This window comes from Caloenas nicobarica, chromosome 1, assembly GCF_036013445.1.
Source record: "Caloenas nicobarica isolate bCalNic1 chromosome 1, bCalNic1.hap1, whole genome shotgun sequence".
NCBI lineage: Eukaryota > Metazoa > Chordata > Aves > Columbiformes > Columbidae > Caloenas > Caloenas nicobarica.
In genome coordinates this window covers 83,185,303-83,391,827 of record NC_088245.1, presented here as the reverse complement: position 1 = coordinate 83,391,827, position 206,525 = coordinate 83,185,303, and the positions used below count along the sequence as shown (strand labels likewise).

The 206,525-nt window shown below is 40.2% G+C and overlaps 1 protein-coding gene across 1 annotated transcript; it reads left to right on the top strand.

Moving 5' to 3' along the window:
* The first annotated feature begins 45,268 nt into the window (after positions 1 to 45,268).
* PTPRO (protein tyrosine phosphatase receptor type O) lies at positions 45,269 to 201,190 on the top strand. The gene is made up of 26 exons (XM_065654728.1): positions 45,269 to 45,484; positions 133,081 to 133,354; positions 144,467 to 144,625; positions 146,610 to 146,762; positions 148,381 to 148,827; positions 149,817 to 149,978; positions 154,168 to 154,367; positions 156,676 to 156,796; positions 159,237 to 159,430; positions 161,813 to 161,924; positions 167,463 to 167,614; positions 170,398 to 170,518; positions 173,905 to 174,044; positions 176,722 to 176,854; positions 178,355 to 178,475; positions 180,399 to 180,467; positions 183,973 to 184,056; positions 187,346 to 187,381; positions 188,939 to 189,020; positions 190,038 to 190,128; positions 190,634 to 190,710; positions 193,069 to 193,203; positions 194,157 to 194,279; positions 195,969 to 196,123; positions 198,647 to 198,782; positions 201,086 to 201,190. The coding sequence occupies exons 1-26, from the start codon at positions 45,269 to 45,271 to the stop codon at positions 201,188 to 201,190; spliced, it is 3,798 nt and encodes a 1,265-aa protein (XP_065510800.1).
* The last annotated feature ends 5,335 nt before the right edge of the window (positions 201,191 to 206,525 follow it).

Below are 206,525 nucleotides of genomic sequence, written 5' to 3'. Positions count from 1 at the left end.
AAATTAGAAGGCAGATGTGAAAGCAGTAGTGTGGTTTATGCTTTACTTGTTAAAAATAAATGCCGAGGCTTTAAACCTTCACTCTCTGTTTGGTTTACATAGTTTAGAGGGATTAGCTTTTTCCATCCTCCTAAGAGAGAAACTGGTGAGTGTCTATTTTGCATCTGGGAAAATGTGTGTTAGTCTTGAGGCCTGACATTTGTTCTGTGTCTGTGGAATTCACCCTGCATGGGGCTGTCAAATTAAAGACGATAACTGGCTTTTCCAAAGCAGCAGATAATTTATTGGTCATTAAAAATCCTAGTCGCTGTGTAGTCTGCTTGCATTGAAGTCTCTTGCGCCAGGGCGCAAGAATTTTGTAAACACTAATCACGGACACAGGCAATGTTTTCAGATGGTTGACACCAACAGGGCTGGTCCAGGACCACTTCAGTTGCTGTTTGTTTTCTCTGTACTCACTGTGCTTCTCATACATAATGTCGATAGGTCTATTTTGGTTTTCTTTTGTTGTTGTTTGGTTTGGTTTGTTGTTGTTGTTCTTTTTGGCTTTTGTTTTGTTGTTTGGGGTTTTTTTCCTACCCAAAATGGGGTTTGAAAGCCTTAGGTTTTAGTCCTATAGACCAAGGACCACCTTGCTTTGTCATAAGCAATGGTTTGTTGGTAGTTGTGACTGACACAGTGTATTTTCTTGGTGGCTTTGCCACTTGTGCTCATTCTGAAGTGTGCTCATGGTTATTATCCTGGCATGGGTAATGAGATCAAGGTTTTCCCCTGTGAAGACCATCACCTGACTGACTACCTGAGTGACGGGGCAGGTTCCTTTTCTACCCTTGCGACTTATCCAAATTTGGGAGAAGGGAAGCAAAGCTGAAAGTACACAGGGTTTGATCCCAGATGGTCTGTATGCTATCAGTCCAAATTCAGCCTGATTCAGCTGAAGTCAGGAGCACTCCATTTCCTACCCCACAGAGCCATGTGTCTTAGATTTCTCCTCCTTTGTCCTTTGCATCTTTAGTCAGTCATAGAGTTTCACGGCCTTAATTCATTTTTTGTAAATAGCACTTTGGTATATTTAAAAATATTATTCTTGTTTTACCAGGAAAATGAGCAGCCCCAGCACAAGAGGATAGATGGCTTTATGGGAATTATTGGCTGGAGTAGAGCTGAAGGAAACTTGCTCCTTCTTGTAGGCTCCTTTTCTACAGTGTCATAGTGCTGAAGTTTATCTGCCTACAGTCATCGGTGGGTTCATCTGTGGCTTTATGACTCCTAGGGGCAACAATGAGCCTTGTCATAGGGCAGAGCAGGTGACCTTCTCTCCCTTGCTGAGCCCAGGCACTACGGACGTGTTGCTGCTGAAGAGCTGTGAACACGGAAACTATGGCTGTGAGACCATGGCGCTGTAGTTATGCCAGGGTCTGTAACTTGGGCTTGCACCTCGTGGTGCAAAGCATATAGCTGGCTTAGCTCCCTTGTTATCCACTCCTGATTGCATCCCTTTTTGCTTATCCAGAGCAAGAAGTTTGTTTTATTTTTGGTCTGGTAAGTGCCTGCAGTTAGAGCATCAGACTACCCCTATGCACCAGTAACCCTAACAGCTGAGGGGCAGATAATGAAATAGGAATGCAAACAACTTCAAATGCAGGTGAAGCCACAGACTCTTAAGACAAAGCAAAATGGTGTTTCAGGACTGATTAACAGAGTTGCAACCAAGCAGTTACAGTTGACAGAAGTATTTTAGAAAGGTTCATGATTTTAAGTCCACTACATAATACTTTACTGGCTTACTAAGTGTTGCCAAAGTCCAGAGTGACCTTTCTGTCTGTGTGGAGGTACTACCTGTTTATTGTCAAATACACCAATTGGCTGATCATATTCATTGTGGACGCTTATGGTTTCTTGAGGTGTTTCTGTTGTGAAAGCCAATGGCATTTGCTTCCTGAAAGGTGGGAAAGAGGACTGGTGTGACACTGCAGGCCTGACAGCTAACGCATGAAGAGGATGCATGAAGAGCAAAGGACTGCCGAAGGTGTGGTTGCTGGGTTTTTTTGTTTTTTTGTTTTTTGGGTTTTTTTCTAAAGCTGGAAGTCTCATTATCTATGACAATTTTACAGGTTTCAGCAACTTCTAAAACAAGATTTGGGCATGGGGTTTGATGATACTCAGGAGAGATGAAAAGATGACAGAGATCTGGTTTCAGAAGGTTGTATAGGCATCTCTGAATCCTATGGAAATGAATAGTATTTTACCTTCTGAGCACCTTTGTGCAACTGAGTCCAAGTGTCTACAAACTTTAGAGCAGAACATGCCATTGGTGACAGGGACAAGGAAACAGACTCCTCTGGTCTGATTCCTGCAGTAAGGAGGTGGTTATTTGCCTCCTGACTACTGTCTTTGCTGCTGCTGTAGAAGAGCAGCCCAGACCTGCAGTGAGGATTGCTCTAGAGCAGAGCACACCTGGTCAGAGCTGGACCCTTGTCTCAAACAGTAACCCATCAGTGACTTGGTTTACTTTTTTGCCTTTGCTTCCAGCACTCTCTTGAGAGCTGAGATGATACTTGCTAACTAGTAGAAAAACTACCAAATAAATAGCCTGGTAACACAAATATTTGTAGTTATTACTAAAGGTTCACAGGGAAACATTCGGATTGTTTTCTTCATTTTCACATAATATCTTCCAAATGTTTTTGTGTTGGCTCTCCACAATGTACATAAATCTGTTCAGTTACACTAATCTAGTGCTGTGAAAAAACCTGCAAATTTCTCATTAAATTATGGATGAATTTTGCTGTTAGATTGGTTTGTCGTCAGTACAAAGTATTGCTGTTTAAAATTAATTTTGCATTTTCTCATATTTTCCCTCGTGGCTTATGAAACACTGAGTTCATATTGATAGGTTTTCTTGAGTGTACACTAAAGACTTATAACATCTCTTTCTCCCAACTTTTTCCTCACTATGTAGAAGAAAATTCAAATACATATTTTTAAGATACAGGCTTTATTACTTCATGAGTGTTTATTTCTAATGTAGTAGATAAGACCACAATCCTGTGAACATTTGTTTGTATTTAACCTTACATGGACAGGTTTAATGGAGCGGCCAAGGAAGCTACAGCTTCCCCATTAGTATCACTTGAAGGTGGGCTGTGGAGTTGGCTGGAGAATCCAGGCTTCAACATTTGGTTCCGTTTGGCTTCACAAGTTGCAAAAAACAGGGCACTGGAGATGGACATGGGGTGCTCTTCACAGCATCTTGTGGGTCTCACACCTGCGAATGCCTCCATGCTATGTCCAAATGCAGGCCTTCTGTCTCAGTAGGCATTTAGTGCATTTGCATGGAGACATCTAAATACAGAGCTTGGGATTCTTGCAGTAGCAAGATTTTTAGCAGGTGTATTTAATACTGATATAAGTGCAAAGCTGAGAGACGCAGCTCGGTGGGAACTACTGCTGAGTAGTAAAGCATAAACTCATGTTTTATAACACATGGCTAGCGGATACTTATCATATTGCCCCAGTATAAATGCATAAATTGTTCTAATCTATGTTTCTTCTCACCTGTGCCATTGACTAGGTTGTATCCAGACAGTCTGCTCTTAAAAATGGGCAGGCTGTGACTCCACACTCACGGGAATGCAACAGTGACTGCACTAACTCCATCAGTTTGATACCTTATTATTGGTTTTGCTCTTTCTCTAGGGTTTTCTTGTCTCATTATTTCTCCTTCCATACTTACTCAGATTACAGAAAGATCCTTTGTTTTTTCGTTAATGTAAAATTAATTGCTGTAAGGTCCTAAAGAAAGGAGCGTAACTGTAACTCTCTCATACATGTTTATAATTATTAAATACCTACTGGCTTTAAACCAGGGAAGTCCAGTTTCTATACATCTACATAATTTTCTGCAAACTAGCTAGTACTCTTCTGCTAGACAGATTTGTGTTATGGTTTTTATAAAGTACAGTTATAGAATTAAAAATCACTGGTAACAGTTGCAACAAATTTTGCAACAAATGTGCAATACCAGACTTTATTAATGAATGAGTTACACTGATGTGTCATCTTAATTTCTTACAGATGTAGTCATGTTCTTTGAAAGGACCAGTGCAAATTGTCATAAATTCATTTGCTATTCACATTAATGAATGCTAGCCCTTATTCTTCCTCAATGGTATTATGATTGCAATCTGGATTGCCATAGGGACCTCACTGTAATTCATCATTGCTTCAGTGTTAAAATTCTCTGGTGGAACCAGATATTGGTGTCGACAACATCTGGAGTTTTACATCTCTCGTCTTTTTTCTACCTCCTTCCCTCTGATTAATTGAGAGAACAGGAAGGGGAAATTTCTGCCATTGTTAAAATCTTCAAGAAACTAAATGACTGCTACAACTTTGGAGGGTGTTTAGACATAGGATTTTGGAGATATAGGCCTTTTCACTGAGTTGAAGCTGAGAACATTTGCTGTAACACCAGTCATCGTGACATGCCTGGAGAAGCAGGAGGCCATGCTTCCATCTCCCGTTCTGAAGCCAAGCAGTGGATTTGACAGGGCTTGCCCATTCATGGGAGAGTGTCTTGGCGACGACACTACATACATATGTGTGTGAATACATATGCCATTTCTTTCTCTGGGGGGTCTGTTTCATGTTGTATATAACAGTTCTGTACTTGTATCAAAGAGAGAGATGGGCTTTCCTGGATTTCTAAGTAGGAGTCTTTATCCATGCCTGATCAAATCCAAACTTGGTTCCTACCCAAGCCCTTCAGGTGCTAGACCATTCTCAGGAGCAGGGTTTAATTGAGCTCAGGGATACACTGCAACGGAAATCTTGAGTGTGGGCTATTCCTTAGCATAGACTATGTCTGCCTGTCCTTGCAGTGTACGACAATATGATGCTTTGTGGGAATGTGACCATGGCCAACATCAAATGGACATGTCAGCCTGTGTCCTTCCTAAAATGGCCTGATACCATGTATAGCAAGGTGCTGTGGGAGTATTGCGCACAGCCAGATAGCAGGATGGGTTTACAGGATGCTGTCAGGGAGCATCTTTAGACAGAGCTGAAAGGTCTAAACCTGCAGCCATGCAGCTAGGATGAAGATAGTTGTAGCAGTCCTGCCATAAAGAATATTTAGTTATATTTAGGTAAACATCAGTATGATAAAATAATAGCATCCTGCCTCAAAACAATATGGTCTTCATGGATAGGGTACAATCTGGCGAGTTTGGAGAGGGTTGGATTCAGAGCTCTTCAGGAAAAGGGGAAATTCGACTTCACGTTCTATATGTAGTACTGGTTAAAGATAGGGTAAAGATCAAAGGGGGGAAAGTGAAGAAATTGTCACCATGATAGTAATTTTCTTAACTTTTCTATCTAAGCTAGCCAGAACTTAAATGCTTCTTTTTAGGTTAGCCAGACAACTGCATAAACAAAAAAATGAGGTTTTTTTCTGTTCCTGTGTGTAGAGAGACAGCAATTTTGTTTATAAAATCCATTAATGTTTATAAATTCTCCAGAAATATGCTTTTGTGCTTTCCTCTATCCTGTCTGCTGTGCTTGGGAGGACCTCATATAAAGTTAATTCATTATCTTCCTTCAACTCTGCTGCTTAAAATTCCTCCTTGCCATAATCCCTAGAATCAACTTGACAAACATTTGTCTACAAATATGTTGTGATCACTGCCTATCATGCTAAGTAATATTTTTGCAGTCTCTCTCCTTCTCTATCCACATCCATCAGTTGTCCTCCAGGACTATGAGCATGTTGTGGTAGGGAACCCACTTTCGTCCATACAAATGCCCCTCAACTGGAATGGCCTCTGCACAATTCATGTCAATGGGATGGTGACACATCTTGTAGACATCTTGAAGGAAAAGTATTAAGTACATTTTTCAGTCAAGGACTAGTTGATCTGCTGTTTGTGAGTCTTGCGAACTCAAACCTGATTCACTTATCCAGGGTTGGAGGCTGAACAATTTCTTCCGCCCTCCAGTGTGTGCTTGAACTATGTAATTTTTCCTTGAAGTTCACCTGTGTATTTCTTCTCTGTGGTGCTGTTTTGGAGAACAATACTCTGGGATTTATATTGCCACTTTTCTCCACAATATTTGGGGACAAGATCTGGAGAAAGAAAAAACACCAGCTATCTAGATACTTGACTCCTACGATGTGTTAATATAATCTAAATACTTTTTTGGATCTGTCCCTGAATTCTTTATCTATAAAACTATGAAGAAATTCAAGCAGCCTCTGACTCTTTTCTCTGCTCAGGGCACAGATGGTGAAGGAAATGAGCTCCTTCAGCTTTATAGGACCTATTTGAAGCTGATAACAGATGCTGAGCATTTATCTGCTGCACTATGACTGTAGGACATGAGGTGATGGTGCTAGTGGATTATTCATCCTTGTTTGGAAACTGTTATCGCATTACTTACCAAAGTTTCTGTGAACTAGTTGTGTTCATGCTAGACTGTGAACTAGACTGTGTTCATGCTCTGAAAGTTTCAGTCAGCAACAAAAACCATTAGTCACCATTTGTAATTCATAAAGCGACGTAAAAGTTTTTTAGGACAGAATGAGACAAGCAGTCAGAGATACCTTCCAACCAAGCAGAAGGCAATGTTAACAAACAGGTGTTACAAAAACAAATTTCTCAGCATATTGTCCTCTAAAGTAGAGAAACTCTAAAAGGACTTATTTTTAAAGGAAACTAGTAATGCCATAATTTCAGAAATCTTTTAAGCATACATTAAATTCCCATAGACTCCCTGTTCAATTGAAGGCAGAGCTTGAAGGATTCAATAAGACATTAGCAATTAAAACAGAAGAAAGAAATACCTCAGATTAAGTCCCTAGTTCTTTACCCAGGCTTCTCATCTTCATATAAACACAAATCCCATGGAAAACAGTGTAAGATTATTATGAATATTAACAAACGAAGCAGAGGTTAGTTTATTTAAGCTGCTCATTATTTCAGTATCCACTGATAGTGGGATAGCTGGAAAACAAGAGTACTCCTTAAGGAACACTATTCACTAGTGCCTGTACTATACCTTTAATTAGTATGGCATCACCCATAGTAATAATAATATCTTTAAAAAAATCTATTAAATGTTTTGGGCTCCTTTCAGACAAAAGATTAAAAAATAAATGCTGCATTTTGAAATACTTAAAATTAGTTTAATTTATTTTTGTTTGGTTTTATCTAGAAGAAAAACCTACAGAAAATTCATAATTTAAAGCAATAAACATAGCTACAATATCCTTGCAAAATTAAAGAACATCCTGCACAATGGTACATTGTGTTTTCTTTATTTGTTACTGGAGTTTTCTGCCTCAGAAATGAAATAGTGCATTTTCTCTAAGGTCACACAAGATTGTAGTTCAGTCATTTCATGCATGCAGGTGCACAGCAAATGAGCACTGAGAAAGAATATGTCAAGTGAAATAGCTTAGTTATAAGACTTTTATAATATTTTGGCTGATGTTGGTTAAATTTATTCTAAACTGTGGCTCCTTAAACACAAAGAACAGTATGTTTTCCACAGTCAAGATGACTTCTGTTGACGTCTGTTTAGGGATAGAGGTAATCTGAAGTCCTTGTAGCAAAGGAAGAAAAACAAATACTTTTCTGTAGTGTTCCATATCCAGACTGAAATACTGAAACAACAGTTCATTGCTGTCCTTGCAATAAAACAGGAAGAAGCCAACATATTTTTAAGTGTCATGTAAAAAGTGGAGAATGGTAGTGCATCTCTTTTCAGTAAAGTAACTCTGATGAAAACAGCATAAACAGTTGTCAATTTTAATACTGATGTAAGAGTTTATCCTTGGCTTCCCTCAAACTTTTGGTAAAAAAATGTTAGAAGATAGTTGTGTTTCAAATTTTTTGACATCTGTTTCAGAAGTCTTTAAGAGGTCATGATATTCATGAAGAATTTATAAGTACATTTTCTGAAAATGAGGCACCTAGATCTGTCTGTTGTGTTTGAAAACACCAACTCTTGTCTAAAATTGCTGTTAATTGAATCAGTATTTATCTTTTGAGTTATTCTATAACTGGATGCTTACGTATAACTGGATCTGATGTATCTTATACCAATCTGATGTTCAGAAGACAGTGATACAGTATTTTATAAACTGTATTAATATTAACTTAATAAACTGTATTAATACAGTATTTTATAAACTAGTTCCATATTAGATGTTTCCAAATGAGCGGCTACATTGAAGTAGCCCATACCATCCATGATATGACACCTTTCATTTCCTGTTACTCATATAAGTATATCGGAACAAGATTTCTGTTGTTCCGTCTCATGATTTAGTCAGACAACAGACTGAGAGTCCAGTCTGAATACAACATGATCATATGTGGCAAATCAATTCCTGGAACATGGGGAAAAGTATCCCCAGCTGTGGACAGTGTCTGTAGCTAATGTCTCCATTCTAGACATTACTACTAGTGGTATCCTCTTAAAAATAGCTAGGGATGGGTAGTTTATTTCATCTATCTTTAGCCATTTAATATGTGTTTAGTCTAAACTACTGATCTAACTTTCTGCAGTCCACGGAGTTAATAATACCTCTAATAGGCAGTTCATTTTACCTCTCTCTGAAGGTATCTTGGAGGTTTCAGTGTTTCAATACAACCTAACAACTTACTGCTGATATAATCTACTTCTAGCAACCCTTTTCACCTAGCTGGAGACTGATGATAGGCATCCTACCTCCTTTTTAACTATTTTGATTGAGTAGCTCAGATGGAGACATTTACTTTTGGTCAAATAGGTTGTATTTCCAGCTGAAGCCTTGAAGGTTTAATTCTCAAGCTCCATCCCTATAAAGTATATTTCCCAAGAAGTGACTGCCTTGCAGCTGGAGGTGCACAACTTTTCTCCAGGAGTTCAAAATTTGGCATTCATATTCTACTTATGTGCCTTACCAGGCAGGTTTGTGCTTTTCATACTTGTTTTTACAGAAGATGAGAAACCTATAAAAATGACATATATTTCTGTTACAATCTTGTACACAGCTTTGGTCTATGGACAATGGTTTGTTTTCCAAACCACAACAGAAGTATTCTGGAAAGCTTCATATATGTCATTTCTGAGAGCTTTTCACACATGCAGCTTCGTCTTTTTCTCTCTTAACTCCTAACCACTGTAACTGGGGACTACAATCTGCCTGGTGTTATTGTGAAATCTGAGGCAGTTGCCATCATCACCAGCAGCTACATAAAGGGCTTGATTGCTCCTTCTCTTGAACCTGAATAGGGGAGACAGTTTGGCTTTAAGGAGGTCCCCAATTGTCCTCAGTGCTGAAGCCCAGTATTACTGCCCTGGCAACCACAAGTCTTTCAATATAACAACCATTTCCAGATGCACACAGCTATTTAACGTGGGTTTCAGGGTGGCACCTCTTAAAAGGCACAAGCTAGCTGTTTGCATTCAGAAACTGGAATTCGTAGGCTGAATTTCAAATGAAACAAAGATATTCTCCCTTTTAGGTTTTCTGAGGGTGCCATGGTGAGAGGAATGCATTTTTATGTCTTTTTTAAGGCAGGCAGTGTGTGCATTCCATGGCTCTGTGCCATCTACATCATTAAACAACCTTCTTCTCTGATTTGTATTAATCTCATAAGTACCGCGACTGTGCTAACTATCCAGCCAAACTAAAAATAACCTGTGAAAATAATCCAATGTAAAAATGATTGCCTTCCATGAGAGAAAGTAGTCTATTTTTTACAGCCCTTCTGCCATGTTACTGGTTACTGACGGTACCAAGAAATTTAAAGAAACTAATTGTTTGCAAGTTGCTTCTGAATCATAATTGGAGAAACCTGCTGTAGGGGCAGCTTTGAACTATCGAAATGCTATTAGACTAACACAATGTAAGAAATATACTGAGCTTTTAAGATAACAGTGGTTATGCATGCAAATTTCCCTAATGGATGCAAATTTATCCCCCCTTTCTTTGATTTGTGCCAAGCGTTGAATACTCATCCTATATTTTCATGAGGGTTTCCGATTTTGTTCATTTTTCACGTGACTAATTGGAAGGTTGTATTAAGAAATCAAAAATTTGCAGAAGAAAACTAACACTAACAACAGGGCTGTTCATTAAATCTTACTTTCTGTGTATAATTCAGCTCGAAATAAAAACCAACCCTGATATTTTAACATAATTTATACCTCAAAAGAAGAAGAAAGAAGCATTGTAATAGTTCTACCCTGTAAACCTAAACCAAAACTAGGGATGTCGGTTCATGATTTTGGAGAGGATTCATTTTAGGAGAAAATGAAGGAGTTCTCCAGCTAATTCAGGACACCTGCAGAGCTTGACTTCTGGTTCATATAATTTGTAATATCAGCATCTCCCGATCAGTGCTTACAAGGGGAGCAAAAATGTTTAGTCTTCCTATGTAAAATTGATTTATTGGAATTTATCCCTTTGCCTGTTAAGACATATAACCCCCCCATGTCTGCCAGATAAGATGATGGCATGTAAGGATGCAGACTTCTAGAAATATTTATTAATGGCTACATCGACCACAAATGGTTGTTACACATGAGCTCCAAATTGACTGGAATAGGATCACTGTATGCTCTATGCTGCATAAGGCTTTGAAATGTGATAGCCAGCCAGCTTCTGGCACAAGAAAGAAATTTCTAGATACGTGCCTTACCAAAGCTCTCTCTGAATATTTTAATTTAATATATAGGAAAGGCACACCAAAAAAAAAAAAAAAAAAAAAGACCATTAATTGCTTCTTTGTAATCTGTTGGTGGTATTTTTCCATCTGCCAAGACTGTAACAGAAGAGCGTTGGAGCACTGTAGCCAAATCGTAGCCAAATCATAACAAGAAATACTTCCCCTCTGTTATTTAGGACAAGAATAGTGGCTGAGTGAGCATTTCCAAAAAGAAATGGAGTGGAGAACCTTCAGATCCTGTGTCTGTCTGGTTTAACACTTGAATTCTGAAAGCTTTGTCAATCAAATGCAACGAATTGGGAAGATCTGAAGAAAGTGTTGGGAAAGCTTGTTTACAATAGGGGTTCAGTGACTGAGTTTGAATTACATTTACTAACAGCCTTTGTGTTTGGTGTACTCAGTCTCAGACAATGACGTTTACATTTAAGCCATTTTACCTTTAAAACCAAGGTCCTACATTTCTCTCTAAGGTTTTTCTGCAATGACTGTAACAATCACTGAAATGCAGAAAGGATGTTTTTATTTCTAGACTACCTAGTCTACTGTATGGTAGGATTAACCTATACACTCAATGTTTTAGAATGTAATTGTAATTTTTATGCCCTGCATTATGAGTTATCCTACATCATGGTGAGTGGTCACATGCCCTTGAACGCAATGGAGCTTGTCTGGCCTCGAAGCTCAGCAGGGTTACACCCCAAAAGTTAGTACTTGAATGGGAGACCTTTGGGTGCTATAGGTTTTCAGCTTGATGTAAAAGGGGAAAAAAAATCACCCTGAGGACAATCAGACCTTGGAAATGGCTACCCAGAGAGGTTGTGGACCTTGTCCTTGCAAACTTTCAAAACCTAACTGAAGAAAGCCCCGGGCAACCAAGTCTGCATTCAGTGCTGAGCCTGCTTTTAGTAGGAAGCTGAGCTGGATGACCTGCTGAGGTGGCATCCAACCTGAGTTATTCTGTTGTCTGAGGCTGAATTTTTTTGTATTTCAATGTATTTATATATTTTTTTGTTGATAAAGCTGCATGCTTACATGAGTTGACTGTAATGGTAATATTCAATAATCATTATAATTGTATCATGAAAAAGGTCACACTTTCTGGCATGAGTAGAAAAAATATTTTTCATAGATTTCTAAAACCAGCACTAATTGCCATAAGACTTACTTTGTCTTACCAATTGCTAATGATAGACTGTAAGATACTCAACAGCCTACAAATGAAGTAAATAATACAAATAACTGCAGCATAGCTTCTTAGGATAAAAATCTTTCTTTTCTTTTTTTCTTTAAGAGATATAAATAACCAAAATGAGGAATATGTTTGTGATAGAAGCAGAGTGGGCTGCAGTATTCTGCATTCACAGAACATACGCAATCCAGGTATCAAATAAAAGCTTTGCTTTGCAAAACCTATGCACAGCTAAAAAGTTTAGTCTACTCATGTTTGACTTCTTGTTTTTCTAACAATATACCAGTTCTTCTTTCAGCTGGAAAAACAACTACCAGGTATTTTGAAAGGACATGCTTTTCTTTTTGGTACCTGTTCCTTCAAAATAGGTAAATATCCAAATGTGTCCAAAGTTGTCCATTTCTCCACTGTTGAAAACTGACTAATTCATTGTCCTCTTGGCTGTTCTGAAGACCTGGATGGCAGTGTTGAAATGTTGGTAAATGTGAAAAGTCTGATGTTTTCCAAATATTAGAATAATATATTTTTTTACATAAAGTCTGTTGCAATTTTGAAATTCTTCATGAACAAAACATGTTGAAGTTTGAAACAATGCATTTTTTGAGAGCAAAATTACAGAAAAATTGCCAATAAATTCTTGACTGTAATCTTTCCCTAAAAGTATTTCATGGCAAAGTGGACAAAAATGGCAAATAATTTTATTCAGTGACATAAATTAGCTCTGCAATACTTCTTGTTATAACTTTATTAAGTAAAATCAACCTCAGTCAAAAAAAAAAAATCAACTCCATTTATTTCTCTATGAAAAATCTTGAATTTTTAAGGACATTTTTAAAGTTTCTGATAGGTTAAGGCTTGACCAAGGGCTGTATATGGATTATTATCTGATGAGTTCTGTGTTCCAAAGGGCCAACAGTGTCTGTACAAACACTCCAGCAGTCTTGTAGTAGTACATAGGCAATGTCTCATCTTCACTCTTTTAAAATGTGTCTTGTGCTCATTTCTACCTTACATAAACAGTATAAAACTGTTTTCCTTGTATAGCAAGGTTCAGACAGATTGCAGAAATGTGCTGAAAATTGTTTCTCTGAAGAGAAATGTCAAAAGGTGTTTTCAGTGGCATTTGTAGTTCTATGTCTTCATAACTCATTGGATTTCTACCTTTACTTCATGGTGCCATGTGCTTACTTATGGGATTTTTCTCACTATGGGATTTTTGCATGGGCCTAAAAGTTCTCTGAGCAACCTGATCTAGTTGAAGATGTCCCTACTCATGGCAGGGGGATTTGGACTAGATGACCTTTGAAGGTCCCTTCCAACCCAAACTATTCAATGATTCCTGCTGCATGGAGGTTTTTCCCTACACAAGCTAGAAGTCTCATACAAACAAATGTACTGAGGAAAGTGATTGTCACCAGCTCCCACTGTCTCTTTTGCAGCTCATAAAAGGGGCAGAAAGGAGAGGGTCTCACTGTACTGTCTCAGCCCAGCTGGGAAAGGGAGAGTGTGTGCGAGTGCAGGTGGGCCAGCTTTGAAGACAGAAAGGCCGAATTTTGGCCTTGATTTAGCTATTTTGCAGCTGCACTGCTCCTTAGTGGTGCCTGGCAGTTAGAGCTCACTTTAGCAGAAACTAGGAAATCTAGTTCTGAAACAGTGATCTTTGCCAGTAGGCATGTTTTGCTGGTTACTTCTAGCATTAATTAGATTTAATGGCTTTGGGAACATGTGTTTGGGAGGAGTGTGCTAGTTAGGTGGATTATCTTCAATAATGGCAAAGTCCTTCAGGGTGAGGCTTGGTGGAAAAGGCTGGTTTCCAAGGGGAAAATAATGCTTTGCATCATATAATTAAGAAATGTATCACTGAGTATACACCCAGTGAACGTGAATGAGGTAGGCTTTTGGATAGATTAATTCTGGTATTTTGTATTGTGTGAGTCCTTTTTGCATTTTTAAAAATATAATATATTTAAACAGCACACAAAATACATATTTGATCCAAATCTGTACAGAAAAGACTGTAACAATACAATAACTTCTAAACAGAGAGACAATTTAAATCAATTTGGGAACTGCAGATGCTATGAAAGGCAGCAGCTTTCTTTGTGGGAGTCGCATGTGGTAGAAGGTGCCACAGCAATGTTCTGTAACATTTACCTTTAGGAAGGAACATGAAGACAGATATTTAATTATAGTTCTTCAAAAAACATGAATATAAGTTCAGACCTTTTCGGATTCATTCCTGACTTTGTGCTTAAATTAGGATACACCCCGACTCCAGAACCTGGGAATGGTTTTTAGGCTTCCAGGCTGAGTGCACATCCAGATGTATTTTGACACAAGTCAAGGCGAGACTCCAGCACTCACCAGCAATCACAGGCTGCCTCACTTCAACCAAAAGGCAGCTGGGAGCCATCTGGCAGCAACATGAAATCTGTCTTCTAACATCTCAGCAAATGAGTATAAATGTGGCTAATAGTCAACTTTTCTGCTTTCAGGCTGTAGTCTCTTTGGTCCACAAGTCAGGGACTCATGCTGACAGTGGAACCAATTGAATTACTCAGGATACCACTGATCTGCAATGAGGTGCTCTCAATCTATTTCACTGATTCTTGGAGATACACCTATTCTGTGGCCAGCTCAGCTTGCTTTTCTTGCTGAAGGTTGTGCCACTGCACTCATTTTTGTTAAAGCACACCCTGAAGGAACAATACTCACAAGATTATACTAATACTGACAATAGAGAATTAACATGCATCCTATCATTAACTTCTACCAAAGGAGATTTTGTTTGTGGGGTCATATGTGAAAGTCCTTAATTATACTGAATTTAGCCAGAAGCATTATCTCCTCATAGAAATATGCACTTGCACAATAACTACCTGTTTTTTTTAGGATAGCCAAGTAATACTCCTTTGAAAAAGAGCAACTAAATGCTCAACATATTGAAGCAAAGTAGGATTAAAGAATTATTTACTACATTAGGAGCAATTTGTATATATAGTAAAAATACCAAATATTTAAAATTCTAGCACTGCTATTGAGATGAAAGTGGGAACAATCTGCTTAGAACCATTTGTCGTAAAATTAACTTAAGGTGGTTGCGTTGTTTACTAGATTAGGCAAGATGTATTTCAGCTGATAAATGAAGAATGGAGATTTTGCCAGATTATGCTCTTTCCCTAAATCATGATTGACTCTGAAAGGATTTGCTTTGTCTCTTATGTAGTTTTTCTATTACACAGCTTGTCTGAGACAAGCTTTGAGCAGCTTTAAAATGAGATGTGACTACTTTCTACTGCTCTATTTAACTGCAAAAATTGCTGTGAACTGCAAATCTACTCACAAGATAAAGTTCAGACTGAGCTGGTGTCAGAGCTATGGAGGGAAAATCTATGGAAGTAAAGAGATTGCTTCTCCTGTTCTGCATCCTTTAGAGAAGACAGTGAAAGAGCAGATTTTGCCCATCTGCATGGAATGAGATTGTGCCAAGTACAGTAGTGTGTGGAAATTATAAGATATTACACAGAAAACTTTGTCAAAGCATTTTAAACTGAGAAAATATGGTGAAATTGCATGGGAGTTGAAATCTAGAGCAATGTAAAGGGCTGTCTTTGATATGTTTTGGATTCAACTAGAGTGAAAGAAAACAAAGAATTTTTCAACACCTCACACTTGAATGAGAATTTATTCCTAGCATACCACAGTTTTGTACCCCAGTGATTTTTGCCAGAAATATTGTGAATTTATAATTTTGAAAGACTTGTTACATCTAAAAGTTTATCATCTCACATAATCATGCAGGCCTCTAAATCTTATTGGAATATATTAATGGGGTTTAATTCCTTTGATCTCTTTTTTTGTTTAAGCCCTCTTGGTTGATGGTTGTTATCAGGAAGAGCCTGTGCTTATCTTGTTGCCAAAGAACCTGTGCTCTTTTTCTCTCTCATCACAAAGAGGAGAAAAAACATATTTACACAGAATCATAGAATAGTTTGGGTTGGAAGGGACCTTAAAGATCATTTAGTTCCAACCCCCCTGCCATGAGCAGGGACACCTTCCACTAGACCAGGTTGCTCAACATGAACACTTCCAGGAGTCAGGATTCCACAACTTCACTGTGCCAGTGCCTCACCACCCTCATGGCGAAGAATTTCTTCCTTATATCTAATTTAAATCTTCCCTCTTTCAGTTTAAAGCCACTACTCCTTGTCCTATCACTACATGCCCTTGTAAAAACTCCCTGTCCAGCTTTCTTGTATGTCCCCTTTAGGTACTGGAAGGCTGCTCTAAGGTCTCCCCAGACCCTTCTCTTCTCTAGGTTGAACAACCCCAACTCTCTCAGCCTATCTTCGTAGGAGAGGTGGTCCAGCCCCCTGGTCATTGTTGTGGCCTCCTCTGGACTTGTTACAACAGGTCCATGTCCTTCTTATGTTGGGGGCCCCAGCACTCAACACAGGTTGGGTCTCATGAGAGTGGAGCAGAGGGGCAGAATCACCTCCCTTGACCTGCTGGTCACACTTTATTTTGATGCAGCCCAAGATACGGTTATCCCTCTGGGCTGCAAGAGCACATTGCTGGCGCATGTTGATCTTCTCATCAACCAACACCCCCAAGTCCTTCTCCTCAGGGCTGTTCTCAATCCATTCTCCACCCAGCCTGTCTTTGTGCTTGGGATTGCAAAACTTTAATATAATTCTGTGCAACTGTACAGCAGGATCTATGATGGGAAAGACCTTTTTTCCTAGTGACCAGCTGTCTGAAAGCATCAGTGCATAAACACATCCATTCACCCAGATAATAATTTTCCCAGATTTGATTTAAGACACTTCATTGAAGTTATTATGCTCATGCAAAAGAGCAACAATATGTGAGTGAATCAAGCCTTAGGCCTTGATTTGCATCCAAAAGATAAAAGCAAATGAAGGAATGCAGAGAACAAAACAATGGGTAAGGAACAGGAACTGAATCACTTCTGGAGGAAGATTTAGGACTTAATCTTGCAAAGAAAAACCTGATTTGGCCCTGATCCAAACCAGTACTCAAGTCTTAACTCTATTTCCATTAGCAGTTTCACTAAGGCAAATGTCTGCCCCAGTGCTTTGTAGACTAAGGCCAGAATATCAGCAATTTGCAGGACTGAACCCTCAAAGAAATGATCCTGGTGAATTGATAAGGGCAGGTGATGAGCTGAACTTGCAAGAGAGATAGAAGGTGCTGGCTGTGGGCATATCAGTGGGTTGCTGAGGTCAAGTGAGGGTTAGCAGGGAAGTGGTAGCAAAACCTACTGAAGGAAAATAGCTTTACTATTATTTAAATATTTTCAACATTTTCTTTTCAATTAAAATATTTTCTAAATAGGTTTTGAAGCAGCACAATGTTTTCGAGAACGGAAAATGTTTGTTGTATTTCTTTTTTGCCACCAAACTTTTCATTGAAAATTGTCAGGTCGCAAGTTAGATCCAGAATTGAAGCATGTGAGAATGTCTCCACATTTTATCTCTGGATATAGAGGTTTTTGCTTGGCTTTCTTCTCAACTAAATACCTCTGTTGTTTGTCTAGTCACCTGCGTGGTATATACCACTCCTCTGTTTGCATGGTTTTGAAGATGTACCATCAGTTTTATATGTATATAAATGGTATATGTAAAATATTATTAATTACTTTCCATCAGCATACTGATGCAATCTACATCATATCCAATTCCTTGCAGATTGCTGTTTCTTGAGCTGAAATCTTTACTGAACCTTTTAAAATGATGATTGTTCCATGGTTAGTTACCTTTTCAGGTAGACAAGAGAGGTATTTTGGCTTATGCAGAAAAAGACAGCATCTGAATGGTGACTTTCTTTTCATAATGTAAGTATGCCTGTGGAAACATCAGTGGAGATGGAAACAGATTGTGGATAACTGCTTGGCACCGCACGTAGGTTAGGTAAGACCATTCAGCGTTAAGTGAGGTGGGAGAACGGCCTAGAGCACTCGGAGCCAGCCTGAAGCTGGCCAACCTGCCTCAGGGGGTGACACCAAGGATGCTGACTTGGGGGCAGCTGGATTTGCAGATGGCTGGCTGGCTTTCTCTGGGGTCGCCCCCCTCTAAGACCAGGCTGTGTTTTAGCAAAGGGACCAGACCTGCTGGCTCTCTCAGCCCCAGGGTAGGCAGGGGCTGGCTCCTGGGGTGGGAGAGTGACCATGCTGCCCCCGCCATAATGGAGCTTTGGGTGGTTTCCTGTCCTGCAGGGCTGGTTGTGCCTGGTGCTTGCTCTGGGACTGCTGCATTCTGGGTTCTACATGCTTCTTTCCAAACCAAATATGATAAAAAATTACTTTATAAGGAGTGATTTGTGCAAATAACCCAGGAATCCAGAGCTCTTATGTGGGTCAGATTTCAACTTCAAGTTGGAGCTCGCACTTGCTGGCTCACAATGAGTTGGTTTAGAACTTCTCAAGCTTCCTAGGATTTGCATTAGGATCCAGTATTTTTTTTCTTGAATGTTTGGATCTGGGGCTGTGGTTTATACCATTTGAGACAGGATATTCAGATCCAGACGTAGAGTTTAAATCTAGATTTAATCTGAGTTGTCTCTAGTTATGAGCACATGTAGAGGAAGAGAAACGGGGCATAAAGAAGGTGACTAAATTCCTCAGTGCTCTGAAAGTGTTCCTGTTCAGTTTCATTTGTATTTGGACAGAGATATAAAATAATTTTCAAATTATTTAAACAGACTGCCTTATTATGTCTTAATCTAAACTGGACATCTTTCTAAAAAGATGTTTTTAAAAGCGCTGCTATAAACTAAATATAAATCACTGATGTGATACAGGAATTGCTAATTCAGAATCCATGACTTATGGTGTTCTAACATTTCCACTGGATGACATACTGGCTAATCATTAAGATGATTAAGGGGAAGACATGAACAAAAGTAACTGCAGATGGTCCTCAAGCTGCTGGAGTGCTACATCCAGATTTCAGATAGACCTCCAGCTGTTTAGGCTCTTATTATGCAAAGTAAAGGTCGCCCCAGAATTAACTTTTACTGCAAGGCCCCACAAAACTTTGACCACCCAAATACCTATTAAGAAAATGTCTGCAGCGTACCACTTCATTATATGTGGTAAATAAGTGTAGATAGCAAACAACCAACAAGAATCCTTCTGTCTACTACCCCACATGGGAATCATCTAACCTTAATAGAGATGTGCTTTTGGAGTCCAACCAAGCTGGTAGTAGTCCTTCTACATTTGCTTTTCTTTAAGAAAATGCAGTTCATGCCCTTTCCCACTAAATAAATTGTTTTAATTATCTGAAACTTTTCACATTTTTTCCAGTGTTTAATCACTGGCTTCCAAAAAGCCTGGACTTGGAACAGTCTTGAAACTCTGCATGACCACAGCCATTGCTCTTATCTGACTTAATCTTGCCCACCTCAGGGATAATTTACAGCTATTTGATCTGTTATGTAAAATACATCCAAGGTTATTGACCTATAGCCTCCCACAGTCCCATTTGCTCACGCAGGATATTCTAGGATTACTGTAGCTCAACTGAGCAATAATATTTTCTAAAAGTAGCCCCAGTGAGACTTGTAGGGCTGGCTACTTGTTTAGGAAAGTAATGTTCGCTATGTAAAAGTACCAGAGTCCAACCTGGAAGAATGCTGCTTTCTTGATGAAAACACCTGTCAAGGAAATTCTGCAGCTGTTAAAAAAATTAGAGCCCATAGAATTAGCAGCATTTTTGAAGAAGGGAAACTGCACTTATCTGAAAGTCTGGTGTTTTTTATAGTGCTGGAGGAGACTGAAGGATCCATATAGACCATCCTATGACTTTCACCTGTTACTTGCTCAGAGTGGGAAAGTATTTTCAAGCAAGCACTTGGATCCAGATGCTCCAGAAGTGGCTGCGTCCCTGTACTCTGATGGCTTCAGGCAAACTAGGGTTAATCATATGCTTGGCAGTAAATGGAAAACTGGTTGCCTCTTGGGTGTTTAGTTTTGAGATTACTATTCATTCTGCATAAGACACTAAGAAAAAGAAGGTGTTATCCCAGGGAGCCATCCTGTTTTGTTTCTTTCTGCTGTTAGCTGAATAACTAGGCTTTTTCAGAAATTTAACACAGATGGGCTTATGAAGATGAAAGTGTAATTAGTGGTATAATCCATCTCCACATCTGAGGAACTGTGTAAAACCAGTGAGAAGGATCTGTACAACAACAGTCACATGCACCCCTTAAGCCTGATGCTGATAGTGACTCCTTGGCTGGTACCGTGTGACCTTTTAAAGACTTGTAATGGAAAGAGGAAGAAATGTCTCCCAGCTCTAAAAATCTAGTTTAACATTTCAGTCTATGATAAATTAACTGCTTTGTTACAGTGACCATTTAGCCTGTTTGAATCTCAACAGAGGCGAACAATATAAGCACGTCTGCCTGGCATAAAGTGTGAAAGTAAGCAACATGCCTCCATTCACCTCTGGCTTACTGTGCTGGTGCTAAATTCAAGAAACATCAAATTTGAAATATATGTAAGAATGTATTGGATGCAATATCAAAGCATTGTCTTGATCGCCATCATCCATTCACAGTCTTGCAGAATGTGGTAATGCATATTTTCTTGCTTATTCTTAGATTTGTAGTTTGACCCATGAGAATTATTTTTATCTCTGGCTGAGATCGGGGAAATAGACAGGCTACACTAGAGCTTTGATATATTAGCTGATTAGAGCTTCTGGCAGCCTTCAGGATGGAGTTTCTCAGCAATAAGTTCTCCAGAGGATTTCTGAGGGTGAGATTACTGTTAAGTTTTTTCCTGATCACAGTCCTGCTGCTAATAGAGTCTGTGAAACATAAGTTCAAATGTTGGCATGTTCTCCTATGGGATAGCAATATTCACAGTATATAACTTCCTTATCTGAAATAAGCTACATGGTGACATTTTTTTTCTGATCTGTGATGCATCCAGAAGAAGCACAGTCTGTGGTTACTAGTTTAGTTATTAGTGCTTCTGTACTGCTTTACCCAAGCTCATGCAAATAAATGTGAAAAAAAAAAAATCATAGAAGCTATGTGATTGCTTTCCTATGAAAACAGCTTATGAAGAATTGAGGAAGCAGGAATTCCTGCTACCTCAGATGTCTGAGTTAGAAGTATAGTCATTGTTCAGCTCTGATACAGTCCTTGTAGAAAGTTTAACATCTGAATTTCCTCCAAAAATTCAATTTCTCTCCATTGACAATAGAAGGATCCTACTGTAACTAGGTTCTTAAATTCGATAGTTACATTTGAAAGTTATCAGTTATTCCCCTCCCAACTGCTAGAACCTTCTGCGGCTTACTTCTGTTCCCCAAAAGATTTGAAATCTTTTATGGAAATATAACTGTGATTTTTTTTCCTCTGGAATTGGTTATGGAGCTTACAGGGCTACTCTAATAAGCCACTGGGAGACCATCGAGAAATAGTATCTTTCAGACAGTTCAAAATAGATTCAAAGTGACCAAAATGTAGAAGATGCACTGTATCCTCTTACCAGTACCACAACATATGCATGTTACCTGAGCAGTATTTGTAAGCTGATGCTCTTTGTTGTGCATGTAATATTAGGTTTAAGAGAATTTTAAAAGGGTTTAAGATATTTTAAAATAATCTTTTGCTCCTTGTGGTAGTTAATCACAAGCTGTGAGTGCTCGTTTCTCTCCAGTGCTTCCACTGAAAAAAGTGGAAATTTCCTTCTCTCATCTAGCTGAGTAAGAGACCTGGGGTCCTGAGATAATGTATGATCTTTGCAGCGTCCAGTGGAGGCGTTACAGCTGAGAAGAAGCTTCTTCCCAGTTCTATGCTCCTCGTTACAATATGTTGTCAAAACTTCTGCAGGAGTTCACAATGTTGTCATCTTCCTTTGCTGCTGTCCTCAGAGTCCCTTGTAGAGACTTTTAGAGGCAGAAGCGCTGACTTTCCACGTTCTTGCGTGCCCCTTAGCGATCAGGTCTCAGCCACGGACACAGGCGTGGTGCCTATACCTGCCTTCTCAGCCCTTTGAGCCACATACACCATCCCATGCAGCTGCCACTGCACCACTGCCCATCCCTGCCACACCAGAGCATCGAGCCACAGAAGGGCAGCTGTACTTACCTTTTTCTCTTTTAACCATATTTTTGGTGTGATTTGGAGGGAGAAGCAGGAGGAATACCCTAGCTATCCTGACCTCGGTGCTTCCTGTACCCCAGCCTGTGGGGATGAGAAGGTCTGGGCTCCCTGGGTGGGAATCGGTGGCTATGGTGTGATAAAGTGTGCACACAGACACCACAGCCACATTGCTGCATTTGTCATTTAATTTCTGTATCTTTGATTGGCGTGATTGTATAGAAAGCTAAAACCATCTGCTGTTCAATAGAGATCAGTGCCACATTATGGGTTGATAATGGGGTCTAGGGGGTCTTAGTATCCACCAGGTGTGCATCTGTGGAGAAAAAAAAAGGAAGACAAATAAGGAATACTATCTCTTCCTTGTAGCAGTACTTGAAGTATCAAGGCTTCTGGAATAAATCCTTGGCCTACAGGAGTCTTAAACATATTGAACCTGGAGTGGTAATTTACACCTCCTTTGAGCCTGCCAAGGTCAGCTGAGCATAGGCCATACAAAGCATCATGCAGAGAATATAATGAAATCTAATTCTTCCATACTCCAAAAACTTGATCACTCCAGAAAACATGTTCAGGAAAGCCCATAAACGAGGGAAAATGCGATAGAAAAGGCACAACTATTAGCTAATCAGAAATGAATTCAACACTGGAAAGCGTCTTATGGTGGGTGCCCAGTATAACATAAAAATAAACAAGAAGTGATCTAAGAAATAGAAAAGACAAGCAATGAGAAGACAATTATATTACATTTTCAGCCCATGATTTATAACAAAATCCTTAAAAACCGATCCAACACTGCCACCTGCGGGTGGCTTTGGTGAGGAGCTGGAGGGGCCGCCACAGCACTGCCCGCCGAGAGGGACGGGGCACAAGCCTGAGGGGTGTGGGAGCTTGTCGTGCATGGCCTGGGGGGATGGCCAACCCTTCGAGACGGCACTCCTCGTCACGAAAGCGTAATTCTGTTCATCAAACAGAAAATGTAATGCTGTTTTCAGACACTGGTAATTAAAACACTTTTCCTGTTGCAAAATACCAGTTTCAGTGATTTAAGAGAGGAGAAGCATTAGTCTTCTGTTCCTTCCCGAGGTGGAATAACAGCATCTCTGTGGTTTTAACTGAGTATTTGGAGCCACAAGCCACTCTCTTTTGCCATGTCAGATTCTCAGTAGTTCTGTTAACTTCCCTGGGTTATACCTGCAGGGAATTTTGGTTTTTTACATGAGAGGAGAATTTGCCAGTTGTTGACAGGTCTCTGGTTGAGTGACATCACTGACCCTAGTTTAAAATTATATTCAAGGAGAACCACATTTCAGCAAAGGGTGAATTTAGCTGATGTATCTGTTTATTCATTGGTATAGTATTTATACATATACTTTTAAAAAATAATTCTGTTTCTTTATAGTTTCATTAATCTCATCATACATTCTGATTGTGTGCATACATATTACTACACCTTCATTCTTATGAATGAAATACAAGAATGAACAGTGAAATAAAATTATCATAAAAGAAAAGAAAATGCTTCACTGGTATACAAACATAATATATATGTATTAGTATATTAGACCTGTATGCATGTGTTCATGGCTACAAGAATGCCAAAGTAAGAGGATGATCATACATTTAAACATTCCAAATTCAAGAAACAGGCAACATTGAATTAGCCTGTGCTCCATTTACGCAGGTGCACCACAGTTGGCTGAGGCACTTGAGAGGGTCACTATAGAAGATGCAATGTATAGTATCCTGCTGTTTTTCAGGAGACTACAGTCCCTGCATGAGGTGTGCAGAGAAATTAATAAATATGTGTAATGTGTTGATTCCACTGGATCTGTGCTGACTTATTTCAGCTGAAGCTCTGGAATCTGCTATAAAAATCCATATTGCTTGGCAAGTGTTTTACTGACCAGGTTTTTCTTCTGGAAAGAGCAAAGGAAGCAGATGGAAAGCTTGCGGAGTGTGTTGCCTGGTTGCAGAATGACGAGTGGTCAGCTGCAGCAGGAGAGCTACTGGTGTGAGGAAAGGTAGCTCTGCCAGTGAGCACTATGGAAACAACCCTAAAAAGATCTTGCAATGTTACAAATCATTCTTCTGGGAAAACCTGAAGTAGAAATTTGTCATGTTCTGCCCTACTGGTGATACCATACCTGCTGTATAGCCCAAGGAAAAATGGAAGAGGGGTTGTTCTCATGATTCCGGCTACTCCTTGTATCCATCCTCAGCTGACTTGTTTAACTTCTCACTCCCTTTCTGGGCCCGTTGTGCCCGTGACCTGCTGACTTAGAGGGAACCAGAATGCAAAGGATGGAAGCTGCACTGGTTACATCAGTATTAGCTCACCCTACTTTGGGGAACACCAGGTTTGCTTTTCACAGAGAAAAACATACTTTATAGCCGGAATGCCACATCATTCTTCCTTTCCTTTCCTTTATCTGCCCTCTCATCTCAATTTAAAGTGACTTTCATTTCTTCTTGAGCTCATCATGATTTAACAAAGATTAGAAGACAATATAATTTTATCCACATCCAGATACCATTATTCCCTGCTTAGCAGATGACCACGAAGTATTCTATAATTTATGGATGAAACCGCAAAATGTATGTGTAAATTATTATTATTATTATTGTTATTGTTAGGCCGTATTATCTCTGAGAGTGCTGTATTGTGAATCATAAAGTATTGCAAAGCTGCTATGTAAAATAATTTTCTTCTTAATAAGATAATGTGCATAGGGAGGTACTGAGGATTATGTAGGTATGACCATAGGATAGGGAAGCTGTTCCTGCCAGGTACTGCAATTGGTTTCTGGCATGCAAAACTTACATGCAGCTCATGATGTGAGAACCAACCCCCAAAAACTTATTTTTACAATCTGAAAGTTGAGCAGGAGGAATTCTTCTCCTGTAAGCCTTTTAAGATATTATTTGCTGTGCCTCTTCCAGCTGTGAAAAAGTATTTTTGAAGGAAATGGATGAATTTGGGGGGTTATGCGCTATGGATTTGGGAAATATTAATTAGGAGTGGACATTTTTTTTTGTTTTCTATTCTTTCAGATGCAGATGGGGATCAGAAAGGAGGGTCTACTGTGCAAGAAGAGATGAACTAGACTGCCAACACTATGTTTTAATCCAAATGTAATACTGGTTTTCTCCACCTTCAGAAAGTTGAAGGTTTTTTTGAACATATCATTGCTATAAAACATAGAGGTTGTAGTTTTTACTATATGAAATTACTGCTGCTTAAGCTATCCACTGCTATGTGTTGTGAAAAACACGTTTCATGTATTCATTCTGGAATGTAAGCATGTGGGGCAAAATAAAAAAATTAAAAATCTCCTAATATATATGAGGGCCTCAGAATTACTTGATCTTCCTCTTTCGATGCCCTCTAATTTGTTTCACAGTCATGACATTTGTATCTCGAGATTCTTTGTGAGACTTGAAATATTTCTTGCTTAATTCAAGAGCAAAGACATCAGATTGATGTTGGCTGTATCATTTGCAGGTATATGTTGGTATGTTCCCATTAGACTGTAGGGTTTTTTAGAATTGTGCTGCTGAAATTTCTTAACTCTGTTCATTTCTCTCTCTTCTTCTTTGGAAGGCCATGGTTGTGCTCACACTCACTAAAAAGATGCAAATCCTAGTTACACCACCATAGGCCAAGGAGAAGCAAATGGATCCGTGCTGTTGCTTCAGCCCCTGCTTTAGAGGTTTACTTCTGCTGCATCCTGTGAATTGTGATATGTAAACCTCAATTGGCCATAAATCCCCAGCCTAGTCAGAATGAATGCAGATCATAAAAGGGAAAGGAAGGGTAGGATGCATTTTAATGTTTTTAAGCTTAGCTGAGGACATCTGGCCTGCAGTGATTTGCTTAAAAGAGGATTAATTGTAATGCAAACTCAGGAAGAATGGGGATTCTTTAGTGACAAGTGTCAAGTATACAGGAAATGTATTGTTTATAGGAGCCAGTGGAATCAAAACAGAATTATAAAGCTTTTCTAGGATGTCCCTGATGTTTCAAAATGCTTCAGAGAAATTCATTATATTTGTAGAATTTACCCAGCAGGAATTCCTCATGTAATAGAGTTTTGTCCTCAATGTCTTCCAGTTTAATACAGGACTTCTTTGAAATCCGAAGTTACATCAAAGGAATTGAGGCTAAATTGAGTTTGCCTTACACTCAGAAGTGCTTTGCGCAAATGCAGTTTTGTCAGCAAATAGACTGTTATGCGTTAAATGGGAGTGTTTGTGCCATGTAATTAAAGTTCCATGTTCCAGCTTGTTTGTTGCAGATAGACATCAGTATGGACCCACAACCTTATTCCTGTGGATGAACACCTGCAGCCCCACAGCCTTACCATTATACCTGAGAGAGGACTCACTAATCCCCGCTTATCTACCCAGTGAGCTGGAGGTTTGTATAGAGATATCCCAGCTTGCAGAGATCCCAGCCAGCATGGATTTCCAATGTGGTTCTGAATGCAGCCCAGCCTTATATTTTGTGAGGCATTGTTCTCAAACTAATAAACCTGCCCTGGAAGAGTCTTTGTCTGTGGTCCTGCAGATACACATGGGGACAGATCCATAAAGTGAACCAGATCTGTGATACATTTTCTGAAGAGTGACACTACACCAATTGGATTTTCTGATAACAGCAGCACTCACTATTTTTGAAAATGAAATGTTGAGAACAGAAAAGTGCTGATTTGAGAATAATGTGGAGGTTGGCTATTACAGTCTTTGTCTAAAATAAATATTGGATACCAATAAGTTACATTGCAATTTTAAATATTAGATGAATTTGGATTTTTGCTCAGAGAATGTGCTTTTTTAGATTATCAGATAGGAAGGCTGTGGTCTATGTTTTAAAAGAAGGTTTTATTTTTCCTCATCCTCTTTAGAATTTTTTTGAGAATATGAGGTTGAATATCAAGGCTTTCAGGAGAGCAGTGTGTGGTCAGGCGTGCCAGGCAGCAGAAGCTATATTTTCTAAAAGTCTATGTATGAAGGAGGTTCAGTACAGCTGAGTTCCCTTTTTTTCCTTTTTCCTTTCTTTTTTTTCCCCCTATTTCTGTAACTAGCTGCTTGTGAGACCTAGAGCAATGAGCAAATAAAATTGTCCGTTCCATAAGAAAAATCCCCAAAAGTCAGGAGAGGGATCAAAATGTTTCTACTTGATAGTAATATTTGTTGGATTGCTTGTTGTTTTAGGTTTAGACTTGCTTCCAAACAAAACATAAATTTCAGATGACCAAAAAAAATAGAAATAGTAAAAAACTTTCAGTCCAATGAGAGTCTTTTTTTGGAAAATAACTGCATGAATTTGCTACAAATTTATGAATCACATTAGCTGACAAAAATGTGTACTTTCGGCAAAATATTTCAGCTGAATTTACGATGAGATTTCTAAGTCACTTCACTTTTTGGTGTCATCTTTTTGTGTGTACGAGGAAGCAGCATAACCATACATTCCATCTAAAAAGAGGGACAATGTGGTGGGTTGACCCTGGCTGGAGCTTGTGTGTGGTAAGGTATTTCAGCTTTGCCTCGCGTTTCTGACAACCTTATACTTGTTGCCATCAGAGGTGAAGTGCCTGCCTCGCTGGGGCTGGGTCTGCCTCCCCCGGCACAGAACCGGACCCTGCCCGGGCACCGTGGGGACAGGCCCCGGACCCTGTCCAGCACTCCCTGCACGAGCTCCAGCGCAGGTTGTTGGGCTCCAAAATACGGACCTCTCTTGTCCCATGTGAGCTGAAGAAATATTCCATAACAGCAGAGACTATAACATCCGTATTTATATTTAAGAAATTTGTTGGTTTTCATGTGCGGAAAATGGCCTATGAAGGTATTCCACCATAACTTCATTACTGGACCTTTAAGATTCCAAATGGGAAGCAGACAGCATGGATAGTGAATAAACAGCAGCGGTCTTTTGGCTTGGACAGTGGAGGTCACCTGCCCGCTTCTTTATGGCTTTGTGACAAGCATCAGAAACTTCCACAGAATCAGAGGAGCCCCTCTCCTGCCTCCTTTCTATGCAAGCCCTTCTTTCACCTCTCCACTTTTCAGAGACTTTGTCTCTGAGGTGCATGTGGCATTACCAAAAAAGAGGAATCTCTGATTTACTCTCCTCATGTCTGTTTCTTGTCAACCTGTTTGTCTAGGGGCTGGAAAGCCACATTACTCCCAAGAAGCAGTGCTGGATGCTGAACAGAAATAATAATCACCTCACTCAAAACAAGTGTATCCCCCTCCTCATTTTGACTGTGCATAAGACTGGGTTCAGTGAAAATATTCAAATCTCTCCTTTTAAGGCACATTTTGCATCATGCCTCTTTAAAGCCTCCCTTCCACTTCTTCAATCAGCTAATTACAGTTATAAGTAATGGAGAGGGTCACTCTCAGTGGTGGCTAATGGCAACTAATCCATTACAGGAGGAGAAGTAAAGAAGTATATCAACCAACCGATGCAGTAGAGAGCTTTTGACAAGTCAAATCACAGTTATCCAGGCTAGAATGTCTAGAATTTGCCTGTGATCGTGCATTTAGCATCCCTAATCTTATAAGAAGAGCTATGGGATCCTTTGTAATCATGTAAGAGGTTAGGAATTTGGTTTTATGTCTCATCAAAAAGAAGCCATTAAAAAAAAAAAGGAAGCAAGATGTGGATACCTGACAGTGCATGACTAAATTTGTTATGTTCACTGCACATTTACTCACTTTATTGGGGGCGCCTGCTCAGGATCCTTTTATTGTCACAAGTTTTCTGCTGACCAGGCTGCAGAATTATTATCAGCACACTTGCAGATGGTTTACTTGAAGGTGGGTGATAAATCCTGAGCAGAGATTTAATTTGACACTTGGATAACACAGCCCATCTGCACATCACTTGTATATATTATCTTGGTTGCAACTGCAACTGCAGTTCCCAACAGGACTCTTTTCTTGCTGGGTATGGTGGGGATTTCTAGGTGCTTGTCCTCCATGGAGGATGGCCTGAGTGGGTGTTAAGACACATTGTACTTTGTGGTGTTTGGGAGCAAGGAACAGCTGTTGGACCTGTGTCCTTGGTCCTTCGGTCCTTGAAGGCTGATCCTGGGAGCAGATTCATGTAGGCAGCTGGCTGGGTTGAGCCTGTGATCCTCACTGTGTTGAAGGCTCCTATGTGCCCCAAGAAAGCCCCATCCCTGAAACGCATGGCACAAAGCCCACACCCAAAGCATCTAAAGTTCCGGTGAAGTGGATGGGGCTACAGATGGTCCAAAAGAGGTGGCAGGGGAAGCAAAAAGAGACAATAAGTGCCTCTGATGTTAGGGGCAGCTGCTGACCTCAGTAGTGGTGGCAGCCCCTAGGTCAACCATGATGTACCATAAGCTTCCACTGTTGGATTTGCAAAAGCAGGCTGCCTCAGGCTTCCCACATTTACTGGTGTTTACAAGCACCAAATTGTTTCATTTCTATGCATTTCCCCTAAACTGCTTAATGTTCAACTGCACCTATTTTCTAAAGTGTGGAAAAGGATTGCTGTTTGCTGGGAAGAGCCAAGAGAGGGTCACATCATCCTCACTGCTTGAAGTCTCCTAAGGTCATGTTCTGTAGCCATGTTTTTTTCGTCTATCCCATAGAAATCATCACATTACAATAATACTGAGTGCTGATTCAGGCTGAAATCAGGAATCACTGAGGTTACGGTTGTGAACGATGATTTAATGCTGTTTCTCTGTGTTGGCCACACAGTCCAATAGGACAGCATTTCTATTTTTCACCTGCCCCCCAGGTAAGCAATCAGCTCCCTACCACCTGTAACAATTGCAGTTAATTTTGAGATCCTCAGAAGTGGTGGGGGGGAGGTTTCCTCTCTGCTGTATGAGACGGTGCAGCTGAGCTGGGGATGCGTCAGCAGAAGTTGGTGGTTTACCTGCTGCACCCTCTGTATAGCTCCATGGCATTTTAGCTAAAATACCATTCAGACACCTGGTCTTCTCCTTTGCTTTCCTGAGACTGGGCCAACAACAGGAAGCAATGCCTCTTTGAGTGGCTCAGTTATGTTGATAGGTTATTGCAGGGAACAGAGACAAGGCCCCTCCTGCCACCTCCCTCTGCTCTGAGAGGGTGTAGAACAAGGTGGCAAGCATCCATCCATAAGTACCACTGCTCTTCTAGGGTTCTACAGAGTTTGTCCATGCTGTCTGGACTTCTGTAAAGCCTTTGACATGGTCCCCCACAACATCCTTCTCTCTAAATTGGACAGGGATGAGTTTGATGAGTGAACTCTTTGGTGGATGAAGAACTGACTGGATGGTCACCATTCAGAGGGTAGTGGTCAATAGCTCAATGTCTGGATGGATACTTGTGACCAGTGGTGTCTCCCAGGGGTCCATATTGGGACTAGTACTATTTAATATCTTCATCAATGACACAGACAGTGGGATTGAGTGCACCCTCAGCAAGTTTGCAGATGACACCCAACTGAGTGGTGCAGTTGACACGCCCGAGGAATGGGATGCCATCCAGAGGGAACTGGGCAAGCTCAAGAAGTGACCCCATGTGAACCTCATGAGGTTCAACAAGGCCAAGTGCAAGATCCTGCATCTGGGTTGGGGCGACCTCCAGTATCAAGACAGGCTGGGGAATGAAGGGATTGAGAGCAGCCCTGTGGAGAAGGATTTGGGGTACTGGCAGATGAAAAGACGGACATGAGCCAGCGATGTGTGCTTGCGGCCCAGAAGGCAAATGATATCTTGGCCTGCATCGAAAGGAGCATGACGAGCAAGGCAAGGGAGGTGATTCTGCCCCTCTGCTCTGCTCTGGTGAGACTCCACCTGGAGCCCTGCGTCCAGCTCTGGAGCCTCCATTACAAGAAAGACATGGACCTGTTGGAGAGGGTTCAGAAGAGGGCCACTAAAATGATCAGAGGGCTGGAACACCTCTCATATGAGGACAGGCTGAGAGAGTTGGGGTTTTTCAGCCTGGAGAAGAGAAGGCTCTGGGGGCACCTTATTGTAGCCTTTCAGTACTTAAAAGGGGCCTATAAGAAAGATGGGAACAGACTTTTTAGCAGGGCCTGTTGTGATAGGACAAGGGGTAACAGTTTTAAATGAACAAGGGGTAATAGTTTTAAATGAAAAGAGGGGAGATTCAGGCTGGACATGTGGAAGAAACTGTTTACAATGGGAGTGTAAAATAGCAGAACAAGTTGCCCAAAGAGGCTTGTAGATGCTCCATCCCTGGATATGTTCAAGGCTAGGCTGGGTGTGGCTCTGAGCAACCTGATCTAGTTGAAGATGTCCCTGCTCATTGCAGGGGGTTGGACTGGGTAGCTTTTGAAGGTCTCTTCCAACCCAAACTAGTGTATGATTCTGTGATTCTATGGCCTCACTCCATCACCTTCTTTCCTCTGATTTTTTAAAGAATTTGCTGATTTTATTGTGTTTCCAGTTCCAAAGCTCATAGGTGCTTTGGAAACTGGGGTCTTCACAGCCTACCAACAGTTTACTTGTGTGTTTTGTTTTGTTTGGTGTTCTTTTACCCATAATAATGGCACTGGTGGGAGGAGCTGCTTAAGTCTTTCTCTGAGATTTCAAATGTTTGCTAAAATCTTCATCAGTGTTTCAATAAAATTTTTAAAGAAAGTTCTCTCTCTTTGGAGCATCTCCTGCTGAGAATAGGCATATGCATAAACTTTCCCTGACAGTGGGGCTTATCCTTGGGAGTTAGTACAGGAAGAGTCACAGCCTCAGGGGTGAAGGGTCTGGAAGGGCTCTGTGCTGTTTGTAGGGTGCTGCCTCATGGGAGATCCTGGTCCAGCTGAAGCCCTCCATGACAACTCATTAAAAACTGGTGAGCCTATGATAAATAACTAAAAATACAAAAACCAAAACAAAACCAAAAAACCCCAAAAGATGTCTGATGTCCTGCAGTGAGACACGTGGTAATGCTCTGCTGTCCACAACAAGGTGTTGATAAACTCTGCTTGCCTGCCTTACCTTTGAGTCCCCTATGGGAAAAGTCACATGAATATTAATATTTTGAAATCTGCCTCGCTTGCCCTCAGTCAACAGTACAAAATGGTCATTTCATGTTCGGGACTTATTCTTACCGAGTTGCTTAAAAATGACAATTCATAAGTTCTGATAATGCCATATATGTGTAATATTACACACATTTGTGAAATGCTCTGTTTTAAAATTCCACAGTAACTGGTCTAAGTGATGCTAGTGCAGTGTAAGATCACTGTGCTTTTGGTGTGATGTTTTTTCTTTTATTTGTGTGTTTGCTTTTAAACTGTATCTTAATTGGAACTGTTGCCTTGCCAGGAATATTTCTCTTTTTAACATCATGTGCCATAAAAGCTAAAAGTAGATCTTGCAGCTATAGGAAACTACACGTGTTATACTTTTAATTGCCACAGGGTGACAGTGTTTCAGAAAATTTTATGTAAGTCTGCTGACAATAATGTTGAACTCCAGCAGTGAGCTGATGGTGGAGGATTACCCTAGAACTCTCTCTACTCTGCATAATTCAGTGTGGCAGGGACAAGCACCCGTGTCAAGAGGCAGGAAGAAGCCCCTGAGATGCTGGGGCAGAGAATTGCAGTGGTCGAGCGTGGGAATAGGGTAGAGGCATTTAATTATGTTTTTTAAAAATTATCATAATTATCTTTTTAATTGGGATGGGAAAGACCAGTATTGCTGCTTTCTGAGCTTTTCATATTCTTTTCCTGATTTTAAGTTTTAGGGGATCCCATTTTCTTTCTTGTGTCCTACTCAATACATCTGTACACTCGTGTATTTTTTTTCCATCTTTATCAAGTAGTCTAGTGTACTTCCTTGCCCCATTCCTCTAATTTCAGAGGCACATCTCTGAATGTCCTTCCCAACCCATGGACTAATCTGAGCAATAGGAATTAATAGATGTGTCGCACCAATTCAGTGATACTCTTTTTAAGTCTTACCAAGTTTGCACAGACATACTTTAGCAGTTATTAGTTTCCAATGACATTCCTGTTCCCGAGGGGATCTTAAATTCATTGAAGGATTTTCCTTATTCACTGTAGAATATTAAGCAATAGAGTTATCTTTGATACCAATTTAATTAATTCAGCTGGAAGACATTAATTTATTCAGAAGGCTACCACTGCTATTACACACGCACTATATTGCTTATAGCTAGCCTAATTTAATGTGCTGCAGTTGTATTGATTTTTACTTTAGCAAAATACAGTCAGACAATAATGCATGGATCTGGAAAAGCTTTATAGTTCATAAACATTGTCACATTCATATTTGACTTTGTCAACAAAGGAAAATTAGATCAAACAAGGTGCAATGATGCATTTGTTGCTTTGGGAGCCTCTGGTTCAGAACTTGACATTGATAAACTGTTATAATTAATTCCTTCCATTTTATGAGATGGTATACGCTGTCAGCAAATGTGAGCTTTGATGTAAACATATTATATAGACCATCTTCCTGAATAAATTATAACATACCTTGATGGAGTCTTTCCTTATATGTGACCAAAAGGGAAATGTAGTGAATTTTGCTTATGTGCCTACCCAACAACACCCATTGAGACAGTTCATGCATGCTTACCCACAGCAACACTTACTGAGAGTCAGAAAATGTTTTTCAGTGATAAAGCAGAAGAAATTGGAAAAGTGAACTTCTTGGCTCTATTCCTAGATTTGTCATTGAGTCAAGCAAGTCATTAAATGAAGTTTGACTCCAGCTTACCTATCTGTTTAATGGAGATAGTAATATTTTTCTGTTATGGAGAGAGATTTTTAAGGCTTAATTAATTAAAATTGTGGAGCTCTTAGCCATACTCAAATGAAAGTCAAAATATTGCTTGGCATAGGTTAAAGTGTATGAAAACAAAATATAATCTGATAGTGCTTTAATTTTATGCATTTTCACTGACAATTAAAATAATTTGATTGCACTGATGCTAGCATTCAAATACTTCAGGGATATTGGAGAGCTCGTACTAAAAATAAGTGCTATGATAGTTTATGATAGCTGGTTACCAATGCTGTTCTCATTTGATGATTTTATGTTGCTTTACAAGTGCAGAGAAAATGCCAGAAAAATAAAAAATTGCAGGATGTTTTGACATTAACAGACACTAATAAGTGGTACTCGGTGGAGTTGCAGAATAAAGTGATTAAGTAGGTCAGCTTACTTAAAGAAAAGAGAATAAAAATAAGGCTAGAACAGGGGTGCCAATGGATAGAAAGCATGAAATCCATGAAAGACAGGAATTGTACAGCTGTGCCCAGGTAATGCACTGGTAACCACAAAAGAGAAGTAATGCTAATGAAAAGCTGACAATCTGGCAAAAGAGGGTATCTAAGATATGTGTGTTGGATTCTTACGCTGCTGTGCGTGGGGAGGAATGGCCAACGCAAGTGCTTCGTCAGCTGATGGTGACTGATCTCAAGACCTCACACTGCTGTGCTTCTGCTCTATGCCTGCTGCCACATCAAGCTATTGCACTGCCTGTGTCTCATCTGAAATCTGGAGGATTTGAATGTGTTGCTACCAGTCAAGGTTTTGCCAGCTCCTCAGACTATCCACCGGACTCTTGCTTGATTACATTTTTTGGATGAGGACTTTCTAATAGTAAGCGCCAACTTAAATGTCCACCTGTGTGTATACTGCATGGATAATGATCTCAGCAGTAAGTTTTGGATTCACTTCCATACTGTTTGATCTCCTTTCTTAAAAATATTTTCCAACATTATGAATTCCATTCTGGTGGAAAGAACACAGCTATCTTGGGTTTATTCAATATCTGCTCTACTCGTGAGACTCCTGAAAGAAAACAGACATTTTCAGGCTCAGTTGAGCCTTTGTGGTTACGCAGTCCAACTGGTTTTTTCCCTGTCATTGCAACAATGAACTTGTTGCCAGCACAGTAACCAGATTCTCCTTTCTCATTCCTGTTGTGCTGAACTACTTGAATCAATATTGCATCTTAAACTGATAAAATGCCTTGATTCATGTTGGATGAATCAGTGCCATGAGGATGATTGACAGAAATCTTGCAGATAAGTCTCCGAGTCTTAGAATGCACTGAAAATTATCCTGCAAATCTGTGTTTTCATCTGGGTATTGTCTGTGTTTTAAGTTTCATCCTCTTTTGCACAAGGATTTGAGTTGACCTCAATATGTTTTGTTTCGGTTTGGGTTTTTTTCTTTTTTTTTTTCTGGCACAGTTGGATTTTTGTCATAAAGACTGTTGCCATATACAACAGGATCCCATTTCTCATCTCTGTCAAATGTAATTACTTTGATAGCAACACATTCAAATCCACCTTGATATTAGAACATTACTTATTTTGCTGGGTGATGGGACAGAAACTGAAGAGTTGGGGTGTTTTTGTTTGTTTGGGGTTTGGTTGGTTGGTTTTGGTTTTTTTTAATATGCATCCTTTCACAGGGGCTTTCATGATCAAACATTTGTACCAAGGCTTACTTAAATTTGTGTCTTGCTATTCTGAACCCCAGCTTTCTGCTAACCATTTGTGTGCTACTGAAATAATTCAGTCCTCTTAATTTCAAGCTGTCCAAGGTCAACAAGCTCCCAAAGTTAGAAGCATGTCTGAATGAAGTTCCTGGGAGCAAATATCTAATGAGATTTGGAGAGGGGACGTGTTGGTCTGCCTGAAACAGGATGGGTTGAAAATGGGTGTGAACCCCAAAGCTGAAGTATCCTTGGCACATATGTGAATTATTTTCAGCCTGATGTCATGAATTCCATGGACTAAGTTCTTAAGCCCTTTACATGGGATAAGTGGTATTTTCTTCTATAAACTGCTCCACTGACTTGAGCAGATATTTGTTACAGGAATGAGATGCTCTAATGGAGTAAGCCATTGTCAGAAAGCAGTCATGGCACTTCTCACATTTCAAATGCGGAATTCCACATTTTCACTTCCTTTGCTGAATAGAAGATGTAAGGTGTATCAGATCGCATGAGCATCGCCTTTTATTAGCTGCTTCTGGTTACACTCATGTTCTGAGAATTGCTGTACTAAGGTGAGTTTGTTTCCAGTGTTTTTTAGCCCCATGCATGTATCTGGGTCATGTCAGCTAGCAGTCTACTTCAGAAGGGCTATTTCCATGAACAGTCTGAGTAAAGCTCCTCATTTAATTATTGCAGCTGAAGCTATTATGCTTGTTAACACATTACCTCTGTCAGAGTCCCCATAATGTCATTTTGATGTTTTCTACACTATTGATCTACCTCTCGCTTTGTGCAGATTTCCTAAGCTGACAGAAAATGTCAGAGCTGTCTTGTCCAGAAGCATTGGACCACTCCAGCCATTTCACAGCTGCCTCCAGTTTTACAAGGTGTTCGGTGTGTACTTGAACAGCTCTGTAGATGCCTGTTTGATGTGTAATGTGCAGCCTCCCAGGGCTCCAGAGTTTTACCCTGAGCTGATGCCAAGGTTCTAGTCTATGATATGGAAATGCCAAGGTAATTTCATGCTTTGTAAAGCTCTATGAATATTTGTAATTATGACAAAAATGCCATGGAAATTAAGATTGTTCTGGGTTTTATTGTTGCACATAGTTTTGTACGACTCTAATTTCATAGCAATTTAGTTCATTTGGCACTTTGAGATTTGTGGGTTGTCTGGAAGCATAAGAAAGTGAACTCCATATTTGTCATGGATTTGATAACCTTGACTAAGCTAACGCAGGGACTCTTCTGCAGAGTGCTAGCAGTGCTGGATTTTTTTTCCTGACAGCCCCATTGGAGACTGACAGTCTCTAGGCTCTGAAATGCCTCTGAAGCACAACCTTTCCCCACACTACTTCTGTAGACTTCAGCGCTACCTTATAGGGACCATGTGGCTCAGAGCAGGAGACAATATAGTAGGTAGCATTTGTGTCAGCTCAGACTTTAGTTTCTTTTCAGAAGCTCTGGGAGTTTTTCCTTATAAAATCCTTTCTACCTTGTAGTAGACTCAGAATATCAGTTGATTTCCTTTAGGACATAGAAACTCCATAACTGAACAAAAAACCCTAGGTTTACCAGGTTGATACCTGCACTTGATGTGGGCAATGTGTCTTCATATGTATTACCCTACTGGAGCACTGGGTGGGCATAGCTTTTAGTGTGCTTATCGGTGAGACTGGGTAAGGACACCAGCAGGAGTGTGCTTCGTGGGCAGAGGACAGGCACTTGGTATCTCCCTCAGCTGTCTCCATCTAACCCAGCTCAATGTCACTGCAATGAGCTCTCATCATCTGCCCTCCTCCAGCATTAGGCAAATCAGTTTATTGAAAACACATATTGTTTTTAGCCATGGTGAAGCAACTAACAGCCCAGTCAGAGCTGTCACCTGTGGAGTTATCGTCTTGGTGTTGCACAACGGCTGGTGGTGTATGTGAAGCTGCTTGGCATCCTCCTGGTGGGGCTTGGTGGAGACTGAACACCTGTACAGGCAGGTATTGCTGACCCAAGGGGCAAGAAGGCTGCAGATGTGCTCAGGGGACTTGTGCTCATCCCATCTGAGACTTCAGCTGCTCTGTTGGAGAAAGAGGCATTGGTACTGATTTCAGCTGAAGGCAGCAGCTAAGGGCTCTGCTTCTCTTAATTCACTCAGACAGCACAGCTACCTGACTGACTTGCTCAGGTCTGCTGGTTTTCTTCTGATTTAAGAGGTTGTTGAAAATGTCAGGGTAGGGACAGCAAACCACAATCTTAGCTCTTTCTCTATGAACTGTGAAGGAGTATTCCCAGAGGTGAAAGTCATGTTAGAAAAGAAAGTTTGCTGACTCATTATATCAGCCTCTGTCAAATTGCTTTCCAAAATATAAGGCATCCTGTGCATCCTATGTCTGATGAAGTCAATAATGCAAGTACCATTAGTCTGAGTGTGTGTTAAGTTCCTAACTGATGTATTTGACATATTAATGTGCTAATTTATGTAAGGTGGATAGACCATCCACCACCCACCATCCACCATGCAAAGTGTTTCTTGAGAGATGATCAAGAAAAAGGAAACCAGGCTATTTTTAATGAAGACCCTGCAAGTAGGTGTCTAGGGGTCTGAAAAAGGGAGGGGAAATTCTGTAGAGATGTTCTAACATGTGTTTGAAAAAGCTTCTGTTTCCCTTCCTACTGTTGGACAATTTATCCAAATACTCTGGAACAAACTCACATATGATGTACAGAAAGACAAAAATGAAAGAAAAAAACCCCTACATCATCCTGTCCTCTATGTTTAATGCTCTTTCTGACCTCTGAGATCTTGAAATGATAAAACTGAATTTAAAAAGAAAACATTGTTGCCTTACCTGATAAATCTACCGATTTTCTTCCTATTTCCATGTAATACATAAAATTACCTTAAATCCTGCTAACTGCTTTCCTCAGTGATTTCTGCAGCTGAAATTAGAACACCTGATGGTGGTAATAATATATTTGCTGAACCTTGTCTTTTCTCTCTTCTCTGAATGAAATTCACCCTCTAGGAAGTAAATTGTTTGTGAATGAAAAGGAATTTTTATGAATATATTTATGATTTCAAGCAATTTGACCCATTCTTACATAGCTGCAGGCCCATTTTCCACACTGGGTTGCTTTTGAAATGGTTTACTCTGAGTACCCAATAATTTGTGTGATTAATCAAACGGTATGGCCGATTGCTTTAGTTGCGTGTTGTTGCCTGTTTGATTGGCTGGGGTTTTCATGAAGCAGAGGGAAGATGCTGAGTCCTTTCTTTAAGCAGAACATCTCACTGCAAAGGGGTAAGGAAGAAGGTGGTGGGAAGGCGGCCAGGGCTGGCAGCAGTATCCCCCCCAGGGTTGGTTGGAGCTCCTTACCCTCACCAGCAGGTACCTCAGGCAGACGGGTGAAGCACAGATGCTGCTGCTGCAGGAATACAGGCAGGGAGTGGGCAAAATAACAGGGCACTGCAACCCAATGCATGAAACTGTTCTTTTGTCTTTATTTGGATTTCACGCTGCTGTCCATCCATGGGTAACTTCTGCTGAGGAGAGATAACAAATTTGACTGCAGACTTCACAAGGGGCTTCTTTTTCTTCAGTTTTGAGGTGAAACTTTGACTCTGAGGTGCTTCTGTTCATTGCCTTCTGACACTATAAAGCATATGAGCTGTATACTTCCCTCACCTGCAGAGCCAGGGGGATAGCTATTCTTAAGAAAAATGCTTCGATACTCGTGGTTAGGAAGTAGTAAGCAGAAGCTATATTATCTTTGCATAGGAAAGAAATATCCCTAATACAGAAAGGCTGCTTATTGACACTGTTGGGGAAATGGGAGTGAAAAGGCACTGATTTAAGGCATGTGCATTTATATTGGGATATGGTAACCCCATACCACGAAGACAAAGGAAAAATTTTAGCATAAATGCCAGGGAAGAAAAGAAGGATGTTATCTGTGCAAAACTGCAGCTCCTGTTGTAAATTTCTGGGGCGATAAATGTTTCCTGTAAGTATGACTCAGATTTCTGTGAATCAATAGAGCCTCTGAGGGTCAGAGGAAGTCAGTATATTTTAGAGGTGAAAAGTTCTAAAGCCTGTGACTGATTGGGGTGAGCGAGAACCGAGTCTTTCTTCTGGATGTTTTTCCTTCTAGTTTTTTGAGAGGATAAAGAGCCTGTATGGTTCTGCAATGTAAAGTGCAGTTGAATTACTGAAGATTACCCCCAGAAAGATGTACTCCTCTTAAGCAGAAAACATCACTTGATTTCTGTTTTTCTTCATCTTATATGGCCAGGGAAGGTGCTAAAGACAGTCAGAAATTGCCAGTGTGAGCATGCTTTGTCCCTCTCAGATCACAGACAAAAATGGAGCAGCCAGCTGCATCTGGAAGGAAACATACAGGCTACAATAAAAAAAATTGCTGCAATTTCTAACTGTGCTTATTTTGTAATCAACTGTATCTGATGAGACTTGAGGGAGAATATAAGAGTAAAAGAGATGGTTCCTGATATCAGGCAGAGCTGATCAAATATTTAATAGCTCGGAAGAAAGGTAAACATATATGAATACTTTTCTTGACATAAAACTCCATTCACAGAACTTACTCTGTTTCTCAGGCATCCTGTAGCATTCAGATACCCTAGGACAGATAAATAAAAGCTGTATACATGGTTAAATGTTAGCCAGTCTCATTGGCCTTTATGGCTGTGTTTACTGCTTGCATTAGGAAAAAACAAACAAACAAACCAACAGTTTCTCTCCATACATTACTTTATTGAACACTGCATAGTGTTAAAGGAAAGGAATATCAGACAAAATATTTCACAGACTTATTTATGAGGAAGAGATTCAATGCCAAAGACAGATTTTTGACTTTTGTTTTGAAGGGAAGTGACCTTTTGTGGTATAGTTCACTGCTTGTCTTGTGTTGAAAGGCTAATAAGCATCTGGAAGCTGGTCTGGTTGTACATCTGAAGTGTGTCAATCATTCTTGTTATGAAAAGACATATCTTAAAAAAAACCCTGTCAACTTGTTTGTTAGAGAGGCTGTGGGACATACTTTTAAAAGTCACAGGGCCTCTAGTTATCAAAAAGAAAGCTAAGATAAATTTGCACTTGAACGTATAAGTGGCAACCCATGCACATTATTCTAGACACCCTTTGCACTTGTTTTTATTTTTTTTTTATCCATTGCTGTCATTTAAATGAAAGGACTTTAGGTGAGAATATATTTAAGAAGGATCCACACTTTTTTCATAGTCACTGAAAAATAGCTTTGCTTCAAAAACTTCATGGACTAGAACTTCTTCTGCTTACAGGGTTTGGGTTTTTTTCTGTAAACCTAATTTCATGCCATATTTATCCAGACTTCTGAGGCCTGTAAAGCTTCATATAAATCTGGGCTTATACTGCAGCTAAGAATGAATGGCAATCCACAGCTTTTGCCCCCTAGGCAAGCCAGACTGAGTGGTGCTTTGGAGTTTTCAGGGACAAGGAGAGAATTTACTGTAAACCTGAAACTAAGTCCATGTAAGCTACAAGCAGGGACACTCTTGCAAATGTTTGAAACCAGGAAACATCTTATTTTTTTAAATTTTCCCCTAATTATCTAAGGTAATAAAGAGTAATAAATACTGGTTCAGTTGGGATGTTGTATTCATTAAATCACTGATTACAAGCAACCATGATTGTTTTAATTCATTCGGTCATTAAATTAAAGGCAAAGTTCTAGCATTGTCACTAGCACAACCTTCGAAGAAGTTGATGTGCTACCTGAGAAGCTCTTGCCAAAGTGTGTTTGATGTGGAGCCCTACTTGTAGGTGGTACTCTTAAAATGCAAGAGGATATTCTTTTAATGATTTTTGTTTTCTAGTGATCTGTATCCTATAATAACTTGAAATATCTTTATCATGTTCCTGCATACTCCACATCACAAAATAATTCATCTCCAGATTTTACAGTAAATCTAATCAATGGAGATGGGACTCTGGGAATTAAATCTCTATCATAGTACCCTGTTAAGGACCTCACTCTCAGGGCCCTCTGATCCAAATTCTCTGCTTCACCATAATTCTGCCAGGTGGATTTAGAGAGAACCAAAGCCCCTTAAACCTGCTCTGATAGTGCTGCAGCCCAGCATACATCATAGCCCAAGAAAAAGCCTTCCAAGTATATGCTTACAACAGATTCCTAGGGAAGAATGAGAAATGCTCATAATGCAACATGCTCTGACCATATATTCATGCGATAATGCCATATGTGATCTTCGATAAATTCTGGGAGAAGATAGCAGGGATTCACAAGCATCAGTCTTATGTGAGTCAAGGGAACTTGCTGGTGGAGTGAAGGACTCCCTGGTCAGTCAGCTGCTTTGTATTGCAGGAGCTACACAAATGCAAAGGTCAGGACTTTGACTTAGCCCTTGCCTCCTGGCTGATGTAGTGGGATATAGAGCCCTTAGGAAGCCGTTTGACTGTTGGTGTACCTTTGACAGGTGAGTAAGGGCTTGAAGGACTTCCAGAGCTTCTGGAATACCTTTGTATCAGTATCTTTCACTAACTGACTGACCACTTGCAAACACTTACAAATTGCCGTGTTTCTTTTTCCATGAGAAAACGAAAGATATCTCGTTGTCTCATTATATTTAAAGCTTTGCTGGTTTACAGATAGACTCACTGTTTTTATTGTTTAGATACTAGAAACAAATAAGGTTGCCCTTGTTTTCATAGTTCCTTTTTTTCCTCCCTGTAGTTTGTATTTACATTTCACACCTCCTATTCAGAAAAGAAGAAATTTCTTTTGCTCCTCCTTCACATCCTACCTTCTTGCATTCTTAAGAAATGCTTTGTATGACTTTCCAGGTTTTATCCATTGAAAAAGCCTGGAGCCAACCTCTCCAGCATGCCAATCTTTGCTTGTTAGCTTTGCTCACATTATACCTTCTTTCTCTGCTTGGGTGTAGGCTTTCATTGGCAGAAATCGTTCTACTGCTTGTGTCTGACATAATCATGAATAGTTGCTAGAAAACACCTTTTTTTTTTTTTAATTAAAACAAACCAAACCAAGCAACCAACCAAAAAACACAACCAAAACCCAACCCAACCAACCAAAAAAACCCCAAAACGAACAAAAACCCCACAAAACCACAAACAAGCAAACAAACAAACAAAACCCCCACAAACAAAGAACAACAACAACAACAAAAAAAAACCAACAAAAACCCACCAAACCAACCCCCAACTTTATTATAATTTACTGAAGGATTCGGCTCTATTGGCAGATCGGACTCTTCCAATGCACTGGCACTTTTTGAAAAGGTTGAGTATCACTAGACTCCCATAATTTTAAAAATGATGCAATTCTTGCATTCTCTTGGCTGCATTTTTCTTTGCCGCAACAGCCAGACCAGAGTATTTTAATATCTTAGTCTTTTTCTGAAGGTTTCATTTCAGAAACACTTCTCACTTCTTTCAACTATTGTTCACTTTAACTCTTTTCTTCAGATAGTGTTGTTCTGAGGCTAAAATGTTACTACAATTTTATATTTAATATTTTTTCTTTTTATGTATCCTTAGTCTTCTTTATGCCATCTTTAATTTAACATATAAGTGTTGTAAATGAGTGGAATACTGGAGAAGAAAGACTGCATAAAGTACAGTCTTATTGTCAAAAATCATTGACTATTACAATTTAATTTACTTAGTAAAAAAATTCCTAGCCTAAAATCTGATCCACAGCTCTCAAGTACTGATGATAATCTTAACTTCTAAAGAAATTCGCTGCTCTGTCTTTCAAATAACCTCTCTCTTCATCCTAAACCTGTGTACTGAAGGAAATTTAGCTACAATTAACCCCTTGCATGCCAATTTCAGATAATGCTCCAAACACGCACAGAGTGATAGGTACCCAAGAGAGGCCTGTGTCCTTCACTGGCAGCATTGAGTAGGTGTTCTCTGTCCCCAGCTTCTTATAAATGAAGATATGAATAGCATTTGCCTTCTAGAGCTCTAAATTAGGGCTTTGTGCCAGTATCTACACACAGGACTTGAATTTCTCCTTCGTTTTCTGGATTAATCCCCATCAAGCATGGCAAATCACTGCTCAAGGGCTCATTTCAGCACAAAATAAACACATCCCTCTTTGGCTTTGATCACTTTTAAAGCAAGCTTTTGCTGACCAAAGGCCCAAATTATATGAAAATCAGGAATATGCCACATATAAGCCAGGCAGGGCTCTGAAATGCAGATTCATTATTGTCTAATTTAGTCATGCTGTTAGAAAACAACTTTCTAATTGATCAGTTTAAAGAACATTCCCACAAAAATGTAATAGAGTTCATCTTGCCTAAATGACATAGAAAATTTGAAAATAATCCTGAATCTACTTTCAGACACTATTTTATTATTTTAAGGAAAAGTGAAGTGGTGGCTCATTACTATAAACTATGGAACCACACCTAGATCGAAAGCTGCTCTGAAGTTTAATGCCCCAAACACAGCCTTATTACACTTACGACCCAGTTTTGTTCAGATCAATATTGATTATAGCTCTGATAGCTGCACTGAGGATGCACCCTGATTTATCTGAGCGTGAGTGAGAATGTGGTTGGAGACAAACCAGATTCTGATGTAGTATTCTCATTTTGGAAAGACTATTTTTGTCATTGTGGTCGAATGGCGGGACGTATAGCTCTTTTGGGTTTGGGTTTTCTTGTTCCTCCCCCCCTTTTATTTTTATTTTTTTTTTTACTGGGTACATCAACTTAAGCAAGACTCCTGAAAAGACTAATAGCTTGCCTATCCTTAAGTTTGGAGATGACCCTGATCGACTTGCGGGGTTGCAGGGTGGGATGTGTGTGGGGGAGGACACAAGAGGAGATGTGACTTCAGGTTCGTTCATGTGCCCCTCTAATCACTTGGCCTGAGTATCTCGTGGGACAGGATGAGTTCTTCTCCACCCCTTGCAGGCTTAGACCTACATCTCGAACCTCCGAGGAGCTGCCCACACGCTTTATTCTACTTTCAGAGACCAGCTGTAAGGAAGTCTGCGTTTCCAAACACTGTGCTGCTGGTACCCGAGGACCGGCTACTGCTCCTGGGGCTGTAGCTCCGGCAGAGCCGCCGCTGAGCAGCTGCCTCCCGCAGGAGCCTAAAGCCCCGTGCGGGGCCGGGTTTGCTCAGGGCAGGGTCTGGCCCCGTCCGTTCTCTGCCCCGCCAGTCGGGCCTCCCCGGGTGCTCGCGGCATTTGTGTTCCCTGATCCGGTCTGGGGAGGCAGGCAGGAAAAATTACATTGGGGTGGGACTGTTGTGCGTGTTGGGGAGTGGTGGTGAAGACTCGTTTTTGCTTGCCGCCTTGCTTTTCCTGCCCCTGGAGAGGAGATGCTGTTGGGAGATGGAGAGAGCCGGGGGCGGGGGGTGGAACCGGCGGGGTAGGGCGGTGCGGGGCGAGCGAGGGCGGTGGCTGCCGGCTCCCAGACCTCGCCTTCCGCTGGGGGCTGGGGCCGCTCCCGCCGGGGAGACGGAACCCCCGCAGCCGGCGAGCGGCTCTGCCACCCCTTCCAGTGCAGCGAGCGGCGCGATCACCCAAACTCCTGGGAGGGGGGACACTCCCCGCCGCCGCCTCTTCTTCTTTCTCCTCCTCCTTCTCCTCCTCCTCCTCCTCCTCCCCGCCGCAAACCCCAAATAAAAGGGGCGGGGGGCGGCAGGATGCGCCGCTCGGCGGGGAGGTCGGCGCCGCCGCCGGCCGCCTGATGCTGCCGCAATTCGCCATTGCCGGGAACGGCTTGGAGCCGAGAGGAGGGAAGAGAGGGGCAGAGGCGGGGGGCCAGGGGGCAGAGGAGCAGCAGCCCCCCCTGCCCGGCCGCCCCTGCGGGCCGCGGCCGCCGTCCCCCCCAATGCCCGGCCGCCGCCGGCGGGGGGCCCCAGGGGCCCGCTCCTGCCTCCTCTGGCTCTTTGTGTTGCTGAAGGTAAGTGCTGAGGGAGGGGTGTGGGTCCCCCATTCCCGTGGGCACCGACCCCCCTCCGCTTCGCCTTTGTGCGCCTTCGCGGCGAGTCGGTGGGACCGCGGCTCCCGGGCAGGGGCAGGTGGCTCTGCCCGCTCCGCCTCTCCCGCGGGCTGGCGGAGGCAGGGGCTCAGCCCCGGCTGTCGCCGCTTTGTGCTCCCTCGAGTAGCCGCGCAGGATCTGCATGTGGGTTTGGTGGGGAGGGGGGAAGGCCTGCCGCCCCGCGGTGCGCGATCCGACGGGCGGGCAGCCCCCTCCGCCGTGCCCCGCGCCCCGGAGCGAGAGGCGCCCCCGCTCCCCTATCCCCGCCGAAAGTGCCATCATCCCGGGGGAGCTGCGCGGTGCTACTTGCCATCCTCTGCCTCCTCCAAAGTTACCCGGTTCCCAGCAGGGGTGCCGAGAGAGGGGCGATGTGGCGTTTTGGGGATGTGTTGCCCCGCGGGGCCCGGCCGGGCCGTGGCGGGGGCGCCGCGCTGTCCTTCAGCACCGCCCGCCCCGGCCGCCGCCCGGCTGCGGCGCTGGCTCCGGGAAACGCACCCCGGCGCGACGTGTTCCCCCGTTAAATGTCTCTTATCTTTCACGCATCCCCCCGCCAAGAGACCCTCTATGAAAATGCAGCTAACAAAGAGGCGGGTGGTGTATCGTGACGGTTTTATCGTGGCAGAATTTAACGTTGCTTCCTGATCAGTGCCGTGCTATGTTCAGGCTCAGCCTATCTTCTTGGCAGATTAATTTTTTAAAGTTCTGCTTAATGTTGCAAGCTTGGTTTCAAATGACATTTTTTATCTTTATGCTTTTACTTCTTTAATGGTTTCTCAAGCATATTTAATATGCCTCATGTAACTTCTAAAAGAAAACGTATGTACCATCTAGGGAAATACCACTGACTATAAAATGTCATTGCCCTGAAGTACAGTGTTCAGCACTACTAAAAACTTTGTTGTATATTTGTCAGTCACAGTTAAGGAGAACTCCGCAACTAAGGACCTGACCTCTCAGAGTCTTATAAATGTAAATGTTCTATGGAAAGCAGTAAGACTCCCTGTGTGAATAAGAGTTTGCAGGATCATGTCCTAGAACAGCAGTGGTGTCACTTCTAAAACTGACATTGCATTGACAGAACTATTTAAAGGGAAGCTTTCACAGCATCTGTTCACATATAGTAGTCAACTGTCAGCTGTCTTATTTTCATGACTGGTGAAACGTACATTTATGCAAGATAACACTAATATATGGACAAAATTTTATTCCTTGGAATTTAATTATTTTTAATTATTATTTTAAGAGAGAAAGACTGTGGACATTATGGCTCAACAGAAAACTGAAGGACTGCAGTTAATTTCTGTTGCAGTTTGTTCTCTAATATAGAACTGCATACAGTTTTAAGTAGCTGTGTAACCCCACAGTCTGAGTCCTGGCTTTTTCAAAAATCAGGTTGTTTTTGAGGAACAGGTTTTGCATGTGTGGTGGGGTTGGTTTGTTTGTTTGTTTTTACTAGCAGTACTATGATAAAAATCACTGTGACAAAGCAAGACAGGAAATAGGTAGTTTAAATTTGTAAAATACTATACTCGTAAAATATATCTCAAGAAATTTGGTAAAGGTTTGAAGGTAGCCAAGGCCTTAGTTTTTCATTTTGTTGGAAAGTAACCATCACTTCTTCGGCCATACCCTCTTGTCAGTTGCTCAAGGAAACCCAAGACTGGGATGACAAAGAAAGCTGATGAGTATTAGCAGAATTTTGTAGTGTAAGAAAAGGCAAAGCTGTAGCTCAATACAGAGGTGCATCAGTCATGCAGTGTGTGATTGGATTACGACTTCAGTTGGATAGCAAGTCTACCGTAATTAGTTATCTTCTACATTATTATTAGACACTACAACAAGTGGAGAACTGAGATTTCAGAGGATGATCAAAGTAAATGTGGTTACAGGAAAGAAGTTGGGGAAGCAAGAGCAGTACTTGTTTCAGATCACTGAAAGGACCATTTTCCTAAACCTTAAATTTACTGAGTTTTCTTTATTTGTCACTGCAAAAAATAAAAAGTGTAGACATTAATTGAAAAAAAAAATCAAACCAAAGTTTTTCCCTAAGTCTGTGCTGTTTAGTTCTGCAGCTTGTTGAAGTAATACTGAAATTATCCGGCCTCAAGTTATTAAATTGACATTTCACCTGGAAGTTAATCTCAGTGAGAAAGCAGGGACATTGAACTGATGAATCTGAAGATGGGCAAAACTGATGTCTGCATACTTGCTGTTTCAGCTTTAGCAGCCCAAAGGTCACTTGCTAAGCTGTATCTGCTTGATGTGGCCTTGATGCCCATCTGGCAATTTGTAGAATCATCATCAGACTGCACAGTGATAAAACACTTCTCTTCTCTTCTCTTCTCTTCTCTCTTCTCTTCTCTTCTCTTCTCTTCTCTTCTCTTCTCTTCTCTTCTCTTCTCTTCTCTTCTCTTCTCTTCTCTTCTCATCTTCTCCTCTTCTCTTCTCTTCTCTTCTCTTCTCTTCTCTTCTCTTCTCTTCTCTTCTCTTCTCTTCTCTTCTCTTCTCTTCTCTTCTCTTCTCTTCTCTTCTCTTCTCTTCTCTTCTCTTCTCTTCTCTTCTCTCCTCTTCTCTTCTCTCCTCTTCTCTTCTCTCCTCTTCTCTCCTCTTCTTCTTCTCTCCTCTCCTCTTCTCTCCTCTTCTTCTTCTCTCCTCTCCTCTCCTCTCCTCTCCTCTCCTCTCCTCTCCTCTCCTCTCCTCTCCTCTCCTCTCCTCTCCTCTCCTCTCCTCTCCTCTCCCCCAGCTGTCATATTTCATAGTGTAAAGCAATAGTGCCAACTTGTTCCAACTCCCAATGTTGTCTGAGGTTGTTGGTACAAACAGTTACAAAAGGAGATCAAAGGGGGATATTGCCCACTGCATGTCATATGCCTGATTTTGTTGCCCGTTGGCTAGTAATATTTAGTTCCTTCTTTAACAGGGTGACGTTAATGCTTTCTGTGCTCCAGGGCAATGCCATAATCTTTCTTGGAAATACAGCAATGTGATCTTGAACCTTTATAATTCTCTTTCTTCAGTGATTTTCTTTTGTGATGGTTAGTTTAGAAACTGGGAGAAGAAAGGCATTGTGTGCAAGCTCAAATATTAATATGGATTTACAGGACTTGGGATAGGAACAGGGTTGCGTCTTGCTTTGGTGAAAAGCCTCCAACTATTCTGCTGTAGGAATCTCTTATTTAATATATTGCCATTTTGCAATGGGCCTGTGTTCACCGATGTTTCAGTCTCTGAATGGCTGGAAAGCATAGTCCTTAGCAGCTTGCTTTGTGATTGTCTCGTTTTGGTGTGGCAAAGGCATGGCTGATCACACCTGAAAGGAAAAACTGTACTTCAGCTAAATATAGTAAAAAGTGGACATATTCCCTGATTCCAGTTACTGATGTTATCTTCCCTGTCTTTTCTAACTGCAATCCAGCAACCTTCCCTTAGTCATGAGCTTCGACCAGCTGAAGTTCTGCCCTGGATTATGTGACTGATATGTCAGATATCACATGCTGTTACTAGATTGCACGTGGGTGATTTTATGTTTCCTTGCTGTATTATTTGTGTGGGACAAGGCAGGGCTTAAGTAGGGGACAAAAGCATCTTAAACATGCCAAACCTGATGCTGGGACATCATTTGCAATCTGTTACACCTCCAAGAGGATCTGATCAACGCTCTCAGTAGGAAAACAATGAGAAAATCGGTTGTCACAGCAGTTCCATGTATGGACTAAATAAGTGGGATGATAATCAGGAAAATTGTCTACAAATAAAAAAATGCCATCTCTTATTTCCATGAGATCGAAGTCTTTGTGTATTAGTCTTACATATGAAATTCAGGCTCTGCATATAAAACAGCAACACCATCTTCTTTTCTCCCAGCGAGGACAGCTTTTTATGTTGGTGGAGTTTGGTGTCTTAGTGAAGCTGAAATTCAGGTTTACATGGATCAAGGCTTCCAAAGAGATCTAGGCACTATAAGACTTTACTCAGCACAACCTTACCCAGCAAAAGATATGTGCTTCTATTGGTGTAATTTTCAATAATATCTGCATCTGAAGTTAATAGTCTGAAGCAAAAACCATAGTGTCAGGACGCTGCCCCTTTCTGTGTGAGAAACCTTTGTAAGAGAGAGGCCGATTCACAGCTCGGAGCCCCAGTAATTCTCCAGTGTTTCCTCCTGGTTGGAAAAGAAATGGACGCCTCATTTGAATTTTGGTACAGAGTCATTTTAGCATCTGTTCTCTCTCTGAAAGATGCTGGATCAAGCTCTTGTTGAGAAAATGAGCTTGTTTTGTTTTGGTTTTTCCTCATGAACACATCCTTCTAGTATCAAAATAAATTAAAAAACCCACCTCCAACAACAACCTATCTTACCAGTTCTTTATTGTTTTCAAAACTAATGTAAGATTTCCTTATGATGGGACAGATTCAGAAGAGCTACTGAAGTACAACAGTCTGAACTTTTCTGCCTACTGCTGGCCTGAGACTATCTAGGTTGTATGGGAGAGAAAAGCATCCTCCCCAAATAAATACACTTTTCTTTTTTAAAAAACTTTGTTAGGAATGACCATCCTTAACCCAAAACTTCTACAAGTCACATTCTCTTTCATGTCATTATTTTCATGTATTATTTCTAGACCAGAGTGAGTTTAGAGGGCAAAGCTAGTGGAGAGGACACTCGAATGCCAGCTCATGTTTACAGAATTGTAACAGGCACTTGCAAAAGCCTCTCTGCCAGTGGAATAAGACTCAGCTATTATTCTTTGGCAAATTCCTGATTTTATTGTGGTGAAATAACAGTGGTCCACCAGGATAAGGTCTTTCATCCTTGAAGGAGTTGTGAGCCCCAGACTCGAATTGCACAAGGTCAGCAAGGCAATTTCTAGGTTTTATCACCTTAGTCAGAAGCTGCATTCAGGGGTGATGCTTTATTCAGGCTAAGACCAGGACTACGCTGCATAAAGGCTTACCTGTGGCAATCCCATGGCAATTCGCTAAAGGGCTAACAGACACTGTGGTAACTGATCTTTAGGAGCCCACTCATCTCTGCATTTCTGATGTCACCACACAGAGCAATCCAGGCAGATCATGAAATGACCTTACAGAGCTTCAGAATAAATGTTAAATTGAACAGAGTCTCATCTAAATCCATCCTGAGACTTATTTTACTAGACAGACTCATCTCTGGAGCAGAGATCTTTTTTCTTTTACTTCGGCATATGGGTCAGGATGATGAATGCTAAAAAAAAAAGGGTGCTTTGGAAACAGGTCTTTTTGTTGAACAACGTAAAAGGCTTATAGTTAACTTTTGTTTTAGGTGTTCCTTAAAATTATTTGCCTCTTCCACTGGAGGAGTATGTATCATCCAGAGCACTCGTATCTTTTAGTAAATGAGTGATTACATTTTCGTTACTCAAGACTGCAAATGTTTTATTCTTGCACCAAAATGTAATTGCTTGTAATGTAAAGAAAAAAATCAAACTTTGATAAACATTAAAAATGTATTAAAAATGAAAATCTTTACACAGAGTTTAGTACATAGTAATGTGCTAAGAAAATGAAGAAAATGGCTTATTAAATATGTTCTGCACACAACAGCTATTATAACTTCTTTTTTTTTTTAATTAAGCTTCCATTAATGTATAGTTGAAAAGAGAAAAATCTTTATGAAAAAAATGTGGTAACACATACTAGCTGCCACATGCACAATGTGTAATAGATGAATAGAGAATGGGAGATACTTGAAACAGAAAGGTTACCTTGCTTTTCACAGAACTGTGTAATCTTGAATGAATACAGCCAGTGAGGTGAGCAAGTCCTAAGGAAGAAGTCTGCTGTCTTTACAGTAAGCCAAACGTGATGCATTTCATTTCTGGAACTCCCTCGTTCTTATTCTAGGAAATTACAGTGGCTTTTAAATGAAGAAATTCCAGAAATACTATGATATGCATCATGTCTGGCTCACCATAAAGACAGCACATTGTACCAGAGCAGAAGTAGTACGTGCTGTGCTCAAATTGCTGTGATTATCTTTGCATTTTCTGTTATATGTGTGTATTTAGAGAAGAAATGCTTTACAGTAAGCATCGGCGATGAGAAAGTCGGTGACACAGCTGATAGTAACAGGGAAGAGAGCTAGCAGGAGATATGTTTTGAAAGGAATTAGTACACTCAGTATGCTGGTCTTGAAGTGGCAGCATGGACATGAGAAGAGAATATGTGGGATAGGCTCTGTGAATGCATAGTAGACATAATGTTGGGGATGGAAAAATTCGAGTGTGACATTCAAGCACAGGGACTGAGCACTTCAGAGGAGCTGAATGGAAGCAACAGAAGTCAACAGCTCTGTGCTATTCTATGTCAGTCAGAGATTTAACATGAGATAGCTGTTTGGCAAATTTGAACCTCTTGGGGGGATAAAAATGCTAAATTCCTTTTTAAGTACTTTGGGAATTTGCTTGTCAATCTAAGAGTTGTGATTTTGAAATGACTGGGTCTCAGCACACTTCAGGTGGTTAAGACATGGGTCTGTAGCTTTGTCGTGTGCTATAAACCTGCAGTTCCCCAGTTTAGTTGTGTCAGCTTTTGCCTAAACAATGCCAAGGCCAAATCCTTGGGATAAGAGAGGCAGCACCCAGTCTCTAAGTTGTCAAGTAGATCAGAAAGTCCTTCATTTTTAAGAGCGTTCAATTATCTCCTTCTGGCCTAGACACATCCCTAGAATCAATCAAGAAGGGGCTGCTCTTCTGGGCTCAGAGGATTCCCCAGAGCAGACCACAGTCTCAGTTGTCTTGTTACCTTGGTGTAATCAGCTGTTTGGCACATGCCTGTTACCTGCACTCCAGCTTATCAGGATCATTTCCTCGTTCATGTGGAAGTCATTTTAACATGGAGAATCTTCACTCCTCGTTGACCTACGAAATGAGAAGGAAGGATCTGGTTCCCATTCCACTTACAAACAGCAGAGAAATCTTAAACTAGAGTAGAAAACAAACAAACAAAACAAAGCAAAAAAAAGCCCAGCACCACATTAAAATGTGGTGAAGAACAGTAGAGAAAATTGGTGGAAAAAAAATTAACAGAAAGAATGCTAATTAGTGTTTTCCCAAAGTACTGGAGGGTGGATTTAAGGAAAATAATGAACTTCTTCTAACAGCAATGAAATTAATTTATTTATTATTTGCTTAGCACTGCTGTGCCTAGCTTTGTTCTGTATGCAAAATATCTGCAGACCCTGCCTGAAGTCTGAAAGATAGACACATCAAAATAAGGATGCTCTAGATATCTGAGAAATGATTATCATATATGCCAGTTGCTGGTATTCTCTAAGCGGCGGTATACCTTCCAAGCAGAAATAAGTCACAATTGCTTCCCCCAGGAGCTGAGCAGGGCTTTTTGTTGTTGTTGTTGCTTGCTTCTTCTGTTTTTATTCAGTATTGATTTCCTCAGGATGTTGCTCATCAGAGCTTCTGGACATTTACATCAGTTTAAAACATCAAAAAATAATTAATAATCAATGTGACTTTAATCCCTTCAAAGAGAACCCATTAACCTACAAAAAATGTTCTTGCTCACAATAGTTTCATGAAAGTAACTGTAAGCAGGGCAAGAGATAAAAGAGAGAAACATCACTCAGATATTTTTTTGTTTAAAGAGAAGCTGTATTCAAAATGGACAACATAGCTAATATTTCATTGCAGTCTGCTTAGTGTAAATTAAGAGGTTTGGGTTTTTTTAATAATTTTGTTTCCCTAACTTGGCTGCCCTTACCTAATTAAGATTATGATGTCACAAAATCAATATCAGAGAGTCCTATACTGTAATCCCTTTTCAGGCAAGTCCATTAAATCAATGCCTCTCCTTATGTGAGTAATGACTGCAGAATTGAGCCCTCTAATTTCACTATATGAAGGAATAAGCAGATGGGATGGGATTTTACATACTTAACTAGCACTTATTAAATACAGCAAGGAAAATTTTGATATTTTCTGAAAGATAAATGAATGCATAGTGAATACTTAAGTGTATTTCGGAATGATCTCTGGTATAAAATTACTTCTCAGTGGGTTACAAAATAACGCGTTAACCCAAAAATTCTTTTTTATTTTTAATTCTTCTTCGGAAACTAACTCAAGACTCCACAAGCTCTGAAGCCCAGTCAGGTTTCCTCAGCATCATTGTGGGAAAGCATGAAAACTACTGACTGGTGACACCATATGATGTCACCAGCATTTAACTGAAATGGAGACACTCCATGAATACGGGTCATAATTTTGTGATCTTACCTATTGTTTATGTGCAACATCAACCTCTGTTAGCTGGAACCAGAACTGCCAGGTTGCCTCTAATTCTTAGGATGCTAGGAGCTATCAGAGAGTCTACTGTGCTTCTGGGAACCAGTCCAAAGTCCAAATGAAGTCAATGGAAGTCTATGTTGCTTTAAACGGGCTTTGGATCAAGCTGTAGTGGGAAGACCTGTGATCTCAGGTGGGTGATGCTGTGAAGTTTGACTTGCAGCACAGAACTAGCCGTGACGTATCGCTGATCTTGGGCTCGCTGCAGTGTCAGTAGCACAAACTGGATGCCACAGGATGTTTCTGATTTTTGGAATCTGAGGGTCTAGTAGCTTAAAGAGACTTTGAATCAGGTAAATCTTGAGCAGTTTTCCTGTTTTGGCAGTAGCTGTATTGGCAAGGGTTGGTGTGTTTTAATCTAGTGCTGAAGCCAGTGTAGCAGAAGCACACTTGAATGCTTCTGCTCTTACAAGAGGAGCTTCTTTGTAGGAAAATTCAGTTATGTGACTAGCACTAGGCAAAAAATAGGGTGGTTTTCTCCAGTCAGAGCCATCAGTCTACTCTTTCTCTTCCTCCGCATATTTCAGAGACTGTTCAAATGAGAGTTCAGATTTATGCACATTTCAACCTATAGCTATTTTTACTGGCATTGCAGCATTGACACAGGTACCTGGCTGGGTGGAAACCAAATTCCGCATCAATACCAGATACACATTCATATATGGATCCGAACAGTACAGCTGGTCCCTGTCTCTTTAATAGGCTAGCTGAGTCAAAAGCGATACCAAAACCCAATGACGATCTGAGGCCTTTGAATTTCAGAACGTAAACTCTTATCCTGCTCTGCCCAGGTGCGATGTGAACACAGCCATTATTTCCTAGACTCTTTCACTTACATGCTTCCAGTTAACTACAGAACTTTCATATCTGATCACACAAATGGAAATACCAGTCCAAAATGCAGTCACATGCTTATCTGAATTGCAAAAAGGAACCAGAATTTGAAAAGTAATTTAAGATAGGTGTCTGGAAAATAATTTTTCTCTAAAGGGCAAATGCATGGCCAAATTAAGAGCTGGCAATGAGTCCAAGTTATGTATTGAGCAGCAGAGCTCCTTCTTAGAGGAACTCAGGGTGGGGTCAAATAATCTGCATTCTTACTATGAAGAAGAGAAAACTGGAGGTGTTCTTAGATGCACACACAAGGCCAGTGTGGATATTAACTGAGCTCTGTTTGTTTGTCTTTGGACATAGTTGATTTAAAACTTGAGAATTAAAGGGGGGTGAATGGTCAACAGAAGTTAACAATAGCAGCAAGTAAAAAAAAAAAAAAAAGATGAGTTTTGGTCCTTTGACTACAGTGCTTTACAATGTATCCATATCTGCTGCATATTTTAAATATTCTTAAATATTCTGACATTAATGATCTGAACTTTGCAGGAACCTTTTGCAAAGTAACATGCCAGAGAGCAGTTGGCTATGGCAGACATCATACTCGATGCTGGGACAAAAGGGGTTTTATGCAGTGATATAACAGCCCAGCTATCAGATACCAATTTTTCCTGGTAGGCATTACTACACCAGGTGATGGATAGTAGCAAGTCAAGATATCAATAAGTGTCCAGGTGGAGGAAAGAAATTCTGTCTGTTATATGGTGCTTGAATATTCAGCTTGGAATAGATCCAGAATGCCTGCCTATGGCCTCACCAGAAGGACTAGCATGACCGAAATGGTTGCAGGTGACATTATTTCATACACAATTAGAATATGTTTGTGAACATTATGAGGTTAGGAGATGTTGAGGTTTGATTGCGGGGTGACAATAAAACCGTGGCAGATATATTGTTAACCCTCTCTCTCCCCCCTCTCCCCTGTTCGCCTCTTCCTCTCCCCCCTTCCCACTAAGAACAGGCAATTGGGAGGGAAAGAAGGACAGAGAGAAGAGAGCTGGAAAAATTAAAAATGGTTTACTAATGCTACCAATAAAAATAGAGAAAATAATACAAAATATACAAAACCAATCTTGAAAGCCCTGGCAACCGCTCCGGCAGATGTGGGGCTGGCACCCGAAGTCCTGGACTGGACTCTGCAGCCAACCGGAGCTGGATTCAGGCTGTCACTAGGCCTCAGTTCACAGGGTCAACTTGCAAGGTCCTCTCCCAATGTCGGCCATAAGGAAAAAGGGACGAGATCCTGGTGATCTCCCACTTTTATATGAAGTATCATGTGAATGGGATGGAATACTTTAGTTGGTCAATTTTCAGTTCACCTCCTGCTTGCACATCTTGCCATATGCATCATTATCAATGACCTTGCATTCCATTGCTGTGTCTACCAAAACATGTATCTAACTTTCAGGAAAACTGCATTTAGTAAGAAGACTTTAGCTGACAGGGAAATTCACTAAAAGAGAAACTTGTTTCTAACAAAACCAGGACGGGACATAAAATGGAAAAGAAACAGAAGCATTTTGGAACATGTCAGAGGACAGGCTTCATCTGTTCCAGTTATGTACACAGTTATTTCTGCATCCATTTTCTTTCTGTAGCTAATCTTTAATGAAGATATGGCCTGTTTGGGGATTGGCTTTTAGTAATGGTATCTTGTAATGGTTCTATAGGATCAGCTGTTCACTGTCAATATCTACTGTGGGGTATTTTTATTTTTATCAGAAAGATTTTACTACTTTTATTTTTTTCCAGAGGTAGGGATTTGTTGTCCTTATGTGTGTTGGTTCTATGATTAAAGTATGTGAGACATAGTGGATATCTGAATTAACATTAGTTTTAACTGAAAGAATCAATCTTGCCATTGAAATGCTTAGAGTAATATGATATGTTTTTCTGAGCTGGTAGTTTACCATCTCTGCATTTGTCTGCTGTCCTGTAAGGTGTATGGGTCTCATATGATGCTTAGAAAGAAAGGTTCAAGTTTTCCTCATGCTTATTCACAGTGCAATAACTTTTTGAGTTGAGGTTCAACAACACAGCACAACTGCGTCTGCAGCAAGCTATCCTCTCTAGAGCAAGAAAAGCCAAAGGGCAGCCACATTGGACTGCCTGTACATGCAGTGGTAAGGCTGCAAGTTGAAAGCTAAGAGTGATTCTCTTCAAAAATAGTGAGGCAAAAGTCACAAACGCCTTATAAGCTGGATGTGGTCTGGTTGGATATCACTAGACAGCTTTATGTTTTGCTGCCCGCTTTTTGGACTATTGTAGGTGTCTTCTCATTTATCTTTCTAGCTGGCCTTAGGCTGACAGTAATGCTGATATTCCTTCCTTCACTGCATAGCTGGGAGGGTGTGCAGGACACGCTGCCCAATTGGGATATGTGGGGAAAGGGAGGAGAAAGAGACTGCAATGGGCCAGTTGAGAAAGCAGGCAATTCAGAATTGTCCCCTGGTTGTCAACAAAATGGCAAATGCCGTAGTATAGATTGGGGACTCTGCACAGCTCTGAGGATATAGGGATATGTGTAACTGTTTAAGAGTCATAAAGTAATTTAGGCTTGAAGGGATGCTTGGAGAACATCAGGTCTGAGCCTCAGATCAAAGCAGGACCAAGTAAGTTGGGGGCTCAGGGCCATGTCTGGATGAGTTTTGAGTATCTATGAGAATGGAGATTACACTGCCTATCTGGACAACCTCTTAGGCTCCTGCAGGAAAGAAATGACAGTCAATTAAACCTTTTTAATAATCATGAATTGGGACTCAAAAGAGCATGAAACTGTCTTATTACCCTGACTGGTTTTTTTTCTTAAATTAATTAAAAAAATAATTTTAGGCTATTTTTCTTTGTAGAATTTAAAACTCTGTGTTACAGTCACAAGCTTTTTGCTGAAGTCTGCTGGTTTTCTTTGATTCACCAGCTCCTTGGAGCTTGAGCTTTAAATATAACATCAAGGGTAAAATTCTTTGAGCTGCCATTGTTACAACGTGTCTTAATTATCGCTTAATCTTTCTGCAAAGTCAGGCAGGTATCTGCCATCACTGCACATTCGTTTCCCAGGTTCACATTTCTCAAGAAGGCTTTTTGATTGAGATTTTTTTTCCTCCTTTTTCCTCTTCTGACTTCTGGGCGGAGAAGCACGTCTTCATATATTTTACAAGCTTAGGTCTTAGGCATGCAGGAAACCATTAAATCTTCACCACGGGGGTACTTGTGAGCAATGTGAATTAAAATCTGTTGGGGCAGGGCTGGCCTCTGTCCTTGGCTGGCTTAGTGCTGGAGCAGAGGAATCAGTTGTCACTGCATTGAGTTAGAGAAACTTGTAAAAATCAAGGTGGAAAAATACATATCTCAAGGGAATATGTGGAATCCTTTCTGGAAATTTCCCTTACGCTTTTTGTATTGATAATTGAACCACTGCTCCTAAAATCAATAGAAGATTACAGTGACTTGATACACTTAATGAGCTCCATAGGAACAGTTACTTTGGGCTGTGATTACAGTTTCTGCTGCCTGACTCTGCATGGTAGTAGCATTTTATTACTGGTGATTTATAATGTCAGAGGGGAGGATAAGCTCAGTGACTCGTTAGTTTTTTTCACAGATTTTTGCCTTGAAATTATGTTACCTCATACTTTCAGATGTTACTATGTTGTGGTTTAACCCCACAGGCAGCTAAACACCACACACAGCTGTTTGCTCACCCCCACCCCATCAGTGGGATAGGAGGGAGAACTGGAAAAAAACAGGTAAACCTCATGGGTTAAGATAAAGACAGTTTAATAGGTCAGAAAGGAAAATAATAACAATAATAGAATATCTGAAACGAGTGATGCACAGTGCACTTGCTCATCACCTGGTGACTGATGCTCAGCCTGCCCCTGAGCAGTGGTTCCTCCAGCCAGCATCCCCAAAAATACAAGATATTTCAAAAAGATGGAACCAATTTGAAATCACTATATTTTGAAGTTGGGCCCATCTTTTTGAAACACCCTGTATCCACTGACATTATGTGGCATGGAATCCCTTTGGCCAGTTTGGGTCAGCTGTCCTGGCCATGCCCCCTCTCAGCTTCTTGTGCACCTGGCACAGCACGAGAAGGTGAAAAGTCCTTGACTACAACTAAAACATCAGTGTATTATCAACATTATTGTCATTTGAAATCCAAAACACAGCACTATACCAGCTACTATGAAAAAAATTAACTCTATCCCAGCTGAAACCAGGACATACTATGATGCCAGATTTAGTTTATTTTGGGAGGAAAGAAACAGTACTCTGCAGAATGTGCTTACCACTTGTGAAGTGAAAGGTGTCGGCAGAGAGTGTGAAGATATCCTGGAAAACAGAGCTTACACAGAACAAGCCGAGTTTATAGAAGAAGGAAAAACCTCTGCATCTCTATATAATTAACATAAAAGAAATGGATAGAAGGGATTTCAAGATGCCATGCATGGCCTAGTGCAGATCAGTTGTGCTCAGACTATGGGTTCTGAAAGTTCAGTTCTCTAATCCCAACTCTCTTCAAAGCTAGATTTTGCTACACGGAACTCCCTGGCCACCACTGAATAGAGAGGGTGTTGTGAAGGAGGAGACCTTGAGTTCCACTTCACACGCTGCTGTGCCCAGCAGAGTTGCAGGGCACTGTGGGAAAGGGGCTGCAGGCTGAAATGGCTCTGCCACAGATCCCCTTGCCTGCAATGCAATTTAAATGCATGATTTCTGTTGATATTAATAATTTGGAAGGCTTATAGTTTATTAAAACAGGTATTATCTATCAGTTGCATTTCATGTGGCAGGGGTTTCACAGTTTTCCACTGTACATTCTTTCTTTGTGTCTTTTACAAGTTTAAGGAAAAAAGCCTAATTGTTTCAGATAATGTGTAGGATTGATCCTTTACCTTTTTGTTCAGGAACACTACCCCCTGTTCCTACAGTTCTTTGTGATGGGTGGCTGGTAATTGCTGGATGCCCACTGTGAATTTTTGCAAAGATAATGAAAAGGTTTTTTTGCATTAGGAGATGAGCCCCAGCCTGAATGAGGGGAAGCAGATGGACTGCAGAGATGTGTCTGCATCCTGCACCCAGGAATGCACATGCTATGCTAAGAGGGCTAATACAGGGGAAGGCGAGTGTCCCCCTCTGCCCTCTGATAAATCCATCTCTGTACTGTCAGAAATGGCTGTGTAATAGGAGCTCTGGGATTTTTGTCTACTGAAATGGTCTAGTATCATTTATCTTTTTTCTTCTTTGCATATTGGCATATTCCTTCTCTGCCAGTATTTATCCAAAGTCTTTACTTGGAGTGTCAGACTAAAGGTCATATCCATTTTTTTCTCTCTCTCTTTCATTTTTTTTCTCTAGTCCCTCTGTTTTTAAAGATGTCAAATTAAATAACGGATCATTTATTCTGATGCCAGAAGGCCTTCACACTATGCATATTAGGGTTTAGCGTATTTTTCTTTTCTGCATCTCAGTGCTTTCAATTTGTATGCAAAGCCATCCTCTTACCATGAACTCTTATGCCCAGAGCTGAGGATTATGTTCTTAACCAACATATGTACTCAGCCTGAAATGCTAAATCTCTGCTACTAGAGGAACGGAAAGATGTTATGGTTAAAGGAGCTATGTCAAAGTAACTAGTCAGATCAAACCATAAATCATTTCTGGTAGAAGGCAAGATAAAGATACTCCCTGAATGTTTGTGCCCCCTGACCACCAGTGACTCATAAATTTAACTATTGCTATTCTGACTGCAAGGGATTAAACAAATATGGTTTTTAATTTAAAAAAAAAATCAAATCGATTTTGTGACAGTGATGAAGGAGTCTTTCTGGATGCCGTTTTCTACAGGAGCAGTCAGGTTTTGGTAGCCTGCAGCATGGGGACTGTGGAAGCAGAGGAGGACAGTGGCATAATGGGGCCTGGGTTGTTCCCCTACCGTGTCAGCCAGCCTGGTGTCAGTGGGAGACCAGAAACAGTTCCTGCAGGACTTGACCTGCTGGTGTCCCTGTCCCGTCTTGTCTCTATTGCAACAATTCAGGTAGGAGGAGAAGAGAGGGCAGAATAACTCAGCTGCCTTTGTAGGTCACCCCATGATATGTCAGGAGTTGCCCACTGCTGCCTGCTGTCAGTGTGTACAGCTGCAGTGTAAAGGGTGGCTTCGAGGTGGGACATGAGAGGGTGGTGGCCGGGACCTGCTGCTCTTGCATCCCAGCCTTGCTTGTCTGTGATTTGTTCTGGGGCCCACGGAGGCCATGGTCAGCCGGTCTTGCTAACATTGCTTTGCTAACAGTGCACCTCCATCCCTGCAGCTCTGCACTGGAAAAGTGTGCTGTATCTTCCTGTTTTCAGAGAAAGGCAGCATTGCTTACTGGGGAGAAGGTGGCAACATCATGCTTTCATCTGGGCCTTTCCCTCTGGGGTCATTTGAAAAGGAGGAAGCAGACACTGTGTCCTCCTCTGGAGTGCAACTGGACTGTGCTAGTGCATCCCTCTCTAATCCACAGCTCATACAAGCCACAGAGGGATTGCTGTGGTACCTCAGCTCAGATGTTTTCCGAGGGCTTAATTTACCATTCACATTATCACATTGTCATAACAGAGTGCTGACTGGCACCTAAAATGCTGGTGGGGAGCCTATCCATGGATAAACTGCAGGCTAATCTGGTTTTCAGTTTGTGAAACTAGGCTCAGTAGTTTATGGGGAGAGGAAGAACACCTCTGAGCACCTCTGAGGCAGCATCTTATTGGAGAGTTGAAAGAAATTACTAGGAAAGTGCAGAGACAAAGAATCTTTTCCTTTTCGTTTACCTCATGAATTAAATACTAGATTATATATATTTTCTACAGTAATGGGCAGAGTGCGTGGATGTTTTATTTATTAATGCTGTGCCAAAAATATTGTAGAGGTTGAGTATTTGGAAGGTTTGAAAGGAAAAATAATAATTTGGATTGGCTGCCAAAACTTATTTTGTGTTTCTTGCTATGACAGAGAAGCCTAAGAAGCTTCCCAGAAAAAATTTCAGTTCTCCGGAAGGAACATTTCAATCCTAAGCTTTCAGCCCTCTTTAAAGAAAAATGGAGGCAGGGCCAGCCAGTCAAGGAAAATTCAGCAACTTTAACAACCATTTGCAGGTATTTGCAAATAGTTGTAAATGTCCAAGATCTGTGTTTTTCCAAGAATAGAATACTAGCTCATTTATCCATTCTAGTGTTTGTCTCTCTGAATTGTTTCCTTGGCCTCTTTTCTCTCTAGCTCGCTTCTTCCTCTTCTGTTTCACCTGTCATCTTCTCCTGCCATGCTCAGCCCTGATTCTCCTCCATCCACACTTAACCCTGCTCACTCCCATCGGCTCACACCCAGCCTCTAACACGCCCTCCTCACCTGTAACCTCATTTCTCAAGTCATTTGCTTTTCACTTCTATGTGAAGTTGTATTTCTCTGGTAAACGTTTTGGATTGCGTTTTATAAGAGTCGAAGAAAAGGCTTCATTGCACACACCATTTGCAGCCATTTAGCCCAGCTTATTCCAGTGGAATGCTAAATAGCCACAAAAAGACTATGATTACATGAAAAGACTATTTTAGTGAAAATAGCTGCTATTCAAATAGAGATCATATTTCTCAGGGAAAAAAAGGGCCAATTACTGTGCTTAGTCACCTACACTGTGAATTCAAATGAACATCTAAAGCAATGGTATTACATTGATTTTTACCAAATGTAACTAAAATCAGCATCAGTTCCTGTGACTTTCAGCTCAGCTGGCTGTAACTGTACTAGGGTTTCATAACCTTGTTCATAACCTGTTCATAACAAGATGGTTGAAGTTGGAAGTGACCTCTGTTGGTCATCCTGTAAGAGATTTCCTAGATGGGCCTTGTGAATGGGGAATAAAGTTGGCCAGTAAAGGATGGCTGAAATTTTGATGAAGACCAAACCAATTTTATACATGGAGTCCTTTTACTTTCTGGTCATTTCTAGAAATTATTTATGTCTAGATAAGACTGTTCTAGATGTACATCAACTGTCAGTTGAAAAATAGTCTGGAGAGGAAATATATTCAAATATCTGCCATTATTAAGAAAATAAAGTGACCTAACTTGGAAAAAAACCCTTGTAAAACCTTGCTTACTGTATTTCTGTAAACTACATTTCTGATAATTGTTATTTTTAAGTTTTTACTTCAACAATGACAGATAGGAGATTTTGCTGTATCTTATCTGTAGATAAGCATGAGACAAAGGATAACTAAATCCTGGCACCTTAAGATGCTGAGGGGGGTAGAGAGTATCAGCAGTGGTGTTCACGTGCTTGCTAATGTCTATCTTGTCTCCACTGGAAAATGAAAATTAATGATGCAGTATTTTATATTTTAATGATTCCATATTTGCGTGGAGTTTTTTGCAGTTCATAAACCACAAATCTTATCTTCCTGTCATTAATATACAAATGAGGATACTGAGTTTTATTTTGTGGTTATTTTTTATTGTAGATGAACACATCCTTTCAAGGCAGCTCATTGGTAATTGATAGAAATCATTCTTAGATTAATGTACACATTTTATAGATCTGTAAGAGGGGCCCTCAAAGGAACAGGCTCATGGAGAGTTTGGGACTAACTTCTCTTTGTATCTTCAAAAATATATGCTGAGCAAGCTGGATAACCTGCCCATGGCACACCTAATGCACTTGCTGAGAGGGAATAGGATCCAGGAGAGAGAACTGCTGCCTCATCTGTTCGCAGGAATGACTGAATTACTGAATATAGACCAAATTTCAGTCCTAAGTAATGCATTAATGTCAGTACTACACCATCAGCATTGCACTTCTGCCTTTAGTAAAACGAGACAAAGTTCACCTTTTGAATTGTATTTGGATTTATAATTGAGCATTTTGACTGATGGCTTCATCTACTGCAAACAAAAGGCAATGATTTACAATGTGTATCTGTAGAACACTGTTATGTGAGGAGAGATTAACAGTCATAATTTCAGACTCAACAGTATTTATAATTCTGAATTGTCAGTTTTAATGCAAATGTTCTGTCTTAAATACTGTGTTCTGTCCTAATTAGATAAAATAATCCTTCCTTGCTTGGGTAGTCCTGTAAATTAGTGACTGGCCTAACATCCTCAGGATCATGCTTTTGCATTGCTTAATTCATACCGATTGTTCAAACTGAAAGAAAAAGAAGAGAAACTGGTCTTTTACATATGCAGCACAAAGGGCATAGCTTCAGGTTTAAATTCCTCTGGATTCGTTTCCAATTGTTTGTTTCAAGAGGAGGCTCCCATAGGCATCAGTGGGCTCTGATCAGGCTGGTTATGCAGCTTCTGCACCATGGTGTTTGGGAATTTCTGTACTGTAGGAGTGGTGTCGGTAGAGAGTTAACCAAGGAAGCAAGCATCAGTCTGACCCAGTGCACCGCTGACATAATGGACAGAGTACACTCAAGCAAGGAGGCAAGATCTGGGACTGATCTCCTGTGCTGGTAGCAGTCACTTGTGGGGTCTGGATGGATGAGTCTGCAGTGCAATCGGGATACTCGTGCCTTAACCAATTTTAATCTAATTGGGTCATCTACCACTAGCAGCAGAGCTGCAGTGATGTGGGCTTCAGCCACTGAGTATGCATCTGAGGTGCAGCCTGCACCAAAGCCAGTGTTTCCATGGTTCCATAGTTAGCAGGCATGGGCCCAAGCTCCCTTCCACACGTGTAATCCTGTTAAACTCGGTGGGACCGCTTCCATGAGGAAAAAGCAGCAGAACTGCTCTGTGCAGCATAACCGTGTTAAAATTGCTTGGCAATGGAGTGCAGCTGCACTTGCAAGAGAGCCTGGGAGCAATGGCTAACCAACCCCCACTGGCATTGAGTCGTCCCCTCACAGAAGGATAAACTGCTTTCTGGGGCTTGTCCATTGCAGCTAAGGCCTTTGTGGTGAGACTTGTTTTGCCTCACCGTAGACATTAAAAAGATGTGTATAGCCTGGGCCTGAGCTGTAGGTTTTGCTGTTTATCCAGTGGAGAGGCGCAGATTATACATCCCAGATGTTTCATATAGATGCTAAGGTGTGATAACTTAACCTCCAGACCCAGTCATCTCTGTCCAGATAGCATCAATCCAGCTTGCTGAGACCAGATGCCCAAATTTTGAATAGTTTCAGCCTGGGGATGAGATGAATCCAGCAAGACAACTCAAGGCTTTCTATCAGCATCTCTGTACTGCTCTGGGGTCCAGCCCCCAGCGCCTGGGAGTCCCTTCCCTTATGGCTTGGGTTGTCCTGTGCTGGCTTTTCTTGCCCATGTGACAGCACAGGCGGAGGGATTTGGGGGCAACAGATACCAAATAAAACACAGCACTGGAAATTTCTTTGCATTCTTGAATACTGAGAGTCAATTTCATTTAAAAGCTTTATGTAAATTACGTGGAAAAGTGAGAGGTACAGTTTTTCTAGCAGTGCATGGCAAGATCTTTTGAGGTTTTTTGTGCTTCAAAAAATCATGACATTTTGAGAACTGACAACCAGTTTATTAATAACACAACTGCTCCTAGGGGTTTAGAACATGGTGCTGGAGGGATAGATATCTGGAAAAAATGTACATTCATTTTCCCCTCATTATTCTAGCAAAAACTTTCAGCTACTGGGGAGGAAGGGTTGTTAGTATTTTCTCAGTGCTAGGTTTTTCTCCCGTGGTGTTTTTGTTTGTACCTCCTTTAATACAAGGGGAAATACAGGATTGTGTTCTGTATCAGCCTACAGCATTGCCAAAACTTGACACAGGATTTGCACAAAGTTCAGAGCTGATATCAGAAGCTGTATCTGTAATATTTATTAGACATCACAGTGAAACCTGCCTGGCCTCTGGTTCCGCTTATAATTTTGAAACTCCCATTAGACTCGTTGGATGTTGTAACTGTAGTTCATATCTCTTAAATGCACCTTTCGGGCTGCATATGATTTTATGCTGCAAAAAGCAGAGGAATTTCAGTATCTCTTGTTCATGAAAGATTCTGGGTAATTTCAGCAGTTTTGAATGAAGTCATCTGGACTTAGGTTTTCAAAGCTCTGGAAGAGATTTCAAAGAACATTAATGGGAGGTGAATATTAAGGCATCAACCCTATGTTTTAAATCCAGAATTGACTTCCACTGCACAGCTTTGTAGACTTAAGATTTAACCCTGAAGTCTTAGTGATGGTAGCTGAAACCTAGCCAGCCCTCTTTCCCTCCTACATATTACAGGTTAAGCTAAGAAAGCCTGGATGAAATAAAGAAATACCTATTAGTCACCAATAAAGTTTTGCCAACATTTTTTGGTTGTGTTTCCATTTCAACAAGCCCTTATTCTCCAATTAGATGTTAGAAATACTGAAAAAGCACTACAGAAACAGTTCTCTGGCTAGTAGCAGAAACTGACTGGAATCACGTAAAACTGCATGTCCAAAAATCTCAACGAGCACACAAACTTAGAGTTGCTTATCTAACCTGTTGACAAGATTGTCCATTTTATATCATTAGATTTTAATCTCATGCATCTAAAAGCAAGGCTTTCTTATGCTGAAGAAAAAAGGGCTGACAAGCCATATCTGGGATATGTTATAATGTACCTGTTCAAACTGTGTTGCATTATTCATCTAGAAGTAAACAGGAGGCTTCTTGTCAAACATTTGATTCCATTCTTCTCTCCAAAAAACCATTAAAATCTTTAATTACATGTTTAAAAAAAATCTGATTTATTTTTTAGAGAGCACACAAAGCTTTCTGATTAGTCAGCCCTGGTTACAGAAAACATAACCCGTGTTGGATTCTCAGTATTACAAGAAAAATGCATAAGCCTTGTAGTACAGTCATAAGGTAATTTACTCCATCAGTGTCCAGCTTTTGGATCTTCACAAAATGTTTCACAAATTATTTGTTCTGGTTATTGTATTGTTGCCCATAGACTCCTACTACTTGTACTAAACCCCATACAAATAGCTCAGAAAATTTCACTTATTTTGGCAAACAGTTGATTAGATGTATCTGAAATCTCTTAATTGGTGTTATCCAATCCATGGAAGGCACTGCAGGAAGTGGCACAGAGATCTCATGTTAAGCCAAAGAAGAAACAACACCGTTGGTTCCTTCTGTGCTTAATCTGTTCATTAAAAAATATTCTAACTCATATAAGATTAATTTCCTCCTTGCTCAAAATAAATTGAAATATTAATACTTGCAGTAAAATTAGCTTTAAACCACTGGATTCCATTTAGTAGTTTCACTGTGGTGGTTTTTTTGTGTGTGTGTGTATGGGTGTTGAGTGGGGGTTTTTGGTTTGACTTGATTTTATTTATTTATTTATTTTCTTTTTCATATTATTTTACTTGATTCTAATGGTATAACATAGTGTTGTGGTGGTTCCTTTATACAGAAGAAAAAAGCTGTTTTGTTTTTTAAATATATTTTAATTTTGGGGTTTGTTTGTGTTTACTGTGTGTTCTTTAAATGTAATATACATTCTTAAAGTGTTTGTGTTCACATCAGGCTGCATAATTCTTTTCCTATTCTTTGACTTTGTCACTGTTGCTATTGTTTTACAAAATACAGTTTTGAGACTCAAACAAACTGGTACACACCCTTTGAAAGGCTGAAATCAGTCTTTGAAGTGCAGTGTGATATGGACTTGACAGCTCTTTGAAACAAAGAAGGCTGGAGATGTGGTTTGCAGAAATCCTCCTGGATGCAATCCATTTCTGGTGCCTGGGTTTCAGGGAAGTGGGTCAACAGACTGTGCCAGTGGATAAAATATGTGGATGGGATTGTTTGATTGCTTTGGTTTTAGAGACAGGAAAGATTTGCATTTCTTCTATCTCTATTTGTCACAGGCAATTTTATTTTATAGATTATTGGTTCAGGTCGCATATTCCTTTTCATATCAGAATAATATATTACTTTTATTGCAAGTTGTACTTACTGTATGTATTTCTATTATTCACAACATGGCATAAGAAGTATACATAAAATAGCATGGGTTGAAGAAAAAAGCTCAAGCACTGCCTGATAATTAAACATATGTCAAGACCTGTAAGGTGTAAAGCTTCATGAAGTAATGCCTGAATCCTACGGTAATATGATTTTAAACAAGTATTTCTTTAATAAACTGGGTGGCTAGGAAAGATTTTTCTCTCTCCAAAACTGAATAATAGAAGCAGTAAATTATAATAGTTAGTACCCATGTGAATATTTCCATTTCACCTGTCAATCTCACGCTACTTTACAGAAAAGAATAACTAGCTTTTCTCACTAGGTTTATAGGATGAGTTTGCTGTATCACATATGTACCTTGAAGAGGGTTATAATTTCTAGGGCCGTCATTCAGTTTAGCTTGATAGTAATTTAGCCCATGGGAATCCTTCTCACTTTTGTTGCTCTTCCCTTTGTTAACATCAAAAAAAATCAAGAACTTGTTAAGTGACATCAAAGCCTATGGAAAGGCAGAATTTCCTGCCTGCCTTGTGCCTCCACCTCGGCCCATCATTACATCTCCACACAGACATTGCTTTAGTCACGGGACTAGTGAAAGCTGGACTTTTGCTTCCCGTGTGTAAGACAAACGTTTCCCCTGATGGTCTGACCTTCACCTCTGCTGAGACTGCTGCTCATGTTGCAGCCCCCCTGGCTTTTAGGGATGAGCCTCGAAGACAGGCTTTTCTGCTGCCACAAGAAGGCAGCAACATTTGCTCTCTAATGCCCTTGGAGCTGGATTTAGTAGTGACCTATAAAAGAGGCCGGATATCCACTTTCCTGTCCCTTAAAGCAGTTTATTCCTATTAGTGTAACTTTTTTGGCGTCGACTTATTTTCACTCAATGAGTTAAGATCATTATCAAAACGCAGTAAAATTAATTCAGAAAATAATATGCAAAGGAAATAAAGTATGCTAATCCAAGGGAATTAGTTTTTCATGGTTCAAACAAAACCAGTCTCCTTCTCTTTTTTTTTTCTGCCATTATGCTTTTTATTTCAGTTTTATGACTGCAATTTTAAATCTTAGGCCCTCGTTTCCACTAAGCGTAAGAACAGCTCACATGTTTCACTTGCAAGTACAGAGGTCTTAATGCGACTATATTTTCACCTTGTCAGAGAGGTATTAAGAGACCCGTGACAGACGTCCTGGTTCTACCGGAATGAAATTTTAAACAGAGTTCAAGTGAATATGACATGGATATTGTAACTCTTTTATGCCTAGTTTATGCCCTTTCTTTTTTTCTTTCTTTTTTTCTTTCCCTTAAAGTTCTTTTATTGCTTTCTTCAGAAATCAGTGGTTGTGTAATTAGCCAGGCAAGTTAGTGTATGAAGCTCCTGATTTATTCCAGATATAGGTACTGAGGTTTGTAAGTATAAGCAGAGCCAGGGACCAGTGACGCTGGCTGAATTGAGAAAATTCAGAAAAATCAAGGACGTATCTCAAGTCTTAATCTGAGTAATATATGAGGGTCCCATAGGACCTCTGAGTAAATAGTTGCAGTTTCAGGACTTTTAAGACTGCTGATGTAGTTAGAACACTTTATTGCTTTGTGGAGCACCAACAAAATTGATTTTGGCTTCAGGACGGAGGCATCTGTGATTCCTATTTTACAAAAACTAAACCCTATCACTGTGAGGGACCATAATGTAAGTCAGTACCAAATTAATTTCATTCCCCTTGTGTTTATGTGATGGGTGGGTGAGAGCAAACACTTCAGCACCTTGGAAGTCTTCTAGTTACTTGACATTTAATGCTCTTGTCAGACAAACTGTAAATAAGAGTGTAATTAATTACTCTCTACTGCCATGACAAGTTGCATATAAGTTCCGCGTCCCTGGGAGCCCATTATTTACCTGATTGTGAAGGTAAATTACTGCAGGGTTATCTGGAGACTACCTGGAAGATGAACATGAGTTTTGCACTCAGATATTAATATTTGTACATCCTTTCCTGCCTGTTACCTAGATTTTGCTGAAGACCCCACACAAAGAAGGAAAAATTTAGGAGACACCAGCTCTTATAATTGCAGCTGGCTCATTTTCACTTGCCTGGAAGAATCAACATATGGCAAATTCTTTATTCCTAACTAAATATTCTGCATAAGCAAGCTGCCAAATTCATAGTTCTGGAGACTAAATCCCTGTGCCTATCCACACAGAATGTGCCACTGAGAGTAATGCCAAATCCACGTGCTGTAGTTCTTTCCCAGAGGGCACTTTCTTGGGGCAAATCTCTGTGTCCATCACAAGATCATCTGCTTACTCCCGCTATTACTATTGGGAGAGGAGTGCTGTCAGGCTCAGGGACTGTATCGTGTCACTCCATGGGTCATCTGTGGAGTATATGTGAAACACCAGCAAATTTAATTTTATTCTCTAACAGTAGCAGAACCACAGCCCGTCTTTTCACTTCCCTGATTTTGGCCACTCTCTGCTTGCTCAAGTCCTAAACCCAATATTTTAGGCATAAAATTGTAAGTGACAAAAGTGCAGCTCATGAGAATATTCATCCTAAAAGTGAGACAGGACAGTCATTAGGACATTTGCAAAAAAGGAAGGGAAGGAAACAGACTAATTAACCTTTTGCTTTGTAATTTTTGTTGTTTTGCCTTAAAATTTTGTGCATCTTCCAGATTTCAAAACAAAGCTTGAATCCATGAAGAGATACAAAACTTTAATGTTTGGGGGGAAAACAAAACAAAACAAACCAAAACAACAGAAATAAAACCCACCCAATGTAATTTTGACTCAATTTCTCCTGTAGTACTGTAAATTGGAAGTGATTATATAGAGACTGTGGAAATCTTAATTAGACACCTCATTAATAACTACTGTAACCTTTATAAATGCTTTAGTATGACCCAAGTGTTCAATCAGTACACCTTTGTATAAAACTTTTCCCAAAGTGAAGCTGGTGGGAGCGTTACCATTGACTTCACTAGCAGTAAGACTTTACACAGTAGCTTTCTAGTACACAATCAACCTTATTCAAGGTTGTGTGACATAATGATTTTTTTAATCTTCCTCCAGCTATTCTGTCCGTTTTGTAATTACCTACTGCTTCTTCAAGCACTGGAAACAAGATCGTACTTCTAACAGATATTGAGAGATTTGGGGCTTTTCTTAATAGAATATAGAAAGACACCTAACATGTTAATAGTCTACCCTGATCTGAAAACACCATTTTTAAAAACTGAAGTTCACAGTTAAATATCTTGAAGTGTTTGCATTTTGATCAGTTGGGCTTCATCTAAAAAAATCTTGCAAAGAGTAATACTGGCTTTTTACAGGAATTGTTGTTTTGGTTTTCATTTATAAAGGAAGGAAATTCACTGACCATCTTACTGATACCAAATGTACGTTTCTTGTCATCTAAACAACCATCTTCAACTTTTGGATGACAGAGAGAGGCATTGACTTCTCATCTTCTCACCTTTTGCACCGTCTTTAACGCCTTGTCATAGAGGAGCACAGGCTCAGCATTTTATCCACCTGAATCGCTCAAATAATTTAGTTGTGGGAGTTCCCTTTCCAGCTAATTTTTGCATGTCATTAACCAATTGCAGGAAAGCTAGCTAGCTCTGGTCTGCTGCTTGGCTTAGTAAGCAGTCTGGTGGTCTCTACCAGACAAGAGGGCTCTTTTGAATTTAGTATAAGGATGGTTTGGAGCCAGAAATTCTCTGAAAAATCCCACTAAAAACTGAAAAGCAGTGCAGGGAGGGAGGGTGGAGAGCAGGATTGGGGTTTGATCTGTATTCTTGAATGAACACATATATATAATATACAGTAGGATAAGGCTATCCATATGGGAACTGCATGCCACATGCTACCTTTATCAATAGGTTTCCCATTTTCCTGATGGCTTGCATGTGAGATTTCCCTGATACCTCAGCTGGACTACACAGGGTTAAACCCTGTTGGAAATGGTCTCCAAGACTGAAAGACAGATGTTGTGGATCCCTCCAACTAGTTCGCTAGGTCTGCTGGTCTGCCTGATTATCCATCATTTACAGCAGAAGTACGGCTCTGCAGAACGGCTTCTGTCAGGACTAACTGCTGTGGTAAAGCCAGCTTCTCCACTCCACCATTACCGATTTTCTGGGTCTTTCTCTTCACATAAACCAGATATTCACGTAAGTGTACAGAAATAATTTTCTGTGTCTTTCTGACTGGAGAAATTTTCCCTGGCCGTTTATCTCAGTACTATTGCAAACATTACACATATGCAAAAAAAAAAAAAAACAAACCCAACCAATCAAACAAAAAAAAGACATCTACAAATCTGAATGCTACTTGAAAAGGAAGAGGTAAATGAAGCAGAAGAAACACTCTACAGAACAGAAATAGGCTAAAGAAAAGCAGCTTAATTCAGTAACCAATTGCCCAAAGCCAGTCTTAACTGTGAAAAGGTTTGTCAGTTCAGCTTAGAATAACATTGAGTCAAAAAAAAACCCCAAAACCCGAAAAACCAAAGCAAACGAAATGGTTTACCCTTCCAGGGTGAGGAGAGGGCTGTGAGACTGAAGCAAACCAGCACATTTGCACACCACCAGATAGCAAGAAGCAGGCAGAATAGCATTTCTCTTTTACCTGCATGCCAGGGCATGATCCTGACTACAGCTTTCAAGGTTTATGGGAAATAGATCCTCAAATCAAATTGCAATTCAATTGGAACTGGCTGTCTACTTTCTTCCTCTGCAAATCTCATTTTATATGAAGCACAGAGCCAGAAAGGGCCAAAAGCAACATCCCTCAGGTAACAGCACTCTGTTCAGCATGCTGTGCTCTGTGCTCAGGAGTTCAACCCTAAGAACAATGGTGGTTTAAACTGATGGTATCAACAGGGATGTGACAGCAGGCTTTATTATTATTTGAGGCTGTGATTTTAATAGTAATTTCCACAAAACAAATTTTTGCGAGAGATAAAATGATGTTTTACATAGGAAAGGGAAAGCCACTGAATGAAAATGCTAAATTTCTGTCAACCCTTCGGCAGTGAAAGGACATCTTAGAAGCTTCAAAGTTCTCTGTTATTGTACACGTATTTGCATAAATCTCTCATCCCAGAAATGGAAATACCAAATGCCTCAAGCCACAAAATACTCTGAGTGTATTTCTGATTTCACTGTGACAAAGAAGCACTGGAAATCTCAAGCAGATGAGAGTGGTCTCCAGGGACTCTACTCTGATTTCCCTTAGAAGTTGGCACAGGAAAGGTGTAAAATGGCATCAGATGAAATGTTTCATAAAGCAATTAAAAAAAAAAAAAGGACTTGCCTTTTTTTGTGGATTAGCTCATGGACCTTCACTCTCATACTTCGGGGACTGAGTACCCCCATTCTCTTTGTGCTGCGGTTGGCTCTTCTATTGAGTTACAACCATTTGTCCTTTTCCAGTCCTCTAAAAGGCCTTCAGCTGCTTGTGAAGGTCAGGAATATGAAGAGGATTGTAATAAAATAGCATTGTTCCAAAATATGCTTTTTCATCAGCATTAAATCTTGGAGCAGCTGCTAAGAGGAAGGGATCATAAACATTATCGGGCACTTTTAATTACAGTAAAGTACAGTTCCAGGTTGTCCTATCCTGTCCTTCTCTATATTCAGCATGAGACTTTCTGGAATAAAACTGTAATATTGAACCCTATCAATGTAGTCTTTTTCGAAATCGTATACCTATGGAAGCCAAATTCTGTTTGCTTTCAAACCCAGGTAGACCTATCAACATATGTCAAGTAAGAAATACCAAGTAAGTTAAGCAAAAGGAATGTGACACTTGCTTTTTTTGGCGTTAAGTGAACAATGCAAATGACTATAATTTACAGTTTATAAATATTCATGAAAAGCTTAGATTCTGTGACACATACTAAACCTGGGTTGTTTTGTTGAATTTTTTTCACCAAACTCAGGGGAAATTCAGCTAAAATAAGATGAAAAAAAAAAAACTAAAATGAGCAAAATGGTTTTATCAGCAATTTTTCTCAGTATGGCATCTGTTCACATTCCTTGGGTGAGAGCCTGGGATTTAAACTCTATCCTGACTTGTGTTTAAACTGCTTTAGTGACAAGCCTGTACTCCAGTTCTACTGACCCAGTTCTTTCACTGGAAAACCTCCTTCCCCTGCAGAGCAAGGGATGCATCTGTAGCAGGGCAAGACTGTACTCTGCTCCTTATGTGATCAGAATTCACTAGTATTTTTTGTATACTTTAATTTTCAAGCCTCTTGCAAAGTGATCTTTTTTTCCTGCTTCTCTGCCACATGCATTTATCTTTAGACTGACCTATTTCTTAGCATCAGCAGTACTTACCTGCCACTTCACAGGCTGATTTTGCCTGCACAAAACCAAAACAAAGCTTGGTGGAGTTTCAAATGAAGTGTAAGCAGGAAGCTGAAAATTAGCGGCTGCATGTTTACTCTGGGCTATGAGACAGGCAAGGAGAATTTACTCCAAAGCCATTGCTAAGAAGGACTGGTCCAAAAATCTGTCGATCGCTCTCCTCCCTTCAGTCCCATTCACTTAATCTCTGCCCAGAGGGTCAGCACTCAACACAGCAGCAGACAACCAATCCCCCCTACTAGGCAACAGCAGCCACATGTCTGTCTAAGGCATTTGCACCCCATTGCAGGGATTTTGCTGGTTATAATTTGGTTATAAGATGGTTATAATTTCTCTTCTGAAGGCAGACAACCTCAGATGCAGATATAACAACCTGAACACAAATAACTGGGTCACCTACTTCCATGGTGCACGTGGAGTGGGGTCCCATTGCAGCTGCACTATCAGAACTACCAAAGTGGAAATCCTGGTCCCCACCTTGGCTTCCCCCGATCAACACTATATTACATGTTAACAACCTTTTCAAAATCAAAAGTGTGATAGTTTTACTGAAGGATACTCACTGAGAAGGTGAAGCAATGTTGGTGGTTTTGACCATTTTGAATATAATTCTCCTTGTAGTGAGAGGTTACCTTCCCCCTTTCAAAGAGGTGATGAAAAGGGGCTTAACAATGTTTAATAACTTGCGAATTCATCTGTTCAAAAGGGTATTTTAGAAAAGATCAGCTTGCAACTTATGAGAGATTTTCTATATCTTGATGTAAAACATTTTCAAGGGCAGCTATAAGGGAAGAAAAAGTATTGGTTGTCTGGTAATAATTTAAATTTATCAGAAAAAAAAGGAAGATCCAAGTGATTAGGGAGAGAAGGTCTTGTCTAATCATGCCCACCTCTGCAAAGCGTGGGCACTGCTCCTTACAAGTGGTTATCTTCTGATAACCCCCTGCTGCCAAACCTGTCTGCAAGCTTTCGGATCCTTTTTCCCAGATGTTGGATCTCCTCAGGTGTCCTCAACACACTTCCCAGCTGCCCTGCTATTCTGTGGCCCTGCAAGTCATGCGACCCAGGCCACACCCCTGCCACCCACTGCCCTGGCATTAGCACTGAATTGGTAAGGGGAGAACACTGTAGTTTTATAATTTCACTATGGATTTCAGTGGGAAGCCAGAGTGAACTTCTCTCATATAAATCATTAGTAATGTAAACAGTGGCTTGGTGTAGTCAGTATTTAAATTCAGTGTTCGTAGGATGCTTTGTTAAAACGACTTGCTCTTTGTTAGGTCCTGGCTTTCAGCAATAACTTGTATAGAGCCCTGGAGGTAGGGACAGCTTTAGGATCTGGCGATGTAGCTGATAATCATAACAAGACGATCTACAAATGAGAAACACTGTTTGTATTTCTTGGAAATCATTACATCTTGATGAAATCAGCAAGAGATTTGACTTACAAGAGGGAAGGGCTGAGAGAAAATTATTGTTGCTTGTGGAGAAGCACAAAGTTAGGAGGGGCCTGGGCTGAGCTCCTCCACCTGCTGAAAGCAGAGCCACGGACATCCCGTGTGCTACAGCTTGAGCCACAACTGCCTCCTTCACGGTATGAGCAAACTGGCCCATGAATAAAGGTGCAGGCAAGGACAAGCACTGCCTTGTGAAGGAGGCACTTTCTGAATGCCAGGTTCACATCCCCTTGTTTATGTGATAGGGGACCTTGCTTTACCACTTCTCCTCAGTTGGTCCCAATCTTCCTCTGCCAGACAGGTGGAAGTCAGACTGTACTGCAGCGAGCTGGGAGACTTATCTTCAGAGCCATGACGAGATCTGGCAAACAGTTCTCCAGTTTCAAATAGCAGGGTTTTTAATATGTTAAATGTTGCCTGCTGTTTTCCATGCCCTCACAGATCACTGATCTACGAGCTCAGTGTTTACAAGTGTAAAGATACACTTGTAGTTCTTGTTCCCATTGGCAAAAACTAACTGGGGAATTTCTTAGGGGGAGTAACACAGGGAAGGTGGATCAGGAAGGAAACTGGAACTTCATGCTAGTCCTAAGCTAAAACCTGTTGAAGTAAATAAGGGCTCTCTATGGACTTGTGTTCATTCAGGAAGTGTAAGTGCATTTGTACATGCAGAAGCACAAAAATAGGTGAACCGTCTGCTTTTGTCAGCTTTGCTCTTCCTGCATGGCATTTGACTTTTTTTTTTCTTTTTATTTTTTTCCTATTTAACAAGACTATATGCCCTAGGGGTGGTACACCAAAAAAAGTATTTTATCTGGAAATTTTTGTTATGGGTTCATTCTCCTGCTCATTAAAAAACCCACTGAATTGTGAAATATTTCAGCCATCTCATTTCATTTATCGGTGAGCATCCAGACTCCATGCTGAGGTCATTAGTATCTCAGGTGTATTACCTCACCGTGATCTGTTGCTATGGAAATAGCTCCAAGCATCTTCAGTGCCTTGGCTGTATACTGCCTGTGCATCTTGGCAAGAAAGGCTGCATACAAGGGAGCTAACTTTAGCTTTAAAACATAGTGATACAAATTTAAATATTTACAGGTATTTCAAATTCTTTACCTGCCTGTAAATCCATCCATACTTAGCGGTGATTTTATGCAGGCATATTTCCTTCTTACCTGCCTGATTTTTCTCCCTTCCATTTGTGTGAAGGTGATTTCTGAAGAAAAAGAATGGCCTATACACAACATAATAGTAATATAAAGAAAAAGTTTTTTCCTCCTATTTGTCTTCCTGATTTCTAGGTATTCCTATGCATGTCTCCAAGCAAAATAGATATACAAGCACTGCATCTAACACACTACTGTATTTAATAATAGATCAAGCTGCAGATAGCATCATGTTCTCCCTGAATTTACTCTTTTGACTTATTCTCTTCCTACTACACTGGTAACTATCGAATGACTTAAACATAGTTACTCTTCCAGGCTGTTTTGCACCTTCCTTTAAGGATCTTCAAGACCTTTATACAAGTTAAGGCTGAATTAAGCTGCTCTTACCTCTCTGAGGGAATATGGAAGAATTATCACAATATTCTCCCTGTTCCAGCTGCAGACTGTAGCTGCTGACTGGGGCTTACAGCAATAACCCTTGGCTTAAAGTGGAGCCTCTTCTGTGTGTGGACTGAGTGGTGCTGTGCCCCTGCAACAGCCAGGAAAGGTGACAGGCCAGGGTGGCCAGTGACCCCAGGCTGCCAACTGTCCCCTGGAGGACATTTTACTGCTGTATTCAAATTAAAGGCAGGTGTGAGAGGGCTGATCTTGGATTTCTTGAGGACTGAAGTACTTTCCTTCACAAGCTTCAGGGTTAGGAAAGCCTAAGAGTGAAATAAAACAGAGAGGGTTGGTTTTTTTTAGTTTTTGGTTTGGTTTTTTCACCCTGTTCCTTACATTAACTGTGAGGTAGCATTCTTCCAGTTTACCCCATGGCGAAAGTTTTAGATATATTTAGAGAAAAACAGCCAACTCTTGTGCATAGGGCATTAGCAGAAGCACCTCCTCTGTGGGAGATGTGCAGTAAGTATCCATTACCGGTCTACTGTCTTTGCCTTTCTGCTCCCATGCTGTTCCCAGTTGCCACTAAAATTTTAAAGTGCTTTACTTTTATTTTTTTTTTCTCTAGAATGCCTTTCAGGTAACCCCAGGTGATGCAGTGAGCAAGACTTATGTTTTTAATCTACCTGGTTTTGTATGTGCAGTGAGCAGTCCCCACATCATTCCCTGCTCATTTAATTGTGCTGTAAGCTTATAAACTTCCGTTTGGTACAGTGCTCTGGAGACTTGCTAGGAGCCAGCTAATAAGGTCTGTAATACTATCTCCCAGACTCAGGAGTGAGGGCTGTTTTCACACTCTCCTCAGAGCATAATCACTTGCACTGGGGTCAGACAGATGTAATAGAGAGACAAATTTCATCTACGCAGCTTGACATACCTCACAAGGCACTTCTGTTATGAAAACTGTGTATCAGTGATCATCAGCAGGTTGAATTAGTGCAACAAACAGTTCCCTAATACACCTGCCCGGCTGTTATATAGGTAATTGGCGCATCTAGATTAGCAGGCTGGCTGAAGCAGTAGCCATGTGGCCTGAGATGGTATAAAACCCCATAAAAACTCCCTAGAGCACAGGATGATTTGATACCATTGCAGGTAGAGACCCTTGCTAGTGATAGACTTAGGCTTTGAAGCTGTGAGATTTGATCGCCTTGGGTTTTTTCCCCAGCTGTTCATGCACCTAACACACATGCTCTCTTCTCCTGATTCACTTAGGCATAATTGGCTCAGAGAGGGCTGGTAAGGATGAAGGGGCAGCAGTAGCATAGAATCTTTCCTTCTTAAGATGAGTCCCAATCTTGCTGTTATCCAAGCATATATTTTATGCTTTTTCTTGAAATAAGTATTCAAGCTTTAAAATTCCCTGGAGAAGGAAATGCTGGGGGTTTCATTGTTGTTGTTTTGGGTTTTTTTTGTTTGTTTGTTTGGTTGGTTGGTTTTTTATTTTTATTGCCTCCTCTTTCATTTATCATTTTTAAGATGTGCAGAAATGGAACTGTTGGTGAGATACTCACCTGATAGTGGCTGGCAGTACTCTGCTATCTTTGAAGAGTCCCTGCCAAGTTTCACCTAATATAATCAGGCTCATTTTGGAAGGAACTGTGCAAATGAATTTTCATGGATGAGATGTCAGATTTTGTGATGATACAGAATGTTGCACGTAATATTTAGCAATGGAGTTTGACTTGGTTTTTGGTGTTCTTTCTGAGTATGATATCTAGTAGGATGGAAACTTATACTGACTTTATAAAGTTTAAGAAAAATATTATCAAGATGATTCTGGTGGCTGCTACCTTAAGTTCCTGATGTGGTTGGTGGGATGCAGAGGTTTTACTGGTTTTGTAAATAGAAGGAATTGGTAGCATGCTTAATGCAGCTGATCACGCTATATGTGGCCCCAAGGGATAGTTTACGTAAGTCAACCCCCAGAAAAGAAGGAAAAAAAAAAACATTGTCTGCTCCCAAAATGCTGACTGTAAAGCCCTTATCTGCAACCATTTCACAGAATCACAGAATGGTTAGGGCTGGACCATACTTCTGGAGATCATCTGGTCCAATCCACCTGCTAAAGCAGGTTCACCTAGAGTAGATTGCACATGAATGTGTCCAGGAGGGTTTTTATTGTCTCCAGAGAAGGAGACTCCACAACCTCTCTGGGCAGCCTGTTCCCGTGTTGCGTCACCCTCAAAGTAAAGAAATTTCTCCTCATATTCAAATGGAACCTCCTATGCTTCAGTCTGTGCCCATTGCCTCTCATCCTGTTGCATACCACTGAAAAGAGTCTGGTCCCATCCTCTTGACACCCACCCTTGAGATATTTATTAGAATTGATAAGACTCTCACTCAGCCTTCTCTTCTACAGGCTAAACAGACGCAGCTCTCTCAGTCTTTCCTCATAAGAAAGATGCTCCAAACCCCTAATTATCTTTGTCGCTCTCCACTGGAATCTCTGCAGTAATTCTTTGTCCTTCTTAAACTGCGGAGCCCAGAACTGGACACAGTACTCTAGATGCGGCCTCACCAGGGCAGAGTAGAGGGAGAGGAAAACCTCCCTCCACCTGCTGGTCACACTTTTCCTAATGCACCCTAGGATACCATTGGTCTTCTTGGCCCAGGGACACATTGCTGACTCATGGACAACCTGTTGCCGACCAGGATTTCTCTGCAGTGCTGCTTTCCAGCAGGTCAACCCCTAACCTGTACTGGTGCCTGGGGTTATTCCTCCCCAGGTGTAGGACACTACACTTGCCTTTGTTGAATTTCATCAGGTTCTTCTCTGCCCAGTCCTCCAGCCTGTTCAGATTCCACTGAACTGCCATTGCACAGCCTTCTGCTGTATCAACCACTCCTCCCACTTTGGTATCATCAGCAAACTTGCTGAAGGTGCACTCAGTCTCTTCATCCATGTCACTGATGTACAGGTTGAACAGGACTGGACCTAGTACTGACCCCTGGGGATCCCCAGTAACTACACGCCTCCAAACAGACTTTGCACCATTGATTACAACCCTCTGAGCACTGCCATCCAGCCAGTTCATGATCCATCTCACAATGCGCTCATCCGACCCACGCTTCCTGAGATTTCCTATGAGGATGTTGTGAGAGACAGTGTCAAAAGCCTTGCTAAAGTCAAGGTAGACAACATCCATTGCTCTCCCCTCATCTACCCAGCCAGTCATTCCATCATAGGCGGCTATCAGGTTGGTGAAATATGATTTCCCCTTGGTGAATCCATGCTGACTACTCCTGATAACCTTCTTTTTCTCCACATGCTTGGAGATGACATCCAGAATGAGCTGTTCCATCACCTTTCCAGGGATGGAGGTGAGGTTGATTGGCCTGTAGTTTCCTGGGTTGTCCTTCTTGCCCTTTTTGAAGATTTGAGTAACGTTGGCTTTCTTCCAGTCCTCAGGCACCTCTCCTGTTCTCCACAACCTTTCAAAGACGATCGAGAGCAGCTTAGCAAAACATCATGAGTGCACCTCATCAGGGCCCATGTATTTGTTGATGTCCAGTTTGCCTAAATAATCTTTAACCTGATTCTCCTATACCAAGGGAAAGTCTTCCTTTCTCCAGACTTTGTCTTCTACCTCTAGGATCTGGGATTCCTGAGGGCTGGTCTTAGCACTAAAGAGAGAAGCGAAGAAGGCTTTCAATAACTCCGCCTTCTCTGTATCATCCATCACCAGGGTACCCTCCTCATTCAGCAGTGGACATATGTTTTCCCTAATCTTCCTTTTGCTGCTGATGTACTTGAAGAAGCTCTTCTTGTTGTCCTTGACATCCCTGGCCAGGTTTAATCCCATGTGGAATTATAGACCAGAACTATGCATTAATAGGAATTTCTTCTGTGGAGAAGTATACCTATCCTGGGACATGTCTTTCACTGCCAGTATCTTGCGGTGAGTGAAAATGACAGGCAGTGATGGACAAGCAAATCGCCAGGACTGAAAGAGAGCTTTTGTTTGTTGATGAAATGCTGCTTGTGAGGAAATCCTCAGGAGTTTGGTGCTAAAGTATGTGGGTGCCAGGGTGTCATGACTTCTTCCACTAACTTTTGTGTTGATGTATAAACAAGCAACTCTGCCAAATAGAAACCCTTTTTTTTTTTTTTTTTTTTTGAGAGAGAGAGGATTTTGCTGGGGTGAGAAGCTGACTACTGCAGGTGTCACTAATGTTGATTAGTAACAATAATAGAGCTATGGATCCCAAGCAAAAAAGACCATCATCTTCCAGCACCTCTGCCTTAATAGTTGCTTCATAGAGCTTTAAACAAGTGTATTAAGTACCTACAGGAGACTGTCATGCCAAGATCCTGCTGATGCTGTTTTCAGTGGAGCTATACCATTATAGGAAATGGTGGTCTATCCTTTTCAGCAAAAAACTCTTGTATAGACGTAGACTATTTACAGACATCATTAAAAAAAAATTACATTTAGAACAGATTAGAATGAGAGAGGTACAAAGTTAGCCAGCAGGAATTAATGAAGCTCATGTATTACTGGTTTTATTGACAAAGACATTAAGAAGTGACAGCTGACTTTGGGCAAATTAATTTTGGATCCTCAAACAGAGATGAGTTAAAAGCTAGTGACATGCAAGGATGAGGCACTGAGCACTTTATAATGATGTGGCATCTATTTTTTCTGTCTGTTTACAGCTTACTATATGCTTGCCACTTTCCAGTTGTATTGGTCTATCACACAAACCTGTATCTGAGGAAAGCTATTTGTAAGAAAGAAAATAACAGAATGGATATGCTGTTTCCAATGTCAAATGCCTTGAAAATGGATCTAATTGATTCTATTTTTATTTCTATGTTTAAAATATGTCATATTTACTTATAGAACTATAATGTATTTTCCTTCTTTTTTTTTTGACACAGAAGAAAAGCCAGATCTAAACAAGAGCTAAGGAAGGGGAAAAACAAAAAACAACCTCCCTTCTTTACCAACACTGAAAATTTCAATTACAGAAGTGTAGGCAGATCAAGTGCAGGGCTATTTATTTTGTTCAGCTGTCAGTTTTGCCGTTTTTTGTTTATGCTTACTAAGCATGAAGAATGCATCCATTTTTTTTAAGAACTGTATAAACCACCAGTGTATCAGTTCTGATCCTGTGGGGTTTTTTTACATTAAAATTTTTGCTGAAGACATACATGAGGACAAAGAAAAACTCAGAATCAGACCCATAGCCAGAAATATGTGAGAACTTAAAAGCCAAGCAGAATAATTGGATCTTTGCTAACAAACTGACAGAAACTGTCATAGATAATCAGATTAACATGGCAGAAAGCCCTGAAAACAGTGACAAAGTAATGTTCATTTCTTACCCACAGGAAACTTTGAATTTAACAAGCCAAAGAACAGGCTAGCTGTGCATAATGTCATCATCAAAACCAAAGCAATGTTTGCTATCACACCTATATCTCTCTCTTAAACCTTTTAGAGAAACTGAACACCTACAAGTGCTTTCCAGAGGAACCTCATTATTTAACCCGATACCCAAGGTGCATGCTACGCGCCTTTCCCAATGCCACCCTTTATGGCCCTGTCTGCCAGATCAGTCACCCCTCTCATTTTGCAGCGGAGCTTGTGCCCTGTAGTCACAGCCAGAGCTGGATCACAATGGAAGGGGATGACCATCTGAACCTCCTCTGGGAGTGGGCGTGTTGCGAAATAACTGTAAAAAGCGGCAAGTGTTTATTCAGTATTTTTAGCATGGCTGAGTGTGTCAGAAAAGCCCTCTCCCAGAGCTGTTGTCTGCTGATAAGATATGTATGCAAAAGACTTGCGTGACCTATTTGATTTGGCCTTTCATAGTCAAAATTAAGATACGGTAGGAAAGAAGAAAAGAGTAAAAAAACAGCAAAAAGACAAACGTAAGCCTATTTCAAAATCCTTCGTCTTTAGATATCCAATATAGTGATAGCAAAATCCTAATTCTCCAAATGTGTATTTGGGGGCTTTTAATGTGTGAAGAGACTTCTTTTTAAGCCTGAGCTTTGTGGAAACCTGCATTCAATTTCTTCAAACTGTGTCTGTTGTCTTAGGCAAATCACTTTAATCTTCCCATGCCTCAAATCTCTATGGAGTAGCACAGACAGATTAAGTTTACTGCAATTATCCAAATTATCAATAGCACAAAACCTCCAGGAAAAGACTCCTTTGATCTTGCAGTAAGAAGAGCCCTACTGAAGCTAATGAGACTGAACATGCAGGATAAGTGCTGCTGTAGGTATAATAAAGATACCAGCAAGGTGAGAGGGAGAGTGATTTCTCCTCTGCATCTAGATTGCATTTTGTTGGTGGAGGGAAGGTGGAAATCCTAATGGATCCAGATTTCTGTCTATGAAATGTCTGTAGGTTTTTGTCAGGCTGCTTACATATGCACCCTGCTCTCCCAGCATTCCTCATGAGTGTGTAAGCCATCCTCCTCCAGTGACCCAGCAATGAGTAATTACCTCTCCTCCACATCACTTAATCATGCTACTATTTTACATGGCACAGCTGTGTTGCACTTGCTGCTGCTGGGAATAAATGCACCTTATGGCTTTCACCTCCAAAAGGGCTGATCCTGCAAGGTGTAGCCTGCCCTCCCAGCTCCACTGTGGGTCATGAGGCCAGGTCCAAAAATTGGTTGTTTGAAACCTGCAGCCTGTGTGGTGCAGGAGGTCGGATGAGGAGGTCAGAGTGCCTCTAAGATACCAGCCTGTGTTCAGGGTTGCCCAGACTGAAACTGGAGTCCCTTCTAGCAAAGATTACTCCTGTGAAATGGTACTTTAAGAGCAGAGAACATCATAAAGTTGCAGACTGTTATTGGATATATTTATTTTGCTAACTTTCTGTTGTCAGTCTGTCTGCATGATTTTGATAGAGATTTGTTAAGTGAAGCTTCTCTGTCCTTTGTAATGCTTTCTTTATATTCTGAGTACTGTAGGAAAGATGCTAAGTATATGGCTGTATCCTTTATTAAGGTTAGACACACTGTTCAAAAACAATCCCTGAGATGGTGTAAAATAATTTTCTTTTCTATTTTTCTCTATACAGTTACTTTTATTCTTGATTGATGGAGAGATCCCTCATAAGTCATCAGTGGAGTTACAGCACCGTAGAATAATTTGAACAGGAAATCTAACCAGAAATAAAACTTTGAGGATGTGTATTAGCTTTTCTTCTCTGCATTAAGTTTCTTTTAATAATCTCACTCATATTGTTTATAGTAGAAGACCTAAGGATATTTTATTTTCTAGGTCCTTATATACTGTGTTTGCTACTTTGTTCAACTAGCACTTTCTTTTCCCACACTTTGTCTATTTTTTGTAATAATCAAACTCCTTTAGGGAAGGGACTAGTTGTTACTCTGTACAACATCTTGTGCATTCAAATCTTGATTGTAGTTATATTGTAGTAACAATACTCTCCAAAAAAGATTACACCACTGCCTGCAGACAGGTCTTTCGTAAAGATGCTAGATACTAATTTTCCATGACAGGACTGTAGTACAGGATGTCCAGCATTAATCATAAAATGTTCTTTCTTGAAGCAATGAGGTTTAGTAATAAATTAGTCACCACCGTCTCTCATACATGAAAGAAAGTGAATGTTAATCATGGTAGTTAATAATGACTCCAGGATGCCTCTTATGGAAACAAATGTGTCATTTTGTTTGCTTCAATAATGGTCATATTTGCCTCAATAACAAAATACAAAATGCTACAAAATAAGTCTGCTCTTAGCTGCTTGTCTGCTACCCATCAGTAGTTCATTACTGTGTTGACGTGGTGTTATGTACAAAAGCATGTACCCAGCATACTAGATCACTGCCTATATTGGACACTCAAATGAAGAATGTCCACCAAGGCAGCTTGTCAGGCTGAGGTAAAGTGTGCTTTAAACATGTACAAGTTCAAACAAACTTTTTTTTTTTTTTAATAAGCAAGTTCTTGTAATTGCAATTTTCTTCAGCTACTGACCTGGTTCCTTTGCAAAGCAGGGGGTCCTCTACAAATTGCTGTGCGGACCACAGGTCTCTTGTTCTAGGCTTGTGTTCCCTCCCGGAGCAGGAAAGGCATGCCAAAGCCCCTAAATGCAACAAGGAGTCATAGCATTGATGCTGCAGGTCTGCCTGTGCTTCAGCAAGAACGTTCCAAACTTGGCAGAAATTGAGATATCACAGACCTGTGGCATCACTCTAATACCCTCAAGTTCAACTGGCCTGCTTACTGGGTTGACATGTCTTATACATCAAAGGTTTCCTGAATAAATTGATGTTGTCAAAGGGTTTGAAAATGATCTTTTAAGCAATCTTAGCCATCAGTGTAGTCTGAAGGCTTACAGTCAAGGACTATAAGCTATTTTGGTTGGTTTTGACTAGTATGGATCTTTTAGTATGTCAAGAACTCGTATGTGAGCTTTTGTTTTGGTATACTTTTATTTCTGCTCTCTGAAATTACTTCTGCTTTGGACTAGTGTGTAGCATACAGGTCAGTATGTGAGGTAGCAAGGGTTAGATCTTTTAAGGCTCTGCCTACAGCAGGAAAAATGAATTTTAACTTCATAACTAAAAAATAATGGAATCTCATGTTTCAGATTTTCAGATTCTGGGAGAGTTTTAAAAGCATGCAGTTTGGGGACTTAGATGGGTGAACTTGTGCTGGGTGTTGTTCAAACAAACGCAGAGGCAAATTCTGCCTCGGAGATCGACCGAAGAAAGACAAAGCCAGGCTGCTTGATCAGCAGTATTGCAGCTGCAGATGGTTGAAGATGGAGTGATGCTGTGATATGATCTGACAGGACTAAGCAGATGTATAGTGTAGCTTAACCGTTGGATACAGGGGGAGAACGGTATATGCCACCAACATAAACATCTATTTTCAGAAAATCTGATTGGCAGCAAGGAACACTAGCAAAAAAATTCAAAAACACAGAAGCAAGGAATGCAGAGAACCACTATGTGACTATGGATTTTGTTGGGTTTTTGGTTCAGATTCAAAGACATGGCACAATGGTTCATCTACTTACACAAACAGCAGTGTGCTTATGTGCCTCAAATTTAGCTTTATTTTAAGAATAATTTTTTGGGGTAGTTTTTTGCTCCTTCATCAGAACTCTACTTAGGCACATATCAATTTCAAGGAGACTTTTGCTGAAAAATAATTCTGGGTGCAAAATGAAATCCTGAGTTTTAAAGAGAGACTGATTCTGGAAGAGATAGTATTTTAGGAACCTGAGCATTCATCTGAGACATGCAATCCTCAGGTCCTCTGCCTGTTTTAGCAGGCTGCCACTTTAGAAGCGAATGCCCTAAATTATTGATGGTTTTATGATGGTGCTCTCGGCCTTTCGGATTGGAGCTGCCACAATCTATGCTTATAATGTGCATTGCGCCAACATAAAAACAACTGAATTTTTAGCCTGGGAAGCAAGACCCTTGTGTGGGTAGTTGTGAGCAGAGGGACATGAACTCTAATTTTCCACCACTCATCCCTATTATTTTGACTATAAGATCAATTTCTTTTAGGCCCTGTTAGCATGTATATACAGAGAAAGTTATGACTGCAGCAGGTGAAACACAGGAAACCTACACAAAAATAACAAGTTCAACTGCAGTTAAAGTCAACAAGAACTTACCAGATGAGGTCGTCTTACCTTCCCATCTCCTTCCATTTCTTTTAATCTGACTTTTCCTTTCTGTGCTGCCCTATTCCATTCCTCCCACGTTCTTCTCCTTCATGGAAAACGTTGCAAGCTCTGTTTCATCTCGGTGAAGAACAGGGAAAAACATTAATCGCAATTTTTTTTCTGCAAGATGAAAGAACAATGTCCCATCACTTTTACTGATGTGAAAATCAGGCAAAACCTAAAGAACCTGCATATTTAGAAAGCAAAACAGACTGTAATTGATACTCTCACTAGATGCAATAAACATTAAATGCTGCCAAGCAGTGCTTAGAAAGGTGAGAAATTATTTCCTAACACTTGTGGATGAAAAATGCAAGGAAATAAAATAATTCTTGGTGTCATTCTTATGAAAATATCCAGCATTTTTAGTAAGAGCGGAGAGAAAACAGACCATAAGGGAAGCAAAAGAGCACAGAAGAAAAATAGCCTGTTAGAAAGGAAGATACGATTATGCCTTTTAGCAGTGTCAGGACTGCCATAATTAAACTGGCGTAGGGCCTGGTTTGTGAATGGTTACTACGGAAGCAGCGGGGTTTTTTGTGCCAAGTCTGCTTCCTTACTGATGACTTATTGATGCTTCCACTCGCTTTGCAGAGGTGGAAGTGGCCACACAAAGCCTCCACCAGCAGAGGCAGGTAAAAAGCATGAAACGGGTGCTGGGGAACAGCTAAGAGAATTGCAGAAAGAGTGAATTATTTAGTCAGGAAACCTTTAACATCTTATTTTAAGTTGGCTGGCAAGATCTGAACAGGATGCCCAGAGGAGCTGCGGATGCCCCGTCCCTGGAAGTGTTCAACGCCAGGTTGGATGGGACTTCAAGCAACCTGGTCTAGTGGAAGGTATCCATGTCCATGGCAGGGGGGTTGGAACTAGACGATCTTTAAGGTCACTTCCAACCCAAACCATTCTATGATGATGCTATGATTTGGATAGTTCAGGGGACGATTAATCTAGCAGATTCTGTCTGCAAAGCACAGGCTTTGGCAGCCATTCGGATTTTGGGTTTCCCCTGTGACCCTTTCGTTCCCATGCTGGTGCCACAATGAGACCTTACTCTCCTGCTTGCCGGCCTTTGCTTTGAACAGCATCATGATGCTGGTTACCCTTTCCTCCTAAGGCTTTTCCTTCTCCTTTCCTGTGTTTTTTTCCTTTAACCCAGATCAGTTTAATGGTTGGGTTCAGAGCAGGGCCCCAGAGCAGTCTGCCTTGGCAGGACTGTGAAGTGGAGGGCGTGGATGATGCCTGGAGGAGGGCAGCAAGGAGCAGAGGTGCAGCAGCAACACCCTGATCATGGCACTGTGGCCTTGGAGCTTCTTCACTGGCTGCTTTGTACCAAGTGGCAGTTTCACAGCTTTTCCTTTGGTGCTGGCTAGAGCCCTGCCAGGAAAGCAGCCCCTTTTTGCCCTCTTCTTATTTCCCCCTCACCTCCTTATTCCTGCCTACACCCCCCAGGCCATCCTGTGCTCGTGCCTTCATTTGTGTGGCTGCGCAGTTGGAAATAACCACTCTGAGTGATGCAATGTGATGTGCAAGTACTGTGCCTCCAGGCCAGGGCATGGTCTCTCCTTGTTTGTCATCGTTGCTGGTATAATTGTAATTTGTGCCACAAGAGAAAGGGCCCCCTTATATCCAACCTCTGTCCTTCTCCAAGTGACTAAATAGTACATCGCTAGATCTACCACACGACTCAAACTTCAGAAGTCTTGTTATAAGCTGGTGGAGCTCACTAACTGAACATTTCCTCTGAGAAGAATATTGGGATTGTTTCCAGGAGTGCCTGGCTCTGTCTTGGGTTTATCTCACCCTGAAACCTCAGATATATCCAGTAACTGACTATTCAGAGAGGAAACTCAATCTTTCCCACTACCATGTAGCTTAAAGCTTTTCATCTCCCAGGAGATGGCTCTGGGCAGAAGGGATGCCACATGTGGAGGATGAAGACTAAAGAGGGCTTCTTTGGGTCTGAGGATGGTGACAACAGTGAGAGGGGTGGCAGAGGGTAGCTGGAGTTCCCAAGGAGTTTCTGTCTGGGGTAGATCAATGCGAATGAATAACAAATAGGGCCCCTGAAAAGTCAGCAGACAAAGATACTGTCTCTTCTCTTCCTCCAAGCCACTGAGAACTTGAAGTCCACACCTCCATCTTGCCTCAGCACCTGCTTTAGGAAACTCCTTTCTCCTGTGGCGCAGAGGTTTTGAGAGTGGCTGATGTTTTTTGCTTTCCTGAGGCATAACGTGCAGCAGCCTAGAACATAAGGCAATCTGGGCCACTGCAGAAACACTGAAATTAGTTCGCAAATGTGTCAGTTCATGCATTTTTTAACAGGTGTCAGAAAGAGTGGCTGTCATTTCAAAATGCATTTAGTTGGCATTCCAGTTTGTCTTTTTTTTTAATTGCACAAAAATGCAGTGTGAAGGAAAACTGTGAGTGGGAGATTAAATAGGACAGTCTGTCTGCAATAAAATGGAGTTTCCTTAATTAAATCTGCTCTGAAGTCGCTAAAATGTTGTCATTTGCTTTATCACACTATTTAGTTTCTGGAAAGGGGGAAGAAAGTGGGTATGTTCACATAAAAAATAATGTATTAGTATCACCTTCTGTAGATGTCTAACAGGCTGATGTTACAGTAGAGTTCCTGGCAGAGAAATGGTTGATGCACAAAGGCTTTAAGTTTGCTTAGAATTTCTGCACAGTTAATTCAGTTCTTTGAATGCTCAGCATCTGCATGTGTCATATCTGAATCCATGTACTGGCTTCTGAAATGCACTTGCTATTCAACAGCATGAAGCAAGACTGTAAAAACTAAAGAACATGAACCTTATCCCTGTCTATTATAGTGATGCATTCCTTACTGTTTGCAAGGGAAATCCATGAATCAGTGACTTGACAACTCACAAAGTACTCATGGATTTCTAGAGAGAAAAATTTGTGATGGTACCCAAATAAACACAGCTGACGGCACCACAGGGTTGATGCCTACAGTCTGTGTGTCTTAATGCCCAATTTTTCAATCAGTAAAGTCCTATTAGTTATCCCTATTATGAGTTCCTGCCCATGTTTCATCTGAAAAACTCTGCACAGCTTTTAGTCAATTTTATGATTCAGATACTCTCATTCAAAATTTGCTTTCTGCAAAATATTTTCTTGCATTGACTAAAAATTATTATTTTGCAAACCACTTTCTTGGAAACTTTAGATATTTGCTGAAATACGAAATGGCTACAGTGACATTTAAAGGACTTTTTTTTTTTCCTCTAAATTAAATACCCCCTGGGAAAAATTGTAAGATATTTATCCCTCTGAAATTCACCCATTACTTTGGTAAGTGATCATCTCAATTTCTTTCTATTAAAAATCTGTCATTAGCTACAGCAAAGCAATAGTTAGTGACACATTGTTTGTTTTATGGAAGTATCCAACATACAGGACCCTGTGCAAATATGCACTGAAAACTGTCCTTTTCTTAGGAAGATAAATAGAGAAGGTAAGCACAGAGAAAAAAAGAAGTATAGCTCTGAGCAGATAAGTGATGAGCTAGTTTTAAACATTAGCTTTCAGTGAAGTTGTTACAGCACTTAGTTTATATTGCATGTATTTTCTTTCCTTAGTTTCTTGCAGAGAATGTTCATTGGACAGAATATAAAGGTATAAATTGAAATCTGGCTGAGATTTTGCTCTGGGTACCCAGCTAGCTATGGAAAGTTGCATGATTTTCGACCACCAGCATTTTTGCTGCTCAGGGCACTCCAGCAACCTGTGGAAGCCATTCTTGAACGTCATAGCACTACGCTACAATTTGGGCCAAAGCCCAAATTATGCCTCAGATGGGCCTGGCCCTTCAGGTGCCCCATCTGATATGTGCAATATTCCAGACTTTGACCCTTACTGATAAAGAAAATGGCACTTCCCATTATTTAGGGCTAAACCCTGCAATCCATCAGCACATCTTTCATGCCCACTTTGGCTTTTTGAGATTCTTACTTGGGTCAGCTTGTTGAGGTTTGCTCCTGGGGAGTGGGCTTTTTTAGTATTTCATCCAGACTGTGACGTTTACTCTTCCATAGAAGGAAATCTAGAAATTCAGGTGAAATTGTCATAGCCCTTACCTGACAAGTGGCACATAATGAGTTGGGTTAATGATACAGATTCCATGGGAGCAAATTGGAGACTTTTGCTGCTGCAGTTGGTAATTAGAGATTTCAGCTGTTCTGTGTGGAATAAAGTTGAGCTGACAAAAAGGTAATTACACTGCAGTGCATTAAAAAGCAGGTACTGTGCATATAATTACTGGAGACTTTGCGTGTGTGCGTCTGTGTGCATTTTCTTAACTTCATAGTCATCCCCTAAAAACAGAAGTAGAGATGGCTGGCACAGGGTGCTTGCCAAGAAAAGCAAATTCGGGGGGTTATTACAAACCAATGTTTTTCTGTGTTCAAAGCCAAACTTAACAAATGCTCGCTTACTCCTGAGAAGGTGAGTAAGGAATGGAAAGAGAACCAGAGAGATGAATTTCTGAAAGAAATTAAAGTAGTATGTTTATGTCTGTGCAGTCGTGTTCTGCCTCTGCTTTACCACTACTAATAACACATCAAAATGCCAGTATGTAAAGGACTCTCAGAAGGCCTTAAGTATTTATTTCCATGTAGGGTTATCTGCAGTTTAGTGGCCATCTCTGTGGAGCTGGGCTGGAGCACCAGTAGCCACTGTGTTAGTGCTTTGAACTGCAACAGCAACAGTGTGCAGAGGTGGGTGTCCTGCAGAGGTGGGTGTCACCATCCTGGTGGCTGCGCCACCTCTTCATGCTGCCCCTCTGCTGCAGGCCTCTTCCCATGTGGAGACTGGGGAACATGAACATTTTAGTGATGGATGTTGTTAGGTACCAGAAGCACCATTGTCTTTCTTGTGACCTTTTGGTTTTGGCATTTAATTTGTTAAAGTTTGCACTCCATCTTCCTCTGTCATTTGGTATATACTATCTGATGTCTTCATCTCTGTCTCATCCCCATCTTTTGCATGACAGCAACCGCCGCCTCAGCCCTTCTCCCTTTGCCTTTTCATGGACAGCTCTGCTCCCACTGCAGGAGGGGTGATTCTGTTTTTCTCCTCTCCTCCTTTCCATCCCTGTCTCTTGAAAGGGTCAGGAACATGACAGCAGCTCTTTTCACCTCCAAGATCATTTACACATAGGGCATCCTTGCCCATGCGGAGCTGCTGACACAGCCAAGGGGCAAGGCCATCTGTGTCAGCAACGACAGTCATTTTCTGTGAAGATTAATTTGGAAGTTCCCATTGCCCCTTTGCTGTAGTCCTATGTGGCCACCAGCAGTGAGGCAGTTCAGTGGTGGTCTGGCAGCTCACCTCCTGGTGCCATGAGTCCTGGGCCAGGGCATTGGGCTGCCATGACATTCTGTCACCCCACTTCCTGACAGCTTGGCTGCTTATGCATAGCCTATACCTCTGGTGTTTAAATTGCTTGAACAATTAAGCCAGAGGTTGGTTTGGCGGAAAAATTCATGGCATTTGTGAGCATATTCAATATATATTTGTTTTCTTTCAGAACAGGGTGATGTAGACTCTCAGACCATGTGGAAAGGTGAGGAGCTCTGGGCTGGGGTTTCCTCACCAACTATGATCACTGACTTGAAGCTGCTTCATGGATGTTTTGCATCAGAAGTGTATAAATTCAGCAAGTTAAACACTGTTAAAGGACTGTTAAAAACTGCCGGTCAAGGGGTGCTCAGCAGGATGCCAGGCACTGCTCTGTCTTCCCACCCCAGAGAGCACGTGCAGCATCTCTGAGCAGGAAGGGAGGATGGAGAGATGTCCTCTGTGCATACAGAGATGATTAGGAGTGACTGCACCTAAATCAAAAGGGAAAGTGATGATAATGCTCTGGTCTCTTGATGGGTGCATCATCCATATTAGCCTTGCAAGACACCACACAGCAAAACACTTCAAATGAATTTGTAGTTGCCTTCTGTAGATAAGTTGAGGGTATTAGACCTTGGAGATCACAATTTCCATTGTTCATCCTCTTTTATCACACAGATGTGTAAAGGTGAAAGAGAGTGTTAGTCTTCAAAGCCACCACACCTGACTGGGGAGAAATTCCTAGAGGAATTATACCTCTCAAGCATGTGTTTAGGGTAAAATTATAACTTCAAATATGAGCAAAGAATGGAGATCCAACATTTGGCTTCTGTATCTGAAAAGCTGCCAAAGATTTTTTTCCCCATGTATGCAGGGAGAGTAGCAAATACTAGTGCAATGCCTTAGAAGGGATTTTTTTTCCATATACAGTATACACTTAAATGCAGAGAAAATTATGGGCTAGTAAAATACTTACGTGGTGGTATCCATCAAACTTCCCCAAAAACCTAAAAGCCAACACTGAAATTTTATAGCCTCAAAGAAAACAATGCTGAGTGGCATACTGCAACATAAAAATATGCAAAATGTTTTCGTGATATAGATACATTCTTTTCTGTGTAGCCAAATACATCACAAAGAAGTAAATATAACAATTTTTGTTGAAACATGAACTTCTCTCAGGAAGAGTTTTTTCCACCTAAGGAGAAATGCTGCTCTGTTATTAGCAAAACAAGAGTAACGGTGAATGCAAATGAGGTCATCTTTTTACTGATGGTCCAGATCGTGAGTCTGCTGCTGTAGTCATGGCAGTGAGCATCCTGCCTGAGCAAGGAGCACCAAACTGCATTATGAGAAGGTAGCACTGAGAATAAGGGAAATCTGCTCATGCTTCACATCCTAAATTATTCATCTATTTCCTCCTGCCATTTTAAAATTGTAAGATTGTTTCTGAGGGCTTAGAGCAGGCAGGTTTGCTCTGCCACCTGAAAAACCTCATTTTCTTTTGTGTTCTTCCCTCCACCCCTGCCCCCTTACAAAAACAAACAAACAAAAACCATGCCTGAAAACCCTGGAGATTTTTATAGTCAGCACTAATAAGGTACTCCCAGTTGTATCTTCTTAGTTACAAAGTAGTTACATAGTAATTCCATGGCTCTTTTGACATAGGAAGTCCTTTTTATTCTAGTCTGCATTGTCTCTAATGTTAAATCCAATTTGCACTTGCTCAGATACATTGTCCAAAATCAAGAGTACTGGAAATTGGATTCTTAATAGAGCAAAACACTTGCAGCAGAATAATTAAGATTATATCTACAGTTATCACTGTAGACTTTACATCTCAATAATGGAGGAATCATTGCTGATAAAACAGGAACGCAGTTCTACATTACATGATGTAAGGCTCATGGAGATGCTGTTTACTATATCAGGCAGAGTTATCTGAAAACTATCCAAAATGTTTAGTGCAGTATAACATGATGCTTCCAATGTCGTACTGACAGTCCTGTTGTCGTCAAGTGAGGGTAGCAGTATCGTGAGGACAGGGAATGCTTTGATTAGACGGGAGGGAACAAGATGGTGCTGATGAAATTCCTCCAGATCTATAGGTTCTGGATTAAATATTGCCATGAGATTTGTCATTTCAGGGTCTCTGCAGACTCAGATAGCTTGCACTGCATTGATTTTTTTCTCTAGGCACATTCTCATTTCCTGGCACATTTCCTGGTCATGAGAGTTTATAAAATATTTTTTTCCTCTCTTTTTAGTGAAAGCTTAACTTTCAGTGTAATTATGCAATGGTAGCTGATGTCTTTATGTGTCCCGAGCCATAACAGCTTGCCCTAGTCCATCAGCAGATTGAGTTCTGAGGATTTAGGGAGGAAAAAGACAGAATTTAAAACAGTCGTTATAGTAGACAGTTACCAGGTCTTGTTTTTTCCTTTGCCTTCTTGTTGCTATCATGATGTAACTAGAGCCTTGGTTACTACCACTCTGAGTCATGGTGCTTTAAATTCTGTTTGTAATCCAGCACATGAGGGTCACCAGGGTCTGATATCGTGTTAAATGCATGGAGCCTGAGGACAATCTGAGAATTGAGACATTTGCTTGATTGTATGTTTTTCAGTGTGCTAAGCTCCTTTCTTGTGTCGAGAGCTCTGAAGTCGCAGTGTTCAGTGCAACTTTGCAGACCTGGACCATGACAACAGGGTGGTGGGACATGTCACGCTCATGTCGCACACTGGCCACATTTTATGATGATCTCATTGCTACTCATGCTTAAGTGCAAAACTTTCCCTTTCCCTTAATTTGTTGCTGATTTCCCCCAATGAAGTTAATTCCAGGAGTTTTCCCATGGCTTTTTTTATGTGAACTGTCTGAGGGAGAACAGAAGGAGACCGAATTAGGTTTTTCTGCTCCTTATTATAGATATACTTCCAGCCAAGCAACCTTGAATCTTTCCTGTGAGAAAGACACATTTATTTTTAACATTTGTACAAAACAATAAGGATTCCTCACTAAAGGCAGTACAGAAAGAGGCAATTTCCACTCCTCATTAAGAGCTGGTATGTGGTTTAAGCAAACTGTTCCTTGCTAATTCTGAATTATTCTGGAGATGGATTTTCACCCTTCATCAAACATGGAAAAAAGACAATATTACACGAAACAAACTTTCTTTGCTTAATATCTCTAATTCTTCCTAGATATCTTTCTCCTGTCTCCGGGTAGTTTAGGTTCACTGCTATCAGAGATCTCCATTAAAGGTTATAAGGTTCCTTTGTTAAAAACAAATGCAATTTCACCAATAATTTTAGCTCTGGGCTAATAAAAAACAGCTTCAGCTGAATACTACAATGACTTCCAACTACCTGGTCTTATAAATCTGCAGGCTGTTTCTAAGCTCTGTTTTTTGTATCTCCTCAAAAAAACCTGCCACAGATTTGGAAAAGCCTTAGGAAAAAAAGGTATGAAAGTGATGCAAGGCTTGGGGAACACGCCTTATAGTGGAAGATTAAAGCAGCTTGGTCTAGTTAGTTTATCTAGAAGAACCAACATGAAAAAGAGACTTCTGATACTACATAGTGTTTTGATCTCCATATATTTTATTCTTTTAGATCAGAGGATTTGATGCTGAGTTTAATATGAAAAAAAAAAATAACATTATGGGTAATTAATCTCGGTAGCAACTTAGGGAACTAGTGGATTCTTCCTCACTTGTAAGTCTTTAATGCAGTAGTACCTACCTCTTTTATACATGTTTTTCTTTAATTTATTATAAGGCAAAGGAAAAATGATACAGGTGATGCCAAGACTGAATATGTTTCAAAGTGTCTTATGGCTCACACAGATGTTTTAGGCTTAATTTAAGAGAAATTGGTTGGTGTTCCCTGGCCTGGACTATGTGAAAGGTCAGATAGACAACCGTAATGCTGCTTTCTTGCCTTACAAAAATACATCTGAGAATATGATCTGTTAGTAAAATAGGCTGTTATGAATCAAGGACTGTTACTAAGAAAAGAAATGTAGTAAACATGTTCATTAGGAGGGAAATTACCAAATCGAGGATTTTCTTCAGGAAATATATCCCTGTCTCGTTTCCTTCCATCTTAGCAAACCTTGTCAATTTGAATGACTAGTGGTATTGAACTGATAATGGCCGATTATGCTTCATTGGCTCTATTTACATATGACAGTTGTGCAGAAGTTCACAGGCTGCTGTTGGTTTTCCTGCCAGTGAAAGGCCGGTTAGCCCAGTGATTCTGCAGAGATTGATTAAGCAATGAGTCTGGACAAGGCTTGCAACGTCGCTGCAAAATAATCAGACCTCTGGGAACTTTTAAGATTACCAGCACAACCCTTGAATTCCTGTGGGTGTATTTATCACATGGGATCCTCACCATAGAGTGGCTATTAATAAACAATTGTTTGCATAAGAAATATTTTGCTGCTACTGACTCATCTGGTCTGTTTGACTTGCTTTCAAAAAAGCCAGTAAAGCCACACTGCTGGCTTTAAACCTCTGCTTCTTATGCTTAATATTGCTCCTTGTTTGCACCCAGGTACAAATAGAAGTCCCCATGCCACATATAAAATTTACACTGGTAAGTAAAAATTTGGCTCCAGCAGTAGGGCTGTTTGGGATAGGTGGCCCAGGACTGATGACCCATCTCTCCTTATGAAAGCAGTCAGCAGGTGAGAAGCTCTCCTATACGTGACCTAAATAAACTGATATAGCCTGTCAGTGACAGCTTGTTTTTCATGCTCTGCCAATGACAAGAGTTTTCCATGACTTTATGGTGCAAATATTTTTTACGAAAACTCAGTCTGTTTTTTGCGTGACAGAGAAAAATAGGAAGTGGTCTTCTCTACAGATGGCAGGAGGCAGAAGCTTTCCAGCAGCACGCCACAGCTGTGGCCTCTGCTTGCCAGAGTGTGGCAAAAAGGACTGCGTGCTTACACCTGCACATAGACCTGTCATCCCTGCAATGACGTTGCCACTCCTGCTTTCTTTACCCTTCACTCTCTGCCTGTGTTTGTTTACGTGACCTGCCCTACGCTCTTGTCCAAGGAAAGATGAAGATCAACTTAGCTACTGAAAAGTTCACGTGCTGCTAGAATCCAGTTTATCTGTTCATTTTAATACCTTTCGAGAGCAGAAGAAAATAGCAGCAGTGAAGCCATCAGTCTTCATGTAGGCTGATAGCTCATTGCATGAGGAAAGTTCTTGGCAGAGCTTGATTAGCTTAAGCACAGGGTTGTATTAATTTCATCTCTGTGGCTCTTGGGTGAAGCTAGGCTATACGCAGGCAGCCCAAAGCCTGGGCAAACCCGTTTCCCATTTGTACGCAAAAATCCTCTGTGGACATACCCTGAGTGATTCAAGCTCTTTCGATTATAAAAAATAACTGAGATTAGCAATTAGCTCTTTATTTCAGTGGGCTTTGGCTGTGGTTGAAGGCATGTCTGTATGCAGTACCTGAGAGATACCTGAAATAGGTAGGAATGAACTGCTTCTTAGCAGCACTACGCAAAGCGCTGCCCTGACGGGGCTGCATTGCTTAGTTCCCCACGTGCCCTGGTGTGTCCTGTCTTGTGTACATGCTTCCCAGAGGACAGTGCAGGAAGGAAGAACCCTGTGTAAGTAGTCCTCATTCAAGCAAATAATGCCACTGTCATTGCTGAAATGAATTGTGTGGGGTAAGGCTAGAAGTTTTATTGATCTTCTAATTTAGGATTTTTGTTTAGCTCTTCCAGGAAAGTTTCCAGATTATGCATGGGGAGGAATGAACAGGACAACAGAGAGAGACCTTAATTTTCTAGAAACTGGAGTGAGAGTCTTTTCAGCTTAATAGCTGATTACTTCTGCATACTGAGTCTGCCTGGAATTTCCCTGGCTGGATCAGGCAATACCAGTAGACTCAAACTAGAAAACTTTTGCTTGTGTAGACACATGTTTTTGCACACAAGAGGCAAGTGTTTTAAGAGTTAGATTTAAGAATCTTGCTCACTTTATATACAGGGTTTGCGGATGTTGTGTATTTGTGTTTTGTTTTTTCATTCATTTATTTATTTAATGTTTGTTTGTTAAATAAAGGTCTATAGTAAAGAAAATGAGAAGGGAACTGAGAAAACAGATTGTAGAATATGGATGTGATTGGAGACAGTTTAGTAGTTTAATTTCATTCAAAAAATAGAATTTATCAGTATTTCAGTCACTATTGCTTTGACTGAATTTAAGATAGTTTTACTGGGAGGGAGGGCATGTTAAAGGTGGTGGATATATTCTGAAAACATAATAAAGTGTTAGTTAGTAGCACCCCTTATATGAGAGTGGCCTTTCCAAAGCCAGCTAAAGTGTTATCTATTGAATAACGATGCAGTGAGCAACTATTGCTTTCTTGTTCTAGCATTTGTCAGATTAAATAACTTCTGCATCAGTCACTCTCCGTAGCACAAAATGTCATTTTAATAGAGCAGTGACATGGGATCAATAGTGCTTGCTTTGAAAATTAACTATATTGTGTTGTACTGCTTGCTGGATCTTGAGGAGATGACAAAGAAAGCAGGGAGTATTCAGAGGGCTATAAAAAGTGAATCAAAATATGTGTCAGTAGTGGTACTGAAGCATCCAGCAGTAATGAGTTTGCTGTCCTGAGACAATATTCTAATCTTCTGAGACATGCTTAAGTCTATCTAAATGAATCACGTTTGCTGGACACACATGCACACTTGCACATATACACACAATCACATACAGATTTCCATGAAGACATAAAGTGATGTGAAACTATCTCAGGTAACAGTCCAACAAAGACTATGTACCTATTGGCCTTGATCATGGTGGAACTCAGTGGTACTCCTTATTTCTAAGGACACTGTGAAGTAGTCATCTAAGGAGAAGATGTTCAGTGGTGTCTTATATAAATAGTAAGATATGGGACCTTGACCAAAGGTGCTCAGGCTTCTGGAGAGTAAGTTCAAAAAGTCCTTTATGAATCCAAATTTAGATAGTGATATTAATTTCAAAATACGTCCTCTCTTTTTTTCGTGGTCACTACACATCAACAACATTTTGCCCTTTGAGCTAGTCTTCTACTAGGTTGTATGGTGTGCTGGTTCGACTGAAAATGGGCTAATTTTCTTCATGCAGTTAGAAACCTTTATTTTTCATAGCTAACACGCTCATTATTTGGACTTAGTTTGAGAACAAGAAGATAACACGCCAGCACAGAGTTAATGTTTTTAATTGCTCTGGTTTGAGAGCCAAGGACACTCTGAGCGCTCTGACCACAGGTGTGAGGCATTGAGGAAGAGGGGCATGGATGGGGCAGAGCTTGACTGACATCCAGACGGATCAATGAGAGTATTCCTTCCATTAGCGTCATGCTTGAGATTTAAGAGTGGGGCCTTCCAGTTTCTGGCTCTTTCTTCTCTTCTGCTCTCTCTCTCTCTCTGGAATGCAGCCAGGGGAGGTTCAGCTGGGGTGTTTAGTCTGGCCTTTTGCTATTTTGCCAACGCCTCTGGGCTTTTCTGCCTTTTTCCTCTCTTTTCTCTCTCTGGGATCGGCTGTGGGACCAGGTGCTGTTTCCTAGGATTGGCTGCTCAGCATGTTCATGATGAATTTCCTTGAGTATCTTTTATTTCTATTTTATATATATATTTACTAGTAGTGTATTAGTATTTTGTTATTTTATTAAACTGTGTTTATCTCAATCCAAGTTTCTCCCTTCCCTTTTGATTCTCTCCCCTGTTGGGAGGGGAGTGGAAGAGGAGGGTGAGTGAGCAGCTATCGTGGTTGTATTGCTAGCTCAGGTTAAACCATGACATATGGGCTGTGATGGAACCATTTATTCAAACTATATAGAAAACTGAGAAACAATTGTATCTGGTCAACAGAACAGGCATTATTCTGGCACAGTATCACATGCTGAATCTAAATCCAGTTAGAGGGCACTTGCAAATCGTATGTATGCATATGGGTGAAATAGGTCCAATGAGTTTATAAATCAACTGGTTGTTGCACAAATGATAAAAAGGTCTTTAGACATCCATCACATTGCCACCATCACTGCCAAACAAGTGACTTCTTATGGTCTCACGTCTTTTCATAATTGTATTCTACAACTCAGTATCTCACATAGCTGAAGCCTAAACTACCAATAAGGTTAATTTCTAAGTTGGATGACTTCATGAGAAAAATGTGTGGAAGGATGACTTAGAAACTATGCAGCAGATGCAGAAATATGGTAATTAAATAATATACACTTTCCTTAAATTGCTCCAAATTTATAGCTCTGCACGGTAAAGTGAACTGAAAGTGGACATGAAGTTTGGTGAAAGTGAGATTCAAGAAGCAGAGGAATAGCACAGACATAAAGAAAAGAACCTGCAGGATAAAGGGGTGAATTACTATTATTAAAACATCATGTATCCTATTTTTTATTAATTTTTTACTGACTTGCAAAATGTATTAAATTGATTTCATTTTTATTGATCCAATGAAATATCCTTAAATACGTATATATAGTCTTAAATATATCCTTAAAATTCAATAGTCTTTTATCTTTTTCTCACTGGCAATGAGCATTGGTCCAGTTCAGACAGGACAATGTGTGCATTTTGACCCGTGATAATATTTGTGAATGCTGCTTTATGCCATCTCTTTCTCATCAGAGCCCCTAACCTTCATCATCAACAGAGAAAATTTGTCCATTTATTTGAAAATCACACAAAAAAGAAAAGCTTTGATGGTTTGTGTCTTGATAAATGGATGCGAAATCAACAGCAATGTTAACCAGTCTGTATGAGTTCTTGAAAATTAGTAAATATTCCTGGCTGTAATAATAGTTTTAAGTTCAGTTGCAGAATTTCAGGAAGGCACATCAGGAACAGCAATATACATTCAAGTATCTGGTAGGAATAACTTGTGCTCAAATTTAGTCAGTCTAAACCAGCCCCATCTGAAGCTGTACTTTGTGTGTGTATACACAGTATGTACATATACTGTATACAGGGACAGTTTGGGTAAGGGGTGGAAAACATGGACATTCGTCTGAAATCAGTGGAGAGCTGAGAATCCTAAAGTGTTATTTCTGAGTGAAAGCACTTTTGGATATTGCTTTCTTTCTCTAAAAATATATAGCATTCTGGTGTTGCATTAATCTAGGCATTGCATTCAAACAAGTAATGAACTGCAATGGAGCACAGTACCGGAGCTTTTTTGAACTTGGTATTTGTTGCAAGAATCTTAATGGGAGGTTTGTTTTGATTGTTGGGATCATCTCTGTGTAGATTTTCTCATCTCTTTGAAGGACTGGAAGTAGAATTAATGGCTGAAAACTACCAGAGTGAGCAGAGCGAGTGGTGTACCCTCAGCTTTCAGATTCAGCCTTTCTCTCCTCAGAAGCTCAGTTCTAATTCTGGAAAAGGATGCCTGAAAAGCTTCTTATGTTATTTCTGTGCTCATCATTGCTCTCGACATGTCAATGGGATGAAAGCCGCTATAGAAATGTAAGATCATTATTATCATTACTGTTTTCCTCAGCGTGGACTGAAAAAGGGGTCATGGAGAATGATGATAACAAAAATGACTGAAGAAAGGTGAATAAAACATAGATGTATGACTTCTAATGAACATTTTGATGGATTAGGTTGGAAACAAAGATATCAAATATTTCCTTGCTCTGACTGAAATCACTGCTGGCTGCAGTGCCACAACTAGTAACAGAGAATTGGCAGCACTGGGTCAGACAGGTGAACCATGGAGCATTGCTTTCCCTCATCTTCTTTGGCAACATGATAATAAAACATTTTTAAAACAAAAATCAAGAGTAGGGCAGATACTGATTTCCCCCCACCATGCCCCATTTTCATTGCTTTTATATGCCTGTGACTCCAAGGAAGTCCCCGGAGTCACATCTGCTTGCTGCTGCTGCCAGCAGAGAGCCTGGTGAGGGGAACTGGCAGAAGGGGCTGTCAGTACGGGCTCTACCCCCCGTCTCGACTGCCGATTTGAGCCATGACCTTGGACTAGCTGATCCATCTCTCTGTGCTAGTTTTCCTGGTTGTTAAAAAAAAAAAAAAAAAAAAAGAGTGGAATATTCTGAACTACCTTAGGAGGTTATTGGGCGGTCTTAATGAATATTCACAGAACACTTTGAGACCCTTGAATGAAAGAAGCTATAAAAATGCAAGATGTTATTATTTATTTATTGAGGTCCTCTGGGTTTTGGCCAACAGCATGAATTGTTGACATTTAATTATTGAAACAGTATGCCTATCGGACCCCTTATGGGAGGAAGAGATAAATAATGCAGAAGACTTCAGAAAACCTGGTCAATACCCTCTCGAAATGCGAAGCAAATATACTAGACACATAGAGCCAGCCTAAAAAGAACTGAATAATTAAACCAATGAATGAGATCAGTTGTTCGGAATGCTCTTTGTTGTTTGCGCACAGTGTTCTACAAGTTATTTATTATTAGCCCATTAATTACAAGCAGGCTTTTCTAAATAAATACAATACAGCTCACCTATAGTGGTCTCTTTCTTGTGTGAATGTATTAAGGACTGCTGAAAATGTATGAGCCTTTTAAGTTATTTGAGCAGTTATGGTGTTTCTTCCTATATCTTGAAGCTTTAAGGGTTTTCTAAAAAAACGTATCATAGGACCAATTAATACTTTTAAATATTCAATCAATCATCTAGATATGAAAAGAAAAAAGGATTTAGATGCTCAGAATGCTTTTGGAGAATCTGCTTAAAAAGAAAGAAAAACCTGTGCAGTCACATTAATTATACAGTGTACTTTAGATTATATTTCTCATCCAAGCATTGCAAAGTTTTTACAACTGTTGAGGCTTAATGTCACTGCAAGGCAAAGTACATGATTTACAGTACTGGTGGATACAGTGAGACACCGATTTGTTATAAGGCAGCCTATGACAGGATCTTGAGTGCATAGCAAGGAAAACAAGGCAATTCTGTTCCTCCTCTGCAGGGCATACTTCTTCCTCTCCAAACTCTAACTATAGAAAAGCAGTGGTATTAACATTTTCAGAAGACTACTAGAAGGCAGAGATGCTTCAGGAAACCAGCAAACCCACACCTTTTGCCACATGTTCTCAATTGCTTGCTCATTTTAACACCTGGATTTTGGTAGCACAAAGGTTTATGAATAGGTGCAATTGGCTGACTCTAGCAAGTCCCCATTTCTCCAATGCTGTGCTGCAGGCTGAGTAAATTTGAGATTGGAACTCCTCCATCTCTGTGAAAATGCAGTGATGCGTGGACACAATGCTAAATGAAACCTCTGACTGAGCAATGGGATTTTAGCAGTGGTTTGAATGGAGAGGTTTTTTGCCAAATCTCTTGCAAAACATTAATTCATGAATTTATCTATTGCGATAGATCATAATGATTTTGACTAACTTAGAGCTGTTCATTGAATTCTTATATTCTGACTGCCATTTCAAGTAGAAACAGTATTTCTCTTTGTTTCCAGCTCCATGGCAATTATATCACAACTGACTGTACTAAAGGAACGATGGTCTGTGCAAAATCATGCCAAGTGTAATTTGCTGTCCATTGATTAACTGGCATCATCTCCATAGCATCTCACCTCTTTCTGGCTGTCTCTTGTTAAAGTACTGACCGTGTCTGACCCTGTCTAGGTTATCACATATGACAAGCTCACAGCCTTAAGTAGTGTGACTCAGAAATAGTTGGGGAAAGGGAGAACAGCCAATTTCTGTGATGGCTGTAGAAGAGGATTAGTAAATTCCACAAATGTGAATGATTCCTTCAAGCAATGCAGCTACTGAGCTGGAGAATACTGAAGGAAGCTAATAATTCAGGCTGAAACTCCTCTGGCTGAGGCAAATGGTGTTGCTCGATGCTGCTTCTCATCTGAGTGGGGGCTGAAAGGACGAAAAAAGCCCCATATTCTCTTTCTTGCTTGATCCTTAGTTGTTGTAGTTCAGCATAGCCATTGTACATTTACATTTGATATTTCCAATATATTTATAAGGTTTTGGAAACAGGACTGAAGGCTAATATTTCATCTGACACCAGAAAAAAAAAGTTGCAGTTGATTGTCCTCAAACTGTTATTCTGAATTTACTCCAGCATAAGTTAAAGGGGTTTGTATATTATATTATACAAAAACCTAGAAATGAATTAACAGATTTTTAAGTTCTTACTGGTGTGTTTCACTCAACACTTGCAATTAAGCTTTCAAAACATTTGCTGTGATATTTAAATGATAGGCATTTCACGCATTGCAAGTATATGGCATTTTGGAAGAGTCCAGCTATAGCACTGCTAAGCGTGGCTTCCATTTGACTATATCACCAATAAGCACTATGGTTAGTGTGAAGTCCAGGAATTGTCTGTGCTGTAAACCAGGGTAGTGGAATATTGGAAACAGAAATCATACCCCAAAATATATCCTGTGCTTACGAATCCAGTGCACTCTGGGATCCCTGTCAGAATGTGAAAATGTTCCCATGATCAACACCTTTCTCTAATTATTCTGGTTAATTGCCTTAAAGCTTAAAGACAGTCTAAAAGTGAAAAAAAATTATATTTTTTGTGGGGTGCTTAAAAAATGAACGAGAAGATCTAGAATCAATCTGTGGCTCAGGCATTTACTTAGCTTAGTGATGCTAAATAATTCAGATTCTCTTCCCTTGCCTTGCTTTATTCATTGAGAGGGAGGAATGAGAATCTCTGTACCTGTCTTGTTAAAAGGTATGCTCTCTGGGACAGGGAGCCTGTGGCTGTACAGTGCTCAGTACAATGGTTCCTGTAGCTTGAATAGTACTGTGAATTTAACACAAACTTCAGGAGTACTGTGGTATGGGGGATGGCAAAGTAGGCAGAAAAGGATTGAGATATTAAAACTAGTGCAAGTTTTGAGAACCAAGGTCTTATGTGAATTTTTTTCCAGTCATCAACTTTTCTTGTCTTAGCAATATTTTCTGTAGGATGTGAAGTCACATCTGATATTGATTGCTGTGTAGTCTGAAGCACAGATAAGTGTCAGCTTGCATTAAGCTGTAGTTAGACCTCTCTGCTCCCTCCCAGCCCTCCACCTCCCCCTCAGCGCTTTAATGCTGTAAGTAGGTCATTGCAGAACTGGAAGCTGTATTTTTTCCTTCTCCCTCATGTGGCTGCTGGAATACATTTAATTGCAAAGCAGAGCATCAAAGCTGGAGTAGCCAAGCTCACCTCCTAAAGATAATTAGCGAGTCTCTGGTTTTGTGCAGTGTGCTGGAGGGTGAGCTACACTTAGAGATGGATAAGCATGCTGGCGTTTGGAGTCCCCACATTTCTAGAAACAATTCCTGTTCGAGACTTCAATAGATGCATGTTTTATTGGGCCAAAACAATGCTCATGTTCCCCGTTCAAATGCATTGATGGGTATATAGTCTGGTGATGAGCACGTAGATGGCTTGAGTGCTGTATTTTGGAGGCTTGGCTAAAACAGAAGACAGAAGTAACAAACTGAAACTGAGGAGGAGGAGAGAAATGAGATTTTACTTGAAACTGCATCAGGTGAAGTGCAAAGGGCCCAGCTTCCAGCAGATACATGGTGAAGCTGTAATCCAGCTGGTGATGGTTGGTATGGTTTTGAGTGTTTTGGCACCAGCTCCGTTGTTGTGAATATATGAGAGCAACTGTTTGAAAACACTTGATTTCTGAATGCATTTAACATAAAGATTCTGTTAGCTTTTAGGAGACTGAGGTGGAGAATTGATTGGACTAGGGTTTGTTTATAAATGTTTAGACAAGCTGCTAGGTTTAAGCATAGGATAAGAAATTAGGGTATCTAAAGACTCTTCCTGAATCTGCTAGGAGATTCCTAAGTGAGCTCCCTGTATGAACTTGTGCAGTAATGTAGCCCCCAAAATAAGGATTATGGTATTATTTTAAAGGCTTTAGCAAATCATTGCACTCTGGTGATTATGAGATAAGGTGATAAATGGCGCCACAAAAATCTTTATTAAAAAAACCAAATATAGACTGTCATATTGCTATTTTAAGCATTATGTCAACACACATTTTGGTTGGGTTTGGTGGGTTTTTTCATGGTTTGTTTTTTTATTTGTTTTTGGTTTTTTGCTTGGTTTTTGTTGTTGTTCATTTGGGGGTTTTGTTTGTTTATTTGCTTTAAAAGTGGGATAAACTTCCTTATCTTGGTCATACAGATTGTTTTAATAACTGGACAGTTAAATGATGGAAGTTTTATCCAGAATTCTCTTGTGGCATAAATACACATGTTGTCATTCATCACTGGAAAAGGCTAAATCAGCAGGGACTACCCGTCACACTTTAATAATGCTAATTACATTTCATTGGCAGCAACAGCCAGAAGATTTTAATCCAGATGACTTCCTTTCAGGTTAGATAAAAATATACATAGCCCTAAAAGTTGAAAGTGTAAGTTTTATTTATACAAAGGATTCTGAGACCTCACAAGGGATTGTAGTATGGAGGGTGTTGGTCTCTTCTCCCAAGTAGCAAGTGACAGGTCAAGAGGAAATCGCCTCAAGTTGCGCCAGGGAAAGTTCAGATTGGATATTAGGATATTTTTCACAGAAAGGGTTGTCGGGCATTGGAACACGCTGCCCAGGGAAGTGGTTGAGTCACCATCGCTGGAGGTGTTTAAAAGATGTATAGATGAGGTTCTCAGGGACATGGTTTAGTGCCAGTGTTAGGTTAATGGTTGAACTCTATGATCTTGAGGGTTTCTTCCAACCAAAATGATTCTATGAACATTAAATGAGTGATTACTGAGAGCTTTTATAGAGATAGCTGGGAAATTCTGAATGGGTTGTGACTTGTCTCAGGATGGGACATTCAGAGGAGCTAAGGGCCCTGAGCACAGCAGACCCACGGAAGTTGCAGCCATGTGGGATCTTCATAGCCCGGCGCCTCAGTGGTGTTCTGCATCTCACCCTGTGGACCAGAATAGAGAGTTTGGCAATTCATGTCAGAACTGAAATGGTGCGTCAAGTTCAGAGCTGAGGTGAGTCTTTGAGGATGGAGCCAGGCTCTTCTCGGTGACAACCAATGATAGGACAAGGGGTAATGGGTTCAAGCTGGAACACAAGAGGTTCCACTTAAATTTGAGAAGAAACTTCTTCTCAGTGAGGGTGACGGAACACTGGAACAGGCTGCGCAGGGAGGTTGTGGATTCTCCTTCTCTGGAGACATTCCAAACCCGCCTGGACGCCTTCCTGTGTAACCTCACCTAGGTGTTCCTGCTCTGGCAGGGGGATTGGACTAGATGATCTTTCGAGGTCCCTTCCAATCCCTAACATTCTATGATTCTGTGATTCTGTGAAGTTGTGCCAAGGTGGTAGTCACTTTACGTGTCGTAACTCTTTGCAGCAATTACATTAAGGGTCTTTTTATGGGTCTTTATGCAGCTTTGGAGCAAATGTACATGCTGGCACTGTGCTGCTGGCTCTTGAGTGCTACGCTTATTTTTTGAAGTAGAGTAATAGAGCTAATTTCATATGTGGGATTTTTGTTTGTTTGTTTTTTGTTTTGTTTTGGGTTTGTTATTGTTTGTTTTCATGGTTTTGGTTTTATTTTTTTTCTTTTTTTTTTTTTCATGGACCGCCTTATCAAAAGCAAGGCTAGTTTATTCAGTTTATTGAGTTTTCTGAATCATTTTCCTGTAGATTTCTAATCTGTGCTAAGTTCTTGTGGATATATTTATTTTCTTGCCTTTTATGAGAGCCTGTCCCTGGATCTGCTGGTAGCTCTGCTGGCTACATGTCCCTCTTTGTGCCTTCATTTGTGCAACAGTATAATGCTACTTTCATCCTTTGTAAAATCATTGAAGAGTTACAGCTGAAAAGAAAGCTTGGTATCATTATTTTTTCTTGCTGTATGGGGAGCTCCTTTTCTGTGACAGAAATAATAACATTCATTCTTCATTAATTTAAATTACGAATTGAACGTTGGCATCTTCTCTGCAGAGATGATGACAACAACGCAGCTGTGAAGTGCAGCATGCAGTCAGACCCTGGGCTGATATAGCTCAGCATATTCCACTGGAGGTGATGAAGCTGTGATTTACAGCAGATAAGCATCTACAATATCTCTAAAAGCCCTCTCCACAATCTATCACCTGCTATTGTGGGCTCAGCAGCAGGATGAGATAATAGGAATGATAAGGAATTATGGAAAGACTCATTTTCTTCTAACGCAGGAAGAGGAGCTTGGTCAGAAAAGCAAGGCATGAATTAGTCTATATGCTCCCCAAGGAACACTTACTCCAGTCCCTGTTGTCTTGGGCCTCTTTTGGTTTGCCAAAACTACAGGGCAAATTTTTCAAGCAAGCATTTCAGGTGCCGGTTACTGGGAAGGCAGCGTGTGACGAAGTGCAGTATGAGCTCCCTGAGTCTGTGCAGCACAGCTGTCCTTAGCTGAGGGGTTAGGATAGCTCCAGCCTACATTTTCCACTCATAGCGTTCAAAGACAACCACCCCGAGTCCATTGGGGCGTGATGGCAGCTGCAGGGAGGGCAGAGGCTCCGTGCTAGCCAGGAAAAGCCTGTACCTCTCCTTGGTCTTTGCCCAGTTGGAGTGAGGCAAAAAGAGCAGATGGTACTAAATAATTTGGCCAATGCTATTTTCATTGTTCATTGTGCTGTAGAGTTTTTGCTTAAAATCTATGGTTTGGCATTTGCTATAGATAGCTTTCTAAAGGAATAATATACACATAATTGCAAAACAAAAAAAAAAATAACCAGGCTTTTGTATTTCTGGTGTTTCTTGGAGTTCAGATGTACCACCCACTTTCCACTGGAATTGTCAAACTATTTTTGTGTTTATTGTTACATTTGCTACAAATACAGTTATGAGAAAGTAAGTTCAACAATCGATAGCTGTCCAGTTTTCATCAATCATCTTTAGTTAAATAGCCCTAGAAACCTACAACTTTTGTATTTTTAAAGATGGGGTTTTTTTGAAATATCATTAATTATGTGGTTTACCTTTAAAAACAGAACTCTTTTCCCCCAAGGTGAGAAAAACTGGTTTTCATTTCTGTGAAAAGGCAAAAAGTGTTGAATGATAGTATTCAGCAACCATCCTCTGAAGCTGTGTTTGTTTTCTATTTTTGCTGAGTGACCAGGGAAAGCTAATTATTGTTTGGTTATGCTAGCTGAAATATGTAAGGTATCACTGACAAGAAAGTGTTGTTCCCTTTTCAGTGGGCATCAAACAGACACTTCATCAATCTAATCTAAACACCTCATCTAACAAATTTCCTTACAGATATTTAATTTCTTTAAATCAAACTGCAAAAATATAATTTTTTTTTCCATGTGCTTGTTCTTTCAGACATCTCCTACTCAGGTGACAGATCTCTATTTCATACAATTAGAGATGATATAAAAAGCTGCAGATTGCAGATATTTCTCTTCAGGGAACCATCTTCTGGGCCATGAAGAAAAAATTGAAAATTATGTATTTCCTGTAAAGTATAATTAGACCACTTTAAAGAAATTCCATAATGAAATAGGATGCTGAGCTGGTGTACAAAAACGTATTAGGTGTTTCCTTGAACTTGCTTAGAGAGCATAGTGAATTATTATTATATGGCAGCTGATATTATAGTGCTGTTCTGTCATTGCCTTCTTTTTGAGGTCCCACAACTAAGGTTGAGCTAAGCAGTTTAAAAAAAAAAAAATTCCTCTTTAGTCCTGCAAATAAACCTTGTTCCATAAAAAACTCAAACTTTTCCCAGCCACTGAGTTTTTTTGATATGTTGTTTTCCATGCCTGATATCTATTCAGGACAAGAAGGAGAAGCATCAGAAATGCAACAAGAAATTTGGATGAAGATCTGTAATAGCAGAAAAAGTATCTCTGAGCACCAGCTGGAGATGCATTATTCACCACCTTAAGTTTAAAATGGCTTAAATTTAAACCTGGTCTTTGATCCTCAGCCTATTTAGGTGCGCAGAAATGTGTTGGAATAGACAGAATCTTTATGTGATTGTCTTACATATATACAACAAATTTAAATCAGACTGATGTATTTCCTTTCCTGAACTGGGAGTGAGGTTGGCTCTAGCTTTTTTTGTGATCTTGAAATTAAAAATTAGATTTTTTTAATATTAAAATTTGCCTTCCTGAAATATCTTGAGCTGTGAATCAAAGAAGACCCTGGGTTTTGGATATTTACAGTGTTAACAGATGCACATTGTTTTTCCCCTCACCAGAGTCTAAGGAACATAAGCCCTTCTGAAGTCAGCTTAAACACTGAAGTCCTGCCTTTAGTATAGGTAGTAGGAAAATGGCAGGAGAGCTACTAGCATGTCTGTGACAACTTTAAGTATCACCCTTGACCCTTACAGGTGCATTGAGGTCTACTCTGAGACTCATAGAGCTACATGTACCAAAACTCAATAGAAAATTCTGTCTGATTTTTGTACATAGTCAAACATTCCCATAAAAATAAACTTAACCTATTGAGGGTCTGTATATAAGGCCAACATAGGGACCTGGGTTTGAAGTAGAGAGTTTTATGATTGTGTAGAGAAAGTTTATTCTGAGGTTTCTTTCTTTTGGGGCATAAAATACTTGGTAATATTATACTGGTGCTTCAAACTTCCTTTTACTGTCTGTTGACTCTGCATCTTGATAAGGAGGTGGAATGGATGAGAAGAAATGTTCCCCATCTATATGAAATGTAAAGCATATGAAATGGAAGCCTTCTTTCCTCCTTCCAGTAAGGTGCTGAGGGGACAGGCAGTCTGTTGTTCAATTTCTGGAGATGTAGCAGTTTCTCTGTATTAACTTTTCACCTTTGAAACCTGCTTTTGTAACTGATTGATTCTCTGTGGGAAAGGAGCTGGATTTTGAGGTGTCAGTTAATGCTGGTCTCTAACCAACCCGTGGGGCACTACTGACCTCTTACTGATTCACTTTGGTGCTGAGTGCTGAGCTTTCTTATCAAACAAATTTTGATGGCCTCCTTTTCTCATCCAGTAAAAAAGAAATACTGGACTACATTTGCTGCAAGCTGGTGGTATCTGTTCTCCATAATGATTACAGAAATAAAATGTCTACAAGAGGAGGTAAAATTGGTAGGGAGGTGCTCCTTTTAATCCTCTGAGGAGTATGACAAGAACGCAGTGATTTATGCTGACCTCAATACAGTCACTTCATGTAGATCTATTTACTCCCTGCACAGAGTATAAAATGCTTTGCAATCAGGTGCATTGCAGTTAGTGCTTTTAATCTGTATAACACACTCTTGCTCAACTTACTTCATATTCTATATCTTTTTTGGATGCCTTCATGTGCATAAAGGGTTTGACTGGGTTGGATCTGTATTCTGGGGATTTGTGTTCCCTTCTGAATACAGACTCCACTGCAGAGTATTTTCTTCTATAAATGTCTAATAAAAAATACAGTATTATGAAGCCTTGTCTGGCAAAGCCCCTTATTTCGTTATCTAAAAGGCACGCGATCTAGAGTCACACTGCATTATTTTAAAGTTGTAACATGAGGATGTGTGAGGATTGGGAACAAAAAGGTTCAGAAGGGCTGAGAGCAGTAACAAAACATGACCTAGATTGTTAGTTTACCTTTTTTAGTCATAGAACTTACATTTTTAGCTGGTAAGACCTTCTTCTGTCAGATTTTTTTGGCATTTGCATTTATTATGAACTAGTCATCTTTGTGGGTTTTTTGGGATGTGCATACACACACATATGTGCATGCCGTTCTTGACAGATTTGCTAGGTTATATCACGTACTCTGTTTCATACTTTTATTTTTCTTTCCTGGTGTGTGTTGTTTTGTGCTATGTCACATAGGATAAGTTGGAGATGACAGTGAACAACATGCCTGATGTAGTATCTTGTATGTGATCTGAGGGCAATGTCAATTCTACCCTTCAAGAATTTCCCTCAAGATCTGTACTTCAGCCTCAGTTGTGGCAGGGGAAGAAAATGCTTCCTGTCAGAACTGAATCCCTCTGCACAATAAAACTCTACAGATACACTTTCAGCAAACTCCGTTAGAAATTAACGTCTGTTTCCAGTGAAAGTAGAATAAATTTGACCAGTTTAGTGCAAAATGCAAAATAAACTTTCAGTTGCAGAAATGCATCCTCCCATACCTCCTACAAAAGGAATCTCTCCTTATAGGAGTGAATGTTACTCCCCTAATTCACCATTACCTTTCACCCTGTAATAATCATGTGTGTGCAAAAGGGATCTACCTGTATCTATCCTGATGGATCAGCATACACCTTTTTCTTACTCTTTTTGGGTGGTATAAATGCCTGAATGAGATGGGAAATTAAGAAATAGGTACAAGTAATAATAAAACATTCAGTCTTTTTGTGAACTTATGAGACCTTGTGATATGTCTTAATAATTACTGATGAACTGTGGGTCATTGCAGAACTCTATGGTGACCACTGCATATTTAACATGCAGGACATTAGGGAACCACGGGGCTCAAATAACATATTTTTATTACCATGATGTCTCAAAGCACCATTCACGGTGAAATCAATATAGGTGAAATATATTGCTGTGAATTCACCTATAGTCAGGTAAGATTCTCAGGCTTTCTGAAATGTTAGACCACTGCAGTTGCCTATGAGCAACTGGCTCAGGTGCTGCTAGCAGCCTTGAGCATGCTAAAGCCCTCTGGGAAGCTGTGGAGACACTGTGGGAGTTAGTGCTGTCCTAAGACAGGCACTTGGAAGCCAGCAGGGGTAAGCCTGCCCACGCAGAGAGAGGGGCACAGAGCAAGGTGGGAGTGTTGCAGCAGGCAGTGCCTGGGTGCCACGGGCACCCGCAGGCTTCCATCTGCTCTCGGCTTGCCTGTGGCTGGCACCGCACCCTGCAGCAAACCCCACTTCCATGACAGGAAGAGATTACTTCAACCTTGAGGGGTCCAGAGGTGGGAGACAAGGCTTGGTGGTGCCCAGCACCTGGAGAAAGGTGTGTGCCTCTTCATAGGGAGCTGTGGTCTCAGGGCTCTCCACTTCAAGGGTTTTCCTCCTTCTTATGTACTGAGCGCCCCATCACATGCCATGGAAGCACTTCATTCATTGAATCAGGAGTCATGGTTTTAGTTTTGTTGTAAAAACCTTATTGTTGTGATTTTTTTAGAAAGTTGCTCACCTTACTATGAATTGAGCCCAGTTTCAATACAGTCCTTTGTATGCAATAGCATGAATGAATGAATATTAGCTGAGACTGATGCATAATAATTATGTGAGGTTGACAGATAATTTCCATTGAGGAGCAGGACTGTGTGCAATTAACTTGCTGAAGGAATTACATGGACAATTATTGTATATTTTGGGTAATGAAGAAATGCCAACTCACTAAATGGATGTCTTCTGAGTAAACAGTTACATTCATTTCAGGCCTCATTTATGTAATGAATGATATGCAAACTGCATTTGGATTTTAATAGATATAGCTAAGGTCACCAGCTAATTTAAAATACTTATAAATAACACGACTCCCTTGCAGATATCGTTAGTGGAAAGTACCACATTTGGAGCCTCTGGTCTTGAAAACAGGAGCCTTAAGTTCAGAAACTGCTAGACTCATTTGGCAAACCACAGCTTCACTCACCTTTTTGCAGGTCAAAGTTACTGTTCCCACCACATGAGATTTTCCACCTCCTTTCCCCATGTCCTTAACCCAAAACGGTCTTTTTCTTTCCTCCTCTGAAATACAATAAAGTACTAAGGTAATATCTTTTCCCCAGAAAGTTATTAACTCTTGAGAATAGGGGCCATTTCAATTTTAACTCCATCAGGTGTTTCAGAAGAGCACTGCTTTTTCCAAATTGTACTCTACTACAAATAGTGATAAATCCTTTCAGGAACACTTTCAGCCTGTAGAAGCAGCCATCTGCCAGGCAGTTCATGATTGACTAAGCCTAGTGCACAGCGGTTACTCTCAGGTTTTCTCTTGGTGATTGCACATGCTTTGTCATCAATTTTTTCCTTAGCTTTTCATGGATTAATCATCCTTAGCAAGTCAATAGCTAATAAGGCGAGGGCTGTGCTGTGTTGCTGCAACATGCAAGCAGATGCACTTGAATTTTCCACTATGTCAATCATCCTGTATGCAGGAAAGAAAGAAATCACAATGAAATGGGTGGCTTGATGCAACTTTCTTGATTCCACTGATACTGGGCTAAAGAAATCTAGTTACTGTGGTTTCAGCTCTATTATTTACCCTCTGTAGGGCCTTTAACCATTCGTTTAGCCTTTGATAGGTTACAGACAGGCATTACCTCACCTGTCTATCTTCTAAGCTAGCAGTAAGCTACACTAGCCAGTGCTAACCCCATGCTAATATACTCAACCTCTCATCATGCATGGCTGTAGCATCTTATTTATCTCAATAAAACAGCATCTGTCTGGCTCACAGTTCCTGTAAAGTACCATACAAACAAATCCTTTGCATATCTTCATGATTACTCTGCCTGTAGAACCTCCTAAAGTGGTAATTGCCACAGGAGTAGAGTGAACACTTTGAAATTACTAAGGGCTTTTCAGGAACTCAGTATTAACAGCTAATTAAGATAAGTAAAAATGCCTTTTAGTTAAAGGCAATAGGTAAGTTTAAGAGATTATATATTGCTTTTTCTCCTGCTTTATAATTAAAATCAAGTCCAACAGAGAATCTATACCTTTCGGATCCATATCCATCCCTCAACAAAGTTCCTTCTTTTCCTTACACCGTGCTATAGACCATTGGCATAGTATGGTATGTTTAGCATAGGAGCTGCTGTACATTTCTTTAGAGTTTGTTTTCTTGTTAGAAGAACGCGCTACATTTTTGGCAAGAGAACTCTACTCTTGTTGCAGGCAATCAGGCAATGGGAGGATTGTTGTAAGCAGGGAACACCTCTCTCAGCCTGAAGCCCTCTAACTAGTGTCAGCCTTGAGGCAGATAGACCCTTGAAGACACAGGTATTGCTATTTTGGCTAAGTTCTTGCTGATTTGCCTGAATGTTGCTCTGTCGCTCTTGCTCAAACAGTGGTGTAGGTGTTGTAAAATTAATAAGCCGCATGAGTCATATACACATGGTATTGTATTTATAGCATTCTTGTGAAATCTCATTAACGTGTGTTAGAAAAGTGCTTTGAAATTCTCCAGTGAAAGATATCATATCACAGAAATACAGAACATTTTTGCAATCTTGACATCAGCTTTAATCAGCTCATCAATTTAACTTGTCTAGATCTAAACTTTAGTTTGGGAACCTCTCCCTCAGGGTGGCAAGAAGGTTACAAGACTGAAGTGCTCCCAGGCTTCTTCGAAAACTGAGTGACGACCCAAGAAGTCTGTGGCTTGGGCACCTCCCACATTACATTTGTACCATAAACCATGCAGATTTTCTCTGGTCTTCCCCACTCAACTGCAATATCAACAATAGAGCCACAGAATTAACCAGAAATATTCTTTCATTGCTATTTGTTAACGTAATAGCTGGGAATTTAGGCTCAGATAGTCAACCAAAACATGCTCCTTTGCTATGGAATTTGGAGTGGGAGGAAGTGTGGTGGGGATAGAACTTGAGTACAAATTGTGTTTTCTCCTCCACTCTCATTTGTTTTCGGTACTGGGCAGACTTGCTGCCTTCTGAAAGGGAGAGAGACAGAAGCAGGGAGTTAAGGGAGCAAATTGAGTTTAGTCACTGCAGTGATCATGCATAGAGGAATATGTGATTATTTCAGGCTGACTTTTCTTGGTCTGCTGTCAAAAAGCACAGTTTATGTGCAGGAAGTAAGTAAAGACTTAGCAGAAAGATTTTCTGGGCCATCATGGCTGACATTAGAAAATAGTTTACAACTGAGAGCTTTTCAAACAAAATTATTTATGGAGTTGTTGTCTTACTTCAAGTCAAGGTCTTTTGTGTTAAGGATGACATCCTTCTGCACAAAACAGAGGAGATGCAAACCCCTTATCCTCTTGGGGAGCAAAGAAATGAAAATTAAACCAGATTCATTATCCCATAGCTGTGCTCGATGGCTGCAATGAAGACTGAAGGAGCAGTGAGAGCTCCTGGTAGGGCTGGAAACCTATTGGACTGGTTGCTGTCACCACAGGATGAGGTAACCAGCTTGGTCTCCAAAGGAGGAGCATTAATCCACATCAGTCAGGAGCAAGAAAAAAAATTATACAGAAGAAAGAGACTGAGACTTCAAACGCAACACACAGGTAAATCAGTCGGAGATACAAACCACATATGCTTCTAATCTACTGGATTTTTTAAATTTATTGTAAAGGTTAGGAATGTGGGAGCAAACCACTGCAAGTTTTGTATGAAATTTGTTTCCTATTTATATATTTTCTAAGAATATACATGAAGCAAACGGAGAGAAACTGTTGAGATTTATTACAAATGTCTATAAAAAGGAGGCATTCTTCCTTATTTATGGTGAAACAGTATTGTGTACAGGGAGCAGTATGGCAAGAAACAGAAATAGGTCTCCTGTTACTGGCAGAAGAGAAGGCAGGTAACCAAATGGAAAGACTAGCATCAAATAATGGTTGCAAAAGTCTTTAGGGAAAAGGACGAAACAGTCTGTGCAGAATAACCAGTGAAGGGGTTCAATAAGTAAGCTGACAGCATCAAAACACACAGGAAGCATATTTTAATTATTAAATGTTCAATTCAACTCTCAATTATCTAGGACAACAGGAGCTGGGATAAAACAAAGTCAGGGGTAATAAAACATTTATAAACAAGGCTCTAAGAATATAAGCAATGCATCCACCTTGAAAACTTATAAACAAATTTCTCCAGTGAATGGGTGTAGTCTTGAACTGGAGCCAGCAGAGAAAGGAAGAGGCTGAATGAGTTGTGCTGTGCATCTGTCTGTGTGTGGCAGCCCAGGGCAGCCAGACGAGCTGCGGAAAAGCGAAGCCGAGATAACGAGAGCTTCAACATCTGCCCGTACCCGCAGCTGACTGTGCCATGTGGATGGAGCCCCCAGATTTGATCACCCAACGCGTAATAACAGTTCTGACTAGCAGTGGTTCTAGGGGGTTATTATTCAGAGCAAATAATGCTGTGTCAAACCCCGCATGTTTCTCCAGTTTCTAACATGGCACACAGCGACTAAAATAGTCCTTGCCTTTATGAACCTTGTGCTGCTCCCACAGCAGAACAAGACCTCCCTCTGTTAATTGAGACACAGAGAAATGTCTTTAACTTCTCAAATTACTGAAGCAATTTTTTTTCCTCCTCCCCCAACTTCCTTGCTTCCTCCTTCTGCCAGAGATCACTGTAGAAGGAAAGAAGTCAAGCAGCACAGTTGATGCAATAATTATTTCCTGGATGGCATCATTTTTCTTTTGGATATGCTGTCTGACAGTTAAAATCGCAAAGAAAAAGAAAAAGAGAGGTATTTAATTAAATCCGTCTTAAAAAAATCTGTCTTACCAGGGCAAAATCCTTCTTACCATTTTGCCTGTATGTAGAATCAATTAGTTATCATAGTTGTAAGTTCTTTTGCCCTTTGAGGTGTTTTGTTTGAATTATAATAATTATTCTGAGTTCTTGGTCTTTCTGTCTAAATCCTCATTCTGAGCTGCTTTTGGAAAAGCATGCTGGAATTTCTTGGAATAGCTAACACGAAATACTTAGAATGAAACAAAACAGAACGCACCATGGATGATGTCGATATCAAATATGTTCTTAATTTTTTTTTTCAAAATGTAAGTTTGAATAAAATCACATGCAAGATTTTCAGCTTCAGGTAAAATACTTGAGTTCTCTTAACAAATATAAATCAATGCTAATATCAGTGAGTTAGTCTGGTACTGCAGGAAATCATGCTTTGGCTCATGGTATGGAAGTCATAAAGGCCAGAATTTTAGGTCTATGAAGGTACAAATTGGTGCCAGTGGGATCTTCAAAAGAAAAAAAAATTATATACTGGATCTGTAAATGGCCTTTAAAAATCTCAGAGTGCTTTTCACTTACTGCAAAAACCTCTGCCAAGCCTCTTGCCGAGCCATGAGCCCAAGTCAGAGTAATGCTGGGGTTAGCCACAGCAAGGGAAGGCACAATTCTCAGACCGTGTGTCAAGATCACAGCTTCTCTGGGGTGAAATAAGGAAGGATGATCTTGCCATTAACCTGGCAGACTGAGGCTCAGGGGGAACAGGCTGAATTCACATTTGAATGGAAAAGGTGGCTCTGTTTCCATCCTCACATATACAGTTAGCAAACTGTACTGTAGCAGGTGATTATGAGAATTGTAGGCATTTGATTTCAAGCTACATTCGTGACATATTGGATGACTGGTTTTTGCTGACCTATATTTGATTGATAGCTACTGGCTTTTCTAGAACAGCTTAATAAAACAGCATGGTCCTTACTTTCCAACTGCTGTCTTACCATGCGTAGATGCAGACTGCTTTTCTTCTGGCAGAGATGTGTTTTTGTATTGCTTGTAATTATTTGTAATGTGATTGTAACAGGAAATTTCGACCTAGAATGGGGCCTCCTTGTTGCAGGAAGTAAAATTTTTTTTTCTTTTGATATTATTTAATTTGACATGGAAGGAGTTGCTCTGTTAGTCCTTAAAACTCACAGGTGACACAATGGCTCATAGGCTGAACCGGCTGCAATGTGCTGTGCTACATCAGGAGCAATACTGGACCTGGTTTGTTTGCTTGTTTGTTTTTTCTTAGGGCTGCAAAAGGAGAAAACTTTAATTATTGAAACAGGTGTGATCTTGAATCTTTCTTTAGATCTCCAGATCTTCTGTTCCTCCACAAACTTCTTGTCAGGTTAGGGAACTAGCAATGGGGAGAGAGTCTGGGATAACAGCACCTTGTATCTTGTCACAGTGTGAAGAGGAAAATTTTGAGGAGCTCAGGTGTGTCAGTATGAGGCACAGAGCCTCATCTTAGGGAAGGAAATTGTTATGTGCTCATAAAGATCTCTTTGAATTGCAAAGCTGTCCAGGACTATAAAGATGTAGCTCTTCCATTTTCTTTTTGCTTCTGTGTGCCTTGCTAGCAATTAGTGTGGTGTGATTTTTTTATTTCACACTTGCTAATTGCTATATGTTTCAGGAGCATGTGTCAGTTTTGTTTCACAGCAAGAGCCCTAATTGTGAATGACTCCTCATCACTGCTGTGCACTTTCAAATCTATTCTAGGTCAGTTGAAAAAGTCACACATTATGATCGTATAAAACACTCAGAAAGGAGCCTGTTTTTATGACAGAAGTGAAGATGAATTACACCGAGGCAGTGCATTGAGAGAATAAGGGATCTCCCAAATCTGTATTCATCTGCACATGTTGCTTTGTACATAATGGAACTTTCATCTAGCTCAAGAATACAGGACAAATTATTTCACAAGGATGATATGTCCTTGTACTGTTTCTCCAGTGAACTGGACACAAAGAGGTCTTCCATTACCATCACTCATGTATGTATTTTTTTTTTCCCTTTCAAATAGAGATAAACAAGGAAAAAGATCCAAGATTTCCCCAGCTTCCATTTTTACTGTGGCAGATACTGAGAGATTCCTGCTCTTTGGAGCATGATCTCTAGTGTTTGGGTCTAGTCTTTCTTATTTATGCAGACTTTCTTCACTTTTGTGGAACTTTATAAAGGCATTGATATTTTTTCTCTTTTTGTCTTTTTGGTATGCAAAGTATGAGAACTGAATGAAGGGCTTACAGAGCTAATAAGATGAGAAAGAACACTGTCGAATGGATTATAGTTTATTCATAAACATGCAAACACAATGCAAGTATGAATGTTCACTTTCAAACACATACTAGGAGATGTATTTGCAACAACAGAGATAAGCAGAGTGTGGCTGATTTTGTTACCATAGATAAATACATTTTTTCTTTGGTAACTGATTGTGTTTATGATCCAAATCTTTGGGGTAATTTAAGCCAATCAGTTTTACCTGGTGCTTGAAGAAAACTCAGGGTATGCAACCAGTCTTTTGCTGCTGGTGTTCCATTAAGCTGTGGAGAAGCTGTTGCTTGCAAATGACTTTTGGTGCTGTGAGATGCAGGGAGCCCACAGTGCTGTTGGGTGATGAGTTTCTCATCTGAATTCTGGGGGACGGACAGAAAACATAGTGACAACACGGAGCTATAACTTTCTTTTGCGTGCTCTCAGTGCTCTTGGTATCACTTGAGACATCACAAGAACATACCTGGAGTTGCAATACTTAATATAACTTATTGTCAGTTAGCCACAAGAAAAACCCCAACCAAACACCAAACTTTCTCCCTTCTCTGCTGCTTTAAATTTCTAACAGCTGATAAGGATCAGCTTGTTCAGGAGCATACTTCCATCTATTGATTCTCCTGGTACCTGAGTTAGGTAGCAAAAATTACATCAGGAATAATTTTGAGCCGAGAAACAACTTTGTAGTCCAATGTTGGTAGTTAAGGGGTTTCACTGCTGTATGGGTACACTGGAGTAGAAGTGGAGGAAAAGCTGAATGATGTCAGTAAGGACCTGGTGGAGAATAAGTCCAGAATGTATTTAAAATTTTTAAAAGCTTTAAATAACTGGCAGAAATTGCCACGGGATATCAGCCCTGCCAGTGTGCATGTTCTTGCATGTTTCTGATAGGTAGGTTGTGTATGTACCTGTACACAAAGGGCCATGCCCTGCAAGTGGAAATATTTAAAGATGCACACTTGACTTAAAAACAAATGTTGGTGCCCAGCTCCAATTTTCTAAAAGACCTTGTAGATACTTATCTACATTGTAAGACACCTACATACATTTACAAAACTGATCTTAGAGACTTTTCATGGTCACAAATGTGGCAAAAGCAGAGCCCTGGAACAGGCTGCCCAGCAAGGTTGTGGAGTCTCCTTCACTGGAGACATACAAAAGTTGCCTGGACACATTTCTGTGTGATCTGCTCTAGGTGAACCTGCTTTAGTAGGTGTGTTGGACTAGATGATCTCCACACATCTCTTCCAACCCCAACTGTTCTGTGATTCTGTTATTCTGTGAATTTTGGTATTATGAAGTACGGGCAGGTGTGCTCACAGAAGGATCATGAAAACTGTTTTGGTTCAATCAAAGAACTGGGCAGAAACCTAGGCAATATATCTATTATTTGAATTCTGAGTGCAGGAATTGATGAGATAAGAGAGATTTGTATATTTGTGTTGCAGTTATTGAGAAATGACGATACTGAGTCTAGCAAATGGCAGCCAGCCAACTAGACTAATATATCTTTGACTGGATTAGTGTAATGCAAAATGACCAGAGCTTATGGTATGGAAGCACCACTTGCTGTGAATTAAAGAAAAGGGAAAAATATCCATGTCATCAAGTCCATCCTTCCCTGTTGCTGGCGACAAAAATACTTCACAAAATGGAAGAAGAAAACAACAACATAAACCAGTACTTGTTGAACTCCTATCTAGAAGTTAACTAGGAAAAAAAATCACTATAACCTTTAAACTCTCCATATTTTTGTATGTCACAATGATAATATTATATATTTCATTATCTAGTAACCTGAAAGCTTTTTGTATTCACAATGAGTTAACGCCTATGAAATAAAGCTCGGTAAATATTTACTGTGAGGTATGTCTGGGAAAGGTCATGTTGACTCGTTTAAGGTCATGCTGTTTATAAAATCATCCTTTTCAGAAGAGGCAATAAAGGATTACATCCTGAGTTAAAATGAGGAAACAGTGTTCTAAATTTATATATTTTTGTTTTACAGTCAATTTTACTTTAGGGAACAGACTTCCCATCGACAATTTCCACATACCCTTTTCTCAACTGACTTTCATCTCTCAGTGCCATTAAGCCATTGTCATGCCTGGGGAAAAGCTCTGTCAGATATTAAAAGAGAAATATATAAATGAAAGCTAATATCTAAAATTTAATTCTGTAAATTCTGCATTCAAGGGGTTTGCATCTGCCAAACCAGCTAGAAATTTCATCTATATGCTATCCATAATTTTACTGCTGAGCTACCTACTAGATACCAGACTGATTAATATATTTATAAAGGTTTGGCTGCATCTCTGTTGGCCACTGAATAACTGCCAAGTGTTAAAACCACATGACAGCAGCAAGGAATAATAATTTCTATGAAGGGAACACCAGACCTGGAAAACATGGTTCTCAGCATCACCTAATGAACCAAGACTTTTGTTATCCTTTGGATGACTTTTTAGCATCCTCACTTCATAAAAGACATAAAACAAATTAGAAGAAGTTTCAGGGGTTTATTACTCTTTAGCAACACAGGAAGAGAAACCTTGATCTCCTGATCGATTCTTGTACACAGGCCCAGCCTTTGTCACATAGACAAGGGATTTATGAACATGCTTACATCTTTTGCTGAGTAAGACCTTTTGTATGCTCAGTCATGGCCATCGCGTACTTTTATACTGCTGAAAAAGAGAATGGCTAAACAAAATTTAAACCTTATAGTGTCAATTTAGACAAAAAACATAGGAGCTCTAATACATAAAAATGGCAATACAAATCTGAGTTGCAGTTACCATTGTAACATACACAGCTGATATTTCTGGTCTTATGTCTTGATGTTTAAAAGGAAGATGCACAGAAAAGCAGCATCTGCAGAAGGCAGCTTGTTTCATTTTGAGTGGATAAATCAAATTCTTCAGATCCATCTCTTCCTACAGAGTACAGAGGAAGCCTAGATGATGAGATTTGACCATATGCCAAATTTTTACTTTGATAAAATGAAGCCAGATGAATCCCATGCCAAATACAGAAGTCTCAGAATAAAAGTTCAGACCAACATGTCATTAAGATCTCCTCACTTTGAAGATTACAGGATATTCAGTATTTTAGTTATACACACAGAAGCGTGCAGAATATTTAAGCAAGGTCTTGTGATAGCACACAAGTGGGTCTCAATGAAGGATAAATGTAGTGGCTGTGTATTAGAGTAGAAGGAATTGTAATTTTCCTGATATAGTAAACACCAATGCAGAAGATTCTGCTTTGTGAATTAAGGCCATTAACCTGCTAGGAGAGGACATTTTAGCAGAATTATATCTTTCATGAAAGCCATATAACACTCAGTAACCTGAGCTGTCATCCCTCTGATAGGTAACAGCAGTCATCCTCCCCTCGCCAGCCTCCTCCTCTGGACAGGGCGGGTGGCACATGTTACATCTGAAAAGACTTTACCCCACAGCTGAGGTTCCTGACTCCATTTCCCAAGCTCTTTGTATTCACCACCCTCATTTGCTTCCTTCAAGTCAATCTGTGGCAGCTGTACTAAAAACTAAACGCTTGATACACTATGACCAAATAAATCCTGCTGGAGTTATCCCTGCAGGGGAAGGTGGCAGTGACAGGCTATGAGTTTTTGCAGCATTAGGGAGTTTGGTAGCATTCATGACTACCCAGCAGCACATTGCCAGCAGTAGTGTGATGAAGAACCCTTCTGTGGGTAGGAATTTATCAAATCGGTACAAATGGGTGAGCTGAGCCTAAAGCCACACTAGAAATGAATTGAAAATCAGGCTGTAGCAACAACTGAAATGTTCTATGTGGATTTGCAATTGACCCTCTGCTGTAGAGGGAATTACAGAGCTCATCTCTTGCTAGTAATCAGGGAAATGGCACTGACTGCTTGCCTCTCTTTGAGCACAGGTTGGGAAAAAGAAAACAAAGACAAAACCAAAACACCAAGCAAAACAACCAACCTCCTAAAAATCTGCACGGCAAATACTTTAGCAAAAAAAAAGCATTCATCCACAGGAATTATGTATAAAGAACATAAGATAATTTCAGCAGGTTATCTATTCAGCTTTTGTCAATTTAGGGAACACACGAACACAACAGGATAATCAAAGGGCAGAATATCACATTCCATTTGGATTTGAAAACTAAATAAACCTGCGCTTGAACCTGAGTAAGCAATCTTTCAGGGGATAGCCATAGCCACATTATGATTATGGCTTGGGACAGAAAGGTAGTAAGTATTTTAGAACACAGAATAGGAATACTGGTGGTCTGGATTTAGCCTGTTTTTGGTTGTTTTTTTTTTTTTTCCTGATCATGCCATGGCTCCTGTGACCTTTGAAGAAAGGATGGTGGGTGTTCGGGGCTTTTTTTTCTGGGGAGGCTGAGAGGCAGGGGATGATAGAACAATGAGCAGCAATAAGGCAGACCACTTGTTTAAGGTGAACTCGGGGCCAAACTGAAGTCAGCAGCTTAGATGGGGACAAAACGTACCCCACATCTGCTTTTGAATTCTCTGTATCAGAAAAACTGATTTGAAACTGATTTTTTTTCCTATCATGGCTCCTTATTTCAAATTTCCAGATCTCTCTAGTAGTCTCAGAACACATTTGAAAAAATAGGGGTTTTGAAAATACTTAAGAGCACTTTGCTGCCTAATTCCCTTTAAAATCACTTGGAGTTATGGAATGAAGAGTTAGACTTCTGGAGTAACCCCTATCTATAAGTTTATTCATTGTGTCTAGCGTGTTCTCTTATTATAGATTAGCACGGAGGGGAACAGAAAGTCTTGTTCTCTTCCACTATTTTCCACTAAATTGCTTCGTGATTTCAAATGAATTGGATAACCACCTCGCTTTCCAATTTCTTAATAAAAAACCCTTTAAATTCCGCCCAGCTGTGCTCTTTGTAGATAATGCAAGTGGCAAAATATTGCACTCTGTCTTTAAGACTGGTTCACTTGTGTGCATACGAAGGGTATATATACACCATATCAATTAAAAATGAAGGCATTTTCACTTTTGTAGTACCCATAAGGCTCAGTCTCTATCCCTCCATGATACTCTCTGCCAGAGCATGTAGGACAAAGTTCAGCTGACATCAGTCCTGTCCAGTTCCTCTCAGCTGCACAGCAGTGATGGAGCACATCATGGTCACAGTTTTCTCATGGTCCAAAATCAGTCTTCACATTCTGCTGCGCATCAGGAATTTTCTATGTGACTTTTTAATGTCACCTTTCAGCGTCAGTAGCTGTTGAGAAACTGTTTCAGCATCAAAAGCTTATGTTACAGACTTCCGTCATTTGCACAGGTGAATCCACTGTTTTGGAGCTGAAGCACTAAATAGCGTGAATGAATTTGTCCTTCACCATCCAGAAAACTCATCTCCTCCAATATTCCTTCTCATCTGCCATAGGGCACTTTCAAACGTAAGACACCTCAGTGATCGTTTGACAGTATGGAAAGAAATATTTTTTTCTAATAATCCAAGTTCTTCAAAATCCACAATAGTTCCTCATTCACTCTGCCTTCTGCTTCAGCGTTCTCCTGGGGTGATCTGATTTTTCTTTCTTCTATGATGGAGAGGGAACTGAAGTATAGTTGGATGTGTTATGACCTGTAGGCACTATGTAACTCTCAACTGGTGGCGAATATGTGCATTCTTAGGATAATTTATATGTGGAGCATACTGTTAATTTAACTCCTGTTGATGGAAAGTAATATTTCCTTTTCCTTTTTTCCTTTTTTCCTTTTTTCCTTTTCCTTTTCCTTTTCTCTCTCCTTTTCCCTTTCCTTTTCCCTTTCCTTTCCTTTCTTCCCCTTCCCCTTCACTTTCCCTTTCCCCTTCCCCCTAACTGCTCCTTTTCAGAATTTAACAGAAGAGCCACTTAACGTGACCTCATCTTCCTGCCTATCCTATGTACAACTCTGTTCATTTCACATTTGTTCAGGTAGAAATTTGCTTTTGCTGTTCTCCCAAAGAAAGAGACCAAGTATTGACTGGAGAAGATCACTACAAAGGCCAGTTTAGTAGAGTCAAGGGAACCGATGAGACAACATAATATGTTTCCTATGCCCTTTTTTGATTTCTGTTATTCACGTATGGGCTTAAGAGGGAAGATGCATTTTAATTAAAGCACATGGTTCACATGGCATGTGTATGTGTTTGGGTACATCCACAAGGGATGGCTAAACTTTAATTGCAGAGGCTCTATAAAGGTCTGAGTTGGGGAACAGGACTAAATTAATATTTTCCTTCAGAAGAATTATCCTTTTGGACATAATATGAGTACTAGAAAGAAGGTAAAAATATAGAGTAGAGAGAAACCAAATTATGTCTTCCTGTGTGTGAATTCCTGTCATATTTGAGGTGTGTATGTGCAGACAAGATCAATAATAGGGAGAAAAGTCATCCGTGAAGTTCTAACCTAGTTTTAAACTTTGTCAACATCAGGTCTCTGGATCACTGTGCCTCCGTTTTGCCCTCTCCAGTTTGCACTAGAAAGAGGAGCCAGAAGTATGTATTTAACAATGATTTATTAAATATTAGATATGTTAACAAGGTGATACGTAAAAGATATTAGCCTTACTGAATGCAAACATTTCTTTTTCACATATTTAGTATTCTGGCATTTACTTAATGCTATCGTAATAGCAGTGGATAGTGTCAAGGAAGATTTCCTTCCAGATTATTAACTTCAGAATGGGAGCAAAATGTGGTGGACTGTACATACTATATTGATATTTGCTTAAAAAAACACTCTCATATTCTGCATTCATGTGCAGGGAGGGGAAAAAATACCTGTCCCTTTGAAACTGTCTCCCAGAGCAAAGAAATGTTCGAGCTTATATATAAAATATGACCAACAGATTGTTATTACTGGCTTTTCGAGACTGAGAATAGCAACAGTGCTGAGAACAGTATTCATAGAGCAGAATGCCAGAAATCATGTGTTAACCTGAATCAAACATCATAAATTATTGAGAACTTCTGCTTTTGCTATCTTTTCACTTCTTAAAATACTCCTTTTTGTGTGGAAAATCTTGAAGATAGGGGTTCCCATTTCTCCCACGGAGTATTTATTCCAAAGAGTGTTTATTAAGGGAAGTTCTCTGCACAACCTGTGGAGAAGCCCCAGAAATAAATATCCTTATTTTCAATAAGTCTTTACATTCTATGTAATAAGTCTTTACATTTTTGTTACAAGTCTGTAACATTTTTGTTCACACTCTTGAAGATCAGTTCAAACAACGCTTTCCTCTTCCACTCAATACTCAAGTCTGTGCCTGCTCCAGAATTCACTGGAATATGTGGAATACTTAGGATGTACTTTCTTCCCAAAATTCTGTAAGAATGACTTTGCTTTTTATGTTAAAACTATGGGATCTAATAATTATAGCTAGCAATTCCAAAGAAGTCTCGGTGTGGGGCGATTTCCATTCAGTCCTTACCTATGCTCAGAGAGGATCTTTCTCAGGTCATGGCTATGAGACCTACTTTTTCTGAGACCACTCGTATCTTTTTGCAAAACCATATGAGTTTCAGTGAGAGTCTTTCAAACACGAGTAAAGAGACTGGATGTGGAACATAAACAGCGGAAGGTTTGATGTTGCAATATTTAGCAGAAAATACATTTTGAAGAGTATGAGTAGGGAGCTGTGAAAATAAGAAAGATATGGTATTGGGCTGAGCCAGATGATGCAGTAATGATGCAAGCAAGGTGTGAACCTGAAGAGTCACCTAAAGTAATGATTTAAGTATTAATTCATACTTCAAAACACAGCTAAATTGTGTGAACCCAGAGTCTGCTGTCTGCTCTGGATGGTGACTTCATATTGCAACAGAAGGGAGTTTCATGGATCCCTCTTTTTTTCAACCTATAAAGGATTGGAAGGTGGCTGGGATCATCGCAAAACCGTGAAGTCTCTAGCCTGCACAGGGACAGAAAGAAATTTCTAAAACAGACTAAATTACTAAAACAGTTTAAATAGGCCAGAATTTGAAACTATTCTTTGCACAGTGACTCACATGAAACAATGAACTTCAAAAAAGTGCATGGCAGATTTATTTGAGATAGGATTTCAATTTCTGAATAAAATGAATGTTTATCACTTTTGTTGTAACTGTTCTTCAGTATCATTTGTCACCCTCAGAGGAAAAACACATTAGGAAGCTCGTGCAAAAATACTGTGATGTGACTTCTATGCATGTTTTGCAATACTATTTATTTTATGAAATTTCTTATATGCTTTCTGTGGAGGTACCACTGCAAGAATATAGCAGAGGTCAAGATCCTGACATCTGGATCCCAGTCCTCTCTTTGTTATAAGGCTTGGATTCACTGTACCCAGTGACAGAGGACTGCAGGAATTTGGCTGAGATGGAGGCACAGACCCTTTGGCTGTTCAATGCACTTTCAAAAGTAATTCAGATCTCAGATGAATCCACAGGTGCCTTGTCTGAAAACATCATCCTGGCTCTCGGTCATTCCATTTAAGTACCTAAAATTAAGTAAGATGAATCTTGGTGAGAATGAGTCATCATGTGATTTAGAATGAAATTAGCATTATTGGCCACTGGAACAAAATATATCTGAGTATAGTAGAATCACTCACAAAAATAGCCAGGATTTCATCCAGGAGGTCTAGATATGGCGTTCAGTATTGTATTGTAGTACTTACACTGATGTTATTTTTGACCACCATTATACAGTAGACGATCGTAATGCTACTTTGAGCCTAAGAAGTAGATCCCCATAGCTTCAAAATTTACTCCTACTTTGCGATTTCAGATGCTCACTTTGAAAACTCTGTGATACTTCAGGATTTACTCTTTAAGAGCTCATAAAGGTGAGATTTGTTCAGGGTCTTATTTTCACTTGTCTAGCATCAGACAACATGATGCAGTTACCAGTACTTCAGTTTTGCAGAGCTAATGAGCAACCCCAGCTCCTTCTAAAGTCAGCAGAACATGTAACTACTTGCACTTTTGATAACTGAGTCCCGGCCTAATGTGTTTCAGAGTGAGACATTCAAAAGCTAACGTACATAAAATTAGTAGCTCTTTTGCAATTTTGATCTCTTCCTCATGTGTAAACCTCATACTGTTATAAGGAAATAAACTGAGGATATAGACTTCTGAAAAGAGAAGTCTGAGCTCTGCTGCACACCATTTATTTTCCTATTACTCTTTCAGTGTTGTTTATTTGACATGTTGTATATCTCCTTGCCGCCTCCTCCTCCTTTTTGTTTTAATTGAGAACTGGTTATTGGCTGGAAATTCCACTAGCATGACTCATCCCTGTGCTGGAAATGACTGTGAACAGGCATCACATTGTGGGATTTACTCCCCTGCCCCACTTTATTTTTTAATTTTTTTTTAAAGTGCTTTAGCATGCCACGAGCTTGTAATAATAAACTAGGAAGGAAGTTGAAGCTAATAATTTGGTTCTGAATGCACAAGGCCTGCCAAATTTCCCTACAGGCATGAAACAGCTGCTCAAGCTGTGACACCAGCAAATTAAATCCTGGAGGTAGCTGACCAGAAGTAATGAAATGTGTATTTACCATACTGATGCTGTCAGTCCTAAGACACACTGCCTTTACAATCTAGTTAAGTGGGGCATGTTTGTCACTTCCAGTGGTGCTTAGAAAAAAATACTCAGGTTTTTCCCTTGCCACCTTCTCAAAATCACAAGCCCAGTGCTGGCTAGTAACACCTCATACAATATGAAGAACAGGATGCATAGAATGGTCTGTTCTTTTAAAACGCTGCCAAAATGAAACCCATATCCCAAAGGAGATAAATGATCTCATCTTATGACATATTAATTACCAAGCCTTTTCATTCATGCCTTTTCTGCCACCTCATTCTAGAAGCCAAAACTTAGTGCTGAAATTAAAGGATAAAAATTATTTCAGGAGCCAATGGATAATAAACAACAGATGCTTCCCACAAACCATGTGTCCCATGCATGCAGCAGTTTAAAAGCCTGGGCACATACAGGTGTGTGGAGGAGGGCCACATAATCACGGCAAAGAATAGGTACCACTCAAGGGAGGGATGCATTATACAGGTGGACACAGGCATGGGATGGATGAACAACACCGCTACTAAAGAGGTGTCACTCAAAAAATGCTTGTGCATTATGGCAGCAGGGGTTAAAAAGCATCTGGACACAGGGACACAAATATCCACATATTTAGGAGATAAAGGACTCAGAAAAGGTTATTTTCCCCAGTTACCTGTTGTTGTAGGTAACAATAGCATATGTCTGCAATGTTTCTGTGGATTTAGCTAGCAGAGGTATGTAATGCTAATTGTGTGAGAACTATTTGAAGAAAGTTAGTGGATCATTTACTGAATGGTACTTGCTGTGAATTCAAGAAAACATTGCAAGGGGAAAAATGAAGGTACAGTCTTCAACATGGTTAGTACAATACGCACGGAAGAATCAAATAACAAAATCACGCCCCATATGAACAGTCTCTGAAAGCACCTAATTATATCCTAGGAATGTCTATAGCTCTGCAATTACATGCTTAAGTTCCAGCTGTACTTGATTAACATCACAAATGATTTGTAATACCACCAAACACTAGGAACTTGCTTTGAACTGTTCGTTTGGATGTATAAATTGGTTGGGCTCTTTTGTCTGCCTCTTCATAGCAAGGTAGGGACGTTGAGTTAGTACCATGCAATTCAGAAGGTGAGAGGAATTTTGGAGAACACAGTTCTTTCCTCTAGTGGAATATTCAAATGCAAGTCTATGGAAGGTCAAACCTCACTGCCTTCCGTGGAATTATACATGCTCTTCAAGCTTGATGTGTAGTAATAACCTTGCTGAGTCAGGTCTGTCTTTCCTTTCTTGGTCCTGGAAAAAAAACATACTTTCTGTGATACACTAGCACACGTGCCTCTGAAAAACAGTCTGTTTGTGCCTTCCTTCTCTTGTCTCCCCACGTCAGAGAGCTGAAGTAAGAATCATTCCATACTTTCTTAGTGAGGTGAGAATGGGAAGAAGGGTAGGAGGACTCCTACTTTTTTTTTACCAGACCTAAACATACTCCTCAGTTAAAGATTTGAATCTATGTGGATTCAAGTGCTGGATCAGGATAGAAAGCAAAATACAAACACTTGAGATGTGGTGTTTTGATCTTCTCAGGATTAAGTCTGCTGAATTCAGTTGAGGCTAAGTAAAATGCATGGAAGCTTTTGCATAATTGTAGTCTTGCATAGTAAACCTTTTGGAGCAATTGCTCTGCCATCTGTGAAAAATTACACAGAATTCTACACCAAAGTATTCATCCGTTGCTAACGTCGGCTTATATAATTTTAGCAAATTTAAAGTAAGTTTTTTAAAGACCAACCCAAGCAAACCTCAAATCAGCAGCTGACGTTGCATTGCCTCTGTATTTAATCTCAGACTTTAAGCTATCTAGACTGGTTATCCTATTTGGTCTGGATTTATTATACACTTGTTACCTTGTTCTCATGTTGGGTCAGATGGGTGGGTTTGCATTGGTCCTTCTCAAGCCTACAGGTGGTATGACCTTTGGTACACTGAAAAATCTCAAAGCCCGATGATAAAAGCATAAATATATGTAAAGATAAGCTACTGTTACGTAAAATCTCACAGTCCTAGAACCAATTTTTGTTCTGTTTTATTAGGTTTTGGTTTTTTGGTTTTGTTTTGTTTTAATGCCAGGAGTTGGTAACACCATATGTGTGAATTCCATATAGCAGGGGTGTCAAACTCATTTTCACTGCGGGCCACATCAGCTTCACCGTTGCCCTCGAAGGGCCAAATGTAATTTTAGGACTGTATAAATGTAACTATTCCTACATTTATAGTTTGACACCCCTGCCACATAGGGAGCCTGGCTCCTTCAGCATAAACGCAAAAAATATTATTCTCACAGAAGATTTCCCACTAAACAAAACTACAAGAAGACAGGAGGTTGCCAAGCTGCTAGAATTAATCTCTGAAGGAGGTGTCTAGCTCTTTGGTACAGGAACAACTTGACTGGAGGAATACGTTGAAAACTAGCCATGCTTGCATGCCCTGCCCTCCAAATGGAGCTCTCAGTCTGTGAAACATGAAGGAGAAAAAGATACCATGGAGCTGGTAATTGAAAATACCAGATATTGTAGTTTTTGCTGGGGGTAAAAAATTCTGAGCAGCAGAGTGGCCTAATAAACAAAAAGGCAACTCTTTACGTAAGCTTGAACTTTTCCTTCTCATTAATTACCATGAATCTGTTTTGAAATTCCTCTAAAGGACGAGTGCTTCTTGCTGACAGCTGGTTTGCAATTAATAAAAAGGAAAGTGTTTTCAGCTGGCAATGATTTAACATGCTCATGATATATGAAAACAAGGTTAAATTGCTCCTTTCTCTCTACTACTAATAAAAGAAATCTTGAAAATGAAATGGTGTAGCTTAGGAAAAGACAAGTGCCAACCAAAGCCATGGACATAGTGCTGAGAGCTGCTTATCACCTGGTACTTGCTGGAACAGGCATATTTGGAAAAGCATAGTCAGTGCCAAAATTATTCTCCAGTTGCAGGCTTTCAGAGTATATTGCCTTGAAGAATATATGATCCTGTTTCTGCAAGATAAAGGAGTCTTGATTTAATAATCTCTTTTTTGGGATTTAAATGACTTGTGCTTTGTGGCTTTATAGGAAATCCTCTTGCCCCTGATACCCTTTTTAATCTCATCCTTCTTCTGCTCTGCTCCACCTTCCATCAGGAAAGAATAGAATGGCAGGGGCTTTGTTCCTTGGGATGTAAGGGATGGAGTAGCCAGAGCATGAGAAAGCACACGGCAGGAACCAGCCTCCACTTCACACAGACTGGCTTGATAATTAGATGCCTGTGGACTTTGGCTGACTATGAATTGTATTCTGAAATAATTGCTACAGTTTGATGTTAACTCTATTGCAGAAAATGAAATGTAACTTTATCTACAAATACAACATGAGTGTCCTATGAGTACCAAGGGAAATAGATAAAAGTGAAATAATATATTTTACTTCAGCGAAGTCTTTATTCTTGTCTTGTAGAATGCAGAACCTTTCCAAGTTACTGTCCGAGAAGACAATTGTATCATTGTCTCCCTGGAAGCATCTGATGTGGTGAGCTCATCCTCTGTATATGTTGTGAAGATAGCTGGAGAATCCAAGAACTACTTTTTCCAGTTCGAAGAATTCAATAGCACTTTACCTGCCCCTGTGGTTTTTAATGCCAAATACCATGGCCTATATTACATAGTAACTCTGTTGGTAGTGAACTCAAATATGGTTTCCAAGTCAGCAAGATCAATCACTGTGTTAACCAGTAAGTAACACCTTATTCTTTTTCTTCTGTTTCTTCTCTTTATGTGTGGAGTTTTTTTTTCATTTTCCCCAGAAGTTCCTCTTGTGGAGAAGGTTGTCTGTTTTTCTTTTGTTTTCAATACGTTCTCCTTGTGTATAGGATGAATCCCTGTCTGAGAACAGTAGGGAAAATGTGTTGAGAAGGCTTGAGTGAAAATTCACAAGGTCTGGGCAAGAAGAAAGGGACAGCTGTGGGTTTCCCCTGGGTGGCCCTTCCTGAACACTGACTGGGGAGGTTTAACATACTGAAATAAGTGTGGTGGATGAACCTCCTTTCCAGATGTTCATCCTAGACTCTTTCAACCAGGAGTTCCAAAGATCTAGTAAGAGGCACAAAAAGTGTTGACTGACATTTCAGTGTAAGCACTCCTGTTACATGGTGAGGTATATTCTGTTTTAAACACTATAACAATGTTCTTTGATTGCTAATATACTGAAGCAGTACAAAACCTGGAAAGCAGATAGTAGTCAACAAAACCATGTGTTTCTGCCAGCACAGCTGAAGGTTTTTGTGGTGGAGACCATATTTGTAGTAGTCTGTCTCTTACTACCTCCAGGTGCATTGAACCTAGAGGAGAGGTGTGATTTTGTTCGCTTTGTCATCATGCAAAGCACCAAAGATTTCTGTGTGATTCCTGCTGTATTTCTAGCTCTGCTGTTGCTCCAGAACTGTTTCCATGTGCAAACCTGAAAACAATTTGTAGAATATAAAATAATTTCTTTGTCTGGAAGACAGATTCAAGAAATGACAGACAAAAATATTATTTGGATGGAGCAAAACCAAATTCCAGATTTTTTTTTTTTTTGATAAATGGTACCTTGGAAGCTATGGACAGTTTTAGTTGTCTTGAAAGTGAGGAGTGGTATTATACTGTCAATGAGGAAATGCCATCCACTCTAATAACATTCAAAACATATTACAGTGGCCTCATACATTACCAAGTGAATACCTGAAACTTAGGACTAACCAGATTTTGCATCATCTATACATTCTTCAGCCTTCCCATGTGTGCTCAAGCTGTGCCCTGATGAGGACAATCATGAAGGCTCCTATGGGAAAAGTATCATGTGTTTGAGAAATGCAAGTCTTTCGTAAGGCATACATGCCTTAGATACGTGCAAGAACATCTATGTGTAGTGAGCAGTTTAAGGGTTCATAGGCAGCCTGAATTTCCTTTTCCTTGTCTGCTTTAACCTTGCAGAAAAGGCAATAATTCTAATCCAATTTCCTATTTTATGGCTTGCTTGGGGGTTTTTTGGGGTTCTTTTTTTTTGTGGTTTTGTTTTTGGTTGGTTGGTTGGGTGGGTTTTTTTTGTTTTTTAGCAAATTGTGGAAGCACCAGCTGTCATACGCAACTGAACAAATGCTTCACCATGCATTTCCAATAGGTTTTGAATGCAGCATTTGCAGTCGTGTAGTGGGGATAATGCTGTATGATTTCCAAAGCCCACAAAGGTCACTGGTAGCAGGGGAAGGTATGATCCAGGGTGGCAGATGGAGCACACGCTCCTGTGTAGGGGATCTCTGAAGGAAGAAGGGAGCCAGTGTCACTCAGCCCATTAAAGCCAGCCCCAGACTTTCCATTTCTGGCTCAGGGGGCTTCCACAAGGTGTTCCCGAAAGAGAGTGAGGCTGATAGCTCCACGGGGCATATCCCATGTCACTCTCTGTTCTCCAAGTCTTGACGTCGTCCTTTCTGACTGAAAGGAGCCCACCCCTTTTCACCACCTGTCTGATGCGGGTGTGCTGGCAGCATCTCAGGGTTTCCTGCTGTGGCCTCTGCTGCTCACCCAAACCTTGGAAGGACCAGTGATTTTGGCAGTCTGCCAGTGCTGCATGGGGAGCTCATGTAACAAAAAGGGAACAGTGAATTTCACTGGTTTTATCTCAACAGAAAGACAACCAGATTCATGGAAAAGAAAGCGCATTCCTGCAGGCAGTGTTGAAGAATGCTGTACTGAGCACTAAAAGTGTGCTGTAAACTGTGAGCTTCGCAAGGGAAAGGGCTCAGTCTCCTTCCTAGTATTTTCTGCCAGGCAGACCGATGAGTGCTAGCTCTCCTGCAGCAGCCTCAGCTACTGACGTAGCTCATCTTTTGAGCACAAGGATGCAGAAATGAAAGTAAATTTGGAATGAGGAGACAGCGTGGCAAACTGGGCTTTTTAAGGTGTATTTCAGGACAGTGCTTTTGAGGAGACATCTTAAAATTCATGTTGTGATCATTGTCTTCTCATACAAAACTGCATAATGTGACAGTTGGTTTTTTCTTTTCTTTTTTTAAAATTTTTCCTGTTATTGGTATTGTCCACTGTCTGTTTTACATAATTTTCTGACTATTAACTTGCTTTTTTTTGGCAGATGAGAGTTAGGATAGATTAATGTTTTTCTTCATGCCATATGCTCTCTCTGCCTATTTAAGATTCTTAGTTTATTTTAACCATGCAAAGACATATAACTATTGAATTTATTCCATCTATATCTTACATATGAAAAAAATGGCACATTGCAACTAGCTTCTGGGACCAAATTAATTCCGGTTGTAATTTCATTAGTATCAGAAGAGCTTTCCCAGTTGCAGATTGGCCCCATTCGCTAGGCTGCCACAAAATAAATCAAGCAGGATAGCCAGTGATGCCAGTGTGGTTATTCCCAAGGCTGTACTTCAATATTTCACAATAGTTTTCTGGGATCTCCTGATGTCTGTGAAGGAGTCCATGCAGGGCTATATGCTGGAGATACAAGTTTCACTCAGAGGAGTGTGTATCCAAATCAGGGATGTCAAAATGAGAACAAGGTGCTTCAAAGAGATTACCTACTTAGAAATTCAGTGAGAGTCATGAAAGACCTCTGCTTTCTGATGGTATACCTTGATGACATTTCCTTTCTCCTATTCACATCCCTCAGCAATGTGCTGCTTCTCAACATATTGACAAGAAATAGGTATGTCTCTTCACAGGTTGAAACTCACCCCATTTTAGTCAGAGAAGACTTTTGTTTTACCATTCAAAGGTATCTGTCTAGAAAAAAAGATACCTCGGGAGAAAGATCATTTGAAAGCTAACTATATATTTGATGCATTATATGATTCTATGATATATAAGAATATATAGAATTATGTGTAAATATAAATACATCTAATTATGTGTCCATAAATATGTACATATAAAATTATAAAATATCATAACATTATACGAATATACATGTATGTATGCTACCATTTGAGGCTTCTCTTGTTAATTTGGGCCTTCTCTCCAAGACTGAACAGTTTATTTTCTGCTTGTCTCTGACTGGAATAGTTTCAGCGCTTGTTCACATTAACCAAAACATCACAAACTATAGAGTTTCCTTGTTCTGTAGTTCAGATTGTTTTGATGCAAAGTATAAGCTATTTGTTGCAGTATTTCTTCTCAGAGCCCAAGGGTTTTGTCGTCTTGAGCACAGTCCACATCCTCATATTGCTTCCCGAGCAAGGACTTTAGAATCACAGAGTGTTAGGGATTGGAAGGGACCTCAAAGGTCATCCAGTCCAATCCCCCTGCCAGTGCAGGAACACCTGGATGAGGTTACACAGGAAGGCGTCCAGGTGGGTTTGGAATGTCTCCAGAGAAGGAGACTCCACAACCTCCCTGGGCAGCCTGTTCCAGTGTTCTTTTACTCTTACTGAGAAGAAGTTTCTTCTCAAATTTAAGTGGAACCTCTTGTGTTCCAGTTTGAACCCATTACCCCTTGTCCTATCACTGGCTGTCACTGAAAAGAGCCTGGCTCCATCCTCGTGACACTCACCTTTTATATATTTATAAACATAAATGAGGTCACCCCTCAGTCTCCTCTTCTCCAAACTAAAGAGACCCAGCTCCCTCAGCCTCTCCTCATAAGCCAGATGTTCCACTCCCTTAATCATCTTTGTTGCCCTACACTAGACTCCCTCCAGCAGTTCCCTGTCTTTCTTGAACTGAGGGGCCCAGAACTGGACACAATATTCCAGATGCGGTCTCAAAAGGGCAGAGTAGAGGGGAAGGAGAACCTCTCTCGACCTGCTAACCACCCTGTTTCTCATATGCCCCAGGATGCCATTGGCCTTCTTGGCCACAAGGGCACAGTGCTGGCTCATGGTCATCCTGCTGTCCACCAGGACTCTCAGGTCCCTTTCCCCTACACTGCTCTCTAACAGGTTGTTCCTCAACTTATATTGGTACCTGGGGTTGTTCCTACCCAGATGCAAGACTCTGCACTTTCTCTTGTTATATTTCATTAAACTTTCCCCCGCCCAACTCTCCAGCCTGTCCAGGTCTCGCTGGATGGCAGCACAGCCTTCTGGCGTGTCAGCCACTCCTCCCAGCTTGGTGTCATCAGCCAACCTGCTGATAGTATGCTCAATTCCCTCATCCAAGTCATTGATGAATATATTGAACAATACTGGGCCCAGTATTGATCCCTGAGGCACTCCACTAGATATAGCCCTCCAACTGGACTCTGCCCCATTGACCACGACTCTCTGGCTTCTTTCCTTCAGCCAGTTCCCAGTCCACCTCACTACCCGATCATCCAGACCACAGTTCCTCAGTTTAGCTGTGAGGATACTGTGGGAGACTGTGTCAAATGCTTTACTGAAGTCAAGGTGGACAACATCCACTGCTCTGCCACCATCTATCTACCTCGTTATGTCCTCATAAAGGGCTATGAGGTTGGTCAAACACGACTTCCCCTTGGTGAAGCCATGTTGACTGCCCATAATGACCCTCTTATCCTTGATATGCCTTGAGATGGCACCAAGGATAAGGTGTTCCATCACTTTCCCAGGGATGGAGGTGAGGCTGGCCGGTCTATAGTTGCCCGGGTCCTCCTTCTTGCCCTTTTTGAAGACCGCAGTGACATTTGCTTTCCTCCAGTCCTCAGGCACCTCTCCCATTTCCCAAGACTTGGCAAAGATGATGGAGAGCGGTCCAGCAATGACTTCAGCCAGCTCCCTCAGCACCCGCGGGTGCATCCCATATGGACCCATGGATTTATGGGTGTCCAGATTGCTTAACTGGTCCCTAACCCAGTCCTCATCAACTAGGGCAAACTCCTCCTTTGTCCTGACTTCCTCTGGGGCCTCAGGGGTACGGGGCTCCTCAGGACAGCCTCTGGCAGAGTAGACAGAGACAAAGAAGGCATTCAATAACTCTGCCTTGTCTGTATCTTCTGTCGCCAGGGCACCCACCCCACTACATACACCCAATGTAGTGGGCCTACATTGCCTCTGGTGTTAGTTTTATCTGCCATGTATTTGATAAAGCTCTTTCTGTTGTCCTTGACCCCTCTTGCCAGGTTTAACTCTAAGGAGGCCTTAGCTTTCCTAGTTGCCTCCCTACATCCTCTAACAACAGCCTTATATTCTTCCCAAATGGCCAGCCCCTCCTTCCATGATTTGTAAACCCTCCTCTTCCACTTGAGTTTGCCCAGCAGTTCCCTGTTTAACCACGCAGGTCTCCTGGCTCCCCTCCTTGACTTCTTACGTGTCAGGATGCTCTGATCTTGAGCTTGGTAGATGCAGTCCCTGAATGTTAACCAACTATCTTGGGCCCCTTTACCTTCAAGCAGCCTTGCCCATGGCATTTCCCCTAGCAATTGTTTGAAAAGGCCAAAGTTGGCCCTGCTGAAGTCCAGGGTTGCAATTCTGCTTGTTATTCTGTTCCCGCCACCCAAGATCCTGAACTCCACCATCTCATGATAGCTGCAACCAAGGCAGCCTTCGACCTTTACTGTTTCAACCAGACCTCCCTTGTTAGTGAGGATAAGGTCCAGCAGTGCACCTCTCCTAGTCGACTCATCCACCATTTGCATCAGGAATTTATCATCAATGCACTGGAGGAACCCCCTGGACTGAGGCTGGCTGGCTGAGTAGTCCTTCCAGCAAACATCAGGGTAGTTAAAATCCCCCACGACAACCAGGGCCTGTGACTGCGAGGCCGCTCTCAGCTGCCCGTAGAAGGCATCATCAACTTCCTCATCCTGATCTGGTGGCCTGTAATGAGATGAATAGGGTGCATTCAACTCTTAGGTAGGAAACCTGTAAAGTAGAATTTGAGCACAAACCAGCACATTTTTCTGCTGATTCTGTAGCAAAGCTATGTTCAACAAATTGGGCTCAGTACTTCACTGAAGGAGAAAAACTGAGACCTTGACCACTTATTATTAAAGATCGCTGCGATGGTTTTCACAAAAATAGGTACGTGAATCGCATCATCCTGGCCAGATTCCTATGTGTGCAATTGTGTAGTGCCTATCAAAATCACCTTCCAGTTTTCAATCTGGAAAATGTTAGAAGTACTTGTGGTACCTAACACAATTATTTCAAACCTGCTTTCTTCTGCTCTTGGAGTTCTGGCTTTTCAATGGGAGTGAAGTAACTCCAGAATTTATAGAATTAATTTAATGTTTTGCAACATTTGAAAGAAAAGTTCCACCTTATTACTAATTCATCTTAAAGTAGTTTATGAAAGAAATAAAGACCATGGATATAAAACCAGTGATTGAAATTCTCACTGATCCTCCTTTTTCCCAGCCTGAAGTATTGTTTTATTATTCCCAGGGTGACTCATACTCATATAGATTTTTTTTTTTTCAAATTCACTGTCAATTTTTCTTTTTGTGCAAGAAAAAAATGTTTGTACAGTTGAAGGAATGGGGAAAGCAGTAAATTGCAGAGCTATGGTGTGCTGTAGGAAAAATAGATCTCTGCTGGGAACTGGAGAAATCAGGATCTCAGGATCTCTGAGGGTAATTCAGAGCAGCTCTGCCTGACTTTTATTTTAGCTTAAGATTAGAAGGTTTGACTGGTAAATGTCTCATTGTTTCCAAAGCTGGTGGTTCTTTACATAAATCACTGTAAAATATATTCTCTTAGGGGAGAGTTTTACCTCTGTGCCTTCTACAAAAAATATTCTTGAGGGACTCTGATCTCTTCAGCTCTCAGAAAGTAATTGGCATTAGACCTAGTTAATGCTCAGTTGTCATTGTGCCAGGTGCTGCAGGAAGTGATTCAGCAGGTCAAATCCTTTCCCTGCCTCGTTAAAGGATCAGAGCTGTTGAAGTAGGAGCTTCATAGGTTTTTTTTCCAATGAAATGTAAAATTTAAGGCCCTCGTGTTTTTCTTTCTTAAAGGACGACTTGGCGCATCTTTAAAAAGGCTGGTTGTCCATGGCAGCCCCAATTTTGAAACATAACTCAGAAGAAATCCAGGTCCATTGATGCTCAGCTTTTCCCAGCAAACAAATCATATTACCCCTTTTTGAGGTGAAAAAACCCCTCCTTCATAATTGAAGAAACAAAAAGAACTGCAACCATATGAGTATTTTTTCCTGCCCTAATTTCTGTTTCTCAGCTAACCTAAACTATTGGCCTAAATCTGATCAGGAACAACAGATACACCTGCAACTTTGTTTTTTAGCTTGTATCATCTTTTTATTTGTCATTTTATGTGGGCATCTAGAAATTGCAGTATATACCATCATTGCACAGATACTACTTTCACTGACATTCCCCTTTCATAAGCAATTACACATGGTATCCTCTATTACATATCATAAAATTGAACATTATATTCCTAAAGTATTAAATAGCAGCTGTTTAATCTCAAAAATGGTTGATTTTTATCAAGAGTTAAAATGATCCCTAGAATTTCTAGCATAATGGAAGCTTTACCCTGGCTATGACTTACTCCCAGTAACTAAATAGAGATATAAATAGTGTCAACCTGGGGAGAAAGTTAAGTATTTCACAACTTCTTGTGAATAAAGGGGATTACTCGTGAGAGTTAGATCACTGCAATAATGGGGCTTATTTTTTATAAAAGTCACAATGTGAAGGTAAGCCATAATTAATTTGGGTTTGAGTGTGAGAAGCAAGAGACTTGATCTCAGTCCCATTTGAACCACATCTAAGCTACCACAGTAATCAATCATTAATTGAATCTGTAGTGTGACCCAATCTACAAATATTAAAACCAAATTAAATTGGACATATTATAATACGGTACTTGTTTTCAGTATACTTTTTTTTTCTTTCCTTCCCTCCTGAGCTGCAATCATTTATGTATATGCATAGATTGAATACATTAATGGAGGATTTAGCATCCAGAATTTTCCATGGCATTTGAGCAAGAGGTTAGCAGCATTTATTGTGCTATCTTGATGTTTGTATAAAACAAGCTGTGTGCTAAGTGTCTAGGAGAGACACACAACTTACATTTCCCATAAACAGATACAATGGGAAAACAGTTGCTATAGGAGCAGCAAATTCTGAGACACTAAGAAAAAAACGGCAAATTTAGTTCTTGATCCTGCAAGCTTGTATGTTTGTGTTTAATATAATCTGCAAGTCTAAAAATAAAGAGATTGTACATGAAGAAGTGCCTTAAACATGCTATTAGAGGGACACTGAAATCCTCTAAGTCTCTTCTGTAATATGACTTCAGACGTCAATGCAGTGCAGAGCATTTATAAATCTTTTAAGTTTTCTGAAGTATTGTATTACCCTTTATTTAGTCTACTTCTTGAGAACTACTGACATCTGTGAAAAGCTGGATCCTAAAACCTGAAAATCTTAAAATTGAAAAGTCCAGACTGTTTATGCTCTGAATTATAAATATAGATAGTGAAGAGTAATGTTTCACATATTCTTTATGTTTAATAACCCTAGAAGCAGTTAGTAAGTGAAAAATAGAACATGATTTTGATCTGCTGAGTGTCCTTTTAATTTCACAGTGTTCAATTAGCTTTCGATGTGAAGATTTGGTGCTGGAAGAAATAATATAATGGAAGAATCTTTAAATTGCATTTATCACTCATGCTACTCTGCTAACATCAGCCATAAGCAAGGAGAGGATAGTAAGTGGAAGATAACAACAAGAAAGAGAGTCTGTGGTGATTACCGCTTAATTCAATTATTGGTTAATTAAATCAAAGCATCGGGAGGAAAAATCATTTATATTAAAGATGAATATAGCTTCTATCCTTTATTTGATTTGTTGTAGAAAGGAATAAATGGGGTAATTTAATCACTGACATAAAATTTCAGTAATTCTTTCAGAAATAAGGAGACCTCAGATGTGAATGAGATAGCAGATGAAAGCCCAGGGCACACCTGCTAACATGAAAGATGAGTGCATGTAAGAGTTGTGCTATTTAGAGATTGTTATTGATATTTAAACTACTATTGTGTGCTGTGTGAGTTGCGATATGAACCCTCCAGTCACATGGATAGTCAGATCAACTATTTATTTCAGAATAAGTGATGGGAAAAGCCTCAGCAGAAAGAAGAGGGTAGGCTTTGTTTTCCGTGATCTGCTTTACTCTTGTTTATTTCTAGGCTATCAGAAATTGTCAGCAAAATTTTCACAGATCCCATCACTGAAGTGCCTGTTGGTATCTGTGAGATTGGGAGTTTCTATGTGTAAGTGGTTAACATCCAAATGTGTTGATATTTATCTGAAGCTAATTAAGTGTCTTTGCCATGAGAAATAGTTTAATAATCCGACAACATTGCATTCTCATGCTCTGACAAAGTTAAAAATGACAACACAACTTCTTCTTAAGACTAGGGGAGAGATTCTATTTGCATCTGTGGCTTTTGTTCTTAGTTGCTTTTTCTTCACCATTTCTCATTACATCTTGAAACTTAGCACTATGGTGAAAATACTATGCCCTTAATTGGGATTTAATTTTTGTTTTCACTGCAGTCTTGCTTTTTAATCTTTGATTATCCTATTCCACCTTCTGTGGGATAATTCCACTTTTGAATCTGGTACTGCTCTTCCCTTTCATCTACTCTTTCTCTTGCCTGTTGTGACTGTATACTCTTTGGGGAAACATGTATTATTAGTTTTTCTCCAGAGCCTACTGCAGCAGAACTTTGGACTCAAATGTGTCCTCTAAGGCCATGCTAATGAACAGCCTGAATTTTTCAATCTGTTCCCTACAGTGTGCAGGAACTAAATCTACATGATAATACTTATATGGATGTAGGCATAATTACTGAGGGTTTTGTGCGTTAACTACTTGTATGAAAATATTCTAGTATGATAAATTTCAAGTAACACTATAACCTTGTTTTCAATATCTGTTTGGCCATCTTAACCAATGTATAGTTGGTTTGCTATCATTTTTTTCTTGCTGAGGAAAGCATGAAACAAAAGGGGGATTTTTGTTTTTTGGTTTTGTTTTGGGTTTTTTTGGTAGATAAAGGAGGCTGAATAAAACTGCGATTCTCTTATTAGCAACAATCCAGACCCCCAGCTCCAGTGAACTGACACATCTGTCCTTAATCTACACTGGTCTAGATGCCACAGGCTATTTTTCTTAGTTTTTATCACCCACCTGGCTCAGAGTTCAGACCAATATATTGGCAGTTCTATGCTTACCTCTCTTCTGTGTACTGGCTTCCCTTGTGCCCTCTAGTAAACCACTTTACTTCTCCATACCTCAGTTCTTCATCTGTAAGATAATGGTAATGGTACTGCTACATTTTGTAGAAGTTTGCTGTGGATAAAGATGTGGAAGATGGTAGCCCTCTCAGATATGGTAGGAATGGGGACTGTGTAATTACCCATTAAATAAAGAAATGAATACATATCAGAATAAAAAAATCTTCATTCAGTTAGCTTCCTTTCGCCATTACACTTATAAGCTCCTCAGCTAATCTTAAAAGTTCAAATTTATGCCAAACTTACGAACTATTTCAAGTGTTTTGTTGTTTTTGTCTGAGCACTTCTACATGATTGGCAAGCATTACAGATGAAAATCTTTCTGGGATGATAACTGTGAGTGTTTAAATAAAAACTGCTAATTTTTATGGCAAATAAAGAACATGAGTTGATTTTGGGGGAACACACAAATCTTGGCTATGACAATGTCACAACCAGCTTTGCCATAGACCTCTGTGAAGTCCCAGATATCACCTGGTAGATTTAAGAGTGCCCGTGCTATACCTAGCAAAACCATTTGTTTCATTGGTGTTGTGTATGTGTCAAGAACTCATTTGCCTATTAATCTGCTCCTTTCTTCCCTTTTCCTTTTATTTGTATATCCTTTAGAACCCCTTCCTGTGAGCAGTGTTTCTATCTATGATTACAAACCATCTCCAGAAACAGGAGTGTTGTTTGAAATTCAGTACCCAGAGAAGTACAATGTTTTTACCAGGGTAAATATAAGCTATTGGGAAGGAAAAGACTACCGAACAATGCTGTACAAAGGTAGGAGGAAATTATTCCAATAAAACTTAATGTTAACTCTTCTGGAAACATTTTAAACAGTGGTCTTAGGTGTGGTTTTGACCTGTATTGGTTATAATGATTTATATTTCTGGAAATGTGTCTGTTTATATAATAACTTTCATATCATGAAGTAATGGATGGGTCTTTAAATTGAACTTGTGGTTCACTTTGGATTTAAACCTACTTCCCATCCTAGTTCTAGTGATGTTTCCTTTCCTTGGGACTTTAGAGGAAGACTGGGTGGTCTGGATTTTTTTAATCAGTTCTGAAATCAACCTAGGAAGGGGTCCCCAGTTTCTGGTTCTTCCAAATAAGCATGTACACTAAAATCCAAAAAAACTTTCCACCATTTTTTAATCTTCCCTGTTGCTGTACAATCCAAAACAAAAGGAAAAAGGAAATAAACCCCAAACTCAATTGGAAGGACAGAGACACATTTTTGTTTTCTAGATATGCTTGTTGAAATCCCTGGATGACATTCTATGTCAGCTGAAAACATTAAAAATTTCCCAGTCTCTTCCCTCTGGCCAAGGTTTCTTCTTTGGTAAATGGCTGATAGGAGAGCTCTGTGATGCCCCAGAGCTGGAAAACCCATTCAATATACCTGATTCCTGGCACATGATTTAAACCTGGTAGTTCTGTGTCACCCATACAGTGACAGTGCTAATAGTACTGTGCTGTGTAGTACTGTATATTACTGAAGCATTCAGTATTACCCCTGAACTAATAAACCCTAATGCATACTATAAATGGCAATTTTCTTAAAATAATTTAATCAAGGACAATCAGTCTAACAACCTAGATAGTCAATCTAAACAATTTAAACAATTAACCTAACCATGTAAACAATCTAACGAGCAAGTTCTGCTTTCTTTTTTATTTGTTTATAACTGACTCCCTCTTGCCCTGCAGTATAGCTTATGTATAGCATCTGTCTCAGAGAGGTAAATGGGACTGCCCTATGGAGAGCACCCTAAGAGGTGAGAAAGGCACCTGCAGACTCTGCAGGCCCTGAAACCTCAATGGTTTAGCGTTGCATAGTGGCAGAAAACACCTATGAGCAATCCAGTAGGTGCTGGATTGAATTTTAGGCACTGAACTAAGGCTCCCAAAGTAGAAGCCTAGTGACTGTAAGCTCTCTCTAAAGTCAGCAGAGGGAGATAAGCACCTCCAGAAGGAGGTCAGAAAATTTTGGAGTCTCTTTGCTTCCGTACAGGGTGGGGCTAGAAATCACATTTTCAATGCTATGAAGTGCCACAAGTTAGGAAGGGTGATTCTGGTTCATAGCACAAAATATATGTGACCTCTTTCCAGAGAACAAAAGGGATAACAGCAGTAATTCTTGTCTTCTGTAGCTAATACATGTTTCCAGGGGCTGCAATGCTGCAACTGCTGATAAACAAAAAGGTCAACCTGAATTAAGAAATTCACTAATCAACTTGCACACTCCTTCCCATAGCCAAATAGCCTGCTGCAACTTTTCAGCCCACACGTATACTACTGGTTGGTGTGACCTCAGTTCTCAGTGCCGTGGCTTGCTCTCGGCTGCATGGTGGATGGCCCTTTCAGCATCTACCCCAAACGTTATATTTCAGTCAGCAAAAGACCAAGGAGACTTTTGCGTGCAGCAGTTAAAGGTCTGCAGAAACTGTCAGATGCTCTTTGAGATATTCAGTTTCATATGGAACAGGTTGCCAGATTCAGTTTCCTTTCCTGTGAAAAGTAGTTAATGTTTCTTGTGCTGTGCTTTTTTTTTTTTTTCTTGGTAACCAAGTCCATTTGACAGCCAGGATAGATGTTGGCAAACTGAATTATTAGAATTTCATACCTCAGACCAAGCTGAGCAATGTTTAAATATATGAAACACTGCCAGTTCAGCATGTGCAGTTGCATTATCAGAAATTGAACATTTGATGCATTTTCCTCTTTTTTGTTTCTTCTTTTCTTTTTAAACCTTCTGCAGATTTCTTTAAAGGTAAAACAGTTTTCAACCACTGGCTACCAGGTATATGCTACAGTAACATCACATTTCAGTTGGTATCAGAAGCAACCTTCAACAAAAGCACGCTGGTAGAATACAGTGGAGTGCAGCATGAGCCCAAACAGCACAGAACGGGTGAATAAAATTATTACGTGCCATTTGCTCTGAGTTTGTGTGGCTGCTTTCCTTTCTGCTGTGGGTAGGGGATTGATCCCACAGAGAGGAAGGTGTGTGTGGGAGCAGTCCTGGGAGCTGCTCCTGGCCAGGAGCATGGGAGGAGGATGCTGCGGCTAGTACACAGGTTTATGTGTACAATACAGTGCAAAGTGAAATTTACCCAAGTGTTTCTGTTATAAAGCTTGCTTCTTAGAAAATAAATTCTACTTGACACGAGATATCCTAGGCCTTGTGCTAGGAATTAATTTTTAAGCCACAGGAATAGCCTCACTGAGCGGACTATTGATCTATCTATATTGGTCTGTCTCCTTGCGCAGTGAATCATAGCTAAATTGTTGGAGAAGGCCTTCCTCATTGTGCAGTCTTCTATTACAGAGAAGAAGAATGTCATAGTTGCCCCACTTGGCAGCCAGTTTATGCCCTGAAGCATGAACTTTTAATTTCCAAGACAGCAATGTTACAAGGGCTGAAAATTGCATTTGTTCAGGGTCCAGAACTAATTTAGCTTGGTCCTGGGATGGTGCCCAAAACTTTCTTGTTAATCTGTTGGACCACAGACATTTTCTATGGTCCAAAGTGAAATGAACCAGTGGCAGAATCAAAAGGCCAAATCTTCACATGAATACATTGACGTTGGTCCATTGCCTTGGACAGAGCAAAGCCAACTGAGGCCAAATGAGTTCTGTCTTTAGAAACCTATGTATAGTTATTGAACCCTAAAAATGCAACCATCAAAATCACATTTTTCTTTCATGCTATCCTCCCATCACTTATTCTTCACATGAACTACAACAATATTGTAGTGTCTGGTTTTGTACCAGTGGCCGTGGCTGGGACAGGGGATATGAACAACTTAGTGTGTTGTAAGGTGCTAGCTTTAAGGGTGCCAGTCAAAATTGTTTGCAGAGGCTACTTGCTCTTAGCGTGTGTAAGGACAGACAGACTATCAATCAAAGTAAGGAAGACAAAATACTGTGTGTTCACCTCCTGGCATGAGTTGAAGTAATTTCCTTGCATGCCAGAATCTTGTCTTCTGGAGCTCCAAATCTTAGGACCAAGCTTTCACAAATATTAAAATTTAAGCTGATGTTTAGTGCTTGTGAAAAGGTGGCTGCTAAAAGCACCTGAAAAGCCCTACAGCAATGTGAAGGTCATCCTTTTTAAATGTGAGCTATGCCATATATTAATTTAGCATATATTTTTCTTTTTTTTTCCATGATCAATATCTTTCTGGAAGTCACAATAAAATAAATAGTGTTCGACTGTTACAGATTCACATGCGAGTAGCCTTGCTGCGTTGATAACACTGAAGTCTGATTTACTGTGATTTCACATCTGTTTTTCTTCCTGGTATTCTTGAACCGTGATTCTTCTGTGAATTTACACTCATCTTGATCCCACTAGAATCACTTCTGCTATAAGTATATGTAAGAGAAGGGAGAATGTTAAGAACAATTTATTTCAAAATATCCCTAAATGCCTTGTTTTTCTGCATAGTATTTCTCTGGGGAAATAACACATTGTAAAGGTGCACAGAACATACCTTTTAAAAGACTAACCCTTGTTTCTTTTTTAGTTCCTTACCCACCTCGAAACATTTCTGTTCAGATTGTGCCAATCAACAGAAACAACTGGGAAGAGAACAGTGGGAATTTTGCAGAAGAATCATTCATGGGACCACAAGAAATCATAAGGAAAGAAAAGCTTAGCCATTTTTCTGACAACCCACCTGAAATTCCAGCACCAAACACATCTGCAGCCTGGCTGGACTACCGCTATAACAGCACTGAGTATGAAACCACATCGCAGCCATACTGGTGGTCTAATGAAGCTGAGTCATCAGATGGTGAAGAGGAGTTTGTCAATGCAGTTTCCCGTGATTACAAGGCAAATGATGTCAACACGTCTGGAAAACTCATGCCAGAGCCCCCTTCCTTCCTTCCTGTACAAATGGTGCTGACCTGGTTACCACCAAAGCCACCTACTGCATTTGATGGTTTCCATATCAATATTGAAAGGGAAGGTAAAACAGAGCCTTATACACTTTACATACCTCTTTTCTGTAATTCCATTGGTGGGCTGTCTCCTCTACAAATTATTAATTACCTAGTACTGCACCTCAGAGCACTTTGTTAGATCTGCAGAATTTCTTGAGAAGTTTCTTGCATTGAATAGCATCCAGTTCTGCCTGGGCATCAGAAAACTAAGGGAGGATGGGTAAATCATAGTTTGCAATTCTCTGTTGTCAAACAAGATTTATACAGTTGTACATATTGCCACAGTGTTTACACTGCAGCTATCATAAATCCTTTCTGGTATTGGAGACAGGAGAAATGAGCTGGCAGAAATTTGAGACAAAGAAGGTACATTATATGAAGTACTACTTTTGTCTGCCATTGAGAAAGGTTCTCAGGGGGACCTTGACTGGAAGGGTCATGCAGAAAAGATAGTCTAGATTCAGACTAACAGTTGTTTCAGAGGAGAGCTACCAAATATATTCCTTAGGCCACAAGGAGGCTGTGGTGGAGAATGGTGAGACTTTTCAGGTAATGGAGCTACAAGAAAATATCCGTGTTGCTCAAAGATTTTCTGTTTTATCCAAATGGATTTTATTTCCTGAGAAGCAGTTTTCATAAGCCTTCCCACACTGAGGGGAATACTTTTTTCCCGAGTAAGAATGCAATAGATAGAAAGTTGGAAGCTCCTTTTCTTCCATGCCATGCTGGTTTTTGTTTGGACAGTCATGGCAACCTTATTTTATCATCCCTTCTATGGAATGAAAATTTGGCCTGAGTTTATTGTTCCTCTACGCCTATCCTGAAACCTTGGTCATTAATTACACTTGTGCTGATGGCAAGATATAAAACTACCCACATAAATTCATTCCTTTTGGTTACCTTTTAATCACACAACAGAAACAGTATGAGCATCTCTGATATAAATCATTTTCTCAGTGGCTGGAACCTTTCAAATTTCAATTAATTCACACTTTTTTTTTCCTCTCTGATTTAGAGAACTCCACAGAATTTTTGACAGTAAGTGAGGACATTCACAAATTTGTTGCTGAACTGAAAGAACCAGGAAAATATAAGTTGTCTGTAACGACATTTAGCTCCTCTGGCTCTTGTGAAGTTCGGGGAAGTCAATCAGAAAAAAAACTTAGCTTTTACATCAGTAAGTATCTCAACAAATCTGTCATTTTCTCCAAGACCAATATCTTTAATGTACAGAGTTTGACCACTATGGCAGCTATGGCATCTGCTGCAGGATAAGAAGAGTCTGGTCTTCTGGAATTAGAGTGCAAATATGTTAAACATTATATCCTACCTGGATGGGCCCTCATCGTCCTGTCTTGGCAGAGCTAAGAACTGAAAGCAAGTGACATATTTGAGAGAGTCATTGCCCAGTGTTCAGAACTGGCTCACTGAAACAGGTTCTCCACTTGCATCTTTCAAAGAGAGGATTTAATTCCAATAATTAAATTGGTGGTTATAGAGATTCTCAAAGATACTTAAATTCATTACTCCTGGAGGCTCTATGTACCAGGTTAGGGATGAAGGGCATCTCAGGCTGAGAGTGTGGGAATTGCACAATTAAACAGTGAATTCTGAAATTACACGGTGTCTGAGAGAACGTGGGGCAAATTACACTAGATGAAATATAATATTTCAACCTGCTAAATTCAGAGGAGAAAAAGTAATTATTTCCCTGTAGAATCCTAGGGTTTCTTAACTGAAGAGTTAGTAAAAGACAAAGCAATAAAACTGTGTAAAGTAACACCATGACTGACAATTAGATCAGCAAGTGAGACAGGTGTTTGTGAATTCACATTATTATCCTTCTGATGGCTGTGGTTATCTTTATACCTTTTTCTACAAAAGGAAATAGATATAGCCTACAAAATAGTCCATACAATGAGATAGGGGAATACTTGCAGCAGCACACAATTTTACATGTGGAAGGATAGTGTCTCCCCCAAGTCATGAATGTTGCAACAAGCCACAGTAGCTAAGACTGCTACATGAAGAGGAAATGTACTCATTAAATACATTACTAACAAAAAATGTGTTTTAGTAGCTCATAACATTTACAAATACTAACTATTTAGGCTTAAATTCATCATAATGCTTGACTGCATGTGACTGAATTCCAATATCACTCCTATGTTTTTAATAACTTTATGGTTGAAAGAAAAAAATACTTTGAAAATAAAGAGGAAAGAAGAAACAGCACACAAGAGACATTGTCTCTGCTTTTGTAATTTCACTGTCTTCTGCTTTTCTTTAGGAATAGTTGTTAGACAGCATCATTATACAGAAAGAATTAAAGTATATACAAGTATAGAAGTACAACAAATAAATTATGTAGCATTGCTTTTAGTACCCAATGTTATTCCATTTTACAAGCTGTGACTTATTTCCATTAAACAATATGTAATAATGTCTTCCATGAAGTCTGCTGAGGACAGAAACCTGAGAGAAATGAGAAATTGTTAATCCAAAGTATAGATGTATAGATTTCTAGATTAAGGATGAAACTGAATTTCATTGGGTATAAATTATTAAGATATTACAGAAATGTAATGAATATTTTCATTTTACATGTAACACATGAGAATGTTTGGGGTTTTGGCTTTTATCTCTTAGTTCTGCAAGCTTTTAGAACCAAATGAGGATTCTTGGCATTTTTCTTATTTATTCTGTCAAACACAAGATCCTTAGTATTTTAGACAGATTTTATATGTTTTTCTGGTAGTATGTCAAATCTGAGATGTGCACGAATACTCTTTAGGTGAAACTGCGTCACATCACAGAATCATTCTGGTTGGAAGAGACCCTCAAGATCATCGAGTCCAACCATAAACACTAACTCTGGCACTAAACCATGTTCTTAAGAACCTCATCTACATGCCTTTTAAACACTTACAGGGATGGTGGCTCCACCACTTCCTCAGGCAGCCTGTTCCAGTGCTTCACAACCCTTTCTGTGAAGAAATTTTTCCTAATATCCAATATAAACCACCCTTGGTGCAGCTTGAAGCCATTTCCTCTCATCCTCTCACTTGCTACCTGGGAGAAGAGACCTCCATGCTACACCCTCCATGCTACAACCTCCCTTCAGGTAGCTGTAGACGGTGATAAGGTCTCCTCTCAGCCTCCTTTTCTCCAGACTAAACAGCCGCAGTCCTTCAGCCATTCCTCATAAGACTTGTTCTCTAGACCCTTCACCAGCTCCATTGCCCTTCTCTGAACTCTCTCCAGCATCTCAATGTCTTTCTTGTAGTGAGAGGCCCAAAACTGAGCACAGTATTCAAGATGGGGCCTCAGCAGTGCCGAGTACAGTGGCACAATCACTTCTCTAGTCCTGCTGGCCACACTATTCCTGATACAAGCCAGGATGCTGTTGGCCTTTTTGGCCACCTGGGCACACTGCTGGATCATGTTCAGCCAGCTGTCGATCAACACCCCCAGATCCTTTCCCACTAGGCAGCTTTCCAACCACTCTTCCTCAAGCCTGTAGCGTTGTGACCCAAGTGCTGGATCTGGTACTTGGCCTTGCTAAACCTCATACAATTGGCCTCAGCCCAATGATTCAGCTGGTCCAGATCCCTCTGTAGAACCTTCCTACCCTCCAGCAGATCAACACTCCTACCCAACTTGGCGTCCTCTACAAACTTATTGAGGGTGCAGTCAATCCCTTCATCTAGATCATAGGTAAAGATATTAAACAGAACTGGCCCCAACACTGAGCCCTGGGGAACACCACTTGTGACCAGTCACCAACTGGATTTGACTCCGTTCACCACAACTCTTTGGACCTGGCCATCCAGCCAGTTCTTTACCCAGCAAAGAATACACCTATCTGAGCCATGAGCTATCAGTCTCTCCAGGAGAATGCTGTGGGAAATGGTGTCAAAGGCTTTACTGAAGTCTAGGTACACAACATGCACAGACTTTCCCTCATCCACTAAGTGGGTCACCTTGTCATAGAAGGAGATGAAGTTGGTCAAGCAGGATCTGCCTTTCATAAACCCATGCTGTGACTGGGCCTCATCACTTGTTTGTCCAGTATATGCCATGTGATGGCACTCAGGATGCTGCTCCGTGACCTTCCCTGGCACCAAGGTCAGACTGACAAGCCTGTAATTCCCCACATCCTCCTTCCGACACTTCTTGTATATGGGTGTCACATTTACCAACTTCCAGTCAACTGGGACCTCCCTGGTTAGCCAGGACTGCTGATAAATAATTGAAAATGGCTTGGTGATCATCTCCACCAGCTCTCTTAGAACCCTTGGGTGGATCCCATCTGTCCCCAAGTCTATACTTGTGTGTATCAAAGTGGTAGTAGCAGGTCACTAACCATTTCACCTTGGAATATTGGGGCTTCATTTTGCTCAGTTCACTTAATGGTGATGCTGAAACAATTTCTGAATAGTAAGAGCTACACATGTATCCGCTGGCTCCAGGGACTAATCTAATGATGAAATTCCTCTTTTTACCTGAGGAGGTGTGGGTCTGCTGTCATGAGTAAATTTTACTCACAGCTTCAGCCTTATCCTTGTAGCACTTAATCAGAGAATCATCCTGTCAAATTACTGGCTTGTATTACACAACATTTCTGTTGCACCCAGACATCAGTATAGACTGTCAAATCTTATAGGTTCATCTTACACCAGATTCTTGCTCTGGCATTTGTTTTATTTTCTCAATAAACATAAAATACCATTAGAATGGCATGGAGGAAGGAATTTTAAGGAGAGAGCTGTCACAAGCATCACTTAAAAGTGACAAGAAATGCTGATGATTTCAAGAAATCTGAAATTTCAACCAAATCTAGTCATTTTATCTCCGTTTAAACCTGTTTTCTCTACCATGTGCTTCAAGAAGTCTGATGGACAATGAGATTCTTCACTGTGGTAACCTCTGTGAACTCGATTTTCATGCTTCAAGGCCGTAGTACACTTGGAGGGTATGTCAGGATGTGAAGAGGTGAAAAAAATTGTGTACTTATCTTTTAAGATTGGTCAATGATCTGTACATTATTGGATATCACTGCTTTTAAACATTCTCTTCAAGCACATCTGGTATTTTCATGTTTCTGGTAAGCAATAGAGAACACTACAATCTGAATTTTCAAATAGTGACGTTTCTTTCATCATCTGCTGTGCTACAGGTGAAATAGCACCAGCCACAGGCTGTTCCCCAGGGGCTGCCATCTTCACTGCCTGTGGGCTGTGGAGATGGACCGCTGTCAGTCCAGCTTCTTTCACTAGTAGTAAATAATCCCATGAACAAAGGGTATTTTGACGTATGTGCCTCAAATGCATAGAGTGTCTTGCTCACTTTTCGGACATGTCCAGGCCCCACAGGTGAATGGATAGAAGAGCTCACTGAAAAACCCCAGCATGTGACTGTGACAGTGCTGAGCTCCACTACTGCTCTGACGTCCTGGTCAGCATCACGAGAGAGCAGCACCAACAACACCATTGTGTCTGTGGTCTCCCTGACCTGCCAGAAACAAAAGGAAAGTCAAAGGCTTGAGAAACACTACTGCACTGAGGTAAGGGGCAGAAGCTGAAGCCTTTTCAAATACAGGAAAAAACTGCTAATCATCCTGCTGTTTGGGATTGTTGTGCCCAAGGGCATCATCAGGCTCAGGACTGCAAAGCACAGCGGTAGGTACTCCCTCCTGCAATCTACAGGGACACAGCTGATGCAGAGTGGAGCGGAGAACACAGCATTCAGGAATGAACGTACGCACTAAACCATAGTAGTGTTAAAACTTTATTTCTGTTGGGCTTACTGTGGCCAATCCTTATTCAAGCTTGTGAGTTACGTTGTACCCTTTGAGACATTTTTGTGGTTGTAGACAAAATGGTGTCATATCATAATAACACTTAGGCATATGCTGTAATCCATTTGTATTAAGCAAAGTATTCATGTGCGTGCTTATCATCAAACTAGCTTAAATTCTTTCTTAGATATTCTACATATGAATAGAGAACTCAACTCTAAACTTTCTGAAAGTTTAAAGGTGATCAGAAGTCAGCTTTTCTTTTCACGCATAAAAAAAGATGTCAGGACTGGGAAGTAAACAGTGATTCAGACCACCTGTGATTTGGATGGACAACAATTCTTTAGGGCTGCTGTATGAGAAGACTACATCAGATCCTGTGGCTATGATGGACCAATGGCACGTAGCTTCAATTAGAAAGAGATTTTTAGCCCTCATCTCAGTTACCTTACCAAGATGCTGATAAGTCTGTTTTCTGAGCAGTGCCACAACTTCTGTCTGGCTCCCTAAATGTGTATGATGCAGGAGTCTGCAAAGGACAGTAGTGCTGTCTGTCCTGCTGCACCTTCAGCTCACCCATGGGAGTGGAAGGAGACAGCTAACACTTCCAGTAAATCTTCATCTCCTTCAACTTTTTGATTAGCCCTGCAAGTTAATTAATACAGAGAGTCTGCATCCTTTAAAAATGTCTTTTAAAATGAAACTTTGTCAAAGCATTTCAAGTTTTATTCCAAGAATGACTATGAACATTTGGAAGTGTCTTTAGATGGCAATTTGAGAATTGTTTTTCAGAATCAGCTTGTAATCTCCTTGAGTTATTTTTCTTTCATTTATTAAAAGTGCAGTCATTACATCAGGAAGCAAAACAATACAATACATGGTTATGAATCACAGAGCACAATTATATACATTATATGATTAAAGTAAATAATACAAGATTAATCTACAAACTTAAAAAAACCAGAACCTAAAGCTAATCTGTGAATAAATAAAATATCTGTAAAAGTAAATGCATGCTTATTGCAAGTAGGTAGAAAGGTCTAAATACAGTTATTTGTCATTAGAAATATTCATACCACCTCTAATCAAATTTTATCAGCTTATTATACCTAGAATTATTGTCCATTGGTTTGAATTCTCCTTGACAAGCTGAAAAGGGCAAAATTCAGTGCAGAGTTCTATCCATTTCCGCCATTGTGCGTGATTTAAAAGTGATTTAGCTTTCCAAAGCCACTGTTAAAGACAAATTCCCTTCCTCACTAAATCTGTGCTGGCATTGCAATAAAACACCAGTGCAAACGTGGCTGCGATACAGACTTTGGAAAGGTTGTGAATAAAATATTAGGAAATATCGGCCTGCAGTTCTACAAAGAGTGCATGAAGTCCTTTCCTCAAAGCTGCTCTGTGCATTTGCTGTTAGCTGGCTATTCAGGAGATAAGATTTCTCATATTGTATCAGACCAGGAATCACTCGGTCAGGCATTCTGCCTTCAGATCTGACTGAAACCTGATGTGGCACAGCAGAAATGTTAATGGTGATGTTTCAAACTGAAAAGGAAAATCACAATGTCCCTTAGTCAGGTTTTGTAGTGCTGTGCAGGGGAGGCGAAAGAGAGTAATTCCTCTCTGATTTCCCTGTGCAGTCACTTAACACATGGATTCAGAAGACAGCTTTCCCATAACACTGCCTTCAGCTCGCATAGCTGCAGATGAATCGGTTGGATGATGAAAAGCCTCAGGCTTTTATTGAAAATACATGTTCTAAACACTCCAGCCTGAATAACATCACCTGAATATGAATAATGCAACCTGAATATTTCAATAAACTTTGACAGTAAGAGAGAGTGGGTCTGCAGTGTGACAGCTGGCCTTATGCAGCAGGCCAGGTGTGATTTTCTGAGTCAGATCATTTGTCACGTCAGTCCTGACCACTTCCATAGTTTTGCCATTTGCTTAATGAATTGAGAGTTAGCTGCTGATGCCTTTTGTAAGTGGAGTAGTTCAAGTACAGTCTCAATATTATTTTCATTAACCAAGAAAATACTTCATATCCAATGTGTTCCCCTCATATTAGGTAAATTCAAGCAGCAGCCTCATTGAAAATCTTGTCCCTGGTGCCCAGTACCAAGTTGTGGTTTACTTACGGAAAGGACCATTGGTTGGACCTCCTTCGGATCCAGTTACATTTTCCATTGGTAACCCCTGCATCTACTGTTTGAAATGTGTTTGTCTTGTTTTCTTTTTAAATATGTGTAGTATATTCATTAAGTCCTTGAGCCCATGGAGAAGTACAAAATTGTCATGTTAGTTATTTCAAACGTAACAAATGCTTATTGACAATGTTTTTCTTGTATTGTCTAGTCCATTACTGATGTGGGGAAAATTCTCCTTCAGTGGCAGATACATATTTCATGTTTAAATGTTATTACCAAACCTAACCAGACAGCAGTTATGGCCAGGATTCACACAGAGTGCCCCATGGAAAGAACTGTCTTCATCCTTGGATACCTGAATATATGCTGGTCTCTAGTACTGCTTATGGTCTATGTAATTTAGGGTGGGAGTCACCTCACTCAGATGCAGCCAGCTGTGGGGCATGGAGAGATGTGGGCACTTTCTGAAGGTGATTCATTCCCGGTGTCTGATGAAGTGTGTGGGACTGCTGTTAAGACATTCGTTGCACGTGTGCTTTATGAAGGATGTAGTGAGTCCCAGTCTGAAGGCCACAGTGCTAAGAGTCAGGAGAGCTAGCCTATCTCCTACAGTACTACATGACCATCACCGACTTCAGTTGTATATGCCTTGGATCTTGATGTTGTCTGCTTTGAGAACTAGGATAAGACGAACCCTCTGAGACTGAAAGCAACATTTTCAAGAATGTGGTTTTATGGCCAACAGGCAGAGCTACTGCCTCCATGCCTCTAATTCAGGATTCCACAAGGCTCCTAAATAAAGAGTCACTTAGGATAGAATTCAGTATCTTTTAGTTTCAGTAACATTTATTTTGTTAGGGTTACCACTTTAACAAAGCATATTAGGATGACAAAGGGCAAAGAGAAAAATATTCAATGTATAGAGTTGCATTTGCAGAGGTATATCTAACCTGAGTCACCCAGCTTCTCCTTTTGACAAATAGTCTGCACTGTGTGAGAATAGGTGGCTGAAAGCTAGAGCTCTTCAGTATTTTTTGTTCTGCTTCCTCTCTGTGGTGTAGGGAAGAAAGTGAAACAGAAAAAAACAAAGTTAACCTGTTAAGAATTGAATACTTAAATGAAAGAAAATATGTGGACTAGTGAATATGGTAAGAGCCTTTTCATTCTAGGCAATCTCCTTATATATTTTCATAAATCGGATCTGAATAAAATCTGAAAAGCAAGTATGGTGTATTTCAGCAAAGGAAAAAATAGTGAGTAAAAATATATATAATTTATTAGTATTGTCTCTATCATTGGACATTTTTTACAAATGCTTTTACTTCTGTTTCTTACTGTAGTTACTTCAGAAAGCTGCACAATTCTGTTTTCACTGGAGAAAGTAAAATAATATATTCCCAAAGTAAATAAGTTCCTTCATTTTCTTCACTTTTGTGTGGCCCCACAACCCTAAAAGGTTCTTACAAAACTCAAAAAGGCAATCAGTTTCTAAACAAAACACCTCATAGGTTTCTTATTACAAAGGGGATGTTTTTTATGGAGTAAAACAGCGGTTGTAAGAGTTTTCATTTCGTATATTGAATTTGATATGAAAATAGTAGAATTGCAAAACAAACTGTTACATGAAATTATCAGTAGTGTTTAATGATGAATTAAACTGAAATAAGATAAAATACACCTTAAAAAGTATTCGGTTCTCACCATGTTTTTCCTAAGCCTCACTTTTACTGGGTGAGTATTAAGACTTTAGAGAAAGCAAAGAAAAGATGTGGTAAATGATTTATGAAAGGAAAGGCAATCATGTGTTAACATGGGCTGAAGTAATCAGGGTACTGGTCTTGGCTCTGACCCAGCATGCAATAGCTGGGGCTCTGCAACTCTTGCAAATGTTAGCAGAGTACTTATTTGAGTAGCCTCAGTTAAGTCATGAAGAATAATTGCTTTCCAGACAAGTAAGGGTTGCAGAAGTTGACCCTTATGTGACATTTTTCAAATCACTTGACTCCACTTTCTCAGTGTCATCATCTGTGAGGCGAGAATAGCAATACATGAGAGTACCTTTATGTTCCCCAGGGAAGAAAGAATAGACATAAAAACTGATCTTTCTTGTAGTCTTTATCTTCTTGAAGTGTTATGGCTTTTGATGCTTTTGTTTTTGAGCAACTTGAAACATCTCCTAAAGAACCTGATTTTCGTAGTAGAATGAAACCCTCTATTTACAAAAGATAAAGCCCTGTACTTCATCTCAAGCTAAGCAGCCAAAACAAAGTAACCTGTAGTCATTTCTGAAAAAGTAGATATAACAAACTGGAGAACAAATGCCGAAAAGATTGTATTTGTCTGCTTGTGATAAGGAAGCTCTTCGGAATTAAAGTAAAGAACAAGACAGAAATAGGTAAAACTTGGTTAAGGAAAGGTATTATATTAAAATAAAGAATATCTGATATCACACACATTATTAACCACAATTTCTGGTTTATAGTGCCCACTGGAATAAAGGATCTGACGCTTTACCCTTTGGGACCTACTGCTGTGGTTTTGAGCTGGAACAGACCTCTCCTTGGGGTGTTCAGGAAGTATGTTGTAGAAATGTTTTACTTCAACCCATCAACGATGACCTCTGAGTGGACCACCTACTATGAAATAGCAGCAACTGTCTCCTTAACTGCCTCCGTGGTAAAGTGACCATTACTGACTATTGCTTTCCCATGGCTGTGTGGCCCTGGAACCTGGTGACATTTTTTTGCACAGCCTTTCCCCCATGGATATCTACATATGCCTCTAAGCCTGGCACATTTTTCCAGGCAAAGCAGAGAAAATGGCCAGGATGCTAGAGGTGTTCTGCTATAAAGTAAGGGAATGCCAGCTGAAGCATGCTAAGTTTTAAGCAGACTGGTGAGATAAGAGATGAGCCTCTTTTTTGTTGACAAATGAGCATGTTCAGCAAGTCCAGAGGCAGCTTCAGTTTGTGGGTCAGTTCGCCAGTCTAGGCTTTAAAAATTCCGTCTTCTCCTTGGGAGGAGTAGTCCAAAGCCCTATCAACATAATAAATACTGATAATAGGGACCTGGGGCTTGCAAGCTAGACTTGCAGTATGCCATCTGAAAAGCTTAACTGCAGAGATGCTCTTGTGAAAATAACCTTCGTGTTTCTGACGCTATAAAGACTTAAGCTAAGATTTCAACTGGGTGGAGACAGGTCTCTAGAAAAAAACACATACATATACACACACACATCTTTGCAGAAATAAAGTGAAATTTTCTTCTTCCGTTTCATTATTTCCTAGAGAAGGTGAACAGATTTTATTCAGACTTTGCTGTAGCACAAAACAGCAAGCAATTTTAGCTGCAATTAGTTTTTGAGAAAGTTATGAGTATGCAAAAAAGACAGCAATAACTTTTGCTGCTTGTGAGAGCCACAGTGATTTACCATAATTGATTTGCATAATACCATTTGTGGAGTCATTTTGGCTACAGCAGCTTAACTGTAATTAGGTACGTGACTGTAAATCTAGCACGTAAATCTCCAGGGAAATTAAAAACAAAAATAACTTACCAAATGAGTAATTAATATCTTGTAATCATGACTCAGCACAATTAGATTAATATCTGAGTGATCCTAGTCATCTTAGAAGTAACGCCATCTTTCAGAATTAATGTGATTTGTTAGAAAATGAGATGATATTCTCCCTTATTGTTGCAAATCCTATTTAAGGAAGCCAAGTTGGAATTCCTTTGTCTGAAATGCAGCAGTGCTATATTGCAGCTAAAGTGAGCATTTCTTAAAGAATAATTGTAAAAAGCCTGAATTAGAAAAAGTGTCTTCCTGTTGTTTTGCTATGGCATTTAACATACAGGTAGGTATTGGTGAACTTTTTTTTGGGTTCTCTAGTGGTGCTTCAGAATCACACCATGTCCTACAAATTTCCCTAGGATCTACTGACATGTCTGAGTGGTATAGTCTGGAGCAACAGTGTCAAGCCCAGTGAGAAGGCAGGGGAATCAAAAAGCTGTCTGACAGCTTATATAAAAAATTATTTCTTGAAGAGAACCTTTGGAACTGAATTTGCCCTTCACTCTGTTCAGTTGCTTCCTTCATTTTGTGCTCTGCATCTTAATTTAAAATTATCAAAACAATGTTGGTATTTTCAGTATTGCACCAGGGGCATGTCAGAAGAAGTCCAAGCATCTTCAAGGTCTTGGTGCTAACTGGATACAACTTTTTAGAGAAAGCATAGAGTATAGTCCATGACCCTATATTTGGATTGCCTTGTAGTATCTGCAGAAAAAAAAGGCCACTGCAAACAGCAGAGATTTTTAAAAATAGCAGTTTCTAATTCGTTGAAAGTTTTCATTATTTGTTTGCTTTTATTTTGAATGTTAAAAGTATCATGACGCTTTTCATTTAAACATAAAATTAAATAACTGGTGTTTTGTGATGTCATTGGAAGTATTTGAATTTTAACTTAAATATCAGACACGATATTATGAAATATGTTGCATTTCATACTTCATTCATATCTCATTTGTATTTATATAATTTGTTTCATAAGTCATTCATGTTTCATATTTCATTTATAAGAAGTGATAATACAAAGTGAAATACACTCTGGAAATTGGAAAAAATAAGTCTTTTGAAGTGACAATATCTGAGTCAGAAACATTGTTTCTAATTTATCCTCAAACTCTGTTTAATTGAAATAGAAAAGCCTGCAATTTCCAGGTCAATATTCCAAATCAGAATTTTGCAATGGAAGATCACTCTGCAGGAATCATTCTTGCCACCCTGGAAGTCAATGAGAGGTTCCCGCGGTGGGCAGGACATGGGACCATGTGCACGTGGATGAGAGCAGAGCCACCACAACTGCGTTTGCTCTCACTACACAGATAAATTGAAATCCTAAAGTAGAGAGGTTTCCACTGGAGTAAGGAGTAGGAGCTCAGTAAGATGGTCCCATGTGTAGGCACCAGATTTATAAATATCGTCATGTTTTGTAAGTCACAACTCATGCTAGTGAAGTTTCTCCTGAGATGCTGTTTGTCTTTTGTCACTTTACAGAGAATAGCTAACCTGCTGCCTGCTTGGTATTACAATTTCCGGGTCACCATGGTGACTTGGGGAGACCCAGAGATGAGCTGCTGTGACAGTTCCACCATCAGCTTCATAACAGGTAAACAGCCACCTGAAAAGACTGTGGAATTGCTGAGGTCTGGCTTAGATGTTGCATTTCACCTTCACATACTTGCAAGTTAAGGTATTTAACAGATAAGTGGGATTTTTTGTGTGTTTTGTTTTATTTAAGGAAAGCTCTGAGGACTGCCTTAAATGAATATATAAAATTTTACTACACAAAGCCCGGTGTTTGATTACTCTGTTCCAGTCCTCTCCATCAGCTGAATGCATGGCTCCAGCGAGAGCCAGTGATCCTGCTTGTCTTTTATGACACTGTATGTTTTACACATTAAGCAGTTAATAGGTAAATAAGTAATCTGGATTCTTAGGTTTGATAATATTGTGAAACATTTTTCCATATATTTTCAATGTTTACAAGTGCATTTTTCTCCTTTGCCCCATTCCCAGTAATCCAGAGATCAGACCATGACTGCACCTTAGCTAACACAGAGTAGCGTTATGCACTCCTAGGCAGACCAAGGCAGCAGGCAGTATGTTCGGTAGCACATTGTCCTTGTCCTCTAGCTTTGCCTTTTCTGCTGTTGGGTTTTTTGTTGTTGTTTTTGTTTGGTTTTGGTTTTGTTGGGTTTCGTTGTTGTTGTGGTGGTGGTGGTGGTTTGTTTGTTTGTTTGTTTTTACTTTCTCACAGTAAGGAGAGAAGGGTACTCCTCTGATCAAGGCACTGCACCTACACTGGGTAGACTGGCCTTGGGAAACTGTGGTGCTGGCAAGTCATTCATAATCCAGATTCTCAGCTGCAGTAAATTGATATAACCACATGGATCGCCTTTTACCAGTGGGACTGGCCTTGCATTTAACACAGTCTGTTGTCTCGTGTCAGATACTTCGGGTTTGAATCTTCAATGTGTCAAACAGACTAGCTGTAGAGGGAACAGCATACAAGAGGTCCTTTTAGTGCCTTGCCACATGTTCCTAGCATCCAAGCTGGTTAAGCCAATTTCCTTATTGAATCATTTTGCTTTTATGCACCGCTGTTTAGCTCACCTTGCAGAAGGTGATTGAAAGAACTAAATAATTCAGATGCACCACGAGAGGAAATGAAGTATGACTTGCTCTTCTTTTCTTGATATAGAAATAAAATTATGAGGAAAATCAGCCTGCAAGGTCCCAGCCACTCCGTCCAAAGCAGATACTAGCCTAGTTCCAGATTTTCTTTTTGGTGAGAGACTAAAAGGATGTCTCTGAGGAAGGAATTGAATAAGACCCATTTGCAATGATGATTAATGTAGTCCCTGTGCCCGACAGAGCCATGACAGAAAAATTATTAGTGAGTTAAATCCTAGCTCCACTGAAGTCAGCAGAAACCCTCCTTTCCTTAGATATCTGATCCCAAGCTACACTGACAAGAAATTCTGGCCTTTCTCCAGTGTATCAGAAACTCATAGCACCCACCCTGTGAAGGGTATCCAGGGATATTTGTTGTCCTTTGGAATCAACCAGCTTTTCTGTAACACTGTAAGGATCCAATTTTCCAGCTGTTTGGTTGCTGTATGAGGGGAGAAATGTCTTTTCCAACTGATTTGGGTACCAGGTTCAGCATTTTAGAGTGGAAATGCTCCAATGGGGCCCTCATACTTAATATTGTGTCTGCAGAAACCTGCAGCAGAAATTACGGAGATTAAGCTTGTTATACAACATAAACCATCATCGAGATCAGTCTGGGTCTCTATATGGGGAAAGCAAAGACTGTTACTGCTGTTAGACGAAAAACAGATCAACTCCTTAACTAGCAGATGTAGACAAAAATCAGAAATGGATGAATCTCTTAGTTAATATCATCCATTTATGATTGGCAAAACCTCTCTTCAAAAAGGTGATCTGGTCTTAAGTAAAAATATCCAGAACATATCCATTGCAAAGTTGTACCAATGCTTAATTCCTCTTATTATCAGAGGTTTATCCTTGCTTGTGATATGAATTTTGCTAGTTTTAATATCCAGTCCATAATTCTTGCTACAGTTTTCTCTTGTTGATTGAAAAGACACAAAGCTTTTTTCTCCTCTCTATGCAGAATTCAGTTTCACTCTTTCCTGTTGATAAATTGCTTCCATTGAATGCTTCAGGTGCTCTCACAGTAAGGCATTTTTTCATGTTATTTTTTCCCTGCTCTGCCTCTCTGATTTTTATCGTCTTTACCAAAGTACATGAACACTGAAAGTGTAATATCAGCCTGCTGAATACTCCTACAGAGGCAAAATCAACTCCCTATTCAATGTTCTCCTGTTTGTGCATCTAGATGATTGCATTTGCTGTGGCATCACACTGGAGGTCTGTGTTGATTTGCTTTTATTCTGTGGCTTCTGACTCCTTCCTAAGGTAGCTGCTTTCCATAATTTATCATCTGGGAAGTGCTGTCTGCATGCTGTTTTCCTAAAGACTCAACCATGCACCTGGCACTTGGAAAATAATTTCGTTTTAACAGGCCCAGCATAGGGGCCAATAATTCAAGTCACAGCCCTGTCCAAAACCTCCACTCCTCCGCAAGTTGCCATGTTACTTGCATGGTTCATCAGTGGTGCATTTACCTTCAGAGTATTGATTAAAATGTTAAATAGCCATGAGCCAGTTCGCAGCACTTTAAGGGAAAAGTCTTAAAGAAATCTGATTTGATCAAATTACACATGCTTATCAATAGATGGTCACCATTGAATGTGGGTATTACATATGCTCCTGTCCTCTGATTGCCTTATTACTTGAAATCTCTTCAGCTTTGTCCAGGGACTGCTGTCAGGCTAGCTTGCAAGAAAGTGGCGTGCCAGTTTTTCACGTCTGCAGGTTTGTCTGTCTGCAGTGGGTGCTGCCTTTTCACTCTTTCAAGTTACCAGGGGTCTGCAGAGTTCTTTATCATTCTCAGCCTCTTTCTTTCCAGAGAAGGAATAGATGGTTTTACGGAACATTTGATTCCTTTCTGTATCATTCTGAACAACCCTGCCTCCCCTGCAGAGGTTGCCAGGAATGGAAACAAAAAACACAACCAAACCAAACAAGCAAACAAAAACATTTTGAAATACTAAATAGAAGGTTTGTTGTTTTCTTGACAGGATACCCTAGAAAGGACAACTAGAAAGCCAACCTCTGCAGCTGGAACATAAGCTTGATTTTTTTAAAACAAAGCAGAAGGATAATCTGGCAGTTTGGGACCACACCTTGCAGCAAGCTCAGGGCAGACAAACCATTTCCCTAAAGCAGGATCCCACTGCTCTTGTGGTATCTATAACTAGGCTGGGCCTCTACTGAACTGCAGTACCTGGAGGGAATATAATATTAGAAGAGACCAGATGATATATACCTCTCTCCCATGACAACTGTTCACGTGTCCCCAAGAGAATGGGGAATACTTGGGGGAGCCCAGAGACTTATCAAAACCAGCATTTGTTCTCTCAGGCTCCTGCAGCAACAGTTGCATGCTGTTGTTTTAACACAGAGAGAGATTGTGTCACTACCAGCGTTGCTGTGGTGACCAATGAGTTTTTAATGCCACCTGCTGTAAACAGCTGGATTTAAAGCAATCATAAGCACTTCAGACCACCAACATTTTCTTTTACAATAAGAATGCTTTTAGCTTTAGAGAAGAAAAAAGATTAAGAAAGACAGACTGTTAGTCTTGATGAGTATCACCACATCTGTCCTTGTGAAGCTGCTGTTGGTGAGGTGGATGCTTTCAGCTGTCACTTTGGGCCAGGTCAGCAACAGGAGGTAAATTCCTACAGCCTCTCTGTGCCACTCAGCTCCCAGTGTAATATAGTGCTAGGGGAGTTGATCACGCAAGCCCTGGCCCTTAGCCTCATTTCACATATCCTCCGTGTTCATTGACAGATACCTGAAGCAAACAGCTGTGTGAACATTAAGAAAGAAAGAAAGCATGTCATCAATATTTAGGTATAGGAGGAAATTTTTATTAATGTATAGGATTCATAACAGTCATGACTTTAAATTGTAAGGAATACACGGTCCCTGTGTAAGGACAGACTGGGAACTCTAGAAGTTAAAAGAAGCATTACTTTAAAGATTTCATACTAAATAAGCTCACTTCCTCTCAACAGCATAAAAGGGCATTTTCAAGATTAATTTGAGGGAATAGTCTTAAAAAATGTTTCTAAATGGCTCTAAATTGTCTGTGCAATGTATTTGCTGCTGTGCTCAGCCATTACTTCAGTAAATCTGTTTGCTAAGAAGTCTCAATGCAAAAGTCATAGAAGCCTTTGTGAAAGCTGCAGTGACATCTTGTGGCCCCATCAAACAGATCCAGACTCCAAGTCCATCTTGCATTTCATCTCTGCGCTGATACCAGGGTTCTGCCAGGGAGTGCGGTGGGAAGGGCCCCTCTCACCAGGCAGCCCCACTGAGCTGCCTTTGTACAAACACCCTGGGCTCAATGGGGTTCATGCAGAGGAAGATTAGTCAATCCATGTTGTTTTCCATGTGGTGCTCCTAAGAAATCTGCCAAGCACACAGATTCGTACATTTCCCTGTTTTATCCAGGTTATCCACTTGATATCGCTTTCAGAGGGGGTTGTGAACTGTACCTATCTCTGACTTACACTTTTGGGTCTCTACTCAGTTTTAACTTAAATCCTAACTGGGGACTCACACCTCCAAATTAGGCAGTCAAGGTGATCTGATCAGCTATACTCCCTCTGCAATAACAGAGAGGCACCTCCAGGAGGTACTTCTCTTACTCATCTTAAATACTTGTTTTAGGAGGCGTTACTCTGGAGGTTGCTGTCTTTCCTCTTGGGCTGCCCAGGGAGCCAAGGACATGCTGGCAGCTCCAGTGCAAGACAGGCCATTGAACAGGGCAACAGGGCTGCGCTGGGGCAGTCAGAGCTGTGCAGCGCAGGGGACAGCAACGAGGAGGAACTGGGTGTGTGGAAGAAGAGGAGGGAGTACAACTGCTTCACTTGGTGCCTGATAATGTAGCTACCATATGCCTGCAGACTAGACACTTGTTGCTTAGATGCTATCTGCTGACGGCTGCCTTCTGTGGTGGTGGCCATAACTTTTCATGCAAAAAGATGTTCTTTGGAAAACTGAAGGTTTAGAGCTTTTCTTCCTAGGAAGATGCAAGCTTAGTGGAGAGAAGATAGTTTTTTGCCTGTGGAAAAGCTATCCAAATTGTTCATTGTGACAATTCTTCTTTATTTCTCACTGCCCGTCTTTTTTTGAGTGCTAGAACACAGTGAAGCAATATTTGAGGCTTTTAACTTGACTGAATTCCAGTTATAAACATCGACTCAAAAATGGTTTGTATCAGCCAGTAGCTTCATTATTTTTAGGGGTTTTTTTTAATCTGAAAGATTGCAAACAGAAATGTATATTTGTTCTTAATATTTCCCAAGTCGAATGCCAGTTTTTATTTCTTTCTTCTAGTCCTCAAGTGCAGATGCTTTTATTAATTTTTTTCTGCTGTCTTTGTGTTACTCTCTTCCCAACAGTATCCTGCTGAAGTTTTTATTAGACTTGGTAATCGATTGTGTTAGACCCTGTCTGTAACACATTTGACACCTTTTTTCAGCACCAGTGGCACCCAAGATTACCTCTATAGAATATTACAACCACCTTTTGTATGTCACCTGGACCTATGGAGGAGATAGTACTGATCTTTCACATTCCAGGATGCTGCATTGGATGGTCATTGCAGAAGGAAAGAAAAAAATCAAGAAGAGCGTAAGTATGCGTGGAGACGGTGTTGCTCATTTCTCTTTTTTTTTCTTTTTTGGTGTTCTTGGTTTTTTTGGTGTTTTTCTTGCTGTGTTGTTTTTTTTTTTTTAGCTGAGTTGATAACTTTTTATTATTAAGATTGGTAGAAGCCCATTCAATTAAAATTGTTTCACAGTGTTAGCGTGCACTTCTAAACACTCAGACTCTCAAAACAGCCAGGGAACAAAATGATTCTATGGTGATCCAGCAAAAGTGTTGTTAATTTAGGTGAGAATTTAAAAATAGCTTATAAACTTCCGAGCTGCAGACAGTAAAGCATAAAGGGTATTTTTTAGTGAACATATATGGTCTTTTTCAATTTGTATTTAGAAATAACCAGTCGACACTACTGGCTGATTTTTTTCTTTTAGTTAATTGAGACCAGGTACTATCACTTCCCATGTTCTGACTTTATCAAGCAGATAAATTGGGTGTTTTTCATTTTCTGTTTGAATGCAAGTTCCACTAACTGAGGGCACGAGAATTTCACCCAGAATGTGTGCACTTCCTAGAAAGCTTGCCAGATGTTAAGATGTGTTCTTGGCACATCCTCTTGATCTCTTTGAGCCTATTTTAAAATCACTTAGAAAATGAAATCTGGAGTTTCCAGTTATGGATTAAAGTCATGCTGCTTCAGGTTACTGAAACACATGTTTAAGCTGAAGCACAAAAGCAGCCCCTGGACATACGGTGAGAAATGTTTGAAACTGTGGTGGAACACTGCAGTGCAGGAATGTTTACAGCCAGGAATGAAGCTCCATACAGCCTGTGGCTTGTGACTCTCTTCTACACTGCTACTGATCTTTTAATCTTTGTCAGGGAGAAAGTGTCTGGTCTTTTTCAAGGGAAAGGTTTCTCTTCTACAGCTGAGGACTCCAGAGATGCTGAATTAATAGTGAATTTTCAGGATAAGTACAACTTTCTGTTCAGATTTTTAGGAAGCATACCAGCTTTCATTGGATTCCTAGTGGCTGTAGGAGTGCACCCATCTGGAGCTTGTTGCAGCATGAATCTAATTACATGATTAGTAAAACTGTTCAAAAACATGACACTTCTGAACAGCAGGAACTTCCAATGTTTTTATCTTTTTTTCAAACAAGGAAGAATACTTCACATTTTTTTTCTACAAATAAAATATTCTAACAATTGAATTCTAAAAAAATTGCACTGTGATATCCCTTTCCTCTCTTCCTTCCAGAAATCATGTTCTCTGTAATGTTATTATTCTTCCAGGAAAAACCTGATTTCTATGCTGTTCAACTTCATTGAATATGAAAATCTTGGATTAAATAAAGATAAAATAAAGGTTGACTACTACATTAAATTAAAATTAATATTGAATATGTAATTTTAGGTTAAACAGAAGATTAAAACCAGAGGGTATTAACAATAGAGTATATCTACAAATAAAACTTCCAAGCTTTAGGAATCATAGAATAGTTTGGGTTGGAAGGGATCTTCGAAGTCCAGCCCCCCTGCAATGAGCAGGGACATCTTCAATTAGATCAGGTCGTTCAGATAACGTCTTTAGAAACATTTGTCTTTATATTGTTTTCAGAACAAGGGAACCCATGAAGTACTCTTTAGAAAATTCCTGCAACAACCTATTTATAGTTAACTTTTGTGGTCCTGCTCATACTTGTAAATATGGGTGCATGCTTGCAGGCATCAGGATGTACCTGTTCTCTTAAGCTCTGTTTAGTCACTTTCAGAAACTGTTTCCTTTAAAAATCATACTATATTTTAATCTCTTTATCTGTTTTACTAAGATTGTTAAGATTGTTATTACAGTCAATTTTTTTGTGGGATTATTAAAATAAATAAATAGGTAAGTCTATCAGGCAATGATGACATTTTTCTTCCTGATATTTGTGTACTTTACAAGACTCTGTAGAAGATGATAGTTTTTAGAGAAGTGGTAAAAATGATGTGCGTAGTCCTGTTAGTCTTTATTTGGAACTGTCTCTCCCTCTTGGAACTGAAAACGTCAGCCTGAAAATTAAGTGACTATGAAAACCAGCATGAGATTCCTGATTGTGCCCTTTGTCAGATAGTCTACAATTGCTCTGAAAAGAGTCTGTTGCAGTAGGTGAGTTCTGCATCCTTCTCCATGACCCTGGAGAAATGGGTAGCTTACTCACCCTTAAAATAACAGGAAGAAGTTATTCAAAATGTTTTGAAGCTCAGCTCAGTTTTGGATTATATCTGGTTTGAAACTTGCAGATGACTGAAGTCAGGCCCTGAGGTCTATTCTCAAGTCAACAGGTCTCCAGGTAGGTGTTAGATCTGCCCAGCCGGATTTAATTTGCAGGTTCTTAGGATATAGAAAGGCTTGCCTGTATGTGCCCTGTGTATTCTTCTTAGAGATATCTGATCTGATTTAAATTCCTCTAGCATTGCAATGGACTTATGCGTGGTTTGGTTAGCTTTTTGCACAACTCAAAAAATCTAGATGCAAGAGTACGCTTATTGGTGTGAGGGAGAGTTTCTTCTTAAATTTTCTCTGGTCATACAGAAAATACAGCCTAAGATGGTCTTCTGTCTGCATTGTCATATTCTGGTGAGCATTACGGCCTCCCACAGTTGGTGTCAGTGGGAACTGGTTCATGTAGCAAGTCTAGAGTATGCAGAAGATATCTGCTGTGATGCACAGAACTTCCTTTGTAGTGTATTAAGTGACTATATTAATTTTACAAGAAGGATATCTGGTTTGGGTCATATTTAACAGTTGGTGTCGATAATTATTGTAGGTAACACGCAATGTGATGACTGCAGTGTTGAGTTTGCCTCCAGGGGACATTTACAACCTTTCAGTAACTGCTTGTACTGAAAGAGGGAGCAATACTTCCCTGCCCCAGCTTGTGAAATTGGGTAAGAAAGGCTTGTTTGTAAAGTATAAATTCACTCCTTCTCTCATTTAACTGTAAAAGTAACTGTGTCAGCAGATTCAGCATTTTCTTTGTTTCACTGTCATGTACCTGTGACCACATTTCTTTTGCAAAGCTGTAATTTTCACCTCACCTTGCTGTGAAGATTGTCTCATTCCCATGTGTGAAGCTACTCTCCTAAAATAGTATTACTCAAGAGGAGCAAGAGTGGCAGAACCTGAATGTAAGTGGAAGTAGGAGAGTGGAAATCGCTTAATGCCTCACTGAGAGAACAACTTTGCTTCATATTTGCTTCCCTAAGGTATTTAACACAGGCAGGTTTTCGGAACAGTGAGTCAGGCTTCGCAGCCAAACTTTTCAATTCAAAGAAGAACCTTCCTTGTTTTTGACAAGCCAGTTTCTGGATCTGCACTCCGCTACCTGGTCTGATTTCCTGTCTCCTCTCCTCTCTCCATGGTTATCTCCATAACCTTCCAATGCCAAAAATGTACCCTTAATTACTAAGCAGTGACAGTACTCTTTACAAAACCAATCAGATTCATTGCTGTGGAACCCAGCATCGTTCTAAGACAAATACATTTGTAATCTACTCAAAGAAACAAACAAGCAAAAAATACTTAAGAACTTCATCCTTTAGGTAGGACTTTATAATATAACTAGATTATCTTCTCTACACGCATAATAAACCTTTCCTGAGTGACAGTGAAAGAAGTGAATTTAAAGGACTCCATAACTTCTAATTGAATTAGAGATCTTGAAGCAATCATTGTCTATTAATCTTTCTCAATAGCTCTTACTCAAATCTCTTAAACAGTGCTGGGACAAGCAGTAGAGCCATAAGAATCTGAAGGTCTTCCAGGTCTTTTCACCAAAGGGAATATTTGAAAGATGTAGACAAATTCTGTAGATTTTCCTCTTCCCTGTGCAAGTCCTGTCCACTGTTTTCCCCATACCTTGTGTCTGTATGGAGTTACATGCATGTAGCTCTTCGTTCCCAGGACTGAGTGGGTGGATGTGTGAGGGTGAGTATATCCCCTCCACTGCCATTGCCAAATATTTTAGGGGAGAATTTCAAAATATCAGCTAGCTTTCTCTTTCAGACAGGTCCACAAGTGCCACAAATTATTCATGTTTTACACCCTGCAGCCTAGTTGTATCTCCCTGTTCTTTCTTTATGGACAGGCAGGCTCTTTTGAACTAGTATAGTTATTTTGGTTTTGTTCTTTCTTTGCCAATAAAGAGAAGGTGCAATTAATTCAGTTTTGATAAATCACTTCTAGATTTCTGAGTGTGGGGTTTTTGTCAGTTGGGTTTTTTGGGTTTGTTTTTTCTTTATGCTGTTTTCACTTTGAATAGATGATACTAAGGATATTTTACCAGAGGTTTTCCTTTTCTCTGTTTCTGAGGGAGCAATGGGAGTTGTAATTAGCAGTAGTGGGAACTGAGTCTAAGTGATAGACTACTCAGCACTTGGCAGTCACTTAAGCATTCCTGCCAAAAATTCTTCTCTCCGTGATGTTCGCTTCATCCTGGCAACTTTCCACTTGCAGAAAAATCAAGCCATTTGCTGGAGGCAAAAGGAGGATTTGCTTGGGATGATGCCCAAATGCAAAACTCATACTTTAATTGATGCCATTTTTTACCTGGAGTGAGAGATGAAATGTGTTTATGAACTGAAGAGCAGATATATGGGTGTAATTAAGGGAGAGAAATGTTTTCTTATGTAGTTCTGGGACAACACGTGCACTGCATTCCCCGTGGCACAGAAAAAGCCACGTGAATGTGCCTCAGTCCCTACCCTGCTGTCCTCAATGATCTCCTTAATGCCAATATAAATTTGGCAGCCTCCAACCCTAGAACACTGATCTGATTGTCTGAGGATCAGATATGTCTCCAAAATGTCTATAGCCCCTTGTGCAAGTCCTTTGTGCCAAGTTTTTTGCGGTGGACCTTACACATCACATCCAGGCTCCTGTGACATCACCTCACAGAATAAGAATAATAAATTATTTGTGAAGGGAAAAAATAAGAGCAAATGTTGCTGTACATAGTACATTGCATGTAGTAAATCAGGATCCTGGAATCAGGTCATTGTTTGAGAATGACATCTTTCATTAAACATCCATAGATTAGGAAGTCCGAAATCTCTGGAGAACAGCTTGGAAATGTACAACCCAAACTTAGCATTCTCTGAAAGCAAACCAAAGGAGCCCAGGATCCCTGAAGCGTCGAAGGCTAGGGGTTGCCAATACCTGTTGTGTGAAATCATCAGGAAGAAAATCAGGATCAAGCCCTGGTCTTTAAATGAACTTGGGGGAAAAGTATATCTCATAACACTGTGCCTAGGCTGTTTGGTCTGCTCCCTGCTTCTCAAGGTTTCCGCTGCTATTCTTCTATGCTTTCCATACTCCAAGTTGGTTCGGGCAGGTCTGCAGTGAGGTGTGGCCTCCACCGTGGATCAGCATGGCCTCCCACAGCCTGCTGCCACTCAGCCATGGCGGTTCATGGGCAGGGAGGTGGCCCTGGATGGGACAGCCAAAGCTACCCTGTGCAGGGCCTGGGCCACTGGGTGCAGAGCACCGTCCGTGTTTCACAGTATCTCTGATACCATCACTCCAAGGAGACCCTTCATACCCATCCTATATCACAGAGCTGTCTCCTCCTCGCCAGACCCTTGTATATGTTTGTCTGTTGTCAGTTGATCCGCCACAACAGTAACAAAAATCAAAGCAATACATTGAAGACCCCTGAGATCTGGACCTCTGCCTTCAGTGAGGAGAGAAAATTCCTGTCGCTAACTGGAACCAGTGCAGATCCAATGGCCCTTAAATGTTAGCCTGGAAAAAATGAAGAAGACTACAAGATTTTTTTTAAAGTGCTAATTGACTAAATATTTCTTCTGCGATAATTAATTGAACCTAGATGGCCTTTGCTTGTGGCAATCTGCTTCCTTATAATCTCCTGGGCCTAGCCTTGTGAAGAAAATCTTTCTCAGGCCAAATGTGTTGCTAACAGGTGGACAGCCATCTTCTGCAAGAGCTTCTGCTAGCGTCATTTTATTAATAGGTTACACTGATCATTCTCAAACAAGGGCTCTGTTGAAAAGGGAAGTGAAGTAATTATCCAGCTGTCCAAATAGACAACAGTTTAAATAGAGAAGAAAAACCAAGACACTTCATCATCTTCCCATTTTACAGTAGCAGTTTATTGTCATGAGAGGCAGGGCTTTACACTGGCAGGCTTTATCTGAAGGATATGAAAGACAGAAGGGTATCAGGCATTGCTTTCATTTTTGTGCAAGGCTTCCTCTTCTCAGTCATCTGGAAACTTAAAGATAAGCGTAATAAAAGGAGATTTTCTCTTAACCAGAACCAGCTCCTCCAAAATCACTGTTTGCTGTCAACAAGACTCAGACCTCCGTGACTCTGCTGTGGGTGGAAGAAGGAGTGGCTGATTTCTTTGAAGTCTACTGCCAGCAGGCTGGATCTGGTCAGGAAACAGAAGTCCAGGTGTGTAGATGTCTCTTCTTTGGTTTCTGCTCTTCATCTCTGAAACTGAGACTGGGCCTTGTATCTTTCTGGTTTGGTGTCTGCTGCTTAGCATCTGTATGTAAAGCCCAATGACATTTTATACTCAGTACAAAGGTGAGATCACTAAGCCAAATGTGGTAAGGTAGTTCAGAATTAAATCTTTAAAAGCTAAACTACTAAAGCATTTGAAATACTAAAATATTTCATTATTTTGCAATATTAAAATTGGCTTATGTCTTATTGACAAGATTATAACTAGTTGGACAGAAGCTATGGGCACCCAACAGAGTGTTAGTCTTCAGCTACTCATGAAAATGGCTCCAATATACTGTACAAAACCTAAAAGGACACAAAACTAAGGGAATGTCAATGGGCAGAAAGGGAAAAATGGTCAGGTAGCTTGATAAGGTATGGCAAAACCAGACATATTTAGATGCCATGAGATCTTTTATTCTGTATTTAATTATTTCTGGTTTACTTTATTCCTGTTTTTGAGAATTGCTAGCTGAAGTTCAGTAGGACCTTCACTGCTATTCAAGGAGTACCTTTATACTGCAAATGCTGCTGCTTCTCATACATTTTCTCTCTTAGGGTATTTCCCTCAAGACGCACCTTCTCAGCCTCACAAATGAACTTTCTTTTCTCTCTGTCCAGTTAGGCATCTGTGCTCAGAGGCTACCTGGATATCTGAGTGGTTAGATTGGTAATGTTGTTCTGTGAATAACAGACCAGTAGTAGTTTTAATTCCTTGACATTCAATATTGTGCAATATGAGTCTTACTTTGTGGTTTAGCTGATGGTATAGTGAATCACTGCGATTACATGCCATGGAACATCGTTCTCTCATGTGGACTGTCACACATAATGGAGAATCATTCAGAAAAAAAAAAAAAAAAGTAAAAAAACCCCACTCAGACCACTGAGTATCACAAAAGAGACATGCATACTCTTTAATCCTATGGATAACCAGTCTGAATTATTTAATATACTTTTTAAATTGAGAAAGGCACTGACTAAAGAAAAAAAAAAATGTTTAAATGCACTTTAATATTTTGGATAGTTTGGATTCCACGTCTAGATTCCTGCTTTTTCACAGTGAATAGCTAAAGACAGTGAAGTCATCCACTTATCAGAGGTTCAAAATGATGCTGTTGTCAGGCAAGGAAGGTACCACAGGATTTGCAGCTCTAGTGCAGAGCAGATCTGTTTTAAGAACATAATGAAAAAAATGCTCCATTTGGCAGGAGCTTCAGTTGGTGTCTCATTTGTTGACATGAACATCTGGCACTGGGAAATACACAGAGTTTGTCAGTTCACTTCTCATTAGATTTGTCACTTTCTTTTCTGTTTCTATGAAAAAAGGGCAAGGGCTCCTTTTTGATCTGTAAAAAGGGCTGCTTTCCCGTTAGACCGGTGACAATTATTTTTTTGTGATTTTCCATGCTACTTACATGAACATTTTTGTCCCTTTCCTCCATTTTTAAATCAGCAAAATGAAAAGCAACAACTTTGCAGGTTTGAACATCTTGGGTTTTGGTTGAATAATTTAAATTTCCCAGAGGGGAAAATGGAAAACATCCAACTAAGTCCACCTGCCAAACTGCGGCCCCTCCTTTCAGCTCAGGGAATAAAAATCTCCTCTGTTATGTACACGTGATTTCATCTGTGTAACATACCTCAGAATTGTACTGCAAGAGGAACCCTTGCTAGCCTAGGAAGAGCCCATGACTGACAACAGGCCACTGCAAAAATCCAGTGCTTGGGACTTGTTACAGCATATCGCACTCCCCATCTGGAGTGAGTTCATTCACAAAACCCCTCCTTCTTCCCTTTCTAAACCACTGGCTCAGTGTCCCTGTTTTCGCATCTGCAACTCACCCTTGATTCTGATGCAGAGTAGAGAAAAGCATCTGAGGACCTTACAGAGCTATTACTTTCAGTCAATGTGTGTGTTATATTTGCTTTCTTTTGCTGTATCAGCATTTAAAAAAAACCACAAAAGCGTTAACCAAGGACGTAGTAATTAAAACTTTGTATAAATATGTTATGCAAACATTTTGTACTAGCTAGGAAAACTGATGTGTTGGATGTCTGATCATAGTTGTTACCCAAAGGCTTCGCTCTAGCTTTGTTTTTCACCTTGGCCACTCAAAAGGCTGGCAGTGCTTCACATCCAGAGGAACTGCCTCAGAGGCAGAGAGGATGCGTATTCATACGAGGTTGTGGAGATTGTGACTGCCTTGGGTGTTTTCTTCCTACCTGTATTGCTTAGAAACCAGAACTTATGAGCTCTGGCCACCTCTGGGGATGTCCCTGAGGTCACAGCGCTTTCCCCCACCAAGCATGTGCCTGACCAACCCTCTATGAGGCACCGTCCTGCTCTCCCCAGGGGGTCCTGGGGTTCCTGGGGTGCTCTGGGTTGTTTCTGCTACTGTTTTCATCCCTGTTCCTCTCCTCTCTTTGGCCAGACTGCCGGGCTACCTGCCTGTTTTCAAGAAAAGGCCCCGGTTACCTTCTCTGGGTTTCAAAGTACTGGTTTCTTTCACCAGATCTGACTTTACCTGGTGAAATATATGGGTGGAGAGGAGCGCCCTGATTTGTGCTCTTGTGTTTACAGAAGAGACAAACTTCTGTGTATTTTTCCCATTGTCTGCAGGAACCTGTCACTGTTTCTTCACACGTAGTGACCATTTCCAGCCTAACCCCTGCCACCTCCTACAACTGCAGTGTGACCACCTTCAGCCACAATAGCCCCAGCATCCCCACTTTCATTGCAGTTTCCACCATGGGTAAGCAGCACTTCCCTGCTTTCTTCTTCTTCCTCCAGCTAAAACATCTGTTTCTCCTTGCTTTCTAAAGCTTCTCTCAGTAATGATGGCCACAGGGGTTGTTTATATCATGGAAGGGCTGCCAGATGTGGATGGGAAGGGGAAGCAGCTTTACAAAGGTCTTAGAAAAATTCCCTCTGGGGGTCTGCCTTGGAAAAATATGAACTAGAAGCTCAGTTCTTGCCTGAGTTTTAGAAATCAGGGACCTTGTTTGTGGTGTCAAGGCTGAACTGGGTACTGCATTGTGACAGTTATGGAGAAAAATGTCGTCTCAGCCAAGTCCAAACAAGAGGAAAAAAAACATTAATACACTGCCAAGGCAAAAAATTGCTCTCTGCACTCAGTGATTAAGTGAAGATAGGGTGAGAAGGAAAGAGAATGGCCATCGCAGAGTCTTGAGTAGTCACACCCGGAAGGGATAGCTCCTGATGGAGGCTCCCTGGGCATGTTGTGAAGCCTGGCTCTATACTGACGCTGAAGAAAGAATATCAGTGTTGAACTGCCCAGAGCACTGGGCTTTTCTTTAAAATCTCCCTTTAGGAATGATGTGTCATCTCTGCTTAGTTAGGAAGTCATGTAGCTTTAGTCACTGGTCCTGTATATCATACACCACTCCATGCTGGAGTTCAGTGTCTGATACTTAGCTTAAAAATCTGTGATTTTTGATCTAAAAAATGCTGCTCTAGACAACTGTGAATGTAAAGTTATTCTGAGCAATTAAACTAGAGATGATTTCTTCTATAATAAGCAGAACAGGGTATATGGTCTCATAGTAGTACAATTGACAAGCATGTAACAGGGAACAAAAATAAATCAAAGTTTTATTATTGAGACTTGATGCCATCTCTTATTTAAAACAGAATATTTTGTTAAAATTGATTTGGCAAAGTAATTCAATCAGTTTCAAGCCACATATTACAGAGCCTCAGCCGGTTATTTTACTTTTGGGTTGGAAAAGGCATTGATCATTGTTGAAGAACGACTTCAGAGTTGAAATGTGATTCGGAGACATAGATGATGATGAATATCTGTATTTTATATTTCCTTCACCCTTTTTGCTTGTGTTATGGATACCAGATAAAAAAGGAAGAAAAAGCAAAACCAAACAAAACAAAACAAAACAAACCCCAAAACCAAAAAACCAAACCAGAACAAAACCAAAACAAAAAAAAAAAAAAGAAAAAGCGCCAAACATGCAAAAATTGAACAACATGCCAGAGTGAAATAATTCCCCAATGGAAATTTTGTAAGAGCAATAACGAGCAATAACTACTCAAAACCTCCCTTTCTCTAGTGGTAAATTTTTCTCTCTATAACATTCCAAGCTGAATGAGATCAGGTCAAAAAAATAACACTATCAACATTGAGGGGAAAAAAACAAACCAAAACCAAAACAAAAACAAAGCAAAACTGTTGTTGTTTCTGAATTGAATAACCAAGAGCCCTTGTTTGTATGTACAGTGACCGAGATGAATCCCAACGTAGTGGTAATTTCTGTATTAGCCATCCTAAGTATCCTTCTGATTGGACTGCTGCTGGTAACTCTTGTTGTACTCAGGAGAAAACATCTACAAATGGCCAGGTAAGTCCAAATTCATGCTGATTCCAAAAATTTCAGACAAAAACAAACACATCATGACAATAGTTGCAATTGAGGATGCTTGTGTCCATGGATGCTTCTCGAGATGCTTGTGAACAGCATACCTTCAAAATAGTTGTCATGCTGCTGTCTAGGAATATCATGTCTTCTCCTTCTATCTGCTTTCATTCTTGACCTCAGTTATAAGCCTCAACCTTTGTCTCATTTAGAGCTTTGTAAGATTGGGTCCATAAGAAGTGTAATCCCTTATTACAAAAGGGTTGTGTCAGGAACCTAAAGGATAATTAGGATCTGAGGCAACTGGAAATGAACCGAATATCAGCATGCTTTGCAAATCTTTCATATGGTTTGGAACAGGAGAATTTCCATATCAGCTGATAAGATGGTTTGTTCATCAGGTCCAGGATGCTGCATTTCAGGGGCCGTGGAAGTCCTGAGCCCTGGCAGCCAAACCCCCAGGACAAGGAAGGATGCACCCGGGGCCCTGAGAGTCTCTCTCTAGATCATGTGCCAGTCTGCCCCCAAATCCTTGTCTTCCAGTTATCCGCATTCTCCGTTTATGTGACATTCCTTCCTATGGGAACTGTAGCATGGGATGAAGCATATGAGCTCACCTAGATCTTACCTTTCTACACAGTCAAGATGCAGAGGAATGTACACTGAGACACAAATCCCGAAGGGATCTCAGGTCCTACTGTTCATGTACAGTATTAATGATCCCCATTTGTTCTATCATACAGATGAAGGGAAAAATTATCTTGTAGGAGTAAACCTTTTTTACAGAACCTACTGTTCCTTCACATATCTGTGCCCATCATTTGTACCTGAATATTGAAATTCAGTTTCCTTTTCCTAGTGGTCTTACCTGTAACAGTTCACTTTAATGTGTATTATGCTACAGTCTAGATGAACTGTGGAGGTTTCTCCAAACCGTCTTGGTTTTGGAAGGGTCCTGGAGTCTTCATAATTTTATAATCTACATAATATATTTTATATTAATTTACACTCCTATGTCAAGAAAGGAAATGATTTCATGTAAAAAAACTTAAGTGATGAATCTCGCACTTGGCTCCCTAGCAGACACTGTACTTTATGTGTCGTGTCTTGGCTATGTATTTCGTGCAACAAATGACCACATCACATGTATTTTGCAGGCTCTGTCTTTCAGTGAACATTATGTGATTTGTTCCTTTTACATGTAATTTGCTCTGTGAAAATCCCAGCTAAATTAATTCTCTCTAGGTAATTACTGTGCAGGCAGCCCAAAGCTTTTTCTTTTTCTCTTCATTGCTGCTTTTAGCCACAGAAGATAATAGCCCCAGGAGGAAATTTAAAAAGAAAATCCAGTAAGAAGCTGCAAGCAATTGTTTGCTTAAATCAAGGAATCAAAAATAGTCAATTTATCATTTGTAGCTGAAAATAATGGACTTGCGCTAAATTCACTGGAATGTTACTCAAGAAATTCTGGAGGTTTTCAAAATGATTTTGTGGATTCAAAATTACCATACTCCTGTCAATTACCATGCTCAATCCTTAGAGCTGGGATAGTAAATATTTAGTATAAAAAGGTAAACATTTAGCACATGTACTGAGGTCAGCAACTAGTGCTAGTACCAGACTACAGAAAGCCCCAAATCTGAGCAGATGAGGTCTATTTGAGATCTTTATTAGCAGCTTATCCCTTGTTTCACTCTTTTAAAGCATTATTAGGGAACCTGATCTCAGTTTGGATAACTATATTAAAGGATTTCAGTTACATTTATCATGGAATATATCACACTTAGTCACAGACGTAAGTTCTCAGCACTCCTCCAAAACTCTGAGAGTCCTCTATTAAATCAATGTCATCACAAGCATTGTGAATCCAAAATAGTAACTTTGTATCTAATGGTCTTCCTGAAACAGGGAGTGTGGGGCTGGAACCTTTGTCAATTTTGCATCTTTAGAGAGAGATGGAAAACTTCCCTATAACTGGTGAGTGTTTGAAGCAAAACTTTTAATTATGTTTTTTCCCATCTCTGGTTTTTTGCAAATATGATCTTTAATCTGAAGTGCTTATTTTTTATATCATCACTGTCCCTCTCTAAGATAGAACTACTGTACCTGTTATTTCAATATTTTATTTCTTGAATGATGAGTCAAGACTATGTATTCTGCCACCTGCTGTTTTTAATAGGGAATGATGTATATACTTGTCAATCAAGTTGCATAGCTGTGTTGTGGAAGAATATTTTTTTCCTTCTTCTTCCAGATATATTTCCTAAAATATCACAAGTGTAGAAACTTGATCTATAAAGCCATTAGCACTTCCATAGAGATATATTTACATGTAGGAGCAAGCTTGCCTTTAGGTAACCAATTAGCAACTGTCATCATGCACTGCCATTAAGTAATTTTTCCTTGCATAGCAAGACAAGGACAAGCCAGCTCAAATATTTACTGGAACTTAATGTTCAGTGCTGTTGAAACGACTCGAAAAAAGCATATTCTTGCTAGTCTAGAAAACCACCTACAAGAGCTGCAGGCACTGCCTGTGGACTCTAAGCCAAAGGACCATCAGCCGAAGAGAAGTGTTTGATCACAGAAAGGCTGTAGAATTAGCTTTAACAGAAGCAAAAGGGCTCTTGAGACCTGCCTGACTGTCACCAGTGTGGTTGTTTTCATTTCTACTTTGAGAAACAAATTTGTGCTAATGACCAACCTGGTTTTTTTATTACCAATCTCTACAAAAACCTCTTAACTTTTACGGGAAGTTCAAGCACAGATATTTAAAAGTATAGTCAGCCCCCTAAAGCCCCATTCCAGTATGCAGGAAGATGAAAACACGAGCCTTGGGTTTACAGCCACGGTCAGCTTTGTTGACAGCCAAGAAGTTGGAGGGAGGAGTCGGTGCACAGGGAACTGCTTCCATGATCTCATGGGACACAGCCTGCCAGCAAGGACAGGATTAAACGGATTGATGCTGCACCACAACAAGCCTTTTACTAATAAGCACGCAAACCAAACTAACAAGCCCAGCAAATCTTGTCAATACCTCACTGTGCTGCTAATTAACTGGGTATTAAACAAGCTTCACTTGCTTGGTTTAGCTTTAATAGCAGCCAGCTGTATGAAGTACAAACTAATCTCTCTTTCAGCTTCTCCTGCTTGGACTGTATTAATGGCAAAGGCAGCAGAAGATCAAACACTCATGTTAATTAAATATCCAAGCTTGAATCAAATGACTGAACTAGCAACAGACATTATTAAAACTGTGAAAAAGTCTTTTTTATGTGAAGGGGAATTAATTAATAGGCTTGGATGTCAAACTGAAGGTTCTTGTTGCTTGATTTAGTATGTGTGTATGTATGTGTGTATATATATGTGTACATATCTATACATACATAAATTATGTCATAAAAATATAAATCAGGGAAAATATTCCTGCTTAATATCTCCACAAATTTTTGGTAACTGAAGGCAGTGTGCCCTAATCTTATGGTCCTGACTTCTCTGAGAGTTAGTAAAGATACCTTGTTTTGTGTGTCTCTGTTGTCTAATGTCAAGACCAGATTCACTGTCCATCCAGGCAACCAAATGGAAAATTTGGCCCCAAAGACAGATAGCAGGATTAAGAAACGTTTTTTTCTTGGGTCATTCCAGGGAACTAATAAGCGAGCTATGAGCGTATCCACTGATTCCTAAAGAAAGCTCAGCTCAGCTGAGTTTTCAGGATTTGAGCAATCACTGCATTTCTTTCTTTTAATGAAATAAAAGTGTTCAGTACATCTGAGCAGTAGGTGGAACACAATATAATTCCAGGAAAACAATAGTGTATTTATTCTGCAATTATGTAGTTTTCATATGTTGAATGAAATCAATTGTTTTAGATACTGGAGTTCCTAATCCGTGAGCAACGTAAGTAGGTCTGCGAGCATGTTAGCCTGTGATTTAATAAAGTGTTGAAATTTCTCATGATGATTTGGCTATGAAAGAAGACCAAGGCTTGAATAATTCCTTCTATCTCTGTAAGCAAGAGGAAGTAAAAACCTCACTTGAAGTTTCCTAAATGAAAGAAGACTATTCTGGCATCATCATCACTTCTGTCTTCTAAGCCTAATGAAAACCTCTCTCTGGCACCAGAGATCTGCTCATGGAAAACAAAATTTCATCCTCAGTCCAGTCCCATAGAAACCCTAACAACAGATAAGCCCTAAGGTCCTGATCCTGCAACCACTATGGCACATGATTAACTAGAAAGGGCTGTTGCTTCTGGCTGACCCACACAATCCCTACCAATGCCTGGGGAAGGTGCCCTGCTGAAACTGCCCTGCCCGTTTTCTCTTCAGCAGCAAAACTCACTAAAGCATAACTTGGAGTTTTCACTGCATGGGCAGAAGTTTTCCACCACCTATTGGAAGATTAAGGTTAGAGATTATTACAATTGATGTGACTTGCTTATCAGGGAAAACATAGGATCTACCAGCTTCCTAAGAGCAAAGGCTACTGGAAAAGGAAATTTCATTTTGTGGTTCCTTTTTATACCAGTTGTAGAAGGATGGTACTGCTTTTAGAACAACAGATTTTCCCACAGGGAAAAACCACACTGACTGTGTATTTGGTCAAAAAAAAAAATCATCTGCTCTTGGGACAATTTTGTTTATTTCAAGAGTTTTTCACATTTGCACAGTACCTATAGCCCACTTCACCAACAAGTAGAACTGACCTGAGTGTGTTCCCTGGATTAATGCATAGCTCAATCTGGTAAACAGGTTGCAAATACAGGAGTTTAGAATGATTTTGTACTCAAATTTCCTTTAGCCACCATGAAACCTGCTGTGAATAGCTATTCATAGAAGCTATGGTTAGAAGAAATTCAAATAATGTTTTGTTGAAAACCTAGGAAATAATTTAAAGCACCTAAAAATGGGACTGTGAAAAATGGATATTTCCAGAAATCTGACTCATTAGAGGGTATTAAGAGATATTGGGATGATCTGAACTTATCTCTGGTACAGATGTTCTAATATCCACAGGATCACTTACAGGAGCAAGCATGGGAGATTGTCATAGTTGTGCATGGTAAAAACAAACTATGTCTGTCCTGAAATAGCTCAAAACATCAAAAAATAGACTTAGTATCACTTACATAATGGACATAAACCTGTGAATGAAATATTCAAACACGCTTTACCCTCTGAAAATCTGCCAGTTTATCAATTAACATTGATTTAGAATAATAGACCTAAATCAATACTATAAACCACATGTATTTTGCTCATACAGAATTTTCTGTTAGATAGCTGAAAATCCTACATAGGATGTTAGGTTGAGGAACAAAAATTCTATGGATGTTAATAATATTCTGATAAGTAAGAGGAAGCCTTTATGCATTTAGCTGATCTTTAAAAGAGAATTTTCTGATCTCCTGATTTCTGTTTGTCTTACTAACTCTACTCACTTTTTCATCTTTATATATGTTATTTATTAATGCTCACAGGCGTAGAAGTGTATTTGCTTTCCTAACTCTGCTACCCTCATGCCTTTGGACTGATTATCTTTTGGCATTTTATATTAATCCTTGGTAAGTGATTTACTTGTTTTTCCATATGCAATGTGTAAACAATGTTAATTTCTATTACATGAAAAATGTGTGATACCTTGTTTTCAAATGAGTCAAAGCTTTTGAAGTTATAATTTTCTTGTACTAGAACATGGATTGGAGAGGATGTGGGTATCAAAGTATTTGCTACCCTGCTTTGTCTAGTTTGTCGTTTTATTCTCCAACCCATTTTGATATTAAAAAGCTAATCTTATGGTGGTCATCATATTCATTTCATTGTTCTCTTTGCAATTTTTGCCACTTCGTTATATGTCCTGGCTTCTTCTGTCTCAGTTATTCATCTGTTCATTGCCTGGCATTGCCTTCTGCTGCTGCTGCTATTACTAAAATTGCTTGATCGTGCCCCATGTTTGGTGTGTGATGTCAAATACCTTAGTTTTTATAGGTGCAGTTTTGTTCTCCTGAGATCAGTAAAAGTTTCACTTTCGGAAGCAATGGTTCACTGAGAATTCATACAAACTAGCAGTCCTGAAATGTAAAAATTAGGTGACTGTGTGAGTGTATCTATGTGTATGTGTGTATATTTGATAGTTTAGTCTGTAAATGATTTATAAAGACTTAGTAAACAACTGATTGGGGTTTTCTTGAAAATAACTAAACAACAAAGCCCCAGGGCCTATTTAGAACCAGAACTGTTTTACAAACTGTTTAACAAATAATTATAATTGACTATGATCTAAAAACGCTTAGCTTAGAAAATAAAGTTCTTGATGGTCTTGAGTCCCAGATATAGTGACGTACAAAAATCTATTTGTTACTAAAGTTAAGATTTACTTTTGACCAAACATTTTCCCTGGTGTTACCACATGGTACCAAAGCCATGGTAGTCATAGAAAACTTCGCCATAGGGATTTCTGAGGCTGGTTTTCTTTGGGTCGCATTGGCTCTGTAGAAAAACCCATCCAAATTTGAAGGGCTCAGAAACATGAGTGGGTTTCTGTAACAAAAGAAGGTCCATTTCTTCTCCCATGAAAATAAAAGCATGTTCTCCATGCAAATCCAGCTGAAGAGTCAATGGAAGTCTTCCACATCTGTCCAAGGCTAATAATATATTGATTTGTAACTTGTCTGACATAAACTCAACTAACTATTAGAGTTTTACTGTGATCCTCCATCAGGCAAGCAGTTTATTATTGTGGAGGTCACACTGCTCTCTCTTAACTCACTAATGGTCAAGAAGCCCAAGGTGGCTGCTTTCAGTAGCACTGCTGCAAAAAGGGTCATTTGCCTCTTTTGCCCCTTTGCCTCTTTTTGTTTAATATGCATTCATATGCATTGACTCACATTTACAGATGTGTATCTTTCTTCAGAGGTTTCCTCTTCAATAAAACTACCTATTTTAGTCTAGATGACCATGTTAAAAGGAACTGAAGTTGAATGAGATTAATCCCTCTCTTCGTATTTTAATCTGTATGGTGAATGGAAGAACAGATGAAACACCAGCTAATGTTTCAGATGTCTCTGTTTTGCGTATTAGTTGGTTTAAAACATTTATGAACATTCAGGAAACAATTGAAATGCTAAGAAACAAAGGCCTCTTGAGACTATCAAAGCACAAGAAACTGTTACCGAGAAATGGATGTCAATCATTTGTTTTATTGTTTCTTGAAGTGTTCCTTGAAAGAAGCATTCTTAGAAGCATTCTCATCATAAACAGCACTTAGATATTTTTTTTATTTTGAAATGAATTCCAATGTGCCCAACATTAGAAGGTTTGCCCTAGTCAGAGGGGATAGAAATGAGTTGAATAATTTAGATAAATTAATTTTAAGTTTTCTTTGAAAATAATCTTTGAAGATGCATAAGAATATACTATGTTATGTGTATAGAACACATGAAAGTACAGTTGCTATACAGATAGTATCTGTATAGATAGCATGGTAGGATGAATAGGTTTATAAGTAAAGATTTGCAAAGTAAATCTCCACATTAGTGTAACGCTGGTATTGCTCTTGTTAACTCTGCAGCCAAAGCTCCACATCTAAATGAAAATGTACCTTTACAAGATAATAAACTTACTACAGCTTGTGGCTGCTCCAAAAACTGAACATTTTGTAAAATTTAATTGTGGAAATGAATATTTTTTTAAATGTCACTTCTAAACTTAACAGGGTAGCAAAATAAAAATATGCCACTTTTAAATATTTCATTCTGTATTTTTACATTATTTTGAAATTTAAAGTCTTCACCTTTATTTTACTGATTAAAGCTGTGACACAATATATCTAGATACTATTTTACTATCATCATGAAATTTAAAATAGTATAATTATAATGTGATTAATGAACAGATATTGTTTAATGCCAGGTAAAAACAAATATGACACTACTAAAATCCCTTCTGAATAAGCAAAAATCTATTTGTGCTCTGTTGCTGGTTTAATGGAGGGGATCAATGTTTTCAAACCTCTAGCCAAATTATTCCAGAGTGTTCACTTTGTGCATTTAAACTGATTGAGTGCTGAACTTTATTTATAGCAACAACAAAATGAGCACATACACCTCCAAAAAACCCCACATGGTGGAGTAGTTAGTGTAGTGCAGTTCTTAAGTCCGTATACTTCTGGGTTATACTGCTGAACACACTCATAACTTGCTTGCAACTGTCACAAGTGAATTATATCACTCATAAATCATGTGAAGACAGTGCAGTACATGACAGGCATAATTATCTCTAGCTGTTAAAAGTCAATTTAGATTTTCTAAGGTTTAAGCTTAAGTCAGTAGGATACTTGCCATTATCTTTATCGACCATCATAAGCAGGTTATGAAATGGATGAGAAATAGTGTTCAGGCCCTTTCCTTTTTCCTGCACCCCTCCATGAATTTGCAAATGGTGGACTTCTCCCTTTACCCAACAGACACTTCTCATTCCTGGTTGCTCTCTAGTGTTGGCATCCAGGTTCCCAGTATGCTAGAGCTGGGGGGCACCATCATGCCCCACTCCCTGCAACAGCACAGCCCCCTGCCAGGCTCAGGTCAGGATTTGTAGAGGACCCATTGCTTGCGCTGGGCACAGGTTTTCCCTTTCACAAGCAGCTCGTTCTTGGAGGTACAGAATGGAAAACGCATTCCATTGATGTCAATGGAAACGTTGCTATCAACTTTAAAATGTCCATGATGTTATCACCAATCTTATGCTGAGTATGATGCAACCAGAAAACATATGTTCTTAAATCACTACTAACTTTGAATAAAACCTATGCAATAATATAATGAATGGAAAACACTTTTTTTTTTTTTTTTACAGGAGTAAAAATGGATTAAAGAAGAGAAAGCTGACCAAGTATGTAACTTCTTTCATATTTAAAGTAGTATAAAAATATATCACCTTAGACTAAACATGCATTATGGAGTACCTGCTAGAGTGATATTGCAGTTAGATACAGAAAACTTCTTGGTAAACACAGCGTGAGATGTCTGAAGGCAGAACACAAACAATAATTGGACAAAAGCAATTCTTCTCGACAGATAGGTTGTGGTAAAACAGCTCCTTACTGATAGAAAATTAGTCATCAGGGAAAAGATCAATTATCCAACTTAGCAGTTCCAACAGAGCTTATCCTTAGTTAAAAATGAAAACGTGAAAAACTGGGATGCATTTATTTCTAGTGATATTTCCCTCTTGACATGAGGCTCTCATTACTGTTGTTGCTAGAACATTAGATCATTAATGCTAACGGGTAAACAGGAGTAATTAAGTGGTGATAAGACAGGTTCCTTTGGGCATATTGCCTCAAAGTAAATGAAAAGATTACAGTGTACATGCTTCAGCAGCTTGTAAATTAGAGCATGATAATTAGGTGAAGGAAGCTGTTTACCTGTGTTTCATTATTCAGAGTGTTAGCCTAATTATTTCTCTGTTATGTTCAGAGACTGTGCCTGTACTAACAGATAGACCCTCACCTGCCAAATAAGTATATAGAATGATGTGAGTTGCTACATCAAGGGTAATTTATACCTGCTGAAGCTCTGCATGGGTTTGTAGAGTTATATGCCACTTTTTTTAGCCATCATCTCTCTGGGAGGAGAATTTGACCTCTAATGACGAATGTGTATAGCTCTCAAAGCCAGCAGAGAAAACAAGTCACTGCTGGGGCATCCAAATGCTATTTTAAGGTGGTGTGTTCGGGGGTTTTTTTTGTTTTTATTTTTGTTATTTTTCAGACCTTCTGAAAAAATCAAACCCTAAATATGAAATCCATTTTTCTGCATGAGCAAAACTCAGATGAGCTTTTAAAGTCCCTCTGCCAGATGTTTTCCTCATCTGAAAGCAACATTTACACGGCACAAGAGTTAACTTACATGGAGCAGCAGCTGCCCTGGTGCTGGAAGCATGTTGGTGGGATGGTGGTTGGAGTGGGCCTGTGATGGGGTTCTGGATCACCACTTATCACGGTGCCACCTGTGCCTTGGGGACATACTCACCTGCAGAAGCAGTTCAGGGGCCAGGGAATCATAGGAAGGGTGTGTGTGTCAATCCCCTCACTTCAGACCAGTGGTTTCCCTCAGGTGGGACAATTCCAACCCCCCCAAAATAGGGCGCTTACTGTTACCAGCACCAGCACTCAGCTCACCCAGAGGCATCAGTGCCTCTCTCTCCGCCTCTCTTGCTGGTGCTATTATGGTATGGTGCAAGTAATCAGCAGTATGCCCACCATTTGGTGGCACTGAATCACAAGATTTTTTCCCTTCTTTGTGTTTCCTTTCTAGCATTAACATTTGCAAATACATATTCATGACTTGATAGTATTTTGGGGGAAAATACAAATAAAACTTAGTAAAAAAAAGGGGTTTTTTCTTACTTTCTTGTGTGTGTGTTGTTTTTTTTTTTTTTTTAAAGCCCTGTCCAGTTGGATGATTTTGATGGCTACATCAAGGATATGGCTAAAGATTCAGATTATAAATTTTCTCTGCAATTTGAGGTAAATCTGTGAGGACTCTGTCCTCTCCTACCATGCCTAGATCAGCTTTTTCCAGATGTTAGGTTCATGTGGCATGTTCTTGTGCTGTGTTGTTTAGTGTGGGCTGTTGCTAGGTGGGTCAGCTTCAAGTTCTGCAGAATTTAAAAGCGGATCTTGGTGTCATTAAAGGCTGCATTTAGTAAGCTGATTTGAGTGGCTCATCACATTCAATGCAAGAAAATTTTCAGACCAACACACTTCCTTTAAGTTTAGGACATGCTGGCAGCCTGAACACAATACAGGATTTTAATGTATTTGTTTTATTTTTTTAATACCCATAATTTGAGGGACAGCATTGGAATGAGAAGGTAACAACAGAAATCTCCTTAGGAGCAAGGTGGTCTCTTTATGATCAGTTTAGGTCCATTGTCTTAATTACCCAGAATTTAAAGTCGGTTTAGTAGTATAAAACTAAAAAGCCCCCATCCTAGTGGTAGCTCCCAAAGATTTAAACATGAAAAGGGGCTGCGGAGGACTGTCAGGGTGTTACCACCTTTCTGAGTGGCTGACACGTTCCCTTCCTTCCAGTGAAAAGTCCTCATATACTGGATATAGCTACTGAAGGTAATGATCTTCCAAGCATTCCCCAGTATAGAGATCAAAAGCCACTTGAGGACTTGAAGAAAGCCCTTTAAGTGGGGTGGATGACCATGGCAGAATAACTCATCAGCCTCCTTGGTTTGATACTATTTTGGTTAATTAAGTGCGGGTGGAGAGGAGCAGTCCCCAGTCACATCCTTGGATGGCAGCTGTGGGTTGGCAGCATCAGCAGGAGAGATCACATCACTGCTCTCCAGGTGCTTGGAGCCAGACTCAGAGGCATCAGAACAGGAAAGTCAGTGTAGTGCTGCTGTCGGTTTACAAAGTGATTTATGGTCATTTACGGTCTGGCACCAGCCACAAGTAATTACTTCGCAAAGAATTATTTTTTGAGTGTTTGTGAGTTTGACCTTGGTATTTTTCTTTCTGTCACCTCAGGAGCTAAAACTGATTGGGCTCGACATACCCCACTTTGCTGCTGATCTTCCCATGAATCGCTGTAAAAATCGTTACACAAATATCCTGCCATGTAAGTACAATGCATAAGGCTCCTGCTAAAGTCCCTTGAGAGGGAAAGAAGAGAACTTTTAATAAGAGAACTGGAGAATCTGGACATTTTCTGACTGATAAAAGCCTGTTCTAAAACTCGTCCATAGAGACAACCAAGCATTGGATGGTTTTTGTTAGCTTTGAAGAGACATAGCTTTCTGGGAATGTTTAGCAAGACTGGACTTTGGAGGTGAGAAACACAAGGTCCTTTCTACTACTGAGTAGTGTTACTATTTTTTTCTTATTATTTTAATGAAACCTAAGGGAGCTCAAACAGATGGCAGTTGGGAAGCATATTTTGCAGAACAGTAATGATGGTGCACCCATGTGGTGTTTACTGAAGCAAACATTGCTCTCTGTTGGTAAATGTGACCATTTTCTATTTTTTAATAGATTTTTTCAGTTTTTATAGGATTAATTTTAATTTTGCCTAGTTCAAGCTGAGTGCCATGTTTGAGAGACAAATTATCCTTTTCCTTTTACAGATGATTTTAGTCGTGTCCGGTTAGTTTCAATGAATGAAGAAGAGGGATCTGACTACATTAATGCCAACTACATTCCTGTGAGTACTGAGACTCGGTCAGTGTAAAGAGCAGTCTCCTGCCTAGCAGGTAAAGCATGTCACCTGTAATTAGCACAGTATCTCCTGGAAGCTCAGTCGCATTCTCAGCATCTCCTTCAGCTTCCAATATTTTGCCTACAGGGAACTCTTCTTTTCACCAGCCACCAACAAATACAAGAAGGAGAGGGGGGGCTGGGAAAGGCGTTTGGCAAATTTTGCCACAGCAGTGCTGGGTGAGCTATGAATCTTTGTGAAACCTGGGTTTGACTGGCAGGGAAAAAGGGAGGAAATGTTAAATGATTTAGTGCCTTTTTAAGACAGTTTGAGGAAAACCATAAACTTTTAAATGAGAAAATTTTCCAGGTTTCTGAGAACATGGAAAAAGGATTAAGCCAGATACTCCACAAGTGACAAAATGCACACAGCCCAGATGGTGCATGGAAGGAGCTTCTGCTTTCTGCCTCGTTGCTGGTGCTCCTGGTGTGCCTCCCTCCTCCTGGCATAGAGCCGCTGTTCACCTTCACCAGCGAGTAGAGCCCAGGGCTTTAGGATAATTAAAATATACACAGAGCTGTAGTGAAACAGTTTGACACTGGTGTTGAACAAAAACCTCATCAGCTCTATCCACTCTTGCCTGAGCTTGTGTAGTCACTCGGGCTTTTACCTGCTGCTGCTGCAAGGGTTTCCCCTTCTGCTATTCCCCCTTGCTGCGGCTCCCTGTAAGCTGTATTCAGGAAGAGCAACATCCATTGGGTGACTCTGCATGGAGAGGAGGCAGGACACCACAACAGCCATTTAAAAAAGACCTTGCACTTGGGGACCATAGGCAGATGAGCATTTCTGCGCTCTGGCCGTGAACAGCAGACAGAGCTGGCCCTGGCTAAGCTGGAGAGAGCCGAGTCAGCATTATGGAAAAGGGAGGAGCCCTCAGATGAGTTAGTGAAACTACATTGTCACTGTGGCATCGCCCATGCACGTACTGCTGAAAACGCTGCCTTGCACTTAGTTTCTATGTGTCAAGAGCATCAACCTAAACCCTCAAGCTGCAAGTGCCTGAGCTCACAGTGAATCAAGAAAGAAAAATGTTCCAGCCTTCAAAAGCATAATTCACACGTCAGGAAACTTCTATGACATGGGATTACAGATAATAGGATTTTATGTAGCTGTTCTCTTTGGATTCCTTGGTTCTGCTTTTTATAGTTTACATCTCTTTATTTCTACTTATAGCATAACACTGACCATAGAAACTGGGACAGACGTGTCATCTTAATGCTTGGCTTTTCCTGACGCTTGCTTCTCTACTGACTATCTGCCACCAGACATAGATAATAGTGGTGATCTGTGTCTCTGTGGTAATAGAGATTTCACACTTAAGTGAGACATAGCCCATGCAGACAAACAAACAGAAAACTGTGTAGTGCAAAACCTCAGATTTGAGCTGACTTCTAGAGATGTCTGGAGGAAGCCATTTATGGAAAGTGATCTCAAATCACATGTATTTTTAACATTTGCATACTGTAGTGGCACAGAAATTGCCCAGTTTACATGGGATCATGCTCTGTATTGGATCTATCTTTTGCTCTTATTAGGAATATGAAATAACTTTCCAAATGTGGTTTTGATGGTGCAATCTCAGCAAACGCGATTATAGCAGATGCCAAAATGACCATTCTGTGGATACTTTGGTTTTGGAGAGAGGAAGGAGTCTTTCCAAGTAAAAGCATGTTGATAGAGATAAGAGAAGGAACACATGGATATAAAGCATCTGGGCTTCAAAAAAACATAGCATTGATAATCTGTTAAGGGTGTTGACTCAGCATGTTCTCTATTACTTTAAGCAGAATTCTAATTAATATTTTAGTGATTTACGTCCTTATGACATAAACACATACACATAATCCTGCTCATTGCTACCTTCTATTTACATCAGTGACTGAAAATCACCACAGGCACTACTTGGGATGTACAGGCTCAGCATCTATAATTGTTTTTATGTCTGTAACTAAACAAACCCTTAGATTATGAACTTTGGAAGAAGCTGGAACTTTGATTTAGGATTCTCATTACTTGCTTTTTTAATGTTGCCTTTCCTGTTCTCAGGGCAAAGGATTTGTATAGTAGATTAATCTTCTGTCTTTCATTCTACATTGCTAACACTTTGGGAGCATGAAAAACTGGCAAAAGTTGTAATTTCAGAATAAATACAAAAAATCATTAAGTAGTTTCTTTATATTAGAAATCACTTTTAAAAGTACAAAATGAACTTGAGCAAGTTAAAAAATATGTCTGCCAGAGAAAAATATGTGTTCTAAAGCATTAATAATGTTGGTAAAAAGCACCTGTCTCATTGTTTCTTAGGGTTATAATTCACCCCAGGAATATATTGCAACCCAAGGACCACTGCCAGAAACTAGGAATGATTTTTGGAAGATGGTTCTCCAGCAAAAATCTCAAATTATTGTTATGCTCACTCAGTGTAATGAGAAAAGAAGGGTATGTAACAAAATCTTGCACATAGTATAAAAGAAACTACTCTGAAAACATGTTTATTTTCTGGTGGGTGAATTTCTTCATATTGTTTTCTGCTCATGAGGCAGCATCATAACCAGAACTGGAATGGCAATTAATTCACTTAACGTGAGGCATTTTGGGATGATTAAGGGACAGAAGCATCTTTCGTATGAGGAGAGGCTGAGGAATCTGAGACTCCTCTGACTGAAAATGAGAAGGGGGGATCCTCCCACCTGATGGGAGGGAATGGAGACAAGGGACCCCTCAGTGACAGGACAAGAGAAAATGGGCACATTATATTCCATATGAATATCAGGAAACACTTTTTTACTATGAGGCTGACTGAGTACTGGCACAGGTTGCCTAGAGGCTGTGAAGTCTCCATCCCTGGAGACATTCAAAATCCATCTATCTGGACATGGTCCTGAGCAGGCTGTTGTAGGTAGCCCTGCTTGAGCATGGGGGTTGGACAAGATGACCTCCAGAGGTCACTTCCAACCTCAACCATTCTGTGATTCTCCTAAGTTTAAATAGTAATAATAAAATACAAATATTGTGCTTTATGTTTTCCTTGACATTGTAATAGAAATATTTGGAATATAATTTATTTTTTATATAGGTATATATGTCTACATGTTCTCGTGCCCTATGTTTTGTTCCTTTTAGACCTATTCTCTTAGGAAAAGTAACAATCTACAAAGATACTATGTATTTCTGTTCTTCACTATACTAATGCTACCCTTTAGAAAACTAATGTATAGCTTCTGTCCATAGTTACACAAGTAGGAATGATCAGGCAGAAAGTCATTGCAGGATATATTACCTTTTATTGCAGCATCAAATAGCGCTGTAGACATTTCCAAAACTGAGGTTCAGTATGCTTTTGATTGTGTTTTTATATGAATATAATATATATGTATTTACTTCCCTTGCAGGTGAAATGTGATCATTACTGGCCTTTTACAGAAGATCCTGTTGCATATGGAGACATCACAGTGGAGATGCTGTTGGAGGAGGAGCACACAGACTGGGTTTACAGGAATTTCCGGATTAGCTATGTAAGTGAAAAAATTTGCATGACTGCTAAAAGGGTGGGAGTAATTTTGGTCAAGCCTTTTCTTTAACTGTTGTCCATTTCTGGCATTGAGTGGAAAATGCCTGAGAGATCAATGGCCTTACTCTCACTCTGCAAGGGCGACTGGCTAAATCACAAAACTTGCCCCTAAAATTATTGTCTCTGTGAATTTCTCAGCAAAGTGCAAGACGGAAACAAAAGGTGTACCAGAGCTCTGGACATTTCTGTGGTCCAAATAATTAGTGACAACAAATGTGTAAACTATCTCAGGCATATTTTCTTACTATAAGGTATTCAAAACTTGAAAATACCAATGTAGAAATTGAAAATATTTTTCAAAAGGACAATTCTGCAATATTCATATGTTCCTGTAAAATATTGAAACACATGTGAAAGCATGCAATTTCCGCATTAAAGCTGTTCAGATTCTCAAGCACGTCTTTCCAGTTTTGTTTCCTGCACCCGCTTGTCGGCAGCAGCAGCTTGAGATGGAAAGGTCAGAGATACGGAGGGGATGTGAAAAAGCAGAGCACTGGCACATCAACATTGGCCCAGGACCTCAGTCCTGCTCAGCCATGGCTGCGCAGCCATGCACCCTGCAAAGTATGCGTGAGGTGCAGGCTGCAATTGGAATATATAAAACAGGATGTATTGGGCTGTTGGTGTCTATGGAAAATAATGATGAGACTGCTGTTTGGAGTTCAGGTGAACTGTCCTTTACCAAACCCAGACCAGCTACTTCAGGGTTTTTTATAGTGAACTCATTTTTTAATATCCTTTGCCTAAGGATCTGCTGTTGTCTGTGACTGGAGAGAGGTTACCGCAGTATGGGTATTTAGCCTGACCCAGAATGGCAAAGCTAAAGTCATTGCTTGCTGTGGGTTTTGGTGATGACACCCCCTCACCCCCCAAGTTCTTGAGTTCCTTTAAGTCTCAAAGACAGAATGCATTGTGTTAAGGATCTTATTTCACTTAAAGCCACTAGAGTTTTTAGCATTATAAATATTTTTTATAATAATGAGTGATTTTCTAAATATTTCCTTTGCCTCTGTAATGACTTTTTCTTCTGTTTTTTTTTTTGTTGTTGTTGTTGGTTTGCTGTTTGGGTTTTTTTTTAATTTTATTTGAAACTTGAAAACAAAAACTGTCAGAGTCCAGTCCTGATTGTTTGCCAACAGCATTGTTCTTTATCTGTGGCAAAATGAGAAAAGCAGAGGGAATGGAATAGAATAGAAAGAGGAAAAAAGCCTAGACTTGAAAGATGGAACAATTATTGATTTAAAAGCAAAATAAAGTCAAACCACCATGAGGAAAAAAAAAAAAGCAAAACACAAATCCCAAGCCCAGAAACAACAGTTCATACCCTTTTGATAAGGGTGGCCTGATGCCTCCTCCCCCTTTCAACCAAATATCATGTAAATTCTTTGCCACTTTTTTGCCTGACTTTAATTTTTTAGGCTTTACTGGGGCGGGAGTAGGGGGGAAACAAACAAAACAAACAAAAACCCAACCCAACCAACCAACCAAAAACTACACACACAAAACCAAACAAACATACAAAAACCAACAAACAACAAACACCACAAAATGACAAAAACCCCTCATTCTGACTGAGTGTGACTGCGCCGTTAAAACTCCTGTGAACATGCTGCTGTTCTGCTTCTCCCATTAGGCTGATGAGGTGCAAGACGTGATGCATTTTAACTACACTGCCTGGCCAGATCATGGTGTCCCCACGACCAACGCTGCTGAAAGCATCCTCCAGTTTGTACAGATGGTCAGGCAGAAATCTGCAAAAACTAAAGGCCCCATGATCATACACTGCAGGTAAACACCACAAGGAAATGGAAAACTAAAGGATGTAACTTATTAAATAGTCCGGGAAACCACTGGAAGGAGAGGTTTTGGGGTTCTGCTCACCTGTTAGCTGGAGATGGTTCTCTGTGGGGTAAGGGTAAAGGATTAGTGCCCCTCTTTGACTACAGTGGGGCTGGGATTTCAGGCCCTCTTTAGGCATGAAGGCCTTCCTTTCTAGAAGAGAGTCGTTTCTTTGGATGTTATCAACAAATGGCTTCAGGAGGGGCAGCAGATGATCCTGATTTACACCAGCTCAGAGCTTGCCGCTGCTTTCTTATTTCCACACCTTCATGACACGGATGGTGCAGCCTGGCCAGCAGCCTGCCGCAGCGTGCTGCTCCCCAGCAGACGTGTGCCCCTGTGCAGATCCTCCTTCTTCAGTCGTTCAGCTTTCAGTGCATTCAGGAGGTGATGTGAAGAGTGCTATCCTGTGCTAGCAGTAATACCAGTGTCCCCTGCTAAGAGTTATATGTGGTTTTTTTCTTTTTCTTTTTCTTTTTCTTTTTTTTTTTTTTTTAAGGGAGGTTGTTTTATATGCTGTCAAATTTATCTCTTATGCAGCATCTGGCCGTTTGTTGAGATGCTCACCTAGCGTCTCTGGGGGCAGCTGCCATGTTAGTGAAGATGTCACACCAGATTGGCTTCTGATGCAATTCTCCCAGCTGACTTCAAACCTCTCTGTGGCCCTCATGTGAGAGCTACTCACAACAGACATCTCAGAAATACATAAATAGATGGTTTGCAATGTCTGAATATGTGTACATTGTGGTGACACACTCCTGGTGGAAGTCAAGGCTTGATGAGATTAATCTTAGCCAAGCTTCCATCACCCACGCCAGAGGCAGCAGTTACATTGCTGCACAACCCTCTAGTGCTGCCTTTCCTGGTGCCGATGTGATGGTCGGCACTGACTGTCTCTTGCCACCACTTTGCACAATTTCGAGAGCTCCTTCCCAGAAAACAGTCTTTTATAGCAATATCATTTCTAGTTCCAGATACAGCACTTAGTGTTCTACTGGAATGCAAAACAACAACAGCAGTTCTAAAAGCAGCAAATCACGTGGCCCTTCCCTGTAGCTTAATGGAGACATTCATAGGGGATATTGTTCTGGGAGTCCTAATATCCAGAAAGGTGCTAGTAAGCCAGGGAAGAGATTTATGTGTAGTGCTGTGAAACCAAGCCCTTTATACAGCATTTAATTGTTCTGGGAAGGAATAGAAGCAAGTGTCAGAGAGCTGGGTAACAACTGTAGTATTTTCTTTTTAATTAGGATGCTTCTAGCAGCAGACAGAGTTATTTTCAGATAGCATTTTTAGAGTATAGCGTACATCTTAGACCACATAGTTTAAAAGCAGGAATTCTATGAAATTAGTGGCAAGGGGGGAGAAAGAATGTATAGGTATGGATCAACGTCTACAGCAAATGTTCTCAAATGTTAAAGAAGGCATAGAATTGACATCATTACAACTTCTCCATTTGTTATTTATGAATTTATCAATTATTGAATCTGTCAAATAAGTAGATCAAAAGTTCTGTTGTATTCATCTCATTAGAGACACTGGCATTTTTGTTAAACACAGGTAAAAAAACACGGTTTCATGACAGCTATGTTGAACTGTGTTGAGATTAACTGCTCAACTTTATTGCAAATACTTTGAAGTTTTTTTCTGAAAAATACCACAAGACAGCAGAAAGACCTTTTGCTAAGACACGTATTTCTGTCCTTAGTAGTAAGTATGGTGTTGGGACTCCATGTGAAACTTTATAAAACCTCTAAAGCCACACTCATAATGAAATCAAACGTTACGTGTGAAGTCACAACACAAGGAATCATATTCACTTAAGAATCTTTAAATCAAAACAGTGTGTCTTTTTTCTAGTCACTAAGCTTCCCTTAGCGGGGGATGGAGATTTGTCAACCAAGTGGATGCTGCCTATTTCTGTCTCATGCTTCCAAGGCAGGAGTCCTGGAGTGCAGACTCTTCTGGGTGGTTTGTCCTTTGAGGATGAACTGGAGTCGTGTGGTGTCTTTGCAAAGCCAAGAGCTTTGCTGTGTGGAGAGCTGTGGAAATGAATTGTGCAGGTTCAACCCCAGCCGGCTCTGTGCAGCGATCACCACCGAGCGGGTCTCTGCAGTTACAGCTACAGCCCCTGTGGTTAGAGATGTGAAATCTTTGAGGGGAGCGGTGAAAGTGGGAAAAGTGGACAGCTAAGGGTGGATGAGTGTGTGCATGCACATTCTGCATGTGAGTGTGTAAAGAGGAGTATGAGAAGGTGAAATAACTGTGGAGCCATCCACTCCATACATTCTATCTAAACAACGTAGGAAGCGTTGCATTAAATCCTATAGATTAAGCAGCCTGTCTGACCTCAGATTAGCTGCATCTGATGACTACAGCTGCAGGACACCTGCTTTTTGTGGTACCACTGATTTTCTTCTGTCGCCCCATCAGAAAAGCCTGACATGAGATGCATGTCTGTGTGTGTTGCAGTGCTGGAGTGGGACGAACAGGAACCTTCATAGCCCTGGATCGGCTCTTACAGCACATCCGTGATCACGAGTTCGTAGATATATTGGGCCTGGTGTCTGACATGCGGTCCTACAGAATGTCCATGGTGCAGACAGAGGTAAGATCAGTTCACTTCAGCTTTGTGAATGTATCGTCAGATACATTTCATACTTCTCTGAAGCGTGTTCATGTCCAACAACTATTATTCCCCTTGAACACTTGACAAAATAGCTATGAATAGATACAATTAAGTTTTCATCTTCATTGTAATATTGTCACATTGCTAATGGGCTTATGTCTTCCAAAATGGATGAGTTATTCTCACTTTTTTTGAAATTAATATGCAAACAGTGCATTAGAAGAGATTAACATATGAACTTTTCCAACCATTTTGAAAAGAACTGGGTTTGCTGAGGAGATTAATGACTCATGAAAAGTATTAGTATTGGACAGCCAGTCACGTTTGTTCAAGAGGGTATAATCTGGCCAAGCATGGGAACTCAGTCACACAATGGCAGTAAAAATAACAAGCAAAACAGACAAAAGAACTGTGAGTCTGCCAGATACTCTCATTGCCTCTCTCCCTGCCCAAATATCTGCTGGATATTTCTTCTGTTTCTAAGGCAAATGTCAGGAGAATAGCTATACTGTCAGAATATGTAATGGAAAAAAGTCACAAACGTTTTCCAAAGCAGAAACTTCCGTGCATCCAAAACCTTCCCAGTTCCTCTACTGAGGGCAAGATACCACACCTGTTGTACTTGTCACTGGTCATACACAGTATAAACCAGCAACCTACATACAGTTGGAATTCCCACCATCACTGTTTGCAGGCTGAGTCTGGCAGATAATCTGTTGCCAAGCATTGTTTAACCCAGAGGAAAGCAAAGAAGAATTAGCAGGGAAACAAGAGTAGGAGGAAATCCTGCAATGACAACAACTAGCATCTAGAAATAAAAAAAGGTCATTATTTTCAGACCATTCTGGATCATTCCTATCAAACTACCACTTTTCATCACAATTCACTAAATTAATCCAAAGCCAGACCCTTATGTAAACACCAGAGAAACAAATCCTGGTGGTTTATTTCAGCTGCGACTGTGTTACCAATACAGAGGTGGTGTGATTTTTATTTTTTGTTTCCTTTTAACCTACAAACTCATTGCCTGCCTGGGGCTGATGTCAAGGGCTGGGCTTTGGTGGTCGCTGAGCTCCTGCTGCTCCAGGCAGTGGCCAAGCCTGGTCGCAGAGGTTACTGGGTGGCACTGACACTTAGGCGCAGAGGCCACCAAAAAGGCTTTCCTTACCACATCTGAGCCACACAGAGATTACCTGGCTTCACGTTGCCTTGTACACTGGCAACTTGGCAGCATCTTGCTGAGCAGTTTGAAAAAACAAATGTCACAGGCCCAGAAAGGGGGTTAGCTTGGAGAATACCCTGAATTGAAACCAGTCACTCCAAATTAGTGGGTGTGAGGAAATCTGGGCATTTCTGTGGTCTGAAATGCTTCAAACTCATACTGATATTTCCTGGCATCAGCAGACCACTGGGGACAGGGGCTGAATTCCAGACTCAGGTTTTGGGACAGTTTGCTTGAGATCCACTTGCTCGCTGTGCCTAGTGCACATAAAGCTTAGCATAAGGATTCATCAGAATTTGCATTCTTTCTCTTTGAAATCTAAAAATCATAAATTAAGGTTATTCCAATTGAATTACAGCATTTAATCTGTATGATGATAATGCTTAGAAAAGCCAGTCCATAACCAAAACCAAATCTAACCCCAGTCTTACTGCACAGAAACCTGTCCACAAATATAACAGTGCATGTGATTGACCCAGCTTACTTACAGTGTCATTTGCACAGAGGTAGATAATTCCCCAAGTAATTAACTGCTCTGTGAACAAAATCAAGTCTCAGGTTTTTATTGGTAAAGAAGTACTAAGGAACATGAAGTTCATTAAAATATTTCAGGTGCATATGTGGCAATTTGTTGCACTTAAAGTATTCAGGTAGCTTTCTGAGAATGCATTTTCAGGCAATATAAAGTAGACCCACTTTAGTTCAGACCCAGCTTGTCTCCTCTCCTCTCCTCTCCTCTCCTCTCCTCTCCTCTCCTCTCCTCTCCTCTCCTCTCCTCTCCTCTCCTCTCCTTTCCCATTATCATTCAGGTTATTAATAGGTGATTATGATACCAGCACAGCTCCAGTGGATTTTGTGCTTCCCCAGCTGCTATCTGTAAAAATTGCTGGCTAATATTTTGGGAGCAGACACCTCACTGTACTTTGTGAGTGGCTGAAGAGGGAGAGATGGAGAAGCTGTGCAGGCTTTTACTGTGAACCATCAAACTGTTTTGCTCTTTGGGTTCTTGTCATGCTTTCTGAGGTGCAAAAATGCCAACTCGTTTGGTCTTTTCTTCCAGGAACAATATATTTTTATTCACCAGTGTGTGCAACTGATGTGGCAAAAGAAGAAGCAGCAGTTCTGCATCAGCGATGTCATATACGAGAACGTCAGCAAGTCCTAGTTCAAAGTCCCAGGGGGTAAGTCAGGCAAGCCCGACCCTGTGCCATGCCCACAGCTTCGTGTCCTGGCTGCTCAGCAGCAACCAGCATTACAGGTGTTTGCTCGAGGAGATTTACTGGGGGTTTGGAGCTTTCCAGGCCTCATCCCCCTCTGAGCTGATGTTCACATGGAGAGTGCAAGGAAAATCCCTCTGGCCTCTCACAGTAAATATTCTACTCTGCTTTCCATGGGTGTATTGTTACAGTCATCATTCGAAGAAAAAGAGAATCTGGAAATCCTGAGTGACTCATCTAACCATTCCCTGCCACTTGTCCTAACACACTTTGTAAAGTTTAAAGGTGGGGAAGACTTTACATCTTCAGCCATTTCCAAGTCTCTTACCAACTGCCAGGTTACCCAGGCCAGCAGAGGTTTGGGGATGCTCTTCCAGCACTGCCGTTGTGTCAACAGAGCCTGCTGGAGAGCAAGCTGGTAACCGAAAAGCTCCGTCACGAAACGCTGGGGAATTTCTTTGTGACACTAGAACAAGGGAACAGGAGGGGCGTCTCGAACTGCTACTGCTGATAGCATAAGCAAAGTGATTGTCTTGCCTTTCCACTGAGCCCCAGCGCCTGACCTGTTGCATGTAACCAGACCAGCCCAGTCCCCAGCTGCAGAGTAAAACATGGCTCTGACCTGCCAGGAGGTTTTCTGGCCTTCTGGCTATGCAAAGCACGGAAGCAAACACATTTCCTTACACTGTGGGGACAAGCTGTGAGGCCACACGTCACTGTTGTTGAAGCTGATGAGCTTTAGTTCATTAGGTGGCAGTAATAAACCAGCCATAACCATAATATTTCCTTTTGGGTGAAGCAGGGAGCCACAGACTTTCAACACAAACTGGCTCCTCAAGTAGCTACTGGAGGGCTGCGCTGTGGGCACCAGCACCAGCCACCTCTGCTATGTGCCTGTGGTGTTGCACGGGCGCTGCTGTTAGTCCCTGTGTACATCATTCCCCTGCCCATAAGATGAACCTCGATTTGCCTCACCTTTCCCAATGTCCTGGTAGTTTACTGTTGTGTTTCCTCTGAGTCTCAGAGCCCAGCTTCTTGTACTGCTGGGCTGCAGTCCCAGCCTGTACTGTAGGCTGGGAGACATAAATGCCAAGAACCGTATTTATTTCTTTGTTTCTAAATTGTTCCGTGTTGTTTGGTTTCAGGTGAGACCATGAAGCACACCCATCTTCCCTTGCTTCTGATTTTTTTTTTGATTGGATGGTTTGAATGGCCAGCTGTTCTGCCACAAGAGACCGCTGCTTTGCAGTACACGGACAATGAAAGAAAGCGACTTTACCTTTCCGAAGCACTGGGGAGACAAAGCCTTAACGAGCCTGTGGTGTCTTTTGAACTATTTAATTTCTGGACATTTTTTTAAAATACTGGACCAAATTCAACTAAACAACATGAAGGAAAAGACGCTATAATATGTGCATAAAATAGATTGCTCCAGAGTGTTGGGGTTTTGTTTGGTACTTCTGATTTTTTGTTTTGTTTTTCTGTGCAGGTTGGGCTTAAGGTTAAAGTAAGTGCAATATTTTTTTAATGGTTGACTGAAGAGCTTTCTTCATGTGTCACCGGTCTGTGCTAATGTCCATAGAAGAGCAGGCATTGTTAGTATCTAATAATACCTCAGTAGTGAATAGCGAGGCATGAACATACATGAAGAAACCTGGAGATTGTGAAAAGGGGGTGGGAGGGTGGGAGGTGTTGCCGGGTACATGGATTTGACTGTTTCCTACAGCACTGATGTATGTGGGTTTGGGGGGTGGGGGGGAGTGGGGAGGCAAAAGACCCAAGGAACGGGCTGAGGAGCAGAAATCCAAACCATGAAGCCCGAAGCTGAAGCAGGCAGCCAACAATGAGCGATGGGCTGGTTTTGGTTCTTGACTGTGCTACTACTAATTAAGCAGAGGGATTGCTCTTTTTGCCAACCTTTTCAGTAACACCACTGATCAGGCTCTTGTTTTAGATGAATCTAATCAAAGTGCAGCTGAGTTTAAAGCTGGGATATCTTAGACTCCATTACTGTAGCATTAAACTGTCCAAGCAGTCTATGGTGCCTAAACCCCTCATTTGTTTATTATTTTTAATAAGTATTAACCCTGTGTAAAAATGTGAAGCTGATTCAGGTTGGACAGGTGGGAAGAAAACAAAAAAAATGCTTTAACAGATGTAATATTTTTCTCCGAGTCAGGAATTCACCATGTTACAAAAACAAGGTTTTGGCATGTGAAGGGCTGGTTATCGCTTTATTGCTACGAGGCTGCCAAAGCGTCAGTATGGATTCCTGCAGGGGCTCTAGGGTTGGGGTGGGGGGCTCTTTTCTGCTGTCAGTTTCAGTTCTAGTCAGAATAATTAGCTATATATATATATATATATTTTTTTTTTTTTTTTTGTCTTTGTATAATTCCGGTACATCATTGTGTATTGTGACATGGATGCTGTCAGAATGATGTCGATGGCATTTTTATACCTTCTTGCTTTGTGTCACCTCATTGGAAGTTAGCAGCAATGGTACTCGATGTAAACAAAACAAACTTGAACTGAAAGTAAACGCACTGGATTGCTTACCTGTGAAGAAGTCACTATTAGCAAAACAGCAAACACACCCGCATATGATTTTATTCACTCCACTGCCTGCTATCGCCTGTCAGGGTACCAGGATGTAGTTCAGTAGGCTCAGCTACTTCCAGGAGCCTGATAACCTCCTTCAGATGATGTTCGATTTTTTTCTTTCAAAGGGTTATTCCACTAGCAGGTAAATAGATGTATATTCCTTTAATATATACTTGTCAAGTTACAATGCAAAACTCCCTTTGAACTAACCTATATATATTACGCACAACTGCATAGACTTAACATAATCCCCCAAATAAAACAGGTCTTTGTGAAGGGTACTGAAAAAACAGGTAGCTACCTCTGATTATTAAATGAGAACGATGTGAATCGCACTCTCCCCCTTCTCTTTTCATGCAACTATTTCCGCATTTTCCACCAAGCCCAGGCCTAAAGCAGAGATGCTGTTTCTCTAAATAAGATGTAGAGACGCGAATGCAAAAGGGCAGAGAGCCCTGTTGTCAGGGAGTAGATTGCTAACAAGTAAGGCTTCAGTGGTAGATGTTTCTCTCTTATTTCACCAGTGTGCCTCAGCTCGAGGGCTTGCCATTTCAGTAGGAACAGCAAAGATTTGTTTGGCCTAATTTGAACAGAAGATAGAATTATAAATTATAAATGAGCATTTGATCATCCAAACCTTGCTTTCATGCTTTTTTATAAGTTTTGTTCATAGCCCTCTACAGAACTAGTAGTGGAAAACAAAACAAACCCAAACCAAACACTGCAAATGTTCTTGCTTTCTCATCTACTGCCTCCTCTCTCCTGCTAGTCATTGCTCAGTGTGTCTAGATTTATTCTGTAGCATAGACCAGAGTAAGCAGGTTACTTCTATAACATTCATGTGCACACGAAATACCACAGTGTGAGCTGGCTGTAACAGAAGTTTGGCTGAACATGACAGAGTACAAGATTGCTGCAAGGATGCCAAACTCACATTGTTGCAAACGACACTGCCTGAATAGGCTAAATTTACTAGACAGTTTTTGAATGTGTGTAAAAAAATTATTTCATTTCCACAGCAACAGGTTTGTATTTTTCCTTTAACAGCTACTTACGCACAAAACCAGTTACAATGAAAACTCCTTCAGAAAAATACTTTTTCCTATCGCATATAGTAGGCAAAACTGCATAACCGGGTGTGTTGAGATGGATGTGGAAACCACCTGTCCCAGAGTTCAAGCCATTAAGTAAAAGCATTGAAGGAGTCAGGAGACACTGTGGTTCAGAAGACTCATGCAGAGCCTTTTAGCCTGAATCAACATGTCATACTTTCGGTTTTACCTCGTCACACTTCTTTAAAGCAAGTCCAAAAGAATCGATGTTTGGGGCTTCTGCTATATTTTTATATGGATTCCAGTGTCTGTCAAAATAAAACTCTTGAGTCATCACAGCTATAAAGCTGTCTGAATCTTCAGGATTTGTAATAGGGTTTTTGAATTATGAGTTTCATGCCTAGAGCTCTGCTGACACCATCGATGCTCTGTATGGATCTGCTTCTCTTACAGCATCTACTGACCTAGATGTATGTAAAAGCAGCTTTGCACAGTGAGTGACAATCAAAACCAGGGCAGGTTTTCTCCTTGTCTCATGCTGTGTTTGCTGCCATGGAAGGAATGAACAAGTAACCCAAGTTACAATGAACAAGTTTCAGAAGAGCTACGAGGTTTTTAGAGCCATGTGTGAAAGTGTTGTCTCTCCTAGCACACCTGTGCCCTGAGCCCTGATATACTTGGCTCTTCAGAGCTGTTTCCTTCCATCCTCACACACAAGGATAAGAACAGGTTGGGAAGCCTTACTAGTGCTTTACTTCATTTTACAGGTTTTTTCCTGTGCCTTAAGAAGACAAAGTTGCCCCTAATCAAATATTCAATGTCATCATCTTAAGCACCAAAATAGGCCTTCCTTCCCTCAGTTCATTAACCACACAATCACGCCACCTCCCTCCCACTTCTTGTGTGAAAACAGTAGTTTCATTCAGGCAAGCAAAAGCTGTTGCTTTCAGCCATTTCTTGCGAGAGGATAACATCCTTAGTGGTGTTGACAAGGATGGGAGTGGGGGCGGGCTGAGCTTTGCTGCTGTTATGACAGGCAGCAGTGGTGGCTAGGAAACATCTAGGAAGTCTCCCTATTTTCTTTCATCTCCTCTTTTAGTCTACAAATATTATCAAGAAGTAGAAGCAGACACTAATATCCTGATACTGGTTTTGGTCTGGCTGCTGAAAAAGTAGTAAAAGGCCAAAGTTGCAACCTAAGCATGTAACTATAATATACAGAAACTGAAAAAAAGATATTGGAGAGCCAGAGGCAGTTAAATAGGCACTTATCAGCAAAAATTTAACATAGCCACAGCAAAAATTCAACCCGCTTGTAAAATATTTAAACACAGAATCCAGTGCATGCTTACAAATTCCCTCATGTTTGCACTTCTCATACGTAATGCTGTTGCTTACACGCAAAGGTGGGAGGCTGAACAGAGAATATTCTTGGTGTATCAGACCAAATCCTTAGCCAGGGCTGTTTGTTTCATGTTCTAGATGTTACACAGACTTCACAGTGAGTAAAAACATCGTAGAAAAACTAGGCTCCTATAAAATGGTAGCTTCACCAGAAACATGGGTTCCCGTTCATAATTGTGTTTCCCTTATGCATGAGATACAGCCCAGGAAAATGAGTGGAGATAAC

Bases quoted from the DNA above. Each gene is read 5' to 3' on its own strand.
- PTPRO (XM_065654728.1), top strand. From the start codon at position 45,269: ATGCTGCCGCAATTCGCCATTGCCGGGAACGGCTTGGAGCCGAGAGGA. The intron at 174,045-176,721 runs GTGTGTAGATGT...CATTGTCTGCAG, and splicing joins GTCAGGAAACAGAAGTCCAG to GAACCTGTCACTGTTTCTTC. The intron at 198,783-201,085 runs GTAAGATCAGTT...CTTTTCTTCCAG, and splicing joins TGTCCATGGTGCAGACAGAG to GAACAATATATTTTTATTCA.